Consider the following 288,358-nt stretch of genomic DNA (forward strand, 5'->3'; position numbering starts at 1 on the left):
TTGGCCACTCAACTGACTAAGCCACCCAGGTGCCCCTGCATTCTTTAATATAGTGATGTTTGGGGGCGCCTGGGTAGATCAATTGGTTGTGTCTGACTCTTGGCTTCAGCTCAGGTCATGATCTCATGGGTCATGGAATGGAGCCCCGCATTGGGCTCCAGGCTCAGCGGGGAGTCCGCTTGTCCCTCTCCCTCTGCTCCTCCTCCCACTCATAGTCTCTCTCAAATAAATAAATCTTAAAAAAATGATAGACTGATGTTTGTATTGGTTAGTCCTTGTGGAAAACATGGAAGGTGAAACTACACCAAAAAAAAAAAAAACCCCCCCCACACACACACACAAAAAAACCAACACAAAAGTCACTTTCATTTACATTTCTTCTATGAAACAAATCCAGATATCACCATCCCACCTAATTCTTTAAGTGACTTGTTTTTCAGATGCTTCTGTTTTTCCAGTTTCATCACAGTTTTGGTTAAGGACTTGGAGAGTGGAATGACAGCTATATTTCCACTTGCTTTACACCATTTTATTTCCAGTACATATCACCTCACAGTGTGCTCCCTTGTGACACATTATGGGATCAGTAAATTAAAAATGAAAGGTGTGGTTGATGACTGACTGCTCTCTAATTACCCAGAGTGTTTGTCAAAGGCAGTAGGCAGAAGGCATAAACCCCATTTTGCTGTTATATTGACTGTCAAGTTTATAGCTCATTTCTGCTAGCATAGAAAACTTCCCCAATAAGGGAATCAATCCCCTCAGCATCAGGATAAACAGACAGTGAAGAAAATGATCTAGTGATCAAGCTGGTTCATCCCATGCTTTCAAAATAAGAAGCCTATCTGGGATGAGTGTTTCTCAACCTGTTGTCACCCCATTATTGAGACTTTTTAAACATCTTTTCCTAATAGCTCATCCACAAAATGTTAATACCATAGGTATACTTTTTATCTGTGTATGGACAGTGGTCCTTTGGAGGAGTATAAGCCATTGTAACATCTTAACTTTTTTTCTCCCCACTAAGAACAATTTCCATCATCTTGAGAATGCATGTCTTGGATTATGCTTGCTAGTACACACTGAATTCTGATGATGTTTCACCATTCTGTATGCAAAGCTACCCTATTCTGGAGTATTCAACTCAAGAAAATGTAAGATAGAAAATGGTTCTTTAGCAAATCATTATTATCAACTGAGAGAACAAATCTCCTTCCTCTCCTAAAAAGGAGGAAGCCCTAATAATATTAAAGAGCAATATGATTCCCAAGTCAAAATGGTGTCCAAATCAAAAATCTCACACCCACAATTTCAAACTCCTCCACCTACAGGGAGAGGGGCTGGCTTTGCTCTCAGAAAGGATAAGACTATGAGCTTGCAACAGTTACCATCTCATTTACTTGTTTATCAGCACACATTTATTGAGCTCTGTAGACTTTCAACTCTGTGAGGGCGGGGATCGTGTTTGATTTTTGCTCACCACTGTAGAACAAAGGACAGAAAGAAGGAAGGGAGAAAGGAAGGAAAGAGAAAGACAGGGTACTATGCTAAGTGATTTGAACACCGCCTCCAAGAATATTATATGTAGTGTGAAGATACAGATATGTAAAAACAAAGTAAAATATTATAATAATTTTCATTAAAAAGATACATAGCTATGGTGAGGTTACAAATTAGTGGTTAATTCTATCTAGTTAGAGGTGGGGGGAAGTGAAATAGGTTACGAGAATGTTCAAGGAGACAGTGTATACAGATTTTTGTAGGCCCTTGGGGTACTCTTGGCTGTATAGTCTCCTTCCTCCATAAAAACACATTTAAATATAACATAACTGTGGTACAGCAAGATGAGTATAATTATCAGGGCAGTCTAGGAACACATAACTGGGAGGTCCAGCAAAGACCTCCAGGAGGGGCAAGATGTTTAAGTGAAAGAAAGGCTAAGGACAAGCTGAAAGAGTGGCCGAGAGACAGGGAACCGTGTAGAGAGAACAGCTTGTTCAAAGGCCTGGAAGTGAGAGATCTGTTATGACTAGATGAAAGAGAGAGAGAGATAAAGAGGAGCAGGGTGCGAGATTAGAGAGGAAGGTGGAGGTAAGACTGCAGCAGGTCCTGCCTATGTTTTAAAAGTCTGGCTTTATCCTAAAGATAATAAAAAGCCATTTAAAAGCATCTATGTTATGGGTGCCTGGGTGGCTCAGTTGGTTAAGCGACTGCCTTTGGCTCAGGTCAGGATCCTGGGGTCCTGGGATCGAGCCCCACATCGGGCTCCCCCTGCTCTGCGGGGAGCCTGCATCTCCCTCTGCCTGCCGCTCCCCCAGCTTGTGCTCTCTCTCTCTGTCAAATAAATAAATAAAGTCTTTTTTTTAAAAAAGCATCTATGTTAGGAACCAACAGGATCAAGTTTACATTTTGGATATTCATTCAAGCTACATTACAGCCAATGGGCTGGAGAGGGTATAGTGGATATTCTGGGGGTCCACCGGGCCCCCTCTTCAAGATCCATGTACCTATCCCCAGCTTCTGGAAACACTGGCTTTTGAAGGCTCACAGCTGATACATTCGATGGGAGTTGCCCCCAGCCACAGGGAACTACCTTTCCCAAGAGCAGACCCTCCCCCAGAGAGCACCCATGGCCATGACTGGCTAATGTGGAGATACAAAGGCCCAGGTACCTTATCTCAATCAGGGACAACCTCAGCTCCTAGGCTTCTGGAAGGATTGGCTAAAGCCTCTGTTGTAATCATGTTGCTGGTCACTTCTCCCTCTGCCTAATCCTACACTTATTAGTTTCCTATTGCAGCATAACACCTTACTGCAAACTCAGTGGCTTAAAAAAAGCACACATTTATCATCTCACAGTGTCCCTGGGTCAGGAGTCTGGGCACATCTTAACTGGGTCCTCTGCTCATGCTGCAATCAAAGTGTTGACCAGACGGCATTCTCATCTGGAGACAGTTTGGGGAAAAATCCACTTCCGAGCTCACTTTAGTTGTTGACAGATTTCATTTTCTTGTGGCTGAAGGACTGAGGACCTCAGCTTCTGGCTGGCTGTTGGCAGAAGCTGTCTTCAGTGCTGAGAGGCCACCAATAATTCCTAAAGTCTGCTCACAGTCTCTTTCATGTAGGCTTTCCAAACATGGCCATTTACTTAATCAAGCCAGCAAGGAGAGTCTCTAGAACAAGTCTGCTAGCAAGACAGACTCAGACATAATATAAAGTAATTGCAGGAGTAACATCTCTTCATCTTTGCTGTAGTCCATGCAGAAGCAAGTCAGAGGTCCCATCCTCACTCAAGGAGAGGGGTTACATAAAGGCATGAACATTAGGAAATAGCAGACATCTTAGAGTCTATTTGCCACACCTACCTTCCTCACTTCTTACAGGTGTATCTCCTGAGAGCACTCCCCAATAAACCTTCTGCCTGCAACTACCCATCTTGGAGTCTGTATCTGGGGAGCAACACTGGGGCAGTAAAGGGAGTTAGAAACTGTTGCTGTAACATCAACTATGGGTGATAGCAGTAGGAGACTGAGCAGCAAATTTTCTTTCTATTCATAAATGTATAATAATTTATTATTAGAGATTAGAATAGTCATGGCCTATCTGGAAATAAAATGAAGTCTACAAACTATAAGATGTCTTCAAGCAAGGATACACACAACAAAAATAATTCATTTCTAGGGTTGTAGAACAGATTACACATAACTAGTAAAAATTAGGCTTACTAATTTCCACAGTATGAAAATAAATCTCAGACCACAATCAGTCACATAATTAAAAAGAGATGATTAGCACTTTTATTAAATTCACGGAGATTGTACTTTTACAAATTGCAGAAATAGTCAACCAATAGGGCTGCCTTATTAGAGAATGATAGAGAATAAGTTAAGTATTGGTATGATAACAGGATCAAATTCCACCTTGTGTACTGACACTCCCACTTTCATCATTCATATCCCATTACAAACATTGTATTTTATTCTTCCTTAGTCATATACAGAGTGATATAAACAATATTCAAAAAGGATCCATTTTCAAAGATTTTTACACCATATTATGCATATTCTCCACTGGAAAAATATCTCTCCGTAGGTCTTCAAAGTGTGAAAAAATATATATTTCCGGAAATGTTTAATACTAATGCACTTTTAAACCAATAACTAAAGACACCGCATGACTACATTTACACATTGTGTTGTCAGAGAAATATTTTAGAATATTTTAAGTAGTCAACAGCTTACGATTCCAGTGGTCTTCATGGGTATAAATGACGGCCTTTTACTTTCATGCACATGCAAAATTTCTTAGAAAAGAAGAGTGGTGAAACAAAATAGATGATCTGCCCTTGATAATTTATAATGCTCAGCAGTTGCACAGAAACAAGTGTTGAGTTCCTAGGGGGAGCAAAACAGCAGCCCTTCAGAGAGGGGTAAGCCGCTCATCCTCTGTCATGAAGGCATCATTAATGTGCCCCCCCTTCATGTCCAGAGGATCGCAGGGGATGCCATTCTCAATTGTGATCATGTTTTCACACTTATCTTCAGTGTCATCCACTTCAGATGGTCCTTTGCTCTTCCTAAATGCACACAAAAAGAATGATTGGGGTCTAGAAGAAGAAAGCCTGGTCTTCTGTACAAACATGGAGGGCAAGAGAGGGAAGAGGAAACTTAGAATGGTGAAATAATTGATGGCATTCCATACTTCAAATAAACTACAAAGCTCATAAAGAGCTAATGAGGTGAAAAGTTGCTACAAGATAAGAAATCTACATGGATGGGGCTCATCAATGGATACCCAACCATTGAGTAAGAGATGATTTGGGAACAGAGTATTCACACAGTCTCAGTCTATCACCCCCACAAGCAATGTACTGATTATAGAGATATTTGTATTTTGTCAAGGAAGAAATCTGGTGAACATCACCAAAAATGAGACAAATTGACAAGTGCCTCCAGATATGATGCACTGAGATTTTATCTATAAAATTCTGTGTTCTGTGTTCCTACCCCGCCTCATCACCAATTTTTTTTTTTTTTTACCTGAATCTCTCAGGAGGAAGTAATCAGACAAGTCCAAATTTTAAAATATTTTTTTTGGTGGGCAATACACCCATATAAATTTTAAAATATTTTATAAAATAGCTGATCTGGACTCAGCACAGAGTAGGCACTCAAGTGATGTGCTTAGAGTTGGATGGACAGACATGGATGGACACGGATAGTTGGCTAGCTAGTTAGACAGACGGATGCATCAATAAATGTAGATCAATGGCTGGTTGGCTGGATGATAAATTAATGGATGGATGGACTAATGCTGCAGGCAAAGTTACTTAGACAGTAGCCCAAGGTAGATCTTGAATAGGATCCACCACAGAAAGAGAAAGAAAGAAAAGAAAAGAAAAGAGAAGGGAAGGGAAGAGAAGGGAGAATATATACACACATAATATTTCTTTTTTTTTTTTTACACACATAATATTTCTTGTATCTCTTGTATTCTTGCTTTTCCAAATGAATGGAGGAAAATATTTGTTTTCCTACCTTAGGAATAAGGAGTTAGTATAGATTTTGCCAGGCTTAGCTGATGGTTTATTAGATAATTCCAAACAGCTGAGGTTCATAAAGAAAGGTAAAGTATCATTCCAATACTGTAGATTCCACTGTCATCACTTGAAAATATTTTGCTATTAGATATGCCACTGTCAGGTGTCACAATTTATCACTACAGGCCTAATGCTACGTTAAAGTTGGGGGGTCCTAGTCCCAGAGACCTAGGAATGGATAAGCTGCTGTGTTTTTCCATCCTCAGGGTAAAGACACTGTACTGGCCATTCTAAGCTTCAGCCATCAGCAATTAGGGCAGGTTGGGGTGAGCACAAAGTTTCATGTGATGAGGAGGTCCAACAGCCAGGTGAAATCACCTACCAGAGGACCAGAATACTTTGCCCCCTCTCTTGTGGACGGGAGTATTGTTACTTTCCATGTCCTCCAAAAGGCAAAAGCAGTTGACATTCTATAACCATCAATCATCATTTCCATTCATAGTACCCAACATTCATTGAATAACTATGTTTTGAGTTACTACTATGTGTTCAAACAGACAGTCCTTGTCTTAAAATGAAAAGAAAGGACTTAATAAAAGGGGAAAACTCCAAATTTCACTCATCCTCCCTCCCCATTTTTATGGATTATAAAAAAGAGCAGTGATGTTTCAGTAGGGATGAAGCCCCAGTAGTAACAAATGGATATTTATAAATTATCATCAAAAAATGTCTAGTTTGTGCAATTTCCCCCACACTCACTCCTCACTGGTCTTGGAGTGAATAAGAATTCTCCACAACAATAAACAGATTTTAAACAGTCAAATCTTACTCTAAAATATATATATTGTGTATATAAGTATGAAACTCATATTACAAAAATCTTAGTGGAGGGAGTATTCTAAAGCAGGTGGTAATGCAATGGGAGTCTTAGAAATAGACACCAGCTCCTTCAGTTAAAAAAGTGTTTTTACCAGGGCACCTGGGTGGCTCAGTCATTAAGCGTCTGCCTTCGGCTCAGGTCATGATCCCAGGGTCCTGGGATCAAGCCCCACATCGGGCTCCCTGCCCTGCGGGAAGCCTGCTTCTCCCTCTCCCGGTCCCCCTGCTTGTGTTCCTGCTCTCGCTATCTCTCTCTGTCAAATAAATAAATAAAATCTTTTAAAAAAAAAGTGTTTTTACCAAGTTAGATGAAAAATCACAGGGAGCTGGACACATGCAGATCACTGCAAGGAATCTCACTTTCCCCTCCCAACCATAAAGGAGAACTAATCCATTAGGTCTCACAAAGGAATGGGGAAGAACTAAAAAGAAAGATGCAAACAGACGGGGACAAGTTTGTCTTCTTTAGAAGAAGGATTTCTCAACCAAAAAGATTCTGAGCAAAATGGCTGTGGAAATGCATCTAATGGAGCTGTGCCAGTGCTTTTGTGACCTTAGATCCAGTTGTTCAGAGTCTTGGCATTACAAACTGCAGTGTCAGTAACGTGCTGGCTGGACACAATAAGCGGCTCGAAGGTTATCTAACAGTAATACGGCACTTGGTCACATTTCATAGTGTGCACTGTAATAAACTGATTCACTACCTCTGCACTGCTCTTACTAACAATAATAAAACTTAACTATCTTTCTGGATCATTCTGATTTGATGTTCTGCTTAAAACATGAATTCTTTTTCCTGAAAAATAAAATTGAGTGTTAATGACTTCCTCTGTTCTTGCAATGTCCGGTGGTTTAGGAAGAAGATTTTTTTAAAAAAGTAACTAAAATACCTGAAACTAGTTCTTAAAAACCTTGAGAGTACATACTTCTCATAAGTCCAGAGAGAAGAGCGGCAAAAGAGGGGACCAAAAAAAAAGATCAGGTTACCCTCAGAGCTAAGGGGTGTTGAGGAGCAGGGTTTGCTCAAGATAAAGTAGTGGTGGGGCGCCTGGGTGGTTCAGGTGGTTAGGCGTCTGCCTTCTGCTCAGGTTGTGGTCCCAGGGTTCCTGGGATTGAGCCCCGAGTCGGGCTCCCTGCTCAGGGAGCCTGCTTCTCCCTCTCTCTCTGCTGCTCCCCCTGCTCATGCTCTCACTCACTCAAATAAATAAATAAATAAATAAATAAATAAATAAATAAATAAATAAATAAATAAATAAAATCTTTTTAAAAGAAAGATAAGAGGCACCTGGGTGGCTCAGTCATTAAGCATCTGCCTTCAGCTCAGGTCATGATCCCAGGGTCCTGGGATCGAGCCCCCATTAGGCTCCCTGCTCAGAGGGAAGCCTGCTTCCCCCCTCCCACTCCCTCTGCTTGTGTTCCCTTTCTCGCTGTGTCTCTGTCAAATAAATAAATAAAATCTTTCAAAAAAAAAAAAGATAAAGTAGTGGTGGCTGAAAGCACAAAGAATATTTCTGTCTCCCTTCAAACTAGATAGGGCTGAAGAGCCAAGGCCCAAGAATAGCCAGAAAAACAACAAAGGATAGACAAATATGATTTTGAAACAGAACAGAATTAATTATTGGCAAATGAGAACTATCCTCATAATCAGTATGGATGATTCCTGGGGAAAATGTCAGTGTTACTGGAATGATTTCAGTGGGCATTGCAGTCCAGTCAGATTGATGGGCTTTAGGATCCAGCCTATCTGGTTTTAAATACAGTTACTACTAACTTTCTGACCATGTGACTATAGGCAGGTTGCTTTATGTCTGCTGTGTGGTAGTGATAATAATAGTAATTAGTGGGGCGCCTGGGTGGCTCAGTCATTAGGCGTCTGCCTTTGGCTCAGGTCATGATCTCAGGGTCCTGGGTTCGAGCCCCGCATCAGGCTCCCTGCTCCGCGGGAAGCCTGCTTCTCCCTCTCCCACTCCCACTCCCCCTGCTTGTGTTCCCTCTCTAGCTGTGTCTCTCTCTGTCAAATAAATAAATAAAATCTTTAAAAATAATAATAATGATGATGATAATTAGTAACTACTACATGACAGAAACCAGACTAAGTGCTTTTTTTCTCATTTAGTTCCTATTTATCTCATTTAATCATCTCATTTAATTCCTATTGCAATATTATAAAGATTTTATTATTATCCCTGCTTTTCTTTCTTTTTTTTTAAAGACTTTATTTATTTGAGAGAGAGAGCACAGAGGGAGAGTGAGAGGGAGAAGCAGACTCCCGACTGAGCAGAGAGTCCGGGAGGCTTGATCCCAAGACCCTGAGATCATGACCTAAGCCGAAGGCAGACGCTTAAGCAACTGAGCCCCTTATTATCCCTGTTTTTCAAATGAAGGAGCTAAGACTCAACTATGTAGAGCAGCTTATCTTTGAGAATGGAACAAGATTGGTGAAACCAGTGGACCTAGAACTCTACTTAATCTCCCCAGGCTTCACTCAAAACACATATTTGATTCCTATTGAGTATGTACATTTAAGAACAGCAAAGGAAAACAATTAGCTCTAACATTTCTGATTTTATTTACACATCTATTTTTGAGACTTAACTAAAACTTTGTAAGAATGTGAAATTTCAGTATATGAAAATGTTGGCTGAGCCCCATCCCCTTGTTTGAAAAGCAGTATTTGTAGAAATCTAAATGTATTTCTGCTTACTACTGACCTTATGGGAATAGAATTATAACCAGAAATAAACCAAGTGAATTTACTAATGACTCTGCTCAACTGTGAGCATTAGCTAGGATTCTATGTCCTGAGTCCTTAACCTGGCTTTGTTACCAAGTGCAAGACTATAATCTCCTTGTAGGCAGGGACCATCCACGTTATCTGTGTATGTATCTTCCCTGATAAATACTAGAGCTCCCATCACAGAATGGATGGTCAATAAAGGAATAAGGTATTTTTTACCTCTTTGGGCCTTGGCTTCTGGAGAGCTTAATTTAGAGCACTTTCCAGTGTATAAAGCACTTGTGTGTATTCTCTAACTTTGTCTTCTCATCATCATAACTATTTTTTTTTAAGATTTTATTTATTTATTTGACAGAGAGAGACACAGCGAGAGAGGGAACACAAGCAGGGGAAGTGGGAGAGGGAGAAGCAGGCTCCCCGCGGAGCAGGGAGCCCGATGCAGGGCTCGATCCCAGGACCCTGGGATCATGACCTGAGCGGAAGGCAGACGCTTAACGACTGAGCCACCCAGGCGCCCCCATCATCATAATTATTTAAGAAAATATTATCCTCATTTTCCATATGTGACCGGCTCAAGATCACCCAGATAATAAGCACCAGAGCCTGAGACTGGAACCCAAAACCAAGAGTATCAATCCAGTGCTTTTTCTACTAAAACACACATCACACCAACTGCATCACCGTTGTCATTGTCACATCACCATGGCCATCACAACCATTGCTATCGTCATCATTATCATCATCATAAAGCTGAACAGAGAACTAAAACATCTACTTGTGGGCCAGCACTAGACACAGATCTAGTACGGACATCATTGTGGAGTACATGCATTTCATCTTGGGTACCTGCCCACCTACCCAGCTGCCTAATTGTTTCCCAAAAGTAAAAAAAAAAAATCATTTTGAAGCTTTTTTTCCTTCAACAAGTCTCTCATTTCCACAAACTGCTATTCTCAACTAGATGGTAATAGCAAAGCAACTTCCTCAAATTATTTCACAAGGAGGTGGCATTTGTAATGGTGTGCTGAAGCTGGCTGGTATAGGATTGCGACAGGTGATTGTTAAATATTCAGAAATTTCATACCTGATAAGAAATCAACAAATGCTACAAATTGGGATTTTTTTTTTTACAAAGCTGGTTAACCAGTTCACCACTATTATAGTAAACAGTAACCCTAATAAGATCATTTGCTTTTTAACATATGTGTTTGTTAACTAATAAAATCCCAAACAATGAGCCATTGAACCGGAAAATTTTTTATAGTATCGTGACAATTTCTGAATGAAAACGAGATCTCTTTTCAGTATCTCTTAGTCACAGAAATGGGTTAAGCTGATCTTGGATAATAATACTGTTTATTTAGTGCATGCTAGGTACTTTATACACATTTATCTCATCCAATCTTCATGGAAGCCCTGTGAGATATTATCTTCTTCCTACAGATGGAGAAACAGTCCCATGGAAATTGGATGACTCGACCAAGGTCATTTGACTAAAGGGTACAGCTAGTGTTTGAGTTCACTAGCTTGGCCCCCAGTGACTGTATACTTTACAGCCAGCAGCTATGAACAATCAATGTAATGCTGTTACTGAAACAGGTAAAAGAATTGTTAAGGCTTTCCTTGAGAAATTTCCTCAACAGTAAGTTTAAATATGCATACGTCGTAGATGACAGTGGCACTCTTCTCCACAGAAGCAAAATGGTAACTGAGATGACCCTGCAGTCTCTCCTGGCCTTCTAAATGTAAGATTTTGTATAATGCAAACTATGTTTGTTAATATCTAATGTATGGATTGAATTGTTGAGCAAGTCTTTGTCTTCCTCAGGACTAAAGGCATTGGAGGCAACTCCTGCCTTTTCCATGATTAGAAAGGGCTTTCATCACCATTACCAGGGCTCTCCCCACTCCAGACTGCACCCTCTCCACACCTTCGAAGCAATACTTTGCTCAAGAGAAGCCCACCACAGATTGTATCTAACTTAAAACACAACAAATCAATTTATCTTCAGAAGGTTGTCATAACTGTCCTGACTCTATTTGCCAATTAGTGATGCTCTCCAGGTTTACGCAAGAGATTTGTCTGTCTGTTTCCCTAGTCTGAACACAAAATAAATTTGCGAAGGCAAGGTTGTGACAACAGCCTCATTTCTCCTGGGCAACAGATTATGATGCTACACACCCAATTATTATATTACTGCAGAACCTGCTCAGCAGGAAAGAGATAGCACAAGCTGGAAGACCAGCAAATGGCAGGATAATAAAATAACAGTAACAGCTAACACTTACTGAGCGCTCACCATGGGCCAGGAACCACTCTAAGCACGCCACAGCATTAACTCTTTTTATCCCACCAAGTTCATTATTTCTGGTATACCTCACTGTCACTCTAGCAAAGTTATCTCTGCACAGGCAAGAAAGAAAGATTTAACCAATTCGACACTAGCACCACAAACCATATTCTTCTGAGCTTGGGTTCCCTGACTCATTGCCTGTGCTTCCTGATATGCACATAGTTAATGGGTTACATACAAGAGCAGAATCCAGGATACAAATACTTTGAATCTAAGCAGTATGTCTCACCGTCCATCCTTCTAACTCCTACAGTATACTGTGCTAGTGAGAAAACTGGGAACCAAGGAGATGAAGTGAATTCACAGAGGTTATGATAGTTAGAAATCATAGAATCACAGAATTCTAGGATTAATACGGAACTTAAAAATATTAAACATAAGTAGTCAAATATTGCAAGGGAATCTTCCTTAATACTAAAAAAACTGAAAACAAAACAAACTGACAACTTGTACCAAGGCTCTCTGCATTGCATGTCATGCCAAGATGAAGAAAATCAAACAACTTGATTTTAATCTTTGAGTTTAAGTTGGGGACTAGACATAAATCTCATTTATTCCAGAGCATTTCACTTATCATTTGTGAAAAAAAGTTATAAAGGCCAACATTTGAAATGATTCCCTTCTGCTAGTAACTAGAGTGAGACATGTGGAAAGTAGTAAACCTCCAGAGAAACATTTAGTTGGACCCACACTTGGCCAAACTCATCCCACATGTCTGTGTGGGCATCGATCCTTTTGAAAACCAATGCATGTCCCTGTGATTCCCACTTACCAGAATTCTTCTTCCTTGGTATCAGATGAGAAGGTTTTTAGAAGAATCAAATTGTCTAGTGAAGAGTAAGGACTCTCTCCACTTCCCCTCTGGATCAGAGGTACTGATAAACAAAATTATTTTCTCCTTTCATCATGCTGAGAAATCCTATCCTCCTCTCCTCCTGTCCCACTACCTTAGTAACTTTCCCATTGGTCTGAAATTCTCCCTTGAAGAATTGCAATAATTTAGACAGCAAAGTTTGTAGGTGCCCCAGAATCCAGGTAAAGGAACTCTGGTAGTAGGAATCTCTAAGTTGGAAGCTCTCAAACTAAGTTAATTAGAATAACCTGGATATTCATTAAAATGCATCCCCATCACAGATTTTATTTAGAAAGTCTGCAGTAGGGCAAAGGAACCTACATGTTAAACAAGTGTTCTGGGTGATTCTGATGCAAGGTGTTGATTCAAAGTTCACTTTGAGGAACATGGTTCCATATAATACTATAGGCACCAGAGGGACAAGCAGTTGTTGAAAGGAGGGAAGTATAGAAGCACAAGAGTATCTGGGACAAGATGGCGGCTATAGGCACTGGGCCAAGAAAAAGCAAGCCAAGCTGAGGATGCATGGAAAAAACTGTGGAACTGCTAGCATTTGGAGGTAGAGGACTATTAAAAATTAACTCTGCCTACCCAAAAAGTCTGCTTAGCTTTGTATATCCAACTTACAAAAGCATAATACAGATATTAAAATCAATTCTTGATATGAAATATTCATATGGTGTAGAATAAGGAAAAAGATAGTAATGGAAGGAGTCATAGTTAGTAAGGGACACTGGACTCTAAAAAGTCTCTAAACACAAGAGCCTAAGTGATATTCCGATAATCACCAATATTTTCAAAGTTTCAGATTTAAGGCATTATCTTCAGCTTGGGGAAAATCCTCTCCTTATTTTTCCAAGTCATGAGGAAATAGGAAAATCCTCCCTAAATCACTCTGTATCTTACCTTCTACGTTGCCGGATTCCTGACAAAATCAAGAGCAGGACTGCCACTATGACGATGCAAAATATCACACTGAATATAATAATCCAGATGGGTACAGATGGGTCAGTTGGTGGTGCAAGAGTGGAAGGAATTTTTAAAAATTCCAGGGTCTGGTCATTCAAAAAGAAGGCATTGTTGATCCGGTTCCTATTCATTCTACAGTATGATGATTAAAAACAAACAAGAGAGAAAAAAAAATTAGAAACAGAAGGTACAGACCTATCTCTCCATGATTACAATTATCTCTAGAAACAGAGCATCCCTGTAGCAAGAGACCTCAGTTTGACTAGACAGTTTGACGGGGGCAATCATGCTTTGGTACCCTTTTCGAGGCAGTGCTGGCTGCTACTGAAAGGCTCGCCTACTGCCCTCCATAGCTGGGAATGTCCTAGAAGTAACCACAACTCCTGAGCTTCAAGCTCTGTCCACCATGTTTTATTTCCAGAAAAGTAGCATCTAGATTAAGATGACACAACTCTATTTAAGGTGGCTTACACAAATACCAACAGCCAGAAGAGGTATAAGAACATAAGAAGACAAGAAAACCGGGAATAAAAAAGAAAACATGAAGCCAGGAGCAGCTGCAAATCCAACAAATTGATTTTTTTTTCATTAATTCAACAAACCTTTGCTGAAAACTTACCAAGTACCAGATATGATGCTAAGTGCTAGAGATACGAAGTGAAATGAAACTACCACAGCGCTTATAGTCTAGTGCAGTCTGGAAGGATGGCACTTCAGTCCCTCCACAATCCCAGCACAGTGCAAGATGTTCCATGACAGAGCTTAAGTATGACCACGATGGGAGACAGGGGATGGCCAAGAACATCATAGCAAGAAGTCAGGACTGCTTTCCTGAGAAAGCAACTTTTGAACTTTTGAATTCTTGTTTAGGAATTCTTGAGACCAAAGTGTATAGTGAGCACAGGATTGGAGACAAGGGTATAGTAGATTTGTTCAGGAAACTACAAGTTTCGTACAACTAAAGTCACTGGCGTTTGAGAAGTCCAAAACTCTAGAAAAATATCCAGGTAAATGAGTTACTCTTCCCCGGGGAAAATCTGCATTTTTGGTGGTGGCAGCAATTAGGGAGGGGTTGATAGTGAAGACTTACTTGACTGAAAAGAAATTAAGTGAATTTCTAACTGGAATTTGCAAACTAGATGAGGAGATTTCTTGGGGATATTGTATGGCCTTGACTGAATTCACACTAGACAAGCTGACTTCATCTGCCTCTAGAGCAGCAATGGAAAATACATATATAATGTGAGCTTCATGTGTAACTTCAAATTCTCTAGGAGGTGCATTTTAAGAAAAAGTAAAAAGAAACAGGTGGAATTATTTTAATTTTTTTAAGTAGGCTCCACACCCAACATGGGGCTTGAACTCATGGCCCTAAGATCAAGAGTCACATGGTCTACTGACCAAGCCAGCCAGGTACCCCAAAACTATTTTAATAATTTTTTTGCCCAATATATCCAGAAAAATATAATTTCAATGTCATCAATATTGAGTTGGTTCACATTTTATTTTGTACTCAATCTTTGAAATTTGATGTGTACTTTACACTTAGGGTGTATCTAATCTTGGACTAGCTATATTTCAAGTGCTCAATAGTCACATATGGGGGCTGACTACCATCCTGGACAGTGTAGGTCTTGAACCTGACCGTAACGGCTTGAGAATCTCTGCAGATCAGCACTAGGCTATCAGGAGAGACCTCCTTTAGCAAATAAAAATCAGTGAGGCATGATTATTCACGAATGTGAAAAAGAATCCCAGCCAGATAATCTATAGCAGGGGATAATTCCAATGTAATTTTTTTGTCATAATACCCTCCAGTTCCATCCATGTCATTGCGAATGGCAAGATTTCATTCTTTTTGATGGCTGAGTAATATTCTAGTGTGTGTGTGTGTGTGTGTGTGCGCGCGCGTGCACGTGCACATGTGCGCACACATCTTCTTTATCCATGGACATCTGGGCTCTTTCCATAGTTTGGCTATTGTCAAACTATGGAAAGTTTCCTTTTTCCATAACCTATCATTGATAATCTGGGAACACAAACCTCTCTACAAAATAATGAACCCCACTACCAAGGTATAGCTCAGAGTAAAATGAGATGTTGCTCTGTATTCTCATTCTATCTACCTGGTTAGTGAATACTTTGCTGTTCTTTTGCCTCTCTGGCTGATTAGAAGTTCTAGATCAGTACAGACTAAATCTCCAACCACCACTGAAATCCCCCATAGGTGTCAACAACATGGATATCTTCCAGCCAAGATTGGCCTGATAAGGCCAGGCCCTCACAACAGAGCTAAAACAGACATCTTAGAACTGGTGGGTCATTCCCTCAAGTAACCCCATAGGTGTGGACACTCTGGGGGAGAGGAAAAAACACCACTGGATGTGATGGCAGATGCCTGGGTTCAAGTCCTCACTCTTCATTTTTCTAGTGTGGTGGCCTCAGCAAATCAATTAGTCTCCCTGAGTCTCAATTCCCTCATTTATAAACCAGGGATAATAATAATCACTCAGGGGCACCTGGGTGGCTTAGTCAGTAAAGCGTGTGCCTTCAGCTCAGGTCATGATCCCGGATTCCTGGGATTAAGCCCCACGTAGGGCTCCCTGCTCAGCAGGGAGTCTGCTTCTCCCTCTGTCCCTCACCTCTTTCTCTTTCACTCAAATAAATAAATAAAATCTTTAAAAAAATAATTACTCAAAAGTGATTGGTGCTGACATTAAATGCCACAGATGTGCAGGAACACACTTTATGAAGCAGAAAGGGTTATGCAAATATTAAGTGGAACTAGCATTATTTTGCCCAACTCCGCAGATTCTTCAGCCTTGAAATTTCCTATTACCTGTCCTCTAGATGCTGTCCCCTTGCTTTTCATGCTATCCTTCTTTCTTGGTATCGTTCCCTTTATTTTCATACAATACTGATGAGACCTATCCCTAACATAAATTCTCATTCTCTCAGCCATCCTCACCCCCTAAGTAGCTTCTGCTGCTAGGACCTTTGACAGAGACATTTTGTTGTGGACATATTCACCTATATCCTCTGCCTCTACCCCCAACACTCACTCTTCTCCCTCACATTAATGGAAGCCTGCTTTCACCGCAGTGCCTTCATTTCCTTGTAGCCCTCCCAGATCATGGGGGAGGGCTTAAATAAAATTCCTTTCCATGTGAAATACAATGTTCTTAATTCTTATTCCCTAAGTGGTGGGTCTTAACAATATTTTTTAGAGGCAAAAGCACAGGAACAATGTAGTTCAAACCTTCTTGTTAAAGCAGATTAAATCATTTCCCACTATATAGATCCTCAAGGCCTTTGCTTTGGCAAGGGAAATGGATTATTGTTCACACAAAAACCTTTGGCATTAATTATATACTCATTATCTTAAATGTTAATATTTTACAGAGAGCAAATGAGTTCTTATACTAGATATTTCTCCTTGGTAAAGAGAATAATGTGCATTTCAGTAACTTGTAAGTCTGTTGTAAGGGGAGTTACTTTGTTTCATTCTTTCTTTTTCCAGAAATAGTTTATTTTCTGAACTCATTCTTCCAATATACCTTTGCCCAACATTAATCATTTGAAGGATGGGAAGTTTACATGCATAAAGTACACACTGATTGAAGTAAAAACAAACTGCATCCTTCTTTGAAGTCAAGAATGCACTTCACTTTTGAAAGTTTGTTATGATCACAAGGAGAGGCGGAGAGGAACTTTCAGGAAAAACTGTGTAAAATTTGAAATGGGTAAAAAATATTACTGATTATCTGGTGAATACAACTTTCTGGACAATTTATACCTTCTATTTGTCTTTGAGTTATTTTTGCAGATCTGTAAGTGGTAGAAAACTGACATGATGTAAATGATTTTTGTCCAGAGAAAATCAAGTGAATTGTGTCTGGTAGAATATGATTGATCACTACCTGATGGATAGAAGGGTGCATCTTTTTATAAATGGACATCACCATTCCTTGATTCCCATAGATGCATGGTTCCTTGAAGTCTCCTTTGAACTGGTTTTACTGGTTCCCTCATTAATTAATGAGACAATAAAATCTTTAGTGGCATTTATTTTTAATTTGTATAAGAGTCATGCTCTTACCTTGTTTTTTAAAAAGTATCTTTTAAAGGCAAAGACTGTACATTAACTAAAGAAGCTAAGTCCTTAGAGACCCAAAAAATGAGACTATTTTTATTGGTTTTCAAATAAAAGTCAAAGGTATGACTTGTCCTTCAAAACACCTTACATTTATTAACTCATTTAACCTTCTCAGCAACTCTGAGAGTGAGGTACCATAACTATTCCCGTTTATAGATTATAAGAGGAAAACAAAATGAGGGGAAGTAACTTGTCTGTAATCAAGAAACAAAACCAGAATTTAAGACCTACGCATTTGGGCTCTAGAATCCATGTGATAAATCATCACACAACAGCACCGTACAAGATGTTCTTGCCAAAGGAAGACAGCACTAAACATTCATAGCTAATATTTAAACCAGGGATTCTCAGCCACAGCACAATTGACATTTGGGGTTGAATAATTCTTTGTTCTGAGGTGCTGTCCTGTGCATAGTAGGATGTTTAGCAGCACCCCTAACTTCTGTCTATTCAAGACCCCACCTCCCCCATCTCAATTGTGACCACAAAAATGTCTCCAGACATTGCCAAATGTCTCCTTGGAGGCAAAATTGTCCCTGGATGAGAAACACTGATCCAAACTAATCCTTAATACAAGCTAACAAAGTTAAATCTTTCACATATTAATAATTAAATCATTGTGAAGCAGTCAGAGAATTCTTCAAAATTTATGAAAACAGTCAAATCAATCAACAAGCTGATATACCAGTAGAAGACATATTTAGTGATGATTACCTTATGGCTGACTGTATCTCAACAGCAGGAAGGGTGTGATTTTTTGAAGGATCTGTAACCACAAACCAGAATGACACCCGCTGGGTTACATTGCAAAGTAGGACGTGGGAAATTCTGCAGATGATGGTGAAAAAAAAAATACATTATAAGCAAATAATGACTAATTCCATTAGAATATCCACTCTGGTGTTATTATCATCTTAAAGGTGTCTTAGCTATGAATGAAGCCATTTCTACCATTTTAAGAAATGCCTTATTAAGAAGAAAATAACAGGAAATTTCCTTTGTTTCAAAATCAGATACTTGGGATCATTCCCAAAATAAGAATCTACCAAAATGAAAAAATAACAAAAAGTACACAGTAGAGTGTTAAGGATCTCATTCTCCATCACCTGTTAGCTGACAGCACCCCTACTTCCCCAACACTGGGCCTCTTTCTGAACCACAGATGCCTTTGGTATTTCCTCATCAAGCTCTTTTTAGTCTCATCCCACCTTCCACATCTCAGATCCAGACAAATCAGTTGCCACCCCTTTACATGCTTGCTGTGTTGGCCACACCGCCGTTCCTCTCCCACTCCAGTACTGGAGCGCCAAGCTGAAGTGCTATCACCAATTTCCAGCAGCCTTTAAACACGGTTTCTGCAATTACCTGGTTTCCAAATGTCAATTGGGAATGTGCCACACCACTCTGTATACATACATTACCAGTAGATATGACAGGAAAGAAATGACATTAGTGTTCAGATTGGAGACAATTATATATGAATGTATGAAAGATATAAAGGTTGAAAATTATAGGAGAGTCCACATAACTCAACGTTGTCAGGGCTAAAACATAAATCATGAATGGCATTCACCATTTTCTTAAGAGCACAATTGCAAAAAGGGACATTAGCAACCATTCTGGAAGATGGAAGCACACATCCCCTTTACTAATAAACGTAGATTCCTCTTCCTTTGAAAGAGCATCCAAGCGCGTTATGTTCATTTATACAGTAATGAAGGAGAGTGTCATTCCATCGGTTTTCTGTAATTTCCAGGACCTGATCGAAATGCCTACATTTTCTCCCTTTCAGTGTCAGGTACAAAAGCCGAAGCCCTCGAGGCCCCTCTGCCTAGAAGCCAAGCGCCTGGGACCTGCAGTGGGAGCTGGAGGTTCCCCTGTCCTCAGTAGCGGCAGGCGCCCGGGGCAGTCGCCACGTCCGCGGGGCCCTGGCCTGGCTCGTGCCGGACCCGTGTCCAGAGGTTCCCCACGCGAGACCCCACGTGCCGCCCTCGCGCCCTGATACCAACGGTCGCTCTAGCCCTGCGAGTTCCGCGTCCGCAGACTCTCGGGGCACTTGTGGAAGCCGCGTTTCCTCGTCGGAGGCCCCGACCCCGCCGCACCGCGAACATGGGCAGCTACCTGAGCAGATACGTGGGCAGATACCTGGGCACAGCCGAGGCCGCGCTGCCACGCCCCGCTTGGAGGTGCCGGTCCCTGCGGCCCAGGCCGGCCCACCGGCCCCTGGGCCCGATTCAGAGCCAAGTCATCTCCATGCACCGGGGGCGCCGGATCGCCCGCCCCGCCCCACCCTGCCGCCCCACCTGGACCAGCCCAGAGTCCAGAGGGCGATAGTCCCCAAGGCCTGGAGGCGCTGTCACGGCAGGTCACCCCTCCACACCTTCCTGGGGTTGGATTTCTCTAGCAACCGCGAGAGTTTCGTGAAGCAGTGGCTTTGGAAAGCCCAGAACCTCCGAAACATCTGGAACATGCGGACCATCAAAATCACTCCTGCCGAGCGCAGTGGGAGCTTCAGCAGGGGCCCACCCATCCAGGAGCAGCCAGACTCCTGTGCCAAGGAGACCCGGCTGAGGGCTCGGAGCCCGTGCCAGAAAGGAAAGAAGAGGATCCACAGACCTCTCCAGTTTGAAGCCCCCCACGCCAAGAGAAGGAGGCCGAGCCCAGGGGCCGGGCCATCTGCCTTCAAGCCTGTGTGCAAAGACGGAGTGGTCCCTTCCTTTGTGCCCAGGCCTGGGCCTCTGAGAAGGGGCCTCTGCTCCTGGCATCCTGGCATCCTGGTGACGGAGCGGACGCCCACCCCGGGCCTGACCTGCTGCCAGGGCACCACCAGGCCACCGCAGAGTCCCCGGGCCTCGGCTGAGGAGCTGATGATCAGCACTCCCCAGGGCCTGGGCCCTCCTGCAGCCTGGGGTCCCCCTTGAATCCTCAGCCAGGGCCCTGCCCCCACCACCTCCTGAGACTCAAAGCCACAGTTCTTTTACCCTGCTGACCCCTGCTCTGCCCCTGCATGAGTGACTGACCCCACCAGTCAGCCCTCACCACCCCAGCAGGCAGCCCCTCCAAGCACCCAGACCCACCTCCCCTGACCCTGCAGAGTCCACACTGAAGAAACACCGTTGCTTTCAAAACCTCTGCCTTCCTCCTGCCCACCCACTCCTCCTGCCTTTTCCCTGGAAACACTCTTAGCAGGAAGGCATGCTTCTCCCCTATAATCCCAGTTTCTAGAGGAAAACGGTGTTCTTATTTTTAAAATAATAATAAACAACTTCATTATCATACAGAGTGTCTTTGTCTTTCTTGCAAAGGTACATATATTAGGATTTCGTCGACACCATGGATTCTCTACCCTGGCACGGTAAACATTTGGGGCCAGATAATTCTTTGTTGTTCGTTGGGTGCTGTCCTCTGCATTGTAGGGTTTTAGCAGAATCCCTGGCCTCTATCCTCTAGGGGCCAGCAGCATACCGACGTTGTGTAAATACAAAAAAATATTTCCAAACATTGCCATATATTCCAGAGGGACTTGGAGGGGGTGGTGTGGGAGGGGGGGCGGGGGTGGAGCGGAAAGCACTCAAAAAACAAAGCACCACATTTTTTAAAAATTTAAAACACAGCAAAGATACAGAGATGAACAAACCGAAGTGGTACATGTTTGGCCAAAACATTTCCCCCAGGTTTGGAGAATACTGTGGAGTGTGAATGATTCAAATAGATTGGCCCTATTAATCATCAGAAAATGTAAATTTTTAAAAAAATAAGCTACTCTTTCAAGCTTCTCAGGTTGGCAAAATGAAAATGCTAAAAACTATGAAATGCTGGTAAAGATGCTGAGAATTGGAACCCCAGGCAGTGCTCTGGGTGTGAATCTGCAGCAGGACTTGGAAGTGTTTCCTAGAGCAGAGTGTGACTATGAGAAACTCTCTTCCACACACACACACACACACACCGCATACACCACACACCAAATACACCCCCCACACGCAAACCACACACACAGCACATACGCCACACACACTACACACCATACACAAACACACCAAACACACACACCACACCAAACACAACACACCACACACAGCACATACACCACACGTCACACACACACACCCCAAACACACACCCCCCACACACAGAGAGGTGAGGATGTTGTTCCCAGCACTCCGTCAGAGCAGAGAACTGGAACAACCTAAATGCCCACCCGCAGGGGGATGGATAAAGCAAACGTGCTATGTGCTATCACGGGAATACTGTTCCACAAACTGAAGGAAAGAAGGAGCCCAAGGATTCTCCACTCGTGGGCTACTGGGCCACGTAATTCTGTGCATTGCAGGATGTTGAACGGCACACCAGGCCTCTATCGCCCGGATATCAATGGGACCAGCTCCAGCGGTGACAGTCAGATGCATCTCCAGACATTGCCAAGTATCTCCAGAGGGACAAACATCACCCCCAGTTGGAAATCACTGAACTCCATATTTTTAACGACAGGCTACATCTCAAAATACACTGCTGAGTGGAAGAGATGGGGAGTGGTATATTATGTGTGGCACATGCCATTTACAGAATTTAAACAAATGCAAAGTAATATTGCTGGATTAATGGGGAAGCCAGGAACCGGGTTAAGAGGTCATCTGGACGCTTTGCCTGCATTGTTCTTTCCATCTAAAGCCTCTTTAAATCCTGTTCAAACATGAATTTCACGGCATCCCCCTTTAGAGAGTCAGAGAATAAACAAAGCAAAGTCTCTTCTCCCATGGAGCTTGCTTTGTAAGGGGGTGCAGAGAGAAGGTAAACAACTAAATAAATGGACACACTAGCAGGTGTGGAGAAGTGCTATAAGGAAAAATAAAGGAGGAGGAAGGACACATACAAGTCCACCAACACAACCGTGACCCCACGTACTTTCCTGTGTCCCCATCACTGTGGAACTACACCATCCTTTACTACGAATTCAAGTTCTTTACTCGGGGTTTCCATTGGTGGCAACTCATGCTTTCATGTAGCACCTCGGCAAAGAGATTGAAAATATTTTATCTACCTACATATAAAGATTTCTAGAAGATTCAAATTGTTGCTGAAACATTTTCAATGTTGACAGTTACTGTTAGATACAAAATGTCCTGGACTGAACCTCTAGATATCAAGTGTGTGTTTTGAAGTTTACTACCTGCCATTTGCTAGACTTGAGACAAGGCATTTCACTCTACATGAGTTGCTACAAAGGGCTTGAGATCTAGTGTGTCCACGAGGGTGCTGGTGGTATTTTGAGTAGGAGATTCCTAATTACATGGGACTGTCCTGAGCTTAGCACCATGTTGATTATCTCTCAGCCTTGCTGTCTAAATGCCACAACACTCCCCAGGCATAGATGTAGTCCAAAACACACATTTCCATATGCTACCTGGATGGGGTCAGAACCGTACCCACATAAGAAACACGTATAAACCTCCTCCAAAGTGTCAAGGTCCTGAAAACCAAGGCAGACCAAGTTCATGAAAACCAAAGGAAGATGGAGAAACTGTCTCTATCGCTGGGGTGATCATCGAGGAGGCATAGGTTCTGGAACAGAAGAAGGACATTAGAAAAAAGGGAAGTAGGTCTGAAAAATTCCATTAGTTTAATAATATTGAAATAATGGTAGTTCCTTAATTTTGATATATCTATCATGGTTATTTAAAATAATAGCATTAGGGAAATGAGTGAAGAGTCTAGAGCAGTTTCTCAAACTCAGCACTATTAACATTTTAGACTGGGTAAGACTTGCTTGTGGGAGGCTATTCTTTTGTAGGATGTGTACCACATCCCCAGCCTCTACATGCTCGAGGCCAGTAGCACGTCCAATTGTAATCCCAGAGTACCTCCAGACAGTTCGAAATATCCTCAGGAGCAGTGGAGGGAAGAAGTCCCTCAAGGTTGAGGACCGTTGGTACACAGGATCTCTCTATATTATCTCTGCAAGTCTTTGTAAATATATCTGTATTTTTTCTAATTAAGTACATACAAATAGAGGAGCAAAGCAGGTGGTTTTAAAGTAGCCTTTGTACAGTAATATGAGCTACAAGAATAAAACAAGGCAATGGATTAATAATAGTTTTACTGGCTTCCTTGATGAAGAGATAGCATACAAATGTACTCTGAAAATAAGAGTCATATTCAAATGAAGATACTGGCATCCATCAGCCTAACGGTGGTCTTAATAATTATGTAAAATTTTTGGAAATTACATGTGTTCAAATGTATCAAGGATTTATCAGGGAGCCTCCCACTGTACTAGTGTCCTATGAAGCACTATTTCCATCACCCCTCCAAGATTCATAGAGGGAAAGGGGGGAGTAATATTCACTGCTGAGGGTCTTCAACTAGAGAATATTAAGTATCCTCCCGACATAGTAGTTCCTCCAGTAAAAGAAGTCTAGGATTTTTAGAAAACAAAAAGTAACCTTCTGCTCAACAAAGACCAACCATAGAAATACAATGACTGAGAAGTGTTTATATTTTGTTCAGATACAGGCAGTTGAAGTAGTAATGAGTAAGCCCACTTCCTAAAGGAACGAGGTTGTGGGAAAGGCCAGGGGAGAGCACAGCCTGCTTCTGGAGACAGCTGTAAGGCAAAGGCTGTAGAAGAAGACAGAGAAACTCATGGGCTGGCGTTTCCTCCTTGTTTGGATGATGCTCTGAGAAATGAACCATGATGTCTTGGTTCCCCCAAGAGTGAGAAACTGAGGACCAGTAAGAGCTAGAACCCAGGCAGTCCAGAGCTCCTTCTGCTATGGCGACTGACACTAGATCCAGCAGGAGAGTCTCCACTGTGGTGGAAGAGGGAGAAACGGGTGGGTGGGCACTGTTGCCTTGTGCCCTTGGTTTAAGAACCTGGATGGTAAGCATGCTTCACTCACTCACAAAAGTGTACTAAGAACTAGCATAGATGAGCCAACATGGTTAGGGATGGTGAGGAAAAGAGTTCCTACTGCAAGGGCTTTTAGAGCCCATGACGCTTCCCCTAAGTGCAGGAGTGTAGTGCTAAGACCCTTGAACACCAAGGTCACAGTGTCTTGAGCCAACCAGAAGATTAAAAACCAAAGTAGAGGCCAGTAATTCCTGAGATGCCTGAATTGGCTCACAGGATTCCATACCCCATCTGTGAATAGACCCAGCACAGTCGGGAGGGCAAAAGGCTTCTAGATTTCATGTGGTTTGTCCACAGTCCTTGTCACGAGGGTCTCTAATCCTTGCCCTGATATGAACTTCATTGTCTCCAAGCAAAGAACACCCTTTTTAATTTTATCAGCTGCAGAGTCACCTGGGAGACTATCAAAAATACTTAGTTTATCTGCAACACAAGCCTTCTCTGGGCCCTGGGACATGACATGGGGCAAGGACCAAGCCTGTGCTGCACTGTGAGCCCCTGCATTCCTGCAGTGTGGCCCGTGTGGACACTCAGGGAGGGGCTATGAAATGGATGGATGGATGGATGGATGGATGCGTGGATGCATGGATGGATGGATTAATGGAATGGAGAAATGAACTCCATTGTTTCTATGATATTCCAAGAGTGACAAACTGAGAAAGTAGATTGGGCTAACACCAAACAAGAAAGGGGGGAATGAAAGGAGGGAGATTTCTTCCCCAAAACATTGTTTACTCAACTACAGCTATTCAGACAACACAGTAATACCCGAGCTCTCTAGCAGAAGAGCGCTCCCAAATACAGTGCAGATAGGGGTAGCCCAGAGGAAGTGTCAGTGTGAGGGAAGTTGGTACTAAAACGGAAGTAACTTGAAGCCTGATCCTATAGACCAGTCATAATTTACGTAGCAACGAAAGGATATAAATTCTTCCCATTCTTGGGTTATGTACAACTAGTGTGACTTCTCCCTGGTCTTTCTTCCAAATGTGACCACACTGAATGTCATCTAAGATTTACACAGAATGAAAACTTAAACAACAAGCAGTTACTGGGCTACACTTGTCTATGTCAAGTTTCTTTTGATGTATTCAGTAAACTGAAATGCTTAAACCTTAAAAGTTCTCATCATAAGAACAAAAATTCTAAAACTACATATAGTGACAGATGGTAACTAGACTTCTTGTGGGGATCATTTTGCAGTCTATACAAATATCATTTCCTTATGTTGTCCACCTGAAACTAATCGAATGTGTAGGTCAGTTATACTTCAATTTAAAAAACTAAGTAAATAAACAAATGCCAGGAGCACAACTAAATAGAAATCCTACATTTTCAAGATTGTAAATATTGGTGGTCTGATGGAATTATTGAAATTCACTTCAATAATCATTTTGTCCAACTCTTTTACAAAGTACTAATATTTATACATATCAAATGGCTTCTCAAGCAAATCCCTGAAAAGGTAAAAATGTCTATTCCCTTTCCTCAAGTGTGGAAAGCCCTGGTTTTATATTAATCCTCTACGATTTGGCTCCACTGCCATTTCTCATCAATGGCGCCAGACAGGGCCAACTGCATCCAAGGGGTGGTAAGAATCAGGCTCTTGTTTCTGGAAATCAAAGGACTAAATAGGAGCTGGGATGCTGTTTTACAAGCACAAGACCATTAATCCCCTTACTGTGGATACAACAGCACGTTGTTCCTTTTAGATCACAAGACTTATCCTTGAATAATTAGGCAAAGGAGGAAATCCATTCCATGCCCTATACCATGGAATTCAGAAAGAAAATGCCATGCCTGGGTTAAACTTCTCCCTCTCTTGCTAAAAGTGATAAATTACCCTAAAAGCCAACACTTGAGCAAACTAGGCAGGTACATTTCCCAACTTACTTGGGAAGTAGACTAGGATTTAACCTTAGATTACATTTCCCTAGAAACTACCTTCAACATTTAAAAGTTTCTCTGAAACTATTTTATTAAACCTGGCCTACACCTTATTGTAATAACGTGAAAACACCTAGTTGGCATCTTCTTCAAATTCACAAGAAATCTTCACATAACCTGACCTGATGAAACCAGAATTTTCTACCATTGAAACTTTTTCCATACATCTTCCATTCTGCTTTTAAGGAAATCCAGGAAGTACCAAGAAAACCACTTGATATCAGGATTTGAGTAAGGCCTTCAAAAGAATTGTCTTGTTTTGGTCACATTTAGTCTACCTTCCTATCATTTCTCCCAGGCCCAGCCTCCTCGGTGTGGGCGCTATGCCCTGTGAGACCTGGTTTTATCCATCATCCTAATCTCAGGGCCGAGCACGCAGGAGGCTTCAGTAGAGGTTCTTCAATGCTATGGATTGAGCCGTAGCCATGCAGGTCAACAGGCTGGCCTCAGGAGACCGCAATGCACAAAGAGGTTTCTGTTTCTCACACCTTTGCCTTGGGCTGCTCTATCAGTTCTTTCTGCTTCAGTCCTTGACAGCGTCTCAAGCAAATGGTGTAGCTTTCCAGTCACTTGTACTTATGAAAGAGTTCAGGGCAGTCGAATCAAAACTCGGATCAAAACTGTCTTCCTGCCTCTGACACACAGCTGCTCTCCCTCCAGCAGGGATGTACTCTCCACTGACGTACTCTCCGTGCACACTCCCCGCTCCATGTCTCCCCTTCCGTCCCCCCTCCCCACTTCATTCTCGCTCCTTTAGGGATGGAAAGGAAGATGGGAGAGGGCTGTGGGCATCTAAAGAAGGAAACAGCCAAGTTCTCTTTCCTAAGCCAGGGTTCTCTGTGGATCCCCCAGGCTGTTCCACCGTCCGGGGTCCTCTGCTCCGCTGTGGTGGGCGTCCTCAGGTTCTCCATGCAGACTGTCTTGTGGGGCCTCTGCAGACCTGTCTGGGCACCTCTGCACTGCATCCTCCCTGACGTGGGCGATGCGCTCTGACCAACATCCTCCATCCTACCCTCTACTCGGCCTCCAGTGGGGCACTTCCAGCTTCACTCCCCTGCCTCCTCTTGGCCCTGCAGGTGGTTCTCAGCCCCAAAGGCAGGGACTCCATCCACCTCCCTCCAGCAGCCTCCGCTTGGTCCCAAGGATACACTGGAGGGCAGGCTGCTTGCAAAGCTGTCCTCTCTCACCCAATCACTGGAGCTTGAATCAGCCTTCCACCTTTAGACTTCTCCGGCTACAAGGCAGGCCCCAGTTTCTGTTCCATGGTGATTGGCTTCACCATTGTGCATGTTGGGGAGCATCCGACCAGGAAATAATAGGCCAGTCTCTCCTCTATGGACAACTCCACGCTCTGTGAGCAGTTCTCGGGCCTGACTTGAGGTAGATGGGGACGCAAGCAAAGGTATCACTCAAAGCACATAATCGCTAATGTGGCGTGGGCAGCAACTCATCCGAATGGGCCCAGTTGTCAGCACCCCGCCTGGCTGCGTGTGCAGACGGGCTGGACCTCGTTCCCACCCGGTCCTGTCCTATGGGGAAGGGAGTGGAAATGCCACAGTCCTCTCTGCGGGCCCACACCCCTTGCGTCTCTGACCCTCTAGCTGTCTCTCCCACTGCCTGCTAGGTGAGGGTGACTGGACCAGTTCAGCTGCCCCATCGGTCCTGTGTGGATGCAGCCAGGACCTCTCACTAGGATCAACATCCTCCTGCATAGCCAGTCAAGGTTGTACTGGATCAAGGATCTGCCAACCGAAGGTTGCCAAGTATGCAAAAGCATCGTCAGGAGATCCTGAGCTCTGTATCACTGGAGGCGGTCAAGCCCGATGTACGAGAGATGGTAGTAAGGACGGGGTAGAAGGTGGAATGAAAACGAGAGTCTTCATTATTCTGATTATGACTTGATTATCCTTAGTGAGTTCCTTTTTACATTTTTCAATTCTGTACGTCTCAGGATCTTCACGTTTTCGGCAATAGCCGTAAAATCAGCCATGAGGAGAAAGACGGAAATAAACAGTGATGTTCCAGATCTGGATCCCTGAAGCCGTCCTGGAAATGGATACTTGCCGCTGGGTTAGTCCGCTAGGGCTGCTGTAACAAACTCTACAGACCAGGTGGCTTAAACAACGGAGATTTATTTTCTCACATTTCCGGTGGCTAGAAGCCCAAGATCAGGGTGTGGTCAGGGTTGATTTCTTCTGAGGCTTCTTTCTTTGGCTTGTGGATGGCTGTCGTCTCCTGTCTTACCTGGGCTTTCCTCTGTGCACATCTGTGTCCTCATCTCTTCTTCTTGTAAGGACACCATTCCTATTGGGTGATAGCCCACCTCTATGACCTCATCGTACATTCATTACCTCTTAAAGGACCCTATCTCCAAATTCAATCACGTGCTGAGCTACTAGGGCTTAGGACTTGAACATACGCATCTTGAGGGGATGTGATCCATCCCACAGCCGCTACCATGCAGAATTTATTTTGTCCCTCACTGGCACCAGAAGGCCCTTCTAAGGCAGAAGAGTTAAGACCGGAGCCAGCTGCCAAGCCCCCGGCGTCTTCCATCCACCCACCTGCTGGAGAGCGGCAGCCTCTCTGCAAAGTCGTTTTCAATCCCATCTTGCATTCTGTGGTGCCCTTTCCCACGGGGGAAGCCTGTTCATGTAAGGATGCAGCCTTCTTTATGGCAGCGTATGGAGAATGGGGCTCAGCAATTCAATTGCATCCTAAACACATGCCGATTCATGAGGCAGCCCTCATCACTCAGCCCTGACGGCAGTACTGCTGGTACTCGTACTGCCTGTGGCTTTACAGAAACGTCTGTTGACCCTTGATGGAGTTTTGCACTTTCTGACTTTTTCAACAGGCATTGGCAACAAAGCCTTCTCTATATCTTGTGCAAGTGAAACATGTCTGCAAGTAAACAAGATCAGATATTCACAGACTTATACAATGCCTCAAGTTAAAAAAAACCTCAAACATGAATTCCTCAAAATTCATCTAAAATGTTACATATTTAAATTAACTTTTCCTAAGAATAGAAACATCCGATTTAACATAGTCATTTACAAGGTTTAATGCAGGCACCCAGAGGAAGAAATAGTACGATGAACACTGCCATGTGTAAAATCTGGGACAAGAAGAGTAGAAGATAAAGAGTGGGTAGGGGGTTGTATTGTAAGATGACAAGGGGGCTTTTTTCTTATATATTTCCTTTTCAATTTTTTGCAAAGCAATCACCGAATTTTTTTGAGAAAAGTTATAATAAATAGTTGTGGAAAGAATGTGCAGCGTAAGGCATATGATAAGCACAAGTATATTTTTTTCTAAAACTCTGTAAAACAGGAATAGAGTTCACTTTGGATATAATTTTGTTTTACTATGTACCTCCTTCTTTTAATTTTTTGAATCATGTGAATATATTACCTATTTTTAAATATATATATATGTGTGTACACACACACACACATACACCATATATCCTATGTTTATTTTGCTTCCCCAAATGCCACTCTTCTGTTTCATTCTTTATATTCACAGCCCATGCATCATATATTGTGGGTCTGAGGGAGGTCAATAAATAGTGATCCTCTTTGTCAGGTTCTGATTCCCTACAGAATTAAGACAAAAGAATGAGCAGATAGGACACCAAAATAAAAGGCCAGGTAGGAAGATACAACATTAATCAGCAGGTAAGTTTTCTTCCTAATTACAAAAATCCTGAAAGGAAATCAATTCATTGATAGTGTCCCAGGTAGAGCTGAACTGGGGCATCTACCGCACATGCTGGAGTAATATGCAAGATACTTACACCCTATATGCTATGGCACCTACCAACAGAACCAGTCCTCATCTGTAAATAGCATGTCCAGCCGTACAGTTGTAAGGGCCTGCCCATGCAGGGCCTGATTCTGTACTCAGTGTAGAGAGTAGCAGAGAAAAATGCCTGCTGTCTGAGGGCAGGCCAGCTCCTGAAGAGAAGGGAACCCACAGAGAGCTTCTCCTTCCAGCTCACCAATCAGGTCAGTCATTTCTCCTCTCAAGGGGAAGAAGGAGGGAGGGAAGAGACAGAAACCAGGAGTGGCACCAGAATCACAAATAGAGATAGAAGGATACATTACAAATAGAGATGATTTCTCTGGGAGAATAGAAAAAAGTATAAAACTGTGAAAAGTTGTACCAAAGCTTCTAAGAAAATAACCACGGTGCTATGAGAGACGCCAACAGTGGGATGAACCTATATACGTATATTTCCAAAATGAGTGCTGTGGACTGATTTGCTCCCCTTCCCCCAAATTCCTATGCTGAAGACCTCCCTAACCCCTCCCCGTCATGTGACTGTATTTGGAGATAGGGCCAATGAGGAGATAATTACAGTTAAATGTCATCATAAGGGTAGAGCCCTGATGGGATTAGTGTCCTCATTAGAAGAGACACCAAAAAGCTTGCTCTCTCTCTTTCCTCCATGCCCCCTCAAGAAAGAAGAGGTCATGTGAGAACATAGTTCTCGTGGTATCTGCAAGGCAAGAGAAAAAGCCTCAGAATGAAACCTACCTTGCCAGCACCTTGATCTTGGCCTCGCAGCCTCCAGAACTGTGAGAAATAGGTGTCTGCTATTTAAGCCACCCAGCGTGTGTTATTTTGTTACTGCAGCCCTAGCAAACTTATACAATGAGAGCAGAATTCTTTTTTCTTTTTTCTTTTCTTTCTTTCTTTCTTTCTTTCTTTCTTTCTTTCTTTCTTTCTTTCTTTCTTTCTTTCTCTCTTTCTTTCTTTTTCTTTCTTTCTTTCTACCTACCTACCTACCTACCTACCTACCTACATACCTACCTACCTGTAGGAGAAACTATATGTATACAATAGGAATGTAGAACAAGCTTATGACACATGACTACATCTAAAAATTTTTATCATCATAGTACCTATTGAACAAAGATCATTGTTGGAACATGATACAAACTGCAAGGTGAGCTAGATTACAAAAGTTTTTTTAAATGTTACAATGTGGATCCTTTTTAAAAATTTGGTTAATTATTTTCAAGATAGATTTTTTAATTAATGCATGCCTCAAATAACACTGCAAATAATCAATTAAAATTTTTTACTATTTACTTACTCTGTTGTTTCTCTGTTGGGAACTTTTCTCATGGAGAAAGCCACCATTGCTTTGAAAAGATATTCCTCATTTGTATCCCAGGCATACTAAAAGAGAAGTAAAACAGGAAATGTAAGAGGCATAGGATAAAAAATGGTCCATTGGAATCTAATTGTGACCACAGTGGTGGTGTTAATCAGGGCCTGCCTCTCTCCCTCATCTTTCTCATACACTAAATACCAAAGACCAAGATAAATCATGTCGCGATAATGTTCAGGATGGGCTTTCTTGGACATTCTGTCATTCCAAGTGTGGCGTACTTTCCATTGCATTATCTTCTTCACAATCTGCAGTATCAGTAGCCAGTCAACAAATAGGGCATTTGGACATCGTATCCTGAACATATACAGTTGGTTCCCTTCCTCCTTTACTCTCTTCCCTCATTAACTGACTACCTGTCTCAGCTTCCTTTCCTTTACTAACATAGGTACAATTTTTCTTTCCATTTTCTTAGCTGGAAACTTGAGTGTGTGTGCATATTATGGATTTAACTGTGCCCCCCCCCCCCCCGCCCATTTATATGTTGAAGTCCTAGAATGAAACCGTATTTGGAGATAGTGTATTTACAAAGGTGATTAAGCTTAAATGAAGTCATTAGGGTAGACCTAATCCAATATGGACTGGTGTCCTTGCAAGAAGAGGAAATTTGGACACAGCCACATATAGAGGGAAGACAATGTGAAGATACAGAGAGAAGATAGTCATCTATAAGCCAAAGAGAGACGCCTAGACTAGATCTTTCCTTCACAGACCTCAGAAGGAACCAACCCTGTTGATACCCTGATCGTGGACTGCTAGCCTCCAGAACTAAGAGAAAATAAATTTCTATTGTTTAAGCCACCCGGTTCACAGTACTTTGTCACAGTAGCCCTAGCAAACTAATGTGGCTGACCACGTATTTTAGGTGAGTAATCAAGTATAACTGGAGAAAGTCACATAACAGGGTTTAACTCTAAGTTCATGATGACCTACTCCCAAATTGCCCAGGAATCCCTTAGGTCTCCATCAGTTTTCGCTCTCTCATGGTTCACAATGGCTATTTCAAACCTCTTTCAGCTCCCTGCCTCCACCAAACTCAAAGCTTTCCCTTACACCTCATACTCACTAGATGCTCTTTTTTTTAAAGATTTTATTTATTTATTGAGAGAGAAAGAGAGGGAGCATGAGCAGGGGGATGGGCAGAGGGAGAGGAAGAAGCAGACTCCCTGCTGAGCAGGGAGCCCGACGTGGGGCTCCATCCCAGGACCCCAGGATCACGACCTGAGCCGAAGACAAACGCTTAACTTACTGAGCCACCCAGGTGCCCCTCACTAGATGTTCTTATCTCATAATTTAGAGATACATCCTCAAGTCATCAATTTAAACTTCCCCATCCTCCTGACACCAAACAAAAAACGTCCTCTGTAGACATACATGCTATCCGCATTCTCCCCCGAAAGGCCGGATGTGGTGTTTCTCCTCCTGTCAATGGCTCTTGCATCCACCTGGATTAGGAACACTGCCCTTCTGCCCTTCTCAGAATCTAAGGATATCAGTTTCCCCTCTCCTCCATACACTGGACTCTGGCTTTTAGCCATGCTCAAGCCTTCCCATTAAAACGACACCAAAACCAAATCACTGTACTCAATCCTTCTTCTCTACCTACTGCTGTCTCTCTCCTGCCCTTCACAGCCAGCATTCTCAAAGGAGTTGTCATACTTGTGTCTTCACCTGTTTGCCACCCACTTATTCTCAACTCCCTCCACTATCTGCTTTCTGGTCCCACCACTCCATATAGATGGCTCTCTCTAAAGTTACCAGTGACCTCCACATGACTCAACACAATAAGTGGCTTTCAGTCTCATCTTGCTTGGCCTGTTAACAGATCACTTCCTTCAACTTGAAGCATTCTCTTCCCTTTTGTGATACACATTCTGGTTTTCCTCCTGCCTATTTTGTCCCCTTTGTAGGTTCACCCTCTTCTGTAAGGGCTTCAGGTTTTAGACCATCTCAAAGCTCTATGCTAGACCTTTCCCTCTTGTCATTCTGTACTTTCTCCCTCAGACTGTCATCTACTCCAGGCTTCCATTATCACCGTAAGGTAAATGACCCAGGAATGCATATCACAAGCTCACCCTGTCCTTGCCTGTCCAATAATATCTCAGGCTCAACAAGTCCAAAATTAAAGCCATGATTTTCTTGTCTGTACCTGCTTCCCTGACTCATAAGTGGGTCATCATCCATTCAGTTGCATAATTAGAAACTAAAGCGTCATCCTTGACTCCTCCTTCCCCTTCTCCTTTCTACTCTTGTCCTCTCCCAATCTACCTTCTACACTGTGACCAGAGTGTTTTCCAAGCATTAATTCTATCATAACATCTCTTCCAGAAAGCTCTCACTTGCTTTAAAGATAATCCCAAAACTTCCTAACACGGTCCACAAACTTCTTCAGCCTGACCTCTCCTTTCTGCCCAAACTCATTACATGCCATGCTCTACCTCACTGCTCCAGTTGCAGAGACCTCAGCCTTCCTTCCATCCCATACTCTCACCAAGTTCCTTCCTGTAATAAGCCTTTGCATGTTCTGTTCCCTCTGCCCCTTTTTCTTTTATCCTCTGGTTCACCTCCACTCATATGTTAGACCTCAAAGCAAATGCCAAGTACTAAGGCTCCCAACAAAGCCAAAGCCCCCATGTACTTCTCCTTCCTGTAATACTTGTCAAGACTGCACATTTCCATTTCATTTACTGAATGTTTCATGGACAACCAATCCTCCCAACATCATAAGCTCCATGAGAGCAGGGACAAGCCTGATTTATCTGCCATTGCATCCCCAGGGTCCAGCATGGTGCCTGCCCTCAGAGGACCCTGGGATGAGCAACTACACACTGGTAGAGAGAATAGATTCTACAGTCAGACTGTTGGGTTCAAATCTCACCTCTGTCACTTGCTGACCTGAGATCCTGAGCAGGTTGCTTAATTTCTTTGTACCTCGGTTTTCTCATTTACCCAGTGAGAATGGGAATGCCAGTACTACCTCCCTCAAAGGGCTGTTGTCGGGGCTGCGCGAACTGATGTGAGTAAAGTGCTCAGAAGGGTCCCCGCTGGAAAGTAAACTAAGTTCTCAATAAATGCTGGGTGTTATAATGATCATTACTCATTGAATAAATAAAATAATACGTTGGTGGATTGGTCTGCAAACAGAATACGTACCTTTAAGTTTCCTTAGCACTCTTTTATTGCTTCTACCCCGAGGCATCTTAATATCGCCTTCTATTGGGGAAAATTTTCACAGACCACACAGGGATACTAAAACTAGAATTACACAAATCACCTTATTAATTCGACAGGCCGTACTGTTCTTATAACTACATGAGCCTTATGAGTATTTTTTTTTAAAGATTTTATTTATTTATTTGACAGAGAGAGAGAGAGCACAAGTAGGCAGAGAGGCAGGCAGAGGGAGAGGGAGAAGCAGGCTCTCTGCTGAGCAGGGAGCTGGACGTGGGGCTCCATCCCAGGACCCCGGGATCATGACCTGAGCCGAAGGCAGCCGCTTAACCGACTGAGCCACCCAGGCGCCCCGAGCCTTATGAGTATTTTTTAACTTCAATTTCATAAGCACATATTTCACATTGTTACTTTGATATTTGAGAAGAACTGAAGAAACTTCACATTAGAACTAGAAACTTCTCGTGCTATGAAAAATCTGATGTGGGTGGACCCATACCATCTTTTAGCTGACAAGAAAACCAAGGCTGACAAAATCCGAATGACCACCAACAGTGAGGTGCAGAGCCCAAGCCAGACATGAGTACCCGACTCAGGCCCCGCGGCTCCATTGTGCTTGACTGAAATGTTCGAGTTTGCTACATTGTTTTGTGTAATACAAACATTCACAGATTTTCTAGCACACACTGCAGATTAAAGACTTGAGGCAAAATCATTTTTTAAGAATTTCCATTTTACTATTTTTTAACTTTAAGACAATATCAGATTTGAGGTCTTTAGACTTAAACTATATGAGTTTAAGATAACGAGGCAGAGGCTCATTACTAGAGAAAGTAGTATTAGCAAACAAAATTAAAAATGAACATGCAGATTCTCCACTTACTGCTTTATCTCCCAGAGCTGTTCTGATACTAAGTCTTACTTTAAAAGCATTTTCTGCATCTGCCAGAAAGAAAAAAGAGCAGTATATGATGATAAAAATCTGCCAAAACATGAAGTCCAAACATTTAATCAACTCAAATCAACAGAACACAGATCTTCAGTTAAACTGCCCCCAAAACTGAAAGTTTAACTACAAGCACCTTAGATGGTTTAAATTTTTCTTTCAAACTCCTAAAACAGTCACAGTCTCAACTTTCAAGCCACAACATGTCTGCAGATTTAGAAAAATAGAGAAGTCAGTCAAAGACTTGTCAATCATTTAGAAAACTGTTACCCTATTTTTAAGTTTCAAGGCTACATACCTGGTTGACACAGTTCAGCATGAATAGCAGTCACCAGAAAAAAGAGCAGGCACAACATTCTTTCAGAGTGCAAAACACAAGGCAAACGGAGGGGAAAAAAATCAACCCTCCACTTAAAGCTGCCTTAGCCATTCTGTGACCCGGATTAGAATATCAGAGAAACAAGCCAGCCCCCACCTAGAAGGTTTAATGATTAAACCCCATTATTTGGGTTAATACTTAAAGAGAAGCAGCCCATCTCCTGTCAGTTATTTACGAAAATCTGTTGGGAAAACAGATTAGTTGTCCTTTCTGAACTGTACCTCCAGAGACTGTTTCCTCTGCTGACTCCAAGTCAGAATCCTCCCCCGCCCCTTCTGTTGTGACCCAGCTAAGTGCACCTTGGAAAGAACTGAGCCCTCTCTGGACGGTGTCCTCAGCCTCAACTTTCCATCTTTTCAGGGCTAAAATAGCCAACTCCTAGATAAGCTATCTTAATTGGGAAAACAAACATCACCCCTTTCTTTCCCTGGTGAACAAAAGACGACCTTCCAAGAATGGCCTCACCTGACTCTCACCTCCACAGATAAACATCCGTAAACATCCGGGGAGAGTTTCCACCTCAAAGGGAATCATTTTGGTCAGCCCTAAGTTCTGGTGGTCGTGTCAAGTCAGAGTTAATGATACAGAGCAGCGCTGTCCAATGGAACATTCTGTGATGATGGAAATGTTCTCTATCTGCGCTATCCAACACGGTAGCCACCAGACGTAGGTGGCTATTGACCACCTGAAATGGGGCTGGTGCTGCTGAGAAACTAAATTTTCTATTAATTTAATTTATGTACAAACATGGGACTAGCAACTCCGTTGGTCAGTGCAGCTAGAGAACAGTCATTAAGAGCTTCCTGCCATGAACTAGGTTTGCTGGATTATCTCTCTCGTCCTCAAAACAGCACCTCACAGTTGCCGTTGTTATAACCATCTTAACACCAGGGAACTGAGGGTCTGGTGGTTAAGGCATCCGTGCCAATGGGAGGAGTGGAATGGGTGTCACTTGAACCCTTCTGCACCACACTGACCTGCACTGGGTCTTCACTGGTCATCGCTGGTCAAAACTGAAATTGCAACAAAGCCTCAGAGATGCTCTGAGGATGACCAGAAGGAGTGGAAGAGCATCTCCCCTAGTGGGCATTCTGTGGATGTCATTAGAAGCCCCCCAGGCAGGTTGATGTCAGGGCTTTCCTCTCTACCACATTGCCTCTTCGTGATTTCAGTCCCCAGATTCCACCTCGTTGCTCGAAAACCACGTAGATTGGGTGACCCTGATGTTAAATAGAAAATTTGGATTTTCAAAGCAACCATGAGAAAAAGATCAACAAGTACACTTCTGCACCACTCTGAGAGTCCTATCATTTCCCTCTCCTGGGTAGGTGATATTTTATCATAGATGACACATTTCTGTTTGGTGACTCCACCTGAGGAAGCTTCTCTCCTCTCCCTCGCCTTGGTTGCAAGGGCACAGTCAGGAAAAGTTGGATTAGAGGGAGAGGCGGCCAAAAGTTAGACCCGTCATTCTAGCAATTTCACTATTAGGTGAAATGGAAATTTCCTAGAAGGGAGAGCTCACATAACTTAGCCCCGAAAACAAAGTCAGACTAGATGAAGTTATCTTGAGAAATGTTAGACTAGATAAAGTCATCATGGGAAGGAAAAGCCAGTAGATGGAGATACCACAAAGCTAATTTTTTACATCAGGGAACAAAGCCATGTTAGAGACAAATCTGATTCAGCTTTAGCCTTAAACTTCCTAAAAGTATCAAACGTTTCTCTTTTGCTCTTACTTACTCAGGTATGTGACTAGGATTGAAGACAGTAAAATGCTGAATTATAGTTAAGCCATTCTTTGAAAAGCAAAGAAAGTCTCTTCCCTTTTGAATTATGATGTCTCTTTTTTCAAAATAAAATTCACCATTTATTAAACAATTTCATGTGGCAGGCACTCTAGTAGTGCTTAATATAAATATGATTTTTAAAAAATTATCCTTACTAGAATAGAATTTACATACAATATTATATGAATTTCAGGTGTACCAAAGAGTGATTCAACATTTATATACATTACAAAATGCTCACCATAATAAGTGTAGTTGCCATCTGTCACTGCACAGTTATTACACTTTTATTGACTACAATCCCTATGCTATATTTCACTTTCACTATTCTATACTTTATCAATGTTTGTTGTCTCATTTGAAAAATCACAGAGGAAAAAAAAAGACATGAAAAGAGAGCAAATGAAGTTCTGTATAGAAAATACAGAGAAGCCAAAAGAGAAAAATACAAAATATCCATAATACCACCAGCATGAATGACCAATGCCAATATATTTTGAGAGTTGAAACATACCTGCCTTAGCTTTGGATCTTCTTGTGTGTTCTTGTGTGATCCTGTTGTTTCGTCTCATTATAGCAGCACTATCAGAATCGTAATGGTGGAATAACATGGACCCTTGTTTTCTTCCTTATTCTATCTAATGGGAGTGCTGCTCTTCCACAGGATCTGGTGGGTCACTTTAAATCTGATGTGTCGTGGGGTGCCTGGGTGGCTCAGTCGTTGAGCCTCTGCCTTCGGCTCAGGTCATGATCCCAGGGTCCTGGGATCGAGCCCCGCATCGGGCTCCCTGCTCAGCGGGAAGCCTGCTTCTCCCTCTCCCACTCCCCCTGCTTGTGTTCCTGCTCTCGCTGTCGCTGTCTCTGTCTCTGTCAAATAAGTAAATAAAATCTTTAAATAAATAAATAAATTTGATGCGTTGTGAGATAAAAAGTCTCCTTTTACTAAAAATTCTTTTTATCCAGAATTCATGTTGAATTTTATCAACTGCTCTTTCAACTTCTCTTAATATGATCCTAGAGATCTTACCATTTGGTACATTTTACTAATAAATTCCTTTACGTTGATCCAACCCATAGATAAGCTCAGTTTGATGATTTTTAACGTACTCCTGGACTTATTTGCTGTGCTTTTCCTTAGATTTTTAAACCTATTTTCATAGAAGAATATCATTTAGGTTCCTTTTCAAGTGCTGATTCTTGAAGTTTATTTTTTTCTGGCCCTTACATTACCATCTTGAAAATGGTATGCAAAGATTTCTAATATCCTCTATGTTTACACATACTTTAAAATGCAGAAGACTCGGGGCGCCTGGGTGGCTCAGTTGGTTAAGCGACTGCCTTCGGCTCAGGTCGTGATCCTGGAGTCCCTGGATCGAGTCCCACATCGGGCTCCCTGCTCGGCGGGGAGCCTGCTTCTCCCTCTGACCCTCCCCCCTCTCATGTGCTCTCTCTCTCATTCTCTCTCTCAAATAAATAAATAAAATCTTTAAAAATAAAATAAAATAAAATAAAATAAAATGCAGAAGACTCATGAAAGAAATTGAAGAAGACACAAAAAGATGGAAAAATATTCCATGCTCATGGATCGGAAGAATAAACATTGTTAAAATGTCTATGCTACCCAGAGCAATCTATACCTTCAATGCCATCCCGATCAAAATTCCAATGACATTTTTCAAAGTGCTGGAACAAACAATCCTAAAATTTGTATGGAATCAGAAAAGACCCCGAATCGCCAAGGAGATGTTGAAAAAGAAAAACAAAGCTGGGGGCATCACGTTGCCCGATTTCAAGCTATATTACAAAGCAGTGATCACCAAGACAGCATGGTACTGGCACAAAAACAGACATACAGACCAATGGAACAGAATAGAGAACCCAGATATGGACCCTCAACTCTATGGTCAAATAATCTTTGACAAAGCAGAAAAAAACATGCAATGGAAAAAAGTCTCTTCAATAAATGGTGCTGGGAAAATTGGACAGCCACATGCAGAAGAATGAAACTCGACCATTCTCTAACACCATTCACAAAGATAAACTCAAAGTGGATGAAAGACCTCAATGTGAGACAGGAATCCATCCAAATCCTAGAGGAGAACATAGGCAGTAACCTCTTTGACATCGCCCACAGCAACTTCTTTCAAGATACATCTCCAAAAGCTAGTGAAACAAAAGCAAAAATGAACTTTTGGGACTTCATCAAGATAAAAAGCTTCTGCACAGCAAAGGAAACAGTCAACAAAACAAAGAGGCAACCCACAGAATGGGAGAAGGTATTTGCAAATGACACTACAGATAAAGGGCTGGTATCCAAGATCTATAAAGAACTTCTCAAACTCAACACCCAAAAAACAAATAATCAAGTCAAAAAGTGGGCAGAAGAGATGAACAGACACTTCTCTGAAGAAGACATACAAATGGCTAACAGACACATGAAAAAATGTTCATCATCATTAGTCATCAGGGAAATCCAAATCAAAACCACACTGAGATACCACCTTACACCAGTTAGAATGGCCAAAATGGACAGGGAAAGAAACAACAAATGTTGGAGAGGTTGTGGAGAGAGGGGAACCCTCTTACACTGTTGGTGGGAATGCAAGGTGGTACAGCCACTTTGGAAAACAGTGTGGAGGTGCCTCAAAAATTTAAAAATAGAGCTACCCTATGACCCAGCAATTGCACTCCTGGGTATTTACCCCAAAGACACAGATGTAGTGAAAAGAAGGGCCCTATGCACCCCAATGTTCATAGCAGCAATGTCCGCAAGAGCCAAACTGTGGAAAGAGCCGAGATGCCCTTCAACAGATGAATGGATAAAGAAGACGTGGTCCATATATACAATGGAATATTACTCAGCCATCAGAAAAGATGAATACCCAACTTTTACATCAACATGGATGGGACTGGAGGAGATGATGCTAAGTGAAATAAGTCAAGCAGAGAAAGTCAATTATCATATGGTTTCACTTATTTGTGGAACATAAGGAATAACATGGAGGACATTAGGAGAAGGAAGGGAAAAATGGGGGGGGGGGAATTGGAGGGAGAGATGAACCATGAGAGACTATGGACCTGAGAAACAACCAGGGTTTTAGAGGGGAGGGGGGAGGGGGGATTGGTTAGCCTGGTGATGGGTATTAAGGAGGGCACGTACTGCATGGAGCACTGGGTGTTATACGAAAACAATGGATCGTGGATCACTGCATCAAAAACTAATGATGTATTGTATGGTGACTAACGTAACATAATAAAATTAAAAACTACAAAAAAAAAATGCAGAAGAAGGGGCGCCTGGGTGGCTCAGTTGTTAAGCGTCTGCCTTCGGCTCAGGTCATGATCCCAGGGTCCTGGGATCGAGCCCTGCATTGGGCTCCCTGCTCCGCTGAGAAGCCTGCTTCTCCCTCTCCCACTCCCCCTGCTTGTGTTCCCTCTCTCACTGTCTCTCTCTCTGTCAAATAAATAAATAAAATCTTTAAAAAATAATAATAAAAAATAAAATGCAGAAGAAATGCAGAGTTGAAGAATCTAGATCATACATATTTTGGGGGAAGAGTTCTTTCAAAATTTCCATTTCTTATATTGTCATTTACTGCGGGTTTCATGTTTCTGAGTCTATTCTGGCTGTTTACAATTTCTAAGAAAGTCATTATTTCATCAAGGTTTTCCAGTATTCTCATGGACTTTATACAGTATTTCCCATCAAGTATCTATATTCTTTGCTATATTCCCTTTGTATTTTCTAGTATACATATTAATTTTTTCTCACTTTCCATTATTCTTGCCAGAAATTTGTCTAGTTTTGTTGTTGCTTAATCAAAGAACAAGATCTCAAATTTAATTTTCAAGTCTCTTTTTTTCTGCTTTCTGAGTCATCAATCTTATTTTTATTTATCAAGTCCTTACTCCTGTTGTCATCATGCTGGTTTTCTTGTTTTTCTTATACCCCTTGGGTTGACAAATAGGCTTATGCATTTTTAGTCTCTCAGTTAATAATGAAAATATTTGTGGCTATGAATTTTCCTTGGAGTACTGTTCTGGCCACATGACATAAGAAGTATAGATGTACAGTGAGCTCATACTTATTTTCTAAAGAGTCTGTAATTATAGTTTCAATTTTCCTATATCCCAATGTTTGCTTAGAAAAGTATTTGACAATAGCAAAATTAATAGCAGCCAAAAATACAATGATGAAAAATATCGACTTTTATAGTCCTGTCAAGTGAATAGAAAAAGTATAATGACAAAATAAGACATTGTCAATAACTCAACTTAAAATATGAAAACTCTTACAAGGTACGGGTCACTTAGAACATGCTAAAACTTATTAAAGTTGTTCTTGCGGCACCGGGGTGGCTCAGTCATTAAGCATCTCCCTTCTGCTCGGGTCATGATCCCAGGGTCCTGGAATCCAGCCCCGCATTGGGCTCCCTGCTCAGTGGGAAGCCTGTTCTCCCTCTCCCACTCCCCCTGCTTGTGTTCCCTCTCTCGCTGTGTCTCTCTCTGTCAAATAAATAAATACAATCTTTAAAAAAAAAAAAAAAAGTTGTTCTTGCCTCTTAACATACTGGGGTTTTTTTCTTCCATTTTTAAAAATCTAGCAGAAACTTGCTCTTTATTTTCACACAGAATTTGAAGTATTAAACCTCCAGAGAATTCATACCAAACTTGCTTCTTACAATGCTCATCTCTGCAATTTCACACATAGGAGGTTCAGAATTTATCAGTAACAGTGGTAACAATGACAAATAAAGCAGTTTCAATCATTCTGAATATGTTACTATTTACTTCCAACATTCAGAGTTTAGAGAACAAAGATAAAAAGGTGAGATTACTGTTGCCATGAGCAATACAAAAGACACCCAGTCTCCTGAGATAGGAAAAAGAAATTGATTTCTCCGTGTTTTTTCATACTCCACAACACTACTGAAAAGCAGTTTCTCAGTACATAACTATTGATCTACTGCTCTGGAGGGTAAATTAAATATGAGATCACACAAAAAGAAAACATGTGCGTCATTCTTTTGATGTATGCAAGATGCCTTTTAAGGTTCATCAGAGTTGTAAAAGCATGTGGGCATATGAATACACCATTTACCTGCAATCAATCAAGAGGTAGAACCAATGTTGCTTTTCAATTTTGACCCTGATTATTCCATTTCACTGTCACAAACATGTTTTTTGTAAACTTGTAATACCCAAAGCCAGTACAGTGTGGAATCATTTCAAATGTAACTTTACTCTGTACATTTTTATTGGATTTTGGCAAATGTATTTAGCTGTGACATATTAAAAATATAAAAAATCCTTTAATAGCTGAACCCAGAAATTTTTTTTTTTTAAGATTTTATTTATTTGAGAGAGAGAGAGCACATGAGAGGGGGGAGGGTCAGAGGGAGAAGCAGACTCCCTGCTGAGCAGGGAGCCCTATGCGGGACTCGATCCTGGGACTCCAGGATCATGACCTGAGCCGAAGGCAGTCACTTAACCAACTGAGACACCCAGGCACCCTCAGAAATTTTTTATAAGATAAAAGCTTGCACTTTTCAAACTTACGGCTTCACTCAATTTTCCACAATAGAAGTTGTAGAATTTTGAGTGAATGTACTCCTTTATCATTTAAATTGGAATAAAATTGATATACCATATAATAAACAATGTCAAGATGTTTGTAGTAACTAGTCTAATATTTTCAGTACAATTAGGAGGTAAGAAAATGATTTTATTCTTTTTAAATTGTCAGCATTGGGGCACCTGGGTGGCTCAGTCCTTAAGCGTCTGCCTTCGGCTCAAGTCATGATCCCAGGGTCCTGGGACGGAGCCCTGCATCTGGTTCCCTGCTCAGCGGGAAGCCTGCTTCTCCCTCTCCCACTCCCCCTGCTTCTGTTGCCTCTCTTGTTGTGTCTCTCTCTGTCAAATAAATAAAATCTTTAAAAAATAAAATAAGATAAATTGTCAGCATGAAGATGCTTGGAAAGATATATTTTTGTCTATAGTGAAAAATATTGTATTTTAACTCTGTGTTTCTTAATTGGAGGGGTGGTGGATTTTTTCCTCCAGAAGACATTTTGGCAATATCTGGAGACATTTTTGGTTGTCATGAATTGGGGAGGGGTGCTACTGACATCTACTGAGTAGAGGCCAGAGATGTTGGTAAACATCCTGCAAACTTTAGAAACATCATTTAGGCCTTCATCTGGTAACTTTTTTTCTCCTTGTATTTGGGTTAATGGAAGTAACTCACAAAAGGAAGCATAAGAGATATAAGGGAATCAAATGTGTGCACCTGTGTGTATGCATAAAATCAATCATAAGATGTTAACATCTTTTGTTCCATATTCTGAAACTATCATTAAACTCATTTATCTTTTCATTAAGATGGCTAATGAGAAAGAATAATTGCCTCGTTGCTGGAGCACTGGGTGCATATGGGCTGCCAATCCAACAGCCCATGGTTAGTACGTATAGGCACATTTATTTTTTTTAAAGGTTTTATTTATCTATTTGACAGAGAGAGAGCACAAACAGGGCAGAGAGAGAGGGAGAAGCAGGCTCTCCACCAAGCAGGGAACCAGACTTGGGGCTTGATCCCAGAACTCTGGGATCATGACCTGAGCCGAAGGCAGCCTCTCAATCAACTGAGCCACCCAGGCGTTCCAGTACAGGAACATTTAAAACTCACTGTCACTGCATGATGTTTCAGCCTTCCATTGCCTTTGTTCTCCTTATCATTAACGTTGAAGCCATTCCCACTTGAAATCTTCTCAGCACCCCAGGGCCTATGTCAGGGAATCCAAACCCTTTGGCCTCTAAGATCTGAATCCAACTTGGTTTTTCAGATGCTTCTACACCGATGTCCCCCCCATCCCCCTCTGACCTGCTAGTCCCCGCAAGTGGGCCTCATTCCACCTCTGTCCTTTGTATGTGTTTCTTTTCACACTGCTTTCTTAAGTTCAATACAGTGAATTTTCATTTTTTACCTTTAAACGTCTTAGCCATTGTTCCAGGTCTATCTCAATTATCATCTCCTTTGAGAAACCTTTGTTTTGGGATGCCTGGGTGCCTCAGTCGGTTAAGCATCTGCCTTCTGCTCAGGTCGTGATCCCAGGGCCCTGGGACTGGGATCAAGTCCTGCATCGGGCTCCTTGCTCAGCAGGGAGCCTGCTGCTCCCCCTGCTTGTGCTCTCTGACAAATAAATAAAATCTTTAAGAAAGAGAAAGAGAGAAATCTTTCATTTTGTTTTTGTTATAGGTTTTTATTTATTATTACTTGTTTTACACTTGTCCAATCCACTAACTTTTTATTCTCTCCTTCTCCTGGGCTCCCATAGCATTTTGTTCACATTTGTACATGCATCTGTTGCCAACGTGATTTACTTTTGTGTCCTACAAATTTTAAGTTTCTGGAGAGCAAGGGCTATATTTGGTTTAATTTTGCAGTTCTCATGGCCCATGAGTATTTGATAAGAGAACTGAATTTACTTATTTGAATCATAAACTGCAATTTGAAGAAGCTCAAGAATGCAGATATAAAAAATCATGAGATACAATGCAATTTTTTTTTGCATTCCTAGTCAGAGAAAAGCAACTTCTAGTATCTGCTAAAGAAGGAACACTGGGCTTTGGAATATTTTTGTCTCCACTTCCATACCTCTGGCGCTTTTAAGATGAAAAGTAATCTGAAGCTACAGTATTCGGAAGGCTCATCAAATTTTGTAGGTTAATCAACAGCCATAACCATTACAAACTTAGTCTTTTTATTCACAGGGTAACATTTTTCTAGTTCAGAGAAAGTTAATCACTACTGCATAGAAATAAAGATTAATTTAGACAAGCTGAGTGAGTGTAATTCTGCCAACTTTATATTCTTAAATTAAGAACTTAAAGGACAGGGCGCCTGGGTGGCTCAGTCAGTTAAGCGACTGCCTTTGGCTCAGGTCATGATCCTGGAGTCCCAGGATCGAGTCCCATATCAGGCTCCCTGCTCTGCTGGGAGTCTGCTTCTCCCTCTGACCCTCCCCCTTCTCATGCTCTCTCTCTCTCTCTCTAATAAATAAAAAAAAAAAAATAAGAACTTAAAGGACAGAGAGTATGTGCTATGGTGAGCGCTGTGAATTGTATAAGACTGATGAATCACAGACCTGTATCCCTGAAACAAATAATACATTATAAGTTAATTAAAAAAATTAATTAATAAAAAAAATTCTAGTGCAAAAAAAAAGAATTTAAAGGACAGTTTCTTAAATGGAATGCATGTGTGCTTGTGTGTCTCATCTCGTGCATGAAGACCAACACATTAGGGGCGCCTGGGTGGCTCAGTACCAACACATTAGGGGCACCTTCGGCTCAGGTCATGATCCCAGCGTCCTGGGATTGAGCCCCGCATCAGGCTCCCTGCTCCGCAGGAAGCCTGCTTCTCCCCCTCCCGCTCCCCCGGCTTGTGTTTGCCTCGCTATGTCTCTCTGTGTCAAATAAATAAAACCTTAAAAAAAAAAAAAAAAGACCAACACATTAAAATGAGTCTCAGGTAGTAAAAGCAAGATCTTACTGATATTTCATCTTAGATCTAACTCTTTCCAATGTTGTTTGGGTGTTGTATTAAGAGTTTTCTCATGGTTTAGGCAAGTTGTAATTTTTTCCAAAATTATTACGGCCATACTCTATGGAGCAGTATTTTCAACCTTCTATTTGGCGAACAGTTAGTGTCACCCAGTCACATTTAGCCCTGACTATAGCTACTTCTTTTGCCAACCTATATAAAAAGGTGGAGGGGCCATTGGGTCCTGTACCTTTCAGGTTAGTTGCTCTCATTTTCATAACAGAATCTTAAACTACCCTCATTCTAATGGATATACAAATCATATGAATTAATCAACATATCAAAGTTTCTGCCCTTAAATTCTGACCAGCAACAATGATTCTGACCCTTCTACTGTCTGAAAATCCTCAACAGCTTATAGTAAGAACTGCTGTTTGTGAGGACTGCCTTAAAGACATGTATGCAATACCTCTATCACTACAAATCAGAGATGCTAGATAGGTTTTTGCAGCCACTCATCCATCCTGCACCCACAACAAACATTGTTAATCTACGACAGAACTTTTTCCTTTTCAGTGTGGACTCAACCACAAAGCTTCCCAACAGTTATTCAGTCAATTGACAAGTTGAAACTTATTTGCCATCATGGGGAATAATGATCTAAATGTTGCCCTGAATAAAGCCATACCACCGACGGCCTGTGATCTCAAGCGAACAGAAAAGTTTGGGTGGTTCATAGGATTGATTCAATACTTTGTGATCGTTGGCAACAGAATACATTGAGGGGATCTATAAAAGTCCTTTTGGCACTTGTCTCCTACTTAATTCCCAGTGTCATCAAGATGAGGAATCAGGATTTCCCTTGCGACTAAAAATCAAGAAAACCTGCTTCTCAAAAACAAAAACAACAAAAAACTAAACAAGTGGATGGACCTGGAGGGCATTATGCTAAGTGAAATAAGTCAGACAAATAAAGACAAATAACATAAGATCTCACTTACATATGAAATCTAAAAAACAAAAACAAAAAACTGAACTCATACAGGTAACAGATTGTTGGTTGCCTAAGGCAGGGAATGGGGGAAGGGCAAAATCGGTGAAGATGGTCAAAAGGTACAAACTTCCAGTTACAAAATAAGTCATGGGATGTAATGTGCATAATGGTAACTATAATTAATAATACTGTATTGTGTATTTGAAATTTGCTAAGAGTAAATCTTAAAAAGTTCTCATCACAGGAAAAAAATTATAGCTATGTATGGTGTTGGATACTTACTGTGATCATTTCGCAATACAAATACTAAATCATTATGTTATATACTTGAAATACAATGTTATATGTCAATTATACCTCAATTAAAAAAAGAGACAAGCACTTACCAAGCCCTTTTCTACCTATTCCAACCCCCTTACCACACCTTAATTTTCTCATCAATTCTTGTCTCAGCCAAACCCAGGTTGGAAAACTTCAGGCTGTAAGGTCCTTGAGGTTTGTCTTGTCACTGGAACTTAGTACTCCATAAATACAATTTAAATGAATGAATAACTGAAAGGCTAATGGTAAGTGCCCTTCCCCCAGAAGTGCCCGTTCAGAGATTTCTGGACAGGAAAAAAAAAGTGGTAACCCCTTCATTTTTTTCTTGTGGACGCAGAATTATAAATGGAAGAAGTAAACCTCTTTACTTTAATCCCAGAACAGGGGGTCTACAGAGGTCTAAGTATTGTGTTGTCCGGACAGGCTCTAGACAGCAGGAGGGAACTAGGTGCTTAGAAAAAGTCTTCTGAAGAGATCAGGAGGTAGAAGAATGTGCTTATTACTCCATGCATCTGCCTAGCATTTAACGTTGGCTGAAGGGCTCGTAAGAACACAGTTCCAGTCAGTGCCAAGTTATGTTTCCTATCCGGTTTCTGCTCGTGGAGTTGTGGTGTTTGGAGCTGGAAAGAAATATGGATAAAGTCTATTTTTAGACGAGTATCAGGGATCCAAAGGCTCCTTTCACTTTATAAATGCTACTGACGTCTAGCTCTGAGGCGTGGGCGGTTTTCTCCGGAAACACAAAGGGCCCGGCCCGCTCCCGAGCGGCTTCCCAGGACCGAGTTCCACCAGCAGAGGGAGAGCAGGACGCGTACACTGGTGAGAGCGGACCCAAAAGTGGGAGTCCTGAGAACCCAGGGAGTGGCCATGACGGAACGCCAGAAAATGCTCAAACGGGCATTAGCGTGGCCAACGTAGATCGTAGGGTCGTGCCGTGGGGCGCTGGGATTGGCCATGACGTAGGACCGTGGAAAGCAGAGGAGGAACGTGACCCGGCGGGAGGGGCGGGGCCTGGACACCGTGGGAAGGAGCGCCTGCGACGTTCTAGGCGGGAAGGGCGTGGCCTAGGCATCGCTCAGGGGCGTAACCTGGGAAAGTTGGACTTAGTGCGTGAAGAGCGTGGCGTGGCCGCTACAAAAGCACGACAAAGCTGGTCGAGACAACGGAAGAGGTGAGCGCAGGCAAAGGGCAGAGAAATTACCAAAGTGGAAAGGAGGGAGGTAGAAACAAGGGAGGGATGTGGGCTCAGAGGAATGAGCGTGACCCAGGGGATAACAGGGACGTGAAAAAGGCCTGTGGAAAGGCGGGGCCCCAGAGTAGCATACGGGACACAAATTACGTAAGAGGAAGAAGGGCCGTGGTGTAGGCGGAGCGCGAGGGCGTGACATATACGTGAGGGCGTGGCGAAGATGGTCCGGCTCGAAGGAGGGGTGACCCAGGCGGAAGGCAGAGGCGGGACCAAGTTAGTGCGCAGGCGCATGGGCGCGGCTGCAGGCTCCGAGCGACGGCAGCAGAGCTGTAGCCAGGGCAGAGACCGGGTGCAGACCCAGGCTCTGGGTGGACGGAGAGAGATTCGGGCTCCGACGCGGTGAGCGAGCCCAAGGTGGGACACTGCTTTGTCGGAGACCTGGGTTGAGGCTATGGGGACGTGATGTGATTAAGCGAGATGACGTACCCGGCGTGAGGGGCGTGGCGAGGCGTAACGGGACGTAGCCAAGATGGCCGCGTGCATGAGTCTCTCCCGGTTACAGAGCGGAGGGGTCCGCGCTCAGGGAAACACACGGATAAGGTCGGGCGGTGATTGGAGCACGAGGAATAGGAGGGTACGCGAAGCCCTTTCAGAGAGGACAGGTACCGTTCCGCTCATGACCACGTTGTGAGATGGGCCCGGGAGCTGGGACGATTCCGCGAGGATGGCCGCCGTGCCGGCCGGGCTTCTCTGTAGAGCGAAGCGGAAGAGGCAGGGAATCGCTTTTTCCCTACTCTAACCCTTTTATTCCACTGTGAGGGTCATCAGACAGCTACATCCCCTTAGGGTTTTGTCCATTCAACGGTAGAATAGTTGTCTCAGAGACTTTGGGAGGTGGGGGAATTGCAGTTGCAGAAACCGAGGCGCAGCAGGCTGGGACTCACTCACATCTTCATTGTTGCTCTTCCCCACCTGACCATGCCAAAAGCTATGGACAGATTCACAACCACCCCCAGGGCAGGGGATCAGCAGCATAGCTCTGCCCTGTGGACGTATCTGAGTTTTCTCTATTCAGTTGTCTCCTTTTTCATTTGTGCTCTGCTCCAGATCTGGAGGGAAAGAACCCACAGAATATGAACGTTGTTGGTAGCCCTAATTCTTTGTGGCATGGGTTAAAAGCTACTGTTTGGAGGCAGCCGAAAACTCGTTATTATCAGTGTAATTTCTTCTCATTTATTTTTGCTGATAAAGCTTGAAAACTATGGGACAATAACGAAGATGTGTACACCTTAATTTGGGTGGAATTAATTTCCTGTCAGCCCCCTGAAAGTCACATTATTTTCTGCTTTCCCTTCGTCCTTTACTGCAAATCTGGCCATCTCCACTGTATTGAAAAGTCTTCTGGAATACGGAGAGAAGTCTGATATCTCTGGTGAGAGAAACTGCCCCACACTCTACCCATAACCTGCTCCTGCACATCCCTGAGAACTGTCACTGTTCTCAGCCTGCTTTGGAGTTTACAGTGAACCAAAGTTCACCACACCCACCCTCCCTTCTGGGTCTTGGTAAAGAGCTGCACTATCCTTGAATTATTTTGGGAACAAAAATATTCTCTTTAGCCTCATGGCCTCTGCTGACCACCATAGCTGCCCTGGCAACTATCTGCTAGACTTTTCCTCTCACTGTCCCCTTGGACCTCAAATCCATAGGATTAGCAGGAAGACTGTCTGTCCTCTTTCCCTTCCCACCTGCTCCTTTTGCCAGCTTGTTTCTCTCTTCAGGCATTCATCCTCATTCTACCACCAGCATCATCCAGCCATAAAATCACGGGGCCTTCTTCAACAACTACTTCCCTTCTCTCTCTTCCAGTTGAGTGCCAAATCCTACGTTTTTTTACCAAAATGGCAATCTCTTGAATACAAAGAACTTCGGTCCATCGCTACTGTCACTCTCTGGTTCAGTGCTTCATATTGTCTCATTTGGATTACTGGAATTTCATTTCAAACTCATGTGCCCAAATCTGAGCTACTGATGTCCTACCCAAAACCTGTTCTGCACACTGTGGTCCTTATCTCAGTTCATGACAACTCCGTCCTTCCAGATTAGGCCAAGAATCTTCTAGCCATCCTTTTTTTTTTTTTTTTTTTTGGTATTCTTTCACTTGTTGCGTTCTTTTTTTTAATTTTTTTTTAAATTTTATTATGTTAGTCACCATACAATACATCATTAGTTTTTGATGTAGTGATCCACGATCCATTGTTTTCGTATAACACCCAGTGCTCCATGCAGTACGTGCCCTCCTTAATACCCATCACCGGGCTAACCAATCCCCCCTCCCCCCTCCCCTCTAAAACCCTGGTTGTTTCTCAGGTCCATAGTCTCTCATGGTTCATCTCTCCCTCCAATTCCCCCCCCCCCATTTTTCCCTTCCTTCTCCTAATGTCCTCCATGTTATTCCTTATGTTCCACAAATAAGTGAAACCATATGATAATTGACTTTCTCTGCTTGACTTATTTCACTTAGCATCATCTCCTCCAGTCCCATCCATGTTGATGTAAAAGTTGGGTATTCATCTTTTCTGATGGCTGAGTAATATTCCATTGTATATATGGACCACGTCTTCTTTATCCATTCATCTGTTGAAGGGCATCTCGGCTCTTTCCACAGTTTGGCTATTGCGGACATTGCTGCTATGAACATTGGGGTGCATAGGGCCCTTCTTTTCACTACATCTGTGTCTTCGGGGTAAATACCCAGGAGTGCAATTGCTGGGTCATAGGGTAGCTCTATTTTTAAATTTTTGAGGCACCTCCACACTGTTTTCCAAAGTGGCTGTACCACCTTGCATTCCCACCAACAGTGTAAGAGGGTTCCCCTCTCTCCACAACCTCTCCAACATTTGTTGTTTCTTTCCCTGTCCATTTTGGCCATTCTAACTGGTGTAAGGTGGTATCTCAGTGTGGTTTTGATTTGGATTTCCCTGATGACTAATGATGATGAACATTTTTTCATGTGTCTGTTAGCCATTTGTATGTCTTCTTCAGAGAAGTGTCTGTTCATCTCTTCTGCCCACTTTTTGACTTGATTATTTGTTTTTTGGGTGTTGAGTTTGAGAAGTTCTTTATAGATCTTGGATACCAGCCCTTTATCTGTAGTGTCATTTGCAAATATCTTCTCCCATTCTGTGGGTTGCCTCTTTGTTTTGTTGACTGTTTCCTTTGCTGTGCAGAAGCTTTTTATCTTGATGAAGTCCCAAAAGTTCATTTTTGCTTTTGTTTCACTAGCTTTTGGAGATGTATCTTGAAAGAAGTTGCTGTGGGCGATGTCAAAGAGGTTACTGCCTATGTTCTCCTCTAGGATTTGGATGGATTCCTGTCTCACATTGAGGTCTTTCATCCACTTTGAGTTTATCTTTGTGAATGGTGTTAGAGAATGGTCGAGTTTCATTCTTCTGCATGTGGCTGTCCAATTTTCCCAGCACCATTTATTGAAGAGACTTTTTTCCATTGCATGTTTTTTTCTGCTTTGTCAAAGATTATTTGACCATAGAGTTGAGGGTCCATATCTGGGTTCTCTATTCTGTTCCATTGGTCTGTATGTCTGTTTTTGTGCCAGTACCATGCTGTCTTGGTGATCACTGCTTTGTAATATAGCTTGAAATCGGGCAACGTGATGCCCCCAGCTTTGTTTTTCTTTTTCAACATCTCCTTGGCGATTCGGGGTCTTTTCTGATTCCATACAAATTTTAGGATTGTTTGTTCCAGCACTTTGAAAAATGTCATTGGAATTTTGATCGGGATGGCATTGAAGGTATAGATTGCTCTGGGTAGCATAGACATTTTAACAATGTTTATTCTTCCGATCCATGAGCATGGAATATTTTTCCATCTTTTTGTGTCTTTTTCAATTTCTTTCATGAGTGTTTTGTAGTTCCTAGAGTATAGATCCTTTACCGCTTTATTTAGGTTTATTCCGAGGTATCTTACGGTTTTTGGTGCTATTGTAAATGGAATCGTTTCTCTAATTTCTCTTTCTACAGCTGCGTTGTTAGTGTCTAAGAAAGCAACTGATTTCTGTGCATTGATTTTGTATCCTGCCACATGACTGAATTGCTGTATGAGTTCTAGTAATTTGGGGGTGGAGTCTTTTGGGTTTTCCACATAAAGTATCATGTCATCTGTGAAGAGAGAGTTTGACTTCTTCTTTGCCAGTTTGAATACCTTTTATTTCTTTTTGTTCTCTGATTGCTGTTGCTAGGACTTCTAGTGCTATGTTGAACAATAGTGGCAAGAGTGGGCCTCCTTGACGTGTTCCTGATCTTAAGGGAAAGGCTCTCAGCTTTTCCGCACTGAGGATGATATTCGCTGTGGGTTTTTCATAGATGGATTTTATGAACTTGAGGAATGTTCCCTCTATCCCTATACTCTGAAGAGTTTTAATCAGGAAAGGATGTTGTATTTTGTCATATGCTTTTTCTGCATCAATTGAGAGGACCATATGTCTTCTAGCCATCCTTAATTCCTTTCTTATGAGGACTCCAGGTGGATCCCTTTATAACCAGCAACAAGCCATGTGTCTGGACAAGTATTGCAAAGTGAAGGGTGATAAACAGCTAGCCTTGCAACCTGCTGCCACGCACTCTGTTGTATGCATCACTTTGCCAATGAACACACTCAGGGCAGGGAGTGAAAATGCATAGCGTGTTAGCCAGCTTGGGCTGCTAGACCAAAATACCACAGACTGAATGGCTTAAACAACAGACACTTATTTCCCACAGTTTTAAGGGCTGGAAATCCAAGACCAATTTTCTAGCCAATTGGTTCCTGGTCATCCACATCATAGCTTGTACAAAGCTACCTTCTCACTATGCCTTCATGTGAGGAACAGACAGCAAGCTCTGGACTCTCCTTTTTCTTCTAAGGACACTAATCCTATCATGGAGGACAACCCTCATGACCTAATCAAACCCTAACTACTTCACAAGGTTTCATCTCCTAATACCATTCCATTGGGTATTAGGGCTTCAACATATGGATGGGGGTAGGGAGAGCAGAAACATTCAGTCCATAACACACAGCCACCACTTTAAAGGGGACTAGTAGGAAGTTTATGAATCCCATAGAGGTGCCTCGCCTCCAGGCCTAAATCCCTATGTGGGGTCTTAGGGCCAATGTATTAGTTTGTAACAAAGAACCACAGCCTGGGTGGCTTAGGGCGCCTGGGTGGCTCAGTTGGTTAAGCGACTGCCTTCGGCTCAGGTCATGATCCTGGAGTCCCAGGATCGAGTCCCGCATCGGGCTCCCTGCTCGGCAGGGAGTCTGCTTCTCCCTCTGACCCTCCTCCCTCTCATGCTCTCTGTCTCTCATTCTCTCTCTCGCAAAAAAAAAAAAAATAGGAAGTAACTCTGCTTCCTGATTTCAGTGGACACAGCTCAGGTGCAGTTTTTTCCTCTCCTCTCCCTTGGGGGAAGGCTTCTTTTCCTGTAGCTCAGATCTGGCAAGTTTGAGGCAGCAATACAGGGGGGAAGAGCTCGTTCACAGCTGGTTAATAGTGAGGTACATGAAGAGGAGAGGGTGAAATGAACATGTGCCTTCTTGGTCAGCATTGCTGGGGATCATAATGTGCTTTTTTGCATCTTTGACTCTTTATTTTAATAAAGAGTCAAAGTTCCAATCTGTGACAATGTTCTTCAGTGCCCCCTCAGTTTCTCTTTTGTGACTTTGGGCCCCTCTCCTCCGCGCCGCCATTGCCAGACTTTTGAGTGCCCTCTGATAGGCCAAAGGCAGAATCTGAGGAGTCGTGGATGGTTTTCCTTGCCATATGATGTGCATTTCCAGAGGCTCCAAGGGGGAGGAATTAATTGCACACCTGGAAGGTAGAGTTCATGCCTTGTTCCGCTTTGCATCCCAGCAGCCGACGTGGTTCCTGGAACAAAGGAAATGACAATAAATGTTGAAATGCAAACGTTTACTGGCAGAATTCCCATCCCTGTGAGACTAGCTAAGATTTGTCTCTGGATACGGTCCTCCTTCAGATCTTATCGGTAGGGATACGAGGCCCTCCTCTTAAATGGCAAGCATTTAAAAGTGTTTCAGAAGTATAGATAACCACACAACGGGCTGATGGCGGCATCTAGGAAAAGCCCTTCCTACCGTGCAAGAACCTGCTGGCAATCACTTCACAGTGTGCGGTTCTTGGAATCGGGATCAACATCCCCCTCACCACGGAAGTGTGCCCAGGTCACCGAGCTGCCCTCACGGGCCAGGCACTGCGTCCCTGAGAGATGCAGCTGTGCCAGAGACAGACAGGGTCCTTACCGCCGCGGGGCTCGTGGCTGGGGAGGTGGCGTCATAAAGTCCATTCTCGATGAGGTGTGCAACTGCAGGCAGCACCGTGAGGGAGCCGAAGAGGGCGCCGAAGAGGGCGCCAGGCTCACCCGGTGAGCGAGCGGTGAGCGCGTGGTCAGGGGAGGCTTCTAGGAGGTGGTGCAGGAGAGGAACGCCTGAGGGGAGGGGAGGAGTTCACCAGGCACGGGTGGAGGAGGAGCATCTGCACAAGCCCTGAGGCGGGAGGGAGCTTCGGGAGCGGGAAGAACCCAAGTCCACGGGGCTAGTGGCAGGCAGCAGTGGGAAGTGGACGGCGCAGCAGAAGAGTCTGTCCTCCTGGGGTAACCAGTGAGTTTCCGGAAGAGGAGCGGATTAACCACCGACTCAACCCCCCCTCCCCTCCCCCCCCCACCCCCACCCCTGCCATGTGTACTCATAGTCTGAGTGGTGGTGTCCTGCTTAGAGGTTTCCACTTGATGGTCAGTCTCCGTTGTTTATAGCTTTGCCTCCTCTGTCCTCCTGCCTCTGGGTTATTAGGTTCCTGCAAGTTATTTGGGACCCGGTCAAGATTTCAAGCTAAACATGGTGGCGACGAGTAGCCTGAGGGTCATTCTTCAAGCCTCTCCATGCAAGTCACTGTGGAGAAGATTGCAGACCCCCAGGTTCGTGCCAGCGAGGCCCTGCAGCCTCTACACCTGCACGTACAGAAGCCGGAACCGAGCCTGTGAGTACGCTGCTGCCTTAAAGAGAGCGAGAGGTGGGGGTGCCTGGGGGGCGCAGTCGCTTAAGCGGCCGACTCTTGGTTTCGGCTCAGGTTGTGGTCTCAGGCTTACGGTCTCAGAGTCATGAGATCGAGCCCCGCATCGAGCTCCACACTAGCTTGAAGTCTGTTTGAGATTCTCTCTCCCTCTCCCTCTGCCCTCTGCCCCCCACCTCCCCCGCTGGCCCATGCTCTCTCTCTCTAAAATAAATAAATGAAACTTTTGAAAAAAAGAGAGAGTGAGAGGCTTGGTGTTGCATGACAATGACGTGTGTCCTGTGTTTATCCATAGGTGTCACTGGCATTCCAGAGTGGGATTCTGTGCCTTGAGAATGTGAGAATAACTGCTTGTTTCTTTGTCTTCTAAAATAAATGTGGAAAATTCTTTTCCCCCAGGTTTATTGACATAGAATTGCCACCTAACATTGTGTAGGTCGAAGGTGTGCCATGTGCTGATTTGATACACGTATATATTGCAAAATGATTTCCATAATAGGTTTGGAAAGTTCTTTCCTTGACTAATTTTAACATGTTAAGATGATGTCATGTCGGTGGCGCCTGGGTGGCTCAGTCGTTAAGCGTCTGCCTTCGGCTCGGGTCATGATCCCAGGGTCCTGGGATCGAGCCCCGCATCGGGCTCCCTGCTCAGAGGGAAGCCTGCTTCTCCCTCTCCCACTCCCCCTGCTTGTGTTCCCTCTCTCGCTGTGTCTCTCTCTGTCAAATAAATAAAAACACAATCTTAATAAATAAATAAATAAATAAATAAATAAATAAATAAATAAATAAATAAAATGATGTCACGCAGAAATAGGATCAGAGAGGTGTCCCAGTTTCAAATACTCTGGAACCTGTTCTGTATCGTTCTTGTTAGCAACAGTCTTCTTACTGACATTGATCCACAGACTGCGAATTATTTCTGTGAGTCTTAACGTTCTGGAAGTTGCATGTTAATGTTTGTCAGCAGGTCAGTAGCTTCACGCTCTGGAATATTCTTTCTCAAGTCACAAATGGCAGCGTTCATTCTAGTTGACCAGCTTACCAGTGTGTGCTCTGCCGTAGACGCAGCATATCAAGCGAGGCAGCAGATGGCCTTTCCTGAACGCTCTCGTATCTCATTCCCCTCCTGAAATACCAGTTCCCTGCCCCGTCCCTATGGTGCAGGGATTGTGCACCGAGGTACTATTGACACGAGGGATGGGTCATTCTGTGTTGTTGTGGGTGCAGTGTGCACTGTAGGTGTTGAATGACTTTCTAAATATCCCCTGATGAACAAAATAACCCTAGTGAAGAACCAACGAAATCATGGGAGGAGGATAATGTGTGTGTTAGTGGAGAGAGGAGTTTAATGAAATGGCTAGAAATATTTTACGTATTTCCCACTTTTCTCCACGAATTAACACAGAGTTTCAAATGTTGGCTTGCTTCAGAATTCCAGGTTTCTTAATTTTTTCTCCTTTGGTTTCCTCTCTTTGACCCTATATTGTGCATAAGAAAAGGAATTCATTAGTAATGCTAATCTAGCTAAATTCATTGTCCTGAAAGTGCTTCAAAAATATATTTTTATTCTAAGTTTATTTTGTTTCTTCCAACGTTGACTGTGTTCTCAGAATAAACTGGCTGGAGTCAGAAGTTTTTGGTTGCAGGGTGTGACTTCTTACCAGCAGACCCACATACTACTCTGATGGCTTATTCTCAACATTTGCATTTTGGGGTCTGAAGCTTAAATTAGAAATAAAAATAGTTGTATTCATCTAGTTACTAAAGTTTTGTGTGAGTGTGGGAGTTTTCCTTGATTTTTTTTTTGTTTTTACTTACAGAAAGATGAAATTTAAAGGTGTAAATTTCAATATGCTAATGTCTTCAAGATAGTTTGCTTCTCTCAGTATTGACAAACCCAAAAAGTGGTGACTGGGGGATGTGGGAGCTTCCCTTGATTAACTTCGCACATCAGGCGAAATGTTCTTGTTTATAAGTTACTAAGGAAAACGTGACAGTTGTGGTTTGATTTGGCTTTTGGCATGTTGCACCACCCCTCCCTGTTTTCATTGGGGGGAATTTTATGGTCTCTGCTGTCCTGAGCTACTGAGCATTTCCTGTTCCTAAATCCCAGACCTCCTGCTGATCAGTTGTAAAGACAATATGCATCGTGTCTGGCAACTTAATACCCCTGCAGAAGACCTGTTGTACACTTGTGACCCAGAACAACCCAAGATCATTGAGGGTTAGAAAAGACAATATGGAAAGTCCTTAGCTAGTACTTGGTGAGGACTGTGTTGGCAGGTACTTCTGGTACTGTGATTATCATCATCACCATCTTTATCATCATCATTGACCCAGTGCCTCCCTCAGATGTTTGTCTGGCCATTGTTAAGGTTGGGTTAAGCAGAATGAGGAGTAAAGGAAGTAGGAGGATATGGCAGATTCAGAAAGCAGCATTTCCCTAGAGCCTGTCTGTGCTTTGTGCTTCACCTTCCTTCCGGTCCCCGCCCCCTCCCAGGGAATCATTGGCTGTCCACTCACATTGCTGTTTGCACTTATCTCAAGTAGCAGATGGTAAATGTTGACAGTCCGGCATCTATTACCCAAGGTGCAAATAAAATCAGTTTCGCTTAGTGTATCATCTAGTGAAGTTTAGCCTAATTGTCACATGAAAAAAAATACTAGGCAGATCTTAGAGCAGAAAAAATAAATTTAATAATGTTAATTTTTAATTTAATGAAATATAAAGAGTATCAACTGGAGTGAGAATGGTACAGATTTGTTGTTATTCCAATGATAATCTTAACAATCTCCCTACTTTTAGATGGAAAAGAAACATTTTTTTTTTTTTAGGACAATGTGGAATAGAATGGCACTGTATAAAATCTAGCCACTGTACCCATGTATGTATTTTCACATAAATGTCAATTTATTATAATTTTATGGGCACAAGTTGCTAGCACTTACCATATTGAAAATTTCCATCATCAGAGAAAGTTCTGTTTGACAGGACTGGTCTGTATCATAACTGTATTAGTAAATTGTTCTATTATTTCTCCTGTTAACTTTGATGAACACAAAGGCTGAACAACAATAGTATTAAGAAGCTTGTTGTGTTGGGGCACCTGGGTGGCTCAGTCGTTAAGCGTCTGCCTTCCGCTTGGGTCGTGGTCCCAGGGTCCTGGGATCGAGCCCCACATCAGGCTCCCTGCTCAGTGGGAGGCCTGCTTCTCCCCTCCCACTCCCCCTGCTTGTGTTCCCTCTCTTGCTGTGTCTCTCTCTGTCAAATAAATAAACAAATAAGTAATCTTTTTTAAAAAAAATTTATTTATTAAATAATCTTTTTTAAGATTTTTTAAAAATTTATTTATTTGACAGAGAGCGAGTGAGAGAGGGAGGGGGCTGTTCCTATGTATCATGTCCCCGGACTGAGCCCCAGGCCTGCTAGGGTGGTCTTCAGTTCCATGAGGAAATCTGCACATCTCGAGAAAAAGGACGGTAACGGGGCAAGGTGCGGGAGAAAAAGCCAATGAGGGTGTAGAACAACAGTGTCCAGTGGATAAATAACGTGAGCCACCAATATGAGCCACATAGGCAATTCTGTGTTTTCCAACAACCGCATTTAAAAAAGAACAAATAGCATGTCAATTACATCTCAGTAAAACTGAAGGAAAAACAAACAAATTTGTTCATTTATGAAATTCTGTATAGGAAATATATAGATGAAATATAGTATACAGATGAAATTAATTTTACTAATATGTTTTACCCAGTATATCCAAAATACTAATCACTTTTTAAAAAGATTTTATTTATTTATTTGACAAAGAGAGAGAGGGAACACCAGCAGGGGGAGTGGGAGAGGGAGAAGCAGGCTTCCCGCCAAACAGGGAGCCCGATGTGGGCTCGATCCTGGGACCCTGGGATCATGACCTGAGCTGAAGGCAGACGCCTAACGACTGAGCCACCCAGGCACCCCCAAAATGTTATCACTTTAACCTGTAATTGATGTAAAAAATATTGAGATAGTTTACATTCTGTATTTTGTACTAAGTCTTCAAAGCCCATGGGTGTTTTACACATTTATAGCATATATTGCTTGAAATGACCAAGGAGAATAGAATGGCAAAACCAGAGTTTGGGAAGAATGAGGAGAAAGGAAATTTAGGTGGCTGAGGTGGGTTCCTAATAGGAAAACCTTGGCACTGGACACAAATTAGGACTTGACATACAGACTTTAACACAGGAACAACATGATGAGTGGTAATTTAGGAAAACTGGTGAATGACAAAACATGGTAAAGGGTATTAAGCCAAGAGGCATGGTATGAAGTCCAGGGTTTAGGGCCCTGAACTGGGCTGCTGGTCATGGGCAAGGCAAGAGAGAAGCCTGAAAGATCCTTGAAGAAAATATAATGTGATCAGTAAAGTAATAGGAATAAAGATGGAAAGAAGACTGGAACCTTCCCAGCAATGCTCTTCATCTTATATGTTCAGTGAACAGGCAGTGATTAAAAGCCACTTCAGTTCTTCTTGGGGCTTATACAACACTGGGAGAGGCAGATAATTAAGCATATATGCATAGAATTATTACACCTGTGTAACAAATGTTTTGAAGAAAACAGAACGTTAGAATTTGTTTTTAAAAAGGGGAGATCATATAATAAGAGGGTAGTCAGAAAGGTGAGGAGGTGACACTTTTGCTGAAGAGGTGACAAGCCAATAATAGGAGCCAGCCCTGAGCTGAATGAGGGGAAATTGATTTCTGACGAGGAGGAGCAGGAACTGAGGAGCTAAGACAGGAACGTGCTTTCTCTGTTTCATGAGTTGAAAGAGGGACCCTCCTGAGGCTGGAGACATAGGATGGTACAAACACAAAATAAGTCAAAACTAGGACTAGTCCTACAGATAAGAACTAGAACCGAGCACATTTTCACTATGGAATCTACAAGTATTTTTGTTGCTCATTATCAGTATAGGAGTGACAGCTTCATAATGGGAGTGTGGCTCTGCTTACTGAAACATGGTGGGTTAAGATCACCGTTTCTATTTATTTCACTTTCCCCATATGAGAAGAACCTGAAAATGAAGGCACTCTTGATCAGAACACTTAATCCTCCTCCTGTTTTGAGGGAACGTATGAGCAACTACCAAGATATTTCCATCTGTATTTTGTTAAAGTGGAGGAAGGAGGTGGGAGTATTGGAGAGGAAAATTTTTCTTTTACTCTTCAAAGTTCTAACTGGTCTAAGAATTAAATTGACATGAAACAGATCAACAACAGAAAAAAAATCCCAGAAGTTTAATTACATGCATGTGGAGGCTCAATAATACAACTGTCATCCAAAGAAATGACCAAAGTGGTTAGCATTTCTACCATTACAAAGAAACAATAACTCTGTGGGGAATTGGCAAGACAAAGAAAACGTATTATTCAGGATCTTCAGTTCGTAAGGAATTCTAAACAGAATTTGGACTGGAGTAGTAAATTAGTAAAAGGAACAAGGGTTACCTATACAAACTTCTCGGCTCTGAATTTCCTATCTCTGGTGATAAGGTTTGTCTCTTTACCTCCTGGTGCAGGAAGAGTACCTTTCACATGGGAGATTTATTTCCTGCCTTCTGGAGGCAAAGGGGCTTCCAAGTGTTCTTGCACTGGCTGTTTCTTAAGTAACTTTAATTCAAAATAATAAGCCAAAGTGGCACATTTTGGGGTGGCCTGCCCTTGGCACCCACAGGAAGAAAGAACAAAAATGTGAATGTATCTCTCACGACAGTTTATCTTGCAAAACAAACCCTTGGGAAAAGCTGGCTTCACTAGGGTGACAGTCACTAAGAGGCCTTGGTGGGGGAATGGTCTGGGTCCCCAGAGGAGGAAGTGGTGGGGGAAAGGAAACCTTCTAGAAGCTGAACTTGTGAATCAAAAGGCATAAATTGATAGGAGCGTTAAGGTCATAAAAGAGCAATGAAGGAATAGGCCTGCTTTTCTTGGGCTAGTGTTTGCATGGGTGAGAGTAGATTCTGGGCATTTCCTGAATGGAGTGTGGGGGACGAGTCAAGGTGAAAGGAGGGATCGTCTTGGGGATCTGCTTGTTAGTTTCCTTCTTGCCTAGTCCTTACAGGAGACCCTCATGAATTGGTTTTGAAGCGTGTGAATTCTCAAACCTTCAGCCATAGTCTGAGTATCTTAGAGGGGAAGGAGTTGCAAGGTCTCTCTGTGCCAGGCATCCTTACAACCGAATCAGGGCTGTTTGCCTGTGTTAGAAGGTGGGAGAAGGATAGTAAAGTTTCCCCCAAACTGAGAAGGCACTTTGAGACCGGAAAACAGAGCAGGCCACTCCGTACAGTTTACACCAAATTGTATTCAGGGTAACTTACTGCGGGGTATCAGGCAGGTGATGGACGATCCAGACGAGACACAGCTATTCTTTGCAAAGTCTGGACCTTGGTCCACAGATTTTATAGAGTGAGGGGACTCCAGGGGGCACTGTAGTGAGGTCAGAGGGTTCACATGCATTTCACAGGGTTTGCATGCACCTAATTGACAGCCAACGTTTAACAGACCTTGTGGCACCATATGTGCGTCAGGAAGGGGAGAGAGACTGTGTTATCTCTAATAGATTCGTGGGAGGCCAAAGCAAACCTCTCCACATTCTGGCCTTGGCTGGCATTTCTAAGATACGAATATTAATCTCTAAGGGGCCCATAACACATAGACCTAAGACAGGTCAGCGAACAAGATGGAGAGGCAAAGATGGAGTCAGTATTGTCAGCACTCCTACAAGTTGCTTTCTAATTTGCATTCTATTTAGATTATTATATTAAAATATTGTACCAGGCAAATGCATTTTCTGTTTTAGGTGTCTGAAACAAAATTCTTGTTCTCAAACGAGCAAGTTCTTTTATAGTACGAAAATCAATAAAAACATTGGGTTTGGATCTCTCCAGAGATAAGATGGTACTGTTTATAATATAGAAAGAAATAGTTAAAAAAAGAAAATACCTGAGTTTGCAGAGACCATGGTTTCTCAACTTATTGACATTTGGGGTCATACAATTCTGTGCATTGTAAGATGTTTAGCTGCATGTCTGGCCTCTATCCACTAGATGTCAGTAGCACTCTCTTCCAGTTGTGACAACCAAAAATGTCTCTAGACATTGCCAAGTGTCTTCTAGGGGCAGCATCCCTCCTTCTGTTGAGAACAACTGGTCTACTCTCAGGAGAGCCCTCTGTCTCATTTTTACCCCCCCCCAAGAAAAAAACCCATACGGCTAGGATTTCGATTTTATAGATTTTACCAGCTACCCAAGCAAAACTAATGTCTCCTTTGTAAAGGTCAACCGGAGGCAAGTTTCTGGGCCTTTTTTTAAATGAAAAAAGGTGTCTCTGTGAACCTGCCATACAGAGTGGGTTGTCTGAATAGCAGCTACCTTATCACTTTCTCAGATCCTTACTCTCATTCTTCGTAGTGGGGTGAGGCTCAGAGGGTCATTGGTAATGATTTATCTCAATTCATGTTTCTTCTACTTTCCCTATTGCTCTTGGTTCTACCCATCTGGGGCGCTTCTAAGGGGCAGAGAACTGGAGCACCCCCGATTATGCATGACGTCCTATCCATCATGCACGGATGTCTCAGCAGCTCTCTGTGTTACAGGAAGTCCACTGTGATTTATCAGAGACTTCCCACGAACAACACCTGGTGCTTGATTCTTTGTAGAAAAATCATGATCAGTGATGTGTGGCGTCTGTGTGGGACGATTGGTGCAATACACCTGAACGCTTGAATCTATAGTGGAGTCGGAGTGCTCCTTGTCCGTTGCAGACCCAACAGGAAGAAATAAACTTTGCATGTGGATACTTTTAGCTACTCCTTTACTGTGGCAGCAGGAGGAAGGAAGATTTCCCTTCTCCCCCAGCAAGAGCCCAGTCAGTGAAACAGTTACAGCTCAGGCAATGAGAAGCCACTGCAGTTCCAGCTCCCAGGTTGCTCCAGTGGACTTTTTGTTTCTAAAAGCCTTCCCAGCTTCCTCCTTTCCTCTGTAAAAGAGCATTCCTCTTTGTTCTCTAGACTTGTGTATGGTTTTGCTATAGCTTGCTTGTCCCAGATTGTAATTCTCTGCTATTCCCCTCCCCACCAAAACCCCGTGTTTTTTTGCTGGTGAAATGACTGGCAGTGTTATTCTTAAGGTTAGCATAGCTCAAAGTAGGAAGAAATAACTCCTTTGGGGGCGCCTGGGTGGCTCAGTCGTTAAGCGTCTGCCTTCGGCTCAGGTCATGATCCCAGGGTCCTGGGATCGAGCCCCGCATCGGCTCCCTGCTTCGTGGGACGCCTGCTTCTCCCTCTCCCACTCCCCCTGCTTGTGTTCCTGCTCTCGCTCTCTCTCTGTCAAATAAATTTAAAAAAAAGAAAGAAATGACTCCTTTTCCTTGCCAGATTCATCGGTACCTTCCTTCGTTTTTTCCAAAACCCTGGAGTGTTGCCCTCATCTCCGTTGGAAGACTGTAATATCGCATTGTATAAATAATCCAGAAATCTTCCACATTGCAAGCTAAATTACAGACGCATGCCACGCAAGCCTTTATTTCTACTAGCCCGGCAATGTAAAAAATTTACAGTGCTTTCGTGAACGTTTGCGTTCCAAAAATTGTCCCTCCTCTTCCCCCATGGCCTTTGTTGAAGAGAAATCCACGATGGAAAGTTTCATTACTTTGTACTTGTATGTGAACCTGGCTGGTGGGTGGGGCTCAGAAGATGATCAGTAAAGAAAGGAAACCCATTTGAGAATACCCTCCTTCCACGTGGCGCTAGTCTGCCCGCGTCTTCCTGTCCTGCGGAGACCGGGCGGCACCTGGTTTAGGTGAGAGGAGAGGGTAGACCGAGCGGCTCGTGGCCGACAGAGCAGCAGGCTGCTCTCTGAGCCGCCTCTGCCCCCTGCTTCCGTCGTAGCCTCCGGGCGGCTACTTCCTGAGAGTTAGATTCCGTCACCTCGACACACCCCAGCACCGGAGTTGCCTGCTGTGTGATCCCGGATAGCGGCGTCTTGACGATGGCCCCGCTGTGCTTTCTCCTAGCGCACCCGCTCTGGGAGACCGTGGACCTGGTCCCGGGGGGCGAGCGCCAGTCGCCCATCAACATCCGGTGGAGGGACAGCGTCTATGATCCTGGCTTAAAACCGCTCACCATCTCTTACGACCCCACCACCTGCCTCCATGTCTGGAATAACGGGTACTCTTTCCTCGTGGAATTTGAAGATTCTACAGATAAATCAGGTGAGAGCCCGACTGGTGGTCTTGTCTGGAGTTGAGGGACAGCCTCGTGTCAGCCCAGGCCACACCACACCGCATCCATGGGCACGCAGACCGCCTTGGCCAGTGGCATGGGACTCACTGCACTGAGCTTTTCTTTTTTTAATGTGGTAAGATACGTGTAACATGGAATTTGTCATCTTAACCATCTTTAAGTGTACAGTTCAGTAGTAAGTCCAGTCACACTGTTGTGCAACCATTCGTGTCCATTACTCTCCATTTTGCAAAACTGTACCACTTAAACAATAACTCCCCATTTTCCCCTTCCCTCAGCTCCTGGCTGTGACCATTTTACCTCTCTCTGTGAATTTGACAACTGGGTACTTCATATATGTAGAATTATGCAGTATTTGTCTTTTTATGACTGGCTGATTTCACTGAGCATAATGTCAGAGTTCATCCATATTGTAGCAGATGTCAGAATTTCCTTCTAAGACTGAAGAATACGCTGTTGTATGGATAGACCACATTTTGTTTATTCACCTGTCTGTGGATACTTGAGTTGCAACCACCTTTTGGCTGTTGTGAATAATGCTGCTCTGAACATGGGTGTCCAAATATCTTCTGAGGTGTTGTTTTCCATTGGTATATACCCCAAAGTGGAATTGCTGCATCATCATTAGAGTTTTTTGAGTGTGTGAACCATGTCCCTTTTCATTTTTGTGCGTGTTTCCTTCTGGTATGAGTGGTGTTTTCTATTTATATATATAGAGAGAGAGAGAGAGAGAGAGATTGTGTATTTGAAATTTTATTTAAAATTATATATTTGAATTTATTTTTATTTGAAACTGTATATATAGATCATTTGAATTACTTTTATTTGAAATTTGTTTTCTGGTGTGTGGAATGTGTGCTAATCTTCCTCTGCTTGCTGATGTTACAAATAGCTTCTATATTAAATAGTAACACTCTTCAGCCAGATTTTAAATGATCAGATTGCAGTACAGTGCAAAAGGATAGTCAGCAAGAAAAAGACACTTTGTATTTTTAGTCACATTTTGTATTTTGTCAACCATTGATTTATTTATTTGTTCTGTATTTACTGAGTGCTAGCCATGTGCCAGCCATTGCACCAAGTGCCAGGAATACTAACTAGATTCTTGACCTCCCAGCAGTCAAAGTGTAGTGAGAGAAGCATGCAGGAAATTAGAATTATAAAACCAGTGTGATTTGAGAAAGGGTTTCTAAAAGTGCTGTGGGACCACAGAGGAGGGGATGATGTAGACTACTCAGAGAAGTCTGTGGTGACTTCACCAAGGACGGGTGTTGATGCAAAATGAACAAACCTTTTAGAATGTCTGGGGGGGCGGGAAGGAAGAGAGTTTTATTCGAGTCCAAGTGAGGACAGCTGCCCAGGATACACAATGTTCACGAAGAAGAGAGTGCTTCCCCTAAAGGATCATTTGAGGTAGGGTTACATACATTTTATATACATAAGGGGTTACAACATTTTTAAAAAGTTACAAATTATTAGACAAAGAACTTTTCAGGAAGTTGCGGCCCTTATTTTAAGTTTCCAGTATATGCAGGGCTCTATGACTTTAACCTCTTGGGAACCAGGGAAGTTTCTTACTTTCTCTTATCTCTTGTGTTCAGAATGCACGTTTTTGGTTATTTTCAACAAAGCAGATACACAGTGTATGCTCAGGGCAGAAATAGAGTGTATGCTCTGGGGTGTTGCTGAGTCATTTTGACCTTGGTAAATGTTAAAGCAGAGCTTCCCTGGGAGCCCAGGAGCAGGACCCACAAATATTAAAAGTTGAAAATTTCCTTTATTTGGGGACATTTATCTTGGGTATTGAAGGATGAATCGGAGTTTGTCAAAAGGATTAGAAGGGCATTGGAGACTGAGGGAAAATCATGTGCAAAAGCAGATGTTCAGAAAATGGCCAAAAACAGTGACCAGAATGCAGAATTTGCATTTTGGGGAGAGACAGGAAGAATGATGATCATTGCCGCTTCGGAGGGGAGATAGAAGACAGGTTCATCAGTACTGGTTATTTTTATACCACATGTGGTAGAGCATGATTTCATTTAATTAATAAGTCATTTGCTTTATTTTTTGAGATTAACCCAATCAGTAGTGCAGGTCCACAAGGTCAGATTAATCCAAGTGTGAGATGGTAGGAGCTTAAATGAAGGCTGTAGCAATTGAAGTAGGGAGAAAGCACATTTTTAAAAAACATTTCTAAAATAAAAGCGTCATGAGCACACTGTGAAGGCACACACACGAGTTGTCTTTCAGCCTTATTCAGTCCTAAAGCAAAGTTAACATAATTATAGAGCAGGTTCAGGATTCCAAACTCAGTGACATTTCACCACATGGTTAACTTGGCTTCTTACATGGCACACAGAGCAGGACAGAAGATAAGCCATACAACAAAGAAGATAACACAGGGGGCAGAAAGTGAAGGAACCAAACACGTAGTCAGTCTATGGGCGCGTAGTTGAGATAAGGTGTCAGTCCAGGCCAGGTCGGCTCTCGGCACTCACTTTTTCTGATATTCAAGCAGTGGAGGATCTCAGTTCTGTTCAGAGATTCATCGGGCACAGCTTTCGGCAACAGGTGCCTTTTTTAAGTGGTTAGACATAGAGGGGTCATGTCTGAGGAGTCTGACTGTTTGCTGCAAAAGCCCTCTCTTTTTAAAGGGATCGAATCACTCCTGGGCCCCTGCAGACTTCTCTGCTTCTGCTTGTTATAAGTTCTGGGGTGTCATCAGTTGATGCTGGTCTCGGCGATATCTGGTAGCTGTGGTATGCTTAACTGCCTGTATCACCACTTGACACAGGCCCCTGCTTTACATGAGTGCCTCCATCTTGCTCTCTACAAAAAGCAATAGGACTTGGAAATGGACTCCTCTTCAAGTGAGGAGAAAGCAAAATTAACCACATCCTTGAGTCGTCTCACTTGGGAGGCTGGGGGGATGGTGATGCCAGAAAGGTTATGAATGATGGATGGGGAATAATTTGTAGGGAAGTATAGGGAGCACATAAGGAAATAAATAAAAAAATTTTTTACAACTTTTCCCCTAATTTAATTTTTTTTAAAATATTTTATTTATTTATTTGACAGAGACACAGTGAGAGAGGGAACACAAGCAGGGGGAGTGGGAGAGGGAGAAGCAGGCTTCCCGCCGAGCAGGGAGCCCGATGGGCTCGATCCCAGGACCCTGGGATCATGACCTGAGCCGAAGGCAGCCGCTTAACTGACTGAGCCACCCAAGTGCCCCTCCCCTAATTTAATTTTAAATATTACGTTAAAAATTGAAAGAAACACACTTCGAGTGGTTATCCATCAAAGAATTGTGTCTTCACCTCCTGTTTAATTTCCGTAGGGAGAATCTGCTTCTCTCAGGATAAGCATCTTTACTGCTTTTGATGCCAATGGATTTTGGATTTTCATATTTCCTGCAAATTAAGATGGAATTGAACAAATGTTGATCCCTCACTGAAATGTTATCCTCTTTACTATATAAATACTTTTTCTCATCAAATAAATCCCTTTATTTCAAAGTAATATTAATTGCTCCTTCTGCATAAATTTCTTCCTTTTCTTTATTTCTGTCTCATTTTGCATCAGCTTGTCATATGCTTTTCCCAGTGGCTTTATTTTGCACGAGGAAACATGTTTAAATATTGTAGGTTGAATAACGCAGTCAATTTCTTTTGGAGCAGTCCTATAGGGTCAGGCATCAACCCTTTTTATAGGGTTTCAGCTGCACTTGGTGCATCATAATACAATCAAATTTCAAAGCTTTGAGGATGCAACAACTGGAGGAAGATGGTTTAGCTATGATAGGAATTTTTTTTTTTTTTTTTTGAGAGAGCATGAGCGGGGGAGGAGCAGACTCTGAGTGTGGAGCCCAACGCAGGGCTCAGTCTCACGACCCTGAGATCATGACCTGAGCCAAAATCAAGAGTCAGGACACTTAACCCACTGAGCCACCCAGGTGCCCCTATGATAGGAATATTTTTAAAGGTAAAAAAAATCTTACCAACTTTAAACGTATACTAGAATGGAAAGATGGAACATTACAATGTTGTTATTTAAGAATATTGGGATCAATGCATTGGTAAGATATAAGCAATGCTTAAAATACAAGATTGTTACAAGTACATCCCAAATGATATAAAATGGTGCTGTCCAATATGGTATCCATAAGGCATGTGTGGCTTTTAAGCACTTGAAATGTGGCTAGTATAATTGAGGAAATGGATTTTTAATTTTATTATAATTAATTTGAATTTGAATTTAAGAACTAATACTCAGTTCAGTTGTTGGAAAACTTTTAGGAATGTTTAGAACAACTTGAGTATGTGTATCTATATTTTCAAGTAAAATATGAATCAAATATTTTTGATGAAAATTTAACATTTAATTTGATATGTGTTGTGTGAGTAAAATACACAACAGATTTTTAAGACTCACTGTGGAAAAAATGGAAACTCAATAATTTTTCATGTTGATTACATGTTGAAATGACAATCTTTTCAATGTATTTGGCAAAATAAAATATGTTCTCAAAAGTAATTTCACCTTTTTTAAAACTTTTTAAATGTGGCTCCTAGAAACTTGAAAATTTCCTTTGTGGTTTGCATTACACTTCCATTTGTTGGCACTATTATAAAAGGATAAGGGCAAATAATGGTTAAAATGTGAGATCAGTTAATATATTCTAAATGGCATAAAAAGATAAAGGCGAACAGCTATGGGAAGTGATCTGGAAAGGAACTAATATTTATGAGTGCTATGTAACTATGTATTTGCTAAGTGCTTCATTTGTCTTCACCAGAGGTTTTTGATGATGAGACTATCATCTCCATTTTTCAGATGAAGTGAAGCTCCATGAAGTTCACTGCTTTCCTGCCAGGTCACACAGCTGACAGCTGGAGAACTGGATCGAAAATCTGCGGACCACACTCTGTGCAGGGCCTCTGAGCTCTTGGAGGCTCAGCAGGTGCAGGCCTCCTGCAAGCTCTGGAGGTGGAGTGTTGTCAGGGTGCCCCAGATTTGTTTTCATCAGGTATGGCAAGACACACAGACGTGGGAATGACTGTCGTGAAAGAAGAATTTCATCCTACAGTCCCTAAAGCCGGAAGGCAGGGCCACATGGGGAAGCGCCAGGGATGGCCAGGAGGCAGAGGGAAGGAGGAGAAATGGTGGATGAGAGCCTGTTGTGGTTCCTGGGGGAAGGAGCGCATGAAGTAGTATAAGCGGAGTGAAGATTGGCTACTTTGAATGATCTCAGTAGGTTCTGTGGTACAGAGGCTGTCCCTAGTTGTCTGCTACCTGGTCCTGGGGCGGGTAGGGCCCAGGGACAGTGACCCGGCATGTCAGAGCCCGATAAAGGAGCTGCTTGGGCTCTGGATTGGTTGATTTCCTTATGAAGGGCACTCTCCCAGTTGTTTGTCCTCTCTTGGAATTAGCTCACCCTGGGAGGGGCAACCCCCTTAGTGTTGGGAAGCCTCAGATGTCAAAGCATCAAACACAGAAACTGGAACACGTGGTTATTACACTGAGGCTCCAGGAATGAGCCCTTGAGGACGTGGGTGTGTGCCGAGAGCTGGGCCTTACCCGCTCCGGGTGGCTGGGAGAGTTTTAGCCACCAGTGTCCCTGGAGGCCAAGTAGCAGGGAGGCTGGGATGGGGGTGGGGGAGACGTGAGGCTAACAGAGCAGGGGCACCTTTCCCTACACACAATGGGCTTCAGCCTGTCCGCAAACCACCTGCCCGTTTGTTTTGTATCTGCTTTCATTCAGTGATGTTTATAACATCCTGAATTCTCAGTTTAAGTGCAGTTTCAGTACTGTAGATTGTTTTTAGGTAATCACCAATAGTCTGATAGGAATTCACGTTCTGTAACAATACTAGAATAAGATCTCATTTTAAAAATTATTTTCTCATTTATTGTTCTTTAGCTACACATCATGAAGAGCTACAGAAATTGGTGGACACTGTGCTGTCAATTAAGCATAAGGTAATTTTTTTCCCTAAGTCACTTGAAATACATGTTATGTTTAATCTCAGAGTGGAGACACTCACAAGGCATGTTGCGAGTTGTGGAAGAGCACTTGCCACTTCATATGCGTGTTTTGAGAGCCCCCGGCCCTGGGACACCTTGCAGGGGACAGAAGTGGTTCTGTGGGTGCGCGCTGACCGCTTTGGTTTTGCTGCCCTGCCCTAGCACTCGGGGACTCGGGAACCCAGGAACCCAGTGCTGTCCCCTCCTCTGCTCCTTCTGAGTCCCTGTGGAAACACCCAGAGCAGCTCTGTTGACTCAACCTCCCGTCCCACGGGCAGGGAGCAGAGAAGCGTTTGACAGAAATGTGGCTTGGCCTGTAAAGAACAATGACCCGTATCCTTCAGAATGGATACCTTTGTCCAGGCCCCAGGACTAACTGTCCATGATTCAGAATCCTGAAGGGGCTTTTCCCTGGAGGTCCGCATCTTCTCTCTCTCTCTCTCCCCCTCTCTCTCCCTCTCCCTCTCTCCCTCTCCTCCCCACCTCGGTCTCTCTCCCCACCACCTCTTTCCCTCTCTCTCCCTGTCTTATCTCCCTCTTTTCCCTTCCCTCTCTTCTGTCTCCCCTTTTAGTCCAGGAGCCTGGCTCCCCCAAATTTGCATTGTGTTTTAGAAAGGAGAATTCTGTTGGTTTCTCTTGAAAAAAAGAAATCTCCTTGTTCATGTACCAGCTACTGCCTGATGCCTCCCAAAGAGTTCAGAGGAGACCACCTGCAGTAAACATAGAATGGAGGGAGGAAGTGGTTTGTGCCGTGTTCCCGTGGAGGACTATCAGAACTACACTGTTGTCAATTATATCTCAGTTTAAAAAAAAAAATCAGTTATGTCTCAATTTTAAAAAAGAGAACCTTGCACAGTTTATTATATATAGGAACAAAGCATGGGCTTGACTCTGTCCTAAGGCACCGGAGTTACCTGCAATTCCTCTAGACCAATGCTAGTCCCCAGCGTCCCCAAGAATCAATGCCTTGTCATCTAATTCCTGAGTGGTTTTCAGCACCGAATGATAGTTTGGGTAACCTCTTCTCTTGGCCAGGACATCCTTGTGGAATTTGGGTCATTTGATCCTTCCTGCCTGATGCCTGCCTGCCCAGATTACTGGACCTACTCAGAGTCCCTGACTACCCCGCCACTCCAAGTCCGTTGCCTGGATCATTAAGAAGCAGCCCATAGAGATTGATCATGATCAGGTATGTTCTTTCCACATTTCTGTCTGAGGAAATGCTAGCCTGCCCATTTAAAACAAGGCTAGGCTCCAACTTTGGCATCAGTTTTTAGTATCTCATAATGCTTACACATTTTTATTAAGATGTGCTAACATCTTATCTCAGTTTGGACATGAATTTGGAGATATGTCAAGTTAACCAGAGACAGGAGTTAAAACATAGAAGAACATAAGCTTTTAGCTTTCATTTTTGACAGTAACATGTATTTTATATGTTATTATATGCATTGTGTAGAACCGTTATAAAAATTAGGATCTTTAAATGGAAAAAAATGAAGGCTGGAAGTGGATGTGTTCAAACTGGTTTGATATTTATTTATTATTGAAGTACAGTTGACACACAATGTTACATTAGTTTCAGGTGTGCAACATGGTGATTTGACAACCGCATATGTTATGCTGTGCTCACCCCAAGTGTAGCTCCCATCTGTTACCATACAAGTCTGTTACAATCCCATTGACTGTTTTTCCCTGTGCTTTTTACCTTTCATCCCCGTGACTTACTAATTTCAGTACTGGAAGCCTGTACCTCCCACTCTCCTTCACCCATTTTTCTCATCCCCCCCCATTCCCCTCCCCTTTGGCAACTATCATACAGAGTTCTCTGTATTTATGCAAAAATCCTTAATTTTCTTAAGAGAAACTTACTGTGGAATTTCAAGGTAAAGACAGAGCCTAACAATGTCTATAGAGAAATTTTATTCTAAGTCAGAAGTTTTGACTTGGTATTTGTTTTTCAATTAGAAACGAAAGTTTAAGTGGTGGTTACTATGTCAACACACAAAATGTTGTTCATAAATGAACTAAACTGTAATAATTGCTTTTACTTGTTTGTTTTGGAATTTTATTGACTAAAGATTTTTACAAGAACAAAAGCTTCTAAGTTCTTTTTTATGAAGCCAAGATAACAGTGAAAGCAAAACCCACCAAAGATTGAACACCCCCAAAGTAAACACTAAGTCCCAAAAGTAGTATCTCTCAAGAATATTTAGAAAATATTTCACCCCCTAAAAAGTAAACACTAAGCTCCAAAAGTAATATCTTCAAGAATATTTAGAAAAAAGGAAAGCTGGGGCGCGTGGGTGGCTCAGTCAGTTAAGCGTCTGCCTTCGGCTTAAGTCATGATCTCAGGGTCCTGGGATCGAGCCCCGCATTGGGCTCCCTGTTCTGCGGGAAGCCTGCTTCTCCCTCTCCCACTCCCCCTTCTTGTGTTTCTGCTCTCGCTAACTCTGTCAAATAAATAAATAAATATTTTTTTAAAAAAAGGAAAGCTAAATAGAATACTAGAATCTACCAATACATCACATAGGATTTTTTCTAGTAGGATTTGTCCATGTAAAATTTTTGCTAGTAATGTAAGAATCGTTCAATATTAGGAATGATATAGTTACAATTAATAGGCTTCATCCCATCAGCAAAGCTAAAGGGAAAACTAATGTTTTCATTTTCATAAATTCCTAAAATATATTTGACAAAATTCATAATGTATTTTTTAAAGATTTTATTTATTTATTTGACAGAGAGAGAGCACAGCAGGGGGAGCGGCAGACAGAGGGAGAGGGAGAAGCAGGTTCCCCGCTGAGCGGAGAGCCCAACATGGGGCTCGATCCCAGGACCCCTGGGATCATGACCTGAGCCGAAGGCAGATGCTTAACTGACTGAGCCACCCAGGCACCCCATTTTTGTAAAATTTTTTAATAGAATAAATGAAATGAGAATTCCCTGAGTTGATAAAGTAGACTGACCAATCTCGGCTCAGCAGTAAAGAGTATGACTAGTATGGAAAGGATATCTACTAACTGCACTATAATTAGCATATTAAATTTTAAATTGACTAAATTCTGGTAGCAGTCAATAAAGTTAGACAAAAAAAGATAAAGGAAATGAGAGAAACATTAGTGCAGTACCATACTAATTTATAGACATCAATTCCTTTGACATATGTAAATCACAAGATAGAATGGAAGAAAGAACCCTACAATGGAAACTAATAAACTAAAATACCTTGGAATGAACTTAAAATGTTAAAAAGGAAACTGTCAGATATTCCTAAGGGACACAAAACACTATTTGAAATAAAATTCATACCATGGTATTGAATAGAAAGGTATCCTAAAGACACCTTTGATGTCAATTTTTAAGTTGTAATTTTCCATGAGTTGTTTATTCTCCATAAATTTTCTCTGGTCCCAATAAATAAATCAATAGTTACATTGTGGGGGCTGTCCTGTGTATTGTAGGATGTTTAGCAGCATCCCTGGCCTCTACCCACTGGTTGTCAGTAGCCCCCCAGTGACTGACAACCAAAACTGTATCCATACAATCTCTGATGCCTGGTGCAAGCTCACCCCTGCTCAAGCACCAACTAATGTGTGCTAATCTCTAATATCAGCTAAAACGTGAAATCCTTTACCACCTAATGTGTGAAAAGAAACATCGTCAATGGGAAATCGCTTTTAATTAATCAACACGTTGGTTTACCAGTAAAAGCATAGGGGTGATCTACTTATTACTGCCTATAGGTCACCAGCAGAAGACTGTTCTGGAGGATTCTTTACCTACAAACCAGAATAACACCCACTCAGTTATGCTGCAGATGTGGGAAATTCTGTAGACATTTGAAAGAAAAATACATTATGGAAATCAGTACACAGTGGCATGAGACTGTCCAATCTCATGCTATGATCACCTGAAGAGAGATGTTAGGTATGTATGAAGAGTTTTTTCTACCATGAAAAATGTCTTAAGAAGAAATTTCTATCATAGGAACTTCTCTTTTAAAAATCATCTACCTGGAGATCATTCCTTAATGAATTGGCCAAAAAAAAAAAATTAGTTGTGAGTGGAGAATGTCAGGGGTCTCGTTGCCCTGCACCCACCGGTTAACCACACCCCCTCATCCTGAAACATTGGGTATCTCTCCGACTTCAGAAAACTTCTGGTGCTCATAGTGATCTGAAGAGGCACCTGCACCCCAATGTTTATAGGAGCAATGTCCACAATAGCCAAAATATGGAAAGAACCTGGGTGTCCAACAGATGAATGGATAAGGAAGACGTGGTGTGTGTGTGTGTGTGTGTGTGTATAAAATGGAATATTACTCAGCCATCAAAAAGAATGAAATCTTACCACTTGGCAAGGATGTGGATGGAACTAGAGGATATTATGCTAAGAAAAATAAGTCAATCAGAGAAAGACAATTACGATTTCACAAATGTGGAATTTAAGGAACAAAACAGGATCATAGGGGAAGGGAAGGAAAAATAAAATAAGATGACATCAGAGAGGGAGACAAATAATGAGAGACTTTTAACTTATAGGAAACAAACAAGGTTGCTGGACGGGAGGTTGGTGGGGGGATGGGCTAACTGGGTGATGGGCATAAGTTGTAATGAACACTGGGTGTTATGTGCAACTGATGAATCACTAAACTCTACCTCTGAAACTAATAAAAAAAAAAAACCTTCTGGTGCTTCTTCATTAAGTTATATTGAGTATCATCACCATTGGGCTGTCCACCTCTCAGATCTGGATGGAATCTGTTGCCTGCTCTAGTATCATCATTGGCTTCTACTTTCTCTCTCTCATCCCATCACTGGGGACAGCCCAATAGGTGCATTTCTGCATGGGCTTTTGAGGAAAATTTTCACCAAGAGATTGATTCAAAGAAATTAAACAGACCTTAAACCTAAACACTATAATCAGTTACCCAGCAGCCTTTAAATAGTGTTTTGGAAGTCAGATGTTATCAACTGTTAATGCAAAACATGACTCAGTCTACTCCGACATTACCAGCAGAAACGAAAAACAGAAATAGCATTTGTGTTCACAGAAAACACATTCTAGGAATGGAAGGAGACTGAAAATTATAGGAGAGTCCACATAACTCAACGTTGTCAGGGCTAAAACATAAATCATGAATGGCATTCACCATTTTCTTAAGAGCACAATTGCAAAAAGGGACATTAGCAACCATTCTGGAAGATGGAAGCACACATCCCCTTTACTAATAAACGTAGATTCCTCTTCCTTTGAAAGAGCATCCAAGCGCGTTATGTTCATTTATACAGTAATGAAGGAGAGTGTCATTCCATCGGTTTTCTGTAATTTCCAGGACCTGATCGAAATGCCTACATTTTCTCCCTTTCAGTGTCAGGTACAAAAGCCGAAGCCCTCGAGGCCCCTCTGCCTAGAAGCCAAGCGCCTGGGACCTGCAGTGGGAGCTGGAGGTTCCCCTGTCCTCAGTAGCGGCAGGCGCCCGGGGCAGTCGCCACGTCCGCGGGGCCCTGGCCTGGCTCGTGCCGGACCCGTGTCCAGAGGTTCCCCACGCGAGACCCCACGTGCCGCCCTCGCGCCCTGATACCAACGGTCGCTCTAGCCCTGCGAGTTCCGCGTCCGCAGACTCTCGGGGCACTTGTGGAAGCCGCGTTTCCTCGTCGGAGGCCCCGACCCCGCCGCACCGCGAACATGGGCAGCTACCTGAGCAGATACGTGGGCAGATACCTGGGCACAGCCGAGGCCGCGCTGCCACGCCCCGCTTGGAGGTGCCGGTCCCTGCGGCCCAGGCCGGCCCACCGGCCCCTGGGCCCGATTCAGAGCCAAGTCATCTCCATGCACCGGGGGCGCCGGATCGCCCGCCCCGCCCCACCCTGCCGCCCCACCTGGACCAGCCCAGAGTCCAGAGGGCGATAGTCCCCAAGGCCTGGAGGCGCTGTCACGGCAGGTCACCCCTCCACACCTTCCTGGGGTTGGATTTCTCTAGCAACCGCGAGAGTTTCGTGAAGCAGTGGCTTTGGAAAGCCCAGAACCTCCGAAACATCTGGAACATGCGGACCATCAAAATCACTCCTGCCGAGCGCAGTGGGAGCTTCAGCAGGGGCCCACCCATCCAGGAGCAGCCAGACTCCTGTGCCAAGGAGACCCGGCTGAGGGCTCGGAGCCCGTGCCAGAAAGGAAAGAAGAGGATCCACAGACCTCTCCAGTTTGAAGCCCCCCACGCCAAGAGAAGGAGGCCGAGCCCAGGGGCCGGGCCATCTGCCTTCAAGCCTGTGTGCAAAGACGGAGTGGTCCCTTCCTTTGTGCCCAGGCCTGGGCCTCTGAGAAGGGGCCTCTGCTCCTGGCATCCTGGCATCCTGGTGACGGAGCGGACGCCCACCCCGGGCCTGACCTGCTGCCAGGGCACCACCAGGCCACCGCAGAGTCCCCGGGCCTCGGCTGAGGAGCTGATGATCAGCACTCCCCAGGGCCTGGGCCCTCCTGCAGCCTGGGGTCCCCCTTGAATCCTCAGCCAGGGCCCTGCCCCCACCACCTCCTGAGACTCAAAGCCACAGTTCTTTTACCCTGCTGACCCCTGCTCTGCCCCTGCATGAGTGACTGACCCCACCAGTCAGCCCTCACCACCCCAGCAGGCAGCCCCTCCAAGCACCCAGACCCACCTCCCCTGACCCTGCAGAGTCCACACTGAAGAAACACCGTTGCTTTCAAAACCTCTGCCTTCCTCCTGCCCACCCACTCCTCCTGCCTTTTCCCTGGAAACACTCTTAGCAGGAAGGCATGCTTCTCCCCTATAATCCCAGTTTCTAGAGGAAAACGGTGTTCTTATTTTTAAAATAATAATAAACAACTTCATTATCATACAGAGTGTCTTTGTCTTTCTTGCAAAGGTACATATATTAGGATTTCGTCGACACCATGGATTCTCTACCCTGGCACGGTAAACATTTGGGGCCAGATAATTCTTTGTTGTTCGTTGGGTGCTGTCCTCTGCATTGTAGGGTTTTAGCAGAATCCCTGGCCTCTATCCTCTAGGGGCCAGCAGCATACCGACGTTGTGTAAATACAAAAAAATATTTCCAAACATTGCCATATATTCCAGAGGGACTTGGAGGGGGTGGTGTGGGAGGGGGGGCGGGGGTGGAGCGGAAAGCACTCAAAAAACAAAGCACCACATTTTTTAAAAATTTAAAACACAGCAAAGATACAGAGATGAACAAACCGAAGTGGTACATGTTTGGCCAAAACATTTCCCCCAGGTTTGGAGAATACTGTGGAGTGTGAATGATTCAAATAGATTGGCCCTATTAATCATCAGAAAATGTAAATTTTTAAAAAAATAAGCTACTCTTTCAAGCTTCTCAGGTTGGCAAAATGAAAATGCTAAAAACTATGAAATGCTGGTAAAGATGCTGAGAATTGGAACCCCAGGCAGTGCTCTGGGTGTGAATCTGCAGCAGGACTTGGAAGTGTTTCCTAGAGCAGAGTGTGACTATGAGAAACTCTCTTCCACACACACACACACACACACCGCATACACCACACACCAAATACACCCCCCACACGCAAACCACACACACAGCACATACGCCACACACACTACACACCATACACAAACACACCAAACACACACACCACACCAAACACAACACACCACACACAGCACATACACCACACGTCACACACACACACCCCAAACACACACCCCCCACACACAGAGAGGTGAGGATGTTGTTCCCAGCACTCCGTCAGAGCAGAGAACTGGAACAACCTAAATGCCCACCCGCAGGGGGATGGATAAAGCAAACGTGCTATGTGCTATCACGGGAATACTGTTCCACAAACTGAAGGAAAGAAGGAGCCCAAGGATTCTCCACTCGTGGGCTACTGGGCCACGTAATTCTGTGCATTGCAGGATGTTGAACGGCACACCAGGCCTCTATCGCCCGGATATCAATGGGACCAGCTCCAGCGGTGACAGTCAGATGCATCTCCAGACATTGCCAAGTATCTCCAGAGGGACAAACATCACCCCCAGTTGGAAATCACTGAACTCCATATTTTTAACGACAGGCTACATCTCAAAATACACTGCTGAGTGGAAGAGATGGGGAGTGGTATATTATGTGTGGCACATGCCATTTACAGAATTTAAACAAATGCAAAGTAATATTGCTGGATTAATGGGGAAGCCAGGAACCGGGTTAAGAGGTCATCTGGACGCTTTGCCTGCATTGTTCTTTCCATCTAAAGCCTCTTTAAATCCTGTTCAAACATGAATTTCACGGCATCCCCCTTTAGAGAGTCAGAGAATAAACAAAGCAAAGTCTCTTCTCCCATGGAGCTTGCTTTGTAAGGGGGTGCAGAGAGAAGGTAAACAACTAAATAAATGGACACACTAGCAGGTGTGGAGAAGTGCTATAAGGAAAAATAAAGGAGGAGGAAGGACACATACAAGTCCACCAACACAACCGTGACCCCACGTACTTTCCTGTGTCCCCATCACTGTGGAACTACACCATCCTTTACTACGAATTCAAGTTCTTTACTCGGGGTTTCCATTGGTGGCAACTCATGCTTTCATGTAGCACCTCGGCAAAGAGATTGAAAATATTTTATCTACCTACATATAAAGATTTCTAGAAGATTCAAATTGTTGCTGAAACATTTTCAATGTTGACAGTTACTGTTAGATACAAAATGTCCTGGACTGAACCTCTAGATATCAAGTGTGTGTTTTGAAGTTTACTACCTGCCATTTGCTAGACTTGAGACAAGGCATTTCACTCTACATGAGTTGCTACAAAGGGCTTGAGATCTAGTGTGTCCACGAGGGTGCTGGTGGTATTTTGAGTAGGAGATTCCTAATTACATGGGACTGTCCTGAGCTTAGCACCATGTTGATTATCTCTCAGCCTTGCTGTCTAAATGCCACAACACTCCCCAGGCATAGATGTAGTCCAAAACACACATTTCCATATGCTACCTGGATGGGGTCAGAACCGTACCCACATAAGAAACACGTATAAACCTCCTCCAAAGTGTCAAGGTCCTGAAAACCAAGGCAGACCAAGTTCATGAAAACCAAAGGAAGATGGAGAAACTGTCTCTATCGCTGGGGTGATCATCGAGGAGGCATAGGTTCTGGAACAGAAGAAGGACATTAGAAAAAAGGGAAGTAGGTCTGAAAAATTCCATTAGTTTAATAATATTGAAATAATGGTAGTTCCTTAATTTTGATATATCTATCATGGTTATTTAAAATAATAGCATTAGGGAAATGAGTGAAGAGTCTAGAGCAGTTTCTCAAACTCAGCACTATTAACATTTTAGACTGGGTAAGACTTGCTTGTGGGAGGCTATTCTTTTGTAGGATGTGTACCACATCCCCAGCCTCTACATGCTCGAGGCCAGTAGCACGTCCAATTGTAATCCCAGAGTACCTCCAGACAGTTCGAAATATCCTCAGGAGCAGTGGAGGGAAGAAGTCCCTCAAGGTTGAGGACCGTTGGTACACAGGATCTCTCTATATTATCTCTGCAAGTCTTTGTAAATATATCTGTAGTTTTTCTAATTAAGTACATACAAATAGAGGAGCAAAGCAGGTGGTTTTAAAGTAGCCTTTGTACAGTAATATGAGCTACAAGAATAAAACAAGGCAATGGATTAATAATAGTTTTACTGGCTTCCTTGATGAAGAGATAGCATACAAATGTACTCTGAAAATAAGAGTCATATTCAAATGAAGATACTGGCATCCATCAGCCTAACGGTGGTCTTAATAATTACGTAAAATTTTTGGAAATTACATGAGTTCAAATGTATCAAGGATATATCAGGGAGCCTCCCACTGTACTAGTGTCCTATGAAGCACTATTTCCATCACCTTTCCAAGATTCATAGAGGGAAAGGGGGGAGTAATATTCACTGCTGAGGGTCTTCAACTAGAGAATATTAAGTATCCTCCCGACATAGTAGTTCCTCCGGTAAAAGAAGTCTAGGATTTTTAGAAAACAAAAAGTAACCTTCTGCTCAACAAAGACCAACCATAGAAATACAATGACTGAGAAGTGTTTATATTTTGTTCAGATACAGGCAGTTGAAGTAGTAATGAGTAAGCCCACTTCCTAAAGGAACGAGGTTGTGGGAAAGGCCAGCGGAGAGCACAGCCTGCTTCTGGAGACAGCTGTAAGGCAAAGGCTGTAGAAGAAGACAGAGAAACTCATGGGCTGGCGCTTCCTCCTTGTTTGGATGATGCTCTGAGAAATGAACCATGATGTCTTGGTTCCCCCAAGAGTGAGAAACTGAGGACCAACAAGAGCTAGAACCCTTGGGCGCCTGGGTGGCTCAGATGGTTAAGCGTCTGCCTTCGGCTCAGGTCATGATCCCGGGGTCCTGGGATCGAGTCCCGCATCGGGCTCCCTGCTAGGCGGGGAGCCTGCTTCTCCCTCTGCCTCTGCCTCTCTCTCTCTCTCTCTCTCTCTGACTCTCATGAATAAATAAAACATTTAAAAAAAAAAAAAAAGAGCTAGAACCCAGGCAGTCCAGAGCTCCTTCTGCTATGGCAACTGACACTAGATCCAGCAGGAGAGTCTCCACTGTGGTGGAAGAGGGAGAAACGGGTGGGTGGGCACTGTTGCCTTGTGCCCTTTCTTTAAGAACCTGGATGGTAAGCATGCTTCACTCACTCACAAAAGTGTACTAAGAACTAGCATAGATGAGCCAACATGGTTAGGGATGGTGAGGAAAAGAGTTCCTACTGCAAGGGCTTTTAGAGCCCATGACGCTTCCCCTAAGTGCAGGAGTGTAGTGCTAAGACCCTTGAACACCAAGGTCACAGTGTCTTGAGCCAACCAGAAGATTAAAAATCAAAGTAGAGGCCAGTAATTCCTGAGATGCCTGAATTGGCTCACAGGATTCCATACCCCATCTGAGAATAGACCCAGCACAGTCGGGAGGGCAAAAGGCTTCTAGATTTCATGTGGTTTGTCCACAGTCCTTGTCACGAGGGTCTCTAATCCTTGCCCTGATATGAACTTCATTGTCTCCAAGCAAAGAACACCCTTTTTAATTTTATCAGCTGCAGAGTCACCTGGGAGACTATCAAAAATACTTAGTTTATTTGCAACACAAGCCTTCTCTGGGCCCTGGGACATGACATGGGGCAAGGCCCAAGCCTGTGCTGCACTGTGAGCCCCTGCATTCCTGTAGTGTGGCCCGTGTGGACACTCAGGGAGGGGCTATGAAATGGATGGATGGATGGATGGATGGATGGATGGATGGATGGATGGATGGGTGGATGCATGGATGGATGGATTAATGGAATGGAGAAATGAACTCCACTGTTTCTATGATATTCCAAGAGTGACAAACTGAGAAAGTAGATTGGGCTAACACCAAATAAGAAAGGGGGGAATGAAAGGAGGGAGATTTCTTCCCCAAAACATTGTTTACTCAACCACAGCTATTTAGACAACGCATAATACCTGAGCTCTCTAGCAGAAGAGCACTCCCGAATACAGTGCAGATGGGGGTAGCCCAGAGGAAGTGTAAGTGTGAGGGAAGTTGGTACTAAAACGGAAGTAACATGAAGCCTGATCCTATAGACCAGTCATAATTTACGTAGCAACGAAAGGGTATAAATTCTTCCCATTCTTGGGTTATGTACAACTAGTGTGACTTCTCCCTGGTCTTTCTTCCAAATGTGACCACACTGAATGTCATCTAAGATTTACACAGAATGAAAACTTAAACAACAAGCAGTTACTGGGCTACACTTGTCTATGTCAAGTTTCTTTTGATGTATTCAGTAAACTGAAATGCTTAAACCTTAAAAGTTCTCATCATAAGAACAAAAATTCTAAAACTACATATAGTGACAGATGGTAACTAGACTTCTTGTGGGGATCATATTGCAGTCTATACAAATATCATTTCCTTATGTTGTCCACCTGAAACTAATCGAATGTGTAGGTCAGTTATACTTCAATTTAAAAAACTAAGTAAATAAACAAATGCCAGGAGCACAACTAAATAGAAATCCTACATTTTCAAGATTGTAAATATTGGTGGTCTGATGGAATTATTGAAATTCACTTCAATAATCATTTTGTCCAACTCTTTTACAAAGTACTAATATTTATACATATCAAATGGCTTCTCAAGCAAATCCCTGAAAAGGTAAAAATGTCTATTCCCTTTCCTCAAGTGTGGAAAGCCCTGGTTTTATATTAATCCTCTACGATTTGGCTCCACTGCCATTTCTCATCAATGGCGCCAGACAGGGCCAACTGCATCCAAGGGGTGGTAAGAATCAGGCTCTTGTTTCTGGAAATCAAAGGACTAAATAGGAGCTGGGATGCTGTTTTACAAGCACAGGACCATTAGTCCCCCTACTGTGGATACAACAGCACGTTGTTCCTTTTAGATCACAAGACTTATCCTTGAATAATTAGGCAGAGGAGGAAATCCATTCAATGCCCTATACCATGGAATTCAGAAAGAAAATGCCATGCCTGGGTTAAACTTCTCCCTCTCTTGCTAAAAGTGATAAATTACCCTAAAAGCCAACACTTGAGCAAACTAGGCAGGTACATTTCCCAACTTACTTGGGAAGTAGACTAGGATTTAACCTTAGATTACATTTCCCTAGAAACTACCTTCAACATTTAAAAGTTTCTCTGAAACTATTTTATTAAACCTGGCCTACACCTTATTGTAATAACGTGAAAACACCTAGTTGGCATCTTCTTCAAATTCACAAGAAATCTTCACATAACCTGACCTGATGAAACCAGAATTTTCTACCATTGAAACTTTTTCCATACATCTTCCATTCTGCTTTTAAGGAAATCCAGGAAGTACCAAGAAAACCACTTGATATCAGGATTTAAGTAAGGCCTTCAAAAGAATTGTCTTGTTTTGGTCACATTTAGTCTACCTTCCTATCATTTCTCCCAGGCCCAGCCTCCTCGGTGTGGGCGCTATGCCCTGTGAGACCTGGTTTTATCCATCATCCTAATCTCAGGGCCGAGCACGCAGGCGGCTTCAGTAGAGGTTCTTCAATGCTATGGATTGAGCCGTAGCCATGCAGGTCAACAGGCTGGCCTCAGTAGACCGCAATGCACAAAGAGGTTTCTGTTTCTCACACCTTTGCCTTGGGCTGCTCTATCAGTTCTTTCTGCTTCAGTCCTTGACAGCGTCTCAAGCAAATGGTGTAGCTTTCCAGTCACTTGTACTTATGAAAGAGTTCAGGGCAGTCGAATCAAAACTCGGATCAAAACTGTCTTCCTGCCTCTGACACACAGCTGCTCTCCCTCCAGCAGGGATGTACTCTCCACTGACGTACTCTCCGTGCACACTCCCCGCTCCATGTCTCCCCTTCCGTCCCCCCTCCCCACTTCATTCTCGCTCCTTTAGGGATGGAAAGGAAGATGGGAGAGGGCTGTGGGCATCTAAAGAAGGAAACAGCCAAGTTCTCTTTCCTAAGCCAGGGTTCTCTGTGGATCCCCCAGGCTGTTCCACCGTCCGGGGTCCTCTGCTCCGCTGTGGTGGGCGTCCTCAGGTTCTCCATGCAGACTGTCTTGTGGGGCCTCTGCAGACCTGTCTGGGCACCTCTGCACTGCATCCTCCCTGACGTGGGCGATGCGCTCTGACCAACATCCTCCATCCTACCCTCTACTCGGCCTCCAGTGGGGCACTTCCAGCTTCACTCCCCTGCCTCCTCTTGGCCCTGCAGGTGGTTCTCAGCCCCAAAGGCAGGGACTCCATCCACCTCCCTCCAGCAGCCTCCGCTTGGTCCCAAGGATACACTGGAGGGCAGGCTGCTTGCAAAGCTGTCCTCTCTCACCCAATCACTGGAGCTTGAATCAGCCTTCCACCTTTAGACTTCTCCGGCTACAAGGCAGGCCCCAGTTTCTGTTCCATGGTGATTGGCTTCACCATTGTGCATGTTGGGGAGCATCCGACCAGGAAATAATAGGCCAGTCTCTCCTCTATGGACAACTCCACGCTCTGTGAGCAGTTCTCGGGCCTGACTTGAGGTAGATGGGGACGCAAGCAAAGGTATCACTCAAAGCACATAATCGCTAGTGTGGCGTGGGCAGCAACTCATCCGAATGGGCCCAGTTGTCAGCACCCCGCCTGGCTGCGTGTGCAGACGGGCTGGACCTCGTTCCCACCCGGTCCTGTCCTATGGGGAAGGGAGTGGAAATGCCACAGCCCTCTCTGCGGGCCCACACCCCTTGCGTCTCTGACCCTCTAGCTGTCTCTCCCACTGCCTGCTAGGTGAGGGTGACTGGACCAGTTCAGCTGCCCCATCGGTCCTGTGTGGATGCAGCCAGGACCTCTCACTAGGATCAACATCCTCCTGCATAGCCAGTCAAGGTTGTACTGGATCAAGGATCTGCCAACCGAAGGTTGCCAAGTATGCAAAAGCATCGTCAGGAGATCCTGAGCTCTGTATCACTGGAGGCGGTCAAGCCCGATGTACGAGAGATGGTAGTAAGGACGGGGTAGAAGGTGGAATGAAAACGAGAGTCTTCATTATTCTGATTATGACTTGATTATCCTTAGTGAGTTCCTTTTTACATTTTTCAATTCTGTACATCTCAGGATCTTCACGTTTTCTGCAATAGCCGTAAAATCAGCCATGAGGAGAAAGAAGGAAATAAACAGTGATGTTCCAGATCTGGATCCCTGAAGCCGTCCTGGAAATGGATACTTGCCGCTGGGTTAGTCCGCTAGGGCTGCTGTAACAAACTCTACAGACCAGGTGGCTTAAACAACGGAGATTTATTTTCTCACATTTCCGGTGGCTAGAAGCCCAAGATCAGGGTGTGGTCAGGGTTGATTTCTTCTGAGGCTTCTTTCTTTGGCTTGTGGATGGCTGTCGTCTCCTGTCTTACCTGGGCTTTCCTCTGTGCACATCTGTGTCCTCATCTCTTCTTCTTGTAAGGACACCATTCCTATTGGGTGATAGCCCACCTCTATGACCTCATCGTACATTCATTACCTCTTAAAGGACCCTATCTCCAAATTCAATCACGTGCTGAGCTACTAGGGCTTAGGACTTGAACATACGCATCTTGAGGGGATGTGATCCATCCCACAGCCGCTACCATGCAGAATTTATTTTGTCCCTCACTGGCACCAGAAGGCCCTTCTAAGGCAGAAGAGTTAAGACCGGAGCCAGCTGCCAAGCCCCCGGCGTCTTCCATCCACCCACCTGCTGGAGAGCGGCAGCCTCTCTGCAAAGTCGTTTTCAATCCCATCTTGCATTCTGTGGTGCCCTTTCCCACGGGGGAAGCCTGTTCATGTAAGGATGCAGCCTTCTTTATGGCAGCGTATGGAGAATGGGGCTCAGCAATTGAATTGCATCCTAAACACATGCCGATTCATGAGGCAGCCCTCATCACTCAGCCCTGACGGCAGTACTGCTGGTACTCGTACTGCCTGGCAACAAGATCATCCCTTCCCTCCACTGAGGGCACCCTGCCAAAAAGCCAAGTCTTCCTGGCACATTTTTCCCCTTGAAGGCTGCTTCTTGCTAATCCAGCTTCAGCTTAAATGGCGTCTCTTTAGAGAGGCCTTTCCCTGATTACTCAACATAAAGAAGTCCTCACCCACCCTACAGTGATCACGGTAGTGCAGTTCTTTCCTTCCTAAAACATGTTTACCACCTATGTCTCCACTAGTCCACAGCCATCATGAAGAGCATGTGCTGAGGACATTCACAATAGTCCACCATGTTGCCCATTTGAGGTTTGGGAAATTTCGTGCACCATAGGCCTAGCAAGTGCTGTCCTCTCTGTCACTTTGGATGTACAGTTTATTGCTACTTTTTCATGCCACTTGACACAAGTAAAGATGTAATTATGTAGATGGTAGTGGCCCCATGGGATGATTTGTGGGGGCAATGCTTTAGCCTATGGTTATTTCCATGAGTACCTTTCATTGCACTCTATGTTAAGGAGAAAGGAGCTGCCTGTCAATATGTAACTTCAACAGAAGCCCCTCATGGCCTCTCCACCCATCTATAGACAAAATCTGAAGCCACCACTGAGACATTCTCATTGACAAAACCAGAGGGAATGTCTCCTATGCCAGTAATGGCTATTTTGCTCCAGCATCAGCTTGTTCATTTTAAAGATTTATTGTCTTTTTTTTTTTTTTTAAGATTTTATTTATTTATTTGACAGAGAGAGAGAGACGGCAAGAGAGGGAACACAAGCAGGGGGAGGGGAGAGGGAGAAGCAGGCTTCCCGCTGAGCAGGGAGCCTGATGCGGGGCTCGATCCCAGGACCCTGGGATCATGACCTGAGCCGAAGGCAGACGCTTAACGATTGAGCCACCCAGGCACCCCTAAAGATTTATTTTCTAATAGTACTGTGCTTTCTTTAGTATCAGGCCCTTCCTCATAGTTATTCTAAACTTGAATTAATTATTCCAAAGACTTCACTGAATGCTCCAATCAAAAGACATAGGGTGTCAGAATGGATAAAAAAACAAGACCCATCTATACGTTGCCTCTAAGAGACTCATTTTAGACCTAAGGACATCTGCAAATTGAAAGTGTCAGAATGGAAAAACATTTATCATGCAAATGGACATCAAAAGAAAGCTGGAGTACCAATGCTTATATCAGAGAAACTGGATTTTAAACCAAAGAGTGTAAGAAGAGATGAAGAAGGGCACTGTATCATAATAAAGAGGAGTATCCAACAAGAAGATCCTACAATTGTAAATATTTATGCACCGAACATGGGAACACCCAAATATATAAAACAGTTAATAACAAGCATAAAGGAACTCAATGATAATAATACAATAATAGTAGGGGACTTTAACACCCGACTTGCCTCAATGGACAGACCATCTAAGCAGAAAATCAATAAGGAAACAATGGCCTTGAATGACACACTGGACCAATTGGACTTTACAGATATATTCAGAGCATTTCATCCTAAAGCAGCAGAATACACATTCTTTTCAAGTACACATGGGACATTCTCCAGGATCGATCACATACTAGTTACAAATCAGGCCTCAACAAGTACAAAAAGATCAAGATCATGCCATGCATATTTTCTGACCACAACACTATGAAACTTGAAGTCAACCACAAGAAAACATTTAGAAAGACCACAAATACATGGAGGTTAGAGAACATCCTACTAAAGAATGAATGGGTCAACCAGGAAATTAAAGAAGAAATAAAAAAAAAAATATATGCAAAACAAACGAAAATGAAAACACAACAGTTCAAACTTCTGGAATGAAGCAAAAGTGGTCATAGGAAAGCAAGTACATAGCAATACAGACCTCAAGAAGGAAGAAAAGGGCGCCTGGGTGGCTCAGTTGGTTAAGCAACTGCCTTCGGCTCAGGTCATGATCCTGGAGTCCCGGGATCGAGTCCCGCATCGGGCTCCCTGCTCAGCGAGGAGCCTGCTTCTCCCTCTGACCCTCCCCCCTCTCATGTACTCTCTCTCATTCTCGCTCTCTCAAATAAATAAATAAATCTTTAAAAAAAAAAAAAGAAGGAAGAAAAATCTCCAATAAGCAACCAAACCTTACACCTAAACGAAGTAGAAAAAGAACAACAAATGAAGCCTAAAGCTAGCAGAAGAAGGGAAACAATAAAGACTAGAGCACAAATAAATAATATAGAAACAAAAAAACACAGTAGAACAGATCAATGAAACCAGGAGCTGGTTCTTTGAAAAAATTAATATAATTGATAAACCCCAAGCCAGACTTATCAAAAAGAACAGAGAAAGGACCCAAATAAATAAAATCACCAATTAGAGAGGAGAAATAACAACCAACACCAAAGAAATACAATTATAAGAGAATATTATGAAAAATTATATGCCTACACATTGGACAATCTGGAAGAAATGGATTAATTCCTAGAAACATATAAACTACCAAAACTGAACCAGGAAGAAATAGAAAAATTGGACGGACCAATAACCAGCAAAGAAGTTAAATCAGTAATCAAAAATCTCCCAACAAACAAAAGTCCAGGTCCAGATGGCTTCCCAGGGGAATTCTACCAAACATTTAAAGAAGAGTTAATACCTATCCTTCTCAAATTATTCCAAAAAATAGAAATGGAAGGAAAACTTATAAACTCATTCTATGAAGCCACTATTACCCTGATTCCAAATTCAAACAAAGACTCCACTAAAAAAGAGAACTACAGGCCAGTATCCCTGATGAGCATGGATGCAAAAATTCTCAGCAAAATACTAGCAAATCAAATCCAACAGTACATTAAAAGAATCATTGACTACGATCAAGTGGGATTTATTCCTGGGTTGTAAGGGTGGTTCAGTAGTCACAATTCAGTGTGATACATCACATTAATTTAAAAAAAGGGTAAGAATGTAGAAAAAGCATTTGACAAAGTACAAGATTCATTCATGATAAAAACCCTCAACAAAATAGGGATAGAGAGAACATACCTCAACATCATAAAGGCCATATACGAAAGACCCACAGCTAATATCATCCTCAATGGGGAAAAACTGAGAGCTTTTCCTCTATGGTCAGGAATAAGACATGGATGTCCACTCTCACCACTGTCACCATAGTACTGGAAGACCTAGCCTTAGCAATCAGACAACAAAAAGAAATAAAAGGCACCCAAATCAGCAGGAAGAAGTCAAACTTTCACTATTTGCAGATGACATGATAGTCAATATAGAAAACCCAAAAGACTCCACCAAAAAATTGCAAAAGTGATCCACGAATTCAGTAAAGTCTCAAGATACAAAATCAATATACAGAAATCTGTTTCATCTCTATATACTAATAATGAAGCAGGAGAAGGAGAAATCAAGGAATCAATCCCATTTACAATTGTACCAAAAACCATAAGATACCTAGGAATAAACCTAACCAAAGAGGTAAAAGATCTGCACTCTGAAAGCTATAGAACACTGATGAAAGAAATGGAAGAGGACACAAAGAAATGGAAAAACATCCCATGCTCATAGATTGGAAGAACAAATATTGTTAAAATGCCTATACTACCCAGAGCAACCTACACATTTAATGCAATCCCTATCAAAATACCACCAGCATTTTTCACAGAGGTAGAACAAACAACCCTAAAATTTGTATGGAACCACAAAAAACCCTGCATAGCCAAAGCAATCTTGAAAAAGAAAAGCAAAGCTGGAGGCATCACAATTACAGACTTCAAGTTATATTACAAAGCTGTAGTGAACAAGACAGGATGGTACTGACACAAAAACAGACACACAAATCAGTGGAACAGAATAGAGAACCCAGAAATGGACCCACAACTATATGGTCAACTAATCTTTGACAAAGCAGGAAAGAATATCCAATGGAAAAAAAGATAAGTCTCTTCAACAAATGGTGTTGGGAAAGCTGGACAGCAACATGGAAAAGAATGAAACTGGACTACTTTCTTATACCATACCAAAAAATAAACTCAAAATGAGGGACACCTGGGTGGCTCAGTCGGTTGGTCGTCCAACCCTTGATTTTGGCTCGGGTCATGATCTTGGGGTCATGAGATGAAGCCCTGAATTGGGTTCCACGCTCAGCACCGAGTCTGCTTGAGGTTCTCTCTTGCCCTCTCCCTCTGCTCCACCCCCTGCTTGTGCTCTCTCGAAATAAATAAATACATAAGTAAATAAAATCTTTAAAAAAAAGTAAACTCAAAATGGATAAAACACCTAAATGTGAGACAGGAAACATCAAAACCTTAGAGGAGAACCAGGCAGTAACCTCTTTGATACTGGTCCTAGCAACTTCTTACGAGGTATGTCTCTGAGGCAAGGCAAAAGCAAAAATGAACTATTGGGACTTCCATCAAGATAAAAAGCTTCTGCACAGCAAAGGAAATAATTGACAAAACTGAAAGGCAATCTTCGGAATGAGAGAAAATATTTGCAAATGACATATCTGGTAAAGGGTTACTATCCAAAATCTATAAAGAACTTACAAAACTCAACACCCAAAAAACAAATAATCCAGTTAAAAAAATGGGCGGAAGACGTGAATAGACATTTTTCCAAAGAAGATATACAAATGGCCAACAGACACATGAAAAGATGCTCAACATCACTCTTCATCAGGGAAATACAAATCAAAACTACGATACCGCCTCACACCTGTCAGAATGGCTAAAATCAACAACAGAGGAAACAAAAGGTGTTGGTGAGAATGCAGAGAAAAGGGGAACCCTCTTACACTGTTGGTGGGAATGCAAACTGGTGCAGCCACCCTGGAGAACAGTATGGAGGTTCCTCCAAAAAGTTAAAAATAAAACTATCCTCCTATCCAGCAATTGCACTACTAGTTATTTACCCAAAGAATACAAAAATACTGATTTGAAGGGATACATGCACATCAATATTTATAGCAGCATTATCTACAATAGCTAAATTATGGAAACAGCCCAAATGTACATCGACTGATGAATGGATAAAGAAGATGTGGTATATATAGACAATGGAATATTAGCCATCAAAAGGAATGAAATCTTGACATTTGCAATGACGTGGGTGGAGCTAGAGTTTATTATGCTAAGCGAAATAAGTCGGAGAAGACAAATATCATATGATTTCATGCATATGAGGAATTTAAGAAACAAAACAGATGAACATAGGAAAAAAAAGAAAAAAGGGGCAAACCAGAAAACGGACTTTTTTTTTTTAATTTTATTATGTTAGTCACCATACGCTACATCATTAGTTTTTGATGTAGTGTTCCATGATTCATTGTTTCCGTATAACACCCAGTGCTCCATGCAATATGTGCCCTCCTTAATACCCATCACTGGGCTAACCCATCCCCCCACCCCCCTCCCCTCTAAAACCCTCAGTTTCTCGGAGTCCATAGTCCCTCATGGTTCATCTCCCCCTTCGAATTCCCCCCCTTCATTTTTCCCTTCCTACTATCTTCTTCTTTTCTTTTTTTTTTTTTTTAACATATAAGGTATTATTTGTTTCAGAGGTACAGGTCTGTGATTCATCAGTCTTACACAATTCACAGTGCTCACCATAGCACATACCCTCCCCAATATCCATCACCCAGCCACCGCATCCCTCCCACCCCCCTCCACTCCAGCAACCCTCAGTTTGTTTCCTGAGATTAAGAGTCTCTTATGGTTTGTCTCCCTCTCTGGTTTCATCTTGTTTCATTTTTTCCTCCCTTCCCCTATGATCCTCTGTCTTGTTTCTCAAATTCCTCATATCAGTGAGATATGATACTTGTCTTTCTTTGATCAACTTATTTCACTTAGCATAATCCCTCTAGTTCCATCCACGTTGTTGCAAATGGCAAGATTTCATTTTTTTGGATGGCTACATAATATTCCATTGTATATAGAAATACCACATCTTCTTTATCCATTCATCTGTTGATGGACATCTTGGTTCTTTCCATAGTTTGGCTATTGTGGACATTGCTGCTATAAACATTGGGGTGCATGTTCCCCTTTGGATCACTACATTTGTATCTTTGGGGTAAATACCCAGTAGTGCAATTACTGGGTCATAGGATAGCTCTACTTTCGACTTTTTGAGTAACCTCCATACTGCAGAAAACAGACTCTTAACTATAGAAAACAAACTGATGGTTACCAGAGGGGAGGTGGGGGGGGTGGGTTAAATGGTTGATCGGGATTAAGGAGGGTACTCATGATGAACACTAGGTATTATATGTAAGTGATGAATCACTAAATTCTATACCTGAAACTAATATTACACTGTATGTTAACTAACTGGAATTTAAATAAAAACTTGAAAAAGAAAAAAAAATTATCCCAAAGAGCTCAATCTGATGTTATTAAGGTAGTAATGGGTTGAAATGGAAATCGTTAATAAAATGGCTTTGCTTATTTAATCCGTAGTATAGGCTTAAAATCCAAACCGATGAACAAATATATACAACTAGTATGTGTCTCTTCATCTGTGAAACCACACATGAAATGTAGATTCAATCCGATTTCTTATTTATTGAGCACCTACTATGTGTCAAGTATATGCACAGCAGGCAGCTAAGCTGCTATGAACATTCTTGCCCATGATTTTTCCATATGTTTTCTTTTTCTTGGGTATTTACCCAGGAGTGAAATTCCAGGTCATAGAGTATACGTATGTTTAGCTTTGTAACTCTTTCCTTATCCTCTCTTATATTGTACACTTTGATTCCTTTATGCACCGAGCCTATCTCTCTGAAATGTTTTGAATGCTGTAGTGGTTGTATGCTTCATTCACTGCACAGGCTTTCAGTCCTTTAACATTTACCCACGTAAGTGGCTCCATTGACAAGATATGTAATCTAGAACTATGTCAATCCTGTTCTGATCTGAATAGCTTGGCGCTTTGTGCTATGACCAAAACTCAACTCCGACACATCACCAGCCAGCTCACACTCTTGAATTTAAGAGGAAGCAATGAAAAGACAGGATATCAGGTCAAATTATCCCCAACATCTGAAAGACAACATAAATTCATGCTCCAAGGACAGCTGGCTAGCACCTTCCATTTCCATGCGCTGTGCTGAGTTTATCGTTCTCATCTGCACGAGCAGGCCTATCACCATATCAGCATTGGTAACCAGCCTTTCCAGTGTAAATCATGTCTGTGTTGATTCCTGATCAACAATGGTCTTGCTTTTTAAGTTTGTAGATGTGAAATCCTTCTACACTTCAGCTCTTTAAGCTGGTCTGATACTATGCTCACTTTAAAAGCATTTTCTTGCACAGGGAATGGTTTTGGTCAGTCCTAATGTCTGGTACTTTTATGAAATCAGTGTTAATGATAAAGAGCAGTGCCATCTAATGGAACTTTCTGCAATAATGGAAATGTTCTAGATCTGTGCTGTCTAGCATGGCAGACACTAGACAGCGGTGGCTATTGAGCCCCTGAAAAGAGCAGCATGTGGTGAGAAATTGTGTCAAACAGTATTCACTAAGTGCTAATAGTTAATGCCACTTCAATAACCAGAAAACAGAACTACAAATATTCAGCCCCAAACACTCTGGAAACTTTAACATCAATCATCATAGGTGATTTAATAGTTGTTTTCCAAACTCATAAAACAGGGGCTCAACTTTCAAGCCGTGACACTTCTGCAAATTTAGAAAGTTACCAAGTTCTTTAAGTCCAAGGCTTGCCAATCAGATGACTGAAAATGTAACCTAATTTCAAGTTCCAAGGTGACATACCTGTTCAATTTGAATAGTAGTCACCAGGAAAAAGAGGCCATAATGTTCTTTCAGAGTGCAAAACATAAGGCAAATGGAGGGGGAAAAAAATCCACCCTCCACTTAAAGCTGCCTTAGCCATTCTGTGACCCGGATTAGAATATCAGAGAAACAAGCCAGCCCCCACCTAGAAGGTTTAATGATTAAACCCCATTATTTGGGTTAATACTTAAAGAGAAGCAGCCCATCTCCTGTCAGTTATTTACGAAAATCTGTTGGGAAAACAGATTAGTTGTCCTTTCTGAACTGTACCTCCAGAGACTGTTTCCTCTGCTGACTCCAAGTCAGAATCCTCCCCCGCCCCTTCTGTTGTGACCCAGCTAAGTGCACCTTGGAAAGAACTGAGCCCTCTCTGGACGGTGTCCTCAGCCTCAACTTTCCATCTTTTCAGGGCTAAAATAGCCAACTCCTAGATAAGCTATCTTAATTGGGAAAACAAACATCACCCCTTTCTTTCCCTGGTGAACAAAAGATGACCTTCCAAGAATGGCCTCACCTGACTCTCACCTCCACAGATAAACATCCGTAAACATCCGGGGAGAGTTTCCACCTCAAAGGGAATCATTTTGGTCAGCCCTAAGTTCTGGTGGTCGTGTCAAGTCAGAGTTAATGATACAGAGCAGCGCTGTCCAATGGAACATTCTGTGATGATGGAAATGTTCTCTATCTGCGCTATCCAACACGGTAGCCACCAGACGTAGGTGGCTATTGACCACCTGAAATGGGGCTGGTGCTGCTGAGAAACTAAATTTTCTATTAATTTAATTTATGTACAAACATGGGACTAGCAACTCCGTTGGTCAGTGCAGCTAGAGAACAGTCATTAAGAGCTTCCTGCCATGAACTAGGTTTGCTGGATTATCTCTCTCGTCCTCAAAACAGCACCTCACAGTTGCCATTGTTATAACCATCTTACACACCAGGGAACTGAGGGTCTGGTGGTTAAGGCATCCGTGCCAATGGGAGGAGTGGAATGGGTGTCACTTGAACCCTTCTGCACCACACTGACCTGCACTGGGTCTTCACTGGTCATCACTGGTCAAAACTGAAATTGCAACAAAGCCTCAGAGATGCTCTGAGGATGACCAGAAGGAGTGGAAGAGCATCTCCCCTAGTGGGCATTCTGTGGATGTCATTAGAAGCCCCCCAGGCAGGTTGATGTCAGGGCTTTCCTCTCTACCACATTGCCTCTTCGTGATTTCAGTCCCCAGATTCCACCTCGTTGCTCGAAAACCACGTAGATTGGGTGACTCTGATGTTAAATAGAAAATTTGGATTTCAAAGCAACCATGAGAAAAAGATCAACAAGTACACTTCTGCACCACTCTGAGAGTCCTATCATTTCCCTCTCCTGGGTAGGTGATATTTTATCATAGATGACCCATTTCTGTTTGGTGACTCCACCTGAGGAAGCTTCTCTCCTCTCCCTCGCCTTGGTTGCAAGGGCACAGTCAGGAAAAGTTGGATTAGAGGGAGAGGCGGCCAAAAGTTAGACCCGTCATTCTAGCAATTTCACTATTAGGTGAAATGGAAATTTCCTAGAAGGGAGAGCTCACATAACTTAGCCCTGAAAACAAAGTCAGACTAGATGAAGTTATCTTGAGAAATGTTAGACTAGATAAAGTCATCATGGGAAGGAAAAGCCAGTAGATGGAGATACCACAAAGCTAATTTTTTACATCAGGGAACAAAGCTATGTTAGAGACAAATCTGATTCAGCTTTAGCCTTAAACTTCCTAAAAGTATCAAACGTCTTTCTTTCACTCTACTTAGTCACTTATGTGACCAGAATTGAAGACAGTAAAATGCTGAATTGTAGTGTAAGCCATTCATTTGAAAAGAAGAAAATATCTTCCCTTTTGAATTATGATTTCCCGATGTCTGTTGTCTCATTTTTTAAAGGTAGAGAAAAGAACACTGCAAGTTCTTTTTTTTTTTTTAAGATTTTATTTATTTATTCATGAGAGACAGAGAGAGAGAGAGAGGCAGAGGGAGAAGCAGGCTCTCCGCAGAGCAGGGAGCTGGATGCGGGACTCAATCCCAGGACCCTGGGATCATGACCTGAGCCAAAGGCAGACGCTTAACTGGCTGAGCCACCCAGGCGTCCCAATGCAAGTTCTTTATAGAGAGTAGCAGAAAAGGCAAAAGAGAGAGGTAGAAATCACCTGTAATTCCACCAGCATCAATGACCATTGTTAATGTTTTCTAAATATTTGGAACATATTTTCCTTAGCCTTGGGTCTGTGTGTGTGTGTATAAATACAGATAGATTACTTCTTAACAAAATAACTGGAAATAGAATGGTAGCTCCCAGGGGCTGGGGGATAGGAGAATTGAGGGAATGGAGAGATGTTGTTTAAGGGTACAAACTTGCAAGGGGAACATAAATAAGTTCTGCAGATCTAATGCACAGTGTAGTGATTAGAGTCAACTATAGTATTTTGTAAACTTCAAAGTTGCTAAGAGACTAGATCTTACTTGTTTTCACCACAAAAAAGAAATAATTATGTGACGTTATAGAGGTTTTAGCTAATGCTGTGGTGGTAATCATATTGCAGTATATCAATGTATCAAATCACATTTTACACCTTAAATTTACACACAGTTATATGTGGATTATATCTCAATAAAAAACTGGGATTATACTATTATGAAACTTTGTCACCTACTCCCTTGAATTTAACAGTATATTTTGAATGTATTTCCACATCATTAAATATTCCTCTATGATATAATTTTAATGATTGTTGAATATTGTGTTCATTTTATGGGTATATCACATGCTTTTAAATCTAATTTACTTTCTTTTTTACTATAGTAAAAAAACTGATAAATATTCTGGAGGTTAACAACTTTCTGCTCATTTGTAATAATCCCTTTTGTATAAATTCTTAAAATTTAAATTCTGGGGTTCAAAGTTATACAAAAATGTAAGGTTTTGGTACATGTTAATTTCCTTTCAAAAGTATTATATCAGTGTATGTATTTTTGGCAGCATAGGCATGTTCATTTTCCACTATCCTGCACCAGATATTATGGTCCTCAAAACTCTTTTGGCAGTACAAATGGAACAGCAGTATATAAATACTGCTTTGATTAGCAATTCTTTGTTTCATGTACAGCTGAACGTTTTACATATTGAATAGCCATTTGTATTTGTTTTTTGTAAATTGCTTATTTGATCCTTTACCCTTTTTTGTGCCGAAGTGTTCATTTTTCTCAGATCTTTCGTGTTGCACATTCTTTGTCAGTTATTAGTGTCCCCTTTCAATTTGATATGTGATTATACCCTTGCATTTTCCTGGAAAGCAATCCTGTCTTTCATATTATGTACACATACTTTAAATCCTTTCTTTTACTTTTCAGCAGTAATACCTAGCTGATGACGACGTTGTTCTTGTTTGTCTCACCGTAGTGGCGCTGTCAGAAGAGGCTGATGTAATGGTGGGAATAACATGGACCCTCGTCTTCCTCCTCACCCTGATGGGAATGCTGCTCTTCCGCAGGATCTTGTGAGTCCTTTTAAATATAATGGATCTCTAGTTTACTAAAAATTCTTTTTATCAGTAATTGATGTTGAGTTTTATCAGTTGCCTCTTCAGTATCTGTTAGTATGATCACTGGGTTTTTGCCATCTGGTGCATTATACTAATACATTTGTTTACATTGATCCAGTCCTTAGATAAACTCAGTTTGATTATTTTTAACATGCTACCGGACTTATTTTGCTACTTTCTTCCCTCAGATGTTTAGACCTATTTTCATAGAAAGAGTAGTACGTGGGCTCCTTTTCAGGTGCTAAATCCTGAAGATTCTCTCTTTTTTTGTCATTATAATATCACCTTGAAAAATCATACAAAAATATTTCCAACATTTCCTATGTATAGAAATATTCAGGGGCACCTGGGTGGCTCAGTCGGTTAAGCGGCTGCCTTCGGCTCGGGTCATGATCCCAGGGTCCTGGGATCGAGCCCCATGTCGGGCTCCCTGCTCAGTGGAGAGTCTGCTTCTCCCTCTCCCTCTGCCTGCCTCTCTGCCTACTTGTGCTCTCTCTCTATCTCTCTGTCAAATAAATAAATAAAATCTTTAAAAAAAAAAATTCAAAAAGCATAAAAATAAAAAAGTTACAGGTAAATAATCTGAACATGCATATATGGGGCAAGTTCTCTGAAAACTCCATTTCTTCCATTGTTTTAGTTATTTCAGATTTAATACTTCTTTCTGAATCCATTTAGATTCCCTACAGTTTCTTAGAATTCAGATTTTCTAGTACTCTCATGAGCTTTATTTTTTAAAATTTAAATTTACTTATTTTTATTTAAATTCAATTAACATATAATGTATTTATTATTGCTTTCAGAGGTACAGGTCATTGATTCATCAGTCATATATAATACTAATACCCAGTGCTCATTACATCACATGCCCTCCTTAATGTCCATCACCCAGTAACCCCATCCCCCTACTTGTCTCCCCTCCAGCAACCCTCAGTTTGTTTCCCATGCTTAAGAGTCTCTTGTGGTTTGTCTCCCTCTCTGATTTTGTCTTGTTTTATTTGTTCCTCTCTTCCCCTATGATCTTCTGTTTTGTTTCTTAAATTCCACATATCAGCGAGATCATCTGGTAATCATCTTTCTCTGATTGACTTATTTCGATTAGCCTAATACCCTCTAGTTCTATCCATGTCATTGCAAATGGCAAAATTTCATTTTTTTGATGGTTGAGTAGTATTCCATTGGATATATATATACCACATCTTTTTTTTTTTAAGATTTTATTTATTTATTTATTTGATAGAGACACAGCAAGAGAAGGAACACAAGCAGGGGGAGTGGGAGAGGGAGAAGCAGGCTTCCTGCTGAGTAGGGAGCCCAATGTGGGGCTCGATCCCAGGACCCTGGGATCATGACTGAGCCAAAGGCAAACGCTTAACAACTGAGCCACCCAGATGCCCCTATACCACATCTTCTTTATCCATTCATTTGTTGATGGACATCTGGGCTCTTTCCATAGTTTGGCTATTGTGGACATTGCTCCTATAAACATTGGGGTGAAAGTGCCCCTTCAGATCACTACATTTGTATCTTTGGGGTAAATATCCAGTAGTGCAATTGCTAGGCTGTAGGGTAGCTCTATTTTCAACGTTTTGAGGAACCTCCATACTGTTTTCCAGAGTGGCTGTACCAGCTTGCATTCCAACCAAAAGTATAAGAGGGTTCCCCTTTCTCGCATCCTTGCCAACATCTGTCGTTTCCTGACTTGTTCATTTTAGCCATTCTGCCTGGTGTGAGGTGGTATCTCATGGTGGTTTTGATTTGTATTTCCCTGATGCCAAGTGATGTTGAGTCTTTTTTCTTGTGTCTGTTGCCCATTTTGTATGTCTTCTTTGGAGAAATGTCTGTTCATGTCTTCTGCCCATTTCTTGATTGGATTCTTTGTTCTTTCGGTGTTGAGTTTGATAAATTCTTTATAGATTTTGGATACTAGTCCTTTATCTGATGTGTCATTTACAAATATCTTCTCCCATTCTGTTGGTTGTCTTTAGGTTTTGTTGAACGTTTCCTTTGCTGTGCAAAAGTCTTTTATCTTGTTGAAGTCCCAATAGTTCATTTTTGCCCTTGCTTCCCTTGCCTTTGGAGACGGGTCTAGCAAGAAGTTACTGCAGCTGAGATCACAGAGGTTGCTGCCTGTGTTCTCCTCTAGGATTTTGATGGATTCCTGTCTCATATTTAGGCCTTTCATCCATTTTGAGTCTATTTTTGTGTATGGTGAACAGAATAGAGCAATACACTGGATCCTATGTGTATTTTGGTCTGGTTGTTAGAAAACTAGATCCCAAAACTGTAAAGAAAGAAAAACGTATTTTTGTACAAAAATAAAATTAAATACAAGGAAAGGATAGAATGTAATTTTTAAAATGAAAATTAAAAAAGATTTAAACAGGGGCGCCTGGGTGGCCCAGTCATTAAGTGTCTGTCTTTGGCTCAGGTCATGGTCCCAGGGTCCTGGGATCGAGCCCCGCATTGGGCTCCCTGCTCGGCGAGGAGCCTGCTTCTCCCTCTCCCACTCCCCCTGCTTGTGTTCCCTCTCTTGCTGTGTCTCTCTCTGTCAAATAAATAAATAAAATCTTTTAAAAAAAAGATTTAAACAAAAGAGTTGATAAAATAAGAAATTGGTTGAAAAAGGAAAGAGAAAAAAAATTAAAATTGAAAGACTATAAAGAATCGTGGAGAAAAAACCATGAATTCTATAGGCTATATTCCGCTAGTGCTGGAGTTTTGGAGTTCCCACTGAACCTGCTCTTGGCGGGATGTTCTTGCTGATCTTCTGGGGGAAGGGCCTGTTGCTCTGATTCTCAAGTGTATTTGCCCCAGGCAGAATTGCACCACCCTTGCCAGGGGGCCAGGCTATGTAATTTGCTCCTGATTGCTCTTTGTGGCTTTTGTTCCCTGGAGGCTTTCCTCACAGCTTTAGAGGATGAGAATGAAAATGGTGGCCTCCCCTTCTCAGTCCTGGAGCTGAAGCCTTGGGGCCCCACTCCTTAGTGTGGCCTCAGAGAAAAGCAATCAATCAGTCCTGTCTCCCTCGTCTCCATCTGCACTCAGTGCTTGCCCAACCTGTGACCGAGTGTTTCTGTCTCAGGTACATGACCCTGTTTCAAGTCTCCAAACCCTGCAGACTCCTGCTGTGCAGTCTCCCACTGCTCCTCCTATGGGGGGAAGTGGGGGTCTAGCTGGTTCTGCTGTTTGTTGGGCCCCTGCTTAGAGAGCAGTTGTCGGACTGTGACATGGTTCGTAGTTTATGGCAACCCCCTGCTGAGAGCCCACTCCTGGGCTTGCTGATTGCAGCTGGATTCCCTGTTCTGATGCCTGGGAACTCAGCCTCACTCAGGCATCCCTGGTCTTCCTGTGACTCCAAAGATCCTGAGACTACACTGTCCCACCTAGGATTCCGCCCCCTCTTTGCCTCCTGAGCGTCTTTCAGGCAGGGATGTCCCTCACTGGAGCAGACTTCTAAAAGTTCTGATTTTGGGTTCTGCTGCTATATCGCTTTCTGGTAGCCAGCTAATGGATGCTCCCTCCTCCCGCAGTTTATCTTCCCATATATCGCCTTGGGTTCGCTTATCCGCACCTCCTACCTTGCAGAAAGTGGTTGCTTTTCTCTTTGTAGAGTTGCAGCTGTTCTTTTCTTAGATCTCTGGTTGAGTTCACAGGTGTTCAGAATGATTTGCTAACTATCTAGCTGAATTCCTGGGACCAGACGAAACTAAGGTCTCCTACTCCACCGTCTTGCACCACCGTGCTCTATGAGCTTTATAGACTATCTCCCATAAAGTATCTATATTTGTTGCCATGTTTTATATATTTGCTAGTGAATACATTTTTTCTTATTTTCCATTGGACTTGCCAGAAATTTTGTTAATTTTTGTTGTTTTTTCAAAGAACACGTTCTTAGATTAATTTTTATTTCTATTATTTCTGTTTTCTGATTCACCCATCTTATTTACATTTATTAAGTTCTTTCTCTAGTTGTTATACTTGTTTTGTTGTTCTGTTTATAACTCTTAAATTGACTAATAAGCTCGTTTATTTTTGGTCTTAGTTAATAATGAAAACATCTGTGGCTGTGAATTTTCCCCTGACCACTTCTTTGGCCATGTGACATAAGAAGTGCAGATGTACAGTGATCTCATTATTATTCATTTTCAAAATAGTTATAGTTTTAAGTTTTTCTATACCCAGTAATTACTTAGAAAAGTATTTTCTAAATTTCTAAGCCCCCTTCAAATATAACTAAACATATATAAGTGTGTATCTCATTTTAAATAGCATTCTTATTAATCTGAAGTACATTGATGTATTTTTACTTTTAGAATTTATAAGAGGAAATCTGTATAACTTACCCACTAACATCCAAAGATATTTCATTCATAACTTCAAATAAGCATCTAACAATATTATTTTAAAAGGAATCATGAATGGGGCGCCTGGGTGGCTCAGTCGTTAAGCGTCTGCCTTCGGCTCAAGTCATGATCCCAGGGTCCTGGGATCCAGCCCCACATTGGGCTCCCTGCTCCCTGGGAAGCCTGCTTCTCCCTCTCCCGCTCCCCTGGCTTGTGTTCCCTCTCTCGCTGTCTCTCTCTGTGTCAAATAAATAAATAAAATCTTTTTTTAAAAAAAGGAATCATGAATGAATACCATGCTGTTAGAGTAAATTTCCTTTTTTACAATAAAGGCATTATAGGTGACTTTCATATGGTTTTAGAGCAGATTTATCATAATTTTAAAGAGCTATGAAATATATAATTTCTTAAGGTAGTAAGATTTTTATATCAGGATAAAGCAAATTCCTGACTATGGGCTAATGTGCTCATATGACAACAAAATTGTCAGATATGCAGCCCAAAATGTCATGATTCAAAATGTCAACTTGTATAGGTCCTGTCAGTTGAATAGAAAGACAAAAGCTCAAGTGACAAATATGAGACACTGTTAATAACTTGACTTCAAATCCAAAGACACTATAAGTTACATATTACATAGAAAGTACTAAAAATAAATTAATTGTTAAATAGCTTTATGGAAACCTCAATAAAATAGATGGAAAACTGAACTGGATTCTTGCCTGCCAACATACTGTCTTTACTTTCTTATATAATATCTTGCACAAATTTAGTATGTAGAAGTTTTAAGTAGTGAACTTCCACAGGATTCATCTTCATGTAATTTGCTTCATACAGTGCTCATTTTAGCAGTTCCACATATAGGAACCCAATAACCTATTAGTAACAGTGGTAACGATGACAAATAAAGCAATTTCAATCATTCTGAATATGTTACTATTTACTTCCAATGTTCAGAGTTTAGACAACAAAGATAAAAAAGAGATTACTGTTGCCATGAGCAATACAAAAGGTACCGAGTCTCCGGAGACAGGAAAAAGAAATTGATTTCTCTGTGTTTTTTTCATACTCCACAACACTATTGAAAAGCAGTTTCTCATACATAACTATTGATCTACTGCCCTGGAGAGTAAATTAAATATGAGATCACATGGAAAGAAAACACGTGTCATTCTTTTAATTCATGCAAGATAACTTTTAAAGTTCATAGTGCTGTAAAAGCATGTGGGCATATGTATACTCCATTTACTTGCAATCAAACAAGAAGTAGTAGGAGTCAATGTCCCTTTTGAATTTTGACCCTGATTATTCCACTTCATTATCACAAACAGAAATTAACTAAACCTATAGCACCTCAATCTACTACAGTAAACTGTGAAACCATTTAAAATATGATGTTACTCTGGGGTGCCTGGGTGACTCAGTTGGTTAGGCATCTAACTCTTGATCTCAGCTCAGGTCTTGATCTCAGGGTCGTGAGTTCAAGCCCTGCATTAAGCTCCATGCCCAGCATAAATAAATACATAAAAAATAAATAAAAATAAATACATTAAAATAAAACAAAATATGATGTACTCTGCACATTTTTAAAAGATTTATTTATTTATTAGAGAGAGAGAGTGTGCAAGCACAGGGAGAGGGGCAGAGGGAGAGAATCTACAAGCCAACTCCCCACTGAGCATGGACCCCATCACGGGGCCCAATCCACGACTCATGAGATCATGACCTGAGCCAAAACCAAGAGTCAGAGGCTCAACTGACTGAGCCACCCGAGCGCCCCTGTACATTTTTATTGGTTTTTGGGAAATGTATCTGGCGTGACACATTAAAAGAAATCAAATAAAACCTTTAATCACTGAATATGGAAACCTACATTTTTAAAACTAGTATCTCAATTATATTTAGGACCACTCACTAATTTTCTACAACAGAAGTTGTAGATTTTTTTTTTTTTAATATTTTGTTTTTAAGTAATCTCTACACCCAACGTGAAGCTCAAACTTACAAACCTGAGATCAAGAGTTGCATGCTCTACTACTGACTGAGCCAGCCAGGCACCCTGAAGTTGTAGATTTTTAATAAAAAATGATCCTTCCTAGTTTAATTGGAATGAAATTGATATATCTATATAATATACAATTTCAAGAGGTTTATAATAATTACCCCAATATTTTTAGAATACTTAAAGAGGTAATAAGATGATTCTAGTCTCTTTAAGCTATCATCAGGTTAAGATACATATGGGGATAAAAGATTTTTGCTTCTGTGCAAACCTATTGTATTTTAACTCAGTGGTTCTTAATCAGGGGCAATTTTGTCCCCCAGAGAACACCTGGAAATGTCTGGAGACATTTCTGGTTGTTAAAACTGTGGGGGACAGGGATGGGGACTTCAATGGCCTTCTGATGGGTAGGTGGAGACAGGGGATGCTGCTAAACATCCTTCAGTGCCCAGGACAGCCCCCTACACCAAAGAGTTATCTGACCCTAAATGTCAGTAGTGCTGAGGCTGAGGAACTCTGTTTTAACCTAATGGTGCCACTTTCATTGTGCAGATGCTTTTGGGTAATGGACCACGTATCCCTTCCTAATTTCCCAGTACCAGAAACAGCAACTTAGGATCTATTGGAGACAATATTTGGCACTGACACCTTGATAAATTGGGATCATTTTTTTTATTGTTCACATGTACAAATAAATAGGTCATATGTCATATTCTGAGGAAAACCTCCTAGTTGTATGGGTAGTGAGTGTCACCCTTGGAGACACGAAAAAGTGGAGAGCCCCACAGGACAGCGAGGCACGAGGCATTGGAAATGTTCACCTTTCCTTGTGGCCTGGAACCCACTCCCATGCTCCGAGCCAAACCTTGTTCCGAGGTCCCTGGATAACCCCCGTGGGTCTGACCTCCCACCTGCTCCACCACCCCCTCCCCACTGCTGTCCCAACAAGGTTTTCCTTCTCGGGGTTTCTTCAGAGACCATACTCGTGGGGTTTTATTTTTTCTCTCCCTGCTCTGTTCATTCGTGCTCTGCTTCTCAGATTAGCTAGCAGCCACCTCCACCCCCTTCCTTCTTGTCTCACATCTGCTCACCATTTGAAACACCACGGAACAGTGTCAAATTAGTAAACCTGAACCGATCTCCTAGATCCTTTAGTCCAGGCATCACTTTCCAGGTGGACACAATAACTGAGGTCCAGAAAAAAGTGGCGTGAAGTCCATATCACTGATAGATCATTTCCAAAGTCCCCTTCTCCCTTCTCCTGCTTCATTCACTCATTCTATGAATTCTTGTCCCCTTTACTTCCCACCTTCAGAGCCTCCTAGGTGCTGCCCTGGTTGTTCGGGGCACTGTGGCTGCCAGTCAGACGGGAACTTGGACAGCTCTCCGTCCTGGAATGCTGTGCCTTCCTTCCGTCCTTTCCTCCTTCTTGGCATTTACAGTGGAGTCATCACCACACTGAAATCTTCATCAGCACCCCGGGGCCCATGTCAGGGAATCAAACTCCTTGGCCTCTAAGATCTGAACCCCACTTGGCTTTTCAGATGCATCTACCCCGATGCCTCCTCCCCCATCCTCCTGAGCCATCCTACCTGCCAGTCCCTACCCCTGGGCTGTGTCTCACCTCTGCCCTTTGTTGTGTGTGTTTGTTTTCTTAGTTTCCTTAACTTCAATGCTGTGAGCTTTCATTTTTTACCTTTAAACATCGTAGCCATTCTTCCAGGTCTATCTCAATTAACTCCTTTGAGAAAACTTTCCCCTTTTTTGGTTTTTTTGTAGAGTTTTATGACTGACTTGTCCAATCTACTAACTTTGTATTCTCTCCTTTTCCTGTATTCTCATAGTATTTATTTCACATTTGTATATGCAGGTCTTGCCAAGATGATATACTTTTGTGTCCAACAAAATTGAAACTTCCTGGAGGGCAGGGACTGAATTTGTTTCATTTTTTTGCATTTCTAATGGCTCATGAATATTTGTTGAACATAACTGAATTGACTAATCCTAATCATAAACTTGATTTCTATGAAGCCCAATACATTTTTTCTCATTCCTAGACAGAAAAAAAAAAATGGTTTCCAGGATCTATCTTAAACAAGGCTTTGGAATATTTTGTCTCCATCCTGATATTTTATGCCCTATTTTAGGACAAGAAAATGTTATGAAACTATGATATTCAAAAGGCTCATCAATTTTTGTAGGTGAAATTTATAGCCATAACCATGATGAACTTTGACTTATTTTTCACAGGCTAACATTGTCTTACTTCAGTGAAAGTGAATCGCTACTGCTTAGAAACAAAAATTAGGCAAACCGAGTGTAGTTTTGCCAACATCATATTCCTAAAGTGGGAATTTAAAGAACAGTTTCTTGGATGATATGGATGTGTGCCTGTGTGCCTTCATCCTGTGAATGATAAATCATGAGGTTTAGTAGTAAAAGCAAGACTGTACTGAGTCTTCTGATATTTTCTCCTAGAGGTTTAATTATTTACACTACTTCTTAGATGTTACATGGGACGTTTTTCATGGTCTTGGCACCTAATGCTTGCTTTTCTAGGCTAAATTCTTGCAGCCATGCCTGGAGTGGGATTTTTCAGTCTTTGATTGCCTATTGGGCTGCCTGTTGGAGTTTACCCAGAGGTCTGTAGCCCTGCCCATATGTACTTCCTTTGCCAGCCTTTATAAAGAGGCAGAGGGGGCATCAGGCCATATACTCCTTTGGCTAGAAGCTCTCATTTTCATAACAGAACCTTAAACTGCCCTCCTCCTAGTTGATATACAAAGCATATGAATTAATATCTCAAAGCTTCGGCCCGTAAGTTTTGGCCAGTGTCAATGACCTTGTACTCTCTTCTATATGAATAGTTCGCAGCAGCCCTTTAATGAGAAATGTTGTTTCTGAAGACTGCAAAGACCTCTATTCCTACAAACCAGAGATACTGGATAGGTTTGTTATTAATCAGTCACAAAATTTTTTCCTTCCTTTCTCCTTCCTTCAGCCTCAAAACTTCCCAGTACAGTTATTCAGGCAGCTACTATGAATGGATCCAAGTTGAAATGCAAGTTGAAACCTTGCCATCCTGGGGAACAATAATCTAAATGCTATTGTGGATTAGGCCAGACCATTCAGGACCTGAGTACTTTACTTAGTTAAACAGGAATGTTTGGACGTGGTTTAATGCATTGTGCTTTATGATTGTAGCAATGATTTACATGGAGGGGAACTCTGTAATTCCTTATGACATGTCCCACTTAGCTGACAGCATCATCTTTATGAGAAACCAGGATTTTTCTTGGTACTAAAAATTGAAAAAGCTTTACTTCCCCAGATCAATCAAAGAAAAACCCTAACTTTTATGTTATGAACATCGGAAAACGTTAAAATGGTTACCATTCTCTTTTTTGATGGGCATTCGGACGTTTACAGTCAGATCCCTAACAAGGACATTGTCCCCTGTGCTCACAAGGGGAAGGTTCAGGAATCTAGCAGCTTGTCTACTTGTTTATCTTATCATTGGCTGCATTATTCTCTTCCTTTTAAGCTCCCCTTTTCTTGATTCCTTCAACTATTTCGTTTATCCAGCATTGTGTTTATTTTCATAAGTTGCCTCAAATCATTTGTAGAAGTCAGCTCTTCCTAACTACATAAAAAGTAACTCAGTGACTCAGTCTGTATTTGGCTTTTCTTGTTATTTTTTAAGGCAAGAAATGGATGACATTTGAAACATTTTATGTAAATAAAGCAGAGTTCTCAGGGTCAGAGTGAGCTCAATTTAACTGTTCTGTTGAAAATTGTTCTTTCCTCTGTGTTCCTTCTAGCTCAACATTGTGAATGTTGCCATCATCTTCAAGGCAGAAATGGAATGGAGGAGGTTGGGAAGGAAAGAGAACTAATATGTGATCCTAAAATCATTATTGCTGGCATATGAAGAATTATATGTAGCAAATCTTTTTTTTTTTTTTTAAAGATTTTATCTATTTATTTGACAGAGAGAGAGACAGCGAGAGCAGGAACACAAGCAGGGGGAGTGGGAGAGGGGGAAGCTGGCTTCCCGCCAAGCAGGAAGCCCCATGCGGGGCTCAATCCCAGGACACTGGGATCATGACCTGAGTGGAAGGCAGATACCCAACGACTGAGCCACCCAGGCACCCCTATATGTAGCAAATCTTGCTACTATGGAGGAAAAACTGTAGCTCTCCACTGGAGTTAAAAGGATATTACATTCAATGAAGATTTATTGAGAGTTTCTTGTGCAAGGGGCCATAGTAAATACTACTAAAGTGGCTTCCTATGTTTTTCTGCCCCAAATATTCCTACTAATCAGATCAAGAAGGCCTGTGGTTATTGTCAAATGACAGAAATAATACAATTGAGTAACAAGTGTGATGTCCTTTATTCAAGGGAAAACAATGTATGGATTGGGGAGTACAGTGCCTCACAAGCATCGTTCCCCATGGATTTCAGGCAAGAGCGAGTTTCACAGAGCATTCGAAGAGGCAGCCCAGAAACAGAGCACAGTTGGCTAAGAAGCCAAGGGTTTCCTTATAAGGCTAGCAGGTCCTATTTTCTAGGGTAAGGTAGGCCCGCTAAAGCAGAGCGGGGGGACTGTGACTAGTGTATGTTAACTGTTTCCTGTAAGTGCCAGCTGACTTAGGTTTAGATCTGTGCTGTGGGCAGGGCCACTGGAGCACCCTCCAGTTTGCGAGGGCCAATATACAAATTTACTTTAGCATTACCAAGTCCTTTTCCACCTATCAACCCCCTTAACACACCTTCCTTTACTCTCCAGTCATTTCTTATTCTTCACAACCCAAGTTGGGGCAACATCAGGCTGGAAGCTCCTTGAGGCTCATTAGTGACTGGACTTAGAGTACCTAATAAATATGGTTTGAATGAACGAGTGACTGAATAGCTAACGAAGAGAGCCCTGGCCCCAGGAGTGCTCATTCTGAGATTTTTGGATGGGAAAAAATGTTGGTTATGTATAACCTCTTCATTTTTTTTTTTTTTTTTTCTGGACTCAGAGTTGTAAATGGAGGGAACAAGGCTAGCAGAGTGATCTTAGAGCACAGGGCTGCAGCCGGAGTTTCAATCTAAGTGGGGTGATGTCAGGTCTGGCCCTAGACAGCCAGAGCACCCTGGGTGCCTAGGAAAGATGCTTGGGAGGAGACATCAGGAAATACAGGATTGCTGCTTACTCCGTGCATCTGTCAGCTGAGGAGCTGGAAGGAACAGGTTTTCCAGGTCACATTATAGAACATGAAACTTGGCTAGAAGGAACACAGGTTTAATGGACATGAAAACTGGCTGGGAGGAACATGGTTCTATGACCTATCTACCAGTTGGGTTTGTCCGCTGAACAACTACGTTGCTTCTCATTAAGTCGTGGTGTTTCAAGCCAGGAGAAATCTGAGGAAAGTTATATTTTAGATGAGGACCATGAGTCCACAGCCTCATTTCATTATACAAATGCCCCTGGAACCAAGCTCTGGGGCCTGAGTAGGATTCTCAGGACCTGAGCGCCCCCCAACAGGCGCTCCCTGAGGTACCAGGGACCAGGCCTTGCCAGTGGGGACCAAAGGGGGTGTGGCATGCACAGTAAGGTGGGATTGAGACAGAGTGCACCTAGCTTTCCTGGGACTGGATGGGCATGGCCATGGCAGGTTGCAAGGAAGTGGCCTGGGCAGAGAGCAAAGGGATAGCCCAACTGGGAGGGGCACGGCTCAGGAGAGGGGCATGACCAGTGGGTGTGAATGGGGTGTAGTTATGGTGGGAGGGAAGTGACCATTGACTGGCACAGAGGCTAGCCAGAGGAGTGGCCTTCGAGGGGGAGGAATGTTGGGTGCAGGAGGGAATGTGGTTAGGACTGAGCTCATTTGTCATGGCCCAGCCAGTAGGGGCATGGTGCAGGTGGATCACAAGGGCATGACCTTTAGTGAAGGTGTCTGGCAGGTTAGGAAGGGGCTCATTTATGACGGTGCATTGGGAGCAAGGCCCTAGGGGTAGAGGTGTGCTCAAGGCTGAGCTTCGAGGACTTAGCCTAGCCAAAATAAGTGTATTGGGAGGTAGGAGGTGGCCAGGAGTGAATGAAAGGAACTGCCAGTTGGTAGTGCTAGGGGTGTGACCTGAACAGGAAGTATGTGGCCAGGTGGAGCCCAGAGGCATGGCTTTGAAATGATGGGCATGGACATAAAGAATTCCAGAAAGGTGTTGGGGCAACAGCCAGAGACCAGAGAGATGTGAGGGGGGCATGATAGAAGGGTGGCCCAGATGGACCACAAGAGTGTAGCCATAATGGGAGGGATATTGCTCATGCAGAAAGGTCAGGAGAAGCTCAAGAGACCATTTATCTATACATCCCACAACATCTTGTCTTTCCCACAATTCCTCATCTCTCCCCAAGTCTCTACATCTCCCAGAATTCCTTGTTCTCACCCACAGTTCTCCATTATAACCCATAATCCTCCATTCTCCCCTAAAATGCTTCTTTCTTTTCCATACTGCTTCTTTCTCCCTCATAATTCTTGTTTCTCCCACATTTCTGTTTACACACATAATTCCATGTCTGTCCTGCAATTTTTTAACCATCTTTTTCTTACTGAGGTATAATTGACATATAACATATTAGTTTCAGAGGTACAACATAATGATTTAATATTTGTATATATTGCAAAATGATCACCACAATAAATAGTTAACATTTGTGCCCATATGTAGTTATAACAATTCTTTTCCTTAGGATAAGGACTTTTAAGATCTACTCTCACAACAATTTTCATCTATGTAATACAGTATTATTAACTATAGTCACCATGCTGTATATTACATTCCCACAACTTAGTTGTTTTATAACTAGAAGCTTGTACCCTTTGACCCCATTCCCTCCCCTCAAACAACAGTCTGTTCTCTGTATCTATGAGTTCGTTTGTCTGTTTCTTTAGATTCCACATAAGAGATCGTACAGTATTTATCTTTCTCTATATGACTTAGCATAATGCCCTCAAAGTCCATGTGTGCAAATGGCAGGATTTCATTCTTTTTTGTGGCTGAATAGTATTCGTGTGTGTGTGTGTGTGTGTATATATATACATACATATGTATATATATATCACATCTTCTTTATCCATTCATCCCATCAGTAGTTTCCATATCTAGCTATTGTAAATAATGCTGCAATGACATGGGGGTGCTTTTATCTTTTTGAAAATTAGTATTTTCATTTTCTTTGGATAAACACCCAGAAGTGGAATTGCTGAATCATATGGTAGTTTTATTTCTTTTTTTTTTAAGATTTAATTTATTTATTTGTCAGAGAGACAAATAGAGAGAGCACAAGTAGGGGGAGCTGCAGGCAGAGGGAGAAGCAGACTCCCTGCTGAGCAGAGAGCCCGACATGGGGCTTGATCCCAGGACCCTGGGATCATGACCTGAGCTGAAGGCTGACGCTTAACCGACTGAGCCACCCAGGCATCCCATCGATTTCTAATTTTTTGAGGAATTCTATACTGTTTTTCATAGTGGTTACACCAACTTACATTCCCACCAACACTGCACAAGGGTTCTCTTTTCTCCACATTCTCACCAATACTTGTTATTTCTTGTCTTTTTGATAATAGCCATTTTGGCAGGCATGAGGTGACATCTCATTTTGGTTTTGATTTTCATTTCCCTGGTCATGAGTGATGTTGAGCATCTTTTCATGTACCTGTTGGCCATTTGTATCTCTTCTTTGGAAAAATGTCTATTCAGATCCTCTGCCCATTTTTAAATCAGATTATTTATTTATTTATTTATTGCGATTGAGTTGTATGAGTTCTTCATATATTTTGGATATTAACTGCTTATCAGAATATGATTTGCTCATATTTTCTCCCATTCAGTAGGTTGACTTTTCATTTTGTTGATGATTTCCTTTGCTGTGCAGAAACTTTTTAGTTTGATATAGTCCCACCTGTTTATTTTTGCTTTTGTTGCCTTTGCTTCTGGACTCAGATCAAAAAAGTCATTGCCAAGACCAATGTCAAGGAGCTTACCTCCTATGTTTTCTTCTAGAAGCTTTATGGTTTCAGGTCGTACGTTCAAGTCTTTAAACTGTTTTGAATTTTTGGCTATGGTGTGAGACAATAGTCCAATTTTATTCTTTTGCACGTGACTGTCCAGTTTTCCCAACACTATTTATTGAAGAGACTGTCCTTTCCCCATTGTATATTCTTGGCTCCTTTGTCATAAGTTAATTGGCCATATATGTGTATGTTTATTTCTGGGCTCTCTATTTTGTTCCATTGATCAGTGTGTCTGTTTTTATGCCAATATCATACTGTTTTCATTATTATAGCTTTGTATTATAGTTTGAAATCAGGAAGTGTGATGCCTTCATCTTTGTTTTTCTTTCTCAAGGTTGCATTGGCTATTTGGGTTTTTTGTATGATTTTACAAATTTTAGGATTATTCTATTTCTGTAAAAAATGCCATTAAACTGGGGCACTGGGTGACTCAGTCGTTGAGCATCTGCCTTCAGCTCAGGTCATGATCCCAGGGTCCTGGGATCGAGCCCCACATCGGGCTCCCTGCTCAGCAGGAAGCCTGCTTCACCCTTTCCCACTCCCCCTACTTGTGTTCCTTCTCTCCCTTTGTCTCCCTCTGTCAAATAAATAAATAAAATCTTTTAAAAAAATGCCATTAAACTTTTGATAGGGATTGCATTGAATATGTAGATTGCTTTGGGGAGTATGGACATTTTAACAATATTAATTCTTCCAATTCATGAGCATGGAATATCTTTCTATTTATTTGTTGTTTTTTAAAATATTTATTTATTTATTTAAAAGAGAGAGAGAGTGTGTGTGTGTGCATGGGGGGAGGGGCAGAGGGAGAGGGAGAGAGAGTCCCAAGCAGACTCCACACTGAGCGTGGGGCCCAGCATGGAGCTTGATCTAATGACCCTGAGATCGCAACCTGAGCTGAAACCAAGCATTATATGCTTAATTGACTGTGGCACCCATGTGCCCCTCTTTCTATTTATTTGTGTCTTCTTCAGTTGCTTTCAGCAGTCTTATAGTTTTCAGTGTATAGACATTTCACTTTCTTGGTTAAATTTATTCCTAGGTATTTTATTCTTTTTGATACAATTGTAAATTGGACTATTTTTTAAATTTCTCTTTCTTATAGTACATTAGTGTGTAAAAATGCAGCAGAATTTTGTATATTGATTTTGTATCCTGCAACTTTACCGAATTCATTGACTAGTTCTATCGATTTCTTGGTAGTCTTTAGGATTTTCTATATGTAATATACCATCCACAAACAGTGATAGTACTTCTTCCTTTCTAATTTGGATGCCTTTTATTTCTTTTTCTTGCCTAATAGTTCTGGCTACGATCTCCAATACTATGTTGAATAAAAGTGGTGAGAGTGGGCATCCTTGTCTTATTCCTGATCTTAGAGGAAAAGCTTTCAGATTTTCACCATTAAGTATGATGTTAGCTGTGGGCTTGTCAGATATGGTTTTTATTATGTTGAGGTATGTTCCTTCTATACCCACTTTGTTGCAAGTTTTTATCATGAATGGATGCTGAATTTTGTCAAGTGCTTTTTTTGCTTCAGTTGAGATGATCATGTGATTTTTATTCTTCATTTTATTAATGTGGTGTATCATGTTGTTGATTTGTGGATGTTGAATCATCCTTGCATCCCTGGAATGAATCCTACTTGATCATGGTGTATAATTTTTTAATGTACTGTTGGACTTGGTTTGCTAAATTTTATTGAGAATTTTCGCATCTATGTTCATCAAAAATATTGGCCTGTAATATTCTTTTCTTGTGTTTTCCTTGTCTGGTTTTGGTATCAAGGTAATGCTGGTTTTGTAAAATGAGTTTGGAAGTGTTCCTTCCTCTTCGATATTTTGGAAGAGTTTAAGAAGGATAGATACTAATTTTTCTTTGAATATTTGATAGAATTCGTCAATGATGTCATCTGGTCCTGGACTTTTGTCTTTTAGATGGCTTTAGTTTACTGATTCAATCTCCTCACTAGTAGTCCATCTGTTCAGATTTTCTTTTTCTTTTTTTTTGAAGACTTTTTTTATTTATTCATTTGCGAGAGAGAGAGCACAAGCAAGGGGGGAGGCAGATTGAGAGGGAGAAGCAGACTCTCCACTGAGCAGGGAGCACCCCTGCTTCAGATTTTCTATTTCTTCATCAGGCTTGGAAGATTGGATGTTTCTAGGAATTTAGCCATTTATTCTAAGTTATCCAATTTATTGATACGTAATTGTTCATAGTAGTCTCTTATGATCCTTTGTATTTCTGTTGTATCAGTTGTAATGTCTCCTCTCTCATTTCTGATTTTATTTACTTGAGCCCTCTCTCTTCTTGGTGAGCCTACCTCAGTTGTCAACTTGTTTATCATTTCAATGAACCAGCTCTTAGTTTTGTTTTGTTTGTTTTGTTTTTATTGATTCATCAGTCTTATACCCAGTGATCATTACATCACATGCCCTTCTTAATGTCTGTCATTAGGAGCAACCCTCCCAACAACCCTCCTGCAAACCTGAGTATGTTTCCTGTGATTAAGAATCACTTACATTGTCTCCCTCTCTGGTTTCATATTGTTTTATTTTTTCCCCTATGATCCTCTATTTTGTTTCTTAAATTCCACATATCAGCGAGATCATATGTTAATTGTTTTTCTCTTGATTGACTTACTTCACTTCACATAACACCCTCCAGTTCCATCCACATCATTGCAAATGACAAGATTTTGTGTTTTTTGATGGCTGAGAAGTATTCCATTGTATATATATACTACATCATCTTTATCCATTCATCTGTCGATGGACATCTGGGCTCTTTCCATAGTTAGGCTATTGTGGACATTCCTGCTATAAACATTGGGGTGTTTCAGATCACTACATCTGTATGTTCAGGGTAAATACCCAGTAATGCAATTGCTGGGACATAGGGTAGCTCTATTTTCAACGTTTTGAGGAACCTCCATACTGTTTCAGAGTGGCTGCACCAGCTTGCCTTCCCAACCACCGTGTAAGAGGGTTCCCCTTTCTCTGCATGCTGACCAACATCTGTCGATTCCTGACTTACTAATTTTAGCCATTCTGCCTGGTGTGAGGTGGTATCTCATTGTGGTTTTGATTTGGATTTCCCTGATGCCAAGTGATGTTGAGTCTTTTTTCTTGTGTCTGTTGACCATTTGTATGTCTTCTTTGGAGAAATGTCTGATTGGACATTTCTGTCTTGATTGGGTTATTTGTTCTTTGGATGTTGAGTTTGATAAGTTCTTTATAGATTTTGGATCCTAGTCCTTTATCTGATGTGTCATTTGCAAATATCTTTTCCCATTCTGTCAGTTGTCTTGCTTTTGTCGACTGTTTCCTTTACTGTGCAAAAGCCTTTTATCTTGATGAAGTCCCAATAGTTCATTTTTGCCTTTGTTTCCCTTGCCTTTGGAGATGTGTCTAGCAAGAAGTTGCTGCAGCCGAGGTCACAGAGGTTGCTGCCTCTGTTCTCCTCTAGCATTTTGATGGATTTCTGTCTCATATTAGGTCTTTCATCCAGTTTGAGTCTATTTTTGTGTATGGTGTAAGGAAATGATCGAGTTTCATTCTTCTGCATATGCCTGTCCCATTTTCCCAACACCATTTGTCAAAGAGACAGTCTTTTCCGTTGGCTATTCTTGCCTGCTTTGTCGGAAGATTAGTTGACCACAGAGTTGAGGGTCCATTTCTGGGTTTTCTGTTCTGTTCCCTGAATCTGTGTGTCTGTTTTTGTGCCAGGACCATACTGTCTTGATGATTACAGCCTTCTAATAGAGCTTGAAGTCCGGAATTGTGATGCCACCAGCTTTGGTTCTCTTTTTCAACATTCCTTTGGCTATTCAGTCTTTTCTTGTTCCATACAAATTTTAGGATTATTTGTTCCAGGTCTGTGAAAAAAGATGATAGTATTTTGATAGGGATTGTACTGATGTATAGATTGCTCGAGGTAGCATAGACATTTTAACAATATTTGTTCTTCCAATCCATGAGCATAGAATGTTTTTCTATTTCTTTGTGTCTTCCTGAATTTCTTTCATGAGTGTTCTATAGTTTTCTGAGTACAGATCCTTTGCCTCCTTGGTTAGGTTTATTCCTCGGTATCTTATGGTTTTGGGTGCAATTGTAAATGGGATCGATTCCTTAATTTCTCTTTCTTCTGTCTCATTGTTAGTGTATAGAAACACAACTGATTTCTGTGCATTGATTTTATATCCTGCCACTTTGCTGAATTCCCGTATGAGTTCTAGCAATTTTGGGGTGGAGTCTTTTGGGTTTTCCACATAGAGTATCATGTCATCTGCAAAGAGTTAGGGTTAGACTTCTTAGCCATTTCGGATGCCTTTTATTTCCTTTTTTTTTTTTTTTAAGATTTATTTATTTATTTATTTGAGTGAGAGAAAGCACAAGCAGGGGGAGCAGCAGAGGAAGAAGGAGAGCAGGCTCCCCACTGAGCAGGGAGCCCGATGTGGGGCTCGATCCCAGGACCCTGGGATCATGACCTGAGCTGAAGGCAGACACTCAACCGACTGAGCCACCCAGGTGCCCCCCTTTGATTTCTTTTTGTTGTCTAATTGCTGAGGCTAGGACTTCTAGGACTGTGTTGAACAGCAGTGGTGAGAGTGGACATCCCTGCTGTGTTCCTGATCTTAGGGGAATAGCTCTCAGTGTTTCCCCATTGAGAATGATATTTGCTGTGGGCTTTTCATAGATGGCTTTTATGATATTGAGGTATCCCTACACTATCCCTACACTGTGAAGAGTTTTAATCAAGAAAGGATGCTGTACTTTGTCACATGCTTTTTCTGCATCTATTGAGAGGATCATATGGTTCTTGTCCTTTCTTTTATTTATGTAGTATATCACATTGATTGATTTGCAGATGTTAAACCATCCTTGCAGCCCAGGAATAAATCCCACTTGGTCGTGGTGAATAATCATTTTAATGTACTGTTGGATCCTATTGGCTAGTACGTTGGTGAGAATTTTTGCATCCATGTTCATCAGGGATATTGGTGTTTAATTCTCCTTTTTGGTGGGGTCATTGTCTGGTTTTGGGATCAAGAGAATGCTGGCCTCATAGAACAAGTGTGGAAATTTCCTTCCATTACTATTTTTTGAAACAGCTTCAGAAGAATAGGTATTAATTCTTCTTTAAATATTTGGTAGAATTCCCCTGGGAAGCCATCCAGCCCTGGACTCTGTTTTGTTGGGAAATTTTTGGTTACTGCTTCAGTTTCCTTGCTGGTTATGAGTCTGTTCAGGTTTTCTCTTTCTTCCTGTTTCAGTTTTGGTAGCAATGCTTCCATTTCTTCCTGATTGCCTAATTTGTTGGCATATAGTTGCTCATAATATGTTCCTTTAAATGTTTGTATTTCTTCGGTGTTGGTTGTTTATATTTCTTCAGTGTTGGTTGTGATCTCTCCTCTTTCATTCATGATTTTATTTATTTGGGTCCTTTCTCTTTTCTTTTTGATAAGTCTGGCCTGGGGTTTATCAATCTTATTAATTCTTTCAAAGAATCAGCTCCTAGTTTTGTTGATCTGTTCTATTGTTCTTTTGGTTTCTATTTCATTGATTTTTGCTCTAATCTTTATTATTTCTCTTCTCCTCCTGGGTTTAGGCTTTATTTGCTGTTCTTTCTCCAGCTCTTTTAGGTGTAAGGTTAGATTGTGTATTTGAGACCTTTTTTGTTTCTTGAGAAAGGCTTATATTGCTATATACTTCCCTTAGGAGCACCTTTGCTGCATCCCAAAGGTTTAGAATAGTTGTGTTTTCATTATCATTTGTTTCCATGAATTTTTTTAAATTCTTCTTTAATTTCCTGGCTGACCTATTCATTGTTTAGTAGCATGCTCTTTAGCCTCCATGTATTTGAGTCCTTTCCAAATTTCATCTTGTGATTGAGGTCGAGTTTCAAAGCATTGTGCAGGGAATGATCCCAATCTTTTTGTACCGAAAATATGCAGGGAATGACCCCAATCTTTTGGTACTGGTTGAGACCTGATTTGTGACACAGGATGTGATCTATTCTGGAGAATGTTCCACGTACACTCGAGAAGAATGTGTACTCTATTGCTTTAGGGTGGAATGTTCTGAACATATTTGTGAAGTCCATCTGATCCAGTGTGTAGTTCAAAGCCGTTGTTTCCTTGCTGATCTTCTGCTTAGATGATCTGTCCATTGCAGTGAGTGGGGTGTTAAAGTCCCCTACTATTATTGTATTAGTATCAATGTGTTTCTTTAATTTTGTTATTAATTGGTTTATGTAACTGGCTGCTCCCATGTTAGGGGCATAAATATTTATAATTGTTAGATCTTCTTGTTGGGCAGACCCTTTCATTATGATATAGTGTCCTTCCTCATCTCTTATTACAGTCTTTGGCTTAAAATCTAATTTGTCTGATAGAAGGATTGCCACCCCAGCTTTCTTTTGATGTCCATTAGCATAATAATTGATTTTCCATCCCCTCACTTTAAGTCTGGAGGTGTCTTTGGGTCTAAAATGAATCTCTTTAAGACAGCATATTGATGGGTCTTGCTATTTTATCCAATCTGATACCCTTTGTCTTTTAATTGGGGCATTTAGCCCATTTACATTCAGAGTAACTATTGAAAGATATGAATTTAGTGCCATTATAGTACCTGTAAAGTGACTATTTCTTTATATGGTCTCTGTTCCTTTCTGGTCTCTGTTCCTTTTGGGCTCTCTCTTCGCTTAAAGGATCCCCTTTAATATTTCTTGTAGGCCTGGTTTGGTGTTTGCAAATTCTTTTAGTTTCTGTTTGTCCTCGAAGATTTTTATCTCTCCTTCTATTTTCAGTGACAGCCTAGCTGGATAAAGTATTCTTGGCTGCATATTTTTCTCATTTAACACCCTGAATATATCATCCCAGTCCTTTCTGGCGTGCCATGTCTCTGTGGATAGGTCTTCTGCCAGTCTAATAGTTCTACCCTTGTAGGTTATGGCCCTCTTGTCCCAAGCTTCTTTCAGGATTTTCTCTTTGTCTCTGAGATTTTCAAGTTTCACTATTATATGTCGGGTGTTGACCTATTGTTACTGATTTTGAGAGGGGTTCTCTGTGCCTCCTGGACTTGGATGCCTGTTTCCTTCCCCAGATTAGGGATGTTCTCTGCTATAATTTGCTCTAATATACCTCCTGCTCCTCTCTCTCTCTCCTCTTCTTCTGGGATCCCAATTATTCTAATATTGTTTCACTTTATGGTATCACTTATCTCTCAAATTCTCCCTTCGTGGTCCAGTAGTTGTTTATCTCTCTTTGTCTCAGCTTCTTTATTCTCCATCATTTTGTCTTCTATATCACTGATTCTCTCTTCTGCATCATTTATCCTATCACTTAGAGCCTCCATTTTTGACTGCATCTCATTAATAGACTTTTTATTTTGACTTGATTAATTTTAGTTCTTTTATTTCTCCAAAAAGGGATTCTCTAGTGTCTTCTATGCTTTTTTCAAGCCCAGCTATATTATAAAGATACTATAATCGTTAATTTGACCTCTCGTTTTGACATCTTACTTATATATATATTGATTAGGTCCCTGGCAGTCAGTACTGCCTCTTGTTCTCTTTTTTTAGGTGAGTTTTTCCATCTTGTCATTCTGTGCAGAGAAGACTAGATGAACGAGAGAACCGAATAATAAAATGGCAACAACGACCCCAGAGAAATAGACACTGAACCAATCAGAAAAGTCCCGAAACAGAAAAAAAAAAATTAGGAAAAAAGAATATAATCAGACAGGTGAACAGAATAGAGCAATACACTGGATCCTGTGTATATTTTGGTCCAGTTGTTAGAAAACTAGATTCCAAAATTGTAAAGAAAGAAAAATGTATATATGTTCAAAAATAAAACTAAATACAATGGAAGAAAAGTATGTAAATGTAAAAATGAAAATTAAAAAAGATTTGAACAAAAGAGTTGATAAGAAATTGGTTGATAAAGGAAAGAGAAAAAAAATAAAATTGAAAGATTAAAGAATTGTGGGGAAAAAAACCATGAATTCTATAGGCTGTATTCCCCTAGCACTGGAGTTTTGCAGTTCTCACTGATCAGTAAACTTGGTCTTGGCTGGATGTTCTTGCTGATCTTCTGGGGGAAGGGCCTGTTGCTTTGATTCTCAAGTGTATTTGCCCCAGGCAGAATTGCACCGCCCTTGCCAGGGGGCCAGGCTATGTAATCTGCTCCTGATTGCTCTATGTGGCTTTTGTTCCCTGGAGGCTTTCCTCACAGCTTTAGAGGATGAGAATGAAAATGGTGGCCTCCCAGTCTCTGGCCCTGGAGCTGAAGGCTTGGGGCCCCACTCCTCAGTGTGGCCTCAGAGAAAAGCAGTCAATCAGTTCCGTCTCACTGGTCTCCCAACCTGTGACCGAGTGTTTCTATCTCAGGCATGTGACCCCGTTTTGAGTCTCCAAACCCTGTAGACACCTGCAGCACGCTCCTGTGCAGTTCCTCTCCGGGGATGAAGGGGGTTCTCGCTGGTTCTGCTGTTCACTGGGCCCCTGCTCAGAGAGCCGTTGCCCGACCATGACTTGATTTGTGGTTTATAGCACCCCAAGCTGAGAGCCCACCCCTGGACTCGCTGATTGCAGCCGGCTTCCCCACTCTGGGAACTCTGCCACACTCAGGCACCCCTGCTCTTCCTGGGACCTCGGGGATCCTGAGACCACCTGTTCCCGCTTAGCCACCTGAGCACCTCTCAGGCCAGGAAATCCCTCACTGGAGCAGACTTATAAAAGTTCCAGTCTTGTGCTCCACTGCTATATCACTTTCCGGGAGCCGGCTTATGGAGGGTCCCCCCCCAACCCTGCCCCTCGGTTTATCTTCCCGTATATCGCCTCAGATTTACTTCTCCACACCTCCTACCTTGCAGAAAGTGGTTGCTTTTCTATTGTAGAGTTCAGCGATTCTTTTCTTAGATCTCTGGTTGAGTTCACAGGTGTTCAGAATGATTTGATAGTTATCTAGCTCAATTCCTGGGACCAGATGAAACTGTCTCCTACTCCTCCACCATCTTGGACTAATCTCCCGAACCAGTTCTTAGTTTTATCGAGCCTTTCTATTGTCTTATTAGTCTCTATTTCATTTATCTATGCTCTTATCTTTGTATTTCCTTCCTTCTATTAAATTTGGGCTTCATTTGTTCTTTTTCTGGTTCTTTGAGGTATAAATTTGGGTTGTTTATTTGAGATTTTTCTTATTTTTTGATGTAGGTATTTATCACTATGAACTTCCCTCTTAGAACACTTTTACCACATCCCATAAATTTTTGTATGTTGTATTTCTATTCTCATTTGTCTCAAAGTATTTTTTATTTATTTTTTTAATTTCTTCATTGACCCATTCATTGGTTGTTCTCTCCTACAGTTCTTAGTAGCAGGCAGGTAAGAGGCATAGCTATGACAGCGCAGGGGTGTGGTCATAGACAACAACTGCCTGTGGCCCCAGCAAGAAAGGCATTGTTGTGCTGGAATTAGTGTGGCCTAGGAGGGAGGGATATTACTTAGAGAGGGCATGGCCAGAAGATGAGAGGTATGGGCCCTGCAGGACAATTGGGTAGAACAAGGAGTCAATTATCTTTCCTCCACAATTCCATTTTCTCTCCCAAATTTCCTGTCTCTTCCACAATTCTCTGTATTAACCCACAAATCTGTTTTCTCCCACAATTGTTTCATCCCATTATCCTCTGTGCTCTCCCACAATCCATCAGTGCTCTCCCATAATCCACCATGCTTTCCCACAATCCTCCTGCTTCCCCTCCAGTCCTCTGTGCTTTCCCATAATCCTTCATGTTTCCCACAATTCCTCATGCTTTTCACAATGCTACCTTTCTCCCACAATCCTCTGTGGTCACCCACAATCCTCTGTGCTTTCCCACAATCCTCTTCTCTCATAGTCCTCTTGTGCTCCCACAATTCTTCATGCTTTCCTAGGATGCTACTGCTCTCTTATAGTCCTCTGTAGTTCCCCACAACCTTTGCTTTCTCCTACAATCCTCCTGTGTTTCCCCACAATGCTACCTCTCTCCCATAATCCTCTGTTGTCTCCCACAATCCTCCGTGTTCTCCCACAATTCTCCTTCTCTCTCACAATTCCCCATGCTTTCCCACAATGCTGCCTCTCCCCCACAATCAGCCAGTGGTTTCCCACAATCCTCTGTCCTCTCCCACAAACCTTTAGTGATTCCCCACAATGCTACCTCTCTCCCATAATCCTCTGTACTCTCCCATAATCCTCCAGTGATTTCCCATGATACCAATCTCCCATAATCCTCTGTGCTTTCCCACAATCCTCCTGTTCTCCCACAATTCCCATGGTTTTCAACAGTCACTTGTGCTTTTCCACAATCCTGTTCTCTCCCATAATCCTTTGGTGATCCCCCATAATGCTACATCCCTCTCCCATAATCCTCTGTCCTCTCCCACAGTCCTCCCATGTTCTCCCACAATTCTCCATGCTTTCCACAATATTAGCTCTCTCCCACAATCTTCTGTGGTCACCCACAGTCCTTTGTGCTTTCCCACAATCCTCTGTACTCTTCCACATTTCTCCAGTAATTTCCCATAATGCTACCACTCTCCCATAATCCTTTTTGCTTCCCACAATCCTCCATACTCTCCCACAATTCTGTTTTCTCCTGTTAGTCTGTGTTCTATGACAATGTTGCCTCTCACCCACAATCCTTTTTCTCTCCCACCATTTCTGATGGTTTTCTACAATGCTCCCTCTCCTTTACAATTCTCCAGTGTTTTCTCACAATCATCTGTGCTTTCCCACAGTCCCCCTGCTCCTCCACAGTTCTCTATGCTTTTCCACAGTGCTCTCTCTCTTTCTCAGTCCTCTGCAGTTTCTCACACTTTTCTGTGCCTTCCCACAATTTTCCTGCTCTATCACAATTTTCCATGCTTTATCAGGATGCTCCCCCCCCACAATACTCCATGTTGTCCCACAATCCTTTTGCTCTCCCACAATCCTCCTGCTCTTCCACAATTCCTAATGCTTTCCCATAATGCTACTTCTCTACCGCAATCCTGTTTTCTCCCACAGTCCTCCATGTTCTCCCATAATCTTGTGCTTTCCCATAATGCTTCCTCTTTCCCATAATCCTCTGTGCTCTCCCACAATCCTCCATGTTTTCCCACAATTTGTTGCTCTCCCTCATCTTCTGTGGTCTCCTCAAATCCCCTGTGCTGTTCCTTAATCCCTCGTGCTCACCTTCTGTTTTCTCCCACAATTTTTTCTGCTTTCCCAGAATACTCTATAGTCTCCCACAATCCTTCATTGTTTCCCACAAGTCTCTATTTTTCCACAATTTTAGGTCTCTCCTACAATTCTCCCTGATGGGTAGGTAAGGGTCTTGGCTATGACTAGTGCCAGGGTATGGCCATGGATAACTGGTATGTGGCCCTTACAGAAGAGACATGCCCAAGAGAGGTGTGTGGTCATGAAGAAGTAAAATTGGCATAACCTAGGAAAGAGGGCATGACTCATAGTGTGAGGGCATGGCCAGAAGGTGAGGAGGGGTCTTGCAGGAGGGGTATGGATAGGAGAACGGGCACTTCAGGAGCAAGTGAATTCTCTCTCTCCCACAGAATATCTTGTTTTTCCCATAATTCCTGTCTCCCCCACAATTCTTGTTTTCTCCCACAATTTGTGGTCTCCCACAACCATCCTCTATGCTCTCCCCAGTCTTTCATCTCTCTCATGACTCTTTTTTCTCCCAGTCTTCCATGTTCTCCCACAATCATTCCATCTAGAGGTCTCCCCTACAATTCTGTTTTCTCCCAGAACTCTCTGTTCTCTCCCAAGATGCTTCATTGTCTCCCACAACTGTCTGTCTCTCCCAGAATTCTCTCCCATAATTTCATGTTCCCTATAATTATCTGTGGGTCCTAGGTAGGGGGCATGGCTATGATGCAGCAAAGAGTGGCTGTAAATGGAGAGCAAGATGCCATGGAACCACCTGTGGGAGTGGCCATAGTGGGAAAGGTGGGTTGGCAGCTGGGTGGGGGGCATGGTGGTCATAAAGGAACCAAGATGGCAAAGCAGAAGAGGCAGGGCAAGTACAAAGGGTGAGTTTTCTGTCTCTCCCACAGTACCTGTTTTCCCCACAATCTCTCTTCCAAAATTTCTTGCCTCTCACATATTTCTGTTCTCACTGACAATTCTCTGTTATATGTATTTTCTGTTTTAATTGTATGTTTCCCCAGGTTCTTTGTAGTGCCTTGGTAGTGGACATGTCTGTTTAGACATGCAGGAGGCATGGCTCTGGCAGTAGCTGTGTAGTCACCACATTGATCAGAGGGCTTAGCTTATGGCGATAAGAAGGAAAGGACAAGGCCTAGATGGAATGGTAGGTGCTTTCCCAGGTTGTGGCGGCCAAGGTGGAGCACAGGAGTTGACCAGGAAAAGGAGGAGTGTGGCAGGGAGAAGGGATGGGTAGTGGCTCAGATAAGGAAACTTCAGGCAGCCAGAATAGAGGGGCATGACTCAAGAGGGATGGGAATGGCCATGAAGGAGCAAAGGAGCAGCCAAGGGAATATCCCAAGGACTAGGACTGAGCTCAGGTGCCAAGGCCAAGGTGAAGGGGCCAGCTCTCAGTCTTTTCTATAATACCTGGTGTGTTAGTGAGGGTTCTGCAGAGAAACTGAATAAACAGGATACACACACACACACACACACGTGCACGCCCACAGAGAGAGAGAGAGAGAGAGATTGATTTTAAGGAATTGGCTCAAATGATAATGGAGTTGTTAAGTCCAAAATCTGCAGTAAGCTTGCAGGCTGGGACTCAGGGTAGAGTTGAGTTGAGTCCAAACAGTTGGGTGGCAGAATTCCTCTAGAGGAGGTCAGTCTTTGTTCTATTAAGACTTTCAATTGATTGGATGGGGCTCACCCACAATATGGAGAATAATCTGCTTTATTCAAAGTCTGCCAATTCAGGGGTGCTTGGGTGGCTCAGTTGGTTAAGTGTCTGCCTGCAGCTCAGGTCATGATCTCAGGGTCCTGGGATCGAGTCCTGCATCGGGCTCCCTGCTCAGCGGGAAGCCTGCTTCTCCTTCTCCCTCTACTGCTTCCTCCGCTTGTGTTCTCTCACTCTGTCAAATAAATAAATAAAATCTTAAAAAAAAAAAAAACAAAGTCCACCGATTCAAATGTTAGTCTCATTCAAAACAAACAAACAAACAAACAAAAAAACCCTTAATAGTAACATCTAGAATAATGTTGACAGAATATCTAAACATTATGGCCCAGCCAAGCTGACACATAAAATTAACCATCACAACTTTTCTCTCCAAATTCTTTGTCTCTCCCACAATTCTGTTATTGCTCAGAATCTTTCATTCTCCCCAGAGTTTCTCGCCCTGGAAAGAAAAACAACTCATTGCTTCTGTCATCAAGAAAGCCTTGCTATGGAAAAAAAAAAAAAGTCATCTAACTGAACACTGTTTAATGACATATCAGATTTACATTCCGGTCCAAGCTTCTTATCTCAGCTTGGACCAGTAACTAGCAGTTCCTGGGCTGGTACTTGAGGAGCACCGCCATTTTTCATTTCTAGTCTACTTCCTGGTATATAAATGAGCAGGGACTGAAGAGATGGCGGAATCAATGAACCTTGAACATCACTTATCACCGATATTTACGGAGCAGCCCCTAGCAGTGTGCCAGTACTGTGTTAGGTGCTGGGAATACAAAGTTGAACAAACTGGTCAAAGTCCCTGCTCTTAGGGAATTTACATTGTAGTGAACAACCAACCAACAGACAATCCAATATACAAGCCAGAAAATACATAATTACAAGTGGTGAGACACCATAAGGAAAATGAAGCAGACAAAGTAACAGAGAGAGGTGGGGCTGCTACTTAAAGTGTGTTTTGTGGAACATCAGCTTTGCATCTCCTGAGAGATTGCTTGAAATGCAGAATCTCAGGTCACACTCCAGAATCACTGAGTCAGAGTATGCATTGTAACATGATCTCCAGGTGCTCCCTATGTTCAGTGAAGATGGAGAGGCTCTGGATACAACTTCACATACGGTTGTCAGGAAAGACAGCTCTAAGGAGACAACATTTTAGCTGAGAACTGAATGATGAAGAAAAACCCAGTCATGTAAATGTAGGCAACGAGTGGTCCAAACAATGGGAACTCCAGCAAAGGAAATGTCCCGAGACAGGAATGAACAGGGGAGATGAGTGTGGGTGGGACAGATTAAGAGAAGATAACTTGACCTTTACTGTTGGATATTTATCAAAAGCCCTATAATGAGAATTGTTGATTTGCAGTGACTCCACAAAAGTTCTACATGCAGAGACCCCTATTTCTGCAAATGAGAGCTACCAAGATAGGTTTTTGCATGCAGCCACTCATCCATCTTGCACCCATGATAGACATTGTTAATCAGTCACAGAACTTTTTCCTTCTGAGCCTAGACAAAGACACAAAGCTCAGCACAGTTATTCAGGCAGGCACCACAAATAGCTCAAAGTTGACATGTACGTTGAAACCCATTTGCCATCCTAGGGAAAGAGTATGAAAATGCTACCCTGGAGGGCCTGTGTACTTGGATGAACAGAAAAGTTTTGATGGTTCATAGAATTGATTTAATACACTGTGCTTTGTGATTGTGCCAACAGCTTACATTGAGGGGACCTGTGTTTAACTCCTCATGACACTTATTTCCCACTTCTCTCACCACATCATCTATATGAGGAAATAGGATTTTTCTCAGGACTGAAATTCAAGAAAAACTGTTTCTAAAAAAAAAAAAAAACTAAAAGATTGATTTTTATCTTAAGAACACTAGAAAACCTTAAAACGATTGCTATGCCCTCTTTTCTAATGCTGTTCAAAAGCTTAGGGGCAATCTTTGTCCCAGCTTAAACAATCGTTCTGGATCTGGTGGCCTGCATACTTAAATGCTGATCTTATCATTGGTTGCTTTATTCTCCTTACATTAAGTTCCCCTTTCCCTGGCTCCTTCAGCTATTTGTTTTATCCAGTAATGTCAGTATTTTCATAAGCTGCCTCAAACTGTTTGTGGAAGAAGGTGAGGTAGAACTCACTATAAAAATCAGCTCACTAATTTATACAGGCTGTATTTGTACCAACTTCTGTGAGTTCATTTTTCAGGCAAAAATGACTGATAGTTGGAACATTTTATAAATGAGGCAGGGTTCTCAGGGTCAGGATGAGCTTAATAACCAGTGTTCTGTTAAACTTGTTCTTTTCTCTGTGTTCTTTGTAGCGCAACATTTTGAATATTCCCACTATCTTCAAGCCAGGAATGGAATGGAGGGTGGGAAGAAAAGAGAAAGTAGCTATATATGCTCTCACAAAATCTGTATTGTTGGCATATGAAGAAATAAATGTAGCAAATCTTTTTTTTTTTTTAAAGATTTTATTTATTTATTTGAGAGAGAGAATGAGAAAGAGAGAGCACGAGAGGGGGGAGGGTCAGAGGGAGAAACAGACTCCCTGCTGAGCCGGGAGCCCGATGCGGGACTCGATCCCGGGACTCCAGGATCATGACCCAAGCCGAAGGCAGTCACTTAACCAACTGAGCCACCCAGGCGCCCTAAATGTAGCAAATCTGACTGCTGGGAGCAAAGAAATGTTATCTTTCTACACATGTGAAAAGGCTAAGTATTCAATGAAGATTTATTGAGAATTTATAGTGTAAAGAAGTGTACCAAGTCCTATAAAAGTGAATTCCTATGTTTGCTACCCAAAAATATTCCTACTAATCAAATCAAGAAGACCTGTGCTTACCAAATCCTTTTCTACCTATCAGCCCTTTGCCACACCTTCTCTAACTTTCTCATCATTTCTTGTCACATCCAAACCCAAGTTGGGACAACTTCAGACTACAAGCTCCTTGGGGCTTATCTTCTTTGTTAGGGGAGCAGGTACTCAAAAAATAGGATTTGAATAAATGAATCAGAGATGTCTGCACAGGGTAGAAAAGCTGGTTATAACCTTCACATTTCTTTTATGGACCCAGAGTTGTAAGTGGAGAGAGGAAGGCTAGCAGAGTGATCTCAGGGCACACACAGGGCTTGCAACCAGAGTTGCAGTCTCATTGTGGTCGCGTCTCCACAGGCCCTAGACAGCGGGAGCTCACTGGGTGCCTAAGCAATGGAGGAGATATCAGGAAATACAGCAGTTCTGTTTACTCCACTCATCTGTCTAGCACTTAAGGTTGGCTAAGGGACTAGAAGGAACATTGGTCCATAGTTCTGGTTTAGAGGATGTGAAAACTGGCTGGAAGAAGCAGTTACAAATTCGAGTTCAGATGTAAAAGCTGACTCCAAGAAACTCGGGTAAAGTGAACATGAAAATAATAGGAAGGAACATGGTTGTGTGACTCGTCCAATATTTGCATTTCCCTACTGAGCGACCTGCTCTCAGTACATTCAGTCTTATGTTTGGAAGTGGGAGAAACCTGAGGAAAGTCATTCTCTAGACGAGGCTCTTAAGCCTGCAGTCTGATTTCACCCGACAAAATGTCGCCAGCGCTCAGTTCCCAGACCCGGGAGGGTTTCTCTAGAGACAAGGGGGGCCGCCCACGCGACCTCGAATCCCTGAGGCCAAGTCCCGCCTGGTAGGAGGGAGCGCTAGGGGCTTGGCCCTGCAGGAGGAGCCAGACCACCCCGGAGCGCAGGGGCGTAACCAAGGTAAAGGGCGGGGCCCAGGCGGAGCTCATGGGCGTGGCCCGGGTGAGGGGGCGTGGCTGTGACGGGAGGGGAGAGGCCAGGCCGCGGGCCACAGACGGCTTGGCCTGGAGGGGCGTAGCCGGGGCCGCACGTAAGGACGTGAAGGGGCGTGGTCCCGACCATTTTGGGAGAGGCTTGGAGGGGGCGTGGCCTGAGCTGTGGGGCGTGAAGACGGGGCGTGGCTATGATGTCCCAGCGCACTTGCCGCGGGTCCCCAGGCTAGAGCTAGCCGCCGAACTTCGTGCTGTGGAGAAACGCTAAGGTAAGGGCCGGTGGCCGACTGGAGTGAGGACCACAGCGGGGGCAGGCCGACTCAGGGAGGGCCGGGACCGTGCTCACACACCCGCACCCCGCCACGCCAGATCTCAGAGCCCGGACAGCTGTTAGTCCTGCGAGTATTGCCGGGGTCCCGGCACGGCATCGCCCTTTCCCCACTGTAGCCCTCTTCTACAATGGGAGTCACCAACCAGATGGCAGCACCTCCTTTAGAGTTATTGCACTTGCCGGGAAACAGCTGTCTGAGGGCCCTAGGAGGGAGTGTGGCCAGGGGTGGTTGGACGTGAATTAACTCAAGAAAGTCCAGTCTGCTGTGAAATACCTGTAGACAGGGGTAAAGGCTACAAAATCTGAAATAGCAGTTCCGGAAACCGAGGCGCAGCAAGCTGGGACTAACTAGGGTCTGGATTGTATTCCCCCCATCCCCCACCCCCTAAATTACCAGGGTCTGTGGACGGAGTCACAGCCACCTCCAAGGCAGGGGATCAGCATCACAGCTGTGTCACGTGGACAAATCTGAGCCTTCTCCTTCCGCAATTACTTCTGGCCTTTTTGTTTTGTGCCCCACCCCAGAACTGAAAGAGAACCGCTGAAGTACAAACATTTTTGATAGTTACGAGTCTTTGGGGCATTCACTGTTAAATGCTACTACCTTAAGCCTGGTGGCAACTCCTTAATATTAATGTAAGTGCCGTCTTCTCCCCTGTATTTTCCCTGGGAAAGTTTGAGAAATACAAGAAGTTGGGGCGCCTGGGTGGCTCAGTCGTTACCGGCTCAGGTCATGATCCCGGAGTCCTGGGATCGAGCCCCACATCGGGCTCCCTGCTCGGCGGGAAGCCTGCTTCTCCCTCTCCCACTCCCCCTGCTTGTGTTCCTGCTCTCGCTATCTCTCTCTCTGTCAAATAAATAAAATCTTTTAAAAAGAGAGAGTTATACAAGAAGTTAATGTGTACATCTTAATTCGGTTAGAACTTGTTCTCCCCCAGCCACTGAAAACTATGTTGCTTTCTGCTTCTCCTTCTTCGTCCTTTACTGCTAATCTGGCCATCTCCTCTCTTTTATTAAAAAACCTTGCTGGAGGGGCGCCTGGGTGGCTCAGTCGTTAAGTGTCTGCCTTTGGCTCAGGTCATGATCCCAGGGTCCTGGGATCGAGCCTTTCATCGGGCTCCCTGCTCGGCGGGAGGCCTGCTTCTCCCTCTCCCACTCCCCCCTGCTTGTGTTCCCTCTCGCGCTGTGTCTCTCTCTGTCAAATAAATAAATAAAATCTTTAAAAAACAAAACAAAACAAAAAACCTTGCTGGAATAAGGAGAGGAGCAGGCAGATTTCTCTCATGAGGGAAGCTGCTCCAGACCCTACCTCTTATCTGCCGCTGCACATCCCTCAGGGTGGTCACCGTTCACGGGTATGTTGGAAATGGAAAACCTTTCAGCTACCTGGGGCGTTTCTCAGATAATTTTTATGTCAGAACCAGGACTGAAATTCACGGAAAGGCCAAGATCAGCAAGGGCACCATTCTCTGGGCCTGTACACACCTTTCCTGTTCTCCCTGGAGCCAGTCAAAGGGTAGTGATCACTCACAGTTGGGACTCAGGAAAGATTGAGTGAATTGTGAGTGAATGCGTGAACTTTGGGAAATCTTACGGGAGGAGGACAATGCATCTCTTTGGCAGTGCTGGGGCACTTAGTTGCAGCACACAAAACAGTTACCAGAAATGTATTTTGAAACCTCTGGCAACCCCAGATTGGGATCATGATCTTGGGGAAGAAGTAGGTGAGAGGAAGAAGCTCAGCTTTTTCTATGCTGTCGGGACAAGACAGCATAACCTCTGATTTCCATTTCAGGGCTTTTGCAAGAGACTGGCTTCCTTTGAACTCAGGAGGTGAGAAAACGAAAGGTCAGTCTGATGAGAATCAAGGGATTTTTTTCAATGTAATTGTAACCTTTAGTTAGAGTACTTTTTTTTTTTTCCTGTCTGTTTTGCATATGTATAAACGGCTTAATCAGGCAGAGTTCAAACTACAGTTGACCCCTGAACAGCACAGGGAGTAGGGACACCGACCCCCTGCCCAAATGAAACTCTACCTATAACTTGATTCCCCAAAAACATAACTTCTAATAGCCCACTGTTGATCAAAAACCTTACCAATAACATAGTCAATTAACACCTATTTTATATGTTATATGTATTATATACTATATTCTTACAATAAATTAAGCGAGAGAAAAGAAAACATGATTAGGAAAATCATAGGGAAGAGAAAGTACATTTACAATACTGTACTGTATTAATTGGGGGAAAAAACCCACATACATATGGAGCTATGTTGTTCAAAGGTCAGCTCTATCTGTCATTTAATGAATACATAATTTATGAATGATTCTTTAAAGGCTTTTAGAATTTTTTCTTTTTTCACACATTTCTTAGTCTGCAAAACAGCAGATAAAAGACATGGTAGTAAAAGCCAGGGACATACATAAATCATTAGTGATAGCAAAAGCATATGGTACAAAAAACTTAGCACTCATGGGGCCCATCCAGGCTACGGTCCCATCTTAAAGACAAACTTAAGTAAAGACAGATTTTCTGTGAAATCTGGTAATGTATGCTATTAGTTCATTGTTATGTATAATGTTTGATAAACATTATTTGTGGTTTTATAAGCTTAGATTTTATGAGATCTGTAGGTAAATTTAAATAACCACCTATCAATAAATTATAATTTTAATGTCACAGAGTAGATTGGCTTTAGGCTTTAACATAAATAACCTCATGTATTGCTACAGGTATTATAGCCTAGCACTAGCTAAATTGAGTTTCTTTTTATTTGGATTTTCCTGGAACCTTCCTCACTGCTGACCTTCCATGCTCTGTTCCTTCCTTGATTGTCTTCGACTGCTCCTTCTGTCTCTTGGCCTCCTTACTCCATTTTGTCAGGCTCCCTCTATACACCTGTTACTCCTGGGGGGGAGGGTGGGGATTTTCCTTCTCTCTCTAGCCACATGACCTCTCCTGATCACAGATCAGAACTCTTTTCTAGATTTTTCCTCTCGCTGTCCCCTTGGACCTCAAATCCATAGGATTAGCAGGAAGACTGTCTGTCCTCTTTCCCTTCCCACCTGCTCCTTTTGCCAGTTTGTTTCTCTCTTCAGGCATTCATCCTCATTCTACCACCAGCATCATCCAGCCATAAAATCATGGGGCCTTCTTCAACAACTGCTTCCCTTCTCTCTCCTCCAGTTGAGTGCCAAATCCTACGTTTTTTACCAAAATGGCAATCTCCTGAATACAAAGAACTTTGGTCCATCGCTACTGTCACTCTCTGGTTCAGTGCTTCATATTGTCTCACTTGGATTACTGGAATTTCATTTCAAACTCACGTGCCCAAATCTGAGCTACTGATGTCCCACCCGAAACCTGTTCCGCACACTGTGGTCCTCATCTCAGTTCATGGCAACTCCCATCCTTCCAGTTGATTAGGCCAAGAATCTTCTAGCCATCCTTGACTCCTTCCTTTCACATCTTACCTTTCTTTCACATCTTATGGGCAGTCTCTCCAAGATATAGCCAACGCCCAACCCCTTCTCACCACTTCCACCATGACATCTTTTGTTCCAAGCCCCTGGATTATCCTGAATGATCTCCCTGCTGCTTTCCTGCTTCCCATCCCAGTTGATTTCCAGTAGGACAACCTGAGTGATCTTTTAAGAATATAAATCAGATGGTGTCCCTCCTGTGCTGCCAAAACTCCATTGTGCCCCCATTTCACTTAGAGCAGTGGTTTCCAATCAGAGGTGATTCCCCTTTTCCAAGGCACATCTGCGGTGTCTGGAGACATTTTTGGTTGTCACAGTTGGAGGGAGGTGCCACGGGCATCTAATGGGTAGAGGCCAGGGATGCTGCTAAACATCCTACAGCGTATAGGACAGCCCCCAAACTGAGTTATCTGGTCAAATGCCAATAATGTCAAGGTTGAGGAACCCTGAGTTGGAGAAAAAACCTTTACAAAGTAGCCTAGAAATCTACATGATCTGGCAGCCATGACCTCTCCACCTTCTCCCTTACTACCCTCCTCCTAGTACACTCTATTCCTGCCATGCTGGTCTCCTTACTATCCCCTTGTATGTGCCAGACACGCTCCCACCTCAGGGTCTTTGCACAGGCAATTCCCTCTTCCTGGGCAATAACCTTCCTCCTGCTAGTCCTATTACTAATTCCTTCATTTCCTTCAATCTTTTATTCAAATCTCACCTTCTCAGTAAGGCCTCCTTTGAGCAACTTATTTTAAATGCAACACTCCTTTCCCAGTGGCACTCCAAATTTACTTCTCCTGCTCTGCTTTTCACTGAGTATATTTTAATTTAATTGTCTGTACAACTGACTTACATATTACACTGCTGTTTATTGTCTGTCTCCCGCTACTAGAATGTAAGTTCCACAAGGGTAGGGACTTTGTTTTATCCCCCCAATGATCCTAGAACAGTGTCTGGCATTTAATAGATGTTTGGTTGCTATTCTAATGAATGAAAGGATAAAAGAGTGATGGATTTAATGAAGGATGGTTGAAGGAATCTCCTTGTCACTGACCTTCCCGGCTCCATTCTGCCCACTGCATTCCATCCTGTGCTGTGCACATGGAGTCGTCGGAAACCGTCCTCTATGTACGGAATAATACCTGAGGGCCTTCCAGTCTCTTGGAAATCAGTATTCTTCAAGTTAGTCTCAAATCCCCATCTGGTTCCATTGCATCCCCCGGGCATCTGTGTGGCCAGCACCTTAAGAAATATTCATAACAGACTTGGGATGATGGGAAGCCCAGATACATTTAGCTTTGTTACAAAACAGGACTTTTTTGTCTAAACACACAAAAAGTTATCTTCAGAGTCTATGTCCACCGCAGTGAGGTCAGCAGTATTCTTAGGAGCCAGACAGAGGGTCAGATTTCCACACCACGACATGCAACCCCACCATGGGGTGAGTTTTGTGAAGGCGGAGGAAGGAGAGGGTGAGGTGGTGTCAGGCCTTCTGGAGCTTTGGTGTACCCCTAGCCCTAGAGAGTCAGTCTGGAAGTGGGCAGGAGACAGTTCCTCTGGGCCAGGTGTCATCAGCCCCAGCCTCAGCACTGTGCAGAAGCAGCATAACTGCGGAGTACAGGGCCGCTGCCCAAGGCATGACCACAGCCGTGGCTCTCTGTGGAGCTAGGCCAAGGATCAGTCCCCCAGACTTCTCTGGCACCCCGCTAACATGCCTCAGATCCCCATAGAGCCCCTTATGCGGGACCAAGTGCATGCCGACTCGTCTGTATAACTCCCTTGGCAGTTAGGCATGCCCTTGACTGTATCTTACTACATCTTTCCCTTTGAAGGACTAACCAGCATGTCCTGTCTTTTGAGTGTATGTTGTACTTGTCATTGTCTTCCTGGGAATTACTAGGTCTCTTTTTCTATCTAATTGTAAGCAAGAAAGAAGTCCTTTTCCACATCTTTGCCAACCTCCCTCTGACGCTGGGATTATTGAATAAACCCAAGGTTCTGCCCATTTCAACCCTAATTGTCCTCTCCAGCCTTGACTCCTAAACACCCCCGCCTCCCCAAATGTCCTCATAATCCCTAACATTAATGCCTGTCCATCTCTACCTTTCTCCCTCCTGTTAAAATTGTCTCTCTCCTAATGACACATGGTTCAGATGCTGCCCCGTCCTGAAACTTAGAGCCTCTGCCCTCTGTGTTCTCATTGAATTAAGTCAGAGCTGTCATCACATCTGGCTTTGATTAGAAGTATTTGTTTAATTATGCTAAGTGCAGTAAGCCAGACTCAGGGAAAATATTGTATGAGTCCACTTACATGAAGTATTCAGAATAGGCAAATACGTAGAGACAGAAAGTAGAACCGAGGTTGCTGGGGGGCAGCAGGGGTGCGGAGGAATGAGGAGTTTTTGTTGAATAGGTATAGAGTTTGTGTTGGGGATGATGAAAAAGTTTGGGGTACAGACACTGGTGATGGTTACACAGCATCATGAATGTATTTCATGCCACCAAATTGTACGCTTGAAAAAGGTTAAAATGATAAATATGTGTATTTTACCATACTATAAAAAGGTAACTAAAAAACCCAGAAAGATTACTTGTTTAATAGTTTCTTAATAGATTGCAAGCTTGTGGGGATGGGGAGAAAACATGATTTTTTCATCTTCACCCAGCCCAATGCTTTGCATGGGATAATCACTCATTATTGCTTCAATTCAGGGATGGAAGTCAATGGAAAGAAGCACAGAATTCAGGCAAGGTTTCCCCATACCTCTTAGGAATTTTTAAAAATTCATTTTATTGTCAAATTGATTTTATCAGAGAGAACCCTGTGTAGTTGGAATTGTTTGATGGTATTATCTCAGAAAGAAAATGAAAAACATGAAATTAAAAATCATCCCAAACTGCTTTCTATTTTCTTAGTGTTTGCATTTATAGCATGGGGAGCATTTTAGCAAGCTCAGTTTGAATAATAATAGCTTCCGGGACGCCTGGGTGGCTCAGATGGTTAAGCGTCTTTCGGCTCAGGTCATGATCCCAGGGTTCTGGGATCAAGCCCTGCATTGGGCTCCCTGCTCAGCGGGGAGCCTGCTTCTCCCTCTCCCACTCCCCCTGCTTGTGTTCCTGCTCTCGCTTTACCTCTCTCTGTCAAATAAATAAATAAAATCTTAAAAAAAAAAAAAGATGAAGGGTGTACATTAAGCCTCACTCTTAAATATTTCAGTTCAAAAAATCCTTTTACTCTGCTGATCTGCAATTATAAATTATACAGTTTCATGCTGCACATAGTCTTACAAGTTAGAAAGAAGCATAAAGTTCTCAACGTGAACTCTCATCCAAGATTAGGGTGGAGAGATCAAGAGAGAAGTGAAATGTTTACATGAAGAAATAGGTGAGCGCTGAGAAAGTATCAGGTTACTGGGCTTTTTGCTATTTTTTAATTTTGGAAAATTGATAGGTTTCATATTCTGTCCATGAACTACCACCAGAGGCTATTTCCTACAGATGATTTTTATGGAGAAGAAATTATAAATTAATCTGGAGATATTTTCCTATGGAAAATAATCATGGACAAGTTTCTAAGATGTCTGTCATTTGCTTCAAAGTCTCACAGAGAGGGGAAGTAGGAGGGAGGATATAAATAAAACATGCTTGGCCACCAACAGATAATTATTGAAATAAAGTGTTGGGTACATAGGTGGTTTTATTCTAGTATTTCCACTGCTTGTTCAAATTTGAAGTTTGCCAAAATAAAAAATTAAAGGAAAAAAGGAAATAGATTCTGAAATGAGGTAGCCAGTGGTCTATTATTCCTTAAGCCTGCTCAGTTAATTCAGTTAATGAAGGTATTTGAAAATGAGGGACTTTGATTTGGCTCAAGGCACTATCAAGATAATATCTTGAAAGTTTATTACCAATCTGTATTTGAAATCCTGAGTCAGACTTTTTTTTTCAAGATTTCTTATTTATTTGAGAGCCAGCGAGGGAGGGAGCATGAGCAGGGGGAGGGGCAGAGGGAGAAGCAGACTCCCCACTGAGCAGGGAGTATGAAGCGGGGCTCCATCCCAGGACTCTGAGATCATGACCTGAGCCAAAGGCCGACGCTTAACCCACTGAGCAACCCAGACGCCCCGCTGAGTCAGACTTTTGTATATCTTAAATAAGGTACATATTGACATACCCCCCAAAATGTGTGTGTTTGTGTGTGTGTATGCACACACATAAAACTAAACAAAAGTGATTTTAACTTGGTTTGAGAATTTCTGACATCTCTTGGCAATGCAGACATACTTTAGGTGTCACTGGTCTAAAGACCCCAGGTAAGGAGTTAGGCCAGCAGGTGAGGAGCCTCGATGGGATTCGGAACTTTCGACCAGTCCCCTTTAATGTGGTGACCGTGCATCTTTGCTCCCTGCGTTCAGTGTATTCACTGTCAAAGTGATGCATACAACAGAGTGCATGGCACCAGGCTGAGAGGCTGGCTGTTTGCCACAGTTCACTTTGCAATACTTGTCCAGACACATGGCTTGTTGCTGGTTATAAAGGGTTCTGCCTGGAGCCCTCATTTGTTCCTTTCAAGGCAGTAATAGGAAGTAACTCTGCTTCCTGCTTTTACTGGACACAGCTCAGGTGTAATTTTTTTTGTTCTCTCCTTTCCCTTAGGTGTAGCCTTCTCCTCTCTAGCTCTGATCTAGTGGGGTCAAGGGCAGCAGTACAGGGGAGAAGAGCTCTTTCACAGCCAATTAAAAGCAGTAAAGTACATGAAGAGAGGGAAGGGTGAAATGAGAACATTTGCCTCTTTGCTTAGCATTGGTAGGGATCATAATTTCTTTTTGTGACTTTGGGCCCCTCTCCTCCGCGCCGCCACTGCCAGACTTTTGAGTGCCCTCTGATAGGCCAAAGGCAGAATCTGAGGAGTCGTGGATGGTTTTCCTTGCCATATGATGTGCATTTCCAGAGGCTCCAAGGGGGAGGAATTAATTGCACACCTGGAAGGTAGAGTTCATGCCTTGTTCCGCTTTGCATCCCAGCAGCCGACGTGGTTCCTGGAACAAAGGAAATGACAATAAATGTTGAAATGCAAACGTTTACTGGCAGAATTCCCATCCCTGTGAGACTAGCTAAGATTTGTCTCTGGATACGGTCCTCCTTCAGATCTTATCGGTAGGGATACGAGGCCCTCCTCTTAAATGGCAAGCATTTAAAAGTGTTTCAGAAGTATAGATAACCACACAACGGGCTGATGGCGGCATCTAGGAAAAGCCCTTCCTACCGTGCAAGAACCTGCTGGCAATCACTTCACAGTGTGCGGTTCTTGGAATCGGGATCAACATCCCCCTCACCACGGAAGTGTGCCCAGGTCACCGAGCTGCCCTCACGGGCCAGGCACTGCGTCCCTGAGAGATGCAGCTGTGCCAGAGACAGACAGGGTCCTTACCGCCGCGGGGCTCGTGGCTGGGGAGGTGGCGTCATAAAGTCCATTCTCGATGAGGTGTGCAACTGCAGGCAGCACCGTGAGGGAGCCGAAGAGGGCGCCGAAGAGGGCGCCAGGCTCACCCGGTGAGCGAGCGGTGAGCGCGTGGTCAGGGGAGGCTTCTAGGAGGTGGTGCAGGAGAGGAACGCCTGAGGGGAGGGGAGGAGTTCACCAGGCACGGGTGGAGGAGGAGCATCTGCACAAGCCCTGAGGCGGGAGGGAGCTTCGGGAGCGGGAAGAACCCAAGTCCACGGGGCTAGTGGCAGGCAGCAGTGGGAAGTGGACGGCGCAGCAGAAGAGTCTGTCCTCCTGGGGTAACCAGTGAGTTTCCGGAAGAGGAGCGGATTAACCACCGACTCAACCCCCCCTCCCCTCCCCCCCCCACCCCCACCCCTGCCATGTGTACTCATAGTCTGAGTGGTGGTGTCCTGCTTAGAGGTTTCCACTTGATGGTCAGTCTCCGTTGTTTATAGCTTTGCCTCCTCTGTCCTCCTGCCTCTGGGTTATTAGGTTCCTGCAAGTTATTTGGGACCCGGTCAAGATTTCAAGCTAAACATGGTGGCGACGAGTAGCCTGAGGGTCATTCTTCAAGCCTCTCCATGCAAGTCACTGTGGAGAAGATTGCAGACCCCCAGGTTCGTGCCAGCGAGGCCCTGCAGCCTCTACACCTGCACGTACAGAAGCCGGAACCGAGCCTGTGAGTACGCTGCTGCCTTAAAGAGAGCGAGAGGTGGGGGTGCCTGGGGGGCGCAGTCGCTTAAGCGGCCGACTCTTGGTTTCGGCTCAGGTTGTGGTCTCAGGCTTACGGTCTCAGGGTCATGAGATCGAGCCCCGCATCGAGCTCCACACTAGCTTGAAGTCTGTTTGAGATTCTCTCTCCCTCTCCCTCTGCCCTCTGCCCCCCACCTCCCCCGCTGGCCCATGCTCTCTCTCTCTAAAATAAATAAATGAAACTTTTGAAAAAAAGAGAGAGTGAGAGGCTTGGTGTTGCATGACAATGACGTGTGTCCTGTGTTTATCCATAGGTGTCACTGGCATTCCAGAGTGGGATTCTGTGCCTTGAGAATGTGAGAATAACTGCTTGTTTCTTTGTCTTCTAAAATAAATGTGGAAAATTCTTTTCCCCCAGGTTTATTGACATAGAATTGCCACCTAACATTGTGTAGGTCGAAGGTGTGCCATGTGCTGATTTGATACACGTATATATTGCAAAATGATTTCCATAATAGGTTTGGAAAGTTCTTTCCTTGACTAATTTTAACATGTTAAGATGATGTCATGTCGGTGGCGCCTGGGTGGCTCAGTCGTTAAGCGTCTGCCTTCGGCTCGGGTCATGATCCCAGGGTCCTGGGATCGAGCCCCGCATCGGGCTCCCTGCTCAGAGGGAAGCCTGCTTCTCCCTCTCCCACTCCCCCTGCTTGTGTTCCCTCTCTCGCTGTGTCTCTCTCTGTCAAATAAATAAAAACACAATCTTAATAAATAAATAAATAAATAAATAAATAAATAAATAAATAAATAAATAAATAAATAAATAAATAAAATGATGTCACGCAGAAATAGGATCAGAGAGGTGTCCCAGTTTCAAATACTCTGGAACCTGTTCTGTATCGTTCTTGTTAGCAACAGTCTTCTTACTGACATTGATCCACAGACCGCGAATTATTTCTGTGAGTCTTAACGTTCTGGAAGTTGCATGTTAATGTTTGTCAGCAGGTCAGTAGCTTCACGCTCTGGAATATTCTTTCTCAAGTCACAAATGGCAGCGTTCATTCTAGTTGACCAGCTTACCAGTGTGTGCTCTGCCGTAGACGCAGCATATCAAGCGAGGCAGCAGATGGCCTTTCCTGAACGCTCTCGTATCTCATTCCCCTCCTGAAATACCAGTTCCCTGCCCCGTCCCTATGGTGCAGGGATTGTGCACCGAGGTACTATTGACACGAGGGATGGGTCATTCTGTGTTGTTGTGGGTGCAGTGTGCACTGTAGGGTGATTAGCAGCATCCCTGCCAAATACCCATTAGATGACAGTTGTATCCCCACCCAGTTGTAACAACCAAAAATATCAGCAGACATTACCAAATGAGCTCTGGGGGCACAAAACTGCTCCTGCTTAAGAATCAGTAGGACGGGGACGCCTGGGTGGCTCAGTCGGTTAAGCGTCTGCCTTTGGCTCAGGTCTTGATCCCAGAGTCCTGGGATTGAGTCCCGCATGGGGCTCCCTGCTCAGCGGGGAGTCTGCTTCTCCCTCTCCCTCTGCCTGCCACTCTCCCTGCTTGTGCTCTCTCTCCTTCTCTCTCTCTCTGACAAATAAATAAATAAATATATATCTTAAAAAAAAAAAGAATCAGTGGGACGATAGGAGAGAATAATGTATTTATTTGTGGAGAGATGAGTTTGAATTTGTGGAGAGGTAAAATGGCTAAGTATATTGTTAAAGAGGAATTTTTCATATTTTCTGTGATTTTAAAGGAATTGACAAGAGTTTTCACATGTTGCCTTCCTTCTGGGTCTAAGTTTCTCCACTTTTTCTCTTTGGGTTTACTCTCTTTTGATTTCATATGCACGTAATAAAAAAAGAAGAAGGTAAGAAAGGAATGCTTTTAAATTAGTAAAACTAATCTAGCTAAATCCAAGGATTTGGAACTGCTCCATAAATACATTTCTATTATATATTTACTTTGTTTCCTCCAACAATGACAGTGTTCTCATTCAAGTGAACTGGTTGGAGTCATAACAAATTTCTGGTTGCTGGGTGTGGCTTCCTAACGACAGACCTACATCCTACCAGGACTGGCTTATTCTCAGCACTGGCATTTTGTGGTCTGAGGCTTAAAATGGAAAAAATTAGTCATGTTCATGTAGTTTCTAAAGTTTTACTTTTTTTAACAGAGAGTTGAAAGTTAAAGGTCTAAAATCCAACATACGAATGTCTTTAGGATAGTTTGCTTCTTCTAGGGCAGACTAAAACAAAAAGTGGTGGCTTGGGGAGATGTGGGCTTTCCGTGATTAATTTGTCACATCAGATGTTCTTGTTTTTAAGTTACTAAGAAAAAAAGGTAACAGACATGATCTGATTTGGTTTTTGGCATATTGCACCACCCCTCCCTTTTCACAGGGGAGAATATTATAGTCTCTGCTGCCCTGAGCCACTGAGCATGTTGTCTTCCTAAATCCCAGACCCTCCGCTGAGCAGTTGTAAAAACAATACACATTGTATCTGGCAACTTAAAACTCCAGCAGAAGGCCCATTGTCTACTTGTGTGACAGAGTGACCCAAGATCATTGAGGGTTAGAAAAGATAACATGGAAAGTCCTTAGCTGGTGCCTGCCACACAGTGAGGACTGTGTTGGCACGTTACTTCTAGTACTAGGATTATCATCATCACCATCTTTATCATCATCATTATAGGCTCAGTGCCTCCCTCAGATGTTTGAACATTGTTAAGATTGGGTTAAGCAGAATGAGGAGTAAAGGAAGTAGAGGATATGGCAGATTCAGAAAGCAGCCTATCTGTGCTTTGTGCTTCACCTTCACTCCGCTCCCCGCCCTTCCCAGGGAATCATTGGCTGTCCACTCACATTGCTGTTTGCTCTTATCTCAAGGAGCAGACAGTGTTGACAATCCTAACTTGCTTTGTAATATGACAAAATAAAGATAAAAGGCTGCACCTGTTACCCAAGATGAAAATAAAGTCAAATTCACTTAGTATATCTTCTACTGAAATTTATTTTGTCACATAAAAAATCTAGGGTTAGAGCATATCAGGAAACAAAGCCGAACAGTCAACAACAAGAAAATCTGATTTAAAAATCTAATAAAAAAATGGATCAGAGCCCTTACTTAACAGGCACCTCACCAAAGAAGATCTATAGATGGCAAATAAGGGTATAAAAAGGTGCCCTACTATGTGTTCTGTGATCAGGGAAATACAAATTAAAACAACAAGATATTACCACACATATTACAGTGGCCAAATTCCAGAACACTGACCACACCAAGTGGTTATGGGGGTGTAGAGCAACAGGAACTCTTACTCATTGCTGGTGAAAATGTAAAACGGTACAGCCACTTTGGAAGATAACTTGGCAGGTTCTTTTAGAACAAAATATATCCTTGCCATACAATCCAGCAGTCATATTCCTTGGTATTTACCCAGCACTGTTGAAAACTTATGTCTGCACAAAAACCTGCACATGGATACTTACAGCAGCTTTCTTCGTAATTGCCAAAACTTGGAAGCAGCCAAGATGTCCTTCAGTAGATGAATGGATATCTTAACTACGGCATAGCCAGACAATGGAATTTTCTTCCTCACTGAAAAGAAATGAGGGCGCCTGGGTGGCTCAGTTGGTTAAGCAACTGCCTTCAGCTCAGGTCATGATCCTGGAGTCCCGGGATCGAGTCCCACATCGGGCTCCCGGCCCAGCAGGGAGTCTGCTTCTCCCTCTGACCCTCCTCCCTCTCATGCTCTCTGTCTCTCATTCTCTCTCTCGCAAATAAATAAATCTTAAAAAAAAAAAAAGAAAGAAAAGAAATGAGCTATGAAGCCATGAAAAGAAATGTAGGAACCTTAAATGCGTATTACTAAGTGAAAGAAGCCAATCTGAAAAGGCTGTATACTCCGTGATCCCAACTATATGACGTTCTGGAAAAAGCAAAACTATGGAGACAGTAAAAAGATCAATAGTTGCCATGTGTTAGAGTATAGGGAGGGATGAATAGGTGGAGCAGATGATTTTTAGGGTAGTAAAAATACTCTGTATATTATGATGGATACAGGTCAGTATACATTTGTCCAAACCTATGGAATATATAACACCAAGAATGTCAACTATGGACTTTGGGTGTTATCCTGTGTCAGTGTAGGTTCATGAATTGTAACAAATGTCCTACTCTGGTTGGGGATGTTGATAATGGGGGATGCTGCATGTGTGGGGACAGGGGTAAATGGGAAATCAATGTACCTTAAATAAATTAATGGATAAATAAAGTCTTAAAAAATTAAACATGAGGGGTGCCTGGGTGGCTCAGTCGGTTAGGCATTACCTTCATCCCGGGTCACGATCTCAGGGTCCTGGGACTGGGCTCCACATCGGGGTCCCTGCTTAGTGGGGAGTATTCTTCTTCCTCTCCCTGTGCCGCTCTCCTCTGCTCATGCACATGCTCTCTTTCTCTAATAAATAAATAAAATCTTTTAAAAAAATTAAACATGAGATCTTAGAGCATAACAATATAAATTTAATAATGTTAATTCTTAATTAAATTTAAAGAATATCATCTAGAATTGATATGGTACATATTTGCTATTTATTATTATTTCATTGATTCTTATTATTCATGATCTCTACTTTTAGATGGAAGAAAAATATTTTTTTAGGACAGTGTGGAATAGAATGGCACTGTATAAAATCTAGCCACTAGTCCCATGTGTTTATTTTCATGTAAATATAAATTTATTAAAATGGTATGGCTGCATGTTGCTAGCACTTACCATACTGAAAATTTCCGTCATCAGAGAAGTTCTGTTTGACAGGACTGGTCTGTATTATAACTGAACTGTGTTAGAAAGTTGTTCCATTATTTCTCCAATTAATTTTGAAGGACAAAAATCCTCGAGAACGTTAGTATTAAAAAGTTTGCTGTGCAGTGCCAGACAGAGTCTCTCATTAACATTCAAATAACCCTCAGAAACAATAGGCTGCTTAAGAGCCCCCTAGAATTGTACTAATAGCTTCAGGGGTGTCGGCAGCAACAGGGAGCTAACAATAAGCCCAGGAACTGTGGGCTTTAGTGCCCTGTGCTGATAGCCGCATGTGTCTGCTGCAGCTACCTGGGCTCAGCATCAAAGTGCATCGAACAGCCCTCAAGCTCCGAGAAGACAATTTGTGATTCTGAGATCATCCGTAACAATGTCATCTGGGAGGGGGCTGTCCCTATGTATCATGTCCCCGTGCTGAGCCCCGGGCCTGCTAGGGTGGTCTTCAGTTCCATGAGGAAATCTGCACATCTCGAGAAAGAGGACGGTAACGGGGCAAGGCGCGGGAGAAAAAGCCAACGAGGGTGTAGAACAACAGTGTCCAGTGGATAAATAACGTGAGCCACCAATATGAGCCACTTGGGCAATTCTGTGTTTTCCAATAACCGCATTTAAAAAAGAACAAATAGCATGTCAATTACATCTCAAAACTGGGGGAAATTCATTCTAATATAGCAAATACGTAGGTAAAATACAGTAAATAGGTAAAATTATTTTTACCAATATATTTGTTGGGAAGGAAGAATATTTAACCTAGCATATCCAAAATATTCTCACTTAAACATGAGATGAATATAAGAATTATAAATAAAATATTTTACATTCTTGGTTTTGTACTAAGTCTTTAGGCCCCTAGGTGTTTTACATTTATAGCAGATCTCAATTTAAATAGTCACACAGGGTGAGTGGTTACCTTTTTAGGCAGTGCAGGTACAGAGAATAGATGCCAAGGAGTAACAGCAGATGAAGGGATGCTTAATGTAGTGTGGGGCTGTCAGGGAAGGGGCTGGAAGTGATCTTGAGAGCCTGTAGGATTTTAAGAAATGAGAGAAATGGGTAGATGTGATCATGGGAACTATTGGGGAGGAAGCATTTCCTCTACCCTTCCAGGTCCTTCTGGCCGGACTAAGAATCAAATTGACATGAGACAGATTAATAGGAGAAAATCAAATTTAATAGTGTATGTAAGGGGAATCCATATGGAAATGGAAATTCCAAGGATAGTGAGGCAACATGAGGCTTATATGAGCTATAGAGAAGGGTGGGGGTCCACTGATACAAAGGGAAGGAAGACCAAAATCAGGAAGGTGAGAGGAGATGTTTGGAAAACAGAGGTTACCTTATTGAGCCACCCAGGCGCCCCTCTTTTTTAATTTTTTGAGGAACCTGCATACTCTCTTCCACAGTGGCTGCACCAGTCTGCACTCGCACCAGCACTGCACAGGGTTCCCCTTTCTCCACATCCTCGCCAACACCTGTTGTTTCTTGTGTTGTTGATTTTAGCCATTCTGACCGGTGTGAGGTGATATATCACCGTGGTGTTGATGTGCATTTCCCTGATGATGAGTGATGTTGAGCATCTTTTCATGTGTCTGTTGACCATCTGGATGTCTTCTTTGGAGAAATGTCTGTTCATATCTTCTGCCTATTTTTTAATTGGATTTTTGGGGGTTTAGGTGTTCAGTTGCACAAGTTCTTTATATATTTTGGGTACTAACCCTTTATCATATATGTCATTTGCAAATATCTTCTCCCATTCCGTAGGTAGGTTGCCTTTTAGTTTTGTGATCATTTCCTTTGCCGTTCGGAAGCTTTTATTTTTTACTTTTTTTAAAAGATTTTAATTTTTTAATTTATTTGACACAGAGAGAGATAGCAAGAGAGGGAACACAAGCAGGGGGAGTGGGAGAGGGAGAAGCAGGCTTCCCGCTGAGCAGGGAGCCCATTGCGGGGCTTGATCCCAGGACTCTGGGATCATGACCTGAGCAGAAGGCAGATGCTTAACGACTCAGCCACCCAGGCGCCCCTCAGAAGCTTTTTATTTTGATGTAGTCCCAATAGTTTATTTTTGCTTTTATTTCCCTTGCCTCAGGAGACACATCTAGAAAAATAGTGCTTCAGCTGGGATGTCAGAGAAATTAGTCTGTGCTCTCTAATAGGATTTTTATGATTTCAGGTCTCACATTTAGATCCTTAATCCATTTTGAGTTGATTTTTGTGTATGGTGTAAGAAAATGGTCCAGTTTCATTCTTTTGCATGTAGCTGTCCAGTTTTCCCAACACCATTTGTTGAAGAGACTCTTTTCTCCATTGCATATTCTTTCTAGCTTTGTCGAAGATTAATTGACCATATAATCGTGGGTTTATTTCTGGGTTTTCTATTCTGTTCCATTGACCTATGTGTCTATTTTTGTGCCAGTACCATACTGTTTTGATTATTACAGCTTTGTATTATATCTTGAAATCTGGGATTGTGATGCCTCCAGCTTCGTTCTTCTTTTTTGAGATTACTTTGGCTATTTCGGGTCTTTTGGGGTTCCATGCTAATTTTAGGATTATTTGTTTTAGTTCTGTGAAAAATATTGGTATTTTGATAGGGATTACATTAAATGTGAAAATTGCTTTGGGTAGTATAGACATTTTAAGAATATTTGTTCTTCCTGCTAGAACTTTTCATAAGGAATTTCTAGATTGAACTTTTAACAGCCTCAAGGCCAGGAACCAAGCCAAAACTTGCACCAGACACCTGCCAGACTTTGTCTGCAATACCTATAGATTTGGGTCAGTTCTCCTCTTCTTGAGCTTCTCCATATATCCTGAAGTTCCCATACCTGCTAGGAAGTAACCTAATTTATCACCTGGTATGGCTACTGGGAATTCTGTAAGCAAGGTAATAGGCTGATATTTCCAGAGGGTTTTATTGGTTCCATAAAGTCATTCTTAGTTTCTTAAAGCTGTCTGGTCATATCTGAATCTATCCAGGTCTCAAATATGACATTCTAGTCAAAGCCTTGGTAATATAGCCAATGCCTCCAACTGTGTCCTATTACAAGGAGAACAGATTCTTATTGAACTTATGAGAATAAATATACTGCCATTAAAAATATGAGAATTCTCACTGAGTTTCTGAATTCTGGAGGGTTCAGAGAGGGAGACAAGATAAATGTTTCAATACTGCTTATAATGGTATAATTTATCAAATTATTATAGGTCAGTTAGCTTAAGAGAAAAGATTTCCTTAATCTTGAAAAACAAACCATTTTAAAAAGTTGGAAATGTTTTAAAAGTCACAAAAATTATAATCCTCATCCTCAGTTCATTTAGTCCCATGTTTTTGTTTTCCTTGAATCTAGTATTTCCACTAGTTGTAGCAAATCTTACCTAGTTCAGTTTTACGATCTTAAGGTTATCGGAAACTTGTCCTCAAGAGTTTTTTTCTGAGTTTCACTGAAGATGAAATACATTGCAATGGCATCAGTGTAAGACAGTGACTGTAAATGACAATAGTTAAAAATGGCCATGGTTATGGGGCGCCTGGGTGGCTCAGTCAGTTAAGCGTCTGCCTTCGGCTCAGGTCGTGATCCCCAGGGTCCTGGGATTGAATCCTGCATCGGGCTCTCTGCTCAGTGGGGAGCCTGCTTCTCCCTTTCCCTCTGCCTGCCGCTCTGCCTACTTGTGCTCTTTCTGTCAAATAAATAAATAAAATCTTAAAAAAAAAAAAAAGGCCATGGTTAAAGATTTGATTAGAGTTCATTATGATGCAGGTGGCAAGGAAATGTGATTATTTCTTTGACACACAACACTTCAAGATAATAACATACCAGAACATCAGATTTCTAGGGGTTATATGCAGTTTTTAGAACACTTATTTTAATTACACATCTACACAAATATAATCTAATAGGGTTTAATATCACTTATTTGACAAGGCTTCTCATTTAATTTAATATACCAAATAAGTCTAATAGGTTTAATTTCTCACAAAATCTTTGAAATGTTCCAGGAGCTCTCTGGAACATCTCAGTTAGATTGTAGTCAAAAGATTTCATTTTAGAATTTGATTTTGGGAAGTATGTCAAAAACTACCAAAAGGTTTGAACATTTTATTAAATAGGATCTCTGATCATTAAGAAATAGTATTTAATTATCCATGTAATCAACTCAGCAATAAGATATCAAAGGCAAATACAGAAGGTTCCATAGCTGTAATCAAATTTAGCTTTTTTTTTTTTTAATTTATTTATTTGAGAGAGAGCACATGAGAGGGGGGAGGGTCAGAGGGAGAAGCAGACTCCCTGCCGAGCAGGGAGCCCGATGCGGGACTCGATCCAGGGACTCCAGGATCATGACCTGAGCCGAAGGCAGTCACCCAACCAACTGAGCCACCCAGGCGCCCTAGCTTTTTAAAAATATTAAGATTCAGAGGTTTTTTTTTAAAAGTAAATCAAAGACCTGATAAACATAGGAAATTATTTTGGCAAACCACAGAATCCTTCTTTTCTAGGCACTAACTTTTTTTTTAAAGATTTTATTTATTTATTTGACAGAGAGAGACACAGCGAGAGAGGGAACACAAGCAGGGGGAGTGGGAGAGGGAGAAGCAGGCTTCCCACTGAGCAGGGAGCCCGTTGTGGGGCTGGATCCCAGGACCCTGGGATCATGACCTGAGGCGAAGGCAGACGCTTAACGATTGAGCCACCCAGGTGTCCCTAGGCAGTTAACTTTAAAGATAAAAACATTTACAATGTCTTATTAAGAGCAGATCAATAGTTTAAGGAAACTTTGGGTTTTTTAACAAAGGGAAAACAATTTTAACTTGGCATTAGTGTATTTTTGACATTAAAACCCATTTACTTACTTAAATTTATTCTAATCTTAGCTAGTACTGACCACACACAAAATTCCCTTCTGAAGATTCCCTTTTCATAAACCTGCAACTTTCTTGTTTACATTCAGAGTTTGCCCTAAGTTTTCCTTCTTTAAATAATCAGTCTCACTTTAGGAAAAAATTACTTTCTTTTCCCTCAACAGAAATGTATTCTGATTCCTCGTATTTTTTCCCCAAAACACAGATCTTACTTTTCTTGCATACAGAGTTGTTTTTCTTATTATTTCTAGTAGCCTTAACTGCATTTATTAGAATTCTTAACTCTTAGGAGCCTTAGCTTTTGGTGAAAACTAAGTGCTAAGCAACTATAAATTTTTGTTATACAGTATTCTTTAGTAAATTTATGAATACATTCCATAATTTCTAGGCAGTCGCTTAACCAACTGAGCCACCCAGGCACCCCTACAAGTGAATTTTAGCAATACCATCCAGAGATAGAGAAAATATCCAAAATTTATAACATATATAGACACTCATACACAGACAAGATGCAAACAGTCGGGGTGCCTGGGTGGCTCAGTTGTTAAGCGTCTGCCTTCGGCTCAGGTCTGATCCCAGGGTCCTGGGATCAAGCCCCGCATCGGGCTCCCTGCTCAGTGGGAGGCCTGCTTCTCCCTCTCCCACTCCCCCTGCTTGTTTTCCCTCTCTCGCTGTGTCTCTCTCTGTCAAGAAAATAAATAAAATCTTAAAAAATAAAAATAAAAATAAAAAAAGATGCAAACAGTCTTCTAGCTTTTGTCTTACTAAGATCTGTGGAAAGGACATTAAAGGCCCAATTTCCAAATACCTTTCCCCACCTTTTTTGTTTTGGGGAAAAACTTTCTCTAACGTTCCCCCTAATTGTTTTTATTTCAAAGAATGGCTTTTAGGTCCTAAAGAAGATGGTAGTAGGAAATTTACATCACAAAGGAAGAGAAAGTATCCACATTTTCTTCAAAATGGAGATTTGGTGCATATCTGTCTATTATGAGAGGTGTTGGAGTTGGGGCACAAAAGCCATTCTAGAAATTTGTATTTTTAAAAACCTTTTTCCCTTTTGTTTCTTCAGTCTAAGGCAATTATGGGCTGTATTTACATTTTAAAGACATAAGATTTATAATTTCAGGGGACAGAAGGAATGCAAAAAAAAATTTATTTTTTTCCCAGAGTTTCAGGGCAATTGTGATTTAAAATTTACCCTTCTGGGGCACCTGGGTGGCTCAGTCAGTTAAGCATCTGCGTTCGGCTCAGGTCATGATCCCAGGGTCCTGGGATCAAACCCTGTGTCAGGCTCCCTGCTCAGTGGGGAGTCTGCTTCTCCCTCTCCCTCTGACTGCTGCTCCCCCTGCTTGTGCTCTCTCTCTATCTCTGTTAAACAAATAAATAAAATCTTTAAAAAAGAATTTACTTTTCTTTTAAAGTACAGGACAGTTGTTTTAATATCGTGATCTTTCATAATATCCACAAACATTTTGAGAGGAATAAGTGAGGTTTGAGAATTGGTAAAGATGGGTGGGCTTTGACTGGTTTCTGGAGTTGCATTTCTGGGTTTGTAGAGATTTGTAAGACAAAGAATTGTTTTTAATTCCTCAAAGAACTAGATTATAGTCTGAATATCAAAGGACTGACCTGTCTTTTTAACTAAATTTGCTTCTTTATATTAGGGAGGTTTTTAACTAAAATGGGAATCAAAAGATTTTTATCTTTGTAAAGTCTGTATAAAACATTTTAACATTATAACCTTTAACAAAGCATTTTAACCCTTCTTTCTGGGTTCATAATTCAGCGTGGGCTTCTATTAATCCCTGAATAATGGCCTTTTGCAGATCATTTGTAAGAGGGCCTAAGAGAAATTTTTAGTCCTGTTTCCCCTGAAGAGGGTTTGTGAATAGTCATTTTTTTTAATCTCTAAATTTAGTAGGACCTTTTCAAAGTGGAGGTAAAAGGGCTTTATAATTTAAAATATCTTGCTGCCATCTAGGAGACATGAATTCTTTTATAGTAGGGGGTCTAGGATACACCTGCAAAGGAGGTTGCATTGGAATGCCTGAAGCTGGCAGGCCTGGTTATCAATCCTTGGAAGGTAGGAGCACTGCAAGCCTTATTGCCAGTCTCAAGTGCTTTTGTTAAATTCATTTCCTGGCTTTCAGCATTTACCCAAAGACCTGTATACTTTGAACCTAGAGATTAGGCCCGAGTGCTACCTATAAATCTTAACATGGAAAGGAAATTCTTAAATCTAATTTCTGTGATTTTATCTTGTCAAGGGAGTCCCTAAGACTAGCTGTTATACTAATAAGACAAGTGAGAGCTCTGTATAAAGAAAATTTTTCTTTTAAATATAGCCAATTTAGAGGTTCCATTGTCTGGCCATTGATGAGTAGGATCTATTAATAGCAACTCAAACCAATAAGCCTTAATGGCGTAACCGAAGATGTATGCAAGATGCATCCAAGGAGGGCATAGGTGACCTGTCCCTGTGATCCAGAAGTTTACTCCCAAAATTAGTCTAAGAAAGCAAAGACCTGGGGCGCCTGAGTGGCTCAGTTGGTTAGGTGTCTGACTCCTGATTTTGGCTCAGGTCATGATCTCAGGGTCATGGGATTGAGCCCCGCGTGGGGCTCTGCACTCAGTATAGAATCTGCTTGTCCCTCTCCCTCTGCTCCTTCCCTCACTCTCTCTCTAAAATAAATAAAGTCTTAAAAAAAGAAGGAAAGCAAAGACCTTTGTTGCACAGGCAGAAAATATGGTGTGGTGAGAACAGGGTCTCCAGTCTCCCACAAAATTGTAAGATGTCTTCAGTCACATACCCACTAATCTATGACACTGGATAGATGGTACTGGAATGGGACTTTCCAGCACTAACAGGCAACAAGGATTGGGATGACAGAGGTTCCTATGGGCTGGAACCTCTCATGTCCAACACCCTGGAGAGCTGATAGAGCTGGACAGAGAGAGAGAGTGTCTGAGTTCGATCCCCAGTCTGTTTAACTGGCCGCCAAGGTGCACACTGGCAAGTGCACCCTCTGGATGGTGGAGACCAAAGAGAACGTTCTCATTGGTCACAAAGCCAAGCTCTTAGGACATAGAACAAAAGAAAGGAAAAATATTCTCATGCTAACAGTCTTGGCTAAGCCTTGGGTCTCTTAAGAGACACACTAATACCTAAGAAGGATGTGCCACAGGGTTGGGGACTGGGTTGTTTTACAGTATACTTTGTTACACGGTTTTCTTGAGGTTGGCAGGTGACCTAGTGTCAATCTAACCCATTCTGTGACCAACTTATCCTGTCATGGGAGTCTTCTTGAGGTGGTAAGTGCTTTAATAGCTTTTAAGTGCTCAGCCTGTGCCCACCAGTTTTGTGGCTTTGGCTTCCAAAATGTCCCTTAGCAACAGCCTTTACCTCAAGAAAACAAAGACCATCTCTGGGAGGAAATGGATCGGTAACCAGAGTATTCTATCAAATTTAACCAGAGTCACTAGGCCGAAAGACAAATATTTTCCACAAATATTTTCTCCTGCTAATCTAAATTTAGAGAGAAAAAGGACTGTCACCGTTCTCACTCCATCGGACTCTGCAAATAGAGATTCTGGGAGGCTGACATGGTAAGAAATCTCACCTTCTGCCAGCTGAACGTCAGATGTCCCAAGCTCTCAGCTGTGGCAGCGTTGGGGCACGTGATGTCCAGTGAGTTAAAGTATCCTGCAGACTACGCCAACTGTTGGGGAGGAGGAAGTTCTTCTACCCTTCAAGGGCCTAGCCAGACTAAGAATCAAATTGACATGAGACAGATTAACAAGAGAACATCAAATTTAATAGCATATGTAAGGGGAATCCACACAGACATGGAAATTCCAAAGACAAGGAGGCAACCTGAGGCTTATTTGAACTAAAGAGAGGGGTAGAGGCCTGAGGACACAAAGGGGAGAAAGACCATTAGCAAGAAGGTGAAAGGAAGTGTTTGGAAAACAGAGGTTGTCTTTTTATGCAGATGAGTTCCCTAGGTAAAGAGGAATCTCTGTTAATAGCTCCCTTCCTGGTAAAGCAGGCTGTTGAAGGCGAGGTAAAGAACTTTTCCTGAATCTCCTGGGTTTGGATTGCTTTTAACTCAAAATAATGTTCATGCCAAAGTAGGCCATCTTGGGGTGGCCTGCCCTTGGCTCCTACGGAACAAAGGAAGTTTTCTGACCTAAACCTGCTTGCCTGGTTGAAGAGACTGTGGGTGTGAGGTAAGGGTAGAGAGCCTTGGTATCAACTTGTTTGGTTTTCTCTGTCAGTAAAATAAGCATTGAGTGCCTTCTTTTTGCCTGGCACCAGGTTCAGCCTAGAGGTTGTAGAAGAAGTTTAGGACACCGGCCCTAAGACTGAGGCCTTGACACAGGCCCCGTGAGCAGATAAAGCAAATGCACACTGAAGGAGCAATGGTTGGGTGTGAAAAGGGCAAGAGTGAACATGATGTGAGTTCAAAAGAAAGGTCAGAGCAGTGGGAGAAAATGTCAAAACCAAAGTTTGGGAAGATGGAGTAGAGGGGAATGAGAGAACAGGAAAAGAAACCAAGGAGTATGGTAGGAAGTCCAGGGTGTAGGGGCCTGAACTGGGCTGCTGGTCATGGGCAAGGCAAGGAAGAGATAAACCTGAAAGATCCTTAAAGAAAAAGTAATGCGGTGGTCAGTAGGATAAGAGGAATAAAGATAAAACGGGACAGGAACCTTCCCAGGGATGCTCTTTATCTTATACATTCAGTGCACAAGCAGTGATTGAAAGCCAGCTCACTTGTAGATTGCAGAGCAGTGGGGGAGGCAGATAATTATGTGTATATGTATAGGGGAGAACACATAATTTTCCCTCTACCCTTCTGAGTTCTTGGCTGAGACCACCCATAATAAAGGACAGATTAACAAGAGAAAAACAAATACAAGTTTAGTAACATGTACACCTCCTGTATACATGGGAGAGACCTAAGAAAGCTGAGAGGGGCACCTGGGTGGCTCAGATAGTTGAGCGTCTGCCTTCGGCTCAGGTCATGATCCCAGGGTCCTGGGATCGAGTCCCGCATCAGGTTCCCTGCTGGGCGGGGAGCCTGCTTCTCCCTCTGCCTTTGCCTCTCTCTCTCTCTCTCTCTCTCTCTCTCTCTGGCTCTCATGAATAAATAAATAAAACATTAAAAAAAAAAAAAAAGAAAGCTGAGAAACTCCCCACGATGGCCCAAGCCATCACCTTAAATACCATCTTCAGCTAAAGACAAGAGATGTTGAGGGGGGGCAGTTATGGGAGGTTACCAAGCAAAGCACAGTAAACAAGGGCATGGTTGTAATGTAGATTTAAGTCCAGCCTCCTCCTATGAGAGCTTCTGGTGACTTAGAGTCATCCTCTTCCTAGTACAGAGAGGGAGACACCCGTACACATGGAGATTTCCCTTGTAAATGTAAATTTCCCTGACAAAAAGGGTAACTTCTACTCAGTTTTCAGAGCTTCTCCCATGTCTGCTGTTTCCAAAATAATTGGCTCAAAATAATCCTTATGCCAAAGAGACATATGGGATGGTATATTATGCTTACCCTTCACCACCCCAAAATATGCCTCTTTGGCATAAGGATTATTTCGAGCCGATTATTTTGAGAAACTGCAGACACAGGAGAAGCTCTGAAAGCAGAGTAGATGTTATCCTTTTGTCAGGGAAATTTACATTAAGAAGGGGGGCTGTACCAGGAAGAGAGCTATTACCACAGACAGATTTTTCATTAGACTTACCTGCTTGGGAAGGCAAACTTGGCTCTCCATACATTTCCTCTTCTCACCTTCCCGTGAATTGCCTTCCTCCACTTTGAAGCCTCAGAGCCCTGTCCCATTCCTTAGCTCCAGTTGTATTTAAGCCTCAATCACCTGGCTGCCTTTTGAGTCTCATATCTTTGTGGGTCTCTGGTCAGGAAGTAGGTAATTAAAAAAAATTTTTTCTTCTATTAATCTGTCTTTTTATTACAGTGGCAGGGGGGGTCTCACCTAAGGACCTAGAAGTGTAGAGGGAAAAATTATTTGTCCTTTCCTACAGTGGCATATTCTGCTACCCTTCATATGAATATAATAATAACCATACCAGTGTAATAAATCTTTCAAAAGAAAAAGATCAGAGTGTTATGATTAAAAAATAATAAGAAGAGGGGATCATATTATAAGAGAGTAGCCAGAGAACATTTTACTGAGAAGGTGGCAATTAAGCCCAAGACTTATAGATAAGGGGGAAGTTGAATGAGGGGAAATTGATTTCTGACGAGGAGGAGCAGGAACGTGAGGGGCTAAGACAGGAACGTGCTTTCTGTGTTTCAGGAGTTGAAAGAGGGACACCTCTGAGGCTGGAGACATAGGGTGGTACAAACACAAAATAAATCAAAGCCAGGACTAGTCATATAAATAAGAACTAAAACCAAGCACCTTATCATTATGGTATCTAAAGAGATTTTGGTGCTCGTCAGCAATGTAGTAGTGACTCCTTCATAATGACAGTGTACCTCTGCTCACTGAAACCATGGTTGATAAAATCACTGTTTCTGTTTATTTCATTTTCCCCTGAAAATGAAAGCACTGTTAGAACACTTAATCCTCTTCCTATTTTGAGGGAAAGTATGAGCAACTACCAAGATATCATTTCAATCTGTATTTTGTTAACATGGAGGAAGAGGATGGGAGGACAGAACAAAAATGTGAATTATCCTTATCAGAACAAACCCTTGGCAAAAGTTGTCTTCACTAAGGCAACAGTCACCACGGGCCCCTGGTTGGGGGGATGGTTTGGGCTAAAGGAGGAAGTGCTGGGGGAAAGGAAACCTTCTAGAAGCTGAACTTGTGAATCAAAAGGCATAAATTGATAGGAGCGTTAAGGTCATAAAAGAGCAATGAAGGAATAGGCCTGCTTTTCTTGGGCTAGTGTTTGCATGGGTGAGAGTAGATTCTGGGCATTTCCTGAATGGAGTGTGGGGGACGAGTCAAGGTGAAAGGAGGGATCGTCTTGGGGATCTGCTTGTTAGTTTCCTTCTTGCCTAGTCCTTACAGGAGACCCTCATGAATTGGTTTTGAAGCGTGTGAATTCTCAAACCTTCAGCCACAGTCTGAGTATCTTAGAGGGGAAGGAGTTGCAAGGTCTCTCTGTGCCAGGCATCCTTACAACCGAATCAGGGCTGTTTGCCTGTGTTAGAAGGTGGGAGGAGGATAGTAAAGTTTCCCCCAAACTGAGAAGGCACTTTGAGACCGGAAAACAGAGCAGGCCACTCCGTACAGTTTACACCAAATTGTATTCAGGGTAACTTACTGCGGGGTATCAGGCAGGTGACGGACAATCCAGACGAGACACAGCTATTCTTTGCAAAGTCTGGACCTTGGTCCACAGATTTTATAGAGTGAGGGGACTCCAGGGGGCACTGTAGTGAGGTCAGAGGGTTCACATGCATTTCACAGGGTTTGCATGCACCTAATTGACAGCCAACATTTAACAGACCTTGTGGCACCATATGTGCGTCAGGAAGGGGAGAGAGACTGGGTTATCTCTAATAGATTCGTGGGAGGCCAAAGCAAACCTCTCCACATTCTGGCCTTGGCTGGCATTTCTAAGGTACAAATATTAATCTCTAAGGGGCCCATAACACATAGACCTAAGACAGGTCAGCGAACAAGATGGAGAGGCAAAGATGGAGTCAGTATTGTCAGCACTCCTACAAGTTGCTTTCTAATTTGCATTCTAATTAGATTATTATATTAAAATATTGTACCAGGCAAATGCATTTTCTGTTTTAGGTTTCTGAAACAAAATTCTTATTCTCAAACGAGCAAGTTCTTTTATAGTACGAAAATCAATAAAAACATTGGGTTTGGATCTCTCCAGAGATAAGATGGTACTGTTTTATAGAAAGAAATAGTTAAAAAAAGAAAATACCTGAGTTTGCAGAGACCATGGTTTCTCAACTTATTGACATTTGGGGTCATACAATTCTGTGCATGTTTAGCTGCATGTTTGGCCTCTATCCACTAGATGTCAATAGCACTCTCTTCCAGTCGTGACAACCAAAAATGTCTCTAGACATTGCCAAGTGTCTTCTAGGGGCAGCATCCCTCCTTCTGTTGAGAACAACTGGTCTACTCTCAGGAGAGCCCTCTGTCTCATTTTTACCCCCCCCCCCCAAGAAAAAAACCCATACGGCTAGGATTTCGATTTTATAGATTTTACCAGCTACCCAAGCAAAACAAATGTCTCCTTTGTAAAGGTCAACCGGAGGCAAGTTTCTGGGCCTTTTTTTAAATGAAAAAAGGTGTCTCTGTGAACCTGCCATACAGAGTGGGTTGACTGAATAGCAGCTACCTTATCACTTTCTCAGATCCTTACTCTCATTCTTCGTAGTGGGGTGAGGCTCAGAGGGTCATTGGTAATGATTTATCTCAATTCATGTTTCTTCTACTTTCCCTATTGCTCTTGGTTCTACCCATCTGGGGTGCTTCTAAGGGGCAGAGAACTGGAGCACCCCCGATTATGCATGACGTCCTATCCATCATGCACGGATGTCTCAGCAGCTCTCTGTGTTACAGGAAGTCCACTGTGATTTATCAGAGACTTCCCACGAACAACACCTGGTGCTTGATTCTTTGTAGAAAAATCATGATCAGTGATGTGTGGCGTCTGTGTGGGACGATTGGTGCAATACACCTGAACGCTTGAATCTATAGTGGAGTCGGAGTGCTCCTTGTCCGTTGCAGACCCAACAGGAAGAAATAAACTTTGCATGTGGATACTTTTAGCTACTCCTTTACTGTGGCAGCAGGAGGAAGGAAGATTTCCCTTCTCCCCCAGCAAGAGCCCAGCCAGTGAAACAGTTACAGCTCAGGCAATGAGAAGCCACTGCAGTTCCAGCTCCCAGGTTGCTCCAGTGGACTTTTTGTTTCTAAAAGCCCTCCCAGCTTCCTCCTTTCCTCTGTAAAAGAGCATTCCTCTTTGTTCTCTGGACTTGTGTATGGTTTTGCTATAGCTTGCTTGTCCCAGATTGTAATTCTCTGCTATTCCCCTCCCCACCAAAACCCCATTTTTTTTTGCTGGTGAGATGACTGGCAGTGTTATTCTTAAGGTTAGCATAGCTCAAAGTAGGAAGAAATAACTCCTTTGGGGGCGCCTGGGTGGCTCAGTCGTTGGGCGTCTGCCTTTGGCTCAGGTCATGATCCCAGGGTCCTGGGATCCAGCCCCGCATCGGCTCCCTGCTGGGTGGGAAGCCTGCTTCTCCCTCTCCCACTCCCCCTGCTTGTGTTCCTGCTCTCGCTCTCTCTCTCTCTGTCAAATAAATTTAAAAAAAAGAAAGAAATGACTCCTTTTCCTTGCCAGATTCATCGGTACCTTCCTTCGTTTTTTCCAAAACCCTGGAGTGTTGCCCTCATCTCCGTTGGAAGACTGTAATATCGCATTGTATAAATAATCCAGAAATCTTCCACATTGCAAGCTAAATTACAGACGCATGCCACGCAAGCCTTTATTTCTACTAGCCCGGCAATGTAAAAAATTTACAGTGCTTTCGTGAACGTTTGCGTTCCAAAAATTGTCCCTCCTCTTCCCCCATGGCCTTTGTTGAAGAGAAATCCACGATGGAAAGTTTCATTACTTTGTACTTGTATGTGAACCTGGCTGGTGGGTGGGGCTCAGAAGATGATCAGTAAAGAAAGGAAACCCATTTGAGAATACCCTCCTTCCACGTGGCGCTAGTCTGCCCGCGTCTTCCTGTCCTGCGGAGACCGGGCGGCACCTGGTTTAGGTGAGAGGAGAGGGTAGACCGAGCGGCTCGTGGCCGACAGAGCAGCAGGCTGCTCTCTGAGCCGCCTCTGCCCCCTGCTTCCGTCGTAGCCTCCGGGCGGCTACTTCCTGAGAGTTAGATTCCGTCACCTCGACACACCCCAGCACCGGAGTTGCCTGCTGTGTGATCCCGGATAGCGGCGTCTTGACGATGGCCCCGCTGTGCTTTCTCCTAGCGCACCCGCTCTGGGAGACCGTGGACCTGGTCCCGGGGGGCGAGCGCCAGTCGCCCATCAACATCCGGTGGAGGGACAGCGTCTATGATCCTGGCTTAAAACCGCTCACCATCTCTTACGACCCCACCACCTGCCTCCATGTCTGGAATAACGGGTACTCTTTCCTCGTGGAATTTGAAGATTCTACAGATAAATCAGGTGAGAGCCCGACTGGTGGTCTTGTCTGGAGTTGAGGGACAGCCTCGTGTCAGCCCAGGCCACACCACACCGCATCCATGGGCACGCAGACCGCCTTGGCCAGTGGCATGGGACTCACTGCACTGAGCTTTTTCAACATATGAAAAAAATCCCGTCTAGTTTTTATGAACATTTTCTTCTACTAGTATAGGTAGTATTTATTAATAAGTATGTATATCTCTATATATAGATAAGAGATAGGATTTGAAATTAAAGCTTTGCCTAAAGTTTATTTTGTGTGTATTAAATATGTATTCATTTTCTCTGCTGACTTTACAAGACACTTTTACATTAAATAGTATTACTATTTAGATTTAACTGAGCAGATTGCAATACCTTTGAAATGGGGCAAAAAGAATATTCATGTGTACATGACGTTATTGTCTTAACAACCAGTTCTACATAGAAAAATGAAAACTCACATTCTGTTAATTTTATTGATTAAACAATATTACCTGGTTTAATAGAAACACAACTTAAAAGAAATTTTCAAATCCAAATGTTGTATTGCTTTTGAATCTTCTGGTTTCAACCTACCAGATATAGACTAATCTGAATGATTTCAAAGTTTACCTGAAACTTTTAGTGTCTGTTGAACACAGAATGTGATTAATTCTATGTAGATTTCTTTTCTCTTTTTCTCCTTTTCTTTTTCCAACCAAATTTGATGGTATCAAGTAATCTTAGTCTGAAATCATTTTTAGTTGAAATACTTTATCTTTAAAGAGTGGCTCTTAACCAGTGGCAATTTTGCCCTATCTCCCTCCCCAGGGGCTAGGGGACTTGGCAACATGTGTAGGCATTTTCAGTTGTCACCCTTGCGGAGTCGGGGGGAGGGGAGTGCAACTGACATCTTGTGGGTCGAGGCCAGAAAAACTGCTGAAGAAAAACTACAGTACACGGGGCAGCACTCACAAAGACTTACCCAGCCTCAAAAATCAATAGAGCCTCCAAGATTGAGAAATCCTTTTGGAAATTAGTTTTCTCTCATGAATATGAGGAGATGAGCCCATGAAAGTGTGAATGAATGAAGTAAAAAATGTAACCTAAAGCATAAACAGAAGTGTTCCCTCCTGTATCTATCCTGGTTCTGGCTCTAGGATTCTCACCTGTATCTTGGTTCTCTCTGCATTTTCCTAGTGATGCTCTGAAACTTAGACCCAGCCCTCTGGCCCCAGCCACAAACTGACTGCTTCTCCATTGGGAATTATCTCCGGCTCTCTTCCCTTTGACCTGCTTCTCTGCTGTGATCCAGGAAGTGCTCAAGTCTCTCCTTAAGAGTTTAGGTGTCCCTGTGTTCCCCATTTTCTTCTTTCTCCCCCAGGGTATGACCTGGCCCCCTAACCTTGACCATCTTACATATATTTCTCAAACTAAGAAGAAAGTAATTACTCCTTTTCCTCCCAAATTCATTAGTATCCTTCCTAGTTTTTTCCAAAACCCCGTAGTGTGCCCCCATCTCAACTGGAAGCCTATAATATTACATTGTATATAACGATTCCAGAAATCTTCAAAATAGCAACCTGCATTCCTATGTCCTAGATGACCACCTTACATGATGATGAGCTTTACTTTGTCTCTGTCGAATTCTACCGTTACTCCTGCCAACTAGACTAGTGGGCAGACCCAGTCTGTAAACACCCAACTCTCTTGCATGCACTCGGGATGCGTGGTGATCCTCTCAAATCTCAGTCCTATGTAGGGCCCTGGCAACCTTCTTTCTTTTCTTCTGAGGATCCTAAATGTTGGTTAGCCTTCTAATGACCTTGCTGATCTAGAGACTGTGTTTCCAATCTATGATTGCTTCACTGAATTGGAAATTGTGGGAAGTTGTTCAGTTGGTTTCTTAACCAAGTGAGTTAATCTCCAGATCATTCCAGGCAAATAGCTTTCTGTTTTATTTTCTAGTCATTTTTTTTTCTTTTGAACAATAGATTCAAGAATGCTTTTCCACCAGTTTGCTTGGGCAGTCTCAGATGGAAAACAAATGCCTTGCATTTTCCTCATAGTAGCTCATGAGGTACCTCCCAAGACAACTAACTAAATCATTCCTTGACGTCACTTTCTTTAGGTGTGTCAGAGTGTCACACTGTTTTTACAAAACATACAAGAAAAATTGTGGAGAGGTTGCTAATTTTCTGCTTGTTTTGTTAGGAAGGACCAAAATAGGTAACCTCTTTTTATTAAGCGTTAATAATCATTTTCTTTAAGATACCATTAATCTATGATAAGTACCTAACTTTCGCTATCTCTTTCTTTTTCCACATTTCAGTGATTGCCTCCTATTTCCTCCTTATTCTTCATTGCTATTTCTCCATGCTGTTGCAAAATAATTCATAGCATTCAAAGAGGAAGAAAGAGTGAATGAACATAAAACCTAAAGAAAAAGTAAAAGAGAGCAAAGACTACCTAGAAATGAAGAAAGGCGAGAACATTGGTTCTAATTCTAGAAAGGAGCTAATAAATATCAACGTCTATAAATTTTAAAAAACTAGGCAATGCTTCTGCAGTGTGCTTTACAAAGAACTCGGGATAACGTATGCAAGGAAAGGGTTTGGGGAAGGTATGTGATAAAAAGAAAACATACCAAACCTTATGGGATGCAGCAAAAGCAGTGCTTAGAGGGAAATTAGACATGAAAATGCCTATATTGGAGAAGAAGAAATTTCTCAAATCAATAACCTAGCTTTCCACCTTAAGGAGCTAGAAGAAGAGCAAACTAAACCCAAAGCAGACACAAAGAAGGGCATAATAAAGGACAGAGCAGAAATCAATGAAGTCAAAAGTTGATTCTCCAGAAAGATCAACCAAACTGATAAACTCTTAGACAGGTGGACCAAGAACACAAATAAGAGAAGATTCAGATTACTAAAATCAGGAATGAAAGAGAGACATCACCACCAACCTTATCGAAATTAAAAGGATAATAAGAGAAGGTATGTGAGCATCTCGTACCGCCGCCCTTTGCTGGGTGCTGTTTTCTTATTTGTCTTCTCTGAATAGGACACAGATAGTGATTTGAATGAGTGCATGTGAGGGATACAAAATATTCTGGGGAGGGGCACTAAATTATGCCCTTGAATGATCTCTAATAATTTCACCTCCTCCGTAAGTACCCTCATCGCCTATGTTACCAGGCCTCAAAGGGAGGAAGAGGTGAGTCCTATTGTTCTCCTAAGGGTGCTTCCTGCCCCATCTTGCATCACTTTACACTTTTATGGGGCATCACTGGTAAACCCAGGAAGAATGCTTCCACAGACATTTGAAGTTCTTCCGAATTTTGGTCCCACATTTACTTTTTCAGAGAAAACAATGTGATGATTTTTAGCAGTTTTAGAAGGTGGTGGAACCATTAGAACAGTCCAATTTTAGAACATTTCCATCACCCCCAGACAGTTTCGTGCCCATTTCCTTGCATTTAGTTTCCTTTGTTTGGGTCCTGTGTATCGCCTTTCCCTTCATCATCCCTTTCTCTGCTAGCTCCTTCACCTTCACGTTATTTTTTACAAGTTTAATCCTTTCTCACCTTAGAAAACCAAAAGAACAAAATGTCAACAAGCTCAAATAAATAAATACATATTTGTTTGAAATATCTTATGACTACTCTGCTTTCTAATTTCCTATCTTCCGTCTCCCTTCTCTGCTTGTTTCTTGCTGACTATACTTGCCTCTCTCATCTACACTTCTGCTCCCCCTTACCCCACCCTTTTCCTCGCTCTTGCTGAGGATACGAGTGATGTTTCAATTAACAAACCCAACAGACACTTTGTAGTCTATTTCTTTAGTCCCTGGTTTCATCCAGGATCTAAGTGCCAGGCACTGTGCCAGGTACCCAGAATAGAAAGAGGAAGAAGAGACGGTCGGTCGCTGCCTTTAAGGAGCTTACAATGGGGTGGGGGGCAGACAGACCCTTGAAGAGACAACGCTAATGCTAATGCAGAGTGCTAAGTGCTGTGAGGGAAGTGTTCACGTGGGCTCCAGTGGGAGAAGGTTTCCTGGCAGAGGTGACCTCTGGGTAGTCCACAAGGAGGTGGAGGTTCAAGGAAGTGCACTGCTTGTATTAGGTATTACTGTGTGTAGAGTGCAAGAAGGAAGAAGACAAGCACATCCTGAGGTAGGCAGGAGCCGATACTCGGAGAGTTCTGCAGACTGTGCCCAGAGATGGGGAATCTGGGTGCACCTTACCTGGGAACTCTTGCTCTAGGTCTCATACTCGGCTGTGATTGAGGTGTCAGCTGTTGTTGGCGTTTCATCTCCAGGCTCCTCTGGCAAGGATCCTCTTCCAAATTCACTCAAGTGGCCGTTGGCAGGAATCCGTTTCTCTCAGGGCCTCAGTTCTTTGCTGGCTGTTGGCCAGAGGTTGCTCCCTTTTCCTTGCCAAGTGGGCCTCTCCGTAGAGCAGCTCACAACATGGCAGCTGGCTTCGTCAGTGCGAGCAAGTAAGAAGAGTCTGAGAGGGCAAGCGAGATGGCAACCAGCATCTTTTTGTAACCTAATCTCAAAGGTGACATCCCATCAATTTTGCCCTTAGAAGCAAGTCACAAGGTCCAGCTCATACTCAGGGGAAATTACATAAGGGTGTGAAGACCAGGAGATAGGGATCACTGAGAGTCATCTTAGAAATTGCCAGGACACATGGCTAATGGCACAAAGCCCATTAATGCAAACTGAGGTCCTTTTCCTGTAAAGTGAATGCTCTTAACCACATCATACAGGAGAATACCTCCCTATCTCACGTCTTCCCTATGTACAATTTATATAGGTATAGTACCCAGCACATGTAGAGACTTTTTTTAAAAAGATTTTATTTGAGAGAGAGCGAGAGCATGAGTGGGGGTAAGGGGCAGTGGGAGAGGGAGAAGCAGACTCCCTGCTGAGCAGGGAGCCCGACACCGGGCTCGATCCCAGGACCCCTGGGATCATGACCTGAGCTGAAGGCAGATGCTTAACCGACTGAGCCACCCAGGCACCCCTACATGTAGTGACTTAATGATTTTTCTAGCTAGAAATGCCCAAGTCAGATGCCTGGGTTTCTCTCTCTTTTTTTTTTTTTTTAAAGATTTTATTTATTTATTTGACAGAGAGATAGACAGCACAAGTAGGCAGAGTGGCAGGCAGAGGGAGAGGGAGAAGCAGGCTTCCCGCTGAGCAGGGAGCCCGATGTGGGGCTCGATCCCAGGACCCTGGGATCATGACCTGAGCCGAAGGCAGCCGCTTAGCCGACTGAGCCACCCAGGCGCCCCCAGATGCCTGGGTTTCTAACTTCCCTCCCAGAGATCACAAAGGTAGAGGTACAGTGCTGTAGAGATAATGAGCCTGAGCCAGGCAGGGAGAGTCTGGAAGAAAAGGCAGTGATGGTGACTGTGAAGAACTGGCAGGACCATCTAAAGGCAGTGGCCATTTCTCCCGCCCAGCCTGTTGCCTGGCGAGCATGTGCCCAACGTGGGCAGGACATCTCTTTCTCAAGTGGCAAATGTGGATTTTTATGTAAAATTGTCTAGCTTTAAATGTTGGTAATGAACTTTAAAACGTATTTAGTATTGTGTGGGTGAATCAAAACACACCTGAAGACCAGTTCTGCCCCCTTCCTCCTGCAGCTATCTATTGCAAACATCTTTCTGCCTTGCTCATTATCTTGGGAGGAGACACACAGTGAGTGTCCAGGGTATGTTGCCAGTTTTTCTGGGGATAGGAGAGAAGGCCTTCCTCTCTCACCTTGCTCACTTAACGGGATGAGACCTTCAATTTCATTAAACACATTAGATTGAATATCTGCCAAAATCAAGCTCACAGTATGGAGCTGGCATAGAAAAACACGTTTTGGGAAGATAATTTTATTTTTATTTCAGTATGCTCTAGTACCATCCTCCTAGTAACTTAGTGAATCAGGTGGTATTATTCTCTGCACCTCCCCTGCCCCTCAAAGAAAAGTTCTCATTGGTATCTTTGCTCGCCTCTTTAAAAAACTTTTTTTTTTAAAGATTTTATTTATTTATCTGACAGAGAGAGACACGGCGAGAGAGGGAACACAAGCAGGGGGAATGGGAGAGGGAGAAGCAGGCTTCCCGCGGAGCAGGGAGCCCGATGCGGGGCTCGATCCCAGGACCCTGGGATCATGACCTGAGCCGAAGGCAGACGCTTTAACAACTGAGCCACCCAGGCGCCCCTTTCAAAAACTTTTAAGAAGAAATTATGTAAAATATTTTCAAAAGGCAGTAAGATACATAGCAGACCACTGCATGACATAGCCAGTGTATTTGGTCCTTGGGGTCGTACATAAAATTCAACTAGTGATGCAAGAAGCACTAAAGATCACTAAGATAGATGAGATGGGTAGGTTTTGTGCTGTTGTATTGGTTTAACCATGGACAGACATCACCAGGGTTGGATTAGATGGAAGAAAAGAGGAACTAATTAATAGGTGTTAGCAAATTCAAGGGAAAAAATACCAGCACAACCCAAAGTCTGAGGAAGGGTGATTTTAAAATCTCGTTTTATCTGAATATTTTGCGTTTAATGTATTGATTTCCCTAGTTCAGAAAACTCTAAAGAGAAGGTATTTATTATCCAACATGGTGAGGCCAGTGGTAGAGTGGATGACTCACATTGTTCACTGTGTTCAAAGAGAGATGGGTGATAATTTTTCACTTGCAAATTTCCTATTCCATTTCAATGAAAGGGAAAGAAATGCTAGTATCTTCCAAAATTGAAAAACAAGGGGCACCCGGCTGGCTCAGTTGATAGAGCATGTGACTCTTGATCTCAGGGTTGTGAGTTCGAGCCCTGCGTTGGGTATAGAGTTTACTTAAGAAAAAAAACGTATCCGTGCATAAAGAAAGAGCATCTTTTGTCTCCACATTTCAGTTTTATGAGATTGGTTTGGATAAATATGTTAAGAGAAATTTGCATTTTATTGCACAATTAGAAAGCAGGCACAGTAACTCAAGGTCAAGATCATGTTCTAGGAAGAGGAGGACTCCCTCATCTTCTAGGCATAGGCAATCAAGAAGCAGACTGGAAAGGAGATCACATTCTAAGTCAAGGAGTAGGCGGTGATCCAAAAGTCCAAGACAGAGAAGATTTCATTCCAGAGAGAGAGGTAGAAGGTAAAGGAGTACATCAAAAACCAGGGCCAAAAAGAAAGAAGATAAAAGGAATGTTCCAAAATACCACCAAAAAGTTATAGCACAGCCAGACGTTCCAGAAGCGCAAGCAGAGAAAGACAAGGACGAAATAGGAGTGGCACAAGATCTCCTAAAAAGCCTAGGTCACCTAAGAGAAAATCATCTCACTCACCATCCCCTAGAAGACATAAAAAGAAAAAGAAGAAAGATAAAGACAAAGAAGGAGAGATAAAAGAGAATAATCAACAAGCAAGAAGAAGAAAAGGAAAGATCGGGAAAAGGATCATCAGGAAAGAAAATCAGAGTGAAAAAGATGTAAAAGTTACACAGGACTATGATGGAGAGGAACAAGGGAATGATAGCGACAAAGAGAAAAAAGAGAAGAAGCCAACAGAATCAAGTTCCCCTAAAACAAAAAACTGTTCTGTGGAAAAAGGAATTGGTGATTCACTGAGAGAATCAAAGTGAATGGAGATGATCATCGTGAAGAAGATAGAGATGTGAGTGGCTGCGTGTTGCCTCCATGGGGAGCCAGCTGCATACTCGCACCAGCGGCCGTTCCTTTGTCTGACTTCTTAATGCTGTATTTGTTCTCAAACCCACATGGATACAGCTCTGTTATAAATGGTTACATAGCTCCTGATATTGATACTAGTTACTTACATCCCCAAAGCTTGTGCAAAGTGATACAGGAGTAACCAGTTCATGACGTGATGAAATCTGATTGGGTAACCAAGCAATTTGAGTCTTCTGGTGCTGCTTCATAACAAACCTGAAAAGCAGCGTGCATCCACAGCAGGCATGGACTGTTTATGTTGTGTGGTCTCCTTTATTAAGTAAGTTCACTTACAGTATTTCTAGAATTTGATTCATTGCTGTAATACAGCCATATAGGAAATGAGTGTTAATTGTGGCAGGAATATCCTAAATGTCATTAAAATCCCCAACGTAATGGATCTGCTTATGGTCTTGTTTGCTGACATGACAAATTAGCGTTCTTATAGTTACATCTGAAAGTGAACATTTGAAATAGATAATCCTTTAAGCCTCATAGCTAAATTTTTGTGGCTTTTGTTTAACTTTGAAAGGTTATGTATGCACTCATTTTTTTTAACGGCTTTAATTACAGAAACAAGATTTCAAATGAAACTGTCTTTGGCGGTGAATAAGTAGCATATTTTGAAGTAGAGTCATATACTTTTTTATTAAGGTGTTTAGAAATTTTTTTTCCCTGAAATCATTTATCCCACCTCTACGGCAGTGAAAGCTATCTGCCTGAGTGCATCTGTAAAAGAAAGTTGTCTCTTGTCCTGATTTTCAATTTCCCACTCTTTCATTAATTTGTTTTCATCTCAGTGTTGGAAAAGGGGGGTAGTGCATTTTAAATGGACCTTCATATAAGACAGATCTACTTTATAATGTACTTTTTATTTGACTTTAAGTATAAAACCAATACCTTTTGTTACTGTTACTGCAATAGTAGTCTAATGCACACATTGATCCCATGTGAAATGCAACATAGTTAGGCAGCTGGGTTCTTAGTTACAGGAGTTTCAAGCTTCACTTTTGTGCAGTAAAAACTAAAGTAGGCTACAGTCTGTGCCATGTTGATATACAGTTTCTAAAATTGTTTTACAAGACTTTGATAATAAAACCCTTAAACTTATTTTATGTTCCTGTAAAAAAAAAAAAAAAAAAGTGGGCACAGTAAATACAGAATATAAAAATAAGCCAAGAATTGGCCTTTAACAGTTGTAGGTAGCTTGGAGTGCCATTAAATCTCAGTGTCTTCGAGAGTGCAGGTCGTGCCCTTATACCTGTATTGACTGCATGGAAATCAAGTTTCTATACACTTGTATCTAATATCTAAGTGGGCTCCGCTTAAGACAGTTTATGTAGAAGGTCCACCCAAAGCTCTGGCCTTTCCCCCCACATTCCTCCATGGTGTGAAAAACTGTCCCCTGAATTGTTGGGCATGCCATTTCAGTGATCGAGGGAGGACCCCTGGAGCACAACTACCGATTGAAGCAATTCCATTTTCACTGGGGGGCCATCGATGCCTGGGGCTCCGAGCACACCGTGGACAGCAAATGTTACCCGGCAGAGGTATGTTGAGCAGCTTGGGAGCAGTGACAACTGTGAGGCGGGGACAGTGCTGCGTTTCTAAGACAGCCTCAGGAAAAATCAGGGGGGCGGGTCCTATAAATGCTAAAGCGTTCTCTCAGGCATATGTGATTACTCCCAGTTTATACATGTAAACATGATGATCTGCCCTCATCTCAAATAATAGAGCAGAAATGACCCTTAAGATCCTAAAACAGAATCCTTCCAGAATTTTAAGCTAGGCTCAAATTATAGCCTGAAGTTATAACCTAGGCCACCATGCAGGGCCACCAGGTTGAATTAATCCAAGTGAGAATTGGTAGGAGCCTCAAGGAAGGCTGTGGCGATAGAAATAGAGGAAAAGAGCAAGATTTAACAGGCACTTCTGAAATAAAAAGGAACAGGACTTGGAGGCAGGGTCCACTTCAGGAGAGGAGAAGAACAAGTGAACCGTGACCTTGAGGGTCTACTTGGGAGGCTGGGTGATGATGCATTCGTGAATGATGGACAAGAAATAATTTGTAGGGAGGTATAGGGAAGGCATAAGGAAGTAGAATTTCTTCTTACAATTTTTCCCCTAATTTAGTTTTAGATGTCACCTTAAAAAGAAGCACATTTTAAGTGGTTATCCCTCAAAGAAATTTGTCTTCAACTCTTGTCTAATTCCCGTGGAGAGAATCTATTTCTCTCAATATAAATCTCTCTCCTTAGGATGCAAATAGATTTTGGATATGATGGATTCATGCAGATCAGTATGGGAAAGGACAGATGTTGCTCCCTTACTGAAATATTACTTTGTTGTATTTTTTTTTTATTTTTCTCTAAACAAATCCCTCTATTCAGAAGTAATATTAGGAGTGCCTGGGTGGCTCAGTCAGTTGAGTGGCTGACTCTTGATTTCGGCTCAGGTCATGATCTCAGAGTCCTGGGATCGAGTCCCGCATCGGGCTCTACCCTCCATGTGGAGTCTGCTTGAGAGTCTCTCTCTCTCTCGGCCCCTCCCCCCCAAGATAAATAAATATTTTTTTTAAAAAAAGAAGTAATACCAATTGCTGCTCCTGCATGCAATTCTTCCTATTTATTTCTATCTCATTTTGCACCAGATTGGTATATGCTTTTCTCAGCGGCTTTATTTTGGGTGAGGAACCATGTTAAAATACCGTGTTGAATAAAGCTGTTTGTTGTGGAGCGATCCTATGTGGTCATGTGTCAAACCAGCTTTTAATGGTGTTTCAGCTGCATTTGGTGCATTGGAATGCAGTCAAATTTGAAAACTTTGAGGATGCAGCATTGGAAGAACATGGTTTGGCTGTGATCGGAGTATTTTTAAAGGTAAGAAAGTCTGACCGACTTTAAATGATGTATTGTATCCTAGGATGAAAAGATACAACATTGTAATATTAAGATCTAAGTGTATTGGGATTAAAAAGAAACAATGACTGGCTTGTGGAATGTTGTACACCTGAAACTAAAGTAATACTGGGTGTCAACTACACTTCAACTTAAGAAAACAGGAAAGAAAAAAAATAAACAGTGGTTAAAGTACAAGATTGCTATGAATATATTTCAAATGGTATAAAAATGCACAGTCCAGTAGTCACAAGCCACATGTGGCAAATGAGCTCTTGAAAAATTTTTAATTTTAATTAATTAAAATTTCAGCATAAGGACTGCTATTTAAGTGGAGCAGGGGCACGTTTCCTGCAGGCACGCAGACCCCGTCAGCAAACAGCCTGCTCATTTGTTCTGTATCTAATTGAATTCAGTGATGTTTTTAGTGATCTAAATTACCAGTTTAAGTGTAGTATAAGTCGTGTGATTGGTTTGTTTTTATGTAATCACCAGGTGACTAATTTTAATTCACATTCTGTCATGTTTCAAAAGTGAGATGTCAGTTGTTTTTAATATTTTCTCATTGCTGCTCCTTTAGCTAGGCAAAAATCACAAAGAGCTACAGAAATTGGTGGATACTTTGCCATCGATCAAGCATAAGGTAGTACTATTTTTCCCTAAGTCACTTGAAATACATGTTATGTTTAATCTCAGAGTGGAGACACTCACAAGGCATGTTGCGAGTTGTCGTGGAAGAGCACTTGCCACTTCATATGTGTGTGTTGAGAGCTCCCGGCCCTGGGACACCTTGCAGGGGACAGAAGTGGTTCTGTGGGTGCGCGCTGACCACTTTGGTTTTGCTGCCCTGCCCTAGCACTCGGGGACTCGGGAACCCAGTGCTGTCCCCTCCTCTGCTCCTTCTGAGTCCCTGTGGAAACACTCAGAGCAGCCCTGTTGACTCGACCTCCCATCCCATGGGCAGGGAGCAAAGAAGCATTTGACAGAAACGTGGCTTGGCCTGTAAAGAATAATGACCTGTATCCTTCAGAATGGATACCTTTGTCCAGGCCCCAGGACTAACTGTTCATGATTCGGAATCCCGAAGGGGCTGTTCCCTGGAGGTCTGCATCTTCTCTCTCTCTCTCTTTCTCTCTCTCTCTCCCTCCCTCCCTCTCTCCCTCTCCTCCCCACCTCGGTCTCTCTCCCCACCGCCTCTTTCCCTCTCTCTCCCTGTCTATCTCCCTCTTTTCCCTTCCTTCTCTTCTGTCTCCCTTTTTAGTCCAGGAGCCTGGCTCCCCCAAATTTGCATTGTGTTTTAGAAAGGAGGATTCTGTTGGTTTCTCTTGAAAGAGAGAAGTCTCCTTGTTCATGCACCAGCTACTGCCTGATGCCTCCCATAGAGTTCAGAGGAGACCACCTGCAGTAAACTCACTAGAATGGAGGGAGGAAGTGGTTTGTGCTGTGTTCCCATGGAGGAGTATCAGAACTACATAGTTAATTACAGGAACAAGGCATGGGCATGATTCTGTCCTAAGGTACCCAGAGATCTCTAGACCATTGCTGGTCCCCAGACACCCCTAGATTCATCACTTCATCATCTGATTCCTGAGTGATTTTCACCACGAAATGATAACTTGGTGACCTCTTCTCTTGGCCAGGACACCCTTGTGGAATTTGGGTCATTTGATCCTTCCTGCCTAATGCCTGCCTGCCCAGATTACTGGACCTACTCAGGGTCCCTGACTACCCCGCCACTCTCCGAGTCCGTCACCTGGATCATTAAGAAGCAGCCTGTAGAGGTTGATCATGATCAGGTATATTCTTTCCACATTTCTGTCTGAGGAAATGCTAGCCTGCCCCTTTAAAACAAGGCTGGCCTCTGACTTTGGCATTAGTTGTTAACATCTTGTAATGCTTATACATTTTTATTAAAATGTGCTAATATCTTGTCTTAAAATTTGGATATAAATTAGGGAATGCTTCAAGTCAACTAGAGAGAAGAGTTAAAATTTAGGAAACAAGCTTTTTACTTTCATATTTGGCAATGACATATGTCTTATGCATTGTGTATTTTATATATAAATATGAATCTCTATATAAACAAGACCCTTTTAAAGGGAAGAATGAAGGCTGGAAATGGATGTGCTCAAAACCCTTTAAAATCCATAAGGAAATTTTGCTCTGGAACCTCAGGATAAAGACAGAATCCAACAATGTCTGTCCAGAAATTCTAAGTCAGATGTTTTGAACTTGGAGTTTATTTTCTCTTTAAAAGTAAGTTTAAGTGGGGGCGCCTGGGTGGCTCAGTTGGTTAGGCAACTGCCTTCGGCTCAGGTCATGATCCTGGAGTCCCGGGATCGAGTCCCGCATCGGGCTCCCTGCTCAGCGAGGCACCTGCTTCTCCCTCTGACCCTCCCCCCTCTCATGTACTCTCTCTCATTCTCGCTCTCTCAAATAAATAAATAAATCTTAAAAAAAAAAATAAGTTTAAGTGGTGATTACTATGTCAACGAACAAAATCCTGTTTAATTCATAATTTAACTAAACTACAGTAATATTTGTATATGCTTGCTTTATGGGCTTTTTATTAATTACAAAGTATTTTTACAAGAGCAAAAGCTTCCAAAATCTTTTTTATGAAGTCAGGATAACAGATACCAACATCCATCAAATATTGGACCAAAAAATAAAGATAAACTAAAGATTGAAAAATATATTTAATTTTTTTAAAGATTTATTTATTTATTTTAGAGAGGGAGAGAGAGAGAGAGAAAGAGCATGAGTGGTAGGAGCAGAGGGAGAGGGAGATAGAGAGTCTTAAGTAAGCTCCATGCTTAGCACAGAGCCTCATATGGGGCTCAATCCCATGACCCTGAGATCGTGACCTGAGCCGATACCAAGAGTCCGATGCTTAACCAACTGTGCCATCCAGGCACCCCTCTGAAGAATATATATATATATATATATATTTTTTTTTTTTAAAGATTTTATTTATTTATCAGAGAGAGAGACAGACAGAGGCAGGCAGAGGGAGAAGCAGGCTCCTTGCTGAGCAAGGAGCCCGATGTGGAACTCGATCCCAGGACCCTGGAATCATGACCTGAGCCGAAGGCAGAGGCTTAACCGACTGAGCCACCCAGGCGTCCCTGAAGAATATATTTTAAAGAAAGCAAAAATAATATATGAGAAATAGAAGCTAGCAGTACATTAGAAGAAATAATACACTTCAACCAAATAGTGTATATTCCAGCAAAGTAAGGATGGTTCATTATTAGGAATGATATTAATATAATTCATCATATCAGTGAATCTACATAGAAAAATCCTATAACCAGGGTGCCTGGGTGGCTCAGTCATTGGGCGTCTGCCTTCGGCTCCGGTCATGATCCCAGGGTCCTGGGATCAAGTCCTACATCGGGCTCCCTGCTCGGCGGGAGGCCTGCTTCTCCCTCTCCCGCTCTCCCTGCTTGTGTTCCCTCTCTCGCTGTCTCTCTCTCTGTTAAAAAATAAATAAAATCTTAAAAAAAAAAAAAAATCATATAACCATTTCCATATATTGTTAAAAGGCATTAGCAAAATTCACTATTCAGTTTTAAAAATTTTTTAAGGTTTGTGGGGCGCATGGGTGGCTCAGTCATTGAGCGTCTGCCTTCGGCTCAGGTCATGATCCCAGGGTCCTGGGATCGAGCCCCACATCGGGCTCCCTGCTCGGCGGGTAGCCTGCTTCTCCCTCTCCCACTCCGCCTGCTTGTGTTCCCTCTCTAGCTGTCTCTCTCTGTAAATAAATAAATAAAATCTTAAAAATAATAATAATAAAATAAAAATAAAAATTTTTTAAGGTTTATTTTATTTTTTAAAGATTTTATTTATTTATTTGACACAGAGAGAGAGAGCACAAGTAGGCAGAGCCACAGGTAGAGGGAGAGGGAGAAGCAGGTTCCCTGCTGAGCAGAGAGCCCGATGGGGGCTTGATCCCAGGACCCCGAGATCATGACCTGGGCCAGAGGCAGGCACTTAACCGATGAGCCACCCAGGCCCCCCAGGTTTTTTTATTTTAGAGAGAGCAAGCACACAGGGAGGGGCAGAGGGAGAGGGAGAGAAAAACTTCAGCAAACTCCTCACTGAGCTCGGCACTTGGAGCCTGAAGCAGGGCTTGACCCCATGACCCTAAGATCATGACCTGAGCCAAAACCAAGAGTTGGATGCTCAACCCACTGTGCCACCCAGGGACCCCTCAGTTTCATAAATTTTTAAATAAAATAGAAATGAATGGAGAGTTCCCTAACTTGATAAAAGGGATTGCTCTCAGTTCAAAAATAAATAGTATGCCTAATAGAGAAAGATTATTACCATATACAATTTTGTATTATGTTCCTGAAGTATCTAATATGATTAGACCAAAAAAGAAAAAACAAATTAGAGAAACAATAAAAAACTACTTCAAAAATAAGGTAATTCAGTACTTAGTGGAGAATAATATTAATTTATAAAAATCAATATACTTAACATATATAAATCATAATCAGTTAAAGGATATAATGATACAAAGTTATAATAGAAGAATGAACACTGTTTATAATGGAAACAAAAATATAAAATACCTTAGAGTAAGCCTATCAAGAAAATTTAACATGTAAACTTAAAACATCCCTGAAGGACATAAAAGAATTCATAAAATTCATACCACGCTATTAATCAGAAGACAGCATAAAAACACCTTTGATGTCCACTCTCTTTCAGTTGTTATTCTCCATTAATTGTTTATTCTCCCTAAATTTGATGTGGTCCATTTACTGTGCCAATAGGATTTTTAGATAGATGTACTGCTTCTAAAATCACACAGAAAAACAAACAAGCAAAATTGAGAAAATTCTGAAAGAAAAAATGAGAGATGATTAGATCCACAAGGTTATAAAGCCTCAATAATGAAATAGTGTGGTACTGGCACACAAGTGAAGAGATCACTGGAGGGGAGAAAGTGGTAAGTTCAGGAATATGGCCAAGTACATATGAGAATTTAGTTTGTGATAAAGGTAGCATCTCATCTCAGTTGGGGGCGGTGGGGATGAGATTCCTCAGTAAATGCTGTTGGGGGACAACTGGGCAGACACTGGGGGGAGAAAACTTAGATCCACCATTCAGACCTCACACAAGAATATATTCCAGATATATTAAATGTTAAAAACACCACCATAAAAGTGCTAGGACAAGCATAGAGAAATCTTTTATACCTCCAAATGGAGGAAACTTTTCTAACATTTTATCAAACCCAGAAGTCCTAAAGAAAGTAACTAGTAAGTTAGACCACAAATTTTTTTTTTTTAATCTGTGTGATAAAAACCACCAAAAACAAATTACAAAAAATAGAGAGCTTAACTGTCCATAAGCCTGGGCTTGGTGGCCTATACATTTAGTCTGCATCTATCCTTCATATTTAAAAACTGATATAACACTGAAAAATAAATCAGTAAAATCAGTAAATCAGAGGGTCAGTGGCCCATGTGAGGAGTTTTCAAATGAAATCTCAACACAGAAAATTCATTGAGAAAAAAAATGTTAGCTGTCATCTATAATCCCAGTCACCTATAATCAGTGTCAGTCACTGGGTAAATCCTTCTGGTTTTTTATCTATACAGATACACATAAATCCTTTTGGTCTTTTATCTGCATAAATATACATAAGTTTCTTAACCAAATGCAATCATTCTGTACCTACCATTTTGTTCCTCTTTTCAGTGATATGTAGAACATTTTATAGATAATAAGCATTATCTTCAATATTTTTTATGGCAATGTACTAGTCCATTTTATAGATCTAATGTAACTTGTTATTATTTTTAAAGATTTTATTTATTTATTTGAGATGGGGGGGGGGAGAGAGAGCATGAGCAGGGGGAGAGGCAGATCAAGAGGGAGAGGCAGACTTCCCGCTGAACAGGGAGCCCGACGTAGAGCTCGACCCCAGGACCCTTGGATCATGAGCTGAGCTGAAGCAGACGCTTAACCGACTGAGCCACCCAGGCACCCCTAATGTAACTTATTAATGATACTTGAGTTATTTCTAATCGTTTACAATTAGCTGAATAAAAATAAATCTTAACTACTTGGACATGTTCTTAATTTATGAGGGTATATGTATAATTTGCAAGTATGGTCACTATGTTTGGCACTTGCCCCTGGTCACAGTCCTGCCTCTGCAGCTCTACTTGACCTGAAGTCTTTGATCCAAACATGCTTGCCTACTGTGCCCCAGGCTGTCCTCTCCATAGTTGCAGTGTGCCTGATTGAGTAAGGAGAAATGTTGTGAAAAGATCTTATGGCTGGCTTGAAGTCAAGTGTTCCAAAATACGGTTGCTCAGAAAGCCAGGGGGGTGAGTGATGCTATTGCCATGTTAGAGAACAAGCCCTTGATCTGGGGCTGCTCCTTTTGTACTGTACCTTTTGTCCAATCCATTAGCCACTAGCCACATGTGGCCGTTTAAATTAAAATATAAATACAGGGATGCCTGGGTGGCTCAGTCGTTAGGCATCTGCCTTTGGCTCAGGTCATGATCCCAGGGTCCTGGAATTGAGCCCCACATCGGGCTCCCTGCTCCGCAGGAAGCCTGCTTCTCCCTCTCCCACCCCCCCTGCTTGTGTTCCCTCTCTCGCTGTGTCTCTCTCTGTCAAATAAATAAATAAATAAATAAAATCTTAAAAAATATATATACATATACATTAAAATAAAAATCAATTTAAAAATTCAGTTACAGGGCGCCTTGCTGGCTCAGTCAATAGAGCATGCATGTCTTGATCTCGGGGTTGTGAGCTTGAGCCCCATGATGGGTGTAGCAATTACTAAAAAATAAATAAATAAACTTAAAAAATTAAAAATAAATAAATACAGAAAAATTCAGTTCCTTAGTTGCACTGGCCACATTTCAAGCACTCAGTAGCCATATGTGGTTTGTGGCTACCATAATGAATCATGAAGAGGACATTTCTATCATCACAGCAAATTCTTTTGGACAGTGATGGCAGGGGGTATCCCACTGTCAAAAAGATATCCACATACACTGCCTTCTCCACAATGCCCAGGTACAGTGAGCAATGAAGAATACATTGTTTATGTTAATGATTTAGTTACATTTTGAAAAAATAAAACATTTTCAGCAGTATTACTATATGCATCAGGTCTTCCCTGTATTATCCTGTAGGCTAGTTATTTTGCCCATTTCAAGATGAGGTTCCGGGCGCCTGGGTGGCTCAGTTGGTTAAGCGACTGCCTTCGGCTCAGGTCATGATCCTGGAGTCCCAGGATCGAGTCCCGCATTGGGCTCCCTGCTCGGCAGGGAGTCTGCTTCTCCCTCTGACCCTCCTCCCTCTCATGCTCTCTGTCTCTCATTCTCTCTCTCTCAAATAAATAAATAAAATCTTTAAAAAAAAAAAAAAAAAGATGAGGTTCCTAGGGGCGCCTGGGTGGCTCAGTCGATTAAGCGTCTGCCTTTGGCTCAGGTCATGATCCCGGGGTCCTGGGATCAAGTCCGGCGTTGGGCTCCCTGCTCTGCGGGGAGCCTGCTTCTCCCTCTCCCACTGCTGCTCCCCCTTACTTGTGCTTGCTCTTTCTTTCTCTCTCTCAAATAAATAAATAAAATCTTTAAAAAAATGAAGATGAGGTTCCTAGAATCAAAGATGAAGTAACTTGTCCTTGGCAAGTGGCCAATATGTGGGGGACAGGGCCTTTGACCCCCAGTCTTCAGATTCCAAGTACCACATTGGCTTTACCACCTCCTCTCACTCTCCTCCCTACACATTTTAATCCCTATCTAGTAGTGAAAGGCATTCCTACCCAGAAAGAAGTTGTACTGTATCTAGTTGTGGAAGAATGTTTCAGAATTGTAAAAATGAAAGTTAAGCTGTTACTCTGTTGAAATTATTTATGCTTCCTACTTCTATTTCTAGCTTGAACAGTTTCGGACCCTGCTTTTCACTTCAGAAGGGGAGAAAGAGAAAAGAATGGTGGACAATTTCCGCCCCCTTCAGCCCCTAATGAATCGCACTGTCCGCTCTTCCTTCCGTCATGATTATGTACTGAATATACAAGCGAAACCCCAGCCTTCAACTAGCCAAGTGACCCCCTAAGGTGCTCATCTCTAAGCAGTACTTTGCTTTAATAAATACTAGCTTTTTAAAAATTGCTAACTGGACTATTCTAAACACCTGCATTTAATAATAATTATAGATATGCATTTCTTGGTGTGGCAGTGCTTTGTCAGTCTTTGAGGAAAGCTCTTTGGTAAACGAGTTCTTAATTTTATTGATAATGACATCTAAGGCTGAAGTAGCAGCACAAGACGGGAGTTTCTCCTTACAGCAACCTGTTGGTAATTGTAATGTCTTTTTATGTCTGATATTTCTGCGCTGCCCTTTTATGTTTATTAGTAGCTCTGTAGAGTTATAAGTAGGGATGGTAATCAAAATATTTAACAACTAGAAAGGCACAGACACCATCCAGAAGGCAGGCCTTTCAGAAACAACCCTAGGGCCCAAACTGGTACTTCCTGGCTCACTGAACATTGGCCATGGTTTTAGGTATATTTTATTTTAAAACATGAATGTATATTCTTTTATGAGGCCTTCTCAGTATTTGCCCTGATCTTCAGTTGTCATTCCTAGTACATGATATGCTTACTATCAATTTATGGTATAGAAAAAATATTTTGTAGTTCAAAGAAAACAAGATTTTACTTATAACTGGGAATCCTTTTGCACTTCTGAAGATTAGATATATTACTTCAGGACTTGATCATATAGAAAGCATATGCAGAACATTTTAAAGAAAATGCCTGAAGTGCCTAGAATTTAAAATTCTTTCATGACATATTTACAGAAATCTTTTTTGAAAGACTAGTAATATAACAGTCTATAGTTTATAGTGTTATTTTGCATTGTTTGTATGCTGTTTCATAAAATATAATGTTTTCCACAATGACAGAACTATCTTGACTTCCCTTGAAAACTGTCTGAACTTTATTTCATTAGTTGAGGTTCTTTGCAAGGCAGGTGCTCAACATAAACTTCCCAATTTAAACAGTGGTTTAGAAGACTTTTGCTACAGTAATAAGGAGAGAAACTTAACAGGCTAAAAATCTAGAGAATTCTACATATTCTGAGGAATCCATGCCATTGTTGCCTTTGCTTGTAAATATCTTGGAATGTTTCTAGTTGCCTATAAGCCTGTGTTCAAACTCATATTGCATTTACTAGTAGTATTTCTTTCATTAGTATGCTAATCATCTGATCTGCAAGGTAAGGTTGGATGAGTAGACTTAACACTACTGAACTGTACACTGGAAAAGGTTAAGATGGTAAATTTTATGTGTCTTTTACCACAATTAAAAATAAGTAATACGGGCGCCTGGGTGGCTCGGATGGTTAAGCGTCTGCCTTCGGCTCAGGTCATGGTCCCGGGGTCCTGGGATCGAGTCCCGCATCGGGCTCCCTGCTCCTTGGGAGCCAGCTTCTCCCTCTGCCTCTCTCTCTCTCTGTCTCTCATGAATAAATAAATAAAATCTTTAAAAAATAAATAAATAAATAAATAAATAAATAAATAATACATTCACTAGGAAACAAATAAGGTTGGAGTTGTCTGTGTAAGTTTGGGGGGATATCTGCTCTTAAAAAAGGGAGGGGGCGAAAGCATTTGCTTCTAAAATGCATGCCTTCTCTGGGAAGAAAATGAATAAAATTCTTAAAAAGGTAAATGGGGGGGGAGTTTATGTTAACTGTATATAATTGATCTGTTCAAACCATAGTTACCTTTATTTAAAAGGGTAAACACACAAGACACACATTTTCCAGAGCACATGGGCTTCCCTCCCAGGCCTCTTGCAAACTCCTCATGCAAAATTCTCTTGCAATGAGTCTTCCAAATTGGAGTGAGAACCAATGTACCAATGCCTGATTTGCCCTTAAATCTTAGAGCTACAAAGATGTATTTATTGGGTGTGTCCCGGTTTGCCACTCATGATTCACTTGCACCTGGTGTTCTGGTGTGATTATTAACAGCATCCTCTCACTCTCAACCATGTCCTGGTTTGCATGATAAATTCTTGGTCACCTTCTCCGTAGCGGTTATGGAAACTGCCTTGGGGAGGTGTGGTTCCACCTTAACCATATGATCTCCAAAGGGGTGCTGCAGATTCCGGGGCTACTATACACCCTAACAAGAAACTTTTTGTCTTTTGTGCCTCCAAAAGTGTTTTACTTGTACCTTCCTAAACTTGAAGGGGGAAAATGGGCTTGACGTCTGTCAGAGGGCTTGAGAAAGAATTTTGTATTAACATTGCTGCTCATCTTCATTAAATATTATAATAAAACACTTCCTTTACAATATTAATATTTGTTGAATGGCTTTTTCTTCCTATTAGTTTTTTTTTTTTAATATGTACAATATCTCTACAATTAGTGGGACATCCTTTACCATGTAGATCGGAAAGTGACTGGAAAACTCCTCTAACAGATTTATTAGAAAAGCAGGAAAACAAAAACCACCCACTCCTCAGCTCACCTCTGTCAGATCAGTGCATAATCTGCTGACATTCCAATAGGGCAAGCTGCTAGTCCTTTTCTCCTTTCCAGAGCTACGTGGGCTAGGGTAAAGTTGGCTATTCTAAAAGCAGGCATCCCCCTCAAAAAAACTGGGGAAGATGTCTTTCCCTTGCTCACCGAGGGACACATTTCTTTTGGTGCAGTATTAGCAAAATTACAGTACTGTAATCACTTCAGGTATTTTTCTGTGTCACTAGAAAAACCAACATTATTTACTTGATACCTATTCTACTTAATGTTTTATTGTCCTTTTAATTCAACTTTATTGGTTAAATTCTTTCCTATAAAATGTTATTGAGCAAAAATGGATATAGTTTATTTAAGCGAATAGGCTCTAATTTTAATCATATAATGAGTACATCTAAACAATACTGGCTACTTTACATGTAAATAGTAATGCATTCTTATTAGGAACTGAATGTTTATGGCCCCCCCATTCATATGTTGAAACCTAACCCCCAATGTGATGGTATTAGGAGGTGGGGCCTTTGGGAGGTGATTAGGTCATAAGGGTGGTGCCTCATGATGGGGTTAGTGCCCTTATAAAAGAGACCCCAGAGAGTTCTCTCACTTCTTCAGCCATGTGAGGATACAGCAAGAAGATGGCCATCAAAGAGCCAGTGAGGAAGTTCTCACCAGATACCGAATCTGCTGGCACCTTGATCTTGGACTTCCAGGCTCCAGAACTGTGAGAAATAAATTACCGTTGTTTGTAAGCTCCCCAGTCTATGGTACATTGTTATGGCAGCCCAAACAGACTAAGACACTTGTCATCCCTGTGTACATTCTGATTCCCACTTTTTGAGTTCAACCACTCTTCAGAAATGGTACTTTGGTTTGGGTTCTAGGTGGGGATATCGACTCTGCCAGCATTCCTTCTCAAACCACCAGTAGTTGTGTTGCTTAGCGCTTATCACCAAACAAAAGAATCAAGTAATAAACATTATTGATGCATAGTTCTTTCCTCTTTTTTTTTTTTTTAAGATTTTATTTATTTGAGAGAGAGAGCAAGAGAGAGCATGAGCTGGGGGTGGGGGGCAGAAGGAGAGCGGGAAGCAGACTCCCCGCTGAGCAGGGAGCCCGATGTGGGGCTCGATCCCAGGACCCCAGGATCATGACCTGAGCTGAAGGCAGACACTTAACCGACTGAGCCACCCAGGCACCCCAGTTCTTTCCTCTTTTAATCAGTTATATAAATATAGATTTGCATGTACTTTTCATATTAATATACATTAAGTATTTTATTTCACTATCTTAGGTAATAACTGTAATCTGGAAAATATATAAAGCCCTTGGTATAGCAATGACAGTTGGAGAGGACTTGAGACCCCACAGTATGTCCCTGAATAAATCTGGTGACTAATCCTGAAATTAATGGTAGGTGAGAAATGAAATATCCTTTCCTGAGAATTTCTGCACTGACCATTCAATGAATCCTAGTACCATAGTCCTACTAGAGCAAGAAAAAAACCAAATTAGTTCAAAGAGTCCCAGTCTGGCTTTCAGAGAGTAGACATTTTTTTTCTTGCTCTCCCTTTATGCTTGCAATAAATGTGGGATACATTTATGGGTCATTCTTTGGTCATTTTATTTTCTATTTTCTACTGATGATGTAAAATTAAAGTTTAGACATTTTCCCATAGAGGGGGGATAAACTAAAATGTACATACCTGAGAATAAGTAGATGGTGTATGTCAGGAACCAAGAAAAATGTTATGTTGCAGAGTAAAGATTACATTGTTCTATTTATTAGGATATCATAGTACAATGTATCTTTGCATTAAAATTTTTACATACTTTATTATTTTTTTTTTAAGATTTTATTTATTTATTTGACCGAGAAAGACACCGCGAGAGAGGGAACACAAGCAGGGGGAGTGGGAGAGGGAGAAGCAGACTCCCTGCTGAGCAGGGAGCCCGATGTGGGACTCGATCCCGGGACTCCAGGATCATGACCTGAGCCGAAGGCAGTCGCTTAACCAACTGAGCCACCCAGGCGCCCCTACATACTTTATTTTTATCTAATGATTTATTGAATTCAAATGCGGGTAGGTATAATTTGAGGTGAAATTGGCTTTTAGAATAACTTATGTAATGAAGTTAATTTGAGCAGTTCAAGCTTGTTCATGAAAATGAATTCAGTGGTTAATTGTTGAGGATAAATGTCTAATGCCTATAAAAGGAGATTTACATTCATTTGTAAATCATAATAAAATAAAATCTAAGTCTGTATCCTTTTTTAATTGGGAGCATCTTCCTAGAAGGCATTCTTTTTTTTTTTTTAGATTTATTTATTTATTTTAGAGAGAGAAAGAGAGAGCGTGTGTGCAGCAGGGGGAGGGCCAGAGGGAGAAAATCCCAAGCAGGCTCCCCGCTGAGTGTGGAGCCCCCAATGTGGGGCTCAATCTCATAACCCTGAGACCATGACCTGAGCCGAAATCAAGAGTTGGACACTCAACCAAGTGACCCAGGCGCCCTTCCTAGAAGACATTCTTACTTAGTGTTCTGACAGAAAAGTCTGGTCTAACTCATAAGAAATGTTACAGCAACCCAGTCACACTTTCAGAATGGTAGCAATTCTCAATGATTCTCTACGATTTTCCTGGTCACAGGAACCAGCAAAATTGGTGATTTGCACAGCTACAGTTTTTGCCACTCAGGGCATTCTCTAGTCAGGGGCTGTAACTAAGTCTCCACCTTCAAGGAATTTAAAATTTATTTCAAGAAGCAGCTTTGTGAAGGCAACAAAGTATAATATAGTGTGATAGGTGTTACAAAGGTGAAATACTTGTGCTAGGAGCATATGCAGGACAAGTACCAACCCACTCTTGAGGAGGTAAGGGAGTTTTCACATCAGTGATGATGATACAACAGCTAACATGTCAGAAACACTGTTGTCAGGCACTATGCCAACATACAGTACGCACTTGGAAACTATTATCACTACCTTGATTTATACAGATGAGAAAACTGAGGACTAGACATTAAGGAGTTTACTCAAGATCAGAGAGCCAAGGCTTGGGTTTCCCCATCTGTCCAACTTCAAAGTTTATGACACTAATTACTGATGCACTGAGCTGGACAAGGTCAACTTGGAGGTGTATTATTCCAAGTGTCTCTGCAAGAGGGAATAGGGCAAGGCTTTATGCACTTTGGGCGTCTGCTGAATGATTCCAAGGATGGACTAGAAGCAGGGGCAGTTTAGTAATTGGGTACCTCAGTGATTTTGATTTGGAGGAGAGAGGAACAAAGTTAGGCCAGAGAAGTTATACAATCTTCCTCGAAAGATGGGGATTGTTAATCATTTTGCAGCCGCAGCATGTCCTCAAGAGAAGCATTTTTTGTTCTTGGTCTTGTCTCTGCCCTTGTATATGTACATCACAGTCTGATTATTAGCAGGGCTGATTTTACTTTCTCAATCCTACTCTCACTGCCCCAGTTTAATTGCTCATCTAGACTGTGATAGTCCAGCTTCGTCCTTTATATTGCAAACCAGAGTAATTTACCTAAAACACAAATATGACAACAAACCTCAACTTAAAAGCTTTTCGATGGTTCCCTGTTGGCTACAGAACATAATTAGAGCCTCTGAGCATGGCTTACTAGGCCCGTCTACATAACCCAGGCCCAGCCCATCTCTACACTGTGTTCCTTGATACTCTGGCACTTCCCTTTAAATTCGATTGCCAAAATTCTTGGCGGTCTGGCCGATTCCACATTGTTTCACTTCTCAGTGCCTTTGCTTATGCCGATTTACCATTCCCACCTGGGAATCTCACCCTTCTCCACCTGGGTAAAGGCTACCTTCCTGCAAAACTCAGGCATCAGAAAGTTCTCCCTGAATCCCCGGTGGACTGTTAAGTAAACTACGTTGCCTGTACTATCTTATTTTATCTATGCATTGGTCCTTTTCTGCCTCTAGATTGCATATTCCTTGCGAGCAGAGGTTACACGTTCGCAGCCCAAGTGTTGATTTCCCTATAGAGGTGGCAGGTGTGAATGGAAGGGGGCGGACTCTGGAGTTTGTCTGAGGGGCTGATAAGTGGAACCGCAGAAGGAGGAGCCTGGACAAGTAGGGCTGGGAAGCTAGGCGAGTGACTGTGCGTGGGACGAGGTCTCGTGAGTGGATGAGGACAAGAGAGAGAGACAGAGAAGTGTGACTTTAACTTCCTGACACAGGACAGACCACTCTGGTGTGGGGGCAGGTAGTGATAAGGCAATGGGGGAGCGCTAGGAGGGAAAAATTACTTTCAGGGAGGGGTAGGAATTTTCGGGAAGGAGACGTTTATGCAGAGTTTTGGAAGACTAGCCGCCTATCAGAACCTCCCGTCTTCGGTCTTTGTTCCTCCCAGGCGGAGGCACCCTCCCCTCCGCCCGATTCCCCGCGGTACCTGCGCCTGCGCGTGGCCGCGCCCTTTCTCTTAAACCCGCCTCTTCCGGCCACCTCTGGTCGCGGGGGGGTCCTGTGTGGCGCCCTGGTAAGATGGCGGCGTCCGAGAAGATGATGTTTCCGGAGAAACCAAGGTAAGCTGGGTTGGGGGAGATGAGCCGACGAGAAGAGGGGACGGAGCTTCCCGAGGCTGGACATGGAGGATGTGTAAGCAGGAAGGAAAGGGGAGTTGGGCCAAGCAGGCGAGCCACTGCGGCCACTGGAGTCCTTCCCGGGGGTGCGCCCCGGACTGTCACGGGCGTCTGTGGTTCAGGGAGGCGAGGAGGGGAACAGGTGGCGGGATGGAAAAGACCTGCCATCTAGTCGTGGAATGACGAGGCGATAGTAAATGCGTGTTCCGTAATTAAAACCTGGGAAGCAAGGTTTCACTGCCGGGCACCCGAGCGATTTCCTGTCACTGGGCGCGGCGGGGTGCGGGGCGGGGGTGGCATTCAGGCAGCGCCACAGGTGCGGTCAATTGACGCTGGTGTGTGCCTGTTTCAATCTTCCAGCCACAAAAAGTACAGGGCCGCCCTGAAGAAGGCGAAACGAAAGAAACGTCGGCAGGAACTGGCTCGATTGAGGGACTCAGGTAACCGACTCCTCGGCCTGTTTTCTGTGTATGAAATTACTCTCTCCGCTCGCGTCCTAACTTGAAGCCGCAGTGCCAGAAGGAAGCCACGTACTTATCTGCTGAAAAATTACAGCGGCTACTGCCTCCCAAGTAAAGTTATGTTAGACCCATTTCAGAAACGATATTAACGTACTAAAGAGGGGGGAAAACGAAAAGGTCTTGGTGAAATCAACCACTGATTATGTGTAAGTATTTATGAAGTATCTGATATTACAGGTGCAGGCATCATGAATTACAGCAGCTAGCACAGCCCTTGCACATAGTAAGTATTCAGCGAGTCTTTTCCTTTGAAAAACCATCAGGACTTGAGCGGTTTAGACATTTTGCAAATTTTTCTGAAACTTGAGTAACACAAAAGACCCATTGTTGACTCAGATTATTATTAATGCCACTGAAGTATATATATAAGCATAAAGCCAGATATGAAACTCTTATTTGACTATAAAACAATATATGTACAAGATTATAAAACCAGGTGAAATTACACATCCAGTAAAATTCAAATCTGCGTTAATGTAATGTTAGGGATGATGTGAAACAAGCTTTCAGCATGAACATGGTACTGATTGGAGTTGGGAGTGCCACTCCTGTTGCACTGTAGTTATTTACCAGTTGTTGTTTTTTCCTGTTAAAATACTGTGGCACCTTCATCTGTACTGGCGATGGTGTCATTTGTCCTTCACATGGCAGAATCTAACAAATATATATTAAACCCGCCTGTTTAATACAGTGAAATTAGTACTAACTTATAAAATTATATATTAGTTATAAATGCAGATGGAAGCACTGAAATCACACAGTAGTACTGCATTATAATGTTTGCCATCCAGATTATGCAGGCAAATCTTCAGACATTTCTTTTTTTTTTTTTCTTTGACGTATACCTGACACATTAGTTTTAGGTATACATTGTAATGATATTTGTATACATCGCAAAAATGTATCTAGACGATTCTTGCAGTCCACAGGCAAGGGCCTCTAGTAACCAGTATTCTTTAGCCTTGTAAAACATAACTATAGACATTTTATTTACCCTTGGAGTTGCCTAGTAATTATTTTTAATACCAATACTTGGAATATTTAGAATGGGAGGAGCAGGATGTTTACCTGTGGCCTGTGTTAGCATCTCTCTTTTATTTAAAACTGGACCACTAAAGGCAGGACAAAGCATCAGGGATAAAAGGAAAAAACAGGGTAGGTTGGAGTTATTGATGCCCTTGGTGTCTGTCTCCCCCCCGCCCCCTTAGCGATCTTTGTTTACTTAACCTGTTTTCTTCCAATATAACTTTTTTTTTAACTTCTTAATCTTTTTTTCCCCTCTTTTAAATCCTAGAGCTGTTGTTTTTATTGCATTGGATCCCCCCCCCCCCCCCCACCTTTGACTTCGCGAAGCGCTTTCAGAGTGAGCCTTTGTGGAGAGCCGGGTGGATCATGTTCTTCAGCAGTTTAGTCAGTTGAAGGATACAGTCACAGGTTTGGTCAGGATTATATAGCTAATGGCAGATCCAAGTCTAAGCATTTGTCTCTGGACTACTGCTCCTACTTTGGCCCATTCCAACTCCTAATTCTTAGTGGTGCCTCATGAATAGTGTGGCCTACCAAACACTGCTGTTCATTGTAGCACACATTGGATGGGCAAACAATACCCAGAAGGCTAGAATAGGGAGATGGTCTATAAGAACTGCTGTTAAGAGTGAATTGGAGGGCACCTGGGTGACTCAGTTGTTTAAGCGACTGCCTTCGGCTCAGGTCATGATCCTGGAGTCCCGGGATCAAGTCCCGCATCGGGCTCCCTGCTGAGCAGGGGGTCTGCTCCCTCTGCCCTCTTCCCTCTCGTGCTCTCTGTCTCTCATTCTCTCTCTCTCAAATAAATAAATAAAATCTTTAAAAAAAAAAAAAGTGAATTGGAAAATGAGTGGTAGAAATTTCTGGAATATTGACCTCTCCTTTACAGGTAGCCTCTTTAGCAGTTCTACCCGAAATAGCCTGAAATGAGCTGCCTTGTCAGAAATTAAAGTGACCTTAAGAATAAAAAGCAAGTTGCGTGATTCCAATTTATAGTTATATGTATGATACAATTAGATATACTATACTTAATATGTATCCTTGCATATGTTTGATTGTACGTATTGAGCAAATGCTACACCCAGTACTGTTAATGATCACTTCTGAGGAATGTGAGCTTGTTTTTAGGAGGATGAAGGGGTGAGTGAGTCAGGCAACAGATACATATATGTATGTATATACATATATATATATTTTAAAATATTTATTTATTTGACAGAGATAGCGAAAGCAGGAACACAAGCAGGGGGTGTGGGGGAGGGAGACGCAGGCTTTCCGCTGAGCAGGGAGCCCAATGTGGGGCTCTCCCAGGACCCTGGGATCATGACCTGAGCCAAAGGCAGATACTTAACGACTGAGCCACCCAGGCGCTCCAGGCAACAGATAGTTTTGAATATCAGCTGTGCCAGGCAATGTCTAGTCTATGGGTCAGTCAGTCATAACTCCTGTGCCAGGTTCTCTGGAAGGCCCTTTATGTACATTAACTCATTTAATAATCTGAATAATTAGATTTTATTCTCTGTGAGTTAGAACTTATCCTAATTTTTTTTTTTTTTTACCTATTTTAATTTTAGGTGCTGAAATAATGAAATTTACTTAAGTAAATTGTAATTATCTAGGACTGGGTGTGCCTTTGATTAGACCTATACTCAACATATGTGACAGATAGAAAATCTTTTTCCTTTAAGCCTGAGATCTTCTGTTATATTTCCTTAGGATCACTTCAGTTTTCCTCCTTTTTTCCCCCAAATTTAAATTCTGAATGGGAAGTTATATATATATATGTATTATTATTATATAATAAGTTATTATATTAAAGATATTTTCCCATGTTCTTATTGTGAAAATGTTCCAGTGTACAGAAAGTTGAAAAAATGGTACAATAAATATCCATGAACACATCATCCAGATTTGCCAGTGTTAACATTTTGCCTTACTCCCTATATAGATGGATACATATGTACATATTTTTTTCTGAATTCATTGCATGTCAGTTGCAGATATCATGATCTCTCACCCCTAAATACTTCAGCCTGTGTCTCCTTAGAATAAGGAGCATAATATCAGACTTGCAGCCAAGTAAGGAACAGTAATTCAGTGGTGTGATATGCAGGCCATACTTGAACTTTCCCAATCCAAGATTGATGATTGTGAACAGTTCAAGCCAGTTGTCTGGTAGAATGCCCTACATTCTGGATTAGCCTGTCTTCTCCTGATTAGCTTCAGGTTACACTCCTTATGGCAAATACTACAAAGCCGGTGCTGTGTACTTCTCATTGCACACATCAGGAGGCCTGTAATGTCAAGTCGTTCCACTCCTAGTATTGCTACAAGTGGTCAGAGTGTTGTCAATCAGATGGCTCCATTGTAAAGGATGTCTCCCCTTTGTAATTAGTACTCCTCTGTGAGCTGATGTTCTGAGATGGTGTAAGTATTTTCTTCCCAACAAGCTTTCATCCGATGTTTTTAGCATATTTTAAAAAATCAGTTCTTTAGTTGGGGTTGCAAAAATGACCTTTCCACTTAAGTCTTTCTGCATTTTTTAGTTGCCATTCTTCTGTAAAGATGAATGTTCCTTTTCCTCGACCACTTTTTTGAGTATCACTGTGGAACCATCAATTTTTTATTTTTTATTTATTTTTTTTTTTTTAAAGATTTTATTTATTTGACAGAGAGAGACACAGCGAGAGAGGGAACACAAGCAGGGGGAGTGGGAGAGGGAGAAGCGGACTTCCCGCTGAGCAGGGAGCCTGATGTGGGGCTCGATCCCAGGACCCTGGGATCATGACCTGAGCCGAAGGCAGACGCCCCCATCAATTAGTTTTTTAAATTGAATGTGTTATCTACCATTATTGTTCTTTTTGGGTTTCAAATTGTTTCAAATTTGGTTAGTTGGAACCCTTATTAGAAGGCTTTAAAAACAGATTCATACCATATCTGTAAAGATTAGATTTTATCTTTTTTCCCCCTGAATCATTGACCAAGGTTTTACAATATATGGATCATTTAATAAAACATTTTAAATTTCCTTAGGACTCTCACAGAAGGAGGAGGAGGATGCTTTTATTGAAGAACAACACCTAGAAGAAGAGAAACTGCTGGAGATAGAGAGGTCAGCAGTGATCGGAGAACTTCCTCATGAATCCAGTTGTTTTATTTGAATATTATAAGTCTTGGGGCACCTGGGTGGTTCAGTTCATTGGGCATCTGACTCTTGATCTCAGCTCAGGTGTTGATCTCAGGGTCGTGAGTTCAAGCCTCGTGTTGGGCTCCATGCCACTTAAGAAAAAAAAAATAATAAAAAGAAAAATAATGTAAGTCTTTATGAACTAGTACAGGTCTTCTTTATAACACCTTGTACAAAACAGGTCTTATAAAATAACCCTGGATAAAATATTTAAATCTCCACCTGACAGACTAAAATGAGATGTTCTCATTTTTCTAAATGGGAGTATTTTTCACTATTTTTGCTAATTTGAAAATGTTTTTGAAAAAGAAATTGAAGTAAGTATAAAGAGTGAAAGGGCTTCAATGAATTCAGCATACCCAAAGATAGCCGCTGTTAAAAATATAAGAGTGTAGATGTACTGTATGTGTTTATGTCTATAATGGGAGGTTATTTATGCATTTTAATTGCTTTTTTTGCTTAATATGTAGGACCTGTATTTCAGTGTTGATTCAGGTACCCGATTCAACCATTACAGTAGCAACATAGTGTCCATTGTATGGATGTAGCATAATTTATTCTTGATTCATAATCTGTAGTTCTCTACTGATGGAGATTTGGGTTATTTACTATTAAATAACATTCACTTAGTATTTACCATGAATTTCCTATTTCCTATTATTTACTATTAATTTATACTCACATATTTTTACAATTCTATGAAAAGTTGCCATGAGTATCCATGCTTATATATCCTTGGTAATTGTCCTATTATTTCCTCAGGAAGATGCCTAGAAATGAAATTGTTGGGATCAAAGGATAAGTACATGTAAAATGTTGATGGTTGGGTGGAAAGGGCACCCCAGTTTGCAGCCCTTCCAGAAGTGAAGCAAGGTTCCCGTATCCCCATACCTTCTTCACTCACACCAGGCATCAAGTTTTAAAACCCCTGTAGTGAAAAGTTGCATTTCATTGTTTCAAATGTACATTTCTTAATTAGTAAGTTTGTGTATTTTTTTAATATATTTTATTACCTATTTTAGATTGCTTAAGTATTGCACCTTTCTCTTTTGGGATACATTTTTTTTACATTTTGTAAGCAAGGTTATTACTGATTAAGGATATTCATCCTTTATCTGTCATGTGTGTGATGTATGTTTTTCTCATTTGTCATCAGTCCTAACTTGGCTTATGGCATTACCTATCATAATTTGATTTTCACGTCATCAACTTTCATCATGATATCTGCCTGTGGTGTCTGGACTGTAAAAGGCCTCCTCCATCCCAAGATGATGAAAATCTTCTGTTTCTCTCAGTATTTTTCAGGGGGTAGTTTTTTTCCCAAACCGTGCACAATAATGTTAATGTGCTTAATGCTACTCAACCGTACACTTAAAAATGGTTAAAATCCTAAATTTTATGGTATGTATATTTTGCCACAATAAAAAAATATTTTTAAAAAGAGTAAGAAAACTTTATAGACACTCTCTAGCTATTTAGTGGCATGTTTAGTAGGGAATGTTGCTGCTTTGCATGTAATTCACTCCTGTTCTCCACCTAAGCACATAAATAGGTGCAATCAGCAAAATGCCAAAAGAAAATGTAGTAGTGATTGAGAACATGGAGTCGATTGAGCCAGAACTGCCTTCTAGTCCTGGCCCTGCCACTTAACTAACTGTGTTCAAGTTGCTTATCTCTCTAAGCTTCAATTTCCTTGTCTTAAATATAGAGATAAAAATGGAAAAAAAATCAATCCTAGTACCTACCTCATGGAATTGGGGAGATGAAATGAGGTGGCAAGTATATGCACTTAACCTAGTGTTAGTAGATAGGAGATGCTGTAATAACTCTGGTTGTTAGAGATTTCTGTTATGATGAAGATGATGTATATGGTTGAAATAGGGGTCATTTTTGTTGTTTTCCCATTTAATTTGAGGTGCTTCTTTTAAATCAGGTAACCAGATCTTTGTGTTCCTTTGATCTTTGTTCCTGTACCAGTCGCATGATAGTTTGTTGTTGAAAAGCAAGAGAATGAATTCTGTGGAAATACCGTACGGCTTTATGTACTGCCTTAAAGCAGATGTATAGCCTCCGAGAATAATGCAGGCAGATGATAAAGTGGCGAGGTCAGCTTGGATTGCGTTACTCCGGACTGTAGGGGCAAGAGCTCCATTTGGATTTGTGTAGGGGCGATCAGTGCCTTTACAAGGGAGAGTGTGGGAGGAGTGCAGGGGTGCAGGGGAACTAGAGAGGGGAGGAAGGACAGAGGGTTGGGCAGGGTAAATGGGACTGGGCCAGCTGCACTTGTTAGCAGGCAGTTAGGGAAGTTAGGATTCTAGTCTTTCACAGAGGCTGGGACACAGGGGCCTTCTCCTTCTTAAAGATTACATTTCCAAGAAAAGGCTCTCAGGTCCTTGAGAGAGACCGAGTCACAGTTATAAGCCGTTTTTAGTAAATGCTCTAAGAGAGCGAGGGCAGGGGCCAATGGTCCTGTTTTGGCTAGAGCGGAGAGTCCGTTTTCCCAGCAGCTTTGAGCTTTGTCAGGCAGGCATTTTAACGGGGCAGGGGGCGGATGGAGGACTGGAGTCAACCCCAGGGCACAGCCTGACAGTGCTGGAAGCCAGGCTAGATGCTCCTCAAGTCCTCCCATTGCGGGGGAGTTCTTCATTTCTGCTTCTCAGCGGTATATGCAAGTTACCAACATTTCAACTCTCTAACCTTGACTCTTTTAAGGTCTTAGATTTATATGCGCTTTGGTTCGGTTTATATACAATTAATATGTTCCTCCAAAGACTTCTAAGTCAGAATTCTACACACTGAAACATCTATACATAACCCACAACATGCACAGGACCATTGACCTATGTGATGTGCCTGCCTCCACCATGGCGAAAAGATACACTCCGGAAATCTGGAGTTGGAAATGAAATCTCTTTTCCCATAGGGTATTTGGAATTGTGAATAGGTTCCCCAGGCTATACCTAAAACCTTATGTAATGCCTAATGTTGCTGAAGTAATACAGAACTGTTTCTCGTATTTCACTTCCCTTTTACAAATTCAGTGGGAAAATGCAATCTAAGTTCTAAACACCTGATTGGCTTTTGAACTTTTGAAATGTAACCCATCACGGGGCACCTGGGTGGCTTAGTCGGTTAAGCAGCTGCCTTCAACTCAGGTCATGATCTCAGGGTCCTGGGATCGAGCCTGGCAGGGAGCCTGCTTCTCCCTCTCCCTCTGCATGCTGCTCCCCCTCCTTGTGTGCTCTCTCTCAAATAAATAAATAAAATCTTAAAAAAAGAAAAGGAAAAGAAATGTAACCCATCTTTCAGTTAGAAACTTGTGGTATTAATGTCTGAGATGCTTGCCATTTTAAGGTAACATCACTTTTTGTAATTGGTCATTTTTAAAAATAAACTAGACACCTGCTAATGTATTTGTATAACTCCTTGTCATCTTAAAACCCGTAGCTTCCTTTATTTTAAAACATGCTCAAATAGAGTTTTATTTCCTTTTTTTGAGCAGTTTACATGCTAGGGGCAAGCCACGGCGGACTCTTAACTGTCTAGAGGAGCAGGGCAAAGATAGAGGGTGGCAGATGCCAGGTTTCCATAGTGCTGCGGTCTCGCGGGTACCGCTTGTAAAATGCATAGAAGAGGAAGGGTAGGACCTTCTGAACGTGAAAAGCTAGATGGTGCCTTGAGACTTGCTGTCATCTTTATTGACGCCTAAACATCCTGATGGTCAACCTAAAGGGAAAGTTGTAGTGTCCTCGTTCTATGTAAAAGATGTCACCGATAGGAAATGTAGAAGTAGGGATTTTCAGCTGTTACCCTCTAGGAAGAGAGCTACTGAGACAGAGTGCTTTTCCAAGATCACTACTCATATCTTCTGTTCCTCTCACCCTCCACTTAACTGCTTTCTAGAAAATACCTTTCGTGATAGCTTAATCATTCCCAAATATGTCATTTTGCTATCATTGTGTGTATGTAATTGTAAACTAGTGCTCATTTCTTTTATTTGATTACATCATTACATTGTAGGCAAAAATTACATGAGGCGTGGTTACTTCGGGAGCAGAAGGCACAAGAAGAATTCAGAAGAAAGAGGGAAAAGGAAGAGGCAGCTAGAAAACGGCAGGAAGAACAAGAGGTACGATATTAATCAGATGGCCAACTAACTAATTAGTTAACCAAAATAACTCTCAGTAAGAGTTACGGATCTTGAACTTAAAAAAATGGGTAGTACCCCTTTTACCAGTGGTAAAGTTTTTCATTTATCTGCCCCATATGTTAAATGTTTTCAAAAAGTGAGTGACAAGAATTACCGTTCCTTCTCTTTCTTTTTTCCGGTAAAGAGAAAATTAAAGGAAGAATGGGAAGAGCAGCAGAGAAAGGAGAGAGAAGAGGAGGAACAGAAGCTACAGGAGAAGAGAGAAAGAGAGGTGATTCCTGTCACAGGAGGATAAACGCACTGCGTATCCTCTTGGTGCACAGATACGGTGTGGGCTGGGGCTGAAGAATGAGCTGTAGGCATATCAGGGTTTGGGCTTTGTTTTCCTGTCTAGGAAGAGTCCTGTTTTTAGTACAGATACACGTTAGAGTTCCCTTATCTCTTCTTTGGGTCTGTGCAGTGAAGTTTTTCCTTCAACTACCCATCTGCCTGTTTATACCAGACATTGGCAAACTTTCCCTGTAAAGGCCAGAGAGTAAAAATTTGGGGCTTTATGGTGTGTATGGTCTCTGTTGCAAGCATCCAACTCTGTTGGTGCGGCATGAAAATAGCCATAGATAATATGTAAATAAATGGTTGTGGCTGTGTTCCAATAAAACTCTGTTGTTTTATTTTGAAAAACAGGCAGCTGGCCCCTGCTTGCCACTTTGTCCCACCCCAGAGCGAATGTATTTTTGCTCTAGCTCTTTACATTCACACCAAAGTGTTTTTCTGAGATTGTTGTATATGGGTTGACCCATTTAGAGAATATTTTGTGTTGTGTTCACATTTACTGAGTTAATAAGACATTTAACTGCTTATAACATGTCAGCAAGAATGAATTGACTGAAAAAAAATCAGGAACTCCAATATTGAGGAATTAGGAAATATTTTTTGTTGCTAAATCTTGACTTCCTTTCCAACTTGGCTATAAAGGCCATTGTAGCTAACACATAGTTACTCATTAGAAAAAAGAATCTATAAGTGTATGTATGTATCTTTCAGGATCTTTTAAAGATTGCTTTGGTATATTTTGCTGCTATTCCTTAATACAGTGTATTTATTTCCAAGATCCCACAGCTCATCATTCCTTGACTGATTTCCTCAGGATGTATCTTTTCTATCATATTCCCAAGTTTGAATAGCATAAAAGTAGGTAGTTTTCATGGAGAAAAATTCATTTATTTATATCCTAGTCATGATAGGGTAGAAGCAGCCTCCACAAACTTTGTTTTTTGTGTGTCAGGTCATCAGTTAATTCTAGTGCAAATTTTTTTTAAGATTTATTTATTCATTTTATTTTTTATTTATTTATTTATTTTTAAAGATTTTATTTATTTGAGAGAGAGAGAATGGGAGACAGCATGAGAGGGAGGAGGGTCAGAGGGAGAAGCAGACTCCCCGCCGAGCCCGATGCGGGACTCGATCCCAGGACTCCAGGATCATGACCTGAGCCGAAGGCAGTCGCTTAACCAACTGAGCCACCCAGGCGCCCAAGATTTATTTATTCATTTTAGAGAGACAAAGAGCACATGTGAGAGAGAGTACGCGAGCAGAGGAAGGGGTAGAGGGAGAGAATCCTCAAGCAGACTGCCTGCTGAGCGTGGAGCCTGACGCAGGGCTCGATCCCATGACCCATGAGATCATGACCTGAGCCGAAACCGAGAGCTGGACGCTCAACTGACTGAGCCACCCAGGCGCCCCTCCAGTGCAGATTTTTAACACCTTCATTTGAGCACTGTGTTACAGATGAGGCGAGACCATGCTAGCTTTTTAGGGGGCAGGGAAGTTGTTGGGAGCTTGTCATTGTTTTTATAGAGTAATCGATTCTCATTTTAACAGTAGAATGTTCTCAATTGAAGTCTTTCTGGCATCAGATAAAAGCAAAGGCTTCTTTTAAAAAAGCTAAGGCTTTTGTTTCAAAGGAAGTCAGGTGAGACATTATGGAGAGGCAGGTAAAATGAGGTAGGTTGTAAGCATGTATAAAGGGATATGCAATCCATGTTTCTGCTGTGTGCTAGATACTTTTCTAGTAGAGGGATAAGAGCAGTGAAAAACACAGTACCTGCTCTCCTTGAGTTTTTTAGATGGGGGAGCCAGATGATAAGTAAGCAAAAAAGATAATTTTAAGTGCTATGAGATAATGTTAAGTGCTATAAAGAAATAGATAGAGTCATGTGATAGTGATTGGGATAGGGATGTACTTCTTTAGATTGCCTGGTCAAGGAAGACTTGTCCAAGGAGCCGATGTTTGAGCTGATATCTGAGTGCAAAGATCTTGGGGAGAAGGGGTCCAGGCAGAGGGAAGAGGCCTGAGCATGGAGCTGAAAAGATGTCAGGGTGCCTGAATCTTGGAGACCAAAGGAGAGAGCGGTGGGGGTGAGGGAGGGGCTCAGGAAGGTAGGCAGGGTCAGCTCATGTAAGCCCTCGTGGACTGGAAGGAGGAGTTTGGGTTTTATGTTAAGTGTCATGGGAAGCCATTGCGGGGTTTTTAAGCAGGGTTTGACTTCATTTAATTTATATCTATACCTTTACCAGATCATTCTAACTTTTGTATATAAAGAAGGGGGGGAGAGCAGGGAGTGGTCACCCAGGAGACAGGAATGAAAATAGAATGAGCAGTTAGAAGGCCACTGTTCCGGGTAGGACATGACGGCGGTTTGGATGAGGGGAGTGCTTAGTAAGGATAAGTACTCAGAGCTGGGGTGTGTGGCGGGAGAGGTGGTGGGGCCCTGGCTTGGAGACTGAATGGGCAGGGAGGGCAAGGAAAAGGAGAGGAATTCCAGTTCTGCTTCTTAGGTTGTTAGTCCGAACAAGTGGGCAAATGAATGGCAACATCAGTTACTGAGATGCGGGGCGTTCAGGTGGATGGGGGTGAAGAAGACCCAGAGCTGCATTGTGAGCACGTGAAGTTAGCCAGGACCCCCACGTGACCGGGTCGCATTCTCAAGCAGCTAGACAGAGGAGTCTTTTATGTAATGCTTTAAGGGGCTAGGGAAGAGAAGTCTGTGAAGAATAATTTAAAACTTTTAAATGACAGTGAGCTCAGAATTTACTAGTATATTGCAAGACTCCTTTGCCTTACCGAAAAGTTTGAGATTTTTTCATCAACCCGAATTACTACTGTTCATGTCATAATTTAACATCTGTTAAGTGTTGATGTTTGATCTAAGCATTGCATTATATAATAATTCACTGATACTATATCACTCATCTTGAAAGCTAGAATGTGGTATATATGATCAAATATGCTAAATATTACTGTTACTGAAACTATTATAAGACTGTGTTTTGCAATGGGAGCTAATAAATGTCCTATTTGAATAAACATTCTCAGCTATATGTCCTTTGAAAGCTTTTCAGAAGATCTGTGCTGTAGAAAGCAAATTAGAACCTGAAGCCTTTGGCGTGTGTTTGTTTTTTTTTTTTTTTAATACACATGAGCTTCTTAACCAGAGAAACCAGACGTGACTTTCCTGACTTGCAGGTTTTCATTAGTCCTATGTTTGCACCATTTGTAGGAAGCTGTGCAGAAGATGCTGGAGCAGGCTGAAAATGAGGTATTTTCAAACCTTTCATTCAGAATTTGAGACCAGTGAACATTTCTTTAAAAACCGTCCCTCTAGTAGAATGTTAATTTTGTGGTAAGCTATGTAGGTCACGTCTGAATATCAGAATCACTTCTGCAGCTCTGTGATTTTTACAGCAGCAACAGCAGCAAGAGGTTTTTGATGAACAAAAGCAAATGGTATCAAGTTGTGTCCCCTGTGGCCTCCCCCCACCCCCCGCCCCATGGACTGTACTTATAGTCCTTAAAGTGTGTGTGAGCAACACCACGCGCTGTTGTCCCAAAATAAACGGTTGAACTTGCTACAGAGCAACTTGGGTCTCTCTCAGGGGTGGTTCCCTGACAAGTTCTTTGACCCCATTCAGAATGGATGGGCAGCAGGGAGACCTCAGTGACTGCTTCCCGTAGCCACAGCGGTGCCCAGTCCTGGGCAATGACTGGGAGCCAAGAAAGACACAGTGCATGTCTCTGGATGATTGTGAAGTCTCGATTGCCTGTTATGACCTAAATGTGTATATTCTTAAATCTATTTTTGTTTTTTTTGACCAAAATAATTTGAATACATGGATTTTTACACCACCAATAAAGTCGTGGTTATTTTCAACAGTTGGAAAATGGTGCCACATGGCAAAACCCAGAGCCACCCATGGACTTAAGGATAATGGAGAAAGATCGAGCTAATTGTCCATTCTACAGTAAAACAGGAGCGTGCAGATTTGGAGATAGGTAACTAATTTTGCTTTATCATGTCAGAATTCAGTGCATCAGAATGTGGAGGTTGTTCAGTTCTCTCTTTGGGAGCACCACGGGCTTGAGTTTGAAAGGTCCCCGGTCAGGCGTTGGCTGCATCCTTGCTGCTTCTCCGGTTGCATTACTCCTCTGTTCCCCCGGCGGGCTCAGCCGACTTCTCTCCTGGGGCTTCCTTTGCATTCCTTCCACAGCTTCCCAGAGACCTTGTGCTTTTTGTCTTCCTGTGCTTGCGTGAGTCCACGTGGGACAGCTTGGATGGGGAAAGAACATATTTCAAGAGACCGGAGGAACAGCTTGGCTTTATTTATTTACTTACTTACTTACTTACTTCTGAGTGGCCAACACTGTGCACAAAAGAGGCTTTGAAAAATTTGCATGCCCAAAGGGATATCTGTGAAAGACAGGACCCGAGTGAGTGAGGAAAAGTATTCTAATGCCCCATTCTCAGTCTGTCGGCTCTGACTCAGGAACAGAGCCGGGGTGCAGAAGCGGACTTGAGCAGCTGTCCCTTTGGGCAAGTTACTTAAGCCTTCTGTGCCTTCGAAGGAGGTGGTGAGGCTGCAAGGAGTGGATGAAGGGCAAGCCCGGACACCGTGGTGGGCATACGGCAGACACTGTCCTGAGTGGTCGCTGGTATTTTCATTTTGTTATGGTTGCCTTTATTCTCTGAGACACTCCGTTGCCTGCCTTTTTTGGCTCAGTGTTGTTTTTTTCTCTTCTTTTTTTTTTTTAAGATTTTATTTATTTGCCAGAGAGAGAGAGAGAGAGAGCACACACAAGCAGGGGGAGAAGCAGGCAGAGGGAGAAGCAGACTCCCCACTGAACAGGGAGCCCGATGCGGGACTCGATCCCAGGACCCTGGGATCATGACCTGAGCTGAAGGCAGACGTTTAACCGACTGAGCTACCCAGGCGTCCCATGGCTCAGTGTTTTTGAAACAAGGCATTCATGTAGAGAACTAAGTGTCGATGTCTTCATTCATTTAGCAAATATTTAAATACTTGATAATATGCCAGGCATTGGTGATGTTTATCATTTGGCTTATTTATGAATGAACAACTCAAAGGAGAAAAATAATTTATAATGGTGAATGAATCTATCCAAGACGAAATCTAATGATTACTAAGCATCCTGCAGAAGAGATCTAATCATTTCTTAGGGTCCTATTAATCCCAAAAGGGCTATGAGTAGGCAAATTCATATGTATTTAATGAGAAAACTGTATGTTGTCAGTCATGTTATTCATAAAATTATCCAAGCCATGAGTTTCATGTCCTTCTTTAAAAATACAAACTTTCTCTCTCTTCCTCTTATTTTTCTTTTTTAAGTCAAGCCCTCATGCTTTTTTATGTTTTTTAAGAGCAGTGGCTCTCAACCCAGGTACACGTTAGAATCCTCTAGAAAGCTTTGAAAAATTTATGTCCTACCTCCGGTTGAGTAAATCTCTGAGACTTGGGCGGCCTTACTTTTGAAATGTCCTCAGGTGTTTCTCATGAGCCCTAGGACTGAGAGCCACTCATGTAGGATGTGTAGCTCCTTTTATAGTTTATAGCTGGGGTTGTATGAAGCCTGTGAAAGGATTCGTAGGATGTGGTCAGTAGCAAACGCCTCCTCTTGAGGAACTAGCAACTAAGGAAAGGAGAAGAGACTTTATTCCCTTTTACCTTTAGAAAAATCTCCTGAACATATGCTTAGTTTCATCAAGAAATAGTAATGATTGATGTTAAACACCCCCCACCAAAGAAAACATGGGAGGTACCTTTGAAAGACAATTGAGACTCAATGTAAATTCACATTTGTGTGGGTAGCCGAACCAAATGGCATTTAAGGTTTTCGGGCTGCAGAATTCCTCGTTTATGATGTATCTCTAACATTTCCTTGAATTCTGAGATTGTGGTCATCTGATTCTAAATTCTCCTTTTGATGGGCACAGGTGAGAGAAGGGGAAAAGTCCTAAATGGACAGTGCTTGTGTGTGGAAAGGAGAGTGGGCCGCCAGGCTCTCCCACCCACCCCTGAGAGTCATTCCAAGGAAATAGTGACAGTGAGCAGATTAGTTTGTAAACATTTCTTCGTATTTTTATAGGCATATGAAATTTCACCATCCCAGCAATCAAAATACAAGAGCAATTTGGGTATTTTCATCATTCAAGTGATGAATTGTGAAATAAAATTCTATGAAATGAGCAGTTACAAAATCCAAGTACCACCCCTTGAGACAATGAAGCGTTCCCCTTTTCCAGAGAGCCGCAGTGACTTGCTCCAGAATCACACAGCTGTTCTTTCCTGTTAAGGCTTGTCACTTCAGACAGACACTTCCATCACCCCAGTATTTCTTTAGTGGTTCTGGTTTTGTACTTAGTCCACAGTTCAATTCTGGGACCTTTCTGGAGTTGATACTGCTTGGAGTCACAGCTTTGAAGGGAGTTCTGTGTTGTTGTTCGGTTTTTTTCCCCTCCTGAAAACATTATCACTGATGAAAGGTAAACCTTATTAGAGTAGTTATTCGTAACTCCCTGGTTTCCAGAAGTGATGGAAAGAGGGCTCATACTGTACTGCCCCAAGTGTCATGAAATAAATGGAAAGCCAGGGAAGGAGGAGAGAGGGCGTTACTGTGAGTGTGCAGTACACTTGGCTCTGGATTTTAACGCAGCCCAGGCAGAGATTTAGTTCTTACCAAAAAGGAAGAATGCGTGGTATCTCTGGAAAGACTGAGATTTTCCAGGCATCAGATCCTAACTGTTTCTCCCATGGAATACTGCATAAAGACACTGAGGAAGGAGGTGGACGATAACTTCGATAGATGTCTTATGAACAGCTGCTTACGTAATTTTCCCGAAAATGTTTCTTATAGAGACCTTCAATAAATTATTGCAGCCCAATTTCAGCATGTAACTTGAAATCTGTGAAGGACGAGGGTAGTGGGTACCTCGAGTGCTCCCTCAAGAAGAGAAAAAGAGGTGTCCGTTAGCTCTACCTGAGGGGGCATCTGGAGATCCCATGGTTCATTGGCTGACCTTGGGCTAGGGTAACGTCTTACTATGTGATTTCAGGGCAGTCTTACTTGATTCAAATATCTGCATCATAAGTAAATAGCATGGCCTAAACCAGGGGTTCCCAAACATGGCTGACCTTCGGGATCAAGTGGGGAGTTACTCTGAAAATATGGTTCCCCACCCTCAGGTCTTAACAGATGGTCTGGAACAGAACTTGAGAAATCTCAGTTCTTTCCAAGTGATTCTGGGAATCACACAGGTTTGGTATCACACCTATAGATTGCCTTCCCAAATATCTCTTGTCTTAGCTGCCTTCTCAGTAGGAGCGGTAGGGCTAGCCCTGAATATACACAGATTGTATGGACTGTCTCCAGGCCAAGTGGGGATTTTCCCTCAACAGGGACTTGGGCTCTGTTCCAAAACTCAGATGCTCGCTTGACACCCTAGGAACTAGAGCCAGGTTCATTGAGATGTAATAATCCCATGAGCAGAATTTTAACCCTGTTAAATTGGTTCCTTGTTTAAAATCTGTATGTGCTTCCTCCGTGTAAAATTCCGATTCACCGCTGACACTTGCAGTCAGCTTGAACTTTCACTCTTTGTGCTGTTGGTAGCTATACTTGGGAAGACGGATCTCATCACGAGGTCTCTACTGAATCATCTCGGAGGGTCCCATGACTGGACACTGCACATCTCTGAGCCGGGTGCGCTGTGCGGGGGGCACCCTGAGGTGTCTCACGTGGGGCACAGATGTATATGCTAGACATGGGAAGTGAGGAGGAGGAAAACATTTAGTCATTTTGAGGCGATTGATTTTTCTAGCACTTGCCTTTTTCTTCAGCTTTTTTTCTTCCTTAGTTCTGGGGATTTTTTCCTAAAAATTTTGTCTTAACCAGTTTTTTAACTGGAAACCTAATCAGGAAAATCTGACTGTTTGGAACCTTGAACTGCATTTTTTTTTTCCCCTCATTTTCGGAGAGGGAAGTAAATAAACTCATGTAAAAGACTTAAATGACTCAGGTACAACCTGGTTCAGCTTAAACTATGAAAAGAAAGTTGTTTTTCGTAATGGTTAGCCACCTCATGACGCAAGAATTCTCCGTATCATATCATATATAGTGAACAGGTACTAGACTGGAGGTTAACTCCCATCTCTTGGCCCTCTCTGAGCAGCCATGCGCCTTGGGTAAGTGTGCTTCTCTAGGCCTCAGCTTCCCGCTTTGCAAAGTGGGGACAATACTAGCCCCAACTGTCCTCACGGGTTGCGAAGATCAGAGGAAGAAATATAAAAATGCCATGAAAAATACGAAATGCTATATATACATATGTGAAATTGAACTATTCTGTTGGCTCGGAACTCTTACATTACCCTATTCTCTAAGCCCTGAGGTAGTTGAAGATCGTATAGACCCAGGATTGTATTGTTCTCACCTTCCTCCTGAGTCCCACATACGGTATCCTCATGCCTGTCACCGCAATCTGCCATGTCAGCGGACCTTCTTTTTTCCTATGCTTTTACACATACAAGGCTTTGTGAAGTTCATCAAAAGGCTGCTGAATGGCATATGAATGTGGAAATAATTCCCACCTTTACATCTTAATGAGAGCAAATATATATATCGGTCAGTCTTAGAGCAGTTTAAGTGTTGCAATTTGACACCTGGATGGCGTTTATTATCTTGCAATTAAGCAAGTTCTTTGAGTCTATCTCCAAGCTTAAAGGGAGCTTCTGATGTGTGATTGCTAACTCTTGGAGTGCTGCATTTAAGTTCTCCTTTCACATGCAGGTGTTCACGTAAACACAATTTCCCATCCTCGAGCCCCACACTCCTTATTAAAAGCATGTTCACAACGTTTGGAATGGAGCAGTGCAGAAGGGATGACTATGACCCGGATGCCAGCCTAGAGTACAGTGAAGAGGAAACCTACCAGCAGTTCCTGGACTTCTATGATGACGTGCTTCCTGAGTTCAAGAACGTGGGGAAAGTGATCCAGTTCAAGGTGGGTGTGCACGATGCACATGAAGAAGGGGACTGCTTCACTTCCCACCAAAGTGCCCTAGAGGACGCAAGCGCTAGGGCACAGGCTGTCTGCCTGGGCGGGCCGTGTGCGATGGCACAGGGCCTGGTCCAAAGTTGGGCCCCCAGGTGCTCGGTAAATGTGACTCCCTTGCCACCAGTCCTCGTTGCCTGTACGGCAGAGGGACTACCTGAAATCCGAGCTGCATAAGGTCCTGCAGGTAGCCGTCCCAGCGTTCAGTTAGAGGCTGCATATGACGGCGAAGGCAGCCCCTCCCTCCCTTGTAGTGGGTCTCACCCCGAGCCACGGTGCACGGTGCGCGCGGCATAACACCTCTCCGCTTACTCAGTTGGCTGCATGATGTTGATGGCGCCTGCTTGCACCTTCCGGCCGAGATACTTACTCTTCTGGAGCTACCCAAGAACAGAAACCTTGATTCCTTTTTTTTTGACAGTGTGTTCATTCAGTACTCTCGGTACTGAACATAGTGTTCCCCAAATCGTGGCTTGTGATGCAGCATCCGGGTGAAAAAGAGCCATTCAGAGTACACAGCTACTGGAAAACATCCCTCAAGGCAAGAGTGAAGGCAGAGGTGCTAGCGGCTGCTCACGGGACCCCGGGCTTGAATCCTAGCGTACTGGGGCCTCCCACTTTGTGACTCGAGCAGACCCAAACCCGGATGAGTTTGCTTTGTTAGGGTAGGGGAAGGAAAAAAAAATAAAATCGTGAGTTTTTGTCCTGCGAGGTGGCAATGACGGGAAAGCTGGCACAGCCGGCGGCAGTCGTGAAATGTGAAGCTATACTTCTGTCCACTGGGTTCACAATTTTTATTTTTTTTAAAGATTTTAGTTATTGGAGAGAGAGAGAAAGAACAGGAGCAGGGGGGAGGGGCAGAGGGAGATGGTGTAGACTCCTAGCCGAGCAGGGAGCCCGATGCGGGGCTCCACCCCAGGACCCCGGGATCAGGACCTGAGCCGAAGGCAGACGCTTAACCGACTCAGCCACCCAGGCGCCCCTGAGTTCAAAATCTAAAAAAAAAAAAATCTTTTAAAATTTCTCTTTCCCTTTTACCTTTTGTTTCTGTTGCATGCACCTTCCGGTCTTCACACTGCTTCCCAGCGTAAGCAGCGGATTCTAGCGTGGCAGGGCCAGCTGGGAGGTCTGCATGGTTTGACTAGCTCTGTGCTTTTGAATGTGTCACTTTACCTCTTCTTGCTTTTGCCTCATCCTGAAAGGGAGGGAATTGCGCCCCATCAGTGGTTTCCCTTGTGGGGTCCCTACATGATACTGGTTCTATGAAGTCCGTGATGGAGCTGCTTTCAGAACTCCCACCTGGTTAGTGGAAATCATTACTTAGAACAGGCTGCACCTGCTAGCCACAGTGTGCTTTGGTTTTGGTTTTTGGTTTTTTTACCCCCTTCGGTTTAGTTTTATCATCAAAGCTCATGCTAATCACATTAGCAGTTATAAATGGAAAGCTGTTTGGTAAACTTTTAGTAGGAAAAGTTCCAAAACATTGAATTCATCATGGAAAATTAATGGGTCCTTGGGAACCACTGGGTTAAATGATCTCTAAGGTCGCTGGTGCAACTGATGTGGCCTCCTGAGGCCTTTTAGACTTCAAGGATGGTGTTATAAACTATCATTAGTCTTTCTTCTAAGGACAGTGTTATAAACTATCATTATGGATTGTGCCTCTTTTTGGATACTCTAACAAAAATACTGTAGAACAAATTTGTAACATTGTAGACATTCATTTTGGAAATAAAAGCTAAACAATTGTATCCATATTTGAAGACCTTCTTACACCATTAAATAAAAAAAAATCAGATTTGTCTTTTTTTAAATTTTAATTCCAGTATGGTTAACATACAGTGTTAGTTTCAGGTGTACAATATAGTGATTTCAGAATTCTCTACATTACTCAGTGCTCATCAAGATAAGTGTACTATTAATCCCCTTCACCTCTTTCACCCATCCCCCACCTACCTCCCCTCTGGCAACCATCCATTTGTTCTCTAGTTAAGAGTCTGTTTTTCAGTTTGTCTCTTTTTTCCCCCCCTTGTTTTCTTAAATTCCACAGATGAATGAAATCACTCTGTCTTTCTCTGACTTAATTTCACTTAGCATTATACTCTCTAGCTCCATCCATGTTGTTGCAAATGACAGGATTTCATTCTTTTAGTAATATTCCATTGTATATACACCACATCTTTTTTACCCATTCATCTATCAATGGGCACTGGGGCTGTTTCCATAATTGGGCTATTGTAAATGATGCTGCTATACACGTAGGGGTGCATGTATCTTTTTGAATTAGTGTTTTCTTATTCTTCGGGTGAATACCCAGTAGTGCGATTACTGGATCATATGGTAATTCTATTTTTAACTTTTTGAGGAACCTCCATAGTGTTTTCCACAGTGACTGCACCAGTTTGCATTCCCACCAACAGTGCATGAGGGTTCCTTTTTCTCTACATCCTTTCTCTACATCCTTGCCAACATTTGTTTCTTATCTTCTCGATTTTAGCCATTCAGACCGGTGTGAGGTGATATCTCATTGTGGCTTTGATTTGCATTTCCCTGATGATGAGTGATGTTGAGCTTCTTTTCATGTGTCTTTTGGCCATCTTGATGTCTTCTTTGGAAAAATGTTCATGTCTTCTGCCCATTTTTAATTGGATTATTTGTTTTTTGGGTGTTGAGTTGTAGAAGTTCTTTATATGTTTTGGATATTAACTCTTTATCAAATATGTCATTTGCAAATATCTTCTCCCATTCTGTGGGTTGTCTTTTGGTTTTGATGACTGTTTCTTTTGCTGTCCTTTTCCTGAATATATTGTGAGCTTTCAGGAGACCTATCTAGAAAAATGTTGCTAGGGCCAACATCCGAGAAGTTACTGCCTGTGCTCTCTTCTAGGATCTTTATGGTTTCAGGTCTCACATTTAGGTCCTTAATCCATTTTGGGTTTATTTTTATGTATGGTGTAGGAAAGTGGTCCAGTTTCATTCTTCTGCATGTAGCTGACCAGTTTTCCCCAGCACCATTTATAAAAGAGACTGTCTTTTTCCCATTGCATATTCTTGCCTCCTTTGTCATAGATTAATTGACCATATGATCGTGGGCTTATTTCTAAGCTTTCTGTTCTGTTCCATTGATCTATGTGTCCAGATTTGTCATTTTTGAAGGCAAATGATCAAATGTTCAATCTTAACTAGTAATAAGAACAGTGCATATTAAGTGAGATTATTCACACCTATCAAGTAAAAAAGTATAAATTCTGTTAATACCAGGAGTGGGCGAGGAAGTGTCAATTAGTAAAACCACTTCAGAGAGCAGTTTATCAATACCTAGTGAAGTTTGAAGTACATATAACCTATAAGTTGGCACACTGCTTCTGGTTATGCATACTAGAGAAATGCTTCTACTCACAGAGACATGTTCAGGAATGCTGAGTGCAGCACTGTTTGTTGATGAAAAGTTGGAAGCACCTTGGATAGTCATCATTAGAGGAGTAGATAAATTTGATGATTTGGTATATCCAATGTACAGTTAAAATGAGTCCTTATGTTTATGTGATGATACTGTGAAAAAAGAATGTAAAATATACCTTATTTGTGTAAAAATTTAAAATGTATAAAGCAATACTGTACATTGTTTATCAATACATATATACAAGTTTCTTTGCATATGTATACATAAATATACCCATGTATTCATAATAGACACGTCTATGCATAATATGTGTAGGATCTGATGGCACGCATTTGATGTATGTGTATATGCCTGTCTGTGTACATATGGATCTGAGTGTTGGTGTCTGTGTAGATGGGTGCACATGTATTTGTGTATGTATGTTTGCATTTGGAACGTGAAGGATACTCCAGCCTCAGAGTAGTGTGTGCTCATCCCTGTGATGAGGAAGGGAGAATAGGCAGAAGGCTTTCAACTGGGTCTTTAATGTTTTGCATATTTAACCATTCATCAAAAATGGAAAGCGTTGGTGTTGAACCTGGGTGCCAGATATATGGGTTGACTTTTGTTCTCTGTATTTTTATGTATGTGTGAAGCATTTCATGTCTGTGAAAAACAATTCTGGATCAGCAGGGATCACATAGTTGGGGCCTGTATCACTGCCGTTTCTGGAAGCCTTAAACAGGCCTGGGAGTGGTACAGTAGCTGGGTTTTGCAATCTTCCAATGAGAACTACTTTTGGTAGTGTTCCCCTGGACAAAGTGCATTAGGATGACTGGAGGGTTTCTTGTCCTTTTTTTTTTTTTTTTATGATCAAATTCTTCATTGCTCTTTAGGTCAGCTGCAACTTGGAACCTCATCTGAGGGGCAATGTGTATGTTCAGTATCAATCGTAAGTATTCTGAACATAAACATCTTCACATTTTGTCTTGGTATAGTGTTGTAATTATGTTGCTGTCTGGGTTTTTCCCACTAAATAGACAGCTTTCATATGCATGGTATTTTTAAAAATGTAAATATTAAGAGCTGATACAGAAATATATAGAGAGGGGACTTGAAAACGCATTTGTATTTCATTCGCTGGATACTTAACGTAGTTTTGAATCTTTTACAATGGTTATTCTTTTTACTTACATAGTTTTAATAATTAAAATACAAACTGAAAAGGGGTAACTAGCATAGAGAAGAAATGGAAGCCCCGTGTAATCTCGGTGTGCTTTCCGCCCCCTAAGAGAGCAGTTGGTATAGCCTTTCTGCTTGTCCTCCTGTTTGTCTGGGACATGCTGTGGCTAATGGGTTAAATTATTGTAGTAAGAAAAATAGCAATCCTTGCTAAGAAAGGAGAGGCTCTGACAATGGGAAACACCTGTGCATTTTTAATGGTCCAGTCTTTCAGTTTAAGCTGCTTTGACTCAAGCTGATTTCCATGCATCAGAACCTCTGGGAGGGTTAGTAAAAAGCGTTCCTGAATATATTGTGAGCTTTCAGGAGCTTGAATGCCCTCATGAGGACTCCCTAGTACAAAAGCAGTGAACTTGGTGGTCCTACGGTAAACTAGTAAAAAGGTTCATTAACAGTAGGGGTCATCTGCATAATAGAAAGTTACTGTAAAAGGCATCCTTTAATTTGTGGCTTTTTTTAAAGGGAAGAAGAATGTCAAGCAGCCCTTTCCCTGTTTAATGGACGATGGTACGCAGGACGGCAGCTCCAGTGCGAATTCTGCCCAGTGACCCGATGGAAAATGGCAATTTGTGGTAAAATACAACACAATGATTTGACCCTAGTGGTTCCACTGTTGTGTAAAGGGACATTCTTAAGGGAAAAAACACTTTTTTTTTTTTTTTTAAGTTCAGTGCGGGGCTTGAACTCACGACTCCGAGATCGAGACCTGAGCTGAGATCAAGAGTCAGATGCTCAACCGGCTGAGCCACCCAGGCGCCCCCAAAACACAGTCTTTTAAAGGAGTAAAACATAGCTTTTGCCTCCTGAACTAGACGAGCAGAGATCGTTATATCAAGAAGCTCGCGTGTTAGATCAGTGCTAGACCTTACGGGTCACTTTATGGACGAGGTGACTGAAGTGACAGTGTATCAGTGACAGAGTTGGGGCTAGAGTTCCCATCTTCTCACTCTCATTACTGGGCTTTAAAACTTGAGGAAGCCTGAGGAGTCGTGTTTGTGGGAAGCCACCTTTTCCTTGTTGCATGGGCGGAAGTGATCTCTCCTCATTGGCTCCCCTCACTCAAGCTGGGTTCCCCCCCCCATCTTTATCCCTAATAAATTTTCTGTCATCCTTGCCACCTAAAACGTTATAACATTGCCTGCCTTGCTTGAAAGACATGCTTTCGTGCAGTGGAGACTGATTATAGCTGTAGGATCCGGTCAGGGCGCATTCAGTCAGACTGACTCATCAGACTGTGGCCGCCAAGTCAAGGAATGAGTCAGTCCTTTGAGTAGCCAGTAGTTTTGGAGGCCTCATTACTTTTTCATTTTTGTTGGATGGGCTTAGCCAAACTATTTATTGTTGAACGACTCTGGAAGCAAAGAGCTGGAACTGTCAATGCCTTAGGGGAGCACTTTGCTTACCCTTTACTTTTCTTGACTTTACACTTGCCTGCTTAACACCTCTTATTAAAAAAATATATAATTTACAAAGTCTTTATCTTTGGCAGCCTGGTCTTAATGGATGCTGGCAGTTAAAAAACCATTGATTCAAGGCGGGGGGGGGGGGGGGAAGAATTTAGAATTCCTTGCTTTGGAAAGCAGAAGAACCATTATGCCTGAAATTTGAAAGCTTGTGGGCTGAAAGAGATGGAACTGTTTTTTTCCCTGAAGGCAGTTATTTTTGTCAGTTCCTGGGAATCCAGTGTGTTTTCAGTGAGGTACTTCTGAGTGTGACATTGGCCTCCCCCAAAACAGGAGACTATTTTACCTGCTTGCTTGCTTATTTATTTGACAGAGACAGAGATAGCGAGAGCAGGAACACAAGCAAGGGGAGTGGGAGAGGGAGAAGCAGGCTTCCCGCGGAGCAGGGAGCCCGATGTGGGGCTCGATCCCAGGACCCTGGGATCATGACCTGAGCTGAAGGCAGACACTTAACAACTGAGCCACCCAGGCACCCCAGTGCTTTTTTTTTTTTTTTTAAATAACAGCTTTGTTATTTTCCGAAGTAACTAATGATGTTGAGCATTTTTTGTGTGTCCTCATTATTGGCCATTTGTAAATCTTCCTTGGAGAGATGTCTAGATACTTTGCCCATTGTTAATTAGGTTGTCTTTTTATTATTGGGTTGTAAGAGTGCTTGATCCGTTCTACAGACAAGCCTCTTATTGCAGACGTGATTGGCTAATATTTTCTCCCATTCTGTGGGTTGTCTGTTCACTTTGATGATGTCCTGTGAAGTACAAAAGTTTATAATTTTGATGAAATCCATTTTATCTATCTATGTCTATCTATATTTTTTTGTTTGTACTTTTGGTGTCATACCTAAGAATCCATTGCTCAGCCCAGTGTCACAAAGATTTTACTTGTATGTCTTCCTCAGACAGTTGTATGGTTTCATGTCTTACATTTAGGACTCTGATCGATTTTGGCTTTTCGTATATAATATGTGGTAGGGAGGGATTTCACTTTTAACTGTTTTACATATCTGGGGAATTTACGGACTTAAAAAAGTTTGAAAACCTCAAAAGGATCTCTTAAGTTGTTCAGATAGATTTCACCTGTGACAAGAATCTTCCATATTAAAAGCATTTGGTAAATTTAAAAGCGTTAGGCCAATGTTTCCCCTCTTCTTTTTTTTTTTTTTTTAAAGATTTTATTTATTTGACAGAGAGAGACACAGCGAGAGGGAACACAAGCAGGGGGAGTGGGAGAGGGGGAAGCAGGCTTCCCGCTGAGCAGGGAGCCTGGTGCGGGGCTCGATCCCAGGACCCTGGGATCGTGACCTGAGCCGAAGGCAGACGCTTAACGACGGAGCCACCCAGGCTCCCCTCTTCTTCTTAAAGTATAAAGAAAATACTAAGCCGTCCACTTCTCAGAGGCTCTCTTTGGGCCAGTAGCCCTGTCCTGCCACCAGCATGCTGTCAGAGCGCCCTGTCACAGGGCCTCCCAAGGGCTGGGTGTTCAGTGTTAATTAGGGATCGACACCGTCCATCGGTGGGACGGTGAAACCCTAAAAAACAAAACAAAACACAAAACCCCGGTGTGGTCACCGTTTGTTCAGTTGCACCCCGCACCCTCATCCCGTCGGAGACCAGGGTATCGGCGTAATGAAAACTTCTGGTTTCGTTACCGCTCACAGTGCCGTTTGTTAGAGTGTTTGCGATTGTTTTGAAATTCTGGGAACCAGAGCTATGAGATCACTTTACATAGGCCGCTTTGAGATAATGCGCAGGAGGAGATAGGCCTGTCACGTCTGAACATCAGCGGTGTGCCTTCTGAAAAGGGTAAAGCGCTAGCAGTAAATGCTGTTTCCTCACTGTGCCCTTGCAGGTTTGTTTGAAATACAGCAGTGCCCACGAGGAAAACACTGCAACTTCCTGCATGTGTTCCGAAATCCCAACAATGAGTTTTGGGAGGCTAACAGAGACATCTACCTGTCTCCCGATCGGACCGGCCCCTCCTTCGGTAAGGGCTCGGAGAGGAGAGACAGGACGGGCCACCACGAGGAGTACTATGGGAGGCCCAGGAGGAGACGGAGCCCTAGCCCATCGCACTCCTACAAGAGGAACGGGGAAGCAGAGAGGAAAAGGAGAAGCAGGCGCCGGGGCCAGAAGTCTCACAAACACATGGCAAGGAGTCGCGAGAGGCACGTTTCACGGAGTAGAGCAAGGAAAAGGGCCCGCAGCCGGGGCCGGGGCAGCGGGAGCCAGAGCTCCTCTAGGTCCAGGAGCCGTGGCAGGAGGAGGTCAGGCAGCAGAGACAGAATTCTTCAGAGTCCCAAATGCAAATAAACATACTTTGTTCTTACATGATTGTAGATCTTCTTTATGAGGGCTGCTTCATACTGGGGCCTAGGGGGCTCTGAGCTCGATGGCTGAGCAAGGCTGGCAGAACCCTATTTAAAAAGGCCTTTATGCTCTGATAAGCAGTGTGTTTAGTATAGAAAACCTAGAAGAACCTACAGTGTACAGATAGCCTGGAAATCACCTGTAATCCTAACCCTTAGTGAGAACGTTAACATGGGAGCAGTGCTTACGCCTTCTTTTCCTCTTCTGCGTCTGCACACATGGTTTTTTTTTTTTTTTTCACAGTAAGATCATATATGGCTGCAGTTGAAAATGTTTTTTTCTCCACCAAACCTCCTATTTCATCAAGCCTCTTCTTTTTCTCACTGCCCAGCGTGGACCTATCCCTTTATTCAACCATACCCCTATTGTTGGATTTTAAATTACCTTTAATTTTGCACTATTAAAGAATCTAGTGCTATAAACAGTCCTGTTGTGGATTTCCTTAAATACTTTCACATATTTTTGACCGTTTCCTTACGATAAATTATGTTACATCAAGAGCTAGGACTCCTGAAGCGTTTCCAAATTGCCCTCCAGAAAGGCTACAACAATAAGTTTTGCTGTTCTCACACCACCAAGTTCATCTTTGCCGATTTGGTAAATTTTATGTTTAACTGTTTTGTTTCTCTATGTATTGGCTCAGCCACTTTTTCTGTATTTAATAACTGTTAAATTTGGTTGTTTGCCCTTTATTAATTATCTCTTGGGTTTTTCTACATGCAATAGCTGAGCAGCTTTTTGACTTTAAAATTCCTTTTGTTTTAAAGTACTTAAAGGGTAAAGTCCGTTTATTTCCTCTCCCTCCTGTCCCGTATTCACAGCCCCTTCTCAGCTGGAAGTTCTCCATGAGGGGCTGCATCTTTTTTATAGTGTGTTGGGGAGCTGTTGAGATAGAGGTAAGTCTTATTTCTGTAATCTTTAGGAAAATGAGGGTCATTGCTACTGAATCTGCCTGGTGTTAAAGCAATTCTCATTTAAAAAGTGGTCAGAGAACCTTCTGTTTAAAAAAAAAGCTTAAGGCAAAAAATACCATTCTTCGATTTCAGATCATAAAAAAGAAAAGATGCTCTTATACTTACTTACACGTTTTTAATTTTCTTCGTAAACTTTCCATTGCCATACTGGACATCTTGAATTTCAGAGTATGTGGCTTTTGGCAACTTGGGATTTGGAAATAAGGGCTTAAGGATGCACAAAGTATTGAAGCTAACAGAAAGGGAAAGAAATTTCAAGATTGGGATTTCTGAGTAAGGTTATGTGTTGAAAGTGAGAGTTCTTAATATGTAGCCTATAAAAGTACTATTAGTATGGTCCAGAAATCATTTTACTTTAAAAATTGATTTGTTCAATTTTAAATGCCTGCTTTACCCTAAAAATGATTGAAAATTTTCTGTAATTACCTACTGGATTCACTAATGCTGAGTAACGATCACTAAATCCAGTATTTTTCAGTACTTCCCTAAATACGGCCAAGATATGCATAATTAAAGGTGGTATCCCGAGCTGAATAGCCTTCATAGATCATGGAGGACAAAATAGGATAAACACCAGCTTGTGCTCAAGGTAATTATGAGATGATGGGGTCTTTCTCTCCAGTGTTCATGGGCACTGCAGTGTGGAGGGAGGGAGAGAGCAGTTTTCAGCCAGTGGACTGGTCCATTATCCTGATAAATGTCCATCTTGAACTTAAATGTATTACTGTTTCTTAAACTTATAACCTGATTACTATTTATGATTTAAACATTCCAGCTCTACAGTGCCAGCAGAAGCCCATCAGGCCTGTTTTCAGTGAATAAACCAGATGAGTGTTGGAGACGCTCCATGTCTGCAAGTATCTTTTTAGCAGACTAGAAACTTGATGGTAGTTGATGCCTTGTTCTTTAATATCCTTGCTTTACTATGTAATATTTCCCATCTGCAGTTAGTAGGAGGTCCCTTAACTATCATAACCAAAGCTTTGAGTTGCTGCTTCTATTAGGTGGCAGTTTGTAAATACCAGTTCATTTTGGCGAGCGTACTAGCACCTCCAGTGGTGGTGGTGGGGGGGGGGTGCTGGGGGTTGGGGATCTGGTTGATTTGGAATACCTTTGATTACCTGGAGTAACGAGAGTTGCTCATTCAGAAAGTAGAAACGTCAACTGCATCAAGGTTTTAAAAGCGGCATTTATTGATTGAAAATAAATGTGTAGATGAGCTCTCAGCGTGGAAGCCACATTATTTTTTAGTGAGCTTTAAATTTAAGTACATGAAAACTTATATCTTCCATCATTTGTCTTGTGTGTGCTTTTAGCATCCACCTTCAAATGGAGGTGAATTTTCGACATTTTACTGAGAAAAATTTAAAATTCTTTCAGCAGCTCCCCATAGTTTGACAAAGTTTTGCAAAGAGAAAGATAAAAACAGACTACAGTGGTGTATGTTGAACATTTATTACAACTAATTGGTGATGTGATAAAGACAGTGCTAACACGGCCTGAATATGTATTGGTCACAATCACAACAAAGCTTAATCCAGCCCAGCAGATACAAATGAAAGTATAAACCACGAAGACATGTTTACATATACAGAAGTATGTATAAAAGTGACACTGAAACAACTGTATAGCTTTAAAAAAACACAGGGCCCACTAATGTCATTTTACCTCATTCAACTCTGTTTTACATGAAACGTGCTGTCTGTCTGCTTTTGTAAGATTTCTGATAACTAGGCATTGCCATGGAAGGGAAGGAAGCTGCCCTAAAGTTTGCAGCACTTGTTAAGTGGAGGGAAGCAAAAGAAACTTGGCCGTTAACAAGCACCCCAGGAGGAGCATTCGTGCTTTAAACAATGACTTAAGCAACATTTTGTGAAGAGAAGAACACATTTTTCTGTAAGGTAATGTTGTGAAGAGTTCCGGTAAGTCAATGTATCCATTTTTATTTGGGGGCATCAAAAACCATCCAAGTCACTAACTGGTTATGACCACAAAAAAAATTTGTCTCAGGAGTTGAATGTTCCTTGGCCTTAAAAGCAAACGTGCTCACTATTAAACAGTCGATCTCTGTTCCTCAACCCCGGCTTGGAAAGCCGGAGAAATAATTTTTAGTGTAAAACACATCATTTCAATTTAGTCATTTGTGTATTCCCTTTAATGTAGTTTCCAATAAGGAATAAATAATGGTATAAATTTTGTTCCTTTTTTTTTTTTTAAGTCTTGAACAGTTAAATTTTAATTCATTTGGTATGTATCAATTCCCTTTATTCTCATATATGCTGAAATGCTACACACTAGTCTTTGGTTTCATAAAACCAGGTTTCATATTATAATTTAAGTGTCCTTTGCCAAAGATGGTAATTAATGAACGTATATTGCCTGATTGTGTCATTCTAATAGATACATGATTAGATTGAGAGAAACAGATCTGTAAACTTTAAAATACCCAGAAATGGTACCTTTCTTTTCCTGCATCACTCTAATTCGTATTTAAGTCCCTTATCACTTGATTAACCGAAGTTCCCTTTAAAAAAAAATTTTGTGTAGGCCTGAATGAAGCAGCTTAGCAAAATAGTAATACTGACAAGACGTCATCTTATACCATTAGCTAACATGGACATGAAGGCAGTGGCCATCTACAGTGTGACCACAAGAAGTCATCAACAAGGGAGGAGAGTTATGTCAGTCCAATTTCTTCAAGGACACTACGTGGGGTTTCAGCTTCCTGTGGAGGGAAAATGTGAGACTCTGGTAAGCAGATGCGGGGAGGCTAGAGAATGTGAAATTGACACGGAAGGATGTGCAAGTTTCACAGAACAGTGCAAGCAAGTCATTGGTTTGGGCACATTCGAATACCGAGAGCAGGCAGTTATTTAGGGTTTTGCGCCCCAAACGTCAGAGACCACAGAAGGATATTTTGAGCATGCATCAAATACCTACTGATTACCTGCCAATGTGCTGGGCCCCGCTACTGCCACACAAGAAGCAGGCAAACCCACTGGCAATTTAGGAAATCATTGCTATCGAATTAGCTACAGGAAAGGTAAGTTACCTTAGTGTTAAAATCGAAAGCCTCCCCGAAATAAAAAGCAGGGAAAACCCAGAGTTCTCCCGAATCTTCACATAATTTTGTTTTCCATGCTTTTGTTTTTTATCATTTGGGTCACATGTATTTATAGAAATGTCTTCCTCTGGGTCTCGACTCAGTTTTTGACTTTAACTGTCCCCAGCAGCACGGCTTCAGAAACTCACCTTCCCAGCCCTCCCCTGGGCGACCGGTGGCTTCAGGGGAGGCAACATAACAGAAAGAATAGTCTAGGACCAAAGGCATTTTTTGGCTTATGCCACAACCAGTACTCATTTTTAAATGTCAAAGGCAGACAAAAAAAGCAGGCATAGCTAGAAAAAAATTATTAAAAATTTTCCAAAGTGGGGCACCTGGGTGGCTCAGTTGGTTCAGCGACTGCCTTCGGCTCAGGTCATGATCCCGGAGTCCCGGGATCGAGTCCCGCATAGGGCTCCCTGCTCGGCGGGGAGTCTGCTTCTCCCTCTGACCCTCCCCCCCTCTCATGTGCTCTGTCTCTCATTCTCTCTCTCTCAAATAAATAAATAAAATCTTTTAAAAAAAAAAAATTTTTTTTTCCAAAGTGGCTGATTGTGCATATCACAAAACAGGACCAGGTCAAATTCAGGTATTACTTGCAACAATTTTGTAATTAAAAGGCATTCGACAATTTAATGGAGAAAATGCAGTTTTTAGCATCCAATAATAAATAACTTACTTTTGCATCCTAATTGTGGTACAGCACAAAACAAGGAAAAGAAAAATATTAAACCATAAATCCATACATTAGATTTAATTGTATATAAGCATTACATGGAGTAATCTTAAGTAAATTAAACTCTAGCCTGTTTCCTGATTTGGAAAACAAGGATCACAGTACTTACCTTCATACATAGACATTTAAGGGAGAGAAGGCTTAGTGCCAGACTTCTAGAGAAGTGCTCAAAAAATGTTAACTGGTAGCATTACACGATTGAGACCTACCTACAAGAAGGTATTTAGCATTCAGTACTAAATAAAATATTATAAACCAACTCTGTATAAAGTTCACATGATGATCTTTTAGTAGGTTTATTAACGAAAAATGGGTAAAAATCGGCTTTGGTAGGAAAAAAAAAGGGTTTTTATGAAGTATTCTTGCCCTTGCCCCCGACATCAAACCTCACCCTAACCAGGCTACATCAAAATATATATAGGGGATAGGAAAACAAGTTAAACATTGCCACAAGATTACAATCCACCAAATACAGAATGGAAGATATTCTACAGCATGGGTGACTCGGTTAAAACAAAACAAAACAAAAATGGCAGGGGAGAAAAGCAGAGGAGTTGTTAAAGATGAAAAGACTTAAGAGACATCAACCAGATACAATGTGAGCCTTAGTGGGCATCTGGTTCTAACAAACCAATTACAGAAATGCAATTTTCAGGCAATTAGGAAAAACTGAATCAGGAACAAGATGTTAAGAGTTACTGTTAATTTGGGGGGTGTGTGGTTACTTCTGTCTCTTGGTGATGCATACTGAAGTATAGAAGATGAAATGATGTCCAGGGCTTGCTTTTAAAATGCTGAGGCCAAAATGGAGGGGGTGGTGGGAAACAGATGATGCAACAAGCATATGACTATAGGTATTGAGTTGAGGGGTGTTGAAGCTGAATGATGTGCACATGAAGGTTCCTTCTGTTTTATTTGCATGTCTCAGAGTTTTCGTGATAGTTTTTAAAGAAAGTCTAATGGAAAAGATGCAGCACTCCCAAGAATGATGTAAACCAGACTCTTTGATTTATGTTTAGCTTTAAACACTAAATATATGGACATCTGAATCACATACATCCTAAATAAAGGAAATGATTTAAAAATAATCATTTGCATTTAACCCTTGAACAACACGGATATGAACTGTACAGGTCCATTTTATACGGAGGCTTTTTACCATACAGTACTGTAAGTGTATTTTCCTTAACATTTTTTCTCCAGCTTACTTTACTGTAGGAATACAGTATATAATACATACACAAAAGAGGTGTTAATGGAATGTTGAGGTTATTGGTAAGGTTTCCAGTCAGCAGTTGGCTATTAAGTTTGTGGGGAGTCAAACGTTATATATGTGGGTTTTCAACTGCCTGGGAGAGTCAGTGCTCCTAACCCCCCCTCATTGTTCATAGGTCAACTGTAATGTTAGATAGTTTTTAAAAACACCATACAACCTTTAATGCATTTATTAAAAGATGCCTACATTGAATTCTATACAGCTAACATTCTTCCCTTATCCATGTAAAAATGGCTCTCATTCTATTCCCTGGAACTGGTCAGATTTCCCCTGTGTGCTTACTGCCTGCAGTCCTGTATCGCATTTCATGAAGAGAACCATGTTACTTATCAAATATGCATTATTTAAAATATGTGTCCTTTCTTAAAGGAATCATTTATACGTTTTACTCCTTGAGACTTGTACAAATAGTACATTAGTTTCTTTTACAAATTGTGTCCATAGTATAAAATGTAATTTTCCCATGTTGACACTGAAACTGTAGCTCAAAATTACCTAGAAGGACTGGTAGCTAAAGTAGTCACATTCCTAGAAACAAAGTAGAATGGTGGTTACCAAGGGCTGAGGGGAAGGGAAATGGAGAGTTGTTTAATGGATACAGTTTCGGTTTCACAGGAGGAAACATTTCTGGACGTCAGTTGCACAACACTGTGAACATACTTAACAGTACTGAACTGTAAACTTAACAGAATTTGCCAGCTTAACCACTTTTGGGTTTTTTTACACGATTTAATAAAATTACCTGGAAAAACCAAGATATAAAATATATTATTTGTCAAAAGGGATGGAGAAGAAAAAAGTCATTCACATGAGACAAAGTACATGCAATACTTTTATTTTAGACGTGCAAGAAAAGCGGTTTCAGAATCTATGAATTGAAAGCAAGCAGCTGTATACAAATAACAAAAGAAGCAACATCTTGTTACAGCTCAGCACACAGCATCCAAAGCAAACCGGCAGAAGACAATGCATGTTCAGCATTAAAACCAGACGAATCACATCTTGCAGGGTGGGAGGAGGGACAGAGGGAAAAAAATGGAAATGGAAGACCAATGTTCCCAATGCTTTCAATGTATGCTGCTAAGTTTCTCATTTGATAGCCCATCCAGGTGCTTCAAAAGTAAAGCAGGACATAGAGAATCCTGGAACAGGCCGCTCTGTATACCCGCCTAATCGACATTTTCACGGGTCGTCTTTCAGTGGTAAACCTGTTTGAGCGTCTTCTGAATTTGTTTACTGGTAACTTACTTAGTAGGCTTTAAACTCTCTAGATAGGAACAATGAATTATTTGGTACTTTTATAATAAGATAAGTTGCATATTTTATTAAAAGTATACACAACGACCAATATTAAAAGTCTTAACATAAAACCAGAGTTAACAAATCATTAAATATTTAAATGAAGACAATATATACTATAAAAGCATAACTAGTAAAATATTAGTATTTAAACTGAGTATTAGAATTTTCCTATTGAACAAGATACTGCAGCAGAGACTTCTGACACAGCTTTCTGATCATTCGTCAAGGGACTGTTCAGGACTGTCCGGCGTAAATGTGACTGAATGGAGGTGCATCACGAACTTAAGAACTGTGAATGTTTTACCCTTAAATACCACGTGAAGTACAGATTTTACTTTCTGGAATTATTTCCAAATACACTTTTATGGGATACATTAGAATACGTTAGCTCATATAGGCTGTCATACAGTCACACGAAATAGAATTTCTTTTGAAGACCAAGCCACGCTATATAGGTTACTGCACTGCTTATTTTGCCATAGCGTTTCCACTATATTTTCTTTGGTGAACCATTTTAATGATGGCTAGATTTTCCTCTTTCAAGATTTTAATCATAGATGGTTCGTAGATGATGACGTGTATGTGTTTAAGATGAAATACTACTCAAAACAAACATTCATAGGTCATATCTCAAGTAGAAATTAAACCAGTTGCGAGCAGGACTAAACTACATCAAGATCACATATAGAACGAAAATAAAACAGAAAAAGAAAAATGAGGACAGGAAAAACAATTACAATTGAAAGGTATTAGTTCTGAAATGCTCTATTATACAAGATAGTCACCAAGCTGAGGATATTTTCTTTCATAAGTATATCAGCTCTCTATTTCCTCTGTGAAATTCTGCATACACGATGAGTAGTCATTTAGTACACAGGGACATTAAAATATTCATGACGTGGCTACAAAAGAAATGCATACATTCTTACACAGTATACAAACTGACAGACACAATCAGATTTCTAGAATGTTTAGTGCACAGTAAAGAAAAGGAAACTTAAATTTTTGTTTTTGTTCTTTGGTTTATGTCTGAACATTTAACTTCTAAACAGTGCTTAGGAGTTCCGATTCCATTTCTTTTAGTAACTTTATATAATGATAAATCAAAATGACCTATATCCTACAAAATCCAAAAGCACTGTTACTAACAGGCTGAAAAGATTTCCAGTGTAAAATCGTCTGGTCAATACTGAGTTAACTGAAAATTCTATTAGAATACTACCTCCCGCCAGCCTTCAAGTATATCAGGATTTTATTACACAAAGTAAAGGAATTTAATCCCTTAATGAAAATCATTACATCCTTTGGTGACCATAAACTCTTCTACAGATCCTAAAGGAAAATCTCTGCCAAGAAAGAGTGGAAAAGTAGTCACCCATTTGGTATTTTAAGTAGCAATGGAGGTCTTTAATGGTTCACTTAGCTTGAAAAAAATTCCAAAGACTATGCCTTTGAGACTAAGGATATTATTTTTTAAAATAATCCTCAAGATAGATTTTAAAGAACTCTCCAAAAAGATTTGTTAGATGTCTATGCCTACACATGTATGTAAATAGAGATTTCTCATATCAACGAGGTAACCTGAGGTGAGGTTTTAAACTGACCCGAGAGTGTCCAGAGATGGATTTCTAGGGACTCGAAGAATCCCCTAGAGGCAAAATTACATACAGATTTTCCTGAGAAGAGGGCCCATGGCTCTTCGGACTCTCAAAGGGATTATACCCCTGCCAAAAGGCTTGTGACTCAAAGTTTAAAACTGCTCATTTGAGGGCTTGTAAAATATCCTCACTTTAACACTAAAGTTGGCATTTTGAAATGTTAGGCTACAAAGTCATGTAAACTGTTCAAATATGTAACAGATCCCTTATACAATAACCATTGAATACAAAAGTATCTGAGAAGCGCCAGTTAAATTTTAATCCTCAGATAATTCTTAAAACAGTTTAAAAAGAGATAGTTTTGCCTTTTTCCCCCCACTCAGAATACAGTGGCATGAACCAGCAAGTTAAAATAATACTAGTAAGAAACCCAAATGCTTCACTTTCTTAGAGAAGCTCTCATTTTCATAGGGGAATCCTATTTATCTATTTCTGTACCAATGACATCAGTACTTCACAGTATTTAATAATGCTTTTTTGTCAATGAACCTCTGAACCTATTTCAGTATTCTCTGTGTAAAAAAATAAATTGTAAGTCCCAATGATGGATCATTATCAGAGTAAAATTCCCTATGAAAAGATCAGTTAAAGGAAGTACTGGGACTATCCCTTGGGATTTAATGTAATTAAACTTTTCAGGTAATGCTAAAATATAAATAACAAACTTGACAAAATTATAAGTACAAACTGAATTCATAGATCCTACTACATTTTGATGCATGTCAGTACTCCAGCACGTATTCTAGTACGCTTTCTTACACCCAATGAAACTCTTGCTGTGATACATAGTCTCTGTTTTCTGGGGAGAGAACAAGAAAAGTTTAAGTCTGTCAACCTTTCACCTACATACCAGTTCTTTGAGACTTTATAAAATTATAGCTTTTCATCTTTTTTGTTTTCTCTCTTAATTTTATACACACTATGGGAAAACCAACCATGGAGAGCTTATGCCCACTGAAAGAAAAGAGAAAGGTAGTTTCCCCAAATAGGGCTGAGCACACGGCTGTTCCTCCCCAGAAGAGACTTACTAGGAAAGGCAACAAACAATTCTTAAACCAAGACTGCCCAGCATTTCTGACAGACCTTTTACTACATTAGTAAAGGAAAGGGTAGATGATAAGCCAAACTATTCTTTATAGCTAATGATCCATATTAGTATACTTAAACAAGAAATTAGCATCCATCAATTGTGAAGAATATTCTTCATAGGGAGAAAACCTCTTCGTTGGAAAAACACCCTTTAAGAAGAAAAACCCTAAAATGCACAAAAATAATGTATTCTTTTACCACTCTTAAGTTGCTATAACATGTTTTCTTCAATAATTTCTCAGTTTAGACAGCGTCTGAAAAAGTTGTGCTAAAAATGCCTTAATGACCAACTAACCTTTAAGGTTGATTTTAAGCTAAATGATACAGGTATGCCCGTATTAACCAAGTTATATCTTCTCTTATATACAAAGGAAATATTATAGAAGATTGAATATAACTCCAGTATTCTGGGCCCTCACACCACCAGGACATCTTCTGAGTCACGGAATAATTAAGAACTGGGGAGGGTGAGAGTCAAGTCTGTCGCAACACACAAGGGGTCCTGGGAAGAACCAGAACTACTCTTCTTCCACTACCCAGCAAGCTGAGTTCCTCAATACACTAAAACATCAGTGATTTAGATTACATGGAAATAAAGGCCAGAATGAAAACAAAAAAAAATTTAATCCAGTTGTATTACACAAATACAAACTACAAATTGCCCTTAGTATCAATTCTTTGGAGACCTATTTTTTGAACCAAGATTTTAGACGTTATTTTCAACCTGAGATGGGCCTGCAATCCTGGGCAATCCTTCTACTCATCATTTGCTCCCCACCAGTAAGTCTATTCCAAACCCTCAGCACTTTCCTCAAATCATCTATCTCTTCTCTTTCTCCTCAGTCCCCAGCAACTCTCCTCTACATGATAAGTTTCTCAAAGCTAAGAAAAGGACAACTTTCTGAATTTCGCTCATCCAACTGATGAGGAAAAAACAAACTACAGCTTTACCCAGTTATCTCCTCCTAACAGGAGGAAGATTCGTCTTGCCTAAGACCAGTGCTTTTCATTCCATTCCCATTCACCCTGCCAATATAGTTTCCCCTTTATTCTATTCCTCTTTTTCACTGCTCTCTGCGTTCGCTCCTTTTCCTTGGTACACACGCATGTATGTTCAACTTCCCTCCACACCAAGAGGAACTTTTCTCTCAGTCCCCTACAAAAGGAACCAGAGGTAGTGGGAAGTGCAGGTTAACGAACAGCAGAAAGAGGAATTAAGTTACACCTGCTCTTAAAACTGTTTACGTTCTTAAGACAAACCCCATTACCTTCAAAATTCCCAGATATTCACCATATTAGGCTGATGACTCAAAACAGTCTGGGAAACTATATAAAGAAACTGGCAGCTAGCACTTATTTGAAGGCTTAAGTCTTGCTGAGATCAGTGCTTAAGTAAACTACTGGTATTAGATCCAAAACTGAAAACCTAGTCTCCTGATTTTCTCTTTCTAGCACACAATGTATTCGAAGAGCAAATAATTTACATTTAATGAAAAAGAAATTAAGTGTAATTTGAAGTTACTGCTCTACTCATTTTTCTTGTGAAGGGGCTTCACTTATTCCTTGTACTAGAAGTATCCTCTATCCTTCATGTTCTAGAATACAATCGTCCTTTTTATTGCCCCTCACTCAATTCTGTGGCAAAGTCCCTACTCGACTCTGAAACTATTCCTTGTGCTTAAAGACCAAAGGGCCAGAGAATGTCCAAAATTCACTAAGATCTATGTTTAGCAATGAATAAAAAGAGGATGGAAAGCCCTTGTAAGGCACCTTTTAGATGACACAGCTCATGGCGTCAGTCTGATTCCACCAGCAATCGCGAGGCACTAGTATAGTCAAATAGTCAAATGATTTTTTTTTTTTTAATTAGCAATGAGTGGCCAGAGCAATATGGTTGTTCCAGATGGCTAGTGTCTAAAATGGCCAAGAGCACACAAGTGCTTCACTTTACATGTTGGAACTTTTCTTTTTAGCAAATTCTACTTTAATTTTACCTAATGGAACAGCACAATGTGTACTCTTCCATTCACACAGTTTCATTTTGTCATTTAAAAAATTTATAAATTAAAATTGTATACTTCTAATACAGGTTTGTTTTACACTTCTAGAAAAGCGGGGGGGGGAGGGACCTCAAACATTTTCAAGAGGTAATGCCGGTAAGTTAATGTCCCACTCCTAGATCTTTTCTCACTTGATATACCTTGAATATCTTTCCTATCATTGCATAGAAATCAATCTCATTTCTTTTACAGACAGGTAACAGTTTCATGTATGGCTGTACTGTAATTTTCTTAACCTATTTCCCACTGATTAACATTTGGGTAAGTTCCAGTGGCTTAATATGATACTGAATCTTAGTGCATTTGTATATTTCTATTGGATACAATTCCTTGAAAATTTAACTGATGGGTCAAAAGTGTACAAATTTAACTGTTAACAGGTATCACCAAACTAATCCTCCAAAATGGAATACAAGTTTAAGTGCTCACAAGCAGCAGACAAGAGGGTCGCTCATCCTTGCCAATCCAAGAACAAACCAAAGAAAGTTCTCATTCATATTTTCATTTACGTTCCCTTATGTAAAAGGGCCATTTGTTTTTCTTTCATCTGTGAATTATTTATATCTACTGCTGTCTTTTTCTATTGTGCTGTTGATCTGTTTCTATTACATATCTCAAAAGTTTCTTAAAAATGATGGGAATAACAACTACATCTTGTACACCCTACTCTAAAACCTATTAGTTATAAAATACTAAGAACAGATAGATCACTTTCTCTAGCAGTTAATTGTACTTTTTAAATTTAAAAAAGCAGATTAATTAGTAAATATAACTTCAGACTGTAAGGAAATCATTTTAAGCATATTTTAGGGTAACTGTATTGTATCTGCCTAGGTCTTCCATTTGGATCATAATGTGAAATGCTTTAAATTTGATCAGGGTTTTCAAAATGTAACATTTTATCACTGAATTTCAAATATTCAAACTCTAGATCTGTACTAAGTAAATTCTTTAAGGCTAATAAGGTACAAAAGAACAACAACAACAAAGTCTATATGTACAATAATAAAAGTCTATATATGCCAATTCTGGTCATTTAAACTAGTTCCCCTCTAAAAAAAATTATCAACTCCCTAAGGTGGATGGGGAAATCAGAAAATTTAAAAAATATTCTAATTGCCTACAGGGTATACTCAATTCTGTTTCCAGGTAAAAACTCAGTTTCCTTAACAGACATTAACTGATTTGGTTGTTGTTGAGGAAATGAAAATTATATAGTGACATCCCACAAGCTTTGCAGTGGGTTAGGTGCTAAAGTCAACCACAGATTATCTCCCCAGACACTGGTTATCAAGGTGACTCTGTTGACTCAGAGGTGATTTTTATAGCCATTTACATGGTCTTATTAAGCACATCTGTCCTTCTTTTACAGTTTTGATTTTATTTATTTATTCATGAGAGAGAGAGAGAGAGGGGCAGAGGGAGAAGCAGGCTCCCAAGGAGCAGGGAGCGGGACACGATCCCAGGACTCTGGGATCATGACCTGAGCCGAAGGCAGACGCTTAGCCATCTGAGCCACCCAGATGCCCCTCTTTTACAGTTCTTAAGGGTTTTTTCGCCCTCCTACTTTTGATTCATTTCAACCAATATACTCTGGACTCTATATTATATTGAAAAGATGTAGCAGTCTATAAATGTAAATGGAATCTATATCCTACTGTGTTAAATTAAACCAGGGTTTTGCAACCACAGCACGACTGATACTGGAGGCTGGATAATTCCTTGTTCTAGGGGGGTCTGTCTGGGGCACTGCTGGATGTTTAGCAGCATCCTTGGTCTTCACCTACCAGATGCCAGTAGCACCCCATTGCCAGTCGTCACAATCGAAAATATGTGCAGGCATTGTTCAATGCTCCGTAAGGAGGCCTAACTGCCCCACTCCCCACCTCAGTTGAGAACCACGGAGTTCATCTAATTGTCTCTGGTTGATGGGTAGGTAAAATTACGTTCTAGTGTGCTTGCCTGTATTTGTTAATTTTTCTATAATAGGAACTTTTATTTTTTAAAAAGGCAACAGACGAAACCATAAGAAAATTTTAAAGAATGTGTCAGTAGGGGAAAAAAGAGCTAAAACCCTGAAATTTTTCAGAAAGTACTTTTTAAAGAAAAAAAATCACCACCAACAGCTAGGAATAGGCTCTTTGCAGGTCCCAATCCTAGGGTGCATGCAATCCATTTAGTAGATCAGGATCAGCATTGAGAAAAAGGACAGTGGGGCGCCTGGGTGGCTCAGTCGTTAGGCGTCTGTCTTCAGCTCAGGTCATGATCCTGGGGTCCTGGGATTGAGCCCCACGTTGGGCTCCCTGCTCTGCAGGAGGCCTGCTTCTCCCTCTCCCACTCCCCCTGCTTGTGTTCCTGCTCTCGCTATGTCTCTCTCTGTCAAATAAATAAATAAAAATCTTAAAAAAAAAATTAAAAAAAAGAAAAAAAAAAGGATAGAACAGAAAACGTGATATAGCAAAACAAGAAATAAAGTATTACTTAACAAAATACTTTTTTCAGTTTATGTGCATGTAACTATTAGGATATAAAAATGTATTTTATTACTGTGGGTTCTTGTCAAATATCTTTGAAAATCAGATTTACAGCTACTGATTTTAAGTTACTCCAACTTTTCATTATTGCAAATAGCCCAGAGTAGCAAAAGTGGGCTCAAAATGAGTTAAAGTGAAATAAGGAGGGGGGATCCTCGAAATTCTGAAAAGCAAAGAGCTCAAAAAACACACATACAGCAAAGACTGTTGAATCTCAGATCTGTACCTCTGAAACAAATAATGCAATATATGTTAAGAAAAAAAAAAAAGAAGAAGAAGGTAGCGGGAGGGGAAGAATGAAGCGGGGGAAATCGGAGGGGTAGACGAACCATGAGAGACGATGGACTCTGAAAAACAAACAGGGTTCTAGAGGGGAGGGGAGGGGTTAGCCTGGTGGTGGGTATTAAAGAGGGCACGTTCAGCATGGAGCACTGGGTGTTATGCACAAACAATGAATCATGGAACACTTCATCTAAAACTAATGATGTAATGTATGGGGATTAACATAAGAATAAAAAAAAAAACCACACATACAGCAAAATGATTACAACCTGAAAACCAGTGCCCAAGGACTTGGCCAAATTTCTTATAAAACGTAAACAAAAGGCAAGATTTGTTCTGCCTTCTGTTTTTTCTGTATCTGCCCTTCTGCACTTTCCATTTCAAACATTAATGTCACCAAACCTTACTTACTCAGTTTGTTCTAGCAGACCCCAATCAAATTTACCTATAAAAGATTAAAATAACGCTGGCATAAGAGTATATAGCCTTGTTAACTTTTAACCTAATTTAAAAGAAAAAGGTTTAGGCTTGAAGGTTTTAACATAAACAGATTACAAAGGAATCGTAGGAGTTTGTCTAATTAGACCAAATCCTAAAAGGATTTATATCAAAACGCTTTTTGCTGTTAAATATTATTATATATGTTTGAACACATCTAGCCGTTACATAACAAAACAATGTACAATATTCTCGAGTTTGACTGGCATACCCAATATTCTTTATTAGCAAGATTTTAATTTAAAAAAATCCCAAAACTTCATGCTAAAAGGCATGTTATTAAATACTTCAAGTACTTACTTAAAATAATTTTAAGTTACAAAAGGTTCATTTTTAAAAATCACTTTTTCTAAGATTCTTACCTTTCCATTTTTATGCAGTCCAACAGATTTATTACTTCCACAAAGATGGTGCATAGTACTAAGATATATCATGCAGCCCCAGCACTAAAACAAATCAATTTTAGCAGCGCTAATTCTCCATAGAGCACCACTTTCTAGCCGAGGCAGATTAACAACTGCAAATCCAAGAGAATCTATTCATAAAGTGGATCATCTCGAAGTAGAAGCAAATTCGTGAGTGTAATGCTTGCTTTTGGTACCTCACTTAGTTTTCATTGCTCAGATTACTTTAGTGAGAAACAATACCAACAGCAAACAAAGCTCAAAAGGAAAACCCCCACAAATTTCAAAATGATGCTGTTAGTATAAAAAAGAAAGGCTGACACATCTCAAAGCGCTGATCAACACCATCATGCATCTACCGCTGAGGTTAAAGCCCAACGCCCGGTATTTTAACTATTTGATCTTCACAGATCAGGCAAGGACTTGAAATCATCTCACGTGCAACAGTCTTTGCATAACACCCCATTATATCCATGCCACAAAAACGGGAAACTTGGTAGTTACCAATAAATAAGTTGGGGGTCAAAGGGACTAAAGCCTTAGACTGCTCTTTATCATAAGATATCCTCAGACAAACCTCCCCATTCTTCATTTTGGCTCTATAAAATTAAGGAGCAGAGAAAAACTGGTAAGTGCCTGACTTCACAAAGAAAATGCACTCTATATTTCCTTGGTCATTAGATCTATGTTTATAAATCAACTGTACCACTTCCCCAAGTCCTCCCCCTCAAAAAACTAGCTTAAAATAGGCACTTAATTGGTGGTGGTGGGGAAATGTTCCAAGTACTTCAAAGAATGTCAATTTAGGAATCTCAGCATGTCGCACTTTAGTAATTTAAGAATCAAGTTAAGTACCAGTGGCATGTTAAGAAAACCTGTGTTAAATTCCAACAAACATTAAAAATTGGATAATGGACCAATGTTTCTGGGCTTTATCCCCAAATTTAATTACGTAGTCACAGAACCAAATACCAAAAAGAATACAGAATTCATTCTAGAAATGTCAAAACTGAACCACTGTTTACCAAGTAACCAAGTAAAATAAAAAAAGGTATCTTTATTATTTAATCACAAAGTCTGATGTTTTAGCAATTATTATTCAAATACACTTATGTTCTCATTACTGACTATAATATGTTAATAGAAAATCTACTTTATCCACTGACTGTGTCCGTTTGCCTATAAAATGAAGGACTACCTCAACAAACCAGAAGACATTTATACAAACTGAGGAAAAGGGAAATTTAAAAGAAATTTTTCTGAAGAAAATAAACATTCTTAATGACAGAAATGTGTATTTCACCAATTTTAAAAGGGCTAAAATCAAAATCATTTTGCGATTTCCATGTATCATTAAGCCAACAGATATTTTCATTATAAATTCAAAGGCATCATCGGTGTTTAGAAATAATCAAGTAAAAGAGCTGATACCAAAGAGAAAAATCACAATACAAAGAAAACTAGATTAAAATAAATTAATTAGGACTTCTACAAATTTAAGGCTGCATTTAGGTAAGTGTCTTTATAGCTATATTTATAATTTTGGAAGCAAAATCATATTCATGACATAGGCTAAGTGAATACTATATCCCAAATTATAAGACCAAAAAAGCTACTATAAATCCAGTTTTGATAAATCCAACAAGAAATGATTTTAAAATATTTGTATCTATACATCCCAACTTGAAAATACCAACTACTGATAGTCTGGACAATGAAAATTTTCAGTATTAAGAGGTAAAAAATGGCATCTGTCTTAGGACATCTACTCTGATCGATACAGAAAAACCTCCAGAGCGATGAATCTCTATTACCGAGAAACACAGAACTTGGTACTAAAAACAGAAGGTTTAAATTACACATACCAAGACAATACACAAATAGGGTGGGGAGAGACACGGATAGTGCTCAGTGGTCAAGATTTTACGTAGCTCTGAAGCCTAGCAGATCTGGGTTTGGAATGCTAGGACCAGTCACTGGAATCTCACTGAGCCTCTACTTCTTCATTTGTTAAAAAGGTACTCTTGATCCTTCTCAGGGCATCCTGAGGATTAGCACAGGATGCTTCCCATCTAAGTGCTCAATAAGCATTAGCTATCATCATAGTTCTTTTTTGTTGTCATGGTGTCCAGACATGTTCTCATTACTGACTATATAGAATATGCTAATAGAAAACCTACTTTATCAACTGACTGACTGCCCTGTTTGCCTATAAAATGAAGGACTACCTAAACAAACCACAAGATGTTTATATAAATTGGGTAAAAGGGAAACTTTAAAGAAATTTAGCAGTTTTTTTTCATCTTATTCCACCACCTATTTTATGAACATAATATTTAAATACTCTCCCAAAGATGTAAACATGTATCATGTATCAACATATAAATGAATCTATTTTAGGAAACAAGCATCTTGTCATCCCTGGATTTGTGACAATATGTTGGCGGATAACCTGAATGAATAACAGGTTAACCTGAACAGAATCATCTGAAGCCTTACTGCCCCAAAGAGACTTTAGCCTTAACCTGCCATGTATTATAATTCACTCTAAATTCAGAATGGACCAGCTGTGTTCTGCCTCCTCAAGACCTGAATGGCTAAATTAAGAAAATGGTTCACTCAGACCACTGAATAGAAAATGTCTTAATGTACTATCACTTTGGTTTATGTACAAAACAATGTTAAGGTAGTCACAGATGAGAAATAGGGCCAAAGCTCTCTTCTAAAGATAAACTGTAGTTAACAGTAGTCAACTTTTTTTTTTTAAACTAGGGTGAGACAGGGAAAGAAAAATCTTAACATGGACCACAGACATCCCATGCTTCTCTCCACTCCTATTTTCTCCTAAAGATACAGAAATACTACTTCAAAAAGGGAGATATTACTTATTATTAAGATACTTCAATAGGAGAGATACACACACATACTCACAAATATGGACTTGGAATGACATTTTTATCCCCAATACAAGCCATGAAGTAAACTTAGTATATTTGTCATATTATAAAGTCTATAGCAATTGCTCAGTAGAGTTTGAAAAACAATTCAGACACAGGAAAGATCAGTGCCCTAAACACTACTCTCCAGGAAAAAATATATTAAAAGGCGAACTTCAAGAACTTTAAAAATGTTTTAAGACAGATATAATTAATCAATCAGGAAATGGTGAAGAACTTGGAAGAAATACCAGGTTCTGACAGAGCAGAATATAGTTCCATAATAATGAAATATAAAAGGGAACAAGGGAAGAGACAAATATGAAAAATTCCCAGTTCCTGATTCTGGTTTGACCTTATTTTTAGAAAAGTCTGATTAGTAAACAGCAAAATAAGGAGGTCTTAACTTTAAAACCAATTTTACAATAGGAGAATATGAGCTTGTGGTCACACTAACAGATGTGAAAAAAAAAAAACAAACTCACCAATGACGTATTTGTAGTCAATAAAGAACCATGGCAAACTACACACATGGAAAAGGGGCTGTGCTCATTTCACTATGGACAGTGGCTAGCATCAGGGCTGCCAACAAAAGATCCCACTTTTGGGGCACCTGGGCGGCTCGGTTGCTTGGGCGTCTGCCTTTGGCTCCGGTCATAATCCTGGAGTCCTGGGATGGAGTCCTGCGTCGGGCTCCCTGCTCAGCGGGGAGTCTGCTTCTCCCTCTGGCCCTCCCCCCTCTCGTGCTCTCTCCCTCTCACTCTCTCCCTCTCAAATAAATGGGTAAAATATTAAAAAAAAGATCCCACTTTTGCAGGCATCTTAACCACTGTTCGGTTAACTCAAGATCATTACATGTACAAGGTATTGTCTCCTATTTAATATATGTATGTTCTGGATGATGTCATCCCAATCTGGAGCAATCCTCACAACTGACCCAGTCAGTGACTAATGCAGAGCCATTACCGATGCCCTTCCTCCCATAGAGGCCCACAGCTAAGAGAGAGAGATTTATTCTTCTTAGTTCACATTTCTGTTACAACTGAAATGCTAAAAAATTGGATTTAACGCCTCCTTTAATAACACAACTTAATAAAAACACACTACAGGGGCACCTGAGTGGCTCAGATGGTTAGGCATCTGCCTTCGGCTCAGGGTCATGATCCCAGGGTCCTGGGATCGAGTCCTGCATCGGGCTCCCTGCTCAGTGGGGAGTCTGCTTCTCCCTCTCCTTCTGCCCCCTCCCCTAACTTGTGCTCTCTCTGTTTCTCTCTCTCTCAAATGAATAAATAAAATCTTTAAAAAAAAAAAGAAACACTACATATTTTATATTGACTAGCTTCTCCTTGTGCTATAGACTTTCTAATTGATTAAAACCACAATTATCGCTAAAGCAACTTGGTATCTGAATTAAGGTATCCTTAAGTATTTTGAAAAAGGTGGCCTTATCTACGAAATTTTAAACTTCAGAAATTGGAGGTCTAGAAATAACAAATATACAATTAACCCAAGACAACTGTGGAAATTGGAAATGGAAGGGGGTTTATCAATGGTTCTTGTGACATCAAGGCAAAATAAGAATATAGTCATTTGACAGAATATGGTTTGTTATTTAAAAAGAGCAAAGAGGGGCACCTGGGTGGCTCAGTTGATTAAGCATCCAACTCTTGGTTTTGGCTCAGGTCACAATCTCAGGGTCATGAGATTGAGCCCTGAGTTAGGTTCCCTGCTCAGTGCGGAGTCCGCTTGAGAGATTCTTGCTCTCCTTCTGCCTCTGCCCCTCCCCCACTTGTGCTCTTGTTCTCTTTCTCTCAGATAAATAGATAAATAAAATCTTTAAAAAGAGCAAAGAAAAGGCCAAATACTTTTTAGTTAGTTTTGCTAACACAAAACTAGAGAGTTCTACAAAGGGTGTAATTATAACACTATCATTTGCTTGGCTACGTTTGCACTTAATAGACATGAGGTGAAAATATGAACCAATCTGGGATGAAAATGACAGTCTCACAATCAGTTGATTATCCATCCACACTAATGCGAAAAGGGGTTACCTGCAGTAATCAGAACAATGAATGGAGAGTTCTCAAATTACTGTTGGACAAATCTTTTCCCTTCTTGGTCTGTCCTCTAAACATTTAGACTCTAGTGTTTTGGGTTCCAAAAATGGGCCATCAATATGACAGACCATCTCTAAAGCAAACAATCCATCCACAGATAACTAAGCTGATGTGACTGACACATACTCCAATCAGTATACTGCTCATGGACACTACATGCCAAGCATGCTTCAGAGTAATTTCTGAAACTTTAAGAATGAGGGAACATAACTGAGACTTCCCTAGCAATAGCAAAACATGCTAACGTCTAATAAAGAGAACTCCAATTAGCTTACCTCCTGCAGTAGATCAGCCTGCTCAATTGCTTTAAGGACATTTTTCTTGGATGTTTCCTGAACTTCCCCTCCCAAAAGAAACTCATCCAAAATAAAATAAGCCTTCTCAAAATTAAAGATGATATCAAGTTCACACACCTGAAAAGCAAGAAAAACAATGTTAAAACTGAAGAAAGCAAAAGATACTTACCCACCATCAGGTAGTGAATAAAATCTGATCAGAGTGAATCGATCTTAATTCTTTCTAAAAATGACAATCTTGCTAATAACTAAGCATCAATGATTTAGTCAGCTTAATTTTCAAATCTCAAGTACTTGGAAACACAAGGCCTACAAACTAAGTAAGACCTGATTCTGGAAGCTCCCACCATGGGCAACTTAATAATTCTCTACTCATCTCTACTCATAAACAATGATCTTTTTTAAATACATATTTCCTGAATAATGTGATTATAACTGCTTACCAAATCTAAATTCTATACTAAGCACTTCCAGAATATTAATTTTTGCAGTTGAACTCCTTTCTGTTTCACTATTTTAAACCTCATTCTCACAATCATCATTAAATGAGCAGGGCCATCAGGTCAAGCATTCCAGCAGTGAACTGACTGGGCCTGCTGGCAAGAGATAGTCAGCCCTTCCCTCCCCTGCAGTTACTTTCAAACAGAATCCCCAAGACAATCAAATAATAAACTTGTTACAGAAAAGATTTTAAAAAAATACTATGGCACTCAATTTCCTAAAACAAAATAATACTCACACTGCCAAAATACTTGTCAAGTAATTCCACATAACGATGAATTATTTCCAGGGTAATTAGCTCATTGTCCTGATCCTCAATAGCACAGCAAAAATACAGACTAGCGTATCTGTAACAAAGCAAATGTGGAAAAAATTTTACTCTATAAATGTTTTCATATCCTATTGTGAAAGATCCCATACTTACACAGTTTATTTCTCCTTTTACAATAGTATAGATTATTTTCCTCCTACACTATAAAAGGAATGAATGTATGTAGAGAAAGTTTGAAAAGTACAGGCAAGCAAAAAGCCAAAAAACCCAAAAAACAATCACTCAATCATACCATCTAGAAACGTAGAAAGAGTAACTCATTTTGGTCTTTTTCTTTCAGGCTGCCTTCTATGAATATTCTAAAACATAGCTGGACCCAGTTATGGAATACAATGAATGAAATATAATGGTCCTAAATTGTATGAAATATAATCTTATGTTTACCTAATTAAAACAAAAGGCACTGTGTGATTAATTCAAACTACAAATAAACAGGGAAGAAGATAAACTCTCCGACTGAAGGACTTATTGAAGATATTGTCAATGTGAAGGCAATGCCTGAAATGTTTTGCTGAAGTGTAATATATACAACAGAGAAGAACACAAGAAAACTTGAGGAGTTCTCAAAGTGCCCACCCATGTACCAGCACCCTGATCAAGAAACAGATTATGGAACTCCTGAATCCCCGCTCCTAACCCATGAGGTCACAACCTGCCACCAAGGGTAACTACTATCTTGACTCCTAACGGCATAGAACTGTTTTTAAGAAGGTTTCTAGGACTCTGGAATCAACTCCAAGAAAAGAACAGTTCTAAGTTATTACAGAAGTCAGAGAAAGAGAACAGGGGAAACGGAGACCTATTATCAAATTTTCCAAGTTCTACCTGTTAAATGGAAGTTTAGGTTATCTACCTCTTGAATATTAAGATTGGAAAACTCATATTCTCTTCCAAATTAGGATTCTAGCACATGGGACTACATTATACTTGACCCAAGGAAGTCAAACTTAACATACAACCTTGAGGCATAGCAAACAATGACCAAGTCTTTTGAGGAGGATTAAAAGACCATTTTCAAATGGTTTAAGTGCATTAAAAGCTTTTGGAAAAACAAACAAACAAACAGAAAACCTAAGACATTCTAAACAAGTCTCAGTTTCGACTGTAATTTTCACTGAGGAGCATTTAAGTGATTTTTAGAAAACACAACGAGCAATTACTACTTAAAGCATTAATGGAAAATAATACACACACACAATCTCAGTTTTGGAATTCAATGAATTCCTGCTTTTCAGTATGAGAATAATATTTACAGAATGCTCTATTATCAAATTGATCAAATAAAGATCAATTATTTGATCTTTCCAACAGCAAGCACCATCATTCTTGATGGTGGGGGGGGGGGGGGGGGAAAAAAACAAGGCCCAGGAGTACAGGGTCTGCCAAGTGGTTGCTCTGGGACAAGAAATCTGATCTTCAGACCTTTTCCCTCCCACTCCACCTTGGGGAGTCCCTCTTCATACACAGCTTGACTTTTTTGCCATGTCCATTCTACCTGACTTATACATTAAGTTATTTAAAATGGTAGGTCTCCTGCAGGCTTAGAGAGGCGGCTTTCGAATGTGTTCACTTATTAGCATGAAGGACATAAGAGGGCACCACCTCCAACTTTAACAAAGTGCTTCCTCTTTCCTAACCTATGGTTTTGTGTATCTGTTTAAAAAGGCAAGTTGGGGGGCGCACCTGGGTGGCTCAGTTAAGCATACAACTTTTGATTCTGGCTCAGGTCATGATCTCAGGGTCTGGAGATTGAGCCCTGTGTCGGGCTCTGCGCTGAGCATGGAGTCTGCTTGGGATTCTCTCTATCACTCCCTCTGTCATCCCCCATCCTAGCCCTGCTCACGTGTGCTCACTCTCTCTCTAAAAAAATAGAATTAGGGATGCCTGCGTGGCTCAGTCGGTTAAGTGTCTGCCTTCGGCTCAGGTCATGATCCCGGGGTCCTGGGATCGAGTCCTACAGACTCCCGCATTGGGCTCCTTGTTCAGTGAGGAGCCTGCTTCTCCCTCTGCCTGCAGCTCCCCCTGCTTGTGTGCGTTCTCTCTCTCTCTGACAGATATAATCTTTAAAATAAAATAATTTAAAAATTAAAATTAAAAAAAAAAAAGCAATTCCAACTCTCCATCCTCCCTCATCCATGCTCACAAAATAGTTTTGAATTTGGGGAAATTGATACAAATGACATGTTACAAGTCCCCAAATCAAGAAAACTAAATATTAAAGGAACTGACGTTAAAAATGGTAGATAAAAAACAGACATGACTAGCTGACATGAACAGAGCGCTATTTAAATAATCCCATTAGAAGGAATTTATTAATAGTTTTGGGTAAAATTCCTTTACTCTTAATGTCAACATTTCTACAATGGTACTGTTAAGCAATCTAATGCTTACACCATCCTCACTCCTTATCCACAGTACTGCCTCTTGACTTACAAATAAATAGCACTTAGTCAATTGTCCTTAATTGTGTGAATCATTTAGAAATATTAATTCAAATATCACCAGGACTGGGGCGCCTGGGTGGCTCAGTCAGTGAAGCGTCTGCCTTCTGCTCAGGTCATGATCCCAGTGTCCTGGGATCAAGCCCCGCATCAGGCTCCCTGCTCAAGGGGAAGCCTGCTTCTCCCTCTCCCTCTGTCTCTTCTCACAGCGTGTGTGCACTCTCTCTCAAATAAAATCTTAAAAAAAATAAAAAAATAAAAAATAAATATCACCAGGAATGATGTGTCATCCAAGCATCAAGCAGTATTTTTAAAATCCTGCAGTACAGGGGCACCTGGGTGTCTTAGTTGGTTAAGCATCTGCCTTTGGCTCAGGTCAAGATCCTGGGATCCTGGGATAGAGTCCCACATCGGGCTCCCTGCTCAGCGGGGAACCTGCTTCTCCCTCTCCCTCTGCTGCTCCCCCTGCTTGTTCTCTCTCTCAAAATCTTTTAAAAAACAAACAAACAAACAAAAAAAAACCTTGCAATACAAAATAAATAAATAAGTAAATAAATATAAAAATCCTGCAACACTACCTAAATGTTTGCTTTCACTCAGAATGGAAAAAGAGCCATCAATTAAACAAATTCTTTGTTGTAGGTGATTATCTAGTTATCAGGATTATAAGGCACCTCTCTACAGAAAGCTTATGGAAGAAACAGAATAGTTAACAGCTAGTATTCACTGAGGCCTCACTCTTGAGTGAGACACCAAATGTTTGCTAAGGCTTTTGCATATTTTACCATTTTAATCCTCACAACAATTCTCCCAGAAAGATACTGTCATTAACTTGCATTTATAGGGGACCCAGGCTTAACTGAGTAACCTCCCCAGGAATAGTAATTTGACTCCAAAGCCCAAGTTTCATATTAAAAACTATAGCCAGGAACCGTATTAAATAAAGTAATCCTGCACCTGGCAAAAATTAAAACTGAATAAGCAATATTTTAAGAGCTTTGAAGAGGGAGAGAAAAACTGTTATACTGATTTAGTAAAAGATTACCAAGAGAACCTGAAGTGTACTCCCTATTTTTAGAACCAAACGCTTTTTAAAAATTCAATTATGAGCTCATTTTGTTCTCTTAGTACATATTTGTAAGTCTAAATCTGAAGTAAAATTAATAATAGACTAGTAAGAAGAAAGGTATGTTTGGTTATTTTTAGCAGGGTGGATTAAGGCTTACTCTAATTACTGGCACTCAGAACATCTGAAAGTGCCTATTCTTCTATTCAAAACACATGACTTCTCCGCAGTCAGCTAAGTGTCAGCTGACTGGGCGTGAATGTAACTAAACTAGTCTCAATACCCATTGGTATGGCATTAAAAATTCTTTTGTTAGTAAAGAAAATACAGTACTGTGGCAAATTCTCAAACTAGTAATTTGGAGACATATGTATGTTTAAATTCACTGTAAAACTTTAATCTAGTGCCTCTTCCATAACATGCTGCATAAAACAGGAATCAAAAAAGCATAGTGAGATCTTTAAGGGATCTTCAAGAGCATTTAGTTCAGAGATGAGGAGACACACACAAAATGCCTTGTTCAAAGTCACGAAACTAGCTAAAGGTTCAAACCAAACAGAACTCAAGTCCCCAGATTTTCAGCCTCTTTTTTCAGCTATAGTCTCCTTATGGACCCCCCCTCCCCAAGAGGAGGAACTATTATGCGAAATGCTCAGCAAACAGAATGTGGCTGAGACAAATGGAAGAAGGAAGGCCTAAAGATCACTTGCTGACAGAAACAGCGACAGTGCTGGTTCAAAATTTCTCAGAAGCTAAGTGAGAATTCTTTTGCTTAAAAGGTCTTCTCTTCCAGCTGGACTAGGGGGGGAAAAAATCACCTGTTTATATCAACAAAGAATACGTTCTTAAATACGATATATAAGGTTTTCAGTATGAAATGGGGGCAGATTCATAGAAAAACTGATTAAAAATTCTAACTTCTGTATGTGAATTTTATCTCAATAAAGCTGTTTTTTTTTTTTTTAAGTGCACCTTTTATTTATAGGAGCTTGATACAAGTATCAGAGTCAGGTTAGATTACCCTTTATAGCCTTTAAAAGAAAAAGTGGTGGCCCAAGATGGGTGGGCTGAATACTGTGTGCGGGAACACAACGAGCGCCTCCTTTCCTTCCGTTTTCACAGGCCATTGCCTTCAGCTGCAGGAATCTCAATTCCTGGGATTGATTCCCTTGCTGGTATTTTCCTCCTCCACACGGGGGACTCCTTCCCCTATCTAGAAATAAGCTTAAGTCTCTCACACCTTTTTTAAAACTCTGTCCCTTACTCCTATGTCTGTGGGGGTGGTTACCACCTCTTCGCATCTGAAGAAGCTCCCAAAATAGTCTACATTTGCTGTTTAAAAGTCTCCACCTCTTCACGCTTCGCCCCATTTCTTCGAGAGTTTCTACTATTTCACTGAAAATGTTCCGACAAATGGCATTTTATGAACTCTCACTGTAAAACCTAATAGATTCTTTCTTCACTTTAATTGTTTTCGCAACATTTGGCACTGGTGACTTAATTTTCAAAACTCTCTCCCCCCCTCCTGATGTTACTGACCCTATACTTAGCCTCTCCCCCTTTGCCTGCCCCTTGAATGTTGGTGATCTACCACTTATGCCTTATTTCCGCCCTGACTTCCAAGCCCACCCCGAGAAAACCAGGCATCTCAAAGTCACCATGTCTGCTACCTCACGTTTACCGTCAGCTGAACCAGAAATGTGCAATCACTGCTCTCCCGGCCTCTAGCAGCGACCGAGCCTAAAACTTACCTGTAGTAACAGTTCACTCCACCTGCTGGGGCCCACAGCAGAGGTCTTCCTTCAGGGCCTCACTATAATGCAGTCTCCTAAGAGATCTCTCAGGCGCCAGCCTCAGCCCTCCCCCTTCCCATTCTCCAATTACAAGGATCCTTTCAGAAATGCATATCTGCTTTGTTCATCCCCATTTAAAACCTTTGCCTCCATGCTTCAGATTGGAGTTCTAGCCCCCCTTGTCAGTCACTAACTAGAATATGACCTTGGACAAGTCACTTCTCCCAAATTCTTCCTTTTATAAAATTGAAATTTAATCAAAAGCAGTGGTTCTAAAGCTCATGAACCATCTCTATGCAGAGGGTACAAGCCAAGTGAGCACAGGTATGAGATCCCGGTCCTGTTTTCATGAGAGCACCTCCACTTCCACTTGTTTCACTGAAGGTTCTAAGCTTGGGCAAAAAGCTTTATAAAAACAATCACCTGACTAGATTATTCCAAGACCTCTCCCAGCTCTAAAATGCTATGAGTTTTCTCAACAAGTACTAAACCAAAATCACCCAAAGATGACTAAATTTATTCTTTTGGGAAGAGGAGTTCTATGGTATTTAAAACATTCTCTCTGTCCTATAATCTCCTCCATCACCTCCTCTGCCATCTCCACCCCCCCCCCACGCAAAAACCCATCCACACCTCGAGGGGAATAAAGGAAACAGAGATAAAACCCAGACTTCTCTTCTACCCTCCTTGCAGCCCATACTGTTAGTTCCCTGCACTTCCCCTAGAGAAGACAATTTTTTATATGCAGAAACACTCTTCTTAAATACAGTAAATTATTTGTAAGGGAGGGAAATGGAGAAGAAACAAAGTAATTATATTTCTTTTAACCCTTGATTAGCCCAATCTTGAGAAATGTTATTTTAGGGTATTAAAAGACTTTCAGATATTAATAAAGACGTACATTTTTTTAAAGTTTAGTGTTCAAAGTCAGTATGAGTCATTTTGCAACATCAAAAATTTAAAAATCTATTCTTCGCAAAATTATCAGATCTAATTACACCTCCATGACAGCAACAAGTGTACTTCAAATTAATAAATACTACTAACAAAGAGATCTTATATATATAAAGTTTCAAAACCTCTATACGACTGAAATGGTCTCTGCATCCAAGGTGTTCATAAGATTCTAAAAGTCAGAAAAAAGGCATGGCAATTATCAGTCATTATAGATTTTCAAGAAAGGTTTGTCTAAATTCAGAGAATTACTCACAACATTTAAAATATGACCCCATTTTCGCCTGCAAAGAAATAAATTCACTGAATTTTTCTAAAAAGATTATTAAGTAGGAATAATCATTTATGCCTTTAATTACATAATTAGTTTTAAATCAACTTTCCTGATTTTATTTTTTTTGACTGGGTAATCAATAAAAACAGCAGTTATTTTAAAGACACAAAGCTTTAACTTAAATCTTTTTCACTTAAATCTTTATTAATCATTATTTATAAATGTCATTTCTCAAAAGTCTGCCATTACCACATTATAAATGACGGAACATTTGATCCTATTTCACCTTTCTGATAAATGAAAATTATACCTTTTGTAAACAATCTTCAGATCTCGCCACTCAAGAAAGCTGCACATTTTAGGTTTCCGTGCTAAAACGGTTTGAACAAGTTCTCTTGTAATCTTTTTCTTCTCTTTGTCTGATAGTGGGACATACCATTTCTGCAGTCGAAGCTTTCCCTGACGACTAAAAAGCAACATAAACTGCATCTGTTAAGATAAATAGAACCAAGATTACATGCAACACTTTGATTCAGTAAAGATTAAGATGACATGGTTCATAGAGAAGCTTTGGGGGCAGGGCCTTTCTTTAACTGACAAATGATTAGCAGCTATCAGTATTTCTATGCCAGTTAAAATAGCAGGAAAATTCTTGTAGAAAGACCTACCTACCAGATGCAGATCTCCCCACCCTACCCCACCCCACCCCATTCCACGTAAGTTTGGAGAGTAGTGTGTGGCAAAAAAACAAAAACAAAAACAAAGGTAAAAAGCTGGAGTGAAAATTTTGAGGAAAAAGAAAGATAACTCTTGCAATTTAGGACAACTACTGTCTACATTTCACACTCTGTGTATGCTTCAAAAGAGAATTGTTGACATCAACTGGTTTAAACACATTTGAAAGAAACAGCAGATCTACAACTATTTTTCATCCTGAGGCTGTTCAGTTGCCGGCTGAATTGTATTCAGACTATTACTCAGAATGCCCTCTTCAGTTTATGCTTTCGTATTTTAAGCAAAACAAAAGATCTAATATATTCAACAAAAAAAACCATAAATGCACATTTTTCTTAATAAAAGCCTGACTCTTAAGTATCTCTTCTCATCTTCACTTTCTAAAAATCCCAACATAAATATACACAATAAAGAAGTGGGTTAATGTAACAATATGAAAGAATATAAACCTTAAAAAGCCAAAATTTAGTCACACACATGCAGACATTACCCAAAATACCTCATTTAAAACAATTTTTTTGAAAAGCATCTACAGATGGGAGTGGATGCTGAATTCGAGTGTATTTTACTTAAACTATTTTGTATACATGTATTTGGAACCTCAAATCTGTTGATTAATTTATGTTTAATTGTAAAGGAAAGCTTCTTGTAATCCAACTAACTGGTCTTCCCAACTGCAAACAGGTAAGCATTGTTTCTACAAAAAAAGGTACAATTCAGACAGGTTTTTTTTTTCCTTGTAACTGCTGTTAAGTTCCTTTAACAGTGTTACTACAAGTAAGATTCCAGCCCGATTCTTAATATGCACCACACCATCTTAAATCTGAATATGGGGTGGGGGAATTTACACAGCCAATTTAGAATAAAATGGGCTCTAAATTTCGCTAAGAAATTGTTGTCGCTTTTTGTATTAATCCAAACGGGCATCAACAATATATTTAGAAATTTATGATGTGGCAATTTAACTTTATTTAAAGTTGGCTTATTACACCTCACTTAAAGCCTTCACTGGCACAAAATAAACGAACGATATTCTTGATGTCAAAGTGCCTCCCATACAAGTCCTGTTAAGACAGCGGCATTCGGAGGGGGACAGCAAGTAAAGCATCAACTGGACGTTGAATGTAAAGCCGTTACCAGAACTTTGAGAATAAAAGACCCCTATTCTAGGACCCTGACGACCTGGAGGAGTGGCGGTTTGCTTTCTAAAAGAGTATGAGCTCTAGGCTGTCTGTATCCCCTCCCTACCACTTTATAGAACGAATAAATAATTCAGTCTTTAAAATAAATTATGTGCCAACATGGGACGATACCCGGTTGCGAAGCACAAGTATTCCTTCCCTCCGGTTAAAAACTAATGCTTTGATTTTGCAATTTGCAAATGACAGGGCACCTCAATTCCTCGAGATTGGTTATTAAAAACAATAGGCTCAGCCGCGGAGCGGGCTCAGGGCCAGCGTTCCTCGGTCCGGCCGTCTCCGACGCCACCCCACCGCCCCATGGGGTCGCACTCCATCACTGACCGAGCCCGGGCGAGGTGACCGGCTAGGAGCCGGGCAGACAATGGCATTCGCCGCCGCGCAGGGGGCGCCAAGGGTCCTCCGCCGCCACCGCCCCCGGCCGCGGGCCCCTCCCGAAAATGCCCCGCAAAACTTGAGGTGATTCCTGAACCACAGGTGCCGCGGGGCCCCCCGCATCCTCGGGGAGCGGGGCGGAGTGGAGAGGGGCGCGGACGCGGAGAGAAGTGAGTTGCCGGGCGCGGCGACCCACTGGCGGGCCGGGGCGGCCAGGCGCGGGGTGGGGTCGTCGGGGCGCGCGCGGGGCCGCGGAGGGCGCGCCCAGCCCTCCCTCCCGGCTCCCTGTCCCCGACGCCCCCGCTCGCCCCCCGGGACTTACGGCGGCCGCGGGCCGCGGGCGCGGCTGGGCTCGGCTGGCGGCGGCGGTGGCGGCGGCGGCGGCCGAGGGGAAGCCCCTGTCGCCGGGCTGAGGAAGAGAAGCCGTGTTGCTGTGGGGAGGGGACCCAGTTAGCGGAGGGAAGGCTTAGGCGGCGAGGGGAGGGCGAGCCGACAGACCCCGCCCCGTGGGCCGGACGAGGGAGGAGCCGGGGCTGCGGCGAGCGGAGGGGCGGGCTGGGCGACGCGCGGGAAGCAGCTCGGCCTTCGCCAACGGCACCGGAGGCAGGGCAGGTGACCGCACAGTCCAAGAAATCCGATTGGCGGCGTCGCTACGGAGAGGGGTGGTCCGGGCCGGAAGTCAGGCCACGTGACCCGGAAGGGGCTTCTGCCAAGGCCCGCGCGCCTGCGTGCTCCTGCGTGTGCCTTCGGAACTCGGGCAGACGGTTTCCCCGGCTCTCTGGTGGTGGGGGACAGGGTTCTGCGGTGCCCTTTGTCGACCCCGCTCTGCGGGGCAGGGAAGGTCAGGATCGCGAAGAGCCAAGTTCGAGCTCCGATAACTCTCCGTGCCCAAAGAGGGTGGGGCGGGGAGGCGTGACTGTCCGTACTGATGGTGAGGGGAGAGAGGGAGTGCTGCACCTCTGGGGAAAACAAGTCAGCTCTGTCGTGGAGCTAGTGCACGCGTTCAGAGGGCCTTTTGCAATTATTCAGCCTCCAGACTGCCTGGAATCCAGCCCGTCCTTTCTGTCGCACTGCTACAGCCCTAGACACCTTTTGCCCCAAGCTGTGCAAGTGTCTCTTCCCTGGGCTTGCCTCGCCTATCCTCAGTGCTGCGGACCTGATGAACTACTGTCCGTTCTCTGCTGAAAAGCCCAGACAGCATCTCGTCTTTGAGATCCCACTTCCTTCACACGGAGTCGCGCCCCCCGCCCCCCCACCCCAAAGCCGCCTGGGTTCCAGTTAACCTTGCCGAAGACGTGCTCTGCCTGGCATGCGCTTCCTCTCAAATGTTACATCTATGAAGCCTCACCCTCAAACCCTGTAAGAACGAATCCCTCTTTCACCCACATGTTCGTTAGCCTCTGTTTAGCATATCTTGAATTTTATTCATTTCTGCATCCCCACGTGTCCATTTGCCTCTGTTTAGCGCGTCTTGAATTTTATTCATTTTTCGTCCCACCCTAGTTCACTGCCTGGTATATAACACATCTAATAAGTGGGAGTTGACTGATGAGGACTATAAAATGATAGATTTGTTAAGAACCATAGTGCTGAGCATTGTGCCTGGCACATAATGGATGTCCATATTTTTTTTAATGAAAAGAATGGATGAATCATCTAGTCCGACTCGTCTTTTACAGATGAGAAAAGGGGAAACACGGGATTAAGTGACCTTGCTTGAACAGCCATGGGTTTCTCATGTTGAATGGTATTCATTACCCCAGTCACCTAGGTTCTTAAAAGGAAGCTGGAAAATTGCTTTTATTGCGCTATGCCCTTTTTGCAGAGGTTCCCAAACATAGTCGCCAGAATTTTTTAATGGCCCAAAGTGAAAAAGAAATGCTAGGTTTTTCACGAAGCTAAATTTAATCAATTTAAAGGAATCCTTTATTAGGGATTGTTCTTTTTTTGTGGTAAAAGGTCTATAAAACTATGATAGTATATAACAGGGATTTGAGAGCATTTTTAATGCCCTTATTTGGCAAAATAAAAATGTATAATACCTCCCCTTTTAAGCACTAGTATACTACTAGGAAAATTTCCTACAAATATGTAGGATAATGTATACTGGAAAACAAGTGGCCGACACAAAGCACAGAGCTGGCTTTCTGTGGTCTTTAGGCCCCCTGCCCAAATTTCTCTCTGCTTCCTAACCAGTCGTGCCCCAAGTCACATGTTAATGTCCCATTTCTCCCGTGCTACACAAAACAGATGCCATTAACCAGTTCAAAGATAGATTGAATACTATGCAATGAAACCTTGCCCTCTGAATCCAAGTGCTGTTTTTCTCTTTTTGCGTACAAAGCACATATATCCTCAACGTTCCTAAGCTAACCACCTACAAGTTTAAAGTCATTGGTTATGATCCTAATGTTGGTCTGTGGTTCTGAAAATGAAGACAGGAGACTTGCTGATGACATATTGGCAGTCTCTGGTGCTCCTAGCCAAGAAAAGGTGGGGGCAGGGGGTAGAGAGGGAAAGGAATTATGGGAAAAATAATTAGCAGCTGAAAGCAGCTATTACATAATCTTGGCTGCTTATTAATTTAGAAGAAGGAATGGCTTATTAAATTCTAATAGCAGCACAACTGCAAACAACCTAGCAATTAACAATGCAGGGCCCATTATTTTGTTAATATGTTCTCTTTTTTTGGCAAGTGTATAAGAACAAAATTTATAGAAGCAGATGGTCTTTTTCAGTAGATTATAGATGGTTTTTCCCCAGTCTTAGTATTAAGTGCTTTGGTCTTTCACAGTGAATGCACAATTAGCACTTATTGTTCTTATTATTAGCAGTTAATTACTAACAAAGACAGTAGCTGCTTGACTTTGATCCCAACATTTTCCAAATTGTGGGCTTTCCTATATACATATTTCTTCTCACCTAGTATCTTCTTCATCTGTCATGTTAATAGGGTATCTTTTTTCATCCTCTGCTTTTGTTATCTGGGTGGTCCTGATTTCTTGGTTGTTAATGATGATACAAAAATAATTTCTTATGAAAAATTAAAAATCAGATTTTATACTTTTTTTGGTACAGGAGACATTTATTACAAAATAATTTCTCATGGAACAAGAGCATGTACTTTCATGGTGCAAGGCTGCCTGATGTTTCCCAGGTTTCAATGGCCCAGGCAGATAAAGGAAACTCAGCAAGGTCAGAAGAAAGAAGAACAGTTCTATCCTTAAGTAGGAAAAATAACCGTGTCCCAAGTATACAGAAGGGGAACAAATGAAGTATTTCTGGTAAACTGCCTTTTATTTATTTTTTATTGAGATATAATTGATATATAACATTATATTAGCTTAAGGTGTACAACATAATTTGATATTTATATGTATTTGTGAAATGATCAGCACAATACGTCTAGTTAACATCACTTGTTTCTTAGGGAAAAAAAAAAAAGGTGCCTAGCTTTCATTTATGCTAAATGCAAGAGGTGAGGGTGAAATAAGGATTTTGCCTTCTAACAATAAAATTTTGAGATTTTTAATGTAATCTTTTAGAAGTTTTCAAAAATAGCTTTAGTTTTAGTTTCCTGTTAAATGTGTGATGGCCATATGCTTTTATCTACTCTTACAAAATGCCATTAAATGAAAAAAAAAAAAAAAGGAATGTTTATATACCCACATGGGCAATAAGAGAGGGGACATTAGCATGAGGATGTCACCAAGGATGTCTCGGAGCACTGTTGGCACATCGTGAAACACTGATGATTTAGGTAAAAATTGTAATATATTTATATTGAGAATACGGAGGAGCAGAAGTGAGGGGATGTTGAAATAATGCTAAATCCTCATGCACTAGCAGTAAGAAAATAGATAACATCTAACATAAACCAAAAAATAGAATTATTAGTGTATTCTTTAGATACCAGGAAGTAAATTCCAGAAGCAATGACGACTTTTCTCTCCAGGGACAGAATCTTGAGGGAGGATGTATTAAAGGTTATTATTACACTTTATTTCAGTGCAGATTTTACTTAGATCATTTTTTTAAAATATTGTAATGAAGTAGATAAAAACTCTTCTGTTAGTGTCAACACTATATTATGGACTTGTACAGCATTCCTTTAGCCTGTCTATATGTTACTTAGAGATTATTAAATAAAAATGCCCTTGTAATGGAATTCAGCACTGAATCAATGTAGAAGGTCACAGTTTTAAGTGTAAAAAAAAAGATGCTTAGAGTTTGTGAATTTGCATCTCCAAAGATAAACTTGTTCCAAGGAGAAAACTGGCCTAAAATAATGAGGATTTGTGAATCAATCATTTCAAATAGATAAAGCTGTCACTGCCAAAGTCCTCAACAATAAGCTAAAGACAAATGTGGGACATCCACTTTTCCCTGAAGCCTGTTTCCAGAGCTTTGAATAAAATGCAGGAAAATGACTCTTCTTTTAATATTAGGCCAGAGCAGTGATTCTCGACCGAAGCAATTTTATCCCCCGATCCCCTGGAGGACACTTGGCAGTGTCTGGAGACATTGTGGTTGTCATATTGGCGCCTAGGCATGGGGCAGGTGGGGCTGCTGCTGTATTGCACAGGACAGTCCCCTACGGAGAATGATCCAGCCTCAAATGTCAACAGCGCTGGGGCTGAGAGGCTCCAAGTTAGTCATTGAAAAGCTTAGCATGCAGTAACCGAGCTCTTTTTTTTTTTAAAGATTTTATTTATTTATTTGACAGAGAGATAGACAGCAAGAGGGGGAACACAAGCAGAGGGAGTGGGAGAGGGAGTGGGAGAGAGAGTGGGAGAGGGAGCAGGCTTCCCCCTGAGCAGGGAGCCCGATGCGGGACTTGAACCCAGGACCCCGGGATCATGACCTGAGCTGAAGGCAGGTGAGTCACCCAGGTGCCCCAAAAATTCCATTTCTAACAAGTTTTCAGGTGCTGCTGATGCCACTGGCTCAGGGACCACACTTTAAGAACCACTGCTCAGGGGCGCCTGGGTGGCTCAAATGGTTAAGCTTCTGCCTTTAGCTCAGGTCATGATCCCAGGGTTATGGATCAAGCCCCGCATTGGGCTCTCTGCTCATCAGGGAGCCTGCTTCTCCCTCTCCCTCTGCCTGCCTCTCTCTCTCTCTCTGGCAAGTAAATAAATAAAATCTTAAAAAAAAAAAAAAAAGAACCACTGCCAAAAAAAACCCCACAAAAAACAAAACCCAAAAACAAAACAAAATAATATGATACCTAACTGGCAAGTTCTCAAGCCAGCAATTGTGATATAATTTTCCAGACTGGTGATCTTAAGGAAACTCCAGATCTGAATATTTTTTATTGCTGATCTTACTAAGTCTGATAACATTAGGAGATTAATATTCCCAGTTACATGAATCTGAAGCTAAATTGATATGCACAAACCAGAGTGGCATATCATCGTATGTCCTGTACAGACTAATGTACTGTGTTAGTCTAAGTTAGAAATTAGAGCACTTAGAGAAACTTGAAGGCTGCACCATAAAAATCAGATGCTTACTTGATGAATATCACTACTCTAAAAATATTTTCCAACTACTCATGCCAAGTAGGAATCACCTCTGAAATACTTCGTCAACAATTGGGATAGGAAGGAGAGAGTTGGGAGGGAACAGCTAGACAGAATCAGTATCTCTGGATATAGCAGAAACACACTATGTAGTGATCAAAATCTGCCCCTTCTTTTCCTTGGCACACAGCTAGCTAGACCCTGTTCTTCAGCCATCCCTGCAGTTAGGTATCCTATGGGGCTGAGATTGGGCTGATGAAATGTGGTGATATCAGGCAGGACCCAGGAAAACTTTCCGCAGGAAAGCCTCTTCTCCCTCCCTCCCTCCTCAACCCTACTTTTGTGGCCTGGATGTTGACACCCAGAGTGACTTTGGAAATTAGTCTTTTAAGATGGTTGAGTCATGGTCAGCCTGGGTTCCTGAATGACTGCATGAGCAGACACACAGAGACCACCACCACCACCATCATCCTTACCACCAATTGTGCTTTAAATGAATCAGAAATAACTGTATCAAGCCAATGATTTTTCTGGGTTCATCGGTTACAGTTGCTAGCATTACTGGCCATTCTTATAAGCTGTTACACACTTAGTTACAAAGAGAAAGAACCATAGTGATGGGGAGAGTAAGTAGATAGTTCTTTCTCTTGATTCTAAACCTGCTTTTTGTGCTCCTTCATGTGTCTCCTTTCCATTGAAATTTAAAGAAAATTCTCATGTAGTCTGAGCCCAGAATTTAAAACTCATTTATCAAAGGGGCAAAAAGACTGATTTGAGGGTTGTTTGGTTTTTTTTTTTTTTTAATTTGAGGCTTTTGTTTGTTTTTTATTCCCTGGCAAAGCCTAGTGTTTGTACCAGGCAATAGATAAGGCAAAATAAATAAATAAATAAAATAAAAATCATAGGGCTGAAAGAGCCAAGGAAATGGGGGTGGGGGGGCACATTCCAGTAAACTGTCCCTAACTGTCCAAAGTGGATAATATTATCATCAGTCTCTTAGAATCAAGAAACCAAAGTTTATAGTTTGTGACCAGATTGTGTCTTTGTCTTCTAAATACTATAGAACACAGTTAAAACATTTATCCAAAAGCACTGTTTAGAATACATGAACATTTTAATTGAATGACTTGAAAAATTTTTAGAAATACTGCATGTAAAAAAAAAAAAATACTGCATGTATTTAAAATATAACAAATATATGAAATAATAGCATTTTAAGGTCATTTCACTCAAAAACTTCATTTTACAAATAAGGAAATTAAGGCCTGGAGAAGTTAAACACATTGTTCAAGATCATACTACCTTGTTAGTGGCAGATGAAGAACTAAGACCCCTATGTTCTGTCTCCAGGCAATGTTTTTTTCCCACTATAGTACACTATTGCCTGTAAACTACTAGCCCTTATCTTTAGGCAAAAATAGACAAACAAATAAACTGAAAAACTACACACACACAGCCCCTCAAAATGTAAACTCTTCAGTGCCTCCTCCAGTGATTGCTCTGCCTTCTTTTAAAATTTTCGTGTCTCCAGTAGCCAACTGAAACCACTGGAATCTCCAAGATTGGGACAGTATCTTTATGAATCTCTGTCTCACATAACCTAATGCAATGCCTTGCATAAAGTAGATGCTCAAAAAATGTTAATTAAATTGAATTGGACAACTATACTTCAATTAAAAAAAAGAAAGAAAAAATTGAATTGGAATGCCAAAAGAAGGTTTAATAAGCTCCTGTCTTACTACTTCTTGAATGTTGCCGGTTTTCTGTGCCCCCTCTTCCTGCCATAGCATGCAAAGTATCCTTTCCATCCCCACTAATATTGCACTAGGTCAGACCAAGAAACTGGACCTTCTATCTCAGCCCCTTCATTCCACCATTACATGCCATTACAATTTCTTCTTTATGCACGTGGCCACCCGAGTGTTTTTCTAGAATATAAATCTAATAGAGATGAGGCCCTCTGCTTAAAATACTTCAATTTCTTTATTACTTCAGAATTTATACACGTAAGTCTGGGCCGGGCTCTCAGTACTGGGGATAAAATAGAGGACGGTAGGTGGAACCTCCCACCAGGTCCATAGGGTGTAAAGGTTGGGGAGTACAGTTTACAATTGGCAATCCCAATACAGTGGAGTAGGTATTTCAAAGGGGAAAGGCCAGGGTGCTGTGGGAGCATATAAACGAGGGCCTAACCCAGAGTTTTGGTACTAGTGATATGTGGTGGAGTCAGGGAAGATTGGAGGAGACAGCCTTTGACCAAGATTTTTTAAAAAGTGTTTGGGGGGGAGGGTTTAACCAAGAGAAGACAGGGGATGAGTGTTCCACAAAGGGAGAACAGCATGGGCAAAGATAAAGAGATGAGGGGTGTCTGGGTGGCTCAGTCATTAAGCGTCTGCCTTCGGCTCAGGTCATGATCCCAGGGTCCTAGGATCGAGCCCCGCATCGGGCTCCCTGCTCAGTGGGAAGCCTGCTTCTTCCTCTCCCACTCCCCCTGCTTGTGTTCCTGGTCTTGCTGTCTCTCTCTCTCTGTCAAATAAGTAAAATCTTAAAAAAAAAAAAAAAAAGAAGAAGAAGAAGAAGAAGAAGAGATGAGTGCATGAGTATCTTCCTGAATGGAAGATCAGCGTGGCCAGAGAGTACCTGGGTAAGGATGAGTCTGCAGAGGATAGGGGAACCAGATCGTGCGGGACTTTTCAAACAAGATTAACAAGATTTGGGCTTTCTATAAGGATACTGGAGGATACTGAAAGATTTTAAGCAAGGGCAGTGCCATTATAGGATTTGAGTTATAGAGTTTCAGAAAGATCTCTCTGGATGAAATGTGGTTAATTGAAGGATATATTGTAGTCACAGTTTAGTTGCAGATAGAATGAACCATTCTAACCAGTACTGACAGAAGCTGTCTAAAAATGATTGGAAAAGCAAAATCTAGGCTGAGTTTCCAGAAAAACCTTCCAGAATAACACTGTAGAACTTGACTGCCAGGGAACTGTTAATGTCTGCCATGATCAGTAAGCTGGAATGTTAAGCTGTCTCTGTAACTGCTGGCTTCAGGACTATACCTCCTCTGCTGTGTTCAAGAAATCAGGAAGCTGTTGCCAGCAAAATGGATGCTTGGGTACTGCCTTTTTTTCAGTTATATGGCTAGGGACTGGACCCTGGACTCCCCCTACAACTGCCACTGAAAGCCAAATGCTTCCATAACCAAGCTTGCCAGCTGACATAGCAATGGCAAGGCCCCCTCTTCATGATAGATCACTGCCTTCTTCCAAACGTTACATGAGCACACTTGATTGTTACAATCTACATCCCGACCAGAAGCCTAGCTAAAGAATGTCGTTTTTCATCTTCCAGAACGAGCACTGCCAGGAGGTTGGAATGGATATTGAGCAAGCAGGTCCACAATGTCCATGGCAGTGGTTAAGACTGGTGGCTAAGAGACCAGTTGGGAAGCTGTTGGATAATTCACATGAGAGGTGAAGGTAGCCTGACTAAGGACTAAAGAGAAGGAGATAGATTGGAGAGAGTTTAGGAGGTAAGATTGACTGGTGTAGGTTGCTTTGATGTGGGGGCAAAGCGAGTGGGCATAAAGTCAAGGATGACAATGGGGGATGATTTTCTGAAAGAGGGAACCCAGGATACAAGGCAGACTGCTGGTGGAATGAACTCATTTTTTAACCTCCAAAATCAGGTATCTGGGCCTGAATAAGCTTGGAAGAGGACCACAAGCTCCAGATGAGAATGCATCCCCGGCCAACACCTTGACTTTAGCCTTGTGAGAGTTGAGTAGAGGACCCAGCAAACTTGTGCCTGGACTCCTGACCCATAGCAGCTGAGAGATACTAATTGGATATTGTTTTAAACTGCTAAGTTTGGGTTAATTTGTTACACATTAATAGATCACATACAAATACCAGGGCACAACTCAAGAATACTAACTTTTAGGGGGCAGGCAAGGGAAACCCTCAAAAGAAGACTGAGAAGGAGTGATCAGAAGCATGGGAGGAGATCCAGAAGTAGAGTCATGAAGCTAAAAGAAGAGATCCTGATAAGAAGGAGAAAGTTGTCAAATGTGCCAAATATTGCTGAGAATTCAAGTAGGAACAGAGCTCTCTGGATTCAAAAAGGCCATTTGAGGGGCGCCTGGGTGGCCCAGTCAGTTAAGTGTCTGACTCTTGATTTCGGCTCTGGTCATGATCTCAGGGTTGTGAGATCGAGCCCCGTGTCGGGCTCTGCACTGGGCTTGGAGCCCACGTAAGATTCTCTCTCTCCCTCACCCTCTGCCCCTCCCCACCGCCCTCTCTTTAAAAAAAAAAAAAAAAAAGCCATTTGAGTGAAGTGATGTATAGACAAAAAAGCCATTTGAGTGAAGTGACGTGTAGAAATAGTCATTGCAGCATATGGAGGAGAAAGTGGAAAGGGAGAAGTAGAGACAGCTTTTTTAGGAGGTTTATGTTTAAAGAGGAGGAAAAAAAGAGAGGTAGCTGGGACAGGGTGGGGCGTCAAGTTCAAGGTGCTATTGTTGCTTCAGGAGGGAGACCCGCTGGGGGGTAGAAATTAGTAGAGAGGGAGAGGATGAAGATATGAGCAGTGAATGGTAGAGGAGGAAGAAAGGATGTAGATAAGCACGTAGTTTGGTGGTGGGGAAGGAACTCCTTCCTCTCTGACATAAAGGAGGAGGTAAGATTATCTGCTGGGTAAGAGAGAGGTGGGGATGGGTTGAGAGGTGGGAAGCAGGTTTCTACTAGAGACCTTTGAGAACTGGAGAGAAGCTTCTGGAGCAATAGGAAATGATAACTGAGGGTACTGAATGTGCAGTGGAGACAAGATCTATGACTGGGTCATTCTGTAATTAGTTGCATTGATGGAGGGTTGAGATTTGCCAGGTGACTGAGATAGAAGGACAAGAGACTGAAGTGGTGAGGCGTGGCATTCAAGCCAGACAAGGAAAGCAGTGACATTGAAAATGGGAGTTTCAGGATGGGAGGGAGGGAAGAAGGGGGGGTCAACGATACTGATAGAGCAGAAAGAGAGAAAGTAATGGGGTTGAGCAAGAGGAAGACCCTACAGCTATCAAGGCCAGGTTTTATAATTAGAGCAACTGGGTGAGACAGCTGGAAGTATTGGAAGTTGTGTTCTGAGAGAAACACGTGAATGCATTATTTCGGAGGTGGAGGAGGTGGGGAGGTTGGGCGGAGTATGCAACAGATAAGGGCGGGGGGGGGGGCTGAGCGGAAAGGTGGTGAGGCCCTCTGGAGCAGAGAAGACCAAAGAGCAGACTTGCTCAGGTGTTGAGTCGCGAGTCACCTGTGTGGATGTTAAAGTCCTTCGGGATGGCAGCAGGACCTGATGGAAAAGGTGACAGTGATTCAGTTGCTAAACACTCCAAAGAAAGACAGGGAGTGGTATATAATGGCAACAGGAGAAGTAGGGTGTCATTTTGAAAAACCAGCTTTATGGAGGTGTAAGCCACATGCCACCCAATTCACCCATTTATAGTATACAATTCAGCGGCTTTTAGTTTATTGACAGAGCTGTGCAGTCATCACCACAATCAATTTCAGAACATTTTCCTCACTCCAAAAAGAAGCCCCATACCTCTTAGCCATTACCCCCTAATTTCTCCAGCACCACCTCCCCATCCCCCTGCCCCCCTTCCCCCCCCCCCCCAAGCCTCTGGCAGCCACTAATGTGCTTCCTGTCTACGGATTTGCCTCATCTGGCCATTTCGTTTACACAGAAGCATACAATGTATGGTCCTTTGTGTCTGGCTTTCTTCACTTAGCATAGTGTTTCCAGGGTTCATTCATGCTGTGGCGTGTACTGGCATCTCATTTCAAAGCATGATTTTAATGGGTGGAAAGAACCTTAGAAGAGCTTAGGGGAGGATGTAAGGCAAACACTTCCTTTGGACACCCAAGTCAGCTCTGGTCATTAAGAGCGTTGAATTTGTTGTAAGTATTATCTCTTTCTCTTGGGAGTAACTAAAATAAGTCAATATTAAATGCTAATGCTTGCTTCTTCCTGCCCCACCCCCAGCAGTAAATATAACTGAAAACCTTGCTTAATTACAAAGACTGAGTCAGTCATTGTTGCTTCATGTTAACTACTTGCTTAAGAAACACATTCATCTTGTAGAGGAGATAATGAGCAAAATTGGCAATGCCCTAATAAGCTCTAAATTAAGCATACATAATGTTGAACAAAATATAAGAATCAGCAAAAAATTTTTTCTACTTATTGATCATTAGTGTTAACGAGAGCAGCCCCAAGTGGCTCTGTGCCTGTTCTCTTAGAAAGTATAAAAACACGGTAAGCAAGCCATTAGGAAGGTTAATGTGAGGATTCCATTTTCATCCTGATAATGGAATACTTTATCTTTCCTAGCCTATTGACCTTGGAAGCCCTTGATGGCTTCATGTTTTCTGGTCTTTGGCTAATTTTCAACCATGTTAGTAACAGAAATTGTGCAAATGGGATCAGGGCCTACTAACAGCAATAAAACCGAATGAATACATCTACCTCCAGGAAATGTCAATTACAAGTAAGCATAAGGAACTATTGTCTGTGTGAAGGCATGAGAGCCCCTTATTAATAAGAGTGCAGGAGGTGGGGCGCCTGGGTGACTCAGTTGTTAAGCATCTGCCTTCGGCTCGGGTCGTGATCCCGTGGTTCTGGGATCGAGCCCTGCATGGGGCTTCCTGCTCGGCCGGGAGCCTGCTTCTCCCTCTCCTGCTCCCGCTGCTTGTGTTCTGTCTCTCTCTGTGTCAAATAAATAAAATCTTTAAAAATAAATAAATAAGACTGGAGGAGGTAATCCAAGAGACTATGTGTGCTGGTGAGAGGGGCTAAGGCTTTTTGGAGGAGCTCAGATTTTAAGAGACACATTAAAAACCCGGGAGGAAGGAGATAGCAATCAAAGGCTCAAACCACAAGAACAGCACAGACCTCTAACACTAATGCAAGAAAGACGAACTCAAGAGTACTGAGACTTGCTGAAGGGTATTTGAATTTGAAGGTTCACTCCTGCGGTAGAATCTCTTGTTTGCCCAGGATCCCTCACTCCTAAAAACAGTACCCCCATTCTCCAGGGAAACTGTTCTCTCCCCTTCCCTCCATCACTCCCACTCCAAGGATGCAAACTAAAAGAATGGGAGTCTTCAGATTTGGACAAAATGTAACTGAAAAGATGAAAACAATTTTCAAAAGAGGTCCTTAAAATATCATCTGCAGTCTATGGGAAATAGAAGTGCTTCCTGAAGACAGGAGATGGGCAAATGTCTTGGTTTTCAAAAAGGGGAGAAGGTAGGTGATGCCAGTGTGAACAGGGATTTCGGTATTAATTCTGCATTAAGAATATCATACCGGTGGTGGGTGAATTCGCAGAGAGGGAAGAGGAGGTCCTTAAAGAAACCAGCATGAATTTACTAAGAAAAGACAGCCTGACAGGCAGGCTTTGGTTTCTTTTGTGATATGTTTATTAGACTAGTAGATCAAAGAAATTCTGTGGACATAGAGTTTCTGTATTTCTGCAAGGCATTTTTCAAAGACTTTCATGGCATCCTTGTGGAAGAGATGGAGAAACTGGATGGACGATAAGATAATTTAGCAGCATGACTGCTCTACCCTAAGAATCCTGATTAATGGAACTGTCTTTGTCAAATCTGGCAGATTTTGTTGCAGGTCTGTATTGAACAGGGATGTTTTCCTAGCGTGGTCCTTTTTAAGTAACCTGAATATGGACTGAGTGGACCTGGTTATCAATACATGGAGAATAAGAAGCTGGGAGGGAGTGTGAATAAATCAGATGACAAAGCAGGTTGCAAACTGGCATTGGCCCAGGGATGATGTATCAGCCAGTATCTTTTGGAATAAGGCAGGACAAATTCATAAATAAATGCATAAGTGGCCATCTCTATTAAAATGATATTTAAACATGACAAGTTTGAGTGTTTTATCCTTGGAACCAAAGTTAAGGATATAGGGAAAACTTGTGAAATAGCATGTGGAAAAAAAGACTTGGGGATTTCAGTGGCCTGAAGCCAGTAAGAGCCAAGAGCGTGATGAGGCTACAAAATAAAAGAAAAAAAAAAATACCCAAAGGAATTTGGGGCTGTTTAAATAGAAATATAGTATTCTGACTGTTCTATGCTTTTGATAATCAATCTTACCATCCTTTGATTTATTATGTTCAATTCTGGGAAACATGTTTCACGAGGGACGTAGACCAACTTCAACTCCTTCATAGGAGTCATACCATCTAGTGCCATAAATCATGAAATAGGAGCAAAAGCTGAAAGGAGTAAGGATGGTTAGCCCAGGGAATAAAGTATTTAGGGGGCAAAGGATGGCTCTCTTACAACATTGAAAGAGATGGGATATAAGGCGGAATTACGTTTAGTTCTAAGAGGAAAACAAGGATCAATGGATGAAAGTTATAGGGCAGGGGGTGCCTGGGTGGCTCAGTCGTTAAGCGTCTGCCTTCTGCTCAGGTCATGATCCCAGGGTCCTGGAATCGAGCCCCACATCGGGCTCCCTGCTCCGCAGGAAGCCTGCTTCTCCCTCTCCCACTCTCCCTGCTTGTGTTCACTCTCTCACTGTGTCTCTCTCTATCAAATCAATAAATAAAATATTTTTAAAAAAGAAAGTTATAGGGAGGTAGATTTCCAATAACATATAAACAAGTACTACTAATAATTAGGAGTCTGGAATTGAAGTAGGTGAGCTCCGGGTTGTTGGAGATGTTCAGACAAATGACATGGTGAAGGGGACTTCTCTGCTGCATGAAGGGCTGGACACTCAGAACCTTAAGGCTCGTTTCAGTTTGGGGATCCAGAAGGGACCACTTCAAGTCTGCCATTGTTTTGGGATTTGTGTGTGTGTTTTGGTGTTCTCTCTACCCTAAACAGAAATGAAATGTTTCATGAGTTATATACCAAAAGTCTAGAATAGTCAGGCACAAATGAAATAGAAAGCCAGTGTCTAGAATTTCCTTTGGTTCTCCCTCATAATGCCGAATGCACAAGCACTCAACCAAGGGGCTTTTTTCTTGAAGCTTCTCTGTGTTGCTCATAAAGATGCTTTCTTATTTTATCCCTCATTTATATTCATGATTTAACCTTGAATTGAGGTGATTTCTTTTCTCTTAAATGTCTTTCCTTTCAACTGCTTTCTTTTTGCTTGTGGGTATCTCCTAATTTGGGCGGAGAATCCTGCGTTTTTGCAACTACTGAAAAAACTGTATTTCCTTACTGCAATTTCCATCATTGCAAATTCGCATTCAGCAAAAATACTTCTCTAATTCTCATCTTATGCTTTCTCCAACAGGGCTTTGTTTTGGAAGGTACTCGGTGTTTGCCACAAAAGCCTGAAAGCTTTTCAGGGCACCATACAAAACAGCATGCCCTTCAAGTCAGGCAGAGTCAGGCTTTAAATCTTGGCTTTTCTCTGAACCTTAGCTTGCTTCATCTTTCACAACCTCAGTTTTCTCATCTGTTAAATGAGGTTACTCATATTTGTTTCAGAGGGGCGCCTGGCTGGCTCGGTCAGTAGAGCGTGTGACTCCTGATCTTGGGGTTATAAGTTTGAGCCTCAGATTGGGTATAGAGATTACTTTAAAAAATCTTCAAAAAATATGTTTCAGAAAGTTATTTTGAAGATGCAATGAAATAAAGGATGCCAAGGACCTATCATAATGCTTTGTATATACTAGGTATAAAGTGGCATGTGAATATTATTCATTCTTCACACAGCACCTTTCCAACAGTTCTCAGCTCTCCTTAAAGTAACAGGTCAAATTAGTTTCTTAATACTATAATATTTCTTTTTTTAAAAAAGATTTTATTTACTTATTTGACAGAGAGAGAGAGAGAGCACAAGCAGGGGGAGTGGCAGGCAGAGGGAGAGGTAGGTAGATCCCCGCTGGTCCCCTGGGCTCGATCCCCTAAGCTCAATCCCAGGACTCTGAGATCATGATCTGAGCCAAAGGCAGACGCTTAACCGACTGAGCCACCCAGGCGCCCCTTAACACTATAATATTTCTATTTAAAATATGTAGTGCCAGTTGTCCTTTTCTTTCCCTAATCTAATCATTTAGCTACTGCTAAAATGTCCTAACATCATAATTTTGTACAGGTTTATTGAAACAATAATTGGTGTGATGGTAACCAAGTCCAAGGCATGTGTTTTTCATTAGCCTGGACTTTTTCTGCTGCCAGCTCTGTGTCTAGGACTGAAGCTATAGTTTTCCCAGAATGTCTTGCCCAGAGAATAGCAATTGCAGGGTTCTTGCCCTAACCAAGCCCAGGGCACTGATTGTTTCCTTCCTGTACTTTGCAGAAATTGGCCTCCTCTGTTTGATTTGAAGTCATGAGTCTGGATCACAGTGAGTGGTACACTCTGCTTAATGAATCATTAGTAGAACAGAGAAAAGAATAGACTCAATTATATGCTGGGTTGGTTAACCAGCCTTTCTCTGAACACTGCCCTGCTCCAGCCTACACTGAAACAGGGAGGCTTTTGTATAGCAATGACTCCCTTACCAGTGGTTCTGTCTGTTGAACCTAGGACCCATATTCTACATTCTTGATTGATTTTAATCTGACTTGGCAGCTTTCTTAAGTACTGCAGCCATCTGCAAGCAGGAATAATGAGGGCTTTGTACAAACAGCATAGCTGCTGGGCTCCCTGCCTTGTTTCCTCCTTTCTGTCTTCTTGACCACATGCTCCGTCACCTGCAGGTGTCAAACTCTGCGTGCAGGCCTTTCACAGCCAAGCTCCTGGGGTTTGCTCGGGAAGTGATAAGCCCAAGAAGTAAGGGGAAAGAGAGCGGGGGACAGATAAATGATAAACAAAGGATCAGATGATGATAAGTGCTTTGCATCTGGGGCTCCAGCCTCAAAATATAAAAGTTCCTTGAACGACCTATGTTCTCTTCCACCTCAGTAACTGAAAGCCTGTGGAAACCTTTCTCAGCATTCAGAAAACCTCAGACCTTTTCACTTCTTCAGTGAGACCTCAACATTCCCTACATCATGGTCCCTTCTATGACCTTTTGTTGTCTGGGCACTCCCACTAGTTCAGAGGCTCCTTACCAGCAGGGACCACATTTTTCCATTTTCTGGGTCTCAGAGACTTGACACAGTGCCTGGCATATAAAGATTGCTCAGTAACTCTCGGTTGATTGACCGAATGGGTCAGGAGAGACTTGAGGGCCACCCTGGATTTATTGCATAAATAATACAGAGCCCCCATGATATCCCAGGGGAGCTAGACAATCCAAAAAGAAACACATAACTGTCAGGTGGTGAGAAGTGCCAAGAGGTGAGGGGAAGGGAGTGACAGCAGGAGATGCACAATAAGCAGATAAACAAAGAAGTCAGGAGGTGATAAACAGCAGGAGAGAAATGCCAGAGAGGGGCAGAGGGGGTTGCTATTTCTGATAGAGTGGTCGGGGAAGGCCTGCCTGGGAAAGTGATATTTGAGCACAGATCTGAAGAAAGTAAGGGGATGAACCAGTAGAATCTGGGGGATAAGCTTTCCAGACAGAGCAGAGAGTGCCAAATCTTAGAGCTTGGTGGGAGGAAGCATGGCATATTTGATGTAAGGAATTGGAAGGAAGCTGGCATGGCTGGAATAGTGAGTGAAGAGGAGAGTGGTGAGAGGTGAGATCAAAAAGAAGGAGAAGAAGAAATACAAACAAAAAGGCAGCATTGATTGGCCATAAGTACTGGGGTTTGAGCCCAAGTAAATATGATAAACCATCAACAAAAACTTACAAATGAGACCCTGGATTCCTATAGTTGGAAATTAGGAGAGAAGCTAGAGGAATGGAAGGGTGTGGAGAAGAAGGGGGTTCCTAATTCTGAAAAATGAGACAGTACCGAAAATAACAGTCTAGTATGCTTGATATTACTCCCGGGTAATTGATTACAATATTCAAAGAATGATTTACAAGCATCCACACAGGAAATTGGTGAGCTGTAGGAGCTAGGATCACATCAGTCATTAGATTTCCTTTTACTTGTACCTTTACTAATGATGTTAGGCTCGTTGGTCAAAGTAATGTAATGCAAATAGTGTACAGAGAGTTCTGCAAGGTATTTGGCAAGGTCTCGGTATCCTTGTGGTCAAGATGGACAGACATGTCTTATTAGGTGGCTTTGTTCTTTTTTTAATTATTTCTTTTTTAAATTGTAAAATATACGTAACATGAAATTTACCATTTTAATCATTTTAAAGTATGCAATTCAGTGGTATTAAGTACATTCTCAGTGTTGTACAGCCATCACCACTATCTAGTTGCAGAACTTTTTCGTCACCTCAAAAGGAAACCCCATACCCATTAAGCAATCACTCCCCATTCTCCCCTCCCCCAGTCCCTGGCAGTCACTAATCAGCTTTCTGTAGCTATGGATCTGCTTATTCGGGATATTTTGTATCAGTGGAATCATACGATATGCGGCCTTTTTTGTCTGTTGTTTTTTTTCCACTTAGCATCATGTTTTTAAAGTTCATTCATGTTGTAGCCTGTGTCGTTCCTTTTTATAGCTAAATAATATTCCATTACATGGAGAGACCACATTTTGTTTATCCATTCATCAGTTGATAGAAATTTGGGCTGTTTTCTCCTTCTGGCCACTGTGAATAGTCCTCCTATGAACTCTGTGGACAAGTTTTTGTTTGAACACGTGTTTGTAATTGTTTTGGGTCTATACCTAGGGGTAGAATTGCTGGCCTATGTGGTAACTTTATGTTTAACCTTTTGAGGAACTGCCAAACTGTTTTCTACAGGAGCTGGGCCATTTTACAGTCCCATCAGCAATATATGAGGATTCCAGTTTCTTCACATCCTCACTAACACTTGTTATTTTCTGGTTTTTGGTTTTTGGTTTTGTTTTAAATAGCCATCCTAGTAGGTATGAAATGGTATCTCATTGTGGTTTTGATTTCCAGCTCCCTAATAACTAATGATGAGCATCTTTCATGTACAGTACAGTATATGTACAGTACCATACATCTTTCATGTACATGTACAGTAATTGGCCATTTCTCCATCTTCTTTGGAGAAAGGTCTATTTAAGTCCTTTGTACATCTTTAAAAATTATTTGTTTTGATGATTTATTTTCTATTAATAGGCATAGCATTTCATCTAATTCAGCTGAACAAATATCCATTGAGTAATTTTGTATGCCTACCAGTTTGGGGTGATAAATATAAAATGAAGGAATGAAAAACAATAAAGGTATGGCTTCTAGAAAGGGATGCCCAGGTACAAAAATAGTACAGATACTGTAAATCCTATGCAGTTATGATTGTGGATGTGTTGGTGTTTGACATATGTAAGTTATTTGGTGTAGAAAATGATGCAGAGGTTGGATTACCAAGAAGTTATATGAATAGTGAAGGTTAGTCAAGGATAATTGGATGAAATAAAAATGATGATAATGGTGATGATTTTAACTAACGAAATAACATTGATGATGTGAAGTCTGGTTTTTTTTTTTTTTTTCAGATATATAGAATATGTTTCCTCTATGCCTTTCTTACGTTATCATAAAAATGCCTTTTTGTCCAAGCTGGCGTCAGTCTGTGTGCCAAGACTTTTCTCCTTCTCTTCTGCGTCTTCACACGCCTAGATCACAGGCCTAAGCCGCTGACCTGATTACCTACCTGTCACTTGGCCCTCGTCCACATAGCGATGCTCCTCACAGTAATGGATTTTTCTTTTGTCTCCAGTCACGTTTCTGTCACTAAATTTTCAAAATTGTAAAAAGTAAGGCATTTCTCTATATGAACAGGGCAATCAGGGACCTCTATATCTACACCCCCTGCCTCCTGAAAGTGTTCCAGGCTATTACCATCAGCCCTCCTGGTTGGCAAGATTTAAACATAAATTCATAATTTACATGACCCATATTTTCTTCTTTTTATGGTTCTTTAGTTTGTCTTGTGGTAGTAACATGATCTTCTACACCATGACTTCTTTCAGTGTTTCCCAGACCAATCTACTGACTGTCAGTAAACACTGCTCACTTTCCCCCCCATGAGCTCCATCATCAGAGAACTCTTTTTCCCTTTGACATTATCTAGGGACATTTTCTTTGTAGGAGTTATGTGTCTCTCAAGCACATATGTGGTGATTCTTCTGTTCAGCATCAGACCTTGCAGACCTTCTTCCCAGGGCTCATTAAATACAAGCTTCCTCTCAGGGGCAGAAATTAACTGGGCTATAAGTAGGGTTTCTCAGTGAGTCAGAGGTTAGAGAAGACACTGTGTTAATAGGAGGAGTCCAAAAAGTAATACAGAGCCAATCATGTAGCTCTGTGGTGCTCTCAGTGCACTCATACCCAAGACAGTATCCCAAGAGGTGATCAGGTGCTGCTTGGCTGCTTCCCCAGGCCTTGCAGGGCCTGCTTGACTTGGCCTGGGTGATGACCACACAGAGCACCCCTCCCCTAGCCAGGTGGCTTTCCAGTGCAACCTGACTCGACTCTTCTGCCTCCTTCTTCCACTTGTAAGAACCCTTGTAATTACGTCAGGCTCAACCAATAATCCAGGATAACTTCCCTATTTTAAAGTCAGCTGATTAGCAACCTTAATTCCCCTTTGCTCTGTAATGTAACATATTCCCAGGTCCTGAGGATTAGGATATGGGTGTCTTCTGGGACCCATTATTCTGCCTTCCACATCTTCCATGTCATCTTTAGGGCTTGGAAGGATCTTCAGACCACTGGGAGGGAACCAGGGGATGAAGTCATGGACAGCTTTATCATCCCACATTTCCTGTCATTGAAGATATGCTGCTCTAGGGCTTCTGCAGCCTTTGGGCATAAGCCTTGTGATCACCTTATCACTGGCCATTCCAGCTCAGCCTGGTGACTTGCCGGCAGCCCCAGGGAACATGTATCTCACCCCTAGGTGAATCCTTCTGTGTTTCCAAAAGATCATAGCATTAGGTCAGGTGGTGTTTGCCCTACGTTGAGTACCAGCTCTTAAATCCCGAGGCAGCATCAAATACTATACATAGTACGTAATGCAGTGGTAAAGCAGGTTTATCGAGGAAACTTGGAGGAGGATCAGTGAAATATATGACAGACAGTGTCACACATGCATTGTGTGTGCCCTATTCCCAACGCTTCTGTTTCCTGTAGAGAAGTGTTCGGGGGCAGGGTATAGTTGGAATCACCAGGGTTGGCCCCAGGAGAAGGATCATGTCCCTCTGTACTCATGGAGAAGTTGAGAGGGGCAGGAGGCGCCCGATCGGGAGTGCACAGTCAGGAATTAGGGAGACCTGCCGAGGTGAGGATCATCCTAATCTTGGAATTTGCACAAAGCCACCACCCTTGTTAGATGAACACCTTGAAGTCCTTCCTGTGATTATTTTTAAGGATTTTAAGATTAATTTTAAGGACCTAGTTTTTCCTTCAAAGAGTAACAGAAGCTGGAAATAATAAATACCTGCTTAAGAAACATAAACATGGGGGCGCCTGGATGGTTCAGTCGGTTAAGCGTCTGCCTTCAGCTCAGGTCATGGTCCCAGGGTCCTGGGATCGAGCCCCGCATCAGGCTCCCTGCTCGGCGGGGAGCCTGCTTCTCCCTCTCTCTCTGCCTGCCACTCCCCCAGCTTGTGCTCTCTCTCTGCCAAATAAATAAATAAAATCTTAAAAAGAAAAAGAAACACAAAAATAGTTACTAGAGCTCTTAACAAGAACCCAGAGGCTACCCATGTAGCCCACCAAGAAATGTACTAAAAGCGCCTGAATGTATTTCCAACACCCCACAACAGATGAATGTTAAAATTTCAACAATGTGTCTCCTTCCGAGTTGGCAAACTCAAAACCCACTGGTTACTAAACATTTTACTTGACGTACTGATATCTCTCCTCCAATCTTTAAGAGCATCTTTAAGAATGTTCCCATCCAGGTGCCATAACTAATGTACTGAATGAGTGGAGTGTGTACATGACGGTAGGGGTGGGAGTAGAAAAGTACAATTGAGACACCAGATCAGAAACGGTATTATTCTAGAGTCAACTTCCCCACCATAAATTTTTTAAAACCTCAAAATCCATCAAAATGCTTATATAACATTTTTCATCTTCAATATCAGGAGAGTACCAAAGAACAAGCCAATTACTTTCTAAAAAATTTATGAAAAAGTAAATCATAGAATTCTATTCAGTTTTAAACTACGTATAATATTTATGAGTCTACAAATTGCAAATGAAAAAATAAGAAAAAGGTAATAAAAGTGATTTGTTTCCAACTGGGAAACATGCATTAGAAAATTCAAATCTGGGGCACCTGGGTGACTCAGTTGTTGAGCATCTGCCTTCGGCTCAGGTCATGATCCCAGGGTCCTGGGATCGAGCCCCACATCCAGCTCCCTGCTCAGCGGGAAGCCTGCTTCTCCCTCTCGCCCTCCCCCTGCTTGTGTTCCCTCTCTCGCTGTGTCTCTCTCTGCCAAATAAATAAGTAAAACCTTAAAAAAAAAAAAAAAGAAAGAAAGAAAGAAAGTTCGAATCTGCTCTTGCAGTCTTATTCACCAGATTTTCTCCTGGGGGCCTGGACAGTTAGCATTAACACAGATTTTCAGATGAAGAATGCCTCCTAAGGTTTGCATTTTCACAACTGACTAATTTTGACAGTTTTAGCTGATATCAAAGGAACTAACTCTTAGCCAGACCCAGAACAAAATGCATAAAGTGACCTAGGAATATCTATGTCCCTTGTCCAGTTCCGGTCGCCGCCATTTATAACATTCCCTTAACTCTAACTTAAGTCTTTTGGCTTAAGTTAGAGTCAAGGGACTCTAACTTAAGTCTTTTGGCTTAAGTTAGAGTCAAGGGACTCTAACTTAAGCCAAGTTAGCTTGGCTTAAGTTAGTTGCATGTTGGAGAAACAGTGTTGCACTGTTTCTCCAACATGCAAACAGCAGCAGGAGAAAAGGAGCTGATAAATAAAGCATCCAAGAATAGTATAATTTCCGAGTGTTGACAGAAAACTCGTCTGAATGCTACAGTGGGCATAATTTTAAAGTAGTATTTGGTGTTTGGAAACATGAACAAGTATTCTGTGTTATGTGGTAGTATGTGAACTTAAGTTAACTGATTACTTAAAACTTTTCAGAAGCATAAATTCATATATCAAAAATAGGTGTCTACCCCTAGCAAAGAGAACAACAGGAATTGTTCCAAAATCCAGGGTAAAAGTTAAGGGCTATATCTGGATAAGATGACATCTTCATGAGTAACAGAAAAATTCAGGTCAGTTTGGGGCAACTGGATGATTCTAAAACAAGAAAGCTGATTCTCAACACCAAAATTGCCATCTCTTTTAATCTCAGTACTATCCATTTCAAACACTTTTTTTTTTCCTTAAAGTTACTTGCTGACTAGAATGTTGGTATTTGATAAGTTATAGAACTAAGCATAGATGAGGGCAATAATCCCCCAAACACATGTTTTTGGAATGCTGACAACAAATAATCAACTCTTTTCGATAAAAATCTGCTTCAGAAAAGATGTGAATACATTTTGAATTTTTCCAAAAAACTGATTTCTACCCACAATCTAAAAACCAATTGTAAAGATGAAAAAGTCCCATAGAAAAATGTTGAAAAGAACGTTACATCTTCCTGCTTCCCCAGGATAATGTTATATTAATTTAGCACAAGAAAACAGGTGAATATATGCATTTTTTACATTTTACCCTTTTACAGTCTATCCTTTTTTTTTTTTTTAAAGATTTTATTTATTTATTTGACAGAGAGGCAGGCAGAGAGGGAACACAAGCAAGGGGAGTGTGAGAGGGAGAAGCAGGCTTCCCACGGAGCAGGGAGCCCGACGTGGGGCTCGACGTGGGGCTCGGTCCCAGGACCCCGGGATCATGACCTGAGCCGAAGGCAGACGCTTAACGACTGAGCCACCCAGGCGCCCCTACAGTCTATCCTTAAGCCTGCAGTAGTAATTAATTACCATCATGATCTGGAACACCGACACCAGTTTTAATTAATATGTGAACGTCTCCATATTATTATTATCAAGAATAAAACTGTTTGGGGCGCGGGGCGCCTGGGTGGCTCAGTCGTTAAGTGTCTGCCTTCGGTTCAGGTCATGATCCCAGGGTCCTGGGATTGAGCCCCGCGTCGGGCTCCCTGCTCGTGGGGCGGGGAGACTGCTTCTCCCTCTCCCTCTGCTGCTGCTCCCCCTGCTTGTGCTCTGTCCCTCTCTCTCTGTCAAATAAATAAATAAAATCTTAAAAAAAAAAAAAAAGAATAAAAATGTTAGACTATAGGCCGAGCCAAGCCCACTAGTCTCCCCGTCCCCATATAGAATGTTCTGGTAGGGATTGAGGACTAAAACAGGACTTGTTTATGTATTTTAGAAAGTCTGACTATACTGAGATGTCAAATATGCAGTCACTAGCAAATTTAGCTCCTCTCTGGGGCCTCTACTGATTTCTCGTGTCTTTTTTCTACCCACCCACTCCCTTTCCCTCAAACCTCTTTATGTGTTTCCAAATTCTTGTCTCTTAGGTTTGCATGCCCTTTTGTTCAATGAGTCTAGACAGATGTTGCTTCCATATCTGGCTTACCCTCTCTCGCAGTCATATAGTTAGGATCAGCACTTTTTCCTGTTCCGTTTTTATTTTTTTCCTGAGAAGCAGTTTGCCCCTTTACACTTTCAGCCTCTATAAGGAAACACCCACATTGCACCCCAGTTTGTCATGACCACTCAGACCAAATCCTGACCCCAAAAGAAAAATGAAATTGTGTGTTTTATATAAGGTTAGAGGCCAGTGGGTTAAGAGAAAGAACCCTGGAAGTTCAAGGCTTCATTTGTGGATTTTATGGCTTAGACATTTTAAGAAATCATCTAGATTTTCTTGAAAAGTAAATATGAGGGGTGCCTGGCTGGCTCAGTCGGTGGAGCACATGACTCTTGATCTCCTCGGGGTTGTGAGTTCAAGCCCCACGTTGGGTGGAGCGATTACTTAAAAATAAAATCTTTAAAATAAATAAATACGAAACCAGAAGAACCTTAACTATGTGGTTAAGGTGGTACCCTCCTATATAGACTTAAAACTTCTAATCTTGTTTTTTAGGAAATGCTTTAAAATTCCTTACAATATGAATAATAGAAATCCAACCAGCAGTAAAAAGGTCCAAATTATAGAGAAAAGAAAAAAGATTGTAATTCTACTGAAAAAGGAGCCCTACTGTCTGTGAAGAAAGGTGCAAGGTGGCCAGCCCTGACTCAGCACAGATGGGACAATAATAGCTTCAATCGAATTCTTCTGCTGCAGGATTATCCATTTCATTAAGGATTTAGATTCAGAGAGAGAGCTGTGCATTTTTGCTCATTCTTATTCTCACAATAATAATATCTTTTCCTTGAGCTAGTCAATTTTATCTAAAGTTCTCTATAGCTAAGACTGCTAGAAGCTATAGTACCCAGCAGAATCTTTTGTATGTTGCAAAGTAATGGCCAAGGAATATCATTCTTTGTGTTGCAACCCCAGTGATCTCCCCCTTTCTATCTCATTTTTATTTAAATTATAGGACAGAAAAAAAATGTTGAATTTCTCTGTTATCCCTAGTCTGTGACCCATGTCAGATTGCTTTTATCTCAATGAAGACTGTTTCCACAACACATATTTTTAACATAAAATTTTACATAATGAAGCATGAATGACTATTCATGACAAAACTTAAAAAAAAAACAACAACAACCCCACAACCCATTGATGTTGTTGCACTAATTACTTGAGCATCCCTCTGTGTAAAACCAAAGAGTTATTTCCAATATTTGCTTGAAGAGATCATTTCTCTTGTGAAGGACCCACTAATAGAGTCAAATAGAGTCAGCAGGGTATGTGCATACAGGGAAAAATGAATCTATGGCCTGTCTTTATTATGATAATGGTATACTTTTCTCTCAAGAAATTAAAGCTCACTGGATCCATCCCCTAACCATCTTGTGATGGTGTTAGGAAATGTTTTCCTCCTTTAGTGATCAAGATGATAGTGTTTGTGAAAGCTCTTTGTAAGCTATAAAGTAGTATTCATGTATGAATTAGTATCATTGTTGGCTTATGCATATTCACATCTGAGGTTAAAATGAGACACCTAGAGGTTGTTCTAGTTTGGTTCCCCCAAATCAGACCCTGAGACTAAGATTTAGGTGCAAAGAGTAAACTGGGGAGGTGATCCCAGGAAGCATAAGCAAGGGAGTGGGGATCGTTAGGCGAGGGAGGAAGTCACTGAAAGGGGTGAGTTATGAGTCATTCTAACCATGTGCAAATGAAGCTCAGGGGAACCAAGCAGCCTCCGAACCCTAGGTATTTCGCCACAGGCTTCTGTTCCTCATTGGATAAGGGCTGTCCCAGGGGATAATAAATCCCTGGCACTTCCCAGACAGCTGTGCTGGGACTGAGCCTGCTCCAGAGGTGCTAGAGAAAGCCGTCAGGCAAAGAAGCAGAGAAACACGGGTCACTGCCTGAGGTGAGGAGCTGTCAGTGTGTACAAGCCTGTCTTCCCCAGGAGCTGCAGGTGAACCCAGGGTGGGCCGAGGGCATACGGGGCAGGGCGTTCGTGGTGTGTGCTGAGAAGCCAACCATCACATGCAGGCTCAGAAACAAAGTCAAGAGCAGGCTTCTGGGTTCTGATTTGTTATGTTGGTCCCCGGTCTATCATAAACACTTTGCATGAGTGAAGCATCCTAGGTGAAACTACTCTGGGTTTCCTTTAATACTGTGTATTGGTGCCACTATTAGCTATTTTTATTTATTTATTTATTTATTATTTTTTATTTTTTAAGATTTTATTTATTTATTCATGAGAGACAGAGAGAGAGACAGAGGCAGAGGGAGAAGCAGGTTCCCCATGGAGCAGGGAGCCTGATGCGGGACTCGATCCCAGGACCCTGGGATCATGACCTGAGCCGAAGGCAGACGCTTAACCGACTGAGCCACCCAGGCGTCCCACTATTAGCTATTTTTAGATGTTGAGATTGAAGTGCTGTCCAGCCTGTGATGTTTCATGAAATTTGTTGATATGGTTTGGGAGGCAAGCATGTTCTAGTACAATTTGTTCTAACCCTGGGTTTTCATGAGACTCATCCAAGGAGCTTTGAAGGAAAATGCTGAGGCCTGGGCCCCACCCTTTTAAAATAAGGCTGTCTAGGAGTGGTGCCCAAGTCGTGTGTGTGTGTGTGTGTGTGTGTTTTAACTCTCCAGATGATTTTTATTACAGCCAAAATTGAAATCACTGGGTAATGAAGAAAACAGCTTTGGAAAAACTTTGAAATCAGATGGCCTTGGGTGTAGATTTCTACCTCTTCACTAAGCAGCTGCATAACTCTCCGTGAGTGACCCACCTTCTCTGGGCTCTTTTCCTCATTTGTAAAAAAGGGAAACTAGATCTATCTCACAGACCTTGAGAATTAAACGGATGCCAAAAAAAAAGTCTACTCTCTTGCCAGTACATGCTTGGTACTTAATAAGTCAGTTCTCACCTTCCCAGTATCCTCTGACTTGGCTCTGAAAAGTGCTACTGTGTCTCCATACATTGGAAAATGAAACTTAAGTTTTCATATGTAGGTGGAGAGGGTGGAAAGCTGTGAGAACAAACGGAGGAGGGCAGCCTAAGATTGTTACACTGTCAGAAGGTAGGGAAAAAGAATGTAACAACCGAACAAACAACTGGCTGAAAATGGAAACAAAACCACTAATGGGGCTAAAATACAGTTATGCAAAGGCTTTGTTTGGAACAGACTGGGGATGGCCTGAGAGCCAGTCTCTGCCAGGGATAAGTGAATACCGTGGGGTCAGGCCTCATGGAGCTTCTGTACGGAGTTGAAGTCTCAAGTGCATATACCTCCAAGTACAGGGAAAATATTTACGAGGGAGCCTTTACAACACCCTTGGTTAGGCGAAGTACCCCCCTCTGGGTTTCTTAGGCTACCTTTAAATTAGCATTTGATATTACATTCAAAGGAAGCATTTATGAATTGATTAGAAGCCTGTGTGTTTCTCTTGGGCAGGGCTGTTGTTCACTCATCAACAATACCTGGCTCGGAATGGAAATGCAGCCATTATCAAACTAAACTAGGTCCAAACAGAGACCTGGGGTCAATGCGGCAGACTTTGCGATTGCTTTGCCCAACAAGTGGCAGCCTTGATCCCTTCCCCTTTTGTTTCAGGAATGCTGAGTTTGTCCAATTAGAGAAGAGTCTAATGTCAGGAGAGACAAAACCTGCACGCATTTTGCTTCCGTAAAGAATGCCTGTCTTAAAATGGTTGCGGTATGACATAGGAAGGCAGAGCCAAGAATCACAAATAAATGGAGCCTGGGGCCCTTACTACTGGAGCTTATCAGTTATGTGAGCCAGTTCTGTCTGAGTTAGGTTTTCTGTGCCTTGCAAGTCAGAATCTCCAAGTGGCTATGGTTATTACTGAGAAAGGCAGACTCACGTACACAGTCTCACTCAGCCACCTAAGAATGGGCCTTGGACCTGGAATACTTCCTTATTGAGGGATAAAGAGCCCACACAGCCTGTGCTGGGCTGACTGTCTTGTGTGGGAGTATCTTTCCCTGTTTCATGCTCAATGAATGTTCCTTCACTCTGCTTACACCTGTATGTCAATGGCCCACAGGCACACACCTCGCTTTCAGTATTTCAGACTCCGCGTGGAGTGATCAGAGTTCTGCTGTGACACAAGAGGGGTGTGCATAGGCCAGTTGCCCTGCATTGGCTGCCCAGGGGACCCACTGGCCATGGGGGACCGACCCCCACTATCAAAGCTGGTCTTGCTCTGTGTTTTCTCTGTGTAAGTCAAACATCGTTCCATTTAGCACTTGACCATGTTGTGTTTTCCTTGGCAACTCCAGTACCATTGTGCAATGGGCAGAAGTGTTTAGAGTCCTCTGGTAGCTGGTGTGCAATGTTCTGCTCCCTTGGGATTGATAGATTGATAGCTGGTGCACGGTGTTCTGCTCGACAGTGATATATAGTCATATTTTGCACAAAAGTATAGCGAGTGCCTTATCTTTAGATAAGCAGAGTGGTGACTAAATTCCTTAGCATCGGTAGTTTTCTTAGTTGGAACTTTTCGAAACAGATGATGAAGCAAACAAAAAGGACTTTAGATAAAAAGGGATCTATTAGAAGGATCTTGGGAGAATTCATTGCCCTGTTTTCTCAGTGGGACAGTGATGTGGTTGGTGGAAAGATGCCCATAGACAAAGTTAAAGGAATGTGTTTTCTCTGATGTCAAAAGACACAGAAACTTAGCTTCAGGCAACTTAGCTTCATCTTCTGCAGGAGATGATGCAGCTGGCATCCTTGGTTCCTCCAAGATCCCTTTAAGGCCAGTGGGCACAGAGTGGTGATTTTACTGGATGGGAGAAACTCTCACCTGCCTCTTCTCTTGAGGTCTTTTTACTCTCTTAGCCCCTTTCATTCATACCGGAGAGCCTGGCTGCCTGCTTGCCTCCTGGCCAGATATAAGAAACGGACACAAAACAAGTCCCCATTTGCCATGAGACTGGTGACAGTAAATATTCATTTACCACAAGTTTCTGGTTCTGAGACTTCAGACCTGCTTGAGGTCCATTCCATACTTCTAGAATAGGGATCAGAACCAACAAACCAGTCTTGGGGAAGCAAGAACCAGGATGGCCCTGGGAACCTCAGGGTAAGATGGGGATGCTCCCTCTCCTCAAGACTACCTCCCTCCCTGCTTCTGCCTCTCTATGCAGGTGTCAGCCAGGATGTTGAAACCCTGCTTAATGGCTGCTCCAGGGCTCACATCCTTCCAACACATATACCTGGAAAGAAACAGTTCCCTTCCCTTAGGGCTGTTTTGGAAATGTCCAAAGCCAGCTTCGGTCAGGTACCCTCTCCTATGAATCAGGTTGCCTTAGCTCAGGCAGCTATCATAGAATATCATAGGCTTGGTGGCTGGAGCAACCAACACTTATTTCACACATGGGCCAGCTTGGATGGGTTCGGGTGAGAGCCCTCTTGCTGGTTTCTAGATGGCCACCTTCTTGCTGTGTCCTCCCTCTGGCAGAGTACAGGGAGAGGAAGCAAGCTTGGTCCCGTCTCTTAGGAAGGCACTAATCCCGCTCATGCAGCTCTGCCCCGACTGAATCACTTCCCAATGATCCCACCTCCTCATACCCTCACATTGGGGGCTGAGATCTCAACCCATAAATTTTGTGGGGACACAGAATTCAGTCTATAACGTGGGTTGCAGGGGAGGTGATGGGAGCTGGGAGGAGGGTATTGTGATTAGCTGCGCCATTAAAACCACACAGAGCAGGGAAGACAGTCCCCCAGAAGAAAGAATGGATTGTCATCGGAAGGCGGTGGCATGGCCACATAAAATAAGTAGATCCCACCACAACAGCAAATAATAAACCTTCAAAATCCAAATAACCTTCACCGCCAATGCCATGACCCTGTTCAGGAAAAGATATCATCCCTGAGAGCCTCGTTTCTTAAACAATGGTGCCAAACAGAGTTGTTTTTCTAATCTTGTTCAGTCCTGACAAATATTACTCTGCTCCTGTCCCTTCAAGGAAACACTTAGGAGCAGAGGGTGACCGTACAGTTCCATTTGTCTAAAATATCTAGAATTGGCAAAATCCTGGAGACAGAAAGTAGATTGGCAGTTGCCAGGGGCTGGGGGGACGTGGAGGTGATAGCTAAAGGATATGGAGTTTCTTTCCGAGGTGATGCAAATATTCTGAAGTTATGTTGATGTTTGCACAACTTCGTCGATATACTAAAACCCATTGGATCATACACTGTAAGTGGATTAATTGTATGGTATGTGAATTGTATCTCAATATTGCTGTTTAAAAAGAAAAAAAGAAAAAAGAACAGAGGGCTGAATGGCTTCCTTGGAAAGAAGCTTAGAAATTGGCAAAATAAGAAGAGCAGACGGACATCCCTTCAGCAAACCAGACCTGCAACTGAAGACAGTGGGTGGGGACAAGGTCATTATTTAACTCAGAGCTATTCCAGGTGTGGGCTCCCCACCAGCGGCTGCATCTCCTGGGAGCTCCATAGAATTGTAAATTCTTGGGTCCTACCCTGAACTACCAAATCAGAATCACTGGGGAATCACTAAAGTTGAGGAAGCATGAATTTAATGCATTGTCGCTTTTAATAAACAGGAACTCCTTCCCTAACAGTGTGTAAAGTGCTGCCAACAGTACTTCCCAAACTGCAAGTCAAACAAGATGTAAAAGCAGCAATAACACGCTTAAGGAAAAAAAAATGTCACTTGGGAGCACCTGGCTGGCTCAGTTGGAAGAGCATGAGACCCTTAATCTCTGGGTCATGGGTTCAAGCCCCACGTTGGGTGTAAAGATTACTTAAGTAAATAAATAAATTGAAACTTAAAAAAAAAAGTTACTTAGACAGAAGAACCTTAATTCTGTGCTTTGCAGATAACGATACCAACATAGCAGGGCTTATTAACAACCAGCGGTTACTTGCAATGAAGGTAGTTTATTTGCTGGAAGCTGCTGAAGCAGTTAAGCAGACTGATGTGCCTTGAAGCTGCAAGTATTTTCTCCATGACCTGCTGGAAAGCTACCTCTATCATTTTTCTCCACCGCAGATGCTAAAATTGGTGTGAATGCAATGAAAGCTGAGATGCAGGTGGAAATTCAGAGATAATTTTGTCATCTTGAAAGCCAATTACTTGCTCCAATGCCACATTTCCAGATCCAAGGTTTGAGGACAAATTTATCTCCTGTAATCATGTGAAGCAATGTAAGTGCTGCACACTTATTAGAAATAAAAAGCCAGAGCAAGAAAAACAATCTGAAGGTTGCTCCTGAAAATATTCAGAAATAATCTTCTTTAAGCCATGCCCAAGAGCTTGGTTGATGAGCCTTTGTCAGTGAAATGGTATTGTCACCATCCACCTAACCTTTAACTCTAGGAGGTGAATTTTGACCTGGGTCAGTTACTATTAGGAAGGAAACTTAGATGGGTGGCAACATCCCCGGAAGCAGAAATCCACGTGCTGGCCGAAAACACCATGCGCCTGCTCTGACTTCACTTGAAAGTCAATGTCCATCTGGTACAAAATTGCCAGCATGTGGTACAAGGGTTGAAAGAGCAGTCCAGCAGCTGTCTGAGCCCAGATGTTTCTGTAGCTACAGTAAAATGTCACACTTCAAATAGTGACGACTGTAACTTTTCCTAATATAATTATAATATTTTAGAATGAAATTTTATATATGGAATTTCATTCTAGGATAAAATACAGTTGGCCCTTGAACAAAATGAGGGTTAGGGCCCCACCCCATTTGCAGTTGAAAATCCATGTGTAACTTTTGACTCCCCCCAAACTTAACTACTAACAGCCTACTTTTGATCTGAAGCCTTACCGAGATAACATGAAGTCAATTAACATATATTTTGTATGTTATATGTATTATGTGCTATCTTCTTACAATACCTAACCTTTTCTTTCTTTCTTTCTTTCTTTCTTTCTTTCTTTCTTTCTTTCTTTCTTTCTTTCTTTCTTTCTTTCTTTCTTTCTCTTTTTGGTATTTCTAGGCTATGCGTTTTGTCTGCAGGTTTTTTTCAGATTGTGGCAAATCTCCAAAACCTTTCCAATATATTTACAGAACCAAATCTGCATATACGTGAACCCACGCAGTTCAAAGCTATGTTGTTCAAGAGTCAACTGTATTTGTTTCTGGCCTTGGCTCAAGCCACTGGGCACTTGGCTAAAACATGTATTTTGTGCACTCCTGGATTACAGTGGGCAAAACTTACAATTAACTTTGGATATCTAGATTTTGAAAACAATTTCTTGGCCTCCTCTCCAGCTCCACATCACTTTGTGTCCTTGTGCAGTTCTCCCTCTCTTCTTTCCCTTCTCTGTTTTGTCCCTCTCAGGAGCCAAATACAGATTCCTTCCATTTTCTTAAGGGAGCAGTTTGGCCCTCTCTCACCTGTACTCCAAGTTTAGTGAGGGCCTTTCTTCACAGAGCTAGGGCCTTATAGGAAGTACTGAAACCTAGAGCAGCTCCTTCCCCAGACTCTTACAGAGACAAATGTATATATTAGCAGATATATGTAATATAGTTTATATACAATTATATATAATTTACATGATATATATGCAAACCATAGATGATACTAAGTATTCAACTAAAAAAAAAGTCCAATGAATGGAAATAAGGGGTGCATGGGAATTCTTTATACCACCTTTACAATTTTTCTGTAAATCTAAATTTACTCCAAAGTAAAAAAAAAAATTTAATGGATGGAAGAATAATATGACAGAAAATAAAACAATCCTGCCAGCAAGACCCCTCTCTGTACTAATGTACAAAAGAGAGAAAACATATGATGCAAATAGTCCATGCAAGAGACTATGAAATTAGGATAAAATCTCACATACTTTATAGAGCAAAGCAGAAAGAAAAACAGTGACTTCTCCTATCTCCTGCCGAGACAAAGGACTTAGCCTTTTGAAGGCCTCCTGTACCTCTCTCAGGAGACCCTTCAGCTAATTCCAGAGGTACACACATTTACATATCTAGAGGCTATTTGGCCCTCAACCTTAGAGATAACTACATTGTCAAAATTGGAGACTGGAGAGATTTATCTCTATTCTAAAGGTCAGAGTAAGGACTCCGATTCATGATGTCACTATGTCTTAGGAAACATTGTAAGAGAAGGGTTGGGGGTGGGGAGAGAACGGTGTCTTTGCCCTCTGTAAACAGAGAAATGATTTTTATTTACTCTCACAATACCTAGTGCGGAGGACATGCATCAAAGAGAATATTCTGCTGGTGAGGATGTGAATTAGTAAACCCCTTTAGAAAACAATTTGGCATCATCTAGAAAAATGAAGGTGCACATGTCTTACTGGTATACGCTAAAGAAACTCTGGTCTGTGTGCACCAGGAGACATTAAAAATGTCCACCACAGCAGTATTCAAAATAGCAGTAAACTGGAAACAACCTGAGAGTCCATTGACAGAATAATGGGTAAATGGTAATATATTCATACAATAGGATACCGTAGAGCAGTGATCATGATTGAACTAGAATTTCACCTGTCGAGATGGCTGAATCTCACAAATACACTAATGAGTAAAGGAAGTCACAGAATACAGACTATAGAGTGTGAACATACACAGCATTCAGAAGCAAGCAACTCTAAACAGATATTCTTCAAGGATACATATAAATGCTGTAAAACTATTAAGAAAAGCAAGGGAATAAAACAATTGACAAAATTCAACATAGTGGTTACCGCTGGGGGCAAAAGGGATGTGGTAAGGACCTTGAAACATTGGTAGTGTTATTTCTTAGATTGAGTGGTGCATTACATAGATATTTGCTTTATTATTCTGTAAACTTATATAGGTAATACAGTCTTTTAAAAATATGAAGTAACTCAAGGTAGATAGTTTTGTTTTAATGGCAGGTAGAGATAGTAAAAGCTCAGGGAGAGATTAGTGCTGGCAGGATTTCCAGAGCAGAACCCTTCTGGAGGAGCTGAGACTTCACTTGGCCCTTTGAAGGGAGGAATCACATAATTTTTCAAACCTGGTATGAATATGAGAGTTTATTGGCCCCGCCCCCTCTTTTTGCAGATGAAGAAATTGAAATCTAGGGAAGTACCTTTCTTAAAATTTTTTATTTTTTAAAGATTTTTTATTTTTTAAAGTAATTTCTGCACCCAACATGGGGGTTTCACACTCACAACCCTGAGGTCAAGAGTCACACGCACCACCAACTGAGCCAGCAGGAGCCCCAGGAAGTACCTTTAAAAAAAAAAAAAAGGCTTTAAAAAATGTTTAATATATTCTCCACATTGTCAGACCAATTGCAAGGTGGAAAATTGGAGTGAAAAGCTCTTTTGAGAAGAGCCTTTTAGATGTTGAACACTGTAACTCTGCATATGTCAGGTTGCAGTTCTCTTTTTCTCGGTCTTTGTACCCCTCTCTGTTCAGTATATGCTCCTAGCCCTATTCAGGGGGGCCCTGAGAGGGTCATTCAGCTGTTAGCTGTCCAGCATGACAGGTAGCTACGAGTGGACAGGTAGCGTCAATCCTCGGCTTCCCCTCTTGCCCCAGGCAGGTGCTGCCTGGGACCTGTTAGATTCTATCTGGGGTAGTGACAGTACCAGATGAGCATCCTGTCCGTGGTGCTCTTAGACTCCTGGGTCATCAGCCCAACACACCCAGAGAGTGCCAAGTGCTAGAAACATTATGTATCATTCACTTCATTTTTTTTTTAAAACATTTTATTCATTTATTTGACACACACACAGAGAACACAAGCAGGGGAAGCAGGAAAGGAAGAGGAGCCCGAGCCAAAGGCAGACGCATAACCGCTTAACCGCTTAACCGATTGAGCCACCCAGGTGCCCCTCACTTCATCTTTAAAGAGCTGCCTCACTTTCATCGTACCACTCACGTAACTACTCGGGCACAGAATTATAATCTCCCCTCCCACATTGGAGGTTGGGCACTGTCAGGTTCCAACTCAGCCGCCTGGCTCCAAAGTATGTGCTGCTTTTATTTACTATAACCTACTGCTTGTGTTATCTTTGCCACTCTATTTAATCCTTTTTTTTTTTTTAAGATTTTATTTATTTATTTGAGAGAGACAATGAGATAGAGAGAGCATGAGAGGGGGGAGGGTCAGAGGCAGAAGCAGACTCCCTGCCGAGCAGGGAGCCCGATGCGGGGACTCGATCCCGGGACTCCAGGATCATGACCTGAGCCGAAGGCAGTCGCTTAACCAACTGAGCCACCCAGGCGCCCCACTATTTAATCCTATTTTAATCCTGTCTTTCCCCTGTCATGAATTCATAATTTATCTATTTATTTATAGTCACCTATTTATGATATTTGTACCTCACTGGAAATAAGGTTGCCAGATTAAATGCTATGCAATATTTGGGACAGGTTTATACTGAGAAATGATTTCGAGTTTACCTGAAATTCAAATTTAACTGGGCCTCCTCTGTTTTTAATTTGTTAAATTTGGCAACCCTAACCCAAAACCTTTGAGAAGGTACTTTGTTATTTCCAGTGAGGCTTTCCTCTTCACGAGAGAAGGAGAAACACATGAGATAGGTTGGCCATTGAGTAAAGACCTTAAAGAAGTCTTCTCAAGTCTTAACTGGGGATGATCGAGCTCCCCTCCCCCAACATTTGGCAATGTGTGGAGACATTTTTGGTTGTCCTAATTGGAGGGGGGCCTGCTGCTGGCATCTAGTGGGTAGAGTCCAGGGATGCTGTTAAACTTCTCACAGTGCACAGGACCACCCTCCCCCGCCAACAACAAAGAATTATCTTGTCCAAAATGCCAATAGTACCAAGGCTGAGAAACCTTGCCGTAAAGAATCACTCATTTAAGGTAGTATAAATCCAGGAAAATCATATATATTTATGGGTTTTTTAATCCCTTTAAGGCTACCAATATATTTCCAAATAGGGCTTGGCCTTCTTTTATTTCCCAGAAAAATAATGCCAAAACCATTTCTTTATCTGAACTAGTCAACTCCTAATTATGGATGCTGGTGGCAGCAGAAGTAGATTCAGATTCTTATGCACTTTAGCATATATTAGAAAGACTTTCGATATTAGATTTGTACTCTTAATTATGCTTATTGAATAATGTTCTTGATTTGTACTAGGGGCAGGGTTAGAAATGAAGTGGTCTTGGGAAACAGTCTCAATATTAGGTTGAAATATGTGATGGTCAAAACTGGTTGAACATTGGCACTTTCATGTGGTTCGACCTGATGTATGGTGTGCAGTAAGACTGCACAAAATGGGAATGCACTCTGATCCAACTCAGGCTTCGAGTCAGTTAGAGCTTTTTTTTTTAAGATTTTATTTATTTATTTGAGACAAAGAGAGAGAGAGAGAGACAGAGCGAGCAAGCACAAGCAGGGAAGGGTGGGGAAGGGAGAGGGAGAAGCAGATTCCCTGCTGAGCAGGGAGTCAGATGCAGGGCCCGACCTCAGGACCCCGTGGATCATGACCTGAGCCAAAGGCAGATGCCCAACCGACTGAGCCACGCAGGCGCCCCTTTGCTTTACTTACTAATGGCACATGGGAAGCTTGTCTTTCCGCCATTTGCTGTTTCCTGAAGCCCTCTTCTCCTTTATCTGCTTCCGTGCTTTTCAATGGCGTCGGCCCATATAGAACTTAGACCCCCAGGTGCACAAAATGTGCCCAAGGCTTGAATAGCAAGTAAATCAACCAGGAAAGAGAATTCTAACTTTAATTTGTAGTCTTCAAAATTTGGATCCAGATTTAGCTCAGGGCCCTGAAATGAAGAAGGGATAGTACATTTTAAGTCTATTCCTTGTCAAGAGCCCCTAGAGATAAGGGGCAAAAGAGAAATGCCAACTGCCCCTTTTCAGCATCCTCTAACATAAATATTAGCTGTATTTCTGTGTAGTAGATTTAGAAGAAAAAAAAAAAACTTATTTGTTAAAAAAAAAAAGACTAAGGACAACATATACTAAAATGATTTGAATTTCACAGATGATACCCTACTAATATTTTTAGTTTAGCACCATCTGTTTATCTGAAATTAAATTTCTGGCAAATGGTCATGCCAGGAGATGCTGTTTTTATTTTTGTGTGCAGCTGAAACACAGAATAATAAAAATCTGCTTGAGTTGAAGAAATATGTTCATAAAATGTTTCTTTTTAAATCTGGGTTGGCTGAGAAAATGACTTTTTAATCTAGTGGTAGCTGCTTTCATTTGGCTGGTTTTCAGCCTAAATAGTTTATGTTGGAGACAGATCATTTGTTTTATATTTGGATGCAGGATACCAAATGGTGCCTTTTGAGCTATGAGGAGGACCCAGATCTGCAAACGTCTGATTCTCCCCATTAGCCTACCTTTCTGATTATTTCTTGTTTCTTTGACCGACACGAGTGGCATGCAGTAGGTCTGTAAATTAAAAGCCCAAGTGGCAAATTGCATACCACCCGGTTGCCGAGTTATTTTTATTCAACTCTAAGAAAGTCGCCTCCTACACATTAATTGGCTTTTGTTTACAGCAGGGGGAAATGATGGCTTGTGAAAATATGACTCAGTGGAAACCCTTCTCGTCACACTGGCTTGCAAATAGAATCCCTGCACTCCCTTTGGGTACTATGGGTGATTCCACTGGGAGCCCGCTTCTTTCCAACAGAGTGTTGATTAAAGAAAGCCACCTCTTGGCACCTCTCTTGCGCCAGCCACACTTCTGAATCCTCCAGCGGCCTCTTAATCAACAACATGTGTTCGATGTCTCGTTTTGGTGTGAGGCGCTGCAGCTACCACCCTGATTTCAAAGGCGGCGGCAAGGACAGGGGCGCTTTTACTGCTTTCCTTCTGAGTCAGGGCACGTAAGCGTACGTTAGAGACACTGTTACTATCTGCCGTTGACTTGCAATAAGCGAAACTTCCTGAGAAAAGTATAAATTGCATGGAAGAGACGGATCTGGCCTGTCTGCCTTTTTGTCCCAGCACCTTGTACACAGGTTTCATTATGTTTATCTAATAAACCCGCTTGTCCTACTGGGCAGTGTTAAGTTAATTTTTTGTACCAGTTTCTCTTAGTACTGAAAAGACAATGCATTATTTTGAAATGTAGAGGCTGGTCTTCAGGGATAAACTCATTACTCAGAAAAGTGAAGGGCATTTTAAAGAAAACTGATGTATGGGTCAGTTCGGGCTGCCGTAACAAAACACCACAGACTGGGGGCCTTAAATAATAGAAATTTATTTCTCACAGTTCTGGAGGCCGGGAGGAAGTCCAAGATCAAGGTCCTGGATCCTAGTGAGCACTCTCTTTCCTGGCTTCCAGATGGTAGCCTTCTTGCTGTGTCCTCGCACAGGGCAGACTGGGGGGGGGCTGGGGGGGTGGGGGGGCAGAGTTAGCTTCCTCTTCTTCTAAGGCCACAGTCCTATCAGATTAGAGCGCCACCCTCATGACCTCATTTAACCTTAATCACCTCCTAAAAGCCCTGTCTACAAATACAGTCACTTTGGGGGCTAGGGATTCAACATATGAATTTGGCGGGTGGGGGTAGGACACAATCCAGTACATAGCAATTGGACTGGACTAAAAAAGACACTTTAATATTAGGACTCCCAAATTATTGTGAAAAAACTAACTTAAAAAACATTTGGTATTAATATTAGTCCCTCTTAATTTCATGTTTCAAAAACTAAATCAGTTTTTAGAGTTTTGTTTAAAATTGGAAAAGGTGCCAAAGCAATCTATGGAATAATATTAAAAGTCAGGATAGTCATTCCAGGGGCCAGGGAGGCTAGAGTGACTCAAAGGGGCACCAAAGGGGTTTCTGGGATCCTGCAGTGCTCCATTTCCTGTTTGGGTGCTGATCCAAAGGATGTGATCAGTTTGTGAGCATTTGCTGAGCTGTTTATACATAATTTGTGCACTTTACTCCATGTGTGTTATAGGTCGATCAAAAGTTAAAACACAAAAGAAACACGTGAGTGATGCGTTTAATACCAGAAATAAACTACACCATTGTCCCACTGTGTCCCCACCTAGACAGTGAACAGGCTGCTCCTCCTTTGTCTTCTGTACTTCAAAAAAGCACTAGAGGGGCGCCTGGGTGGCTCAGTCGTTAGGCGTCTGCCTTCAGCTCAGGTCATGATCCCAGGGTCCTGGGATCGAGCCCCGCATCTGGCTCCCTGCTCAGCGGGAAGCCTGCTTCTCCCTCTCCCACTCCCCCTGCTTGTGTTCCCTCTCTCTCTGTCAAATAAATAAAATCTTTTTTAAAAAACAACAACCCCCCCCCCCCAAAAGGCACTAGAGGTTAAAACCGAATGGGTCGGTGCATACAAAGAAGACTAGGCTTGTGTACAGTTGGGTATAATATGATCTTCCCACAGGCACAAGCGGAACTGCAGACACAGTGAAAATTTCTGGCTGACATTGCTTGATGCTGTTTTTCTCCGCCTGGTAGCTCAGCAGCTGGAGGCTAAAAAGCCAGGTTTCCAGGGACAGGAGGAAGGCTTTCTGAGTAAGAGGCAATGTGGACTGCAGATGAAGGTTATAGCTGGAGTCCTCTCGAGAGTGGTGGCAGTTTTAAATGGGTCATCCACAGACACTGCCGTGGTGTTCCAGGAGGTTCCGGCCACCCTAGGAAGAGGCTTTGAATCTGTGCAAGTGCCTAAGCTGGTTTTCCTAGATGATGTGTGGAGCTAAAGGGTCAAGTGATATGATTGTGAGCCTGGATGTCAGCGTCCCTAGAGGCTTCAACTCACACACCTAAGGTGAAACTTGTCTTTGTAAACACAATTGCAGTTAAGGAGCTTGCTCCGTGTAACCTTTTAGACCAACCAGTGTCTGCCTCGTAGAGACCTTCCAACTTTACAAATACATTACTGCCCGATTTCCAGAACACCAGGCCTGTGCTCTATTGTTCCAGGCTTTCACATTCAGTATTTTATTGTTTCACATTGTGCTTTAACTTCCTATAGAACATTAACAGCAGTAGCCCCTTGAATGTTTTCAAAACCATTTACGTTTGTGGAGCTCACTGTGCCACACAGGCTAATGGAAATTTCATTGTTCCAGGAGTGCTGGCTCTGCCAACAATTCTCTTGGTGTTCTTGTATTGTCTGTCACGTATAAAACAAGCACACTTACCTCTACTTCCTTTCTATAATTGTTTAGATGTAATTTAAAAATAACTGCATAAAATGCTTTTACAATACATTTTGGAGTTCCCAGTTGTTATTTCCCTGTGGAGATGTTTCCTTGTGGAAAGAAACGATTTCTAAGTTGTTGAGGAACGGCTTCTCAGCCTTTCGGTGAAGATCAAATGAAGTCGTTGAGGTTGTTGAAGAGCCCTGATTTGGTATTTGTGGGTTGTGTGTGGGTGTACTGCCAACAGACCTATGGCTTGGTGCCTTCCTAAGAGACTCTAGATATTCCTGATCACATTAACCTCTAGTTGTTGGTAAGTTTCCAAACGTTTAGGGCCCAAGCTCTCTTTTCTTCACCACTACCCAACCCTTGACACTCAAAATGTCCTTGGACCCCCAGCATTGGACTACCCGGGAGCTCATTAGAAGTGCAGAATCTCGGGCCCCTCCTTAGCTATAGTATGTAATAGCATCATTTGCATTTTCACAAGATCTTCCCAGTGATTCCTACACACATGCAAATGCAACAGCACGTAGGCAAGGGCAGGAATTGAGAGATCCCTCTTCTCAAAACATCTCCCACTGGGCCAGGACTGCTATTATTTAGGATGAATTTCTCTAGTTTGTGCCACTTGTTATGAAATATGCCTGGCCTGCGTAACTCAGTAAGTCATTTTCAGTTCAAAGCCTTCATGTGAATTCATCCACTCGGGCCTTTCCAACTCGACAGATGGCAGAGAGCAGGTTGACTGAGGAGTGAAGGTGGGAGGAAGGAAGTGGAGTAGAAGATGCAGCGCCTTTAGTGTAAGAAAGTAGGCAGACCCCCATGACTGCGGCAGCCTGGAGTAGCGCTGCGGGGCTGGGCAGGAAGGAGCAAAGTCGCAGTGACACTGGTCACAATAACGGTAAATCACTGTTGCTGCAGGGATTCCTAAGCCCGTGTGGCAGTAAGAGCCACCTCAGGGAGGAGGGGGCGCTTCGAGTCCCCAGAGGCAGGGAATTAGGGAATGTTCACCCTGGTCTATGGTTTATTTACCCCGGGCTTAGGACATCTGAATCTCTAGGGGGAAAATATCTGTATTTTTAGCAAGTGCCTCAGGTATTCATATCCACAGGCATGACTGAGTGAACGGTGAGCCTGGATCCTGGGCCTGGTACTCTATAAATATTCTTTCCAGAGCCTACAGTAAGCCTACAAAATCATCTGACCTCTTACTAACTGCCTTTTAAGGGAGAAGTTCAGGAGCTTGCCCAGAGTCACTGAGGCAGTAGGCAGCGGAGGGAGGATTCCATCCCGGATCTGTGGCTCTGTCGGACTCCAGAACCTTTGTTTTGGGGTGCCTGGGTGGCTCAGTTGGTTAAGCATCTGCCTTCAGCTCAGGTCATGATCCCAGGGTCCCTGCTCAACGGGAGCCTGCTTCTCCCTCTCCCTCTGCCTGCTGCTCTGCCTACTTGTGCTCTCTCTCCATCTCTCTGTCAAATAAATAAAATCTTTTAAAAAAAAACAAAAACAAAACAAAACAAAGCCTTTGTTCTCTTTACTCTCTCATACCTTAACCTTTGTAGGGGAGAAAAATGTTCCCTTTCTTTCCTTCCAGATTCTTTGGCTGGCCTAATAATTCAATCGACATGAGACAGATTAACAGGAGAAAACCAAATTTAATTATGAATGTATGGAAGCTCAAAGATGTGAGCCTCAAGGACAAGTTGAAGGAAGGCACCGGATAGGGGCCTGGGGCTTCAAGGGAGAGGAGGGTGATTCACAGGACAAAAGAAGAGCAGATGTTTGGAAATTAGATGTTTGCCCTGCCAAACAAGATAGGTCACTCAGATAAGAAGTTACCTCTTGTAACAGGTCTCTCTCTCTCTTTTTTAAGACTTTATTTATTTATTTGCCAGAGAGTGAGCACAAGCAGGGGGAGCGGCAGGCAGAGGGAGAGGGAGAAGCAGGCTCCTTGCCGAGCAAAGATGTGGGACTCCATCCCAGGACCCTGGGATCATGACCTGAGCCGAAGGCAGACGCTTAACAACTAGGTCGGGTAGGGCCCCTATCTAAGTTCCTTTAGGCAGTTAAGGGAGAGGTAAGTTTTTCTTCGTTCTGCTGGGTCTTGACTGCCTTCAACTTAAAACAATCCACATACCAGAGTGGCACATTTTGGGGTTGCATATTCTGCTCCCCTTCACCTTCCATAAAGCTGTTGTGGCCCAAAGGTTATTCTACCCACGCTCTGGTTTCCCCAACCCCACCCTTTGGGGGTGGCAGTTTCTGCCGAAGTTCCCTAATTTGATTCTGAAACTGTGATACGAACATCCAGATTTGGGGGGAGTTGCACAAGGAAACCACACTCGTGAAGTGGGGAGGATGCCCCCTCCTTCCTCCCCTCCTGCTGCGCTCAGTAACCAACAAAACTAATAACCCAGGGCTAGGATGCTGGTCCCAAAGGGATGAAAAGCAGGGCTGTCTTGGGGAATCGAGAATTTCTGGTTGCCTTGGTATGAAAGCAGTTTTCAAAAGTGATGGAAGCAGGCACATATCGTTCTTGCCCTCGGAAACCTTATTTTGTTTCAAGAAATCCCTAGAAAGAAAACACACTCATTTAATACAGCAATGTTGAATAGTGATAGTAGCGAGAACAGGGCTCCATCTGGTATGTTTGAATAATCGTTAAGGTTGGCTTTTCTTTAAATGCTGCTTATTGCAGTCCACCCATATTCAGTTACTAGAGCTAGAAGTCATCTGGTGGTGGTATATCAGCATTACAGGAATGTACCTGCACATTGAATTCCTCAACTTGGACTCAGGTTGGAAATTCAGATGCAACATTTGACCTTCATGTATATTTAATCTCCTGTTGTTGGTTACAGCCTCCTTTATGGATTTGTTTCAAAAACTTCGGATCCTGAATCTGTCACTTAGGGCAGTGGTTTCCTGTGCATGATCCCCAAATCATCCATGGGATGTGGAAAACAAATATTGCCATTTTCATTAACATTTTTATTTTGTACATATTTTATAATGTATATGGCATTGTACCATAGTAGTAGAATGTGTATAAAACTTAGAAATAAATACATATAAATGTACTGGGGTGGGGGTACATGATTAAAAATCCCCAGCCTTTGGGATGCTGGCTCAAAAACTTTATAAACTTGTCATGCAGCGTATTAACTCTTCCTCCCAGCAGCGTGTTATCTGCTCATTCGGGAAGAGTGCCTTTATCCTTGTGAATTGGGTTCCGGCTTGCCCTACGTAGGATCATGTGTTCAGTATTCCAGTGTATATTCAAGGATAAGGCATATTTATTACTATCTGGGCTGGAGTTGTTGATAATGGTAATGACTTTGGAGAATTGGAGAATGATAATGATGGGGATGATGATGATGATGATGATGATGATGATGATGGCCAAGACAGAGACAAGGAGAAGAAAGCCCCAGCTATGGCTTGCTTTAAAGCACAACTGAAATCAACTGCTTCTTCTCCGTGCTATCTGGTAGTGCTACATCTTTTTGCTAGCACTGATACTCTTCGCTGCTTGTTCATCTTGCTTCCAATGTAGCTTAAAAATACTTTTTAGTCATCGTCAGCATGTACTATAATTCTCAGCTTCCTAGGATTTAGAGCCTTGGGAACAGGAGGTTTTTCGAGGCCTCTGCCACTCTTCTGTATTTTGGTCCTCGGTGCTCCACAAGCTGTGAAAGCTGTGAGTCGTGACTCCCATATGGTGGGATCCCCCCACCCCAATCCACATGCCTGCCCAGCCATCTGCTGCCACTCTCCAGGTTATGGAGCAAGAGATGACACAGGGAAGGAAAAGGAAAACACCAGGAAAATGAACACTGTCTTATAAACAAAACTGAAAGAAGATGTATTTTCTTTTATTAACGGAGGCAATTTGTATTCGTTACAGGAAAATCAGAAAATGAAGCACAAAAACAAACCAAACCAAACACAACACAACACAGTTTCCCTCACGGCATCAGTAATCATTCCAACCATCTCCATGCATGTTTTTCCAAACCTGCATCCTGTATCTGTCTAGGGAGCTAGCTATCAAACAAAATGGGATTATTTTGTAACTTGTTTTTTTAAGATTTTATTTTTAAGTAATCGCTACACCCAACACGGGACTCGAACTCACAACCCCAAGATCAAGAACCACACACTCCACCGACTGAGCCAGCCAGGAGTCCCGGTAACCTGTTTTTTAAACTGAATTGTGAACATCTTTCCGTGTCTGTAACTATATCCCCACACTAGCATTTTTAACGTTCAAGGAGTGTTTTCTATGCAAGGCACTATTCCAATTGCCGTAGTCTATCTATAAAAGTAGGTAAGATCCTCTCTGCCCTCATCTGGGTATAACATAATTTCTTCCCTATCTAACACTTAGGTCACTTCTATATTTTTGCTTTTTACAAACAATGCTGTGATGAATATCCTTATAGCTAAATCTTTGCGTATATCCATAATTTTTCCATATTGTATTGGCTACTCTCTGTTTGCCTCTCTGGGTTACTCCCCACCCTTCGTTGCCTTGCTGTGTGGCCCACATCAGTGGGCTCACTTACCCTCTGGCAGTGGGAAGCTCAAGGAGGACATTGGAGGTGGGTGGTATATTCTGCCTCCTTGGGGATTGTCATTAGCTGCATTCTTGTACTGATGATGGCTGTGGTGCCTGGGCAGCCCTCTCCCAGGGCTCAGTTCTCAGGATGTTGCTCACCCCAGGGTACCGCACCATTCCTTGGTGGTTTCCCTTAACCTTGCCCTTGTTCTTATAGAGAGTTCTTCATTAAACCCTTCTCAGTTACCCCCTGGGAGTGTGCCATCTGTTTCCTGGCAGGACCCTAGATAGTAAAAGCATGCTCCTACTCTTGGCAGATTGCGCATCCCTAACTGCTTGCCTGCATTGGGAACCTGGGATGTATTATGCAGAAAGCCCAAGAACTCCCTTTTCTCCTTTGACTTAAGGCCTGGACACCAATGACTGTTTCTTTCTCCTGGACCCCTCCATACCCCTGTGGGGATCTCTCAAATGGTGACTAAGGCACTCTGGTGGAGGTACAAGAGAGAACCAAGCGAGCCCTTCAACCCTCCTACCCGGAACTGCTTTGACCCCAGGGTCTGTGCTACCTTCATCTTGTTTTTCTTTTTAGTCCTTGAAATAATCTGTCTACATATTTTTTTAGAGAAGGGGAGAGGAGGGGCAGAGAGAATCTTAAACAGACTCCACGCCCAGCACGGAGCCCGACATGGGGTTCGATCTCATGACCCTGAGATCATGACCTGAGCCAAAATCAAGAGTCAGAAATAACAAGTGTCGGCTTAACCGACTGAGCCATCCAGGTGCCACTAGTCCTTGGATTAATTTGTTTAATTAATTTATTTTTTGGAGTATAACAAACAATGTTATATTAGCTTCAGGTGTGCAACATGTTGGTTCTACAATTCTATAAATCACCACTCAGCACAGTAAGCGTAGTCACCCCCTGCCACCATATGACATTGTTACAATATACTGACTATATTCCCTATGCTGTTTATTTTATGCCTGGAAGTTTGTATCTCTTAATCCCCTTTATTTATTTCACTCATCCCCCCACCCACCTCTCCTCTGGCACCCATCAGTTTGTG

The 288,358-nt window shown here is 41.9% G+C and overlaps 4 protein-coding genes and 1 pseudogene across 25 annotated transcripts; 3 read left to right on the forward strand and 2 right to left on the reverse strand.

The window, feature by feature from the left end:
- Positions 1-3,795: 3,795 nt before the first annotated feature.
- On the reverse strand, positions 3,796-36,035 carry CLTRN (collectrin, amino acid transport regulator). Its single transcript, XM_064574816.1, has 6 exons — positions 35,939-36,035; positions 35,578-35,636; positions 31,446-31,531; positions 18,202-18,315; positions 13,269-13,463; positions 3,796-4,576 (listed from the first exon to the last, which is right to left on the reverse strand). The coding sequence occupies exons 1-6, from the start codon at positions 35,994-35,996 to the stop codon at positions 4,420-4,422; spliced, it is 669 nt and encodes a 222-aa protein (XP_064430886.1). The 5' UTR covers positions 35,997-36,035; the 3' UTR covers positions 3,796-4,419.
- A 12,650-nt stretch (positions 36,036-48,685) lies between these two features.
- Positions 48,686-180,033, forward strand: CA5B (carbonic anhydrase 5B). 11 transcript variants are annotated; one of them, XM_064573791.1, is made up of 14 exons: positions 48,686-48,837; positions 55,720-55,906; positions 64,994-65,191; positions 70,059-70,251; positions 71,146-71,204; positions 72,285-72,438; positions 97,913-98,009; positions 138,977-139,163; positions 158,864-159,061; positions 168,212-168,330; positions 169,564-169,659; positions 170,258-170,320; positions 171,318-171,473; positions 177,601-180,033. In XM_064573791.1, exons 7-14 carry the CDS (start codon positions 97,953-97,955, stop codon positions 177,778-177,780), a joined length of 1,056 nt encoding a protein of 351 aa, XP_064429861.1. In that variant the 5' UTR covers positions 48,686-48,837; positions 55,720-55,906; positions 64,994-65,191; positions 70,059-70,251; positions 71,146-71,204; positions 72,285-72,438; positions 97,913-97,952; the 3' UTR covers positions 177,781-180,033. The 11 variants fall into 11 exon arrangements, with proteins under 11 accessions (XP_064429861.1, XP_064429863.1, XP_064429862.1 ...); XM_064573793.1 differs by lacking the exon at positions 48,686-48,837 and adding an exon at positions 49,109-49,254; XM_064573792.1 differs by lacking the exon at positions 48,686-48,837 and adding an exon at positions 49,112-49,269.
- Positions 163,511-168,204, forward strand: LOC123850970 (serine/arginine-rich splicing factor 11-like; annotated as a pseudogene).
- Positions 180,034-183,119: 3,086 nt separating the features above from the next.
- Positions 183,120-215,609, forward strand: ZRSR2 (zinc finger CCCH-type, RNA binding motif and serine/arginine rich 2). Of its 5 annotated transcripts, XR_010406044.1 has the most exons (13): positions 183,127-184,773; positions 185,191-185,270; positions 189,411-189,489; positions 193,585-193,693; positions 193,899-193,985; positions 197,275-197,313; positions 197,929-198,047; positions 202,854-203,067; positions 207,397-207,452; positions 208,205-208,314; positions 211,054-212,467; positions 213,014-213,134; positions 213,321-215,609. XR_010406044.1 is itself a non-coding variant. In XM_045875133.3 (11 exons), exons 1-11 carry the CDS (start codon positions 184,733-184,735, stop codon positions 211,512-211,514), a joined length of 1,395 nt encoding a protein of 464 aa, XP_045731089.1. In that variant the 5' UTR covers positions 183,127-184,732; the 3' UTR covers positions 211,515-215,609. The 5 variants fall into 5 exon arrangements, 2 of the variants coding, with proteins under 2 accessions (XP_064429859.1, XP_045731089.1); XR_008506043.2 differs by having other exon boundaries at positions 211,054-213,134; XR_010406043.1 differs by having other exon boundaries at positions 213,014-215,609.
- On the reverse strand, positions 205,058-242,994 carry AP1S2 (adaptor related protein complex 1 subunit sigma 2). Of its 8 annotated transcripts, none has more exons than XR_010406045.1 (6): positions 242,455-242,793; positions 240,507-240,685; positions 233,576-233,684; positions 232,816-232,953; positions 227,992-228,086; positions 213,717-215,270 (listed from the first exon to the last, which is right to left on the reverse strand). XR_010406045.1 is itself a non-coding variant. In XM_064573802.1 (5 exons), the coding sequence occupies exons 1-5, from the start codon at positions 242,626-242,628 to the stop codon at positions 206,593-206,595; spliced, it is 678 nt and encodes a 225-aa protein (XP_064429872.1). In that variant the 5' UTR covers positions 242,629-242,795; the 3' UTR covers positions 205,058-206,592. The 8 variants fall into 8 exon arrangements, 6 of the variants coding, with proteins under 6 accessions (XP_064429872.1, XP_064429876.1, XP_045731107.1 ...); XR_010406046.1 differs by lacking the exon at positions 213,717-215,270 and adding an exon at positions 223,800-227,030; XM_064573802.1 differs by lacking the exons at positions 213,717-215,270; positions 227,992-228,086 and adding an exon at positions 205,058-206,670 and having other exon boundaries at positions 242,455-242,795.
- Between the last annotated feature and the right edge of the window lie 45,364 nt (positions 242,995-288,358).

This window comes from Mirounga angustirostris, unplaced genomic scaffold, assembly GCF_029215605.1.
Source record: "Mirounga angustirostris isolate CCGP_5_RB_7025 unplaced genomic scaffold, mMirAng1.0.hap1 SCAF_11, whole genome shotgun sequence".
Lineage (NCBI taxonomy): Eukaryota > Metazoa > Chordata > Mammalia > Carnivora > Phocidae > Mirounga > Mirounga angustirostris.

What these genes read in the sequence shown, in the direction of transcription:
- CLTRN (XM_064574816.1), bottom strand. Translation starts at nt 35,996, where the DNA reads ATGTTGTGCCTGCTCTTTTTTCTGGTGACTGCTATTCATGCTGAACTG. An exon ending in TGCTGAACTGTGTCAACCAG is followed by an intron (nt 35,637 to 35,938) that starts GTATGTAGCCTT and finishes TCTTTCTGGCAG; the next exon opens with ATGCAGAAAATGCTTTTAAA. An exon ending in CAGCTCTGGGAGATAAAGCA is followed by an intron (nt 31,532 to 35,577) that starts GTAAGTGGAGAA and finishes CTTCTCTTTTAG; the next exon opens with TATGCCTGGGATACAAATGA.
- CA5B (XM_064573791.1), top strand. Translation starts at nt 97,953, where the DNA reads ATGGACCCTCGTCTTCCTCCTCACCCTGATGGGAATGCTGCTCTTCCG. An exon ending in AGATTCTACAGATAAATCAG is followed by an intron (nt 159,062 to 168,211) that starts GTGAGAGCCCGA and finishes ATGCCATTTCAG; the next exon opens with TGATCGAGGGAGGACCCCTG. An exon ending in TGCCATCGATCAAGCATAAG is followed by an intron (nt 170,321 to 171,317) that starts GTAGTACTATTT and finishes TCTCTTGGCCAG; the next exon opens with GACACCCTTGTGGAATTTGG.
- ZRSR2 (XM_045875133.3), top strand. Translation starts at nt 184,733, where the DNA reads ATGGCGGCGTCCGAGAAGATGATGTTTCCGGAGAAACCAAG. An exon ending in AGGAGAAGAGAGAAAGAGAG is followed by an intron (nt 193,986 to 197,274) that starts GTGATTCCTGTC and finishes CACCATTTGTAG; the next exon opens with GAAGCTGTGCAGAAGATGCT. An exon ending in GGAAAGTGATCCAGTTCAAG is followed by an intron (nt 203,068 to 207,396) that starts GTGGGTGTGCAC and finishes ATTGCTCTTTAG; the next exon opens with GTCAGCTGCAACTTGGAACC.
- AP1S2 (XM_064573802.1), bottom strand. Translation starts at nt 242,628, where the DNA reads ATGCGGGGGGCCCCGCGGCACCTGTGGTTCAGGAATCACCTCAAGTTT. An exon ending in CTGAAGATTGTTTACAAAAG is followed by an intron (nt 233,685 to 240,506) that starts GTATAATTTTCA and finishes GCTTTGTTACAG; the next exon opens with ATACGCTAGTCTGTATTTTT. An exon ending in AGGCTGATCTACTGCAGGAG is followed by an intron (nt 206,671 to 232,815) that starts GTAAGCTAATTG and finishes CTTTTTTCACAG; the next exon opens with TATCATCACATAAACATAAG.